General features: G+C 45.1%; 2 protein-coding genes, 1 long non-coding RNA gene and 1 pseudogene across 7 annotated transcripts; 3 read left to right on the top strand and 1 right to left on the bottom strand.

Annotated features, from left to right (window-relative positions):
• The first annotated feature begins 7,645 nt into the window (after nt 1-7,645).
• On the top strand, nt 7,646-162,972 carry UBASH3B (ubiquitin associated and SH3 domain containing B). Its single transcript, XM_055423239.2, has 14 exons — nt 7,646-8,189; nt 125,371-125,424; nt 126,162-126,348; nt 127,881-128,079; nt 131,514-131,683; nt 136,205-136,413; nt 140,105-140,237; nt 142,620-142,740; nt 143,526-143,648; nt 144,979-145,071; nt 146,266-146,410; nt 155,728-155,834; nt 157,146-157,255; nt 158,453-162,972. Exons 1-14 carry the CDS (start codon nt 8,029-8,031, stop codon nt 158,588-158,590), a joined length of 1,950 nt encoding a protein of 649 aa, XP_055279214.1. The 5' UTR covers nt 7,646-8,028; the 3' UTR covers nt 158,591-162,972.
• Nucleotides 142,864-147,063, bottom strand: LOC148775571 (uncharacterized). 2 transcript variants are annotated; one of them, XR_016038988.1, is made up of 5 exons: nt 146,924-147,063; nt 146,350-146,543; nt 144,870-145,465; nt 143,568-143,763; nt 142,864-143,476 (listed from the first exon to the last, which is right to left on the bottom strand). It is a non-coding gene; the product is annotated as an uncharacterized LOC148775571 (long non-coding RNA). The 2 variants fall into 2 exon arrangements; XR_016038989.1 differs by having other exon boundaries at nt 146,350-146,538; nt 146,924-147,061.
• Nucleotides 162,973-165,588: 2,616 nt separating the features above from the next.
• LOC129553785 (methylosome protein WDR77 pseudogene) lies at nt 165,589-166,861 on the top strand (annotated as a pseudogene).
• An 11,695-nt stretch (nt 166,862-178,556) lies between these two features.
• CRTAM (cytotoxic and regulatory T cell molecule) lies at nt 178,557-208,393 on the top strand. Of its 4 annotated transcripts, XM_055422501.2 has the most exons (11): nt 178,596-178,657; nt 182,649-182,792; nt 186,504-186,647; nt 189,759-189,911; nt 191,641-191,784; nt 193,537-193,698; nt 196,662-196,742; nt 199,504-199,587; nt 202,032-202,178; nt 204,282-204,368; nt 207,496-208,393. In XM_055422501.2, the coding sequence occupies exons 3-11, from the start codon at nt 186,524-186,526 to the stop codon at nt 207,624-207,626; spliced, it is 1,113 nt and encodes a 370-aa protein (XP_055278476.2). In that variant the 5' UTR covers nt 178,596-178,657; nt 182,649-182,792; nt 186,504-186,523; the 3' UTR covers nt 207,627-208,393. The 4 variants fall into 4 exon arrangements, with proteins under 4 accessions (XP_055278475.2, XP_088699161.1, XP_055278476.2 ...); XM_055422500.2 differs by lacking the exon at nt 182,649-182,792 and having other exon boundaries at nt 178,557-178,657; XM_088843034.1 differs by lacking the exon at nt 182,649-182,792 and having other exon boundaries at nt 178,652-178,767.
• The last annotated feature ends 11,982 nt before the right edge of the window (nt 208,394-220,375 follow it).

Raw genomic sequence — 220,375 nt, forward strand, 5'->3', positions numbered from 1 at the left:
TGAACAGCAAAGCCTGGCATGCTGCAGTCCATGGGGACGCAAAGAGTCGGACATGACTGAGCAACTGAACTGAACTGACTGTATTATTAAAAATGAACTGATTAAATAAGTAGCTAGGTGGCTAAAATTGAGCCACATATGGACCATGGATTATGATTAATCTAATTCTACAGTCCTAAATTCTACTGAAACAAAGAAATTATACAAATGTCATGAGAATAGGAAGGTGAGTAGGACACAGGGATAAACAGTTTCATTAAGGCTTCAGCAAGCACATGTCACTATGTTTGGTATGTTCATATTCACAACTCAATTATAACAAAACCCTATGAAGTATGTCTTGTCATTTCCATTTTAAAGATGAGAAAACAGAGGTAAATTATGTTACATTCCCAAACCTTAACTCAATCCTAGAAGGGAAAGTGTCATAAAATATAGCTAAATACTTTCCAGAGTGGCTGGGGAGACGATGGGGCAGGCAACTGGGTGGGGAGGCAGCAACTGGCACTTTTAATATTTTAATTTCCAGAAGGAAGATGGAAGAAATAGCTAACGGGCCAGAGTATTATTCTACTGATGGCCTGGCATTACAAAACTTCCCCTATTTGTATAGGTCATAAGTTATTTATGTTGACATTATATATTATGCATGATTTGGAAATACATCTAACATCAATGTACACAGCCTCACAAAGATTCATTAAAATGCATTCTATGAAGTTTTAAACTTCCATTTTTAAACAGAAATATTCAAAAATTGTATCTTGTAACCCCTGAAACCATTCTGAATTTTTAAATGGTAAAGATTATTTTTCCAAGTATTTTAGTCCATGGCTGCTGTTTCTACTCTTAGGGTTTGGAGGTTATTTTTGCTTGTTTTTTTTGTTTTGTTGTTGTTGTTTTTGTTTCCACATGTCTAGGTTTTTATAGCCACTTAATTTTTTTCTATTTTTTATAAATAAAATTTCCCCTTATGTTGCCTGTGCAAGTTGCTCAGTTGTGTCCGACTCTTTACGACACCATGGACTGTAACCCACCAAGCTCCTCTGTCCGTGGATTCTCCAGGCAAGAATACCAGAATGGGTTGCTGTTTCCTTCTCCAAGGGATCTTCCTGACCCAAGAATCAAACCCACATCTCCTGCATTGCTGCCAGATTCTTAACCATTGAGCCACCAGGGAAACCTGTACATTTGTATGTTGCCTATACACTTCTATTTTTTGGATGGCCCACATGGCATGAAGGACTTCCCCAGCCTGGTTTGAACCTATGCCCCCTGCATTGGCAGTGTCAAGTCTTAACCACTGGACCACCAGGGAAGTCCTGTACATTTCCTTCTGTATACAAAAAGAGAAGTTGTGTGAAAAGAGGAATAAGCCTTTTTTTTTAAGCTTGTACTGTTTATTTCCTAACATTCCAATTGTCACGTGGCAAGTAAGGGACACAGAGCCTTCAGCAGTGACATTTGGGATGAGGCCTATCCAAGGAGGAAGCGCAGACAATGGAGTATCTCCTACGAGGATTCCAAAATAGACCCACTGGGATTATCGTTCAGAGATGGATGAAAAGAAGTGAAAATAGACTGCCTGTGCTTTCTCTTCCTTTTGCAATTGAGGGAGAGATCTTAATTTTTTCAACATATGAGAAAAATACAAGATTTTTGTTGGGTTTGGAGTGATGCTCCAAACTTTGTTTCAGTCTCACCTTTTCCTACCATATAACGTGGCTTCGCAGATTCAACAACCCATCAATAATTGTGCAAGCATAAGCACTGCACCAAGTCCTATGGGCAAATTCAAGACTGTGAAATGGTCACAATCTCCAGGTCCTTCGAGCTGCTGTAACTGTGCTTTGGGACATAGTAGAAATGATATGACTCTTTTAAATTAAAATTTTATTTTTTTTTGAGATATAGTTATCATATAGTATACATTTAAGGTATACAGACATACTGATTTGATACATTTATATTGCAATATGATATCCACTGTAGCATTCTGCCAAGTCACACAACTCTTATTTCCTCTAGTGGTGGAAATAACGTGACTTTTTTTTCTTTTTTATTGAAGTACAGTTGCTTTACAATATCATGTCAGTTTCACATGTACAGCACAGTGACTCATCCATACATATATATTTATATATATCTTGCTTGTCATACTCTTTTCTCATAGGTTATTACAGGGTATTGAGTTCCTTGTGCTGTACAGTAGGTCCTTGCTGTTTATTATTTTATGTATAGCAGTGTATGTATGTTAACCCCAACCTCCTAGTTTATTCTTTCCCCCTCCCCATTTCCCTTTTGGTAACATAAGTTTGTTTTCTATGTCTGTGCAGTAAAGCGTCTGCCTACAGTGCAGGAGACCCAGGGATCGAAGATCTCCTGGAGAAGGAAATGGCAACCCGCTCCAGTACTCTTGCCTGGAAACTCCCATGGACGGAGGAGCCTGTTAGGCTACAGTCCATGGGGTTGCAAATAGTCGGACATGACTGAGCGACTTGACTTTCACTTTCAATGTCTGAGTCTTTCTGTTTTGTAAATAAGTTCCTTTGTATCATTTTTTTCAATTCCACATATAAGTGATAGCCTATGATACCCCAGCTTGACTTTTTAAAGCCTGTTTCACCTTAACATTCGACCTGTGTGGACCTGTCTCCTTTGCCCTCACCCCACTCCTCACCTGTCCCTCCCTTCCCAGCTACCTTGGGCCCCCCTGCCCCCCGGCCCCTGCTCACCAATCCCACTCCATTCCCCTCTGCTTTGTCTCCCGTTAAATTATGGTCTCTCGGAACAAAATTGGGCATTAAAGATCATCTAGTTCAGTCTTTTCCAAAATGCTTTTTGGTCCTGTAAACCATCTTCCCATAGAAAACCTTACTAACCCCCAAGACATACAACTGATCAAATGTACCCAATTCAAAAAGAGGAAGGGAGGAGAGGAAACCCTGCTTTGCCCATCCTGACTTTCACTTGATAACACCATTCTCCTCCCACAAGAGTCCCTGAGGGTCCCTGGGCAAAGTCCTGGGAACCCCCAGCTTAAGTGAAGCCCTCATTTGGCAGATGAGGAAGCTAAGGCCCAGAGAGGGGCAGAGAAAACATCTAAGTTATGGCCTGACTTCCAGTTCTGGAACCTTCCTCTGGTGCTTCTTTTTTTTTCTTGCCAGATAGTGTCAAAATCTTCTGATCATGAAGAATCCCTTTGACCTCTAGGGGCCAGTGGCATCCCAGTGATTCAACATCCCAACTCTGGGGACTGGAGACATTCTGCAGACTTTACTGCCCGTGCCTGAAGGGATCACGTGATCTTTTCTCAAGGGCAGAGAGAAGCAGAAGGGAAAGACACAGGACTCGCTTTCAGAAATTATAAGTGCAGTTATTAATAACTGGGCCCATCCTGGCATCCTTATGGCCATGTTGGAAGGGGTGCCACACCCAGAAGAGAAGGGTTTGTGGGGACTTACCGGGAGGTCTAGGCCTTCCCAGGTGGCACTAGCGGTAAAGAAACTGCCTGCCAATGCAGGAGATGAAAGAGACATGGGTTCGATCCCTGGGTTGGGAAGATCCCCTGGAGGAGGGCATGGCAACCCACTCCAGTATTCTTGCCTGGAGAATCCCATGAACAGAGGAGCCTGGTAGGCTACAGTCCATAGAGTCGCACAGCCAGACACGACTGAAGTGACTTAGCACGTACACACACACCTGGAGGTTCAGTGGTTAAGACTCACGGCTTTCCCTGCACAGGGCCTGGGTTCGATCCCTGGTTGCGGAACCCACAAGCCATGTGGCATGACTTAGAAAAAGAAAAAGAGAGAAAGAGGTTTGTGGCTTAGGGTGGATTCTGACTTGACCGGTGGACATACAGGGGAAACTGACAAGTTGCTTCCCTTCTGAAGGAGCTTGAAGCTGATGTGTCAGCTTCCTCACTGTGCGAGGGCCCCTCCCACCTCCCTCTGCTGTCAGATACCCTGTTTAATGAATCGTCATTCCTCTTCTCCTTGTGATATAACAATACGGATTTTATGAAGCTTTCCCTAGCTTGTCAAAGTCAATACAATTGAAGCACAATGTCTCTTAATTGCCAGCACCTTACTCTGTGCAGAACTGAGGGCAGCTATCTTAAATAAAATGATGGCTGGCTCTTGGCTGAAGGGTGAGGTCCTAGGATGGAGATGTTGGTAAAAGTGCCCCAAACGCAACTGTCCATATCTAAGGTATCTGGTTTTCCACAGTGCTTTTCCCAGGCTACCTAAAACTATTTTTATAACCATCATTTCTTCTCACAGTTTGCCTAGAGGAGGGAGAAAAACAGTTCAATTTTTCGAGAGGAAACAGGGATCCACAATTCTGTGTCAAGGGACAGAGGAGTGAAACTGAGTCTCCATAAAACCAAGTTCCCTAGTAGCAGTAGTGTTAGTCGCTCAGTTGTGTCTGACTCTTTGCGACCCCATGGACTGTAGCCTGCTGGGCTCCTCTGTCATGGGATTCTCCAGGCAAGAATAATGGAGTGGGCTGCCATTGCCTCCTCCATCCCTTACCAAGTTTATGACTAATTTCTCTGCACAGAACTTTATTCCCTTTCTCGCCCCTCCGACCTCAGTCTTGGGCTAACTGAATCCTAGTCAGAGTCAGATGACTAGAATTGCTGTTATTGATAACATCAATGTTGATAAAATTGCTGTTGTATCATTAGATACCATCATTAACAAACTCGGGTTTCTCCAGGGCAAGATGAGCTAACAAACCCCCCCAAGCCATGGACCACTTGGCCAGAGAATTGTAAAACAGAGACATCCTGACTCCAGAAAATGTCACAGAAATGTCACAAGATGACGATTAAGCCCAGTCTTTCTGTTCTTAAAAAAAACAAAAAGCTCTAACTCAAAGATCAAATTGGAGTGGATCTGGGGCTTATCTCCCAATCCCTTGCTTGGTACCTTGCAATAAACGCTATATACTAAGTCCTACATAGGAACCTCCAAGTTGAGAACTTTCAAAGATGCGAGTGTAAGTACCTTCACAAGTCCAATCATGTAAGTTAGTTCACATGTCTGGTGTACATGGTCCCGTGTGTGTATCCTTTATGAGTAGTTGTGCATTTGTGTGCTTTACTGTACAGTACTGTATACAGTACAGGAGTACAGTATATTTCAAACCCAGGATGTCCAGAAGCAAGAATAAGAGCAGCAGTGATGTTGCTGGTACTGCTAAGAAGTGCCAACTGTTGTACTACTGTACTTTTCAAGGTAGTGAACTATAAGATTAAAATTATTTTACTTTTGGTGTTTGTTTTTATGTATTATTTGTATGAGAAATATTATAACCCTATTACAGTACAGTACTACATAGCCAATTGTATTAGTTGGGTACCTAAGCTAACCTTATTGACTTATGAACAAATTGGACTTACTCTTGGGACAGAACTCATTCGTATGTAGGGGACTTATTACACTTTCCTTTACCACAACCCAGTGTCAGGAGAATGGCTTGGTACACGTTTAGTGAGTCGACTCAAATTCAGCTTGGTAACAGGAGGAGTCAAATATGTTATTATTTGAACGTGTTATTTTACTGGTTGGCATCTCTTCATCATCATCATAATGGCAGTAAGTGGTTATATGGACAAATTTTAAGAGTTCAAATCACTTACTGGCCATGTGATCTTGGACAAGATTCTTGCTCTCTGTCTGCTTCAACATCTTCATTTTGTAAAGTGGCCAGTGATAATATGGTGGTACCTACTTTATTGCCTTATCAAGGGATTAATAAGTTATTTGTGTAAGAAGATAAGAACAGCATCAATGTGTAGTGAATTTTCAGTAAATTTCAGTAGTATCGATACTTACAGTTTATAAACTGCTTCCACAAGACAATATCGCTTGACTAGGTTTCAGATCATTTAACTCTCAACCCAAGGTTTTGGAAGAAGGTCAGAATATCAGGTAAGATCCAGTGCCCTTTACCAAACACATCCCAAGGAGGCTAGTCCACTAAATATGGTTTCCCCAGCCCAGTTTTGTCTCTTTGTTCTGTGCCCAGGAGGGGCCCTCTGCATGGCTTCGGGACACTTCTGCTTAGGCAGAGGCCCCCACCCAGGAAGTATGAACTTTTTCCTCATCCCTTTACACAACAGCAGATAGAACTATGCACATTGTTGCTTAAGCCCCAGTAGTCCTTATCTCCCTACTTCCAAACACTGCTGGATATTTTTTAGAAAACTATATTCTGGGCTAAGAGAATTAAGCTGTGTCATTTCCCCTGGTAAAACCCTGAGATGCTCTAGAAAGCAATATCAAAAAGCTGCTCCTTGAGAGCTGGTCATCAGCCCTCCCCCAACGCTCCAGGCAGGGGAAGGAACTGACATTTTTGGAGAGCCCAGCCCTGTGTAAGGCGAGTTACTGTGATGCATACAGATAAGGACCTGGGGCTGTAGAGGGCAGAAACAACTTGTCCAAGGCACCAAAAGCTCTGGCTCTGACGTGTCATCTGTACCATCTTCCTCAACCTCTCTGGGCTGTTTTCTTGTATGTAAACCAGGATAATAATTTTATACACGCACCATAGGGTCATAAAAATTAAATGAGTTAATTCATTTATTATCCTGAACACAGTGATTGACACATACAAGAGCCTAATAAACAAATGTTAGGTGGTAGTATAATCATTACCTGAAAAAGAGCAGCTACCGTTTACTCTGTGCCTTTTCCATTACACCGAGCAGGGTCCCCCCAGCTAACTGAGGACCATAAATTTGTCTCTGAATGAAACAGCTTTAACATCCCCAAGCCAAGTTCATGGTGTGGAGCTGTGGGGAGAGAGGGGTGGCTAGGACTTCCACCTTCTTTGAGGTAGGAGTAGTTTGGGCAAACCTATGATGCAACTTACTTGCCACCGCTGAGCAGTGATGAAGCAGTCTTTCTTTGAATGCTTTTACTGACAGGGTACTCATTTGCTATTGAAAGTCAACCCATTCGGCGCCGAACACCTCTTACAATTACAAAGTGTTCTTTCTCAGTTCCTGCTCCCCCACCCTCCTCCACATCCCACTTCCTTCCTCTCCGCCTTCTTCCTCCTTTCATCTTCCCCTTCCTCTTCTTTCTGCAGCTTTCTCCTTCCCTGTCGCTTCCCCCTGTAGCTCAAATGGTTAAGAATCTGCCCTTGGGAAAGTAGCCTGGAAGAGCAAATGGCAACCCACTTCAGTATTCTTGCCTGGGAAATCCCCCATGGTCCATCATGGAGAACACAAAAGGTCTTCAGTGTGATTCCTTGGCCAGCTGATGGGAACTTGGTCTTCAGTTGCCATTAACAATCCTCTGGGTCTTGCACGGTCTCTGGGAAGCAAAACCTTTTATCTGGATGCTATGGCTTGGCCTTCTGGTCCATTCATGTCATCCATCAGTTTGCCCAATTTCCACTAATAACCCCATCTAGAACCACAGGAAACTTGAAATGGGTTGATCTGGTGTCTAGAGGCCCCGCTGGCTCCGGATGGAAGCCATGGAGAAGCTGGAGCGCTGGGAGTGACTCTCTGGAACCAGGGTACACAGACAGTGCTGGTTCCAATTCTTTGCCCAGAAGCACCTGGACTTTTACAGCGTGAGCCCAGCCGGGAGCAGTCACGGGCCGCGCTGCCGCTTTAAGAGAGGGGCGGGGCCCGGGTACAGGCGAGGCAGAGCCGGCCCACAAAGATCCTTTTCCTTTTTGATCCATTCAAAAATTACTCATTGCAAATTCCCGGACTGCTGGGAGCGGAGAAGGAAGGGGGCGGAGGAGAGAGGGCTGCTGCGGGCGCCGAGCAGGGGGCACCCGGGGCCCGAGTGGCGGCCGGCCGGCGGGGCAGAAGGCGGCTCGCAGTTTTGGCTCCGGTGGCCTCACCAGGAAGCGTCAGTCTCGACACCAGGGAACCTCCGAGCGCCGCCTGCGCCCGGCTCCGGGTCCCCGAGCCCCGCTCCCCTGCCCGGGCCGGCCCTCCGCCCTCCCGGGCCCTCCGGCTCGGCTGCCTTCCCGGGCGATGGCTGGCCGCTGAGCATGGCTCAGTACGGCCACCCCAGCCCGCTCGGCATGGCTGCGAGAGAGGAGCTGTACAGCAAAGTCACCCCGCGGAGGAACCGCCAGCAGCGCCCCGGGACCATCAAGCATGGATCGGCGCTGGACGTGCTGCTGTCCATGGGGTTCCCCAGAGCCCGCGCGTAAGTGGCCGAGCTCGCTGCCCCGGCGACCCCTCCCGCCCCACGCGGCCAGCCCTCGGCTTCGCTCCGGCTCGCCTCCCCTGCCTGGCTGGAGGCGCGCTCCCCGCTGCCCACGACCTGTTGGGGGCAGGCTGGGCGCGCTGGCGGCCCGGGACTCGTCTCCTCCAGGAGGAGGGTGCAGGGGAGGGCGCTGCGCCCGAGCGCTGGGCCGGGGGCTGGCTGGGCATGCCTACGATGAGGCGTGTCTGAGGGCGCGGGATGCCTACGGGCGAGGGCACCGGGTTCGAGTCCCCGGGACCGTGGCAGGCGCCAGGCCTCCGCGGGTTTTGCTAAGACGTTCTCTTCCCCGGGCTCCCCGAGGTCTCCAGCGCCGAGTCCCGGGGGGAGGCGGGGCCCCACAGAGGCTTCGGGCACCCTCTGGATCCCGAACGCCGGCCTGGCTGGAGGATCCACTGCTGACTGGGAGAGGACAGGGACGGACGGCGGGGCGGGGAGCCTGGCGCTCCCACCGCTGCGGCTTTCGGCTCCGGATGTCGTTCTGGGTTCCGTCTCCCTCCGGAGTAGGAGCAGCGGGAGCGTAGGGGTTGCTGCGTGTTCATTGATGGGGAGGTTGCAATGAGAAGGAGAAGCAGTGCCCCCAGGGGACCTGGGTTCTCGTCAGTGGTGACGGCAGCGCAGGAATCTGTGGGTGCCTGAGAGTAAGGGGGGGTGCGTCCTCCCTCATCCCTTTTCCTCCTGGAGGGTGGGGTAGGGCAGAGCTGAGAGCGCGCAGGTGGCGGCCCGGCAGCCTGCTGGTAAGAGGCCTGGTCGCCAGGACAAGGAGTTTTCGGAGGCTGGCCACCGAAGTCTGGACCTCTGCCTGGAAGGAAGCCAAGGCCGGGTGGCCAGGGCCTTCTTCCCCTTTATTCCTCGCATGCAGATTTCTTAGGCCGGGACACAAGGCCTGGGATCCTTGCTTCTCTGAATGACATCACCTGCACAGGGAGTTAGACAAACTTTATCAGAAAGGGCCAACTTGATTAAAGTGGGTTTTTTTTTTCCTTCTTTTTATTTCACATGATAGCTCTAGGTTTCCCTTACTTGGCCTCTGGGCAAACCTTTATTCTTTACTGACTTGGCTGTAATCTCTTCTCAAAGCTTATTCCTGATTTTATCATTCCACCTAACCTGCTGGGACAGGTTGGTGTACCTTATGGTCAGAAGGCCATAAAATGGACTTAAAGTTCTGCCTCACACTGACTTCCAATCACTGGGGCTCCAGTTCCCGATGCCGGAGTTACAGGGAAATGTGCTGAGCTCTGCAGGGGTGTACCAGGCATGGAAGCTACAAGTCAGGTCCTCCTGTGTGATGGACGTGCATAGCTGTCCTTAAGAAGGGGAGATAGGGGTTGGAAATCTGTGGGTCGAAGCTGCAGAACTTGAACAGCCCCCAGCATTTGCCTTTTCTAAAATGAGGCCAGCGTTCAGGACCTAAATTGCTTAATTAAGGGAAAAAGTACTTAACTGAATTCTTCAGACTATCATGTTCGCTCTTCGAAGTGGTTTAATAGAACATCTTCTTTCCTGCACTGATGGATCTTTCCTACATAGATGGGTCCAAGAGGCCTCATCTACGTCTTGATAGATTAGGATGATGGTTTAATTTTGGCTTGTTCAATCCTTGAGATCTCGTACAACTAGCATTTATTTGTTGGTGGTGTTTAGTCGCTAAGTCGTTTCTGACTGTTGTCACCCCCTTGGATTGTAGCCTGCCAGGCTCTTCTGTCCATGGGATTTCCCAGGCAAGAATACTGGAGTGGGTTGCCATGCCCTCCTCCAGGGGATCCTCCTTCATCCAGGGGTTAAACCTGCATCTGTGTCTCCTGCATCATCAGTCGGATTTGTTAACTGCCAAGCCACCTGAGAAGGCAACTAGCCTTTATTATGTGGTGGTCTAATCACTTCGTGTTTATTATTCATTTTATCCTCTCAGCAGCCCAGTGAGAAGGGTAATTATGTGGCCCTTTTATGAGCTGGGAAAGATGTTTTTTAGAGAGGTCACATAACTTGCTTAGGCTCGCCACTGTGAGCAGTGAATCTGGGATTCATGCTCAGAGCAGGCATGTGTCTGCTCATCCCAGGCCTCCGTGCCAGGACCAGGATGTAGTGAATTAAAGTGGATAAAGTACTTAGAGTGGTGATGCCTGGTACGTAGTGAGTGATCATTAAGTGTTCCCTCGTAGCTCAGTCGGTAAAGAGTGACTGCAATGCAGGAGACCTGGGTTCGATCCCTGGGTTGGGAAGATCCCCTGCAAAAGGAAATGGCAACCCACTCCAGTATTCTGGCCTGGAGAATCCCATGGACATAGGAGCTTGGCAGGCTACTGTCTATGGGGTTCTAAGAGTCGGACACGACTGAGCGACTAAGCGCACACTATTAGCTTTTGTGACTGTTGTAACCAATTACTACACTCTGGGTGGTTTAAAAAAACAAACACAGAAATTTATCCTCTCACAGTTTTGGAGGAGGCCAGAAGTCTTGAATAAGCATCTCCGGGCTGAACTCAAGGTGTTAGCAGGACTGTGCCGCCTCCGGAGGTTCTAAGGAGGATCTGTCCCTTGCCTCTTGTGGCTCCTGGTCTGCTAGCATGTTTGGCTTACGGCAGCATTCCTCCAATCTCTGCCTCTGTAGTCACAGTGCCTTTCTTTCTTTCCCTGTCAAATCTCCCTCTTCCTCTTTCTCATAAAGACACTGTGATTGCATTTAGAGCTTCCCCAGATAATTCAGGATAATCTTCCCCATCTCCAGATCCTTCACTTATCAGCAAAACCCTTTTTTAACCATAAAGTAATATGCACAGGTTCCAGGAATGAGGGCATGAAAATTTTGGGAGGAGCCCCTATTCAGTCTCTCAGAGCTACTAACATCACCTCTCTTTACTGAAAAGGTGACAGAGTGGGTCATGATGAAACATCCTGGGGAGGGAGGTGGGTTTACTGTTCTGTCTCCTCAAATTCTCTGCCTCGGTGGTCAGAGCCCTTGGTGAGCACATGATCTAGTCCACTTCCTTCCTGGGCTGACATCTCTTATACTTAAGCCCAGGGAGGCTGATGTGGTCAGCCTTCCTCTTCGTAATTTAATCAGGTCAGTAAGAAGAGGGTCTTTCCCCAGGGCCATCTGAGATTCCAGAGAGCAGACTTGGAGCTTCATCTTGGAGAGCTGTCAGCAAAGGGAGCAAGGGTATCAGACTTCGCTTCTGAGTAGCCTCTTTTTTAGCCGTAAGCCTGGAGCGTGATGAAATGGCAAGCGGGAGAGAGCAGCTGGCAGTTTCTTGAGTTCAGGAAGACCTGGCTGCCATGATGCTTCAAGAAGAGATGAGACCGACGTCTGGAATTGGCCCTTTGAAGGGAACGGTGGCAGCCAGGGCTGGCGGCTCTGGTTTCCCCTCTGGGTGTGACTGTGTCTGGTCTTGTGCAGCAGCAAGAAGGGCCCTTCCACTGGGCTCTGGATGGGCTGCAGGGAGCTCCCACACCAGCAAAGCCCAGGTCCCCTGCCAGCCTGTGTTGCGCTCTGGTCTTGAATAAGTCACCCAAGCTCTCAGGGCCTGGCTGACTTCCTCTGAGGGCAACAGGATTAATTAACTCATGCTTGTTAAGTGCTTGACTGAGAGCAGTGCTGAGCAAGCAGTGTGACCTCGGAGTATGTTCCTCCAGCTCATTATACCCCTGGAGCCGTGTTAGGTTTTTTCCAGTCCAACCCTGTGACCTTTGGTCCAACTTAGACGCTGCTGTAGAAGAATCCCACTGTGAGGAAGGATTGAGGAGTGGTCATTTTTCTGGTGTGTGTGTGTGAGGGAGCCATTTTTCTGGTGTGTGTGTGTGTGCACGCGCGCGCGCACACACACACGAATGAAATCACAATGCAAGGAGGTGTCAGGGAGGCCTGAGGAAGGAAGATTTCAAGGGACCAAAGTGGCCTATTCCTTCCTTTTTCTTTCTATGTGCTTAGCTCCTCCTTTTCCCCAAAGTTCTAAAAATAAAGTCCCAGCTTTGTCAAGACTGGAGTAAGTTTGGTTGGAAGGAAGAGGAAGAGTGTGTGTATGCTGGGAAGGCCTGGGGCCAGGATAGGGCCGATTGTATCACCCAAGAAGGCAGGAAGGATTCTGATGGAATGTTGCTTTTATGGTTTGTTTTTGTCTTTTGTATCTTTTTTTTTTAATTGGAGTATAGTTGATTTACAATGTTGTGCCAGCCTCAGGCGTACAGCCACGCAAACACAAAAATCTATCCCCTCCCACATAGGCCATCCCAGAGCTCCCAGTAGAGTTCCCTGCACCATACATCAGAGCCCCATTAGTTACCTGTTTTATATATCAGTTCAGTTCAGTTCAGTCGCTCAGTCGTGTCCGACTCTTTGTGACCCCATGAATCACAGCACGCCAGGCCTTCCTGTCCATCACCAACTCCCAAAGTTCACTCAGACTCATGTCCATCGAGTCGGTGATGCCATCCAGCCATCTCATTCTGTCATCCCCTTCTCCTCCCGCCCCCAATCCTTCCCAGCATCAGAGTCTTTTCCAGTGAGTCAACTCGTCGCATGAGGTGGCCAAAGTACTGGAGTTTCAGCTTTAGCATCAGTCCTTCCAATGAACACCCAGGATTGATCTCCTTTAGAATGGACTGGTTTTATATATAGTCGTGTGTATATGGCAGTCCCAATCTTCCCATTTATCCCTCCCCCTACTCACCCCCTTGGAGTGTTGCTTTGCATTCTCTACTTACTTTCTGTGGTTCTGGGGGACAGTGAGGCTCTTTTTCTTCTCTCCTCTGCAGCTGGTGGCCAACTCTGGGAGCCGTCACCCCACAAGTGAATTTGAGGAGGCCCCCTCAGTTGATAAAGAATCTACCTACGGTGCAGGAGATGTGGGTTCAATCCCTGGGTTAGGAAGATCCCCTGGAGAAGGAAAGGGCAACCCACTCCAGTATATTCTTGCCTGGAGAATTCCATGAACAGAAGAACCTGGTGGGCTGCAGTCCATGGGGTCGCAAGAGTTGGGCATGACCGAGTGACTAAACAACCACCAGTGATACAACTCTGGCCTTTTGTCTTGGTTCCGTTTATTTGGGGCTGCTTACAGCTAATGCTTTGTCTAGAGCACATGGCTCTCTAATGATCGAGAAATAGAGTCTTACAAAAGAACAGGGTCTGATGCCCTGAGTCCTAGCCTAGCTTCTGACCGACACTTGGCGAATTTAGGTCTTCTGTGGCATCCCTTTCACTCAGTATCCCGATCAACTGCTGTGCATGGCAGTCCCTCTTTGGTGTAACTCAAAATAAGGCTTTGTGAAGACCAGACAAGCTGATGGGCAGGAAGGGATTTAGAAAAGTTAAAAGTAGAATCTGGACCAGGTAGATAGGGGTGTTGTATTATTGTGTTGGATTGAAAGAAAAGGAAAGAGGTGAGATGGTGGTTGGGGTCTCCAGCAAGGATTTACATGTGCAGTTCGGTTATTGCTGTTTGAACAAAGCCCAGCTAACGAGCAGGACAGTGGCAGAAGAAAAGAGCTAGACTAAGCGCCTTTGACTTTGGACAGTCAGCTGCGTTAGCTACGCTTCACTGCCCAAAAATAAAAGCAGTTCTGAGCTGGTGACACAAGGAATTGAGACGCATTTTCCAGAACCGATGAATTCAAGTGTCCAGTTTCTTTGGCTTTCTCCAGCTTACCTGCTGCTGGACATTGGATCCCCTGAAAGTACCTGGTCAGCTCATCATCTCTCTGGCACGTGTGCTCAGTCACTTCACTCTGTGTCCAGCTCTTTGCGACCCCGTGGACTGTAGCCCACCAGACTCCTCTGTCCATGGGATTCTCCAGGAAAGAATACTGGAGTGGGTTGCCATGCCCTCCTCCAGAGGATCTTCCCAACCCAGGGATCGAACCATATTTCTTGTGTCTCCTGCATTGGCAGGCGGATTCTTTACTCACTGAGCCCAGGGAAGCCCAGCATCTCTGAATCATGGTCAATTCTGGGTGGGGACTGCAGCTGCTTTCCCAGAGACCTTGGGCAGAATGAGGAGACCAATCAGGGCCCCCTTGGAGTGAAGGGATCTTCGAGGTAGACGGGCAAGAAAGTAAGTCTCTACTCCATCTAGAGTTCCCGTGTGCCCGTGCATTTGTCTGTTATTTTGTGGGTGAAAACTGTTCTCCTGTGCACTCAGCATCCCTCTTGATCTTGAGAAAAGCTTCGTTTTAAAGATGAGGAGACTTGAGGCTTAGAGGGACTTACTCTGCATCTGGTTCGTTGCTGTGACAGCCTTAGGCTAGAACTGCAAGTCCAGGGAACTTCCCATACTACTCAGAGCATTAGTCCCCAACCTCTGGGCCACGGACTGGTACCTCCTGTCAGGTGAGCAGTGGCATTAGATTAAGAAATAAAGTGCACATTAAATATAATGCATGGAATCATCCTGAAACCATCCTCCTGCCCCTCCCCCTGTTGTGAAAAAATTGTCTTTCATGAAACTGGTCCCTGGTGCCAAGAAAGTTGGGGAGCACTGACCCAGAGGATTTGGCTCCAAAGGAAACATGCATTTGTTTTAAAATTTACTGAGGTCTAATTTATGTACAATAAGCTAAACTTATTTAAAGATTGATCAGTTTTGACAGATGAATGAATATACCCATAGAATCACCTCTTCTCACCTCTTCAAAACAGCTTGTGTCCTTCACTCCTGTAAGTTTGCTCGTGTCCCCATTGGTCAATTCCTTCTCCACCCTTATCCCTGGGCAGTCACCAGCCACCAACCTGCTTTGTGTCACTGGATATTAGTCTACATTTTCCAGATTTGCATATAACTGGAATCATACAATGCCTACTTCTGGCTTCTCTCCTGATGTTTTTGAGACTCATCCATGTTGCATGTAACAATAGTTTGTCTCTTTTTTTGCTGAATAGGTCTTATATTTTCAGATGGGCTGGTAACGTAATTATAATCCCTTGCACCCAGCATCTGAAAATTCCCTATTATGCCCTAATACTACTTTGAATTTTTAGACCACTTTAGAGATTTCAAGGGGCTTCCTTGGTGGCTCAGACAGTAAAGAATCCACCTGCAATGCAAGAGACACGAGTTTAATCCCTGGGTCGGGAAGATCCCCTGGAGAAGGGAATGGCTACCCACTCTAGTATTCTTGCCTAGAGAATTCCACTAGACAGAGGAGCTGGGTGGGCTACAGGCAAAAGGAGAAGAGGGTAACAGAGATGGTTCGATAGCATCACTGACTCAACAGACATGAATTTGAGCAAACTTTAGAAGATAGGGAAAGACAGGGAAGCTGGCATGCTGCATCCCTGGGGTTGCAAAGAGTCAGACACAAGTTAGCGACCACCACCAACAACAAAGAGATTACAAAGCTGATTAGTACACATAATCACTATTAAGTTTCAGACATCGATAATTTCATGAGAAAACTGAGGTTCAGTAGATTAAGTGCCCCAGAGAGTGAAGAGAACCCTGCCTCATGACTCTATCCTGTGGTTTTTGTCAGTACCCCGCCCTTGGTGGCCTCAAACTGCTTTTCACTGAGTGGATTAGAATGCTCAGAGCTCCGGGCTTTGCTTTTCAGAGGCAAGAAACTAAGGGAGCCCTGTCGCCCGCCAGCTCTCCTCCTGCCAACTGCGGTGGTGGCGGAGCTCAGCACCACCCCCATCCCTACAGGCATCTGGTGTGGATGTGTGTGAGGGGGAGTCCCTCTTCTTGGGCAGCCAGGAACCGAAGAGACCCCAGTCACCATCTGCATGACACACTGGCATCTCACTCATGACAGCTGTTGGCACTGCCTGGGTTTGAAGCCCAGCTCTGCCTCTTCTCTGCTGGTGACCTTGGTTGAAAAACACTCTGAGCCTCAGTTCTCTGTCTTTATCCTGTTGACAGTGTTGATTGGAAAAAAATGCATGAGACTTCCCTGATGGTCCAGTGCTTAAGACTGGGCACTTCCACTGCAGGGAGTGTGGGTTCAATCTCTGGTCAGGGAACTAAGATCTCACATGCATTATAGCAAAAAAAATAAAATATAGCCAGAAGTTGAGAGTTATGTTTTTCTTGGGGGGACTTGCTGAGGACTCAAGCCCAGGAGGCAGCCTTTCAGATATCTCTGGTGGACCTCGTTGAAGAGGTGAGGGAGCACTCAGGATGCAAAGGAATTTTGCAGCAAAAAACCGGATAATAAGAACATCCAATAGCAGTGAAAGCATTAGTTGCTCAGCCGTGTCTGACTCTTTGCAATCGCATGAACCTGACCCAGGGATCAAACCCAGGTCTTCTGCATTGCAGGCAGATTCTTTACTGTCTGAGCCATGGAACATTAAGAGATCACTATAAATTAAAGAAATTCTGACATCTCAAGTTAATGAATGAAGCACTTTTCTATGTACAGGAAGATGCAAGAATCGGGGCTCACTGAAATCATTCCTTTGATGTGCACCTCAGCTCTCTGGGGCCAGCATCCTGCCTTTTTCCATCCTTGGTCCCCTCGGTACACCGTTGGGGTGTCTGCTGCAGTGTCTGTTGGCTTGATGGCTGTAGCATCCATTGTTTACTGATATGGCAGGTGACATTCTTTGTCCACAGCCATAACTGTACTTACCTTGAAGGAAGGACCCTTGTGAAGGTTAAGGTTGTTTAATCTTTGGGGAGTGCCTGTAACGCCTCAGTGGGGAACAAGAGTGACTCCTGCTCTGGTGGTGATTTCATTCTGCATGATTCCCTTTGTCTTGGGGTTCTCAGTTGCCCCCCACTTTTACATCTCTCTGCTCCTTACTGAGCTGTGGCCGTGAAGTCTTTTTTTTTTTTTTTCCATGAAGTCTTCAGTGTGGAGCAGAGGCAAGGCAGATAGCCACCTTCCTTAGCATCTTGTCTTTGCAGAGCGCCCCAGGGCTGCCGGCCAAGTGGAAGCAGACCTGAGCAGAGCCAGGGCCACCCAAACTGCTGACTCTAATAAGTGGCCAGGCTGGGGATTTGAAGGAGGGCCATATGGTTATCCTCTGATTCATCTCACATGGAATCAGACTCCAGCTTTGGAGAGAAAAAAAACAACACACTGAAGAATGGCTCCTCATTGCGAATTTCTCTGGGTGCCACTGGAGGTTTTCTTGAGGCTTATGGGAGAATCTCTGGGTTTTCTCTCCCCTGGAGGTTGGAAGGATAGATGCGGCAGCGGTCTGAGTGCTCTGGATCTTCTGTCAGGAGCTTAAGCTATGATAGGTGTTGTCCTTCCTTGCTCATCCCTCTTGCTGACTTCCCGTTTCCCTGGTGACTTTGCTAACAGTTTCTTTGCCACCTGCTGCTTAAGAGGTTGAGGCTTATGGTGAAGTGCCTCAGATGGACATCCAGAAATTGTCTAGCTCCTACTGTGCACACAGCATCCCATTAAATTCTGTGCAGGAAAAGATGAATGTCAAGTTCTGCCACCTAGCACTCTGAAGTCAGCTGCTGGCTCTAGCTAGCTGCAGATCCTCTATGGTGACTCTGAGGAGCAGGTTGCCTTTCCTCCACCTGGGTGAATAATCCTCTACAGATAACTGACAGGCTCTGGGTTCAGTTCACACCCCACAGGGTACAAGAGTAATGCACAATGAAAGCAAGCTCTGTGTACCTTTCTTTCAGACCTTGGCTTTGGGCTCTCACTTGTCGGCTCTTTGGACTCACATATATCCTTTTCCTTCCCTGGGCCTCAGTGTTCCCACCTGTAAAAGGGGTTAAGGTCAATCACCCCTCGGATCCAAGTTCTGGTGACTCAGGGGTGATGTGGACAGTGTTTTCATTCCACCCAAGGATGTTTTCACTGCCTCCTGTGTGCTTTTCTGTTCTGGAGTTTTGGCTTCTCTGTTTTTTGTTTTGCTTTGTTGTACTTTCCCCAGTGCTATATGGTCAAATGCTTCTCCCTTTCAAGGAAACTCTTTAGGACTATTGATATTCTACAGAGTAAATAAGAGGAAAGAAAGAAATGAGGCAATTACAGTGGTGGGGAGTCATCTCACTAGTATTCATTAGTATAATTTTCAAATTGGTAGAATGTGGAAATTCTTGCAAAATATAATCAAAATGCTGGTGAAATGAGAGAGAAGGTTAGTGCCTGAGTCCAACCCCCGGGGCGGGGGTGCGGGGGAAGAAATCGCTCCTTGGCACCTTTTTAATTAAAGGCACATCAGCGGCTGTTTTTGCAACAATTCCCATTGTGTTCTGTTGCCCCAGTGGAAGCATAAACATCCTTGTACAGAAAGCATGAGTGGCAGTGAGCTCCACTAGGACCAGCTATTGCCACACACAGTGGGAAGCTGAGAGGAGCACCAGCATCGCAGCTCACAGCAGTCCGGAGCGCGCCAAGGGGGAGCTGAGCACACAGATGGCCAGAGGCAGCCAAATGTTTCTGATTTCTTTCCAGCTTTTGCTGGATAAGTCTTCTCTGTGGATCAGGTAGCAGGATTGTTTAGAATCCCACTTCCACGTCGACGGTGCTCCATTCAGAAATATTTACTGTGAGCGTTTGCTCTCTAAATGTTTATTCTCTTCTCTTGGGCAGGAAGCACAGAGAGAGAAGGAAAGATACCTTCCTCCAATGGCTGCTTCTGTGTCCAGTCCCTTTAAATACAGGCAAACACATGCAGAACCGCACAGGGTTGCTGGATTTCTGAACCCGAGGCATCTGCTGTCTCCTTTCTTCATCAGCCTGTCCTTGAATTGCCTGCATGCCCTTCCTTTCTCCTCTTTGCGCCTAATCAGATTTCCCCCCGCCCTGGAGAACTAGTTCAGCCACAGAACAGCTGACTTCCCTTCCCTTTGCTTTCTTCTCCCCCTCCCCGCCTCTTTTTGTCTCTCTTATCCTCTCTGTTTCATCTCTTCTCCCTCAAACCTTCACCTTGTGAAGTAAACAGCTTAGAGAGCATCATCTTTCCATCACTGATGATGTGCTTTGTCCAAGGTCTTCAGCCACTTCTGCACAGTCATCTTGGGGACCTCTTATATCTTGACAATTGAAATCTTTGAAAAACAAGACTAAGAAAAAAAAGGATATGTTGTTATCTTCATGAAAAATTCCGAGTAAAGCCATTAATATATATATATATATATATACACACACACACAGATATTTCAGGGTGTATTTATGGGCAACTGTTATAGCCTATTATAAGAGAAGTGGGCGTACAAAGACACTTAGATGTAATCTTTGCCCCCAGGGGACTGATGATCTAGTGTGGAAGACAGAAAATTATGATAAGATGTCAAAAATGTGATGTAAGTGGTAGATGCAGTATCTAAGTGAGACGAGGAGGGGGTGATGTAACCAGACAAGGGGGCCCCAAAGTAAATTTAAAGGTCAAATAAGAAGGGAGCAATGCTCTGCTTTAGTTTGAGAAGTTGGAGTCAGGGAGATCAACAGACAGTTCAAATGATTTCACATTACACTGCAAATGAAGACAGAGGCAGGTTTTGATTTAATTTAGCTGTCATCTTGCCACCACCCCCTTCCCCCAGCTAAGTGAGTAACTTGTTACTGTTTAGCTTAGAAGGAAAAGAAAAAATCCTGACTACGAAGGGAAACAGTCGGCCCGTTAGTTGAGCCCAGCTTCGTATCTGGCATTCTTTTATTCATTCTTCCACTGGGCATTTGTGTTGCTTCTGCTGTGCTGCTCGGTCACTCAGTGGTGTCCGACTCTGCAACTCCATGGACCGTAGCCCACTAGACTCCTCTGTCCATGGGATTTTCCAGGCAAGAATACTGGAGTGGGTTGTCATGCCCTCCGCCAGGGGATCTTTTCGACCCAGGGATCGAACCCATGTCTCTTATGTCTCCTGAATTGGCAGGCAGGTTCATTACCACTAGCACCACCTGGGAAGCCCATATAAACCATAAACATGATTTAATAATGCAATTAGTGCCATATTCGAGGTTTGGAAAGAAGCTCTGTGGGACCACAGAGAAAACAATTAGTGTAACTTGAGAAGGTTGAGGAAAGCAGAGGAGGTGACAATTAAGACAGAACTTAATGAATAGAGATTCTTTAGGTACAAAAGAGGGAAGAGCATTCTGAGAGAGAACAGCCTGAAATTCAGAGTGTAAGGCACATGGGGGCTGCAGACTGATGAAAATGAGATAGAAAAGAAGTCATGAGAGGTGAGAGTGGACAAATTATGGGAGCCAGATTGTTTCCTAGAGATTATGGAAAATAACATTTGAAGGCAGAGAAGTCAGTATAAAGTGGAACGGTGCGGAGGAAAACTAGCCGTGGAAGCCAGTTAGAAGGTGGTTGTAATAGTCCTGGTGAAAGACTGATCGGACTTGGATTAAAATACATTAAGAGCCAGATGCTAGACAGGTTCTTGAAATTGAAGTGACAGGATTTATGATCTGTGGGGTGTGAAGAGTAGGGGAGCATAAATGTAGCTCAGGATTTCCGGCTTGGGAAACTAGAGAGGCGGAAACATTATGAGTTGAGACAGAACATATGGAAGATAGATAAAGAGCAGGGGTCCACAGCCTTTATTGCACCAGGGACCAGTTTCATGGAAGACAGTTTTTCCATGAATAGGGAGGAGGGATGATTTCGGGATGATTCAAGCACATTACACTTATTGTGCACTTTATTCCTATTACAGCTCTGCCTTAGATCATCAGGAATTAGGTCCTGAAGGTTGGGGACCCCGGGTTTAGAGGATGAGGCAACGAATTTGACTTGAGACATGTTTTAGGTGCTGACATACAGGTACAGATGCAGCTGGAGATGGGACTCTAGAGCTCAGAGGAATGGTTATGGCTAAATTTGGATATTTATGATAGTAGAAGGTGTGGGAGTAGGTGTAATGAACCAGGCAGAGTATAAAGAAAAAGAAAGAGGGGTTGGAGGGAGGTTCAGTCGGGAGGGGACGTATGTATGCCTCTGGCTGATTCCTGTTGATGTATGGCAGAAACCAACACAATGTTGTAAAGTAATTATCCTTCCATTAAAAACAAATGAAAAGGAAAGAAATCAACCCCCATGGGTAGAATTCTGGGGCACCAGTTTTTGGGTAGAGGAAAGGAAAGAACAGGTGAAGGAGGTTAACAGGCATGGTTCAAGGGGCAGGAAAAAACAGAGATGTCCTGGAAGAAGATAAGGAAGAAGAGAATTTCACATAAAAGATTTAGGTCAACCAGATGTTTCTTTCCCTTTGTGTTTCCAAAATGAGTAAAAATCATTGGGAAGTGAATGCAGTGGGTTGTGAATGAGATGTTCTCAGAGGATGATTCTAAAACTCTGTAGGGTGTCTGGTAATTCCCTTCAGCTTCCCCAGACTCCACGACCAGGACCCTGAGATACTGCCCAGCTCTTTGACAGCTCTTTCCACAGAAAGCTGGAATCTGAGACCGCTGACCGAGCTGACTCAATAGACAGATGATCTGGGATTTCTGATGTAAGAATCATCTGCCCTTTAGAATTCCCCCACTGCTAAGTTCCACCTGTAGATTCTACCTCCCCTCCTCCCATCCCCACCTCAGTCCCAAGCTTCAGCCCCATTCATATGACAGCCGAACTTAACCTCTTCTCACTGGAAACCAGGCTGAAGTCACCTGATCGTCCTTGCTGGTGTGACCCTTCATTTTTTTATTTATTGGCTGTGCTAGGTCTTTGTTGCTCTGTGAGGGTTTTCTCTAGTTTCAGTGAGCACGGACTATCTTCATTGTGGTGCGTGGGCTTCTCATTGCAGTGGCTTCTTTTTTTGTGGATCACAGGCTCTAGGTGATCAGGCTTCAGTAGTTGCAAAACACAGGCTCAGTAGTTGTGACACATGAGCTTAGTTGCTCTGCAGCATGTGGAATCTTCCCAGACCAGGGATCGAACCCATATCTCCTGCATTGGCAGGTGGATTCCCATCCTCTGCACCACCAAGGGAGGTCCTGACCCTTCTTTTTTCAATTCAACAAATCTTTCCCCATCCTTGCTGTGTGCAGCCAGTGCATTACGCACCGTGGATAAAGCATTGAGAAACTGTCTCAGTTCCTCCTGTTTTATATCTCAAGAAGCTGAGATCTCAGCCTGCCATGTGCTAAGCTCATTTTCTATCATTTCCTCTTTCTGGTAAGTCCCTGCCGCCGCCACCTCTCCATCAGGAAGAGCTCATGTCGCGGAATGCTGGGGATCCATGCTCTGTCTTTAAGACCTCAAGATTCAGGAGGTGGCTCTTGGTCAGGGGCTGGACCATCCTCTGTGTCCCCGTGAGAAGGTTTTCTCCAGTCTTCTAAGTCCTTGCAAATTGTTCTGCATACTTGGGTCTGTCTGTACTCAAGTACACCAGCAACCTGGAGATGAGTAGGGAGGTGTGGAATCTGGATGGGTGATGGGTGATTTGGAAGGAAATGATAGAGGAAAGAAGATGGAGGAGGAAATTGCAGAAGATCTTGAATGGGGAGGAGCGAACTTGAATCAAGGGTGGATAAAATAGATTTACTCCCCAAAAAAGGAGTTATATTTTTCATGGTAGTTTGTATGTTTCTGGGAATCGAATTTCTAAGAGCTGACAGACCCAGAAGATGTAAGCACAATATATAGCTTTTTTTTTTTTAATTAAAAACATATGTTTATTTCGCTGTACCGGGTCTTAGATGTAGCACACAGGATCTTCAGTCTTCATAGTGGCATGCAGAGTTTTAGTTGAGGCATATGGGATCTAGTTCCCTGACCAGGGATCAAACCCTGGGCTCCCTGCATGGGGAGTGCCGAGTCTTAGCTCCTGGACCACCAGGGGAGTCCCCTGTAGTTTTCAAATTTAGGTGATTTGTTGAATGATGGTTCTTCACGAGTTACAAAAGGATGTTGAGGAAGGAAGATGAACAATATCCTTTGTGAAAAATGTAGGTAGAGACAGGTGCTCAAGAAATGTTAGTTATTATTCATAACAGAGACAGTTCCTAATATTTAGCTGCACAGTAGCAATCATTTGCTCCTGACTTGAGAGTCACCTATGACTGAAGAAAGGTTTTGCATCAGAGTGAAGAAGCTCAGATAAAGTTCCTGACCTTTGTTGAGAATGACTCAAATACCTCTTAAGAAATAGAGTATTTTTACTTATAAAAAAACCTGCAGAGGCAGAAGCTCAGAAGTGTCTAGTTGGAATTGCTAGTAAAGATTATCTATTCCAGCTCCCACGTTTTACATAGTGTCAAATGAGACAAGCAAATGAAGTGACTTTTTCAAGACCCATATCTGGCTTGTGGCCAAGGCAGAGCTGAGCCCTCTCAGTCTGACCGCGGTTTCCTTTTTGTACATTGGGTTACCTCTCTGAGTCCATGCTCTGCCTCTAAGAAATCAATTTCTGACAAGGTTTTGGCTCTGTTTTCTGAAGGAATGGACTGGTCTGCTATCAGGATTAACCTTTTCATATATTGTGTTGGTTTTTTTCTTTCCCTTTCACTCCCTTTCTTCTTCCTGACTTTTGTTTGCATCTCAGCCTGTAGAAGAGGAAGCGGATCTGTGGAGAGGCCAGTTGGAGTGGCGTCCTCTGAGATGCAGGGTGGGGTGGCTGCGTGAGAAGTGTCACAGCAGGTGCATTGTAGATGTTGGAGGTGATGCTTTGTCGTCTCAGTCACCCACCCATGAGGGGTATTCGTCTCTGGGGGAAAGAAAATTGGCTTTAGAGACAAAAGATCTGGCTCACATTCTGGATCTGTTACTTTCTGAGAATGTGGCGTTTCATTTTTTTTTTTTTTTTGTACTTTTGGCCATACCTCGAGGCATGAGGGATCTTAGTTGCCCAGCCAAGGATCAAACCCACACCCCCTGCATTGGCAGCCTGGAGTCTTAACCACCGGACCGCCAGGGAAATCCCGAGAATGTGGTTTTTGAACAGATTATTTTTCTACGTTGGATGAATCAAAATAAAGCAATGTATATAAATGTAATAAAAACCACAAAAAGGCAGGTACATGTAAAGTGATACTACTCTTTGTTATCAATGGTTGGGTCCCGGTACTTTGAGGCTTTTCCAGAAAGTCTGTGACCTGTTGGTTTTGTGTGACTTCTGTTAGTTTGTTCTAATCTTCCCTAACCAAGCTCCGTTCTCCCAGAGAAACTAATTCACAGTGGGGAACATGAGAAGCCCTTTGAGAGGCTGGTTCCGTCAAAGTAAACACTTCCTTCTGGAAACTTGAGTTTTCACTTCACCTTTTTTAGGAAGCAGGGACATGAATTATAATGAGTTAGAAAGTGTCTTTTGTGAAAATGAGAGATTTTGTGCTGTAGAAGTAAAGCACATGTGACCAAAGACATGTATAATAGTTTCCTGTTGCTGCTTTAACAAGTTCAGTGGCTTAAAACAACGCAAATTTATTCTCTTAAAGTTTGGACAGCAGAAGTCCCAGCAGGGCAGTATAGGCTCAACTCAAGATTTCAAGAGAGATGCATTCTTTCCGGAAGCTCTAGGAGACAATGTTTCTTGATGTTTCCAGCTTCTAGATCCACCTGCATTCCTTGGCTAGTGGCCATTTCCTCCATTTTCAAAATGCATCACCCCAACTTCTGTCATATCTCCCACTGGTCTCTTTCTCCCTCTCTGTTTCCCTTACAAAGACCATTATGAGTACTTCTTTCCAACTCAAGATCCTTGGCTTATTCACATCTGTGAAGTCCTTTTTGCTGTGTAAGGTCTGGAGATGAGGACGTGAGCATCTTTATCTACCATGGCATGCACATGTGTAAGCACATGTGTCTCCTTAGTTCCTGCTATTTCTCACACAGTAGAGGTCTGCTTGGCTCTCCTCACCTGCAGTTACTATTCTGCACTCCTCATTTGCTGTCTCATCACCCTCACTGTTCCCAATCCATGCACCAAATATTCATAGCTAACTTTTGCTGAGTGCCTACTGTGTATATTTGTGTTGTCATTGTTTAGTCACTAAATTGTGTCCAACTCTTTTGCGACCCCATGGACTATAGCCTACCAGACTCCTCTATCCATGGGATTTTCCAGGCAAGTATACTGGAGTGGGTTGCCATTTCCTTCTCCAGGGAATCTTCCCAGTCCAGGGATCAAAGTTGTGTCTCCTGCATTGAGAGGTGGATTCTTTACCACTGAGCCATCAGGGAAGCCCTACTGTGTACAGACAACATTTTAAACAGATAGTGCATGGGTTATTTTGTTTATTCCTCATAACAGCCCTATGAGATGGGAGCTATTATTCCCTTGTTACAGATGAGAAAACTCAGGCACAGAGGGGTTTTTTTGTTGTTTTATTTAAAGTCGCCCAAGATCATACAGCTAGCAAGCGGTAGAACTTAACTTGGATCAAAACTCCAGGCAGTCTGACTTAGTGTGATTTCTTAACCAGCCCCCACAGGATTGACATGTAACTGATGTTTAGTAAAAGTCAATGAATTGCAGGAGGAAAGGAGGTCCAAAGAAGCAGTGTGCTCTTGGTAGATTACACAAAACTGGGATCGAGGGGGCAACCTGCCTTGCCCCTTGGTTTGGTTGGGGCCCCAAGTAACTGCAATGTGGTTGACAGTGTAAAACTGTGATCTGGAGTTGCGATGCTGTTATCACCCTTACTGAAAATGTGTGTGTGTGTGTGTGTGTGTGTGTGTCTGTACTACTCATCTTGGTTCCAAATTGAGAAGATAGGGTTGTTCTCAGGAATTAGGACTCCTTGACATCCACCTCTTCCAGCCACCACAGGCTGCTGCCAACTGAGGCTCCAAGTGGAAACAGGAAGCCTGCTCCTGTTCCTGTGGTCCCCCAACAGGGCTGCTCGGACAGAGTGCAGAGTGGTTTGCTTTGTGCTTGAGTTTGTCATCAAAGCAACATACATTTGAATTCCTGTTGCACTTTGAGTTACCACACTCCTCTCTGCCTGTTTTATCATTTATTAAATGGGGATAATGAGATCCGCCTCACGGGGTTGTTATAGTGATTAAATGAGATAATAATACATAGAAAAGAGTGCATAGTAAATGGTAGGAACGTTGGTTAAGATCAGCAGCTCTAGAGCCAAGAGGCAGTGTAGTGTAGGAGGCACGAGTGTACTCCAGGGGTAAGTTAATGAACCAACCAACCAACGTGCACAGTCACTCAGTCGTGTCCAGCTCTTTGCGACCCCATGGACTGTAGCCAGCGTGCCAGACTCCCCTGTCTATGGGATTCTCCAGGCAAGAACACTGGAGTCAGCTGTTACTTCCTCCTCCAGGGGATCTTCTGGACCTAGGGATTGAACCCGAGTCTCTCATATCTACTGCATCGCAAGCAGATTCTTTGCCACTAGTGCCACCTGAACTCTGGAGTCAGGGTGTTGTGTGGGGGGCATGAGGGGACTCCAGAGGTAAGGTAATAAGCCGACCTAAATTTTTGGTGAAAGTCTGTTTCCAGGTTTGCTCCCTAGCTTCCTTATTGGGATAATTTAAATAGCCTTCATTCCACTGGGTGAAGTTCTCAGAGAGAGGAAGGAGCTTTCTGAGGAATGTGGAATGGCTCTTCTTCTAACCTCTCCTGCCTTCTTCCTGGCTTCACAACTCCGCAGAGCAGCTCCCCTCATCGAGATGAACCCCTGACATGTCAGCAGCGTGGGGAGGTTGGCAGAGGGTACCAGAGGAGTCCACTTGTAAGTAGGCCTGGAGAATCAGTCGATCCATCAGGAGGAGCCTCTTAGGAACCTCAGACCTCATGCAGACCTGCGGCAACTCTGCGCATCAGAACATTTGAAGTTCTTATCTCTCTTGGAATGTGAGATCACAGGCTTACAACCAATGGCTGGACAGACAGCCAATACTCCTTTGCTGTCTGGCTGCTTTGAGGAGCAACCTGGATGTCACTTCATCCATCAAGGCTTGGCAGGGAAGTGGCAGGTATGGTTGTCCTGTTAGGGCTGTGGCTGCCCGCCCTGCTGGCCAGTAGGGAGGGGACATGGGGCAGAAAGAGAGCAACTGGACACCAGTTAATCCACTTCAGCAAGATGGCCAATTTCGTGTGTGACCGGTGAAGACTTTAGAAGGGAACGACTCTCTGGGGACCTTGAGCAAACAAAGAAGGCTACTGTTTGCTAGACAGTGGGCTTGGAACGATGTGAAGGATAAGGGGAAATCTCAGTGAATTTCTTATTTATTTCTCCTTTCCCTCTATTGCAGGCTGGTGAATGAGCCACTGTTTTTCTTTTTGGATTTATTTTTTATTGACATATAGCTGATTTACAATGTGTTAATTTCTGGCGTACAGCAGAGTGACTCAGTTATACACATGAATACATTGTTTTTTATTGCTATATTCTTTTCTATGATGGTTTGTCCCAGGATATCAAATATAGTTCCCTGTACTATATATACAGTAGGGCCGTGTTGTTTACCTTTTCTACATCTAGGAGTCAGTCGCCGTGGCTGTCTGAGTTGGCCTGGGAAGCAGGTAGCGTGGGGGCTAAATATACTTAGTCTGAAGAAGACCTGAAGGGATAAGGAAGATGCTGAGACAGGGCAGAAAGTGGATGCTATTAATTCAACAAGAATTTACTGAGCGATGACTTTACACTGGGCACCTGGAATTTGTTCTGGGTGCTGGAGATTGAAAGATGGGTAAGACCCAAGTCCTGACCACAAAGGGCTCCCAAGCTCTTGGGGAGGACAGACTCAGGCAGATGACTTTGATATAATGTGATAAGATAGTGAAGAAAGGAAGATTTCTCTCCTCTAACATCTGGAGGGCTGTCATGTGAAAAGAGGGTGCTTGTATTAGGGACTTCAGTGGGTGGCTAGAGTTGCTGGCAGAGGTAGGGGGAGGCACTGATTTCAATTCACCAAGAAAACAACTTTTGCAAACCAGGGTCCCAAGTCGGGTATGCTCTGCCACCCAAGGCAGTGCCTTCTCTCTCTGGTTGGGATTGATTGTAAATAAGCTTCTGTATCAGCCTCCTCAGAAGGACTTACCTTCTAGGTTGGTGTTAAGAATGGATCTGAAGTCCCTGGGGGTTGAGGTGGACCTGCATAGGATCTGAGGTCTGTTGGGAAGAGTATGGAATTCAAGGGGTCCTTTATAAGCTTTTGGATGGGTACTTTCACGTGTGTGATTCTCTTCACAACTCCAGCAGTTAACAGATAGCTTATCCTATTTAAAATATGAAAAAATAATGAAGCTCATGGAACTGAAATACACACAAAGCTATTAAAGAGTGTAACAGGGTAGTCCCAGAACTAAAAGCATGAAGATAGAAGGACCCCAGAGGCACCTCACTGACTCCCCGAGGTATTGAACAGCCAAGGTGGAGGAAGGTGGTTGGAGGAATCCCACAGCAGGGGTGTGTGTATCTTCCTTCTAAGCCTGCTGTCTTTAAAGTGTCTTGGTGTGAAGTCTCTGGGATCCTCTGAGCATCTGACTCCCAGGCATCATCTTTTGGAGCAGTCCCTCCAGGGTTAGTTAAGCATGGCTTATCCTCACAACAGGACTGAAGGGACATGCATTGATGAACTGAGGGAGTGGAGCACGGACCTCAGAGGAGTGAACCTTGATACTCACTTGCTGGGCAAGTGGTACCCACTGATGGGCATTTTGGGATGCAGAGATGGGCAGAGGCTAAGAGAAGCAGCAGCAAGCGAGATCCAGTGAAGGACATGGCAGATAAGTCCAGTGTAATCTCGCCAAGGCAGAAGAGTGGCTGTAAGAAGGAAGAAAAAGAACTGTTAAGCTGGAGAGAAAGGAAATGAAGTGGCTTTGAGTTTCTTAGATTTTGGAGACTGGAGTTTTCAGCAGTAAGTGGAATAACTTTAGGTCAGCCTTTCACTCCATACGAGAGAAAATTCCAAAAAGACTGATGCTCTTCTTGTTTCCACTGCAGTTTCTGGTGATGGAGAGAATGTATATTGCAACACTTTTTTGCTGAAGAATCCAAGGCTGTTTCCTTGTTTGGTCCTCTTTGCTCTGGAATTGCTTCTGTTGCAGAGGGAGTTTGCTTCTTTAAAAGAAAAAGAAGGTTATGATAAAGGAGGAAGTGCTGTCATGTTCCTTTAGCCTTTCTCAGCTCACTGCTAAACTCCTGCCAGAATACTAAAGCACTGTTTCAGAGCCATATGTCAAGGGTTCAGGATTGCTCTCCTCCTTCCACTGATTTTCATTTAATAGGGTTGTTTGTGCTTGTGTGTGTGTGTGTGTGTGTGTGTGTGTATTTCAACACACATTTATTGGGCTGGCACGGTGCCAGGGTCAAAAGAAACAAATACAAATAAGAAATGACCTCGGGCTACCTTGGTGCTTTCAGTCTGATAATGAAGAAGTCATCAAATAAGTATGTTGCACTCTGCTACGTGCCTAGAAATACAGAGACATGAATGGTGTTTGGAGGAATTGCACAGGAGCAAGAGAATATCTCTACTTGGAAGGTCCTTAGTTCTTCCAAAGATCTGGATGCTGTCAAGTGACTATTGTATTAGGTCCTCAAAAGTGTTGGAATTACATAACACTTTTCTTAAGCTTTATTTAGAGTGGTTTTAGGTTCACAGTAAAATCAAGAGGAAGAGCGACTTCTCTGGTGGTCCAGTGGCTGAGACTCTGCTCCCGGTGCAGGGGGCACAGGTTTGATCCCTGGTCAGGGAACTAGCTCCCACACGCCGCAACTATAGATCTCGTATGCTGCAATAAAGATTGAAGATCCCAAGTGCCACAACCAAGACCCGGCTCAGCCAAATACATACATAAATAAAAATAAATATAAAAAATTGAAAGGAAGGTACAGAGATTTCCCATCTACTCACTGCCCCTACAATGCACAACCTCCCACATAATCAATGTCACTCACCAGAGTGGGACATTTGTTATAGTTGATGAACCTACATCAACACATCATAATCGCCCAAAGCTTGTAGTCTACCTTCAGGTTCACTCTTGGTGTCGAATGTTTTACTGGTTTGGAGAAATGTATAAAGACAAGTGTCCATTATTGTAGTATCCTGTGGAGGATTTTTGCTGCCCTAAAAACCCTCTCTGATCCACTTGCTGCTTATCTATCTCTCCTTCCCCTGCAGCCTCTGGAAACCACTGATCTTTTACTGTCTCCATATTTTGCCTTTTTCCTAATGTCATCCGGTTGGAATCAGACAATATGCAGCCTTTTCAGATTGGCTTCTCTTATGCTTACTAACATGTATTTAATGAGGGCTTCCCAGGTGGCTCAGTGGTAAAAGAATCCCCCTGCCAATGCAGGAGATGCAGGAGACACTGGTTCGATTCTTGGGTGGAAAAGATCTCCTAGATGAGGAAATGACAACCCACTCAAGTATTCTTGTCTGAAAAATTCTGTGGAAAGAGGAACCTGGCAGGCTATAGTTCTTGGGGTCGTGAAAGAGTCAGGTATGACTGAGCATGCATGCATGTATTTTGTGTTCCTTCATGTCTTCATGGCTTGATTACTCAATTCCCTTTAGCCCAGAATAACATTCCATTGCCTGGATGTACCACAGTTTATTTATCCATTTACTTAACAAAGAATATCTTGGTGGCCTCCAATTTTTGGCACTTATGATTGAACTGCTGTAAACCTCTGTGTCGGAGAAGGCAATGGCACCCCACTCCAGTACTCTTGCCTGGAAAATCCCATGGATGGAGGAGCCTGCAAGGCTGCAGTCTATAGGGTCGCTGAGGGTCGGACACGACCGAGCGACTTCACTTTCACTTTTCACTTTCATGCATTGGAGAAGGAAATGGCAACCCACTCCAGTATTTGCCTGGAGAATCCCAGGGATGGAGGAGCCTGGTGGGCTGCCGTCTATGGGGTCGCACAGAGTCGGACACAACTGAAGTGACTTAGCAGCAGCAGCAAACCTCTGTGTGCAGGTTTCTATGTGGACAGAGTTTTCAACTGCTTTGGATAAACAGCAAGGAACATGATGGTAAATACCATTTTTAATCCTCCTTTATGTGCCAGTCACTAGCCTCAGCTCCTGAAAACACTAAGTCACTCTTCACTGAAAGCCTATTATTAATAGAACTGTTGACAAATGAGAAAATGGGAGCTCAGAAGGTTATCTAACATGCATTTAAATGGCAGAGTTGGGTTCCCAGCCTGAGTTTTTCCATTAGAACCACAATCAGGACACCTCAGTTTCTGCTTTACTGGTTTATTTTCATTCCTGGATCACTGCTTCAAACTCATACACAGAGCTCTAGCACCCTGACTGGCAAATAAATGTTACCAGCAACCCAGCCAGCTGCTGTTTCCTGTGTTTATAGACCACATAGCAGGAAAGTGTTTTAAGAGCCGTTTTGAGTGTTGTGTCTGCTTCTCCATGCGAAAGTGTGGATGCCGCTGCTGAGAGGGAGGATGGGGACATGGGATGCTCTGTGTCGGGTGGCAGTTCCCGTTTGGTGGGGATTTGGAAAGGAATGCATACGCCCCTGGATGAGATCAGAGTCTTTGTTCTGTTTGGTCTGACACCAAGTGGTCGCAAAAAATCAATGGACTGTGAGGTCAGAGTTCTAGAACTGACTCCACCATCCATCTGTCTTGTGACTATGGTTAAGATGGTCGGTGTCCGCTTTGCACATCTGTGCAATTGAGTTTCAAGTACCTCCAATAAGCCAAGCACTGTGTAGATCCATGGGCCCCAGAGACAAACAGGATGGGCTCCTGACCTTCTGAATCCCTGAGATTAGGAAGGAGGGAGGCATGGAGGCAACAGATAATCATCAAAGAGGTTCATTGTGCTGCTGCCGTGCTTCCTGCAAGCTTTCAGTGGCCCATCTTGGAACTGTAGAGTGTTTGGAACTGCTGCTGCTTTTTAAAATTATTTTTTTTGGGCTGCAGTGGGTCTTTGCTTTCTCTAGTTGTGGTACAAGGGCTCAAGGGCACTCAGACTCAGTGATTGTGGCTCGAAGGCTATGTTGCCCCACAGCATGTGGGATTAAGATCCCTGACCAGGGATTGAACCTGTGTTCCCTGCATTGGAAGGCGGGTTCTTAACCACTGGACCACCAGGGAAGTCCCTCTGGAGTTTCTTAGGGACAAAGAGACAGATAGCTGGTGACAGCTTACATCTGTTGTGAACCTACTGTTTGTTGTTTACTTTACTCTTTGTTTAATCCAGAGGAGATCTGTAAGTAGTATTTCCATTTTACAAGTGAGAAAAGTGAGACAGATCAATTTTTAAGAATTATCCAACTGGTAACTGACTGCAGCAACATCCCAGAATTCATGACTTCAAAGCCTTATGCCTTTCTACCCACCTTACAGCCCTTTGAAGATTTCATTTGCTGAGTTCCAAGATAACAACAGTCCAGCATTGCGCCACTATTGAAATGACTTTTGTTTCCTTCCCTTCAGTGTTTCTGGTATCAGTGTCAGTCAGGAGTTGATCACTCCCTGGCTACTGCCTTTCTCGACCCTTCTCTCCCCCAACCTTCCCCTCTCTTTGACCACTCAGGTCTCTTTGACCACTTAAGTTCCTGCATTTTTGCAACCTCTGGGTCTTGCTCAAATTTGTTAATGAATTGACAAATCAACAGATGTCTTCTTGGATGCATTTTTCTCTAAGGTGCAATTGTACACAGTCTCTTCAAGTATACGCTCTTTTGAGACAGTTTCTCTAAAGATTGTATCACCTGTTTCTCATTCCTCCACCCACCTGTCTACTCTCATATCAAAGCAGAATGTGTGTGTGTGTGTGTGTGTGTGTGCGCGCGCATGCACGCGCTGCCTCAGCACATCAGATGTGCCCCAACCCACATCTCTGTGAGAGTGCTTTTCCTATCACATCATCATGGTTGGTTTATGTTAGTCTCCCAGGCTAGACTGTGTCTCCTTGGGGTGATAGTGCCCTGGTTTTTTATTTCTCTAGCACTTTGCATGGTGCCTAGTATATGGCAGGAACTCAGTTCATTTATTCCTTTCTTTATTAACATTTGTTATTCTTATGGCCACCTCATGCGACTAGTTGACTCACTGGAAAAGACTCTGATGCTGGGAAAGGTTGGGGGCGGGAGGAGAAGGGGACGACGGAGAATGAGATGGCTGGATGGCATCACCGACTCTGTGGACATGAGTTTGAGTGTACTCCGGGGGTTGGTGATGGACAGGGAGGCCTGGCGTGCTGCGATTCATGGGGTCGCGGAGAGTCGGACACGACTGAGCGACTGAACTGAACTGATTCTTATGCCCAGTGCTGGGTGCTAGGGAGACAATGGCAAACAAAACCAGAATTGTCCCTGCCTTCCTGAGCTGAATAAAGGTTCACTGGAGGAAACTGAAATTGATCAATTTATCTGTGAAAGACGGCTGCTGTCTTGGTCTGTTTGAGTTGCCCTTAAGAAAGTACCATAGCAGGGAGAGATAAATTGAGAGATTCGGATTGACATATATAGCATAGTTAACGAATAAGGACCTACTATATAGTACGGAGAACTCTACTCAATACTCTATAATGACCTATATGGGAGAAGAATCTAAAAAAGAGTGAATGTATATGTATAACTGATTCACTTTGCTTTACAGCAGAAACTAACACAACATTGTAAATCAACTATACTCCAATAGAATTTAATTATATATATATGCATGAGTGCTCAGCTGCTCAGTAGTGTCTGACTCTTTGAGACCCCATAGACTGTAGCTGATCAGGTTCCTCTATCCATGGGATTTTTTTTTTTTTTTTTTTACGCAAGACTGCTGGAGTAGGTTGCCATTTCCTCCAGGGGATCTTCGACCCAGGGATTGAACCAAGGTGTCTTGCATCTTCTGCATTGGGAGGCAGATTCTTTACCACTGAGCCCCCAGGGAAGCCCTACACACACACATACCACACACACACACACATACACAGACTGAGGGGCCTAAACTACGTGCTTTCTTAGAGTTTGGAGGCTGGAAGTCCAAGGTCAAGGTCTAGCAGGTTTAGGGTTCTTGTGAGGGTGCTCTTCCTGGCTTGCAGAGGACTACCTTCTCCCTGTTTCTTCACATGGCCTTTGCTGGGTGGGTGCTTGGGGTGAAGAGAGAGACTGGGAGCTCTCTGGTTATCTCTTCTTATAAGGACACTGCTCCTGTCAGATCTGTGCTCCACCTCCACCAGATACGGGTCAGACCTTATCTGACCCTCATTCCCTCCCAAAGGCCCCATCTCCAAATACCATCATGTTGGAGGCTGGGGACTCAACAGATGAATTTGTAGGGCTGGCATGAGGACACATTCCATCCAGCCCATTGCAACAACTATCAGTGACCTTCTGGAGAGAATGCCTCAGTGAGTTTAATGATAGGAATTTGGGGAGAAGGAGAGGTGGGGAGGATGCGTGTAGAGCAGGTGGAGGCACATTACAGGGTAATCCATAGCTCTATCTCCTCCATACCCCCCTCCCCCAGCCAGGGCTGACAAGAGAGGATCATCCTTGCTACCCCTCTTTCCGTTATAGCTGCACTCAGCCTCCATCTGACTGTCTGATCTAGCTGCCTCTGAGTGTGGGTGATAGAAGGAGATAGAAGATACAAGCCATAAGAAATGAGAAAGGAAATGCACGCAGCCTCAGAAAGGGAAGGTGGTGAAGGCTGTATCTCTTTTCCAGGCCTTTCACTCCCCACTTATCAGAGCTTTGCATGGGGCGGTCCCAGGATAACTTACTCACTGTAAGAGGTGGTGATTCTGCCAATACTGCTGCCGGGACCTGCCCCAGAGAGGCTACAAGCTGTGTCTTCAGGCTCTGCCCCGGGCTTCGAAGTTCTCTGTCCTCCACAAAGTGGCAGCTGTGGAAAGGGGTTGCTATGCCCAAACCCTCAAAGAGTCTCAAAGCACAGGTAGAGTTTCCCTCTGTTTGAAATGCCATGAGACTAGTTCCTCCATCCATTTCTAAGTCATAGCTCAGGGGAAAAGAAAACCCACACCAGGATTCTGAAGGTATGGGCTGTAGTCCCAGCTTTTCACATGATGGCCTGGGTGATCCTGGGCAATTCATTTGTCTCATTTCAAATAACATGTGTGATACCCCTGCCCAGGTACCAAGAACTGTGTTTGGTCAGTGGGCATCTAGGAACAAACAAAACTACTTACCTATTTTTGAGTATTCATCTTTATTCACATATTTATTTGGTTGCCCCAGGTCTTAGTTCCAGCACATGGACTCTTAGTTGTGGCATGTGCAGTCTGAGTTGTGGCATGTGGGATCTAGTTCTTTCACCAGGGACTGAACCCAGGCCCTCTGCACCGGGCCCTTAGATCACCAGGGAAGTCCCAACAAGAAGACTTCTGCTTTAAGGATGTCAGGATCGTAGGCCATGTGATTCAGGCTTCAAAGAGGAGAATGAGGTGGAGACTCGGGGTTCGCACTAACGAACCACTTAACTCAGCCTCGGGGAATCTGGGAAGGCACCTTCCAGAGCTGAAGGACAGAAGGTGGAGGGATGAGGAGAGAAGAGGATGTTACAGGTGAAGAGATCAGTGTGTACACAGGTATGTGGATGAGAACGGCGGGCATCAGGGAGCAGAGGGTGTTCGGACACGGAATGCGTTTCCTGGTATGCACATGAGAGGCACTGGGACCAGCGAAGCTGGACAGATGGGCGAAATTCACATTGTAGTAAGGGTCTGAGTTCACTCAAAGGCTCTGGAAAGGCGCCAAAGGATGTTAGGCAAGTCCACGGCATAACCAGATTTGTCTAACAGAGCCGAGCTTTGCCGCAGAAAATGTGGTCCCCAGACCAGTGGCTTTGGCACTACCCAGGAACTTGCTAGAAATGCAGAATCTGAACTCCACCCCGACTCACTAAATCAGAATCTACATTTTTATAAGATCCCTAGGTGATCTCTAAGTATGTACCTTAAATTTGGAGCCATGCTGAACTATAGTAAGGGTCAGCAAACTTTGTAAAGAGCCAGAGAGTAAATATTTTAGGTTTTGCTGGCCACATGGTCTCTGTGGCAACTACTAAGCTTTGCCTTTGTAATGTGAAAGCAGACAGACAATATGTAAACAAATGAGGTGGCTGTGTTCTGAAAAAGTTTATTTATGGGCACTGAAATTTGAATTTCATGTCATTTTCACTTGTCACAAAATATTCTTCTCCTTTTGATTTTGTTCAACCATTAAAAAAATGTAAATACCATTCTTAGCTGGGGGGCTGTATAAAAGTGGGTGGCAGGCTGGATTTGACCATGGCCCATCATTTCCTGAAGCCTGATCTTTAGGATTCTGATCCTCAGCTTTCAAATAATACCTCCTGATCTTTATGCTTTACTGTGAAAGTCCATCAAGCTGGAAATGACACCCAAACCAAACCTTTATTTTTCAGATGAAGAAATGGAGGCCCAGAGAGGGGAAACTGACCTGCTCATAAGAAACACAGCTGCTTACTGGTTAGAACTCAAACACAGACTTCCTTATTACCAAGTGCTCATACTCTGCTCCATATAGAGCTGCTTTGAAAGAACTAGAGCCCTGTTTTTTTTCCCACAACTGCAACAGAAATAAGGAATGCTTAAAAGGCCAATTAACTTTTTATTTCTGATAAGTTACAACTAGTTAAGGGCTTTTTAATGTCAAAGCTGCTTTGACAAAGCCAAATACTGTGGACAGCCTGTGTTTGGAAAATGTGTTTTGCAGAGCCAAACTGTAGACTTTTCAACACCTGAAATAAGATAACAAAGCTCTTTTTTTATTTACCAAAATTAAAGTTACATTAGATGCTGCTCCATTACAAAGGAAGTTTGGCTAGACATTGTTTCAGGTTTACCTATTTGTTTTTATTCAAAACTTGTTTGTTTGTAGTCATGGATGTAGTTCATTATAATAGCTGTTTGAAAGCATAATAATAGACTTATGTTCCATTTTTTTTCTTATCCAAAACTGGAGAAATCCTAAGGGATTCTTAGAGCAAAATTCAAGACACTGTAAATGAGAAGAAAGACTCTACTGGGAATTCCCTAGTGATCCAGTGGTTAGGACTCTGCCCTTTCACTGAAGGGGGCACAGGTTGGATCCCTGCTGGGTGGGGTAACTAAGAAAATAAAAAAATTAAAAAATGATAGTGATGCATTAAAAAAAATTGGGTTATGATGTAATTCTGCTGACTACTATTTACCACATTCAAATAACAACAGATGATTGAGGGATTTAAAAAAATCTATCAATGAATTCCACATTCTCCATAAATACATATCCCCAGCTGTGGCCCTGGGTCAAACAGAAACAGTCACTCACAAAGGAAGTGGAGTTTCTGCCTTCTCTACCTCTTGTGATTTGTCTTTGAATATAGCAAGATGGTGATGAGATTCAGAATGTAGGTCTCAGATCCGGCAAACTGAATGCTGCTGCTGCTGCTGCTAAGTCACTTCAGTCGTGTCCGACTCTGTGCGACCCCATAGATGGCAGCCCACCAGGTTCCCTCATCCCTGGGATTCTCCAGGCAAGAACACTGGAGTGGGTTGCCATTTCCTCTCCAATGCATGAGAGTGAAGTTGCTCAGTCATGTCTGACCCTCAGCGACCCCATGGACCGCAGCTTTCCAGGCTCCTCCATCCATGGAATTTTCCAGGCAGGAGTACTGGAGTGGGGTGCCATTGCCTCCTCCGGGCAAACTGAATACTCCACTTGGAAACAGTACTGCAGGAACGTCCTCCAGAAACATAGCTGAGCACACCTCTAAATAAAGCGGGGCCCAGGCCAGTGGCATCCTGCCCCCTGTTCTTCCACCATGGCCCTGGGACAGCGCACTGCCCCACTGAAGCACAGGTTCACTTGCATCTTCTTAGACACGCATATCTGCAAACGCACAAACACGCACAACGTGCCTCTCGTTAGCCTAATCCCCGCGTGGTTGGAGAAAATGTGCTTCTACTCAGAGGCTGGGAGAAACCTGTGAGGTTGCTGGGTGCTGCAGGGGATGGGAGCACAAAAGATGGTCGTCTGTGGCCATCACACAACAAGGCTTGGTCGGAGCATCCTGGATACCTGGGCTCGTCTGAGGAAGTCTTGTGTCCTGAAGGTGGCAGCGGCAACGCTGATTCATCACTGCTCCTGGGGGGGAGGGCGGGCCAGCTGTCAGAACACCATTCCCTGCTCCTGCTCTCCATCCTGCCTGCTTCCTCCCCAAAGTGACCAGCTGTGAATCGGCCTTGCAGATACAGACAGGAGGAAATCTCAGAGGGTGAGAGTGAGGAGGACTGGCAGAGCACAAATTCTCCTGCTGAGTAGTGCCCTGCTGACTCACTTTGAGGCCTTGAACAAATTGCTTTTTCCTAAATAATTAATTATGATAGTTTTCATTTATTTACAACTTGACCGTGTGGATGGTAGCATAGAGCCACCGTTCAGTGGCTCTGATCTCCAAATTTCTGATCCACCGCCTCACACTGCCTCTCATCTTCCCAGAGGAGATCCCCCCTCTCTCTCAGCACAGTTCTTTGATATTGAGATGGTCATAGTCCCATTTTAGAGATGAGCACATTGAGACACTGAGAAATTCACAGGTCCTAGTTGGGGGTCAGAGGGAATCCAAATCTTCTGACTCCAAATCCCAGATTCTTCCCAGTCTGCCTTTCCCAGGCTTTCATTTTTTCATGGAAGTGAAGAAATATTTCTTTTCCTTTTCTTGAGTTCCCAGAGCCTGAGATACACATTTCTAACTAACTGGGAGCTTCTCTGAGGAAGACGTGAATCAGGATCTGGGGGTCCGCTCTCCCTGCAGGCCTGAGGACTCACCCAGCCCTGGGCTACCTCCAGCCTACCCTGCCCCTCCAAGAGGTCCAGCACCCAGCACAGCACCGTCACGGAGGAACCTGCTCTATAGAATTCACCAGATCAAAAACTCAATAAAGTACTGATTTTTAAAATTTTAATAGAAATCTTCAGACTTACCTAAAGGTAGCAAGAAGAGTAGAATCAAACAACATATCTAGCCATTCCTGCCTCATTGTATTTCATCTGCACCACATACTTGCCTACCTATTCTCTACCCTCCTCCAGGTTATTTTGAATTAACTCCTAGATATATCATTTCATCTGTAAATAGTTCCATATATACCACTAATAATAAGAGATTACAACTCTTCTTAAAATATAACCAGAGGATCATGATCACACCTAAAAAATAATCATGTAATATCAAATATCTAGTCAGTGATCACATAACCTCTATTGCCTGATAATGTTTTTTTTAAATGTGTTTTTGTGTGAACCAGGATTCAAATAAGGTTCCTACATGAATTGATAGATACGCTTCTTAGCGTGGATACCCTCCCTTCCCACCCTTCTCTTTTTTTTTTTTAATTTGAAATTTTTGGCTGATTCATGTCAATGTATGACAAAAGCCACCACAGTATTGTAAAGTAATTAGCCTCCAATTAAAATAAATAAATTAATTTTTAAAAACCTAGCAAAACCATATTAAATCCTCAGCAAGTGGGTTCAGTACAGTTCAGTCTCTCAGTCGTGTCCGACTCTTTGCGACCCCATGAATCACAGCACGCCAGGCCTCCCTGTCCATCACCAACTCCCGGAGTTCACGCAAACTCATGTCCATTGAGTCAGTTATGCCATCCAGCCATCTCATCCTCTGTCGTCCCCTTCTCCTCCCAGCAAGTGGGTAGCACATAGCAAAAACTATTTCGTATTAAATAATATTATTTAAGAAAAGGAATAAATGTACATTTGAGTAAAAAAAATTTTTTTTTTTGGTCAGTGAAACTAGGTCATATGTCAATGAAACTGGGTCATATGTAGTTTCCCATAGTCTGGATTATGCTGGTAGCAGCCCCAGGACGTTATGGGTCCTCTTTTTTTGGTGAAGTGAAGTCGCTCAGTCATGTCCGACTGTTTGCAACCCCATGGACTGTAGCCTACCAGGCTCCTCCCATGGGATTTTCCAGGCAAGAGTACTGGAGTGGGTTGCCATTTCCTTCTCCAGAGGATCTTCCCCATCCAGGGATGAAACCCAGGTCTCCCGCATTGTAGGCAGACGCTTTACCGATTAGATTAAGATGAAACTATCCATTTTTAGTGTAGATTTCTTTTTATTTATCTATTTTATTTTCTTTTTAAAATTTTATTTATCTATTTTATTATTTCTTTTTGGCCATGCTGGGTCTTTGTTGCAGCATGAGGACTGTGTTTAGATGCAGTGAGCAGGGGGTGGGGGCTACTCTTCGTTGCAGTGCTTGGGCTTCTCATTGTGGTGGCTTCTCTTGTGGAGCACGGGCTCTAGGGTATGTGGGCTTCAGCAGTTGGGTGCACAGGCTAGTTGCCCCACGGCATGTGAGATCTTCCCGGACCAAGGATCGAACCTGTGTCCCCTGCATTGGCAGGCGAATTCCCAACCACTGGGCCACAAGGGAAGTCCAAAACTATCCATTTTTAATGTAGATGTTATTTGGCTCAAAACTTCACCTGACCAGGAACTCTTGGTGAGACACCAGGTGAAGCGCAAGTCCTGATGAGAGAATCACTGGTGACCAAGTGAAGACAGAGCATTTGTCTTGTTAAACCACCTTGCGAAGTGTGTCCTGGATTTTGTGTCCACATTCACACTGGCTGTAGGTACACAATGGGCCAGTGAGAAGTGATCTCGTGAGTAAGCATGAACTGAATATCTGTTATGTTTGTCCTCCGTGATACTTAGGTGTTGGGGATTCAAGGTCAAATAAAGCACAGCCCTGGCCTGGGGCTGCTTCTCCTCTGGAGAGGGACAAACCAGTAAATCAGGGATGATAGGTGGGATATTGTTTAAATGCTGTGTGGAGTTACTAATGGATGCCAGAGCTGCAGAGAAGACCGGTATTCATCTCACTGGGTGATGGGAGGCTCCTAGAGGAAGTGAAATATTGTGAAGGATGAAGTATGAACAATTTTTAAACTGAAATTGTTTGGTTCAGTGTTCTGCATTTGGAAAACTGGAGAGTAACTCAAAGTGATACAGGCTTGTATTCCTTTTTCTAAGACTTAGACAAGGCTTCTCAAGGCTTGAACTTATAACTGAAAGATCATTTATCCAGATCTCTTATTCCTTAACATCTTTGGCTCATCAACATTTCATTGTGCTGTTATTTTGCCAAGAATATAAAGAACAAACCTATCTTCACATGTCTCAGGTCTGAAACTATGACTCTTGTCCTGTTGGAAAAAGTAACTTTTTTCTTTCATTAATTCTGGGTCTTCTTGGATTAACACTGAGTTTGCAGCTAGCATTCCTGCAGCCCCAGAACAGGAAAATGGGGAAGGCAAAAGGGGGAAAACAACTGACTTCATTTTCTGTTTGTTTGCTTGTTTTTTCTCTGCTGACTCTCCTAATAGAAAGCAGCTTCCTGGTTACTGCCTTTATCCTTATCACATACCCTTGCCTGCCTATATAACCTCTCCCTATTCACCAGGGAGGAGGGCACAGTTCCTGAGGCACTAGCCTGCTATGTTCCTCCATTGTCTATACTCAGTCGCTCAGTCATGTCTGACTTTGCAACCCCATAAACTGTAGCCCACTAGGCTCCTCTGTCCTTGGGACTCTCCAAGCAAGAATACTAGAGTAAGTTGCCATTTCCTCCTCAAGGGGATCTTCCTGACCCAGAGATAGAACCCGTGTCTCCTGTGGCTCCTGAATTGCAGGCAAATTCTTTACCCACTGAGCCACCTGGGAGGTCCAAAGTGTTTGTTAATCGCTCAGTTGTGTCTGCCTCTTTTCAGCTCCATGAACTGTAGCCCACCAGGCTCCTCTGTCCATAGGATTTCCCAGGCAAGAATACTGAAATGAATTCCCTTTCCCTTCTCCAGGGGATCTTTCTGACCCAGGGTTCGAACCAAGGTCTCCTGCATTACAGGCAGATTCTTTATCTTCTGAGCCACCAGGGAAGCCCCAAAGTTGCCTAGCAAAGTAATAAAGCCACTCTTTCTTTCTCCTCCATTAAAAAAAAAAAAAAATCAGCTTCCTGAGAGCAAGGACCTTGACTGTCTCCTTCATCACCCTGCTCCTACTGTCTAGGGGAGTTTGCCAGAGCATGTGCTCCATAAATGTTCTAGAATTAGTGTATTCATCTTTGTCCACTCCCTATCCGTCTTATTCAAAGTAGTCCCCTCTGAACATTTCCTTCAGGAATGGGCTCATGAGCATGTAATGTCTTTCGGCCAGGTGCATCCCCATTGTAATGATGGCACCCTCACCCTTACAGTGCTCTGCAGCTTGCAAAACATTTCTGCTTGTATTGTCTTCCTTGAGCTTCATCTCAGCCTTGTTAAGGTGAAGGCGGAACAGATACTGTTACTACTGTTTCTCGATGAGTAAACTGGGCCTCTGAGTTGCACAAGGTCCCAGGGTGGAGCAAGCAGGCACTGACCCCAGGCCTTCCTGGTGCAGCCCGTCTCCTGCGTCTGCTCACGGGAAACAAAACCAACAAGGGGTAGAGTTCATCCCAGGCCAGTCTGCGAGCCCTCTGGGGAAGCTGCATCCCAGCTTCAGCCTGATGTGGCTATGATCCCGGCTGCTTACGTGCCCTGTGGAAAATCAGCCAGACGAAAGCTAAGGAGATCCTGGAGAAGCAGATTTTTTCTCCAGTGAGCTGCGTCATGTCAAATTAGAGACAGTAAATGCCCATGAGAAACTGTAAGAAAACCTGCCAACACGTGACCTAGGGTAGAAGCACCAAGACTGGTATCCACTCTGTGAGGACATGCAGGACCCTGCCTGACTTCAGGGCTCGGAGCCCGGAGCACTGGTCCCTTTCCTGGAAACCAGGGGCGCCATGACTGCAGTGGGAGATGTGTAACAGAGGTTGAAAGGGGGTTGCTGCTGCTGCTGCTGCTGCCGCCAAGTTGCTTCAGTCGGGTCTTGACTCTGTGCAACCCCATAGACGGCAGCCCACCAGGCTCCTCTGTCCATGGGATTTTCCAAGCAAGAATACTGGAGTGGGGTGCCATTGCCTTCTCCAGAAAGGGGACTGAGGGGCTCTTAAAGGTTCAGAAAACAATGACAAACCATTTGCGAGCTGGATATACGCAGGGTGAGTGTACAGAGAAAGAGCATGGCCTTGAAGGAAAGGCCATCTAGGCAGAAGATAGAGCCAGGGATGGTGGATACTGAGGGGAAAGTAGAGACTAGAATATTCTGGTTTCCTCTCCGTTTCCTGCCACAAATATCTCATTGAAATAAACAGTCCAGGCATCTTCCTCCTTCCCTTATGACTTTTCTTCCCCTGTCTCCACTCCCACATGCCAACTGATCTCAGACAAATTCGTCAAACCCCTCTGAATGAGCCCTATTTTTCCTTAAGTAAAATGGAGTTCTTATTTTTTTTTTTATTCCACCAGTGAGGTGAGCATCTAATAAATAGGATGAGGTCAGGGCATCTCCAAGTGTTTGTAGCTTAGCAGTTGCCATCTGTTCGGGATCCTGCCTAAATCTCAGGTGGCCGTGATGACTGATTAAATGGCATGGCACTTTGATTCAAAAACTTTCCACTTAAGATGTTCCCTCACAACTCCGGGTTTCCAAGGGAAGGTTTTTGCTCTTCTTCTGCAGTAAAGAGATTTTAGAACTTGAGGATGATGGAGTACAGATGTGTTGTGTCAGGGTAAGGATGGGTGAGGAGAGGCTGGGAGAAATACATGAACACAATATTGATCAGAGACATATTAATACGTCTTTTGTTACCTGAACGTTATTGACCAGAAATGTATCAATATCACTTAGATAACAAATTGCTGGCCACAGGTGTCAGTTTTGGTAAAAATTTCCCGGTCAATAATGAGTTGAGCACCGACTGCATGTTTCCTACTATGCTTTCAAGAGCCCCTTCAAACCTGTTTCACAGATGAAAACATTAAGTGTCACTCAGCAAATGGGATCAGGATTCTAACCCGTGTCACCCTGAAACCAGAGCCCGTTTCTCAGAGTCTTGCCACTTCTCCGTCACAACTTTCTGGGCACTCCCCGGTATCTAACCTTAAGCGAATTCTCCAAGTCCTGAAGCCAACTCTGTATTATCTCTTCTCCCTATCCTGACACAAGTGCCTCATTTAAATAACTACTCCTGCTAGAGATAATGATAACCATAATAATAATAATTGAGCAGAGAGTGTTCATGGATTTTGTTTTAGGTTCACTGCCTGACTTCTTTAGGGCATAGTGATCTGGGTAAAATAGTATCATAGGAGCCACAACCTTAAAGAAAGAATGATTCAGCTGCCTTAAAATTCTACTCAATCCCACACTCATGCCTGAGGAATAAGCTGAGGGGACCTCTTGCTTCTGATTGGGGAGATGTCTGCTGTATAGAAACTGAATTTGTTAGAATATCCTCTTTAGAATCCAGACACTAACAAGGATGGGGATGGGCTTCTGGTTATTTGTGATGGGCCTTTGCATAGCCCCACAATTAAAAAAATGATTTATATGCTTACTGTATAAATTTTGGAAAACACAGAAAAATACAAAGAGGAATAAACAAATACCATAGTGTATATAATCATATATAAATTAAACACGGTTGGGTTTATTAGTCATTTGTTGCAAACATTTTTTTCTGTGTCATGAATTATTTTCACATGATATCTCATGCATTTCTAGAATGCCATTAGATGAATATACCATTTAATCAATCCCCTATTTTTGAAAATCTGGGTCTTTTTGTTGTGATGAACCTTGTTACACAAAAATGTTTATGTCCTGAAAAGCAGAGCGAGATGAAAAGCCTTGGTTTTATCTTTCGTAAAATGGGGTTGATAGTACCCATTTCAAAGCCCTGCCATGAAGATTATATAGTATATATAAAGTACTTTGCACAGGGCCCTGCACTTAGCGAGCTCTTCATAAACAGTAACTTATCATTGGCTTACTTTACGTCTGATGATTTTCTTAACTGCCAAAAAGCAGAATTACATTCTCAAGGTTTTTGAGGCTTGTGTGGTTTAACTGTGTTAGCCTATCTGAAGGTCAGTGGAAAGAAGGTTATACAGGAAGCCACGGTAGCACGTCAGCTCAGCCAGTGAGTTAGCTGATCAGTTAAGGCAGCCACCGACCCACAGATGGGATCCTGCTGTCCCCAGCATCCCTGACCAAGACCTGAATTTCTTTATTTTTAAGATTTTTTTTTTCGTGGACCATTTTTAAAGTCTTTTTTGAATTTGTTACAATATTATTTCCGTTTTATCTTTTTTTTTTTTTTGGCAATAAGGCATGTGGGGTCTTCGTTCCCTGACCAGAGATTGAACCTGTGTGCCCTACATTGGAAGGCAAAGTCTTAACCACTAGACTACCAGGAAGTTCCAAGACCTGGGCTTCTAATGTGCCAACATATTGAGTGACCCAGCTGCCGCTCAAATTTAAACATATGTCCAGGAGGGCCATTGAGAGCCAAGTAAGGTTGTCCCTCCCAATGAAGCTCATCCTTGTCCCCTTATTTTGCATCTTTGTGTCTTAATTGATAAGGAACAGTGGCTGAGGGTGGTCTTCTAGTCTCCGTGTAATTGTTGCTACTACTGGAAACAGATTCACCCCAGGACATGACACCCTAAGAATAGGTCGGATGTGTCTTTTTGCTCTGTATAACACATTACCGAGTATCATAGAATTTCAGAGCTGAAAGAAAACTTAGTGACGGTTCGGCCTGATCCCCTTATTTCTGTGAAAGGCTGAGGCCCAGAGCATTTAAGTAATTTGTTCAAGGTCATAAAACAAACAAGTAGCCAAGCCAGAACCAAATCCCAGGTCTTCTGGATCCCTCCCTCTTCCAGGATTTTTCTCCCTGGACCGTTCTTATTTCCAGCAAATGAAAAAGAAACCCAGCACTCGAGGTCACGGTTAACTTGTTGTCCAGATACGTCTGCCTCTCTTCCCCAAACCAAACGTTTCTCCTGAGGGGTTCATCACTGGGAAAATGAAACCACATGGCTGCATGTTTCACCATAGGCCTATGCTGGACCTTTCCTGTAGAGGATTCTGTTAACATAATCAAGAAGCAGAAGGGGGCTTTAGAAGGTGGCTCTTGTTTCTTTTCTTCCCTCTTAAACATTTCATACAAATATTTGAAACTGAATTTTTTGTTAGGAGAAAGTCTTTCTTTTCTGGACTGAAACTAGTGTAGCCAAGCAGCATTTCTCTCACTTCTTTAGGTATGAACTAGAGGAAGCTGGCCTTTCTTACCTTGATGCTTTCAACAAAGGACTTAGCGTGAAGAAAGAGCAGCCGTGGTCCCATCTTGGGTGCAGAGGATGCAGTTAGAAACATTGCCCTAAGCCCCTTGCCCTCTCTGGGGTGCAGCTGGATTCTCACTTCGCTTCTCAGTCAATTTCAAGTTTAAAATCTTTATTTTAAAAGTTTTTATTGAACTTTCAAAGAAGTCAGTTCATCATCTGTTATGACAGTAGTCACCCCACCACTGGCAAGAAAATCCCCAAATGCCAGACTATAGATTATTTTACAAATGAAAGAGATACCTCTGACATTTATTATTATTTTTGGCCATGCCATGCAGCATGCAGGATCTTAGTTCCCCAACCAAGGATCCAACCCAAACCTTGCTGCAATGGGAACACTGAGCCTTAACCACTGGACCACCAGGGAAATCCAGAAAGAGACACCTCTGGAATCAATGAAAGGCTGCCTAGATTTGCCTTCCGATGGGTGAGAAACTGGTGATTTTGTACAGTCTCACTGATCAGGCCTTGTGCTTTGGGCAGGGCCTGTCTGCTGGCTTCACTGAGCTCTCAAACGCTACAATCAAAGCTCTCCACAGCAGACCTGGGTCCATCTGCCCAGGACTGGACTTCTGATCCCAGAGGAGGGCAGTAAGTCAGACAAAGTAAGGTCATAGATCAAGCTGGACTGGTTGTTACAAATATCAGAGCTTTTCGGGCCTGGGTCCATTTCTTGGCTCTGCCATTGATGTAATCTTGGACAACTGACTTAATCTCCTTAAGCCCAGGATTTCTCACCTGCAAACTGGCATCAATTCAAGTCCCTACGTCATGAGGTTGTGCGATAATTAAATGAGAGAATGCTTATAATGCACATGGCAGATCATAAGCACTCTATAAATGTCAGCAACCAATGTCGTGTTTTCTTGCTTTTACTGACCATGACTCCAGATCTTTTAAAATGGATAAGAGGAGAGAGGTGAATAGAAAGCTGTTTTCTTGCTAGTCATTACTTCCTTTCATCAGAAAATATTTATTGATTATGCATCAGACATTCTCTAGACCTTGGGGACACAAAACCGAGAAGCTTATAGTCTACAGAATTGTGGTGGCATGGAAACAAAGAATTGTACTGAGGGTGGGATAAACCCTCCAGGAAAGTGTGGGGGGGGCTGTTGTTGTGGAAACAGGGAGCATGGACTGTCAGAGCCGGCTTGGGGAATGGGCCCTGAAAAGCTTCTCAGAGCAGGAACATGGAAGGGAGTTTGGAGATTGTCAAAGGGATTCCCAGCAAAGACACAGTCTACACAAAGACTCAGGAGAGGGGAAGGCAAGATCTGCCTGGTACAGTGAGAGCATATGGGAGAGTAGCCAGAGACACTTTCATTCAACATCAGGGATAGAAGGCACATTTTCAGCCCTCATGGAGTTTAGAGACTGGTGGGGAGAGAAAGACAAGCAAATTAGTGATTATCATATGATAATTGTGATGATGAGGGTACTCATGTAGTGGGCACACTAAAAAGCATGGTTAGTCTCAGCCTGAAGTGGTAAGGGAAAACTGTGCAGGGAAGATGACAAAACTTGAGACTTGAAGATCTGAGACTAGGTAAGTTAGAACAAGCAGAGTGAGGAGGAAAAATATTCCATAAAGGATACAAGTAGAAAAGGGCATGGAGGTTTATGAGTGGGCATGATTCTTTGAGGAGAAATAAGCCTATAGGTATGGCTGGGCTAAAAAATGATGAGGCTGATATGCATACATAAGCTCATTCAACAAATATGTGTTGAGCGCCTCCTGAATTCCTGTGGAAAGTTCTAGGCTCTGGGACCAATCATGAAGTGGGCTAGAGAGCACAGATGGGGTTTTTAGTGGACCATGGAGTCTGATTTGAGTGATAGGCAGATGTGACCCCAAGAAACAGTGAGTCACATGGTGATTGATGAATCACTTTTCTGATTCTGAAGAGCTAATGAAGGATCTTCAGGATCGATAAATCCTTTTCTGATTCTGATTACAGGGGGAGGGTCTCAGCTCAGTTAGTTAATCTTTAATAACTCATACTTATTAATCTATCTTTTTAACAGAGAGCTATAGGCCACCTCATGCAATGAGTTGACTCACTGGAAAAGAGTCTGATGCTGGGAGGGACTGGGGGCGGGAGGAGAAGGGGATGACAAAGAATGAGATGGCTGGATGGCATCACCAACTCGATGGACATGAGTTTGAGTGAACTCCAGGAGTTGGTGATGGACAGGGAGGCCTGGCGTGCTGTGATTCATGGGGTCGCAAAGAGTCGGACATGACTGAGCGACTGAACTGAACTGAACTGATAGACCTTAGCTTTGGAACACTCAGACAACAATGTGTAACAAGATAGTTTTGTGTTTTTTGAAAATTATTAGATATTTTCTGTTGATGGCAAGTGAGACTAGTTTTCCATTTATAGACATTGTAACAAATTTTCTCTAAAATGTGTTTGAGGTAAAATAAATGAGACCAACCCTCCAATCTAGTAAAGTACAGATGCAGATACAGCAAAACTAATGAGGTGATCTAGAAAGAGCTGAGGCCCTGAAAGTACTGCTGATAGCAGGCTGTTGCAAACATTGGGAAGGGAGGGAGAGCTGCTAAGAGATGTATTTGAACTGGGGGTTCCTTGGGTGCCAAAATTACATGTGCCACATTGATGTTTTTTGTTTGGGCCACGTGGCTTGCGGCACCTTAGTTCCCCGACCAGGAATTGAACCTGCACCCTCAAGCAGTAAGAACCCAGAGTCATAACCATTAGACCACCAGGGGATTCCCAAGTGTGCCATATTGGTTTTGAGGTTCCAGCACCTGGCATAGAGCCTGGCACTTAGCATGTGCTTAACTTGGGGCATGCCATTCACAACTAAAAAGTTTTGAATTTTAAAATCCAAAACTTGCATTTATTCCTTCTATTCCATCCACATCTGTCATCACTGACTTGCATAGATGCTTGGAAGGAGCTGGAAACTCTGGCATTATCTGACAGGAGCCTGTGGATGGACAGGAATTCCCATACTCGGACCAGCATGCTGAGGAATGTATGAACCTGGGTCTCCCCTTGCAAACATGTTCTTGCTTACAAACATGGTCTCCCCTTGCAAACGGGAGTTCTCCTGACTCTTGTGATGACACTTCCACGCTCCCAGGACTGTCTCCTGGAATCCCATGGTGTCACTTCCTTCATCTCAGAGACATGACAACCGGAGATGGTGGGTGCTGATAGCATCTAATCCTGTCGCTGTTTCAGTAGTTCTAAGAGACTTTTGTGGTTTCTTTCTTACTCCTTAAAAAAAAATTCTTTTTTCACTACTCATAAGCATTTATGCTTGTCATGTTTGAGCCTCTTAGCTCTTTGGATGTGTTGTTTGGACCCTCATTTACACTGTGCCTCTCTTTCTGGAGGTCTGATGATGTTCAGGAAAGACAGACAAGAAATGCCTGGCAGCACTGATGCATCAGTTCACCGGTTCCTGCATCCCAGCCATATCAAAGGGGGTTTAAAATGGAGTTTTCAAATACATCATTTAGACCTGCCCACAGTATAGAGTGTTGGGAAGTTTCTAAACAGGCACATTGAGCTTACAGCCCCTGGCCTGATGACCAAATGATTTTTTTTTTTTTTTTTTTGGTTGCTGCTTTGTGGCATGTGGGATCTTAGTTCCCTAACATGGGATCAAACCTCTGCCCTCTGCATTGGAAGCACAGAGTCTTAACTGCTGGACTGCCAGGGAAGTCCCCTAAATGATTTTAAATTCCTCAGTTCTAAGCATACAGAATTTTTTAAAATTTTATTTTATTGAAGTATAGTTGATTTGAAATATTGTGTTAATTTCTGCTGTACAGCAAAATAATATCTATATATCTATACAGCAATATATATATATACATATATTCTTTATCATTATGGTTTATCACCAGATATTGAATATATAGTTCCCTGTGCTATACAGTAGGACCTTGTTTATCCATCCTGCATATAGTAGTTTTAAGCAGGTAGGATTTGAACCTTAATGAAGATTCCTACAAGGCACTGTGTCACTAAAGATATATCTTAAAAAACAGCTACACGCTCAGGTGAGATGCATGTGTCTTCAAGCCACTGTCCGGCCTTCCTTAGGCGTGTTCAGTACTGCAGCCGCATCAGAGCAGCATTTGCAGGTGACTGCATGGCCTTTGGCTTCCCGTCGGTGCAGGATACACAAAAAGCAGTCCTACTCTGGGGGAGGCCTGAGTCTGTTGACAGACGTTTCTCCTTATCTTGTTTTCGCATCAGTTGCAACACCACGTCTGTTCAGAACAAGCGTGGGTGGGGGTTCCTCCTGCCCTGCCCTATGCTAGCTGTTAAAATAAGAGGGTGGTTTATCACATTGTTTTTCAAGCTAATATCAGGCCACCTGTAGTTGGTGACTCCAGTGGGTCATGGGAGGGATCTGTTGATGGCTAAGGGAAAAAGCCCAGCTTTTTAGAGGGGTTACATCAACAATGCACTTGATAGTCATTTGATTTTGGAAATGAGAATTTGGGGCAAGTTTGAGGTTTTGTTTGATTGCTAAGGTCATTGCTAAGTCACTTCAGTCGTGTCTGACTCTTCGGACTAAAGCCCACCAGGCTCCAATGTCCATGGGATTCTCCAGGCAAGAATACTGGAGTGGGCTGCCATGCCCTTCTCCATGGGGCTAATGTCATTAGGTAGCTCTCAAAACATTTAAACTACATTTTTCCTTTCTTTTTTTTAAACTTTTTATTTAGTGTTGGAGTATAGCCAGTTAACAACATTGTGATAGTTTCAGGTGGACAGCAGAGGGATTCAGCTATATGTATATACCTTTGTCCATTCTCCCACAAACTCCCCTCCCATGCAGGCTGCCACATAACATTGAACAGAGTTCCATGTTCTGTATAGTAGGACCTTATTGGTTATCCACTTTAAATATAGCAGTGTGTACATGTTGATCCCAAATTCCCTAATTATCTCTTCCCCTCTTTCTTCCCCACTGGCAACCATAAGTTTGTAAACTACATTTTCAAACTCATAACTGGACAAATTTTCAAATCAATCGCCAGGAATTGTGGCAGGCAACTGACCACTAACACTGCAGTTGCTCTTCCTAGTCCACAAAGCACTTACATGTATACAATTATTCCCATAATACAGATGAGAAAGCTAAAGATCAGAAATACTAAGAAAATTTTGACCAAAGTCATGTGTTTTATAGCTGGTGACCAAGGGAGCTAGAAGTCAGCCCTGGATCCAAGTATCTCCCAGTTCTGGGTCCTTTTACCTTCACCATCCTGCCTCTTTTTTGTTTGTACCTTCCCGTCCAAGTTCATCTGTCTATTTGCTGCTTCAGTGGACAGCACCTAAGTGCCTTGATAGTTGAGGTTTAGGGAGGGCACGGTGGCCATGTAAGATTACTGGGGATCGACTCATTGCATTGCACCATGGATTCATACATTCACAGCAATTCAGAGCTAGAATTAAGGAAACAGACCAGTATTAACTGAGAAGGCAGCTGCTGTACTGGGAGCTTCATAGACCTGTCACTGTGCAAGAAGAGAGATACTTACCTATCTACCTCTTCCCTTAATTCCCCACCAGCTTCTTGAGATGAGATCTCTCATCTGAGAGAAGAGAGCACTGGAGCTTGGGGATACAAAGAAAGTTGTCAAACAAGTAAAAGGAGCCTAAATTTGAACCTTGGCTTATCTGATTCCAAAGCCAGCCTGGTCCCACCACCACATTCCATGGATGAGGAAACCAGAGCAGTGGAATGTGATCTCATGGCAGTAACAGAGTTGGGTCTCATCAGCCTCATCCCAGTCTTCTTCTCAGCACACCTGGAAGACCTCAACTCTTAGGGTCGGGATTCTCCTCTGTTCCATCAGATGATAAATAGCATTGTGGATGACATCCCCTTCCCCCACCCATGACTCTGTAGTCATGAGAACTTTTGGTTGCAATTCAACCCAGACATTGATTTCTACCTCCTGGTCCTTGTTCAGAATCCACCAAGCCCATCATCCAGGCTCTGACAAAAGTTGTTCATAAGTGATACCATTTGATTCTTTGATTTTTCGCAAGAAGATAGGAGCCCAGGGTAAATGATAAATAGGCATCAGCTTCGAGGATACTAGAAACAGGGCCCTGGGGCATCCTGAGTGCCATGTGTGGAGGCTCCCTATGTCGCTACAAAGGCCAGAACCTACAGTTGCCTGCACCCCCACCCCCAACCCCAGTGTCCCCACAGCCTCCACCCTCTGCTTCTTACACTCTGCACTCCAGCGCCTTTGGAAATCCATTTGCTTCAGTGCTGTCACTGATGTTCATTTCAAGTTGTGCGTAGAAATATATCATGGAAACAAACCCTGCATAGGGATTAGTTCTAAATCTTTGTAGAAGACACAGCGTCAGGGGCATAGAGAGAGGAATAACTATAAGATGCCTGCTCTACATAGTTATTGCATTTAATCCTCACAACTCTCGGAGGTTGTTCCTCCCATTTTCCAGAGAAGATTGGGAGATTTGCACTGGGGTAGGGAGGTTTGCTCATCAAGGTTTCCCAGCTAGCGACCAGTAAAGCCAGGATTATAATTCAGCTTTCTGTCCAGAACCAATACTTTTTGCTCTTTACTGTGTATCACCTAGAGCATCTTGCAGGGAAGGGATAATATGACCCCGGAACTTGAAGGATTTCTTTGCTTGGTATGTGGAGCCACAGAATGGGGTCTGAATCCTGGTCCAGCAGAATCCTAGCTGTGTGTTCTCTCTGTGCTCTCTCTTCTTTTCCAAAATCTCTCAATAATAGTTGAAACACATCAGATGACCTGATTTTGATGCTAAAGCTGAAACTCCAATACTTTGGCCACCTCATGCGACGAGTTGACTCACTGGAAAAGAGTCTGATGCTGGGAGGGATTGGGGGTGGGAGGAGACGGGGACGACAGAGAATGAGATGGCTGGATGGCATCACCAACTCGATGGACGTGAGTTTGAGTGAACTCCAGGAGTTGGTGATGGACAGGGAGGCCTGGCGTGTGTGATTCATGGGGTCGCAAAGAGTCGGACACGACTGAGCGACTGAACTAAACTGAACTGAACTGAATAAGCTCTACCATTATTAATTCCTTGACTCAATCAAGGTACTACTAATCAATGGTACCCACAGGAGAAGGTGGAGCCAGAGGGAGAGAGTGGCTGTCAGGAACTCTACTCACCTGGGCCAGCCTGGCAACAAGTCTGCGTTGTTAGAAATCAGGCGAGGTTGTTAGAGGAGGCCCAGCGTGCATGCGCCTGGGAAGCCGGAAGACGCTGTAGCCGCCATGATGCTTCTTGGAGCAGTTCTGCAGTGTGAGTGAGAAGTTAGTCCCGGGTGGTTAGCTGGGGAGCCAGAAGTGATTTTCTGCAGATTTGGTTCGAGATCTGACTCCTCAAGGCCTGGAAGTAAGTTTGGGGGCCGCAGTGCTGAGTGGACAAGAGAACTTTGTCTCCGCCTTGGTTTGGCCCTGACCAGGGTTGGTGGGTGCCTTTTTGGTTTTTAAATCATTCTCTAAGTTAAGGATTGTTTGTTAAACTTTAGAGTTTAGTGGATAAACCACATTTTTTTGCGTTTAATTTTTTCAATTTAAGTTTTTGTGTGTTTATCGTGTTCGCTCTCGTAATTTACTCCTGATCTTGAGGTTAGCAGTTTGGAAGCGTATTGTTGACAAGTTTGAAGGGAAGCTTAACCTGGGGGAAAACTGTGAACTGCTCCAGACAAGGGGCTTTGTGCCTTGAGGACAGGCCCTGGGAGATTGTTTGCTCCAGTTTAACCAGAATCATCATGTCTCATCACAAAAGGAACATTAGTGCCATAGGTGATATTTTCTGTTTTATATTAAAAATTCCCGGCTCCCAGTGTATTAATTCTGTCCAGCCCGCGGGCCTGTACGAATCTGCATGGTTGTGTGATTCTGCTCCATCTGCATTGAATTTCTTCCCATCTTTGTTGGAAGGCATTAACAAATCTGGTTGTTTTTCGGGAGGGTCTAAGGACAGGATCCATTGTTTTTGGATTATAAGAAACAAAAAGATGGTGGTGGAAAAAGTTCTAGTTGGTCTTTTTATTGTGCACTGTAGCCTGGAGGTTCCCCCATGTAATTAACACAAGTGCGGAAAGTTAACTGGTTCATCTAAAAGGCGGTGGGAGAAATTACAGAGCATGGAAATAATAAAATGAAATCTTATTAACAAGTGCAAGGCCGCTGCAGCAGCAAGTTTGCTGGTGACCTGATGGGATGGAAGCCTTTTCAGGTGGCTTTTTGGGCAATACTCACAGTTTCCGACGTCGCAGGGCTTTTCACAAGGAGATCTTCTTTCTTCTGACACACACCTCAACGCCCTGAGTTGCATAAAGGTTTCCCCCAAGTCACAGGGTTGCGTCTACACTCACACCGTAGCACCTATCCACCAGCCCACTGCTGCTCATAAGGAATATAGGGTGGTCAGAGTGGGAGGGATGGAGGGCTGAGAATTGGACCAGTTCTTTCCTTGTGACTTTCCACTGGAAATGTCCCTCCTCCACCTCAAGACCTGTCCTGACGACCATTGCCCACAGGGAGCCATGTCCCTCCTCTGAATTCCTAGGGCACGCGTTGGCCTTCTCCCTCACGAGGCCTGTACCACCATGTAACTGTTTCTTGTATTTTAATCTTGATGCCCGTGGAGACTACAGTATCCACAAGGGCAGTAATAACCTTGCCCTTAGTCATCACACGTGGCTTGCATACACTATAGTGTACACTCCACAGAGAGACTGGCAAACACCTCATGAGGAGAAATGGCCTGTTTGTTACTTAAAAAACCAAAATTATTTGCTTTAGAAATGAATCCAAGTCTTTGAAAACATTTCATGCAAAACACTAATGATATCCGCATGGAGAGAGATGTTAAGAGTTTAAACTGAAGATGTGGTGAAAGTTCTTACAGGAGGGCAGAGAATATCATCCCATAAAATATATAAGACTTTATCCCAGAAGGTCTGAAGACTCCTTGCCTTCATCATTCAAGATCAGATTGGAGACTTCAGAGACCCTCAAATTGCTAAAGATTCTAGAAACCAAAAATGTGTATGGGGTTTGGTAAAACATGAAGCGGGAAGAACCATCAGATTTTAACTCAGGAAAATTTTTGTCTGACTCTTTGAACCATATTAATGCAATTAAATGAAGGAGTAGAATTGCTCTCAAACTTACTACTAATCCTGATTTTGCATGCATTTGTTATTTGTGTTCATTTATTCACTCATTCCTTTGGACACGTCACATGCTCCCTGAGGACCGAAGCATGTCTGGTTCATTTTTGGAATGTTCTTCTCCTTTCCATTCCCATGAGCTTGGCTCATGGCAGGTTTTTCTTCATACGTGGTTGTTGAATTGGGTTAGTTGTAGACATGCCACATACTTCTTTTCAACGTCTTTTTACTTTTCAAAACAAATATCATGCAAATGGTTCATATCTTCTTGAAAAATCATGGGAAAATCTGCCTAATTGAGAGTCATGGACTGAGTTTTGAAACTTAGGCAGTTTATTGATTTTAAAAAGAAATTTCAATCATGTCTAAACAAACTTTAAATTATGTTTTTAAAAAGTTATGCTCTGTTTGCAGTTATTACAAAATATTGGCTATATTTTCCATGTTGTACAGTACATCGTTATAGCCTGTCTTACACCCAACAGTTTGTACCTCCCACTGGTTACCAGTGGTTACCCACTGGTAACCATTAGTTCTCTCTCTGTGAGTCTGCTGCTTTTTTTGTTATTGAATAGAAACTTTTAGACCTTGAGAATAAGTGGGGCCATGTGAGACTCCAGGGTTCTTGGCATGAGTATAAAGTATTGTTTGTTGTTCATTTGAGCCCCTCATTTGTGAGAGCAAGCATCCTACCTCTCAGAGCACAGGAAGGGACTGTCTGAGGTGCTTAGAGAAAGAGGGCTTGGAATCCTGTTAACTGGTTTTGGGTTGATGGAAAAGCACATATTTCTAGGGTGGAGAGAGATGAGCAACAGCAAGGGCCCTGGGAGGTGTACTCTAGGGACCTGGCATCCTTAGAGTGAGTCTTTTTGGCTTCAAAGTGGTGGTTCTTCCCTGTCATGGCGGATAGGAGGATCTCTTGACTCAGGGGCCAGTGTCCCCTACGGGCTAACTCCTGACCTTGAGAATGACTCACTGACTTGCTCAAGGAGCCTGTGGCTTACACTTAAACCCTTAGAGATCAAAGCAGAGTTGCCAACAGCAGCAAGTGCTTTCGTAAGCTGTGTGTGAACTCAGAGGAACCAAAGTGGGTTGATGTTTTACGTTGGGGCTGAGTCCCTGGCTCGAGAAACCTGCCAGTTGAACCGTCTAATTTGGCTGAATATAGAGCATTCTCCACCTCTCAGGGCTGCCTTTGAGAATGGCTGTGAGAAGTTTTGACTTTGAAAACACCTGTTGCTCTTTGCCTTGGTGGGCAGTTGTCTTGTGAAAGATCAGACAGACCAGTGGGGATGAGAACAGTTTCCATGGGGACCTGATAACAGGGGTTTCTCTCTTGTTTGGAGTATAATTGCCTTCCAGCGTTGTGTTGGTTTCTGCTATACAATGAAGTGAATCAGTAATATATATATATATATATCCCTTTCCTCTTGAACCTCCCTCCCACCCCTCTAGGCCATCACAGAGCCCCAAGCACAGGGTTCTTAAGAGGCTTCAGTTGGAGCAGATGTGGAGCACAGCCCAATTTTAGGGCTGGTGGAAAGAGGAGGCACTTTCCCTAGAGGGATTATGGACCGATGCCCCCGGAAACTGTTGTTTAAATTCTTTTTTAAATAGAGAACTTTATCCCAGGGTTTCTGTTTAAGGACCACACTTTCTAGAGGTGGCAGTGGGTAGAAACAGGCCACCTTCAGGGGACAGAAGAAAGGAAAATCAAGCCACCCAGATGAAAAGACCTATGGTTAAAGAAGAATTTGTATTAGGACTCCAAATCTAGTTACTTTAGTGGAGGGAGGAGGCAGGTGCTAACCTGGCCAAGATGACACATTTGGCCACATCCCAGCTCTCCAGCTGGGCCCTGCCCAGAGAGACCCAGGCGGCCCTCCCAGTTGCCAGCCAAGCTCATAACTCCCAAAGGGAAGTGACTTTGAGGCTGCAGCTGGCTCAGCCTCAAAGCATCTCCACCACCACCTCCAAGCAACCCAAGAGCCCATGGTCCACTGTCTGAGGGCCAGTGATCCCTTTCCTCTATGCAAAATGGTAATTTTTCATAGAAACTGTGAAAGCAAGGGCTGCTTTCCTAGTCCTAACGAAGAGAGACTGTTTGCCAAAGAGCTACCATCCCTGATGTGCTTGTGTGGCCCAGAAGCTTCTTTGCCAATGACCTTGAATGTCCCCAACCGAGGGGGCATCCCCGTCACCAGTTACCTCATGTGATCTGTTAATAGAGAGGTTGAGAGGCCTTGTGAGCAGGCAAGTGGAGGTGGATTCTTTCTGACCTTTCTGTCCACACCGACCATCTTTGTCACCAGACTTTGTGCTTCCCGTGCTCTGCCCAGCTCAGTCCTCAGAGGCTGTGAGGGGAGCAGGTGGCCAACTGGAATCCTGTGATCCCAGGTATGGTGTCAGTCTCCACAAGTCACCCTGAGGCACTGGTGCACAGACTAGCTGACCAGCTCCAGGCCTCAGGCCACCTAACACCCCAACGGCTCTTCTTCAGGAATCAAAAAAACTGTTCATGGTAAAGAAAGAAGATAAAAAAAACTTTCTCTTATTTGCCAAAGCTCTAGTTTCTAATGCTGCTCCCAGATTCAGATCTAAGACATGGGACTTGAGAATGTGTGAGTTATTTAGAAGAATCCATCCATCCATTTCTGAACAGAGTTGAGAAGGTAAATTTGAGACCTCTCTTCTCAATCTTAACCTGACCCTTTTGGTGGCTTCTATAACCTGAGCACTCACAGGCAGCCAGAGGTCTTGTTTGCACATCTGGCCAGCTGTGGGAAACTTCCTTCCATAAAGATCTGGAGAAGAGGCTTTGTTGCCAACAATTTGGGATATGAAGTGACAGTGTTCATTTTGCATTTTACTTTGATACCCTGGATACAAGATTCCCTCGGGGAATTCCTGATCCTCATCAGAGTGTATTGGGGTTGAGGTGTGTGTGTGTGTTTGGGGGATGGCCTTTTTGGGGGATAGACTTCAGAACAGTGAATTTTAGGCTTGTTCTCTTGATGTTGGAATCTAAAAAGGAGTGGAAGTCTTTCAGAAGACCTGTGTAGATGGATAGGTCTAAAAATCTTGACTAGAAGGAATACCAAGAAGTCATAAAGGTATAGAAAACTAATCATTTACAGCTTAGTTCATATTCTGAAGAGAAACAGTAAGATGGGGAATTTCAGCTGCGCATACCTGTAAATTATGTATGCCAAGCAGAAGATTTTACTATTCTAGATAGAAGAAAATGGTTTGCCTTTATCTAAACTGGTCTAAATCTAAATTTAGAACTGATGGTCTTCAACTCTGCCTTTGGTCCCAAATCTTATCAATGTTGTTGTTAGTCCAAAGTGAAATAAGTAAGCACTGGTGGAAAGTTTCCAGCTGGTCGTCCTTGGGTAGAAATGCCTCTTATTCTGAGATTGTATCCTTCCTACTTTTTTTGAAATTAAAACCTCCTTTCTGTTCTGAATCATCGTGATAATTGGTAGTGGGGACTTTAGAATAAGATTCTCCGTAAATGAAAAGTTAACTCCATGAGTCCACTCAAACCCCACTGGCCCCTGCTTTCAAAGCACATTGGGCCATAAAATGCAAATATCTGGGACCAACTGATCTACCCATCTTCTTATAAGCCATCAGGCAGAGAAGACTTTTCTGCTCATTGTGCTGAAAGATTCTACAAACTAGTTCTGCAGGCTTTTTCCATACAGTTGGTGCTTGACCAGCATAGGGTTTAGGGGCATTGATCCTCCGTGGATCCATCGATTCAACAAATAACTGGAGTATTTACTATTGAAAAAATATGCGTATATGTGGAATCATGCAGTTCAAACTTGTGTTGTTCAGGGATTGGTTGTACTTTCTTCCTGGCCCTGATGGGAAGTCAAGAGCCTTTTCTCATTTGTGCCTTCTCTGCTTGATGCCCTCCTATTTTATCTTCTCAGTGAAATTGCTGACAAGATAGCCGCTGTGCCCCTTCCTCCTCTGGGCCACCCAAGCCCCTTGTTCATACTTTGTTCTGGCCCTTACTTAGTCGTGATCATGGCCCTGCTGACCACTTAATCATCCTCGTGTCTAACTCTTTGTGACCCCATGGACTGTAGCCTGCCAGGCTCCTCTGTCCGTGAGATTTTCCAAGCAAGAATACTAGAGTGGATTGCCATTTCCTTCTTCGGGGGATCTTTTCCAACCTATGGATCGAACAAACTGTTGTCTCCTGCTTTGGCAGATGGATTCTTCACCACTGAACCACCTGGAAATCCCTGCTTACCATGATAAAAGATAATTATTTGATTGAGCCTCTTTCTCACTAGACTGGGATGTCCCTGACAGCTTATCTTTTTGTCTTTATTTTTTTTTTTGTCCTTACTAAGCACAATGCTTGATAAATATGTATTTGTTGAATAAGTATCCTAAATATCAGGTTACAGTTGACATCTATTAGACTCCTTTGTCTCCCTCGGTAGGAATGAACAGCTAGGCTCCTTTGTAATAATCCTCATGATTCATGGATCCTGTGATGAATCCCCTCTTTGGCCATCTCTTCTCCTGACGTTATTGTAATACTAGTAGAGAGGCACTGGGCCAGGAATCTGCACACCTGGTTTCTAGTTCCGATTGTTAACAAGTCTCTCTTTGGAGACTCCATGTTCTCTCTGTTAAGGAAGGGGACAGAGAGCCAGGGTCTTGAAGGTTCTCATTATCCTCAACATCCTACAGAAGAGCAGACGGGAGGGAGGAGGGCCTCAGGTGTGAGACACATGACTGTTCTCCAGAAAATTTCCCACAACTCATTTAAACTTGAGTTTGATTTGGAGTAACCTGTGTGTTCATGCATCCAACAAAATGTATTGTAAAATAGATAGTATCATTCGCTTTATGTCTCCAAAGTCCCAGTGGGTTTTGGAATCCGAACATCTCAAAGTTGGATGTTCTGAGTTTGGTCTCCATGTTCTAGGAGACATGTGACATGGGATAAGTCTCCATCTGGACTTCAGGTTTTCTCATGGGCAGAGCATGTATAAGAGAGCATAATGGGAAAATGTAACGCGTCCAGCATGGTGCCTGGGGTACACATGTTTAGCACTTGGTCATTTCCCATCCCCTCTCCTGAATGTGGGGAGACTTCTCATGACAACCCCAGACCCAGCCTACTTAAGCAGGAGAAACTCATCCTTGAAACTTTTCACCTTCTTTCCCTATCTGTACCTTTATGTCTTGTTGTTGTTCAGTCCCTCAGTCATGTCCAACTCTTTGTGACTGGATGGACTGCAGCACACCAGGCCTCCCTGTCCTTCACCATCTCCCGGAGTTTGCTCAAACTCATGTCTGTTGAATCGGTGATGCCGTCCAACCGTTTCATCCTTTGTGCCCCCTTCTCCTCCTGCCCTCAGTCTTTCCCAGCACTGGGTCTTCTCTAATGAGTTGAGTCTTCGTATCAGGTGGCCAAAGTATTGGAGGATTAGCATCAGTCCTTCCAGTGGATATTCAGGGTTGATTTCCTTTAGGATTGATTGATTTGATCTTGCAATACAAGGGACTCTGCAGAGTCTTCTCCAAAACCACAGTTTTCACATCCATAAGTGACTGCTGGGGAAAAATGTAGCTTTGACTATGCAGACCTTTGTTGGCAAAGTGGTATCTTTGCTTTTTAATACGCTGTCTAGGTTTGTTATAATTTTCCTTCCAAGGAGCAAGTGTCATTTAATTTCATGGCTGCACTCAGTATCCGCAGTGATTTTCGACCCCCAAAAAATAAAGTCTGTCACTGTTTCCACTTTTTCCCCATCTATTTGCCATGAAGTGATGGGACTGGATGCCATGGTCTTAGTTTCTTGAATGTTGAATTTTAAGCCAGTTGTTTTTTTGAGGGGAGGGGGGTTCTACTTTTTTGTCTACCAGACCTTTGTGTTTACTTTGTAAAATGTAGGCTGCTTGAAGAGAAGCTTCAGTCAGAGGGCAACACTGATATCTATCCCACAAGAATTTGGGAATGATGGGATTTCAAGAATGAAGATTTCAGGGAAGAGCAGGGATTCATCCCTTACAGGTCAGTCCCAGAAGAGCTGGCCGAGTGTGCTGCCTGGTACATGAGCTTTAACTTCAGTAACTCAGAATGAGAAGGCCAACAGGTGTGGATGTGGGAAGGATTAGAGAGTCATTGTGTGTCCTGCTGCTTCCGTTCCTTGTTAGGGATGGTGAAAATAACTTCAGCAGCTGATGGCTAACGTGTCCAGGTGTGTGCCTGTGCTTGATAGTCACCACGAACTGCTGGCATCCTGAGAATTCTCTAGTCCACAGCTTTTGCGGATGGGGAATTTGAGTCCCCACCCAGCTTTTTCTCCCAGAGACTGGGAAGAGATTATCACTAGGTCTCAGAAAGCTGGAGCTCTAAGCCATTTTTTGTTTGTGTTCATTCATTCATTCACTTGGCTGGGATTGAGAGAGAATTCTCATTCATAGATGTAAGATGATGGATAATAAATGACACAGTCTGACCTTCCAGGTCCCCACAACAAGGGAAGGTGAGACCAACAGAAGGAAAGTTAGAAGATTAGGAAAGCCATCTGGGAACAGGAGGAAGAACAAGTCCGGAGTTGTGCTGTGAGCTGGGGAGATGGTGGGGCCGTGTTGGCAGGCTGATGCCATGCCAGGCATGGTGCTGTCCTTCACATGTGTTTTCTCCCCTGTGTCCCCATCCCTCTGCTGGGCAGCTCCAGCCTCCTCCCATTTTTCGAGGAAAAGGCTCAGACACGTAGCCCCATACCTGACGCTCCCCATCTGAAAAGTGGTGGAGCCAGAAGTGAAATCCTTGTCCAGCTGGTTGTAGGGTCCCCACCCTTTGCCTCCGGAGCTCTGTGATCTTGAGCTGCAGTTAATGGTAGCTGATCTTGGCCAGGCCACCACTGGGACAGTAAAGGTGCTAAAGCGGAAGTGATGAGGGTGGAGGTGGCCCCAAGGAGTGCATCCTGGGGAAGTTGGGAGGCGAAACTGGTGGGCTCTGGAAACACAGAGAGCATGTGCTGCACCCCACTTCCCCTAGAGCTCATGTGCTGTCTCTCCACAGGCAGGGGAAACCCGGGTGCAGGCTCTGGGGAGGGGGAGTCAGGGGAGGTGGTGGAGAGGTAGAGGGAACAGCTAAGAACACCTTCTGGGTTTTCTGGGACAGTCTTCACCTGTAGGGCATGCCTTTCGTTGGTAGTCTATAGGGGAAAAAATTATCTTGACAACTGCTTCTGAAAATAAGGAGCCCAGTAAAGTCATAGGGTCAGGAAGGAGGTGAAGGCGAGGGGAGGTGACAGGGCTGTTGATTGAGGGCTGTTGGAAGCAAGATTCATAGAGAGTGAACTCTGAGCAATCCTGACTCAGGGCCTCTGTGTCCAGGCAGGATCCCCTCAGCCAGGATTCCCAAGGAAGCCCCTATCCTCCCTCGTTAAAATCTCTGGCAAGGAAGCTTCTCAGCTTGCAGTTCAGATTCCAGGAATCTCTGCAGCAGATACATTTTAGCAGGGAGGACGCAATCCTCAATCCCAGCCCTGGAATTCATGTTTTTAGTGCTTTAGTGCTTAGGGGAAAGAGAGGAAAGCAATTGGATCCCATTCAAATCCATCTCCTTCCTTCCTTTTTGCTTGCCTCTCTCTCCAGAGAGGTGGGTCCCCCTCCCAGGTCATCAGTGACAAGGTTGTTGCCCATGAGTCCTCGGCAGGCTTACAGGACACAGGCAGGGAGGAGCTAGGATCAAACCAGAATGGGTAAGGGGGAAAGCAGGGCTGAGAAGTGGGCATGGAAGGTTGGGCGCTGGCAACCCTCTAGTGCATTGTGAGGCTGCCTCCTAGGAAAACATCCACCCAGGACACTTTTGAGCACATTCCCTGGAGATGTCAGCCTGTCCTTGGCCTTTTTGCCATCTCGCTCTGCACACTGGGCACAGATGTGGAAAAAGAGCCGAGGTTTCTGACAGAACTGATGTCCTGTGTTTAGGTAGACCCCCTGCTTGCCCTGGTGGCTCAGGTGATAACATGTCTGCCTCCAATGTGGGAGACCTGGGTTTGATCCCTGGGTTGGGAAGATCCCCTGGAGAAGGAAATGGCAACCCACTCCAGTACTCTTGCCTGGAAAATCCAGTGGACAGAGGAGCCCTGTAGGCTGCAGTCCATGGGATCTCAGAGTCGGGCACGACTGAGTGACTTCCGTTTTTTCAATTTCTTGCCCTGAGCCTTTCTTCTTCACCCTCCAAAGTGGGAATGATGGGACTTTCCTGGCGGTCCAGTGGGTAAGACTCTGTGCTTCCAACGCAGTGGGTACAGGTTTGATTCCTGCTCAGGAAAGTAGGCCCCCAGATGCTGCAAGGTGCTGCCATAAAATAAATAAAATGGGGAGTACTGATCTCATCCCCAGGGTCCACACACCCGCCCTCTCTGGGATACTGTGAGGACAGGAGAGTCAAAGCAAAGCATCTCAAGGCTAAAAATCACCCCAGGATTCATTTTGCCCATCCTCCCCCTCCAGTCCTCTCCATAACAATACCCACAGCAGACAAAGGAATGTACCAGGGCATAGAGACCACCTCGGAGGAAGAACCCACAGCTTCCCCTTGGTTGGGAGCCAAGTTACAAGTTGTCATGCCAGCTTTTTTTTTTTTTTTGTGCTGCATGGCTGTTCATCATCAAGTAATTCAGGCCACTCAAAAAATATATATATATATACTTCCCTCAAAATGAGGGAGTGATTTGCAGCATCTGTTACTTTTTAATTGAATCTGTTCTTCTCAGATACCAGGAGCAAGTGCCAAAAGTCAGCAGCAGAATTCAGCTGTGTACATTTTGAAGGCGCTGGAAGATAAATTTGTGTGCACTGTATGGATGCAGCTTGTACAGAAACCAGATGGCCACCCTGTCCTCAAGGTCCTCTTGCAGGCAGTGACCACTCTAGGGTGAGGTCAGTCAGTTTCCAAAGGAGATGCCTCAGTGGATCCATGCCCAGGTTGGACTTGGAAACTTCCTCCATAGAGGGGGGCATGGCTTCACATGAGACAGGCTTTCTCAGCAGCCCAGATGGACCCAGAGGTGCTCGTGCCTCCTTCCCTCCTGCTCCCCACCCCCCCATCCCCCAGCGATGGGTTGGCATAGCCGGGATCCAGTAGGTTCTCTTATCTTGATTCTCCAGCCTTGTTGAGAACCAGGAGGGCTACCAACGTGGTGCTCTGGAATTCTCTGCCCCCCAGAGTGTCCCACCTGGAAGAGTTCAAATGCTGGGAGGCAAGGAGAGGAGTCAGTGGGGACTGCAGGTCCCTTCCTAACTGTGATGTTGAAGACAGGCGCAGACATACATGTGCATTTACATACATGTGCATACACAAACCCCAGAACCGTGTAAAGTACAGCTTCTTAAAAACAGTTGTTTCCAGAAGAATTGGGGATTTTGCTCCATTCGGGAGGGGTGAGCCAGAAGCATACAGGAATGTACGCTTTTGAGCTGAGCCCCAGAAAGTTCATTAGAAAGTCATCCTTTTTCTCTATAAATGGTGACTTTCTGAGCCTTCTTAACCAGAATTGGAGATCGTGATGCCCCAGCAGCTCAGCCTTCTTGTGCTGTGAGACTGGACAAAGGAGCTTGGTCAGTGTACCCCATGTCAGGCAGGGAAGTCGGGGCTCAGGGTGGAGATGATGCTTTCCTTCGGGTGCACAGAAGGTACGTGGTAAATCCCAGCACAGCATCAGTGAAGGGAGGCCTTGTTATGGGAAGTCAAAGGCCTTCTGCTTGGCTGACATTATAGCAGATCTTAAAGCCATGGAGTAGTACCGGCAAAGGTCAAGATCTGTAGATGGGAAAGCCCTTGGGGAGAAATATTCCGTGGCGATAGAAGGAAAATCATAGCCTTAGCATCTGTAGAGTATATGTTACTTGTCCAAGGAGCTAAGCTTCTTGTTAGCAAACGTAAATACAGACATCCTGCATTTTTCTCAGAGCCCTGCCCAAATTCTTGGTAAGAAATGTTCAGAGAATCATAGTATTTTATTTTGGGGACTTAGAGTTTACTATTCTAGTCGCTGACAAATCTGGCTACATGTCGCAATCACCTGGGGAGTTTTGAAAAAATAGTGATGTTCAGAGTGTTCCCCTGAAGACTGATGCATTTGGTCTTGGTGGACCGGGGGATGTGGAAGGTGTATTTTGACTGAGTGCACTGGTAACCCAGATGTGCAGCCAGCTCGGTGACCTGATCTACCACGTCTGGCTGGAAACAAAACAGATTCTGTATAGCTCACGGCACTGGCCTGGAACCTAGATGGCCAGGTTCTGACAACAGGAACCAAGGACACTGCTGCCATCGTCTCTGTACTTTGGGTCACTCCTTTAAGGTTCCAGGTCCTTAACTGGAGGAGTTGATTGGCTAAGTCCAGGTCATTTGTCCAGATAGCGTCTGACAGAAAGTCAAGAGAACACCTGCCCCATCGCTTACTTAGGGGGCTCCCCTCTCACCCTTATTGAGATGCCCCCTAATAAGAATGGTGCTCAGATACTGGAAAGCCAAAGCAAGAGCAGTCCCTGCAAGTTCGCTCTGTCAAGGGAATACCACCAAATGTTCATCAGGACTGTGTTGGGAGCTCCCCACCCCACCATGGGCGGGGAGCTCTCCACCTTACAAGATGATCCATTCTGTCTTTGGACATGTTCCATGATTAGGAAGTTCTTCACAAACCCACCTCCCTAAAACGGCCACAGACTGGCATTCAGGTTCAAGTCTTTCTCCAAGTCGCAGCTAAACATACATAAGGGATATTTAAGAGAAATTTCCGAGCTTCCTCTTCTGCTTTTACTTTAACACTTGAAGCAGTTGAGAGGCAGATCCCTTCCTCCAGGAGTCTGGTCCAGAGACAACATGATGAAAAGGAGAAAGCACAGGATCACACTCGGTCCTGACTCTGAATCCTGGCTGTGCTGCTGCTTCACAGTGTGACTTGGGACAAATACGTTCAACAGAAAACTGGAGATACTAATGGTGGCAGATTTTAAGCTCAAACATTTGGCCAATGTGTTTCCTCCTTCCAGCCTTGCTCACAGCGAAGCCATGCCAGCTGATGACAGGGAGGCAGGGTGGGATAGTGATTAAGAGCAGAAGTGCCAGGCACACCTAAGCCTGACTCTGGGTCCCTCTTACTATTTGCATAACTGTGAACAAATGATTTACCTCTCCTTTGCTCATCTGTAAAATGGGCATAATAATAGTAGCCACACCATAGATAAATGTCAAAGGCTTACATGTTACTTGGTATATAAATAACACCCAGGAAGTGCTATTTCTTGTTCTTATTGATTGGCAGTTGGGGTGGGTGGTATAACTCCCTGACTTGGACTCACTGCCATTAGGGAAGATGGCTGCCTCTTGCAGGAGAGTCTTCACTCTGCTGTCATTGTCCATGAGGAAGGAGACAGGGCTCACACTGGTTGTGCTTTGGCAGCGACCATCCAGGAAGCTTCTGGATCAGTAGGCACCTGTGACTGGTGGGGTTTTAGCTGAGCTGTTGTTGAGGGCCATTGACTCCATCTCTTGTCAGAAGAGACACAGCACATCTCGTGGGAGAAACGCTGATCAGAAAGTCCATGATAACTGCTCCTCTCCTCCTCCTACTTCCCCCACCTCCTTCAAAGCACACACAGACACACACACACACTCCTTTTTTCCTCTCTTTTTTGAAACAGGGAATAATTAAAAAACCCAAATCCAAACATCCAGCAGAAGTTTATGCTTGAATCTCAGAATACAACATATGGCTTCCCAACCATTGCCAGGTTCTGGAAACCACAGAGAGAGAGAGAGAGGCTTTCAGCCTCTACCATGGCCTTTCCTAGTTTGGGGACCGTTTGCCACAGAGTTAGCACCCCTCCCTCAAAGACTCGGGGTCCTGGAGTTCAATTCTGTGAATTTTGCTCATAATTAAATTTTCCGCTCCTTTGAAAACATTCCAAGAATGGCCGAGATTCAAATGCTTTTCTTCCCTCTCTTTACTACTTTCTTACCTTCTGCATGGGGTTTAGAAGCAGTGGGGACCATAGAGAGAGGATTTGGAGGTCGAATTTTATGGTTGTGTCACACTATTCCTCTGTTGGGGCAGAAAAGCTGTGTGGTGGTGGCAGCAAGCTGGAGTTGGTGAGAACCCATAGAGGAACAGGATTCTGGAGACACGAGTAGGATTGGTACTGAACCACAGTAAGGGCTCTCTGTCCACCCTGAGTCTTGGGCCATTACGAGGCCCTTTCGTCTTCTGAGGCCTAGAGACTCTTCCCTTCCAGTGTTGGCTGCTCCATAGAGAAGTCTGGGTTATAGACACATAATCTCTCCACTGGACAGATAACACAGCTGGAATATGGCCCAATGGGATAAAATTCTTGTCTGTGAAGTCCAGATATCCAGATCTTTGGATATCAGAACAGGCTGCAGGCTGTGTCTCAGAATGGTTGAGGGGGATGGGGGGAGTGGATAAAAAAAGGAAAAACTCCCCCTTTCCTTACAGTGAAAGACTTAAGGCATGGCTGGCCAACCTCCTCATTTGTGTGTATCACAGAGGAAGTCAAGTCGATTACAGACTCATGCCGCCGCCTCCTCTCCTGCCCAAATAGAGAGACAGGTTCAGCCCGAGTTTCCCGTAGCACAGCTGAGGCCACAGTGTAACAAGCTGCGCAAGACTTGAGCAGCCTCTCAGGATCGGGGCAACTCTTAGGTCCAGCTCAGTCTTGTGGGGTTCCCTCAAGGCTACCTCTCAGCCTGGGCCCGGCTGCCTCTGTGTGGCAGAGCCCTCTACCCCCTCAGGTCCCAGGATAATCTTCCAATATTGCCAGATTCCCTGCAGTCTCAGCAGAAGCGAGCACGGCCCAGCGACAGGAAGATTCTCTCTTCCCTTCCCTCTCTTCCCTTCCAAGACCTACTTTCCAAAAATCTTCATTGCCTGCCTGGGAATGGCTACAGCCTGGACTGACGGTGGGAGTGTTAGGTCCCTCCACCACTCCTAAGGGAGTGATCCTACCCGTAGCATCCCATCAGAAGCTAAAGGACCTGTCACCGTGGAAGAAATGTCCTTGCAGGAGCTGACATCTCAGCTCAGGATTCTCGGGAATGGGAATCCTCTCCCCACCCCCACCCCCCACTAGGCCATCTGGATCCTGTGGGCTCTGCCACATGCACTAGCTGTGGCTGGGGCTACCAATCAATAGAGGGAGAAACATGACAAACAGCAAAGGCACTTGTGAGTGTCCACTGCCCTCTTTGGGGCCTGGGGTTGTGGTGGCTATAATTAGCTTTCTAGCACTCTGTGTTCACAGAGGGGGAAACGAGCCCTTGGAGATTGTATATTTTCCATTGCTCTGCCCCGTGATGTCACTACAGGTGCCTTCTGGCTGACCCCAAGCTTTTCGTTCTCCAGGAACTGCTGTGACTGTTGGTGGCAGTTTTGTAACTCTGAGAAGTCACTGGGGGCTTGGTCAACCACCAGCAAATGATTTCCTGTTCCCTTCACTGCTACCCACCCCCCCACCAATGGCCCAGCCCCCATGACACCAGGCCAGCACTTGCTTGGTGAGAATGAATTCAACTGTAAGTGGATTTCTCACCCAAGTTTTAAATACCTCCAAGAAAGTAGATGTACATGTATCTAGTTGGATGTGTAAAATACAAGTCAGATAGAACTTTTCCTGTTTTAAAATGACCTATCAGAAAGCCCTAGGGCCCCGGGTTCCTGGCAGGACGTGGTATCAGCATTGAGAGCTATGTCGGCCTGTGGAAGGAGTGAGCATATGGAGTCCGATGGCCTTGGGTTTTCTCAACTCTGCTGCCTTTAGCTGTATGATCCTGGACAAGTTATTTAACCCTTGAGCACTGACTTCCTGGTCTGTAAAATGGGGGTAATAACTTGCCTCACAGGTTTGTGTGAGGATTAAGTATATGTGTTAGTCGCTCAGTAGTGTCTGACTCTGCGATCCCATGGACAGTAGCCCGCGAGGCTCCTATGTCCATGGAATTCTCATGGCAAGAATACTGGAGTGGGTTGCCATTCCCTTCTCCCAGGGATCTTGCCAGACCCAGGGATCAAACCTGGGTCTCCTGCATTGCAGGCATATTCTTTACCATGTAAGCCACCAGGGAAGCCCAAAGTATGATATATGTAAAAGCAAATAATGAAGGGCTCCTGGGACACTCAAGCATGGTATTTGTTGTGTTAATAGTAATAGCCTGGAATAAAGTATCTTTGTGATTAGAATGAATAAAGGTATGATGGAGGGTCAGAGGTGAAAAGCTAACTCATGGAGTGTGCCTTTTTTGGAGAGGAAGATGAAGTTCTTTGTTAGGATTTGCATCAATTTGGAGTAGAAAGAGGATGGTTCTACCTTACCTTGCTCCTCCAATATGATACAAATCCTCTGATGGACTTGCTTAATTGCAATTAAAAGTAATGATTTTTGAGCATTTACCATGTGCCATTGTTCTAAGACTCACACATGTATTGATTATCTTGATCTTTGTTACAACCCAAGGTGGTGGGTATTATAATTGTCCATTTTACAGATGGATTAACTGATACATTGAGCTTGGTTAAAAGAAACTGCCCCATACCACACAACTAATTATTGGAAGAGCCAGAAAGTCAGTTCCCTCTCTGAGCTTCATTTTTCTCTTCAAAGTTTGGGTGAGGGTTAGAGATTCACTAATGTCCAGAGTTCTTTGTGTGTCCTAAATTTGGGGAACTTTCTGGAGTATGTGGAAATTTGAGCTACTTTAGTGATGTTGGTGATGGAAAAAGAAACCATTTAGGAAACTTTCAGTGACCTGAAACTCTTTAAAATATTACGTATTCACTTGCCTCCTTTTTCACTTCTCTTTCCTTGTCTTTCCTCTTCCTCTAAATGGGTCTTTAAGAGGGAAAGACCTGAAGTATATACACATCATTAACTCTCAGAGCCAAGCTCCTTTCCCATCACATATGTCAAGGAGTGTCTGAAATTGTTAAGAAAGCCAGTCCTATGAGTTCTCACCACAAGCAGAGAAATATATATATATATATATATGTATGTATATATATTTCTGTTCCTTGAATGTTGCATCTGTATGAAGTGGTGACTGTTCACTAAACCTATTATGGTCATCAGTTCATGATGTATGTGAGTCAAATCATTATGCTGCACACCTTAAACTTATACAGTGCTGTATGTCGATTACATCTCAATAAAACGGAAAGAAAAAAGAGCCTCTGATCAGAGGTAACAGTCCAGTCTAGCATCTTTTTTTTTTAAAGATTTTTTTCATGTGGACCATTTTTAAAGTCTATTAAACTTGTTACAATATTGTTTTTGCTTTATGTTTTGGTTTTTTGGCCTCAAGTCATGTGGGATCTTAGCCCTCCACCAGAGATTGCACCCCTGCTACCCCTGTGCATTGGAAGGCAAAGTCTTAACCACTGGACCTCCAGGGAAGTCCCCAGCTTAGCATCTTGAGAGATCATGGCAGCTGTTTCTCTCTTGCAAAGCCTAAAGCATTAGAAACAGATCCTTGAAGAGCCATCTGCTCTGGCTGTTTCTACTTCGTTTCCTCCTCTTGTGAATTGAGTCCAGCCACGGTTTTGGTCCACCTTCTGCCCACACTGCTCTTGTCACGGTTGGCGATGGCCTCGGCATGTAGATTCAGTCAGTTCTCAATCCTCCATGTGTCCATCAGTGGTATTTGAGCCAGGTGACCCCTTCTTCCTTCCTTAAGGACACCTGCCTACCAGGAGACTCTTGCCTTGATCCCCCTTCATTAGTTGCTTCTGCTCTGACTTATCCCCTCACCTCTATATGTTGAAGGATCTCAGGCTGAAACACTGACCACTTCACTTCTCATCCAGCGTAGGATGGATTAGATCACTCAACGGCTCACAACACCCCCTGTGTTTTTCCCATAAGGGTCAAAGTAAAATCTAAAATCTTCAAGTTCCGATCTGGTGTGTTTCCTTGGCATTTCTCTGAGTTTCGTCTCCTTGTACCCCGCTCCTCGCTCTTTGAACCAAAGCCACTGATCTGCTTACTGTTTCTTGAATACACGAAACATGCTCCTCCTGCTCAGCCTTCTGTACTTGCTAGGACGGCTCTTCATATAGAGGTCCACATGATTCCCTCCCTCCCTAATTCATTTATGATCTCATCAAACTGCCCTTTATAAAACAGGACTCCCTTCCCATTGTTCGTTGCTTTGTTCTTTTCCAAAGTTCTTATCATAAGATGCAGATATTTATTCACGTATTATGTGCCCTCTCTCTGAGAACATAAACCACACGGGGGTGAAGGTTTTTATATGTTTCACTCACTGCTGTGTCCCCAGGACCAGAGCAATGCCTGGCACGTGGTAGATGTTCCACTAATATTTATTAATATTAACAAACGCTGTAGGTCAATTTTTCCAACAGATTCCTAATGACTAGCCCAGCTCTTTATTGAACTCTGTTCACTTAGAGTGAGCGAAGTTTCACACTATGGAGGATCGGAGTGGGAGCATCGTGTTTGGGAGGGCCACTCGTCCTTTTCCGCCATAGATTCTTTTTCCATCTGATGGTATTTACCCTCCCAGGATCTCAGCTCTAGCTCAGATTTGCCTGAGGAGATTTGTCAGGATGATCTGGACTAAGAATTCAGTGATGCTCAAGATGGTTTCCCTGAGAAGATCCTCGTTGGAACACCATCCCTTTAAAAGTCCTGAATCCAGACTGCCTGTTCTGTAGACATTTATTTAAAGTTATTTCCAGTGGTGCGTGGGCTGGAGGTGGGAGCTACATTTGTTACTTAGTGGTTTCGAAAAGCCTTCCAGGATCTCTTTCCTCTTTACCCCAAAGAATTTGCTCACTCTTAACCCTTCTCTGTTGTTACCTAACATAACCTCTTAGACTTCATAGCTTCCCAGCAAATCTTGGTGCATTTCATCGGAATGCCCAGTTCTTAGTGGGTGAAATTTAGGAACATGCCATCCCTTCTTTGGGGATATCTCTTAGAGTGAGACTTCTTTTCCTTGGGGAGGCTGAGAATGATATTCATAGAGGACACTTTTTATTGAATGAACCAGTTGCACATACTTTTAATTCCTTGGAGAATGTTCCATATTCACAGTACAGCGTATTAGTCATAATACTTTTAAAGAATAAAAACATTGCATTGAATTCACATGGTTTTCCATCATGCTCTGCAACACTTCACGTCTGTTATTTCATTTGACTCTCATGTAGCTTCCTGTAATAAACAAGTAGTAGCAATGGCAAGCCACTCCAGTACTCTTGCCTGGAAAATCCCATGGATGGAGGAGCCTGGTAGGCTGCAGTCCATGGGGTCGCTAGGGGTCAGACACAACTGAGCGACTTCACTTTCACACATTGGAGAAGGAAATGGCAACCCACTCCAGTGTTCTTGCCTGGAGAATCCCAGGGATGGGGGAGCCTGGTGGGCTTCCGTCTATGGGGTCACACAAAGTCGGACACGACTGAAGTGACTTAGCAGCAGCAGCAGCAGCCACATTTTACAGATGAAAGCAGAGGCGCTCGATTAAGACTGCTCTTGGTCAGTGGCCCATTCTGTCTCAGGTCTTTGGTGCTCCCACTTCCTGGCCTGCAGCCTGTGGCCTCCCCTCAATAGTGATAGGTGTTCTCTGGTTCTCCCCTGCACCCCTGGAGCTCAAGTATCAAACCCTTGATGATTGCTTTTTCTTGCGGTAGTCCATTTCTAGCTTGCAGCATCCTACCATGGATTCTGCCAGGTTCTGAGGGGGCAGCATGGGGAATGTCTGTGTGTCTGGGGACCATTCTTTCCCTCGAAGGATGCTCAGTGGTAGAAGGGACCAACACATGAGACATAGACCCATGGAGGGCTGCCCTTTCCGTGTTCATGGGTACCCAAGCTTCAGCTTGGTCCAGAGCTGGGCTTCTCTGGACATCCATCAGGAAGTCACATCCCTTAGAAATCTTCCACTTGTCTGACAGGCATCTCCAGAGGGGTACTCCTGAAGCATAATACTCAGACTTAGTATTTCTTTGACCATAAAATTACAGTAATGGCAACCTTTGTACAGTGCTTTAAAAGTTACAGCCATGCTTCAGAAGCACCCAGGGAGCTTTTTAAAATGCAGGTTCCTGTTCCCCCCAGAGACTCGTAATTCAGTAGGCTTAAGAAGGATCCAGAAATCTAATTTTTTTTAAAGGGAATTCCTTGGCAATTCTTAACAGTTAGCTAGGTTCTGAAATCACTGTTCAGATTACAGAGCCCTTTTGTTTATAATATTCCATTTGTTCCTCACAACACATGAGGAAGCTGTTAACCTATTTCGCAGATGGGTGGGATTATGGTAAAATGACTAATTCCAAATTCCTAACTTAGGGAATGGCAGGGCCAAGGCTCTTTGTCTCCAAACCTGGTTCTCTTTGCACTGATTCTCCCTTAGACTCCTCCCCTCTCTCAGTTGCCCTGGGGTACTGGTTTTCTTCCTACCCTAATTGCATGCCAAGAGTCTCACTAACCAGGCTCAACAACTGTTCTTCCCTGAATGCAGCTCTGAGCAGGTTTGGGGAAGATGGTGGAAACCCAGCCCCCAGGGGAAGTTTTTCAGAACATCCTTCCGTGTCATTTATCTGGGAATATCAGGCACAGACGGTGTCCAGGCCCAGCCCCATCCTGGAGGGACCCCCACCACCAGTTGAGTGTTTCAGAGGCCCCACACTGGCCTTCGTGCCCAAATAAATCTTCATCCTGCTTCCAAGAAAGAATTCTGGAGAGCAGAGGCAAAAACCACTGACTGCTGGCGTGGAAAGATGGTGGTAAATCTCTCTCCTTTCCATGTGCATTGTGTTTGGAGCTAGCTCATTATGGAGAAACCTCAACATCTCAGGTTTCATTGTAATAGGAAGGATGCAGGGTGGCCCTGGGGGTGGGTATGGGAAATTTTGAATGAATTTTCTGGTGTCTGTGGATGAGGAGATGCCAACATGTAAGGGTCACGGGAGAGCAGGGCTCCCTTGTCCCAGCCATCCCACACCACTGGGCACACCGTCCTGTGGTTGAAAGGCTTGCATTAGCTTTGGAGGGTCCCCTCCTCGGCCCTGACCCCCAGTGTGCCTGCTGTCTTTGGAATTTCAGAAGTTAGATTCTGGAGGACCTTTGCTTTAGGAACGGGGGCTTGATTTCTAGGTATTTATTCGCTGATTATAGGTGTCATTACATCATGGTTAAAAGCATGGGCCCAGTCTGGCTGTGCAACATGCTGGCCTTGTAGCTATGTTGCAGTGCCTGTTTCCTCATCTGTAAGATTGTGACACTGGTTCCCACTTCCTAGGGTGGTGAGGATTAGATGGATGTGCAGAGCGCTTAGAATGGAGGCAGGCACTTAGGAGATGCCGCCTACTGCTCTCCAAACATCCGGCTCTGTGGCCTGCCCTGCCGTGGCATCAAGGAGAAGAGCCAGGGGGCCCGCCTTGCAGGAGGTCACAGTTTACTGGGACACAGACACAGAAGCAGATCACTGACATCAGATGGGAAGTCCTGTAATAGAGGGACATTCAGAGTGTCATGGGGGCACAGACAAGGGACCGGCTGTGTACTGTTGATACCCAACCAGGGTTCTTGGCCTTTCCCGGTCAATAGAAATTGACTAAAGGCCGGACAGGAAATTCAGGCAGGGCTTTATTGGCGCTTCTCCTGCACCAGCTGTAGTAGGTTTCTTTGCTGGCTACTGATATGGGATGAGGGTAGGGGTGTGTTCAGAGGTCGAGGTCGAGGAGTGGCTTAGGTGGTTTGCCCACCCCTCTGATGGTGTTGAGTATCAGGGGCATGTACAGTACCCTGCTTTTGCTCCCAACACCTAATTTTTGCTCCTGGCGCTTCATAAATGGCAGTTGGGGAGTTTTTGTCATTTTGTATCTTTTGGTCCAGAATTTGCCCCAGCTGCGAGTGCACATGGTTACTTTTAGTCCTGTGTGTTTTCTGTGTTGTTATGTAGCTCGAGGAGAGATGTGTCCAGGGCAGGCTTTGTCTCAGGTCCACGTCTCCACTGTGTCTCACTGCAAGGGGCTGGGGCGAGGCCAGAGCTGGGGGCGGCTTCCTAGCAGGGACGGCAGCATTTGATTTTGAAGGGTCAGTAGGAATCCACCCAAGGGAGGGAAAGGCATTCCAGGCAGGGGCAGCAGCGTGAGCAGGGCCACAGAGGTATGAAAATTCCAACTGGGGAGGAAATTATATCAAGTGGAGAATGTGATGCCTCCAGAGGGAGCAGGAGATGAGGCAGAGGGTCCATGAGCATGGTCTTGCTGCTGCTGCTAAGTCACCTCAGTCGTGTCCGACTCTGTGTGACCCCATAGACGGAAGCCCACCAGGCTCCCCCAACCCTGGGATTCTCCAGGCAAGAACACTGGAGTGGGCTGCCATTTCTTAGGAACCGTAAATGCCAAGGGGTTTGGACTTTGCCTGAGGGAAGGGTACTCGGTGGGGCCATTTGAGCATGTGCTTAAGTTTGTATTTTCATGAAATCCTTCCAGTTGGGCGAAGCATAGAACAATAAAAAAGGAAATAGACCAACTGGTTGACTTGAGTCTCTCACCCTCATTAAAGATGAGTGGTGGTCATCCACCCTTTCAGAAAGCACCCAGCTCCACCTGTGGCCGGCAGACAAGGGCATGAAGAATTTGGTGCCAGTTCTGTCTGTGAGTCTCAGGGTGACTTTGAGAAGGGCCCTTAAGTGTCTGGGCCCCCGGTTGCTCTGTAGGTCAGTGGGGGTTGCCTACTCCCTCTCCTTCCCCCATCTCTTTGCAGAAAGCATCGAGATAGAAAAAGTTACCCATCACTAGTCTTGCTCTTACTCGTGTGCCCACCCCCCCGCCTGCCCCTATCCCTCCACAAGAAGCCCCTCTGCCTAGTTCCTTCTAGCATTTACTTATGCAAATAAAAACAAACACAAATTTAGATTCTTACTGTACTCCTTTCCTTATATAAGTGCAGACACTTCTAGAATATATATCATTTTCTTCTTCAGGCCATATACCAACAAGCTCTTTGAAAAGTAAAAATCATGGTTATCAAGGGCTTTCTGATTAGGCCAGTTATTTCCTCCAGAATTTATTAGCGGAGAGTTCAGCTGTGACGTTATTTCCCTGCTCTGTAAAATAGGGACAATCTTCTGTCTATTCTGACCGCCATGGGGGAAAGTTATCAATCATTTCACACATAAGTCACTTCATGCTAGTGGAGGGGGTCTCACAGTGGGACTGTTCTGATGATTTCTCACTGAAATATTCCCCTCTTGTTTACTGGTTCCAGGATTTCCTTTTTTAAAAATTAAGACTCCTAATTGTTGGGGGGGGTTTCCTCTCCCCTCCAACTCTTCGTCTTAAAACTTCTAAGCCTTAATGGGCAGCCTGTGTCTCCGCCAAGGCCGTGTGGGGCTGATTTTAAGCCGCATCCTGCGGGGGACGCCTGCCTGCACACACGTGGCTTCCAGTGCTTCTCCTGGTGTCTGGTGTACAGGCTTCTCTCTCTCTCTTTTTATTTTTTCACATGTGCTGAGCCACACAGAAGCTTCAGGACTTCACAGCACAGCACAGCAGTGAGCCAGAGCTGGCTGTAATTAGCTAGAACTGCAGATTCCTCCCTGTCGGAAAGACATCGTATCTTTGCCTTTTCGCTTACGGTGGAGGATTTTTCTGCTTTCTCTAAGGTCGCTGGAGAGGCTCAGAGGAAGGAAGCTGTCTGTGTGAGGGAGGAGGGGCTCACTCGATGAGATCTCAAGATCTCCGCAGGCCTCAGATTACCCTTTAATGACATCTTCCCTGGCTGCCTGTCCCCAGGTCAGGAGGTAACTGTGACACACAGTAGGACTAGCAGATGGTGGGAATGGAGGCCTCCGAGACGCGCAGCAGAACGAGGACAGTGATGCTATTGTCTGGAAACCGCAGAACCTGGTGCATGTTTTGAAAGGGATTTGGTTTGGTTTTACTGGCAAGCTTCCTGGAAGTCTTTTCTCAAGGCAGAGAGTTCATTTAGTTCTTAGGTAGAGCATAAAGCCGTTGTCTCTCAGATGCGGACATGGTAATGGAGAGCTTAATTCTGAGTCATGGTTCAAGACTTTGCTGGTGCCAGCTTTGAGAATTTGAGAAACTCAGGTCCCACCCAAGGGCCCAGAGGGCTTTTGAACAGTCACTTCACCCTCCCTGCCCAACCAGGCAGGACAGCAGCCAGTGCATCTTCTCTATCCAGAGGACTAACAGCCCTTACCTAAAGGGAATTCATGCCTTAGGGACTGCCTTCTGCTCTGTTGTCTTAGCACATGTTGAAGAAGAGCTGTGTGGTTGTCCTGGGTAAATTGAGGAGGATTGATTCTAGGATCACTGAGTTCCCTTCCGGAAGGTTTAGCTGTAGACAGTGTGTTAAAAAGCAGAGACTTTTGCCGAAAAAGGTGTGTATAGTCAAAGCTATGGTTTTTCCAGTAGTCATGTACAGGTGTGAGAGTTGGACCATAAAGAAGGCTGAGTGTTGAAGAATTGATGCTTTCGAACTGTGGTGCTGGAGAAGACTCTTGAGAGTCCCTTGGATCTCTCACGAAGATCAAACCAGTCAATCCTAAAGGAAATCAGCCCTGAATATTCTCTGGAAGGGAATGATGCTGAAGCTGAAGCTCTGATACTTTGGCTACCTGATGCGAAGAGCTGATTCGTTGGAAAAGACCCTGATGATGGGAAAGATTGAGGGCAGGAGAAGAAGGGGGCGACAGAGGTTGAGATGGTTTGATGGCATCACTGACTCAATGGACATGAGTTTGAGCATGCTCCGGGAGGTAGTAAAGGACAGGGAAGCCTGGTGTGCTGCAGTCCATGGAGTTGCAGAGTCAGACACAACCAAGCAACTGAATAACAACAACAAATCATTCCCATGGGCTTCCCTTCAGGAAGACAGATACCTGAAAGGACTCAGGGTGCTGCTTGCGAGACGTTCCCCTTTGTAAATTGGCACAGACAGCTTTCTGCACTTACTTTTGCCAGGACCACTCTCTGTGGTATTTCTGTTGGAGCAGGTGGGGTTCAGCTTGAGGAGCAGGAAAATGCACAGGTTGGGGCCGCCAGCCCAGGGCCTATATCATAGGTCTGAGCTGAGAAGACCCACAAGCACTTCTGTTACAATTGGAGAACTTTCCTTCTCCATGAAGCAGCTCCCTGTTGAAACACTTTTAGCTTCTCCAAGGAGACATAGGTGAGCCCTAGCCCAGCACCAGGTCTGGCTCCCTGGGGATACACTGTCATTGGTGGTTAGATTGGACCCTTCATTCAGCAGCATTGCCAAAGTGCCTACTATGTGCTTGGCACTGTGCTAGAATCTGGCAATGCCAAAATAAGATTGAGCCCCTGCCCATGAAGAGCTTACAATCTAGAAGGAGAGGCACCAGTGTACACCCAAAACTTAGCACAGTGCCAGACACATGGCAGTCAGTGGATGGCTTTTGAGCTCAGGATTATGGAAGAACAGAGCTGGAGGGTCTTGGGGTTGCAGTGGCAGACATGTCTCCCTCTCCTGTCAGACATGAAGACACTGATGGGTGAGGGCCTTGCATCCAGGGCCACCCAGACAGGGGCAGAGCGAAGACTCGTCCTCATTTCCTGCTCTCCGCTCTTTGTAGCACCCACACAGCTTGCTTTGGGCCTTTAACTACAAAGATCAAATCCTGAAAAGTAGCGGCAGTACCAGAACGCACAGGAGCCCACTTGTACTTCACACCTGCTGCTCTGGGCAACCTGAATCTGTAAGCATTCAGGAACTCCTGACACTGGTCCTCAAACCAGTGGACTCGAGTGGGCTCCTCAGAGGCAGCAGGGGCCCAGCCGCCTGCAGTTCCCACTGAGATGGCATTCTTGGGAAGCGGGAGCTCCCGAGCGGGGGAGTCCTCAGTTTTGACCTTGCGGCTCTTTGAGCTGGCTTACCAAATGGTTTTCAGGAGAAGGTGTGTGAGAGGGTCTGGTTCTTAAACCATACAGAAGGGCTTTCCATCCTGCTGAAATAAGGCTGGGACCTTGTTTGACCCTGATTCAAACAGAGTAACTAAGAAGATGTTGTCAAGATAACCCCGGAGAAAAAAATGTGGATTCTCTATTTGATGATATTAAGGAATGATCATAAATGGTAGATATGATCATGGCCCAGTGATTATGTTAAAGGAAAAAGTCTTCACTTAGAGAGATATACTGGGTTGTTTGGAATACTCTAGGGAAACATACAAGTTTTCATAAGTGTTTGGGGTAAGGTGATATGATGTATGACATTTGCTTTAAAATATTCCACGAAAAAAATTGAGGACTAGATGAACAATTTGGCAAAACATAGCTCTTTGTTGTTACTGAAGCTGGGTGATAAACGTACAGTGGTTTGTTATACAATTCTGTCTGCTTTTGTATGTGTTTGGAAAATTCCAGAATGAAAAGTTAAAGAAATAGGGCCTAGATCTCTCTCCTTGCCCTTCTTGCCCACCGGTGAAACTCTTCCTGTAAAGGTGGAGGCTGGCACTGCAATGACAGGCCATATGAGGAGGATGCTGCAGGGGCCCTGAAGTTGTTGGCCAAGTTCCTGGTTAGCTTAGAGACACACGGAAGGGCTGGGCACTCCTTTTAAACCAGGGTGACTTTGTGCATTGTCACCCCACACCCCTTTCTCATCCCTGTTGTGTCTTTGGAAGCTATCTTCTCCTCAGCCAGAGGGAACTTAATGCCATTCTTTGTGTTTTCCATCCCCTGCCATCAGACCAGAGTCTCCTTAGACTCAGCCAGAGAGGACCTCCTAAGGCAAACTCCACTGAGCCGTTAACACAGTGCGTTACCAGAACTGCACACGGGGGCACGACAGCTTCTCTCCCCAGTACCCTGTGTGCAGCTGTCTGAATCCTTATTCACCCTCGGTTCCTATCTGTCACTTTCTTCTCCCTCCCTGACAGCGGGGCCATCGTCAGATCGCCCCAAGATGGTCTACAGGAGGATCTGCAGTTACCCACGGCCGTTATAGTATGGACATTTCACTATTACTAGTTCGTCTCACTTTTTTCCTCTCTTGTTTTGTACATGAAGGCGTTGTACCCAACCTTGATCTTAGACCATAGGGTTCCAGCCTGGTCTTCTGTGGCTTTGCCCTTTAGAGCAGAGTGAAGACTTAGGTCCAAGGGATCATGGTTACCTGGAGTCTGTGTCCCTCCCCCCACATACCATACACACATCACATGCTCTGGGTATTAAGGATCCAAAGGACTAGGAGGCTGCTTCCTGGGTGTCTCCCCTGTGTCCAGCCTCCTAAGGACAGATACCCCTAACCCTGAAGGTGACCAGGGAGCAGCTCTTTGGTGTGTGGACAGAGCTTTGATCTGCTCCTGGGCTGTCCATGCACAGGCATGTGAAGTCCCTAGCCAGGAAATTTAACCAGGCCTTTATGTGTCTAGTAGGAGGATGGTATAGTGTTAGTCACTTAGTCGTGTCCGATTCTTTGTGACCCCATGGACTGTAGCCCCCCAGGCTCCTCTGTCCATGGAATTCTCCAGGCGGGAATACTGGAGTGGGTTGCCATTTCCTTCTCCAAATAGGACCTATTTTATTTACCAGTTTGTTTGCTTGATTTATTACTTCTAAGCATGAGACATTGGATAGGTGGGTCTCCTTTTACGTGCTTGATTTATTACTTCTAAGCATGAGACATTGGATAGGTGGGTCTCCTTTTACGTGCCCAGGACCTGCACATTTTAAGTACCCGCATCCTAACTGAGATGCAGGATTTTTGCTCATGCCTGGAGTTCATCTCATTTCGAGATAGGCTCATATTCTCACACAGTATTTCCTGTGGCTTGTAAAATACAACTTGTGAGGCCCTATTGTAGCACCACTTACTTCCTCTGTTTATAATGGAGGTGAAATCATGGTTTGTCTTTCCACCACCCTGCTTCCCATTCCCAGCAAGCTGGCCTCAGTTACATAAGCTAACGAGCTAATCTAAAATAACCTTAAAGTGAGGGTCACTTATGTGTGCCAACAACTTTATCATAAAAGTCTTCCCTTGTAATTTCCTATGCTTGTTCAAAGGGACTGGCAGTGTTCTGGCCTCTGTTCAATGGGAATTAGCTGTAAGACCTAAAAAGTTGAGCGATTTTTAAAATTACAATTTGCCAAAATGGCTTTTCCTCTTCAAATAGGTACTAGAATTCCACTTCCCCTGCCTCTCCCCCTCCAATGAAACATTTTCATCTCTCTCAATGAGTTCTATTGAAATTCCTGACTTAATATGATACACTCATCACTATGTTACCGACCAGAGTTCTTGGCTCCTTAATCAGTAGAAACTGTTAAAAGACCAGACAAGAAATTCAGGCAAGGTTTTATTGGGTCCCCTGCTGCAGCAGGAGGGAGTGAGAACAAGTAACAGGTTCCCTTGCTCGTTTCCAAAAGGGGTGCAGTCTGGTTTCCTATATGGAGTGAGGACAGGGGAGTGTCCAGGAGTCAGACCAGAGGGGTGGCTTAGGTGGTCAGCCCACCCCTTTGGTAATGTGTGCAGGGGACATGCACAGTACCCTACTTTTGCTCCGGGCTCTTCAGAAGTGGGAGTTGGGTTCCTCCAGTCTTTTTGTATCTTGTCCATAATTTGTTCCAACTGCTCATGCACAGTTATTTTTAGTCCCTTATAATTTCTTTGTATTTTGTTGCTCCAGGAGACATTTGTTCAGATGCAAACATTGCAGTAAAGGATCCCAGGTTCCAACCTGTCTCAACTATACCCGAATAATATCCAGCAGAAAGGTTTTGAAGGCCTTTGGGAATATTAGAGCCCGTGTCTCCCACCCATATTGGTTGTGTAATTGGCCTCTCTCTCTTTCGAGACACTAAGCTCTCTTGTTAAATAGAAAATAAAAATATATTAAAAAAAAAAAAAGAAAATGTCTATAGGTATGTAACTGAGTCATTTGGCTGTATAGCAGAGATTGGTACAACATTGTAAATCAACTAAACTTCAATTATAAATAGGAAATAAGAGAGGACTGTGGATTTGGGGAGGGAGAGTTGGAGTCAGAAGAGGAAGTAGGTGGCTTCACACACACAGCAGGTGTGTTCTCCACACCAGAAGACCAACCTTGGCTGCTTCCCCCCTCACTCCATCTCAAACCCCAGTTAAATTTTAATCCAGATCATTGTGAATGCAAAGTGTTTTCTTCAAGCTCCTTTATTTCATGGAACTCCCGGTTGCCCAGTTTAACATGTGCTTCAGAGAAAGATGTCTGGCAGGGATTGGATGCCAGTATTGACTTTGGAAGGGGGAGTCTTAACATCCTCAAATATGTCTTCACATACTTGAGTTTGTCAGCGATCAGTCCCTGGAAACATCCCAGCCATCCAGTTTGCTTGTTTCTGTGGCTCGGCTCGGGTACCTTGCCCCCAGTCTTGGCCCCGGTCCAAGTTTCACATTGGCCATCCCTGACATTGGACGTGTTTGGTTCTTGTCCGTGAATGGGTGTCAACAGACAAAATCTATGCTCCTCCTTTATTCAGAAGTGCATTCATTCATACATTTATTCCACAACTGTGTATTGAGGAACCCTGCATGAGGCGTGGGGAAAGGGAGACTGATGACAACGCAGGCCTTGCCATAAAGACAGCCAAGGTGTATGAGCAGATTATCACAGTGATTAGAATAGTGTGTGATAATAGAGGTAGGTACAGAAATGCATGAATACAGGAGAAGTAGTGTCTCGTCTGGAGGAACAGGGTGAGATATCAGAGGAGGGGACACCTGGTGTAGACCTCGAAAGATGCACAAGAACCAGGACAGCTGAATCGGCCCATTGAAATTTACACTCTCCTGAGACTTACTGTCTTCAAAGGCATTTGGTTTTCATGAGCACAGAGAGGGCTGGAGGCCTGATGATCCACTCGGGGCCTGGTCCACAGTTGCTTTGAAGAGAGGGAGAATGGAAAAGAGCTTTAGCTGCTGAGCCAAAGGAAAGGACTCTGCCCAGGCAGAGAGGGTTTACCAAGGAGAAAGGAAAGTGTTCAGGGGCTGGGCCTCTTTTGCTTGGGCAGCATTCACAGATTTACTGGTTGTTGGTATGCCATTGGGATGGGAACCAGCTGTCCCAAAAGCCTAGTGGGGGTTGTAGTCAGCACTGATTATCTGAAGATGTGGCATACTTCACATACAAACCTCACTGCAACTATGCCTTGATTCACAGCCTGAAATAACTCCTCATCACTGGATGGGTATTTTAAGATGCAGCTTTCATCAAGAAGCTTCCATTAAAGCAATTCTAGTAGAGTGAATAATCATTTCCCCCCTTCATCAGACATGCTTGTCTTACAGAATTATGAGTTCAATTCTCACTTTTTTTAGTCCTATCTTTTAAAAAAGAAAAAAAAAAAAACCCTCTGAGAAATGATCCTGCATCTGTATCAAAAAGTTTCCCTTTGCATTTTCAGATTTGTCTTTTCTGGGTCAGCATTTCTCTTTATGGCTTCCTTATCATAGTTTTTTTTTTTTTTTTAAACTTCCTGTTTCCTATCTAGCTTTGTACAAACTCATTTTGTCTTAAGCTATTCAGGAGTGAACTTTTCCCCCTTTTGTAGGCCAGTGCTTTTTCAACAACTCCTTATTCACTGTACACTCGAAGGTCATGCTTGTTCCAAATGTTTTGACAACCTTCAATTATTTGCACTTAAGGATTTGAGTAGAAAAATAGAGCTGCATAAATTACCAGCAGAATGACATTAGAGCATGACATAGATGACACCCAATGACGGTTTCCCCATGTGTTTATTTGCCCTTGGAATGTTCTTAAGGTCTTGTGTTGAGCACACTACACTGCTTTAAATACAGTTGTTACGCATCGAGAGATGGGCAACAAAACTCACGGTGGAGAACCAGCCCCTCGCCGTGTAGGTAGCGGTAAGCTAAAGTAATGAAACCTCTCTAATAGGAACAACTCATCATAAAGAGAGGCCAGGTAATCTAGTTGAGGAAAGAAATGAAAGCCAAGATAGATACCAGGCTGACTCACAAAGACCTTGGCTTCATTCCTTTACTTTTTTTTTTAATTTTATATATTTATTTGGCTGTATTTGGTCTTAGCTGCATCATGCGGGATCTTTCATTGCAGCATGTGGACTCTTACTAGTTATGGCGTGCGGGCTCTTTAGTTGCAGCGTCTGGGCTCTCTAGTCGTGGCACATGGACTTAGTTGGCTCTGTGGAATGTGGGATCTTAATTCCCCAACCGGGGATTGAACCAGTGTCCCCTGCATCGCAAAACATATTCTTAACCACTAGGCCACCGGGAAAGTCCCTTTATTCCTTTCTTTATTCAGCACCGTATATGATGGGCTTCCCTCGTAACTCAGTCAGTAAAGTGTCAGCCTGCAATGCAGGAGACCTGGGTTCAATTCCTGGGTCAGGAAGATCCCCTGGAGAAGGAAATGGCAGTGCACCCCAGTATTCTTGCCTGGAGAATCCCATGGACAGAGGAGCCTGGCAGGTTACAGATATGGGGTCACAAGTGTCAGATACATCTGAGTGACTAAGCACACAGCACACAGATTTAAAGAAGCAAAAAGACATTTCCCTGTCTTTGGGTCAGTCGTGGCAAACCGCAGCTTGACAGAAGCCAAACACATCTGTGAATCCCTGGTAGGAATAGCTAACTCCACTGAACTGCCCTGAGTGAGTGTAGAAAAGGATGTCAAAGGCATATATGTGTGGAAATGGGGAACAGTGCTCCAGGCAGAAGGCCCAGAAAGTGTAAAGACAAGGAAAGAAGCAGAATATTAACGGGGAGACAGTTATGGGTTGTTGAGATGCATGGGAGGGGAATTGCAGGGTTGAGCTGGAAAAGTAGATTTGGGCAACATCATGTAGCTTTGGATGCCAAATGGAAAAGGTTATATCCTGTAAGTAACAGTGAGTCTCTAAAGGCTTAGGTAGAGGTAATATGATCCAATGTCAGTTCTAGACTAATAACTCTGACAGCAGTGCAGACGGCGTATCAAAGAGGAGAAGGACTAGGGGAAGCCAGAGCAAACCTGTCAGGTGAGAGCTGAAGCTGTCCTGGCCCAAGACGGAGGAGCTGCAGCCGCCACAGTTAACGATGCTTAGGTACCTGATAGAACAAGAGGCACGAGGAAGATGTGCCAGTCAAGAATGGCTCAACATTTCTCCTTCTTTCAGTGGCCTGGCCCATTTTTGAAGTGCGTAGATTACAAGCATCTACTGTGGAACTACAGCTCCTGCTGCTTCCCGGAGTTTCTCCATCTCCTTTCAGAAATGGGTATCTCATCCGCAGCGTTTTCGAGCGACACCGCCTCACTGTGCATTCCTGACTCTTCGGTCTGAGGACCTGTAACATACAAGGCCCAGGCTTTTAGCTTTTCCTCTTTAATCAGTACCATTGGCATCCTGCTAGAAGGTAGGGCGTGTGGAATGAAGACCTGGTCTTTTCCCACCATAAGTTTATGAGCTTATGGAGGACAAAAACAGGTACAACTGAAAAAACTAAATGCTAACCAAGGCAGACTGAAGAGCCTCGGACTGTGCGAGGCTGCAGGAAATTTCTGACACCAGTGGTGCTGGAGCCAGGCTGTTCGTTTTTGCTGGGCGTCCACCACATACCCTGTACTTCTCTCAGCACTGAGACTAACAGTCAAACATACGCTCTAAGGAGGGGGACACACTGGATAAGTAGTTACAAGCACGCTGAAAACTGGGAGAGAGACGTGCAGGGTGTGTTGAGAGTAAGTGAGAACTTAGTCTAAGGGATCAGGGAAAGCAACCCAGAAGATGTGACCTGGGATATAAGAAGTGAGCAGCAATACTGGCGTTGGAGAAGGAAGAATGTTCTGAAGACAGACGTACACTTTCACTCGCTCCGTTGTGAGAAAACGTGTTCAAAGAAGGGAAAGAAATCTAATGTGACTGGAGCGTACAGAGAAGGGGGAGTGGCCTTCAGCAAGACTGGGAGGGGCCAGAAAATCAGACAGGCTTGTTACCCATGGTGCAGTCATGGAACTTCATCCTAAAGGAAATAGGGAGGTTTTAAGCAGAAGAGTGGTGTGATGGCTGCATATCTGGAGAATAAATTGGAAAAGGCAAAGCTGGAAGCTGCTGCAGTCATCAAAGTGAGCAGTGAAGGTGGTTTAGCAGAGAGAGGAGGTGGCAGCTTGAAGAGACCAGGGATGGAATAAATTCAGAGGACAGACTTGGACATGAGAACAGAGAGAGGAGAGGTCGGGGTTGATCTTCAGCTTCTCACTTGGGAAGTTGGTTGGATGGTGTGTCATTTACTAAGAGAATCTGGAGAGAAACAGATTTGCAAGGGGCAAAGGTTGGTTTGGTGTTTGAACACATGAGGTTTAGCACAAGCAAGATACTCAGGTAATGAAGGGACTTCCCTGGTGGTCCAGTGATTAAGACTTTTCCTTCCAGTGTAGGCGGTGCAGGGTTGATCTCTGGTCAAGGAGCTGAGTGAGGTCTCACTTGCCATGGGGCCAAAAAACCAAAACATAAAAACAAAAGCAATATTGTAACAAATTCAATAAAGACTTCTAAAATGGTCCACATTAAAAATCTTTAAAATAAATTAAAAACAGTAAGGAACCTGTTGTGGAAGCATGAAGTAAGAGGGGGGAATGAGTGGCACACAGAGCATCAGTATGTGGAGGTGGAAGTCACAGCTGTGGGACTGGCTGGGCTCTTCCAGAGAGAGCAGAAGAGGGAAAGAAAGACTAGACAGGTGCCTGAGGAATGCCAGCAGTGAAAGGGCCTGTAGCAGAGCCAGACATTACAAAGAAAGCTGAGAAGCAACAGCTCGAGGAAACAGCAGAAAACCCAGAGGGTGAAAAGCAGAGAGCATCCATAATGTGAAATGCTGCTGAGGGGCCCTGAGAGTCGGAAATGCAAAAAGCCCACTGAATGGACTGTAGTCCAAATTCCCACTGCTGCTGCTCCCCAGTGACCCAAGACAAGCTAGTTAATCTCACACTGAGCCCTGTCTATCAAGTGGAGTTTCGGTATGGTGTTTCGCATCTAAAGGCTTAGTCCATATTAGATGATATTTTTCACATGATTTTTGATATGGAGAACTCCTGGGGACTTGTGGGGGAGCAATTTGAGTGCTGAGGAGCCCAATCAGAGTCGCTTTGAGCTAGAGGGACATGTGAGGTTGATGATTTAGAAGGGGTTGTCTACATGTCAAGGATAACTCCATGGGGAGGAAGAAGCAGAAGATCAAGGGAAAGGATGTCTTAGCTTTCAATGAGAATAAAGCAAAACAGCCAAGAATGAAAGGACCTGAGGTGTGCTGTGACCCAGTCTGATAAGGGGGCACGTGGTCAGGAGGGTGGGAAATGGAAGACAGGCCAGTGGGGATTGAGTCTGCAAAGAACGTGGCATTCATGAGTTTGGGTATTTGAATTTTTATTGTGAGTGTTAGGAAACCATTGACAGTTTTAAAGGAGTGGAAAGTTTAACTCAACTAATTTTAGGAAAATTACTCAAACAGTAGTGAGAAGGATAGACCAAGAAAGATTTACATAAGAGCGTACCGCACTGTGGTTGCTGGTGGCAGAATTTTAATACAGAGCATTTTTGCTCTTGACTTGGTCACTCAACCTCATCGAGACTCCATTTCCCCATCAATAAAATGGGAATGATAGTGTCTCTTAGGTTCTTTCGAGCATTGCGTTCCGTGTCAAGGACCTAGGATGGTGCCTGGCGTACCGTGAACCAATATCCCTCAACTCCCCACCCCACCTCCCCTACCGCTGTTGGTAGCTACTTGAATGTTTTGCTGTCACCTGATTCTCAGGAGATATATCTTTGTTTCCTATCTTTCTGGGCTGCGCTAAAATAGAACAATTTTATCTTCCAAAAAGTATCCTTTTAGGAGTGGGACTAATTTGTAATATCTGCTCACCCCCTGATTTGGCACATTGACACAAGTTATTCACCAGTTTATCCTGATGCAAGAGTTTCTGTGTTTGGGGCTGGGCAGTGGCTCAAGAGTATTGCTTTTCCATTAAGCTTTCAAGGCACTTATAACCTCCAAGATGGCTAACACATCCTTCCTGGACAGATGGCAAAACCCTGAAGTTTGTTCCCCTAATTTCTCCTTTTATCCCATCTTCTATGACATCTGATTTGGTTAAATTCATTTCCACACAGAAATAGCTGGTTTCTGGAAAAGATATAATACAGATTATATTTCTCTAAAGCCATATGCTCCATATATCCTGGCATCTGCACAGATGCCATTTGATTCCATTTCATTTTGTTCATTCAATAAATATTTATTGAGTGTCTGCTTGGTGCCTTGGCATCTATAGTGCAAAGAGGAAAAATACTCAGTTCTTCACTCTGAATGCTCCCATATTTTGTGGAAGAGTAAGTCTCAAAGACCTAATTTTAGTAGACGGTGGCTAGGTTAAGTAGGCGGTACCAACCAACTTTCAAGTAGCAGAGACAGACAGACAAAGGGGTTACAAGAAAAAGCTTTAGTGAAGCTGGTGTTTGAACTGAGTCTCGAAATATGAGTTCGATTTCCCCTCGTAAAGAAAGGGAGTTCAGCTTTCCTGACGTGTTTCCTGATGAGACGGCATGTGGTTTGAAAGAGGATGGCTGGCCCTACCAAGGGTGATTCATTCATTGTCCCAGGACGAGGATGCCAGCCATTGTTCACGGAGAGCTCAATATATGCCACGTTAGGTGCTAAGCACCTTGTATTTTACTTCACTTGAATCACAGAACAGCCATACAGAGCAGGTCCTGTTACTATTCCCATTTTACACTGGAAGCAACTGATGCCCAGAGAGGTTGTGTAACTTGCTCATGATCACACAGTGACACCGCTGTGACTGAACGTAAGCCAGCTCACTCCAGAGACTGGATGCTGTGAACCACCACCAGCCACAAGCTGGGTGCCATCCGTGGTACAGAGGACAGGGGCAAGGGGACAAGCAGAAGGGTGGACGGAGACGGCTTTGAGGAACTGCACACAAAGATGGGGCTAGTAGATAGACCTTTGCATGTTTTTTATAAAAATGTAATAGTATTACTTTCAAAGTGAAATAGGATCCATTATTTAGATGCTTTTTTCTTTTAGCAGAAGTCCTGCTTTAGTGGAAGATAGTAATTGTAAAAGAAACACGAGGATTGGACTATGAAATCTATCTTAAAAACTAATTGTTCTTAGGCATTTTTGTTCTTGCTTACTTGAAAAATGCACATTGACGCATAAATTTATTTCCAGTCATCATCAAAGTAAACCCCAATAATATAAAAGGACTTATAAGTTACTCTTTTCACCTTAATAGTGATGAAATTTATTTTGCATTACAAAATTAAGGAATGAAGATTGGCTTTAACTGATATTTTAAGGACTAATATTGTGATGTGATTTAGATTTCTATAGGAGCTTTCCCATAAAAAAAATACCTGTTCAAATTTACTTTCAGTTGATAGAACACTGTAATGTGTTCTGGGTACCCCTCCCCTCAACAAACCATGTTCTGGATACTCCCCCTCCCCCCCCAAAACCCGGTGAATTTTAAGAATTATCAATTTGAACCTAGTACCAATATATTCATGAAGTGTTTCAAAAAGCAAAAATAAACCTAAACAAGCCACAATATGAATCAAACACAGAAACAACACCCTTGTGTTGGTTGTAAATGAATGAAATTTGGTCTCGTGACAGAATTCAGCTGAAGGAGAACGACTCCAGATCCTGTTTGCTTCATTTCAAGCCCCTCAGTTCAAGGTCTAAGTCAGTTTATGTAGTGGTTATTCTACTTCCCCTCCCGCACGAGCTGCAAAGGAATTGAATTCTCCAGATTTACAGTCTTGGCCGGCCTCCCAGGAGGAGTGCTGACCTGTTTGGATTCTGAGGTCTGGAGGTCTCTGCTTGGAGGAGCGCAGACCCTAGCAGGGAGCCCAGCTGCTCGCCATCTCTCCCCAGAGGCCCTCATGACTTCCAGGTCCCACGAGCATGAACTTGCCGGACTTGGGTGGCCAGGCTGCTCCGGAGCCTGTCCCAGAGTGAGCAGCCCAGTTCCCCTCCCATGACTTCTGCTTCCTGGACCCTTTTGCTGACCGGTGAAGCCAGCCTTGAGCAGTTCCTTGTTGTGTCACCCAGCCCAGGCAGGCCGGCTCCCAGAGGACTCCTCTCTCCTCCTGCCAGGTCTCTCCTGGAACCCGGGCCTCATCCACTACCGACACAAGCTGGGGTTTAGCCTCTCAGGTCTGAAGGTGGAGGACAACCCTGAGGACCCCCCTCCACACCCCCGACAAAACAGCACAAGGACAGCAGACACCGGAGTTGAGGACCATTCAAGGTCATCTCAGGCATCCATCCACTTTCTCACTTGTCAATCAGAGTCTCTGACCTCAGGGAGCATAAAATCCTGGAAAGGTCAGGAGAGGCTTTTAAGGAAAGGGTGGGACTTGGAGAAAGAGTGGTTTGGACCATGCTCCAGACAGGAGGGGCAATGCAAGCCAAGGGGAAGACCAGGACATTCCCCCAGTGCAGGCATCTCTCATTTCGGTCCCAGAGAGCTCCAGGAAAGGAAATTCCAGGGCTTCCCCTGAGCCTGACCCATCCTTTTCCTGTGACCTCTGTTGTCCTGTTTTATAAGTCCCGGCTGTTAAATATATGAAACCTACAAGTCAGGGAACGTGACAGCGGAGGGCGTGGTCTGACAGAAGTGCTAGCCTGGTGGAAAAATCCAGCCCGGGCTCGTTTTTCATCCCTTCTTGTCTCTTTCCAGCCACACACATGCTGTCATCACTCGATCCGAGTCTCTTAGGCTGGTTCGGGAGGACAGCCTGCCGCCAGCAGCCCCCCTCTACCTACCCTCCAGAGCATCCTTTGGCAGGAATACAGCACAAAGGGCTGTGTGTGTGCCCTTCCTCTCAGCTACAGAGCAGTGAGGCCAATTTCCTTTGCAAGGTCACTGCTGAAGGAAAAAAGGTTTTTAATAAACACTTCTCTGAGAGAGAGAGAAAGCGAAGTTCCAGAAATGTCATTCATCCCCAGAACTGTCATCTCGCCAGCCGCTTCCCCTCCATCTTGCTCTGTAGGTTGTGGAAATCAGTCCCAACTTCCCTGGACGATTGAAGTTTATATGTGGACCTACCCCAGCTCCTGGCGCCAGGCCAGCTAGTCTGTTTCTGGGCCTGTGGTTTGGTGTGTGAGAAAGAGGGGAACGGGGATGGGGCCAAAGATGGGGCGTGAAGTTCACCAGCCTGTGACAGAGCTTCAGTCCTCTCCCTCATATTTTTTCCTGTTCACCATTAGTGATGCTCTGGCTGTTCTGACACACTGTCCATCTCAGACACATCTGCGCGCAGAGCCAAGGTGGCAGGTGGAGTGCTGACATTCCTGAGAATGGTACCTTGAGGTCGGAAGGCACCTCCTGGGACAAGTGACTAATCTCTTTGCCCTCAGCTTCCTCATCTGGAAAATGGGTATAGTATTTACCACATCATGGAGCCATCTTGAAGATTGAAGGAGATGATGGTTTTGAAAAACTGTACAGACTTCCCTGGTGGTCCAGTGGTTAAGAGTCCATGCTTCCACTGCAAAGAGCATGGGTTTGATCCCTGGTCAGGGAAGTAAGATCCTGCAAGCACATGGTGCAGCCAGTAAAAAAAAGAAAATACACGGCGTTACAAGGATTTCATCTTAGTAAATAGGTCCCTGGTCTGTTTCATCTTGGAGTGCAGGAAAGGCCCAAAACTAAATCTTTCCCTGGTATAAAGGAGCACGGCTGAGTAGGCAGCAGAGGACCTTAGGAGTTAGTCCTGGAGGACTCCTGGAAGAAGTGGTTTCCAAAAGAGAGGGACACTCTGTCTGCAGACAAGAAAGCAGAGGGCATCCCCTTCTTCCTCAGAGAAAACCCCTCGCTGAGGGAGAGGTGCGATTTGATCTGGGTGACTGCCCTGGCCAGCTGAATGGTCTGCAGCTGCTGCGCCCTGGAGAGGCGGGCCCAGGCTCCGCCCCACTGCCTGGCCTGAGCCTTGCGGCTGTGAAGGGGCTGGGCACCCGTGAGCCTTCCCTTTTGAATCCCGCCTGTGCTCCTGGGCCCCTCACACAGCACTCTCAGCCACACCACCCCTCCCTGCTCAGGCTTCCTGTTTTGAAACTACCAATAGATGGAAAATGTGAGTGCTGTCACTTTAACAGTCAGGCTGTACGTGTGTGTATGTGCATGCTCTGTGAATGTGTGAACTAAATGTGAGTGGGGGCAAGTGTGTGAGTGTGAGCGTGCGTTGTTTGTGATCCTGTGTGCGTTCTGTGTGAGCACATGTGTGAGTGTGATTGTGTGAGCCTAAATTGTGAGTGTGAGCATGTGTGCTTGTGTGTGTGTGTGAGAGAGAGAGAGCATGTGTGTGCTGCATGGCCTGGGAAAGGCAGCTGAGACCCAGAGCTTGCCCTTGCCAGGACACCTGTGGGAAGGGGCCTGCCAGGAGCTGTGCCCTCCCTGCACACCTGTCTGCCCAGCAACACGAGGGAGGAGCTTATAAAGTTAGTGTCTGTGAGCTTTCTGGGGAAGGTGACTGAGGCCCTTCCTGTTAACTCTCTAAAGCTCATCTCTCAGCTTGTAGAAAGATCTTTTGTTTCTCAGGCTTTAAAACAGAACTACTTTCTTGTCAATCCAAAAATGGCTTCCTAAGGAACTAGTTCGTGTAATCGACCTCACTTAAAAGGCGGGCAGTGTGTCCAGTCCGTGCCTTTATCCCCAGGCCTGTTACAGTTCCTGGCAGGTAGCAGAGTCCAGTGGATTCATTATGCAGATACTTATGGGGTGTTTACTGTATACCGTGGGTTGCTCAAGGCTCTTTGGATTCAACTCAGATCATAACAAAATCTCTGATCTCAGGTAGCTTATAGTCAATGAGGAAAGACAATTGCAGTTCCACATAAAAAATATGGCTGGTGCTGTTAGTGTTGGATGGAAGAATGGATTCATTTTAAAGCTCTTGGCTTTTTAGATGCTTTTCTGGCTTTTGCTGGGTTCTGCAGTGTGAAGGTCATAATCAATATGCTTTTCTTCATTTACTAAGATAATAAAATTGACCCATGATATTTTGGAAACAAAAAATTTCCCCTAGTGAGAAAAGATAAATAGACAGGTTTCTCTTCCCTTCCAGGCCCCTCCCCCACCCCACTGTTGGCCTTCCTGAAGCTTCTAGCACCTTCCCTCCTTCCCTACATTACACCTGTTGTTCCTTCTGTCTTCTTGTCTGGATGGCAAAAATCCACTCACCCATCAAGACTCCATTCAGATCCGGCCCACTCTATCAGCAGAGTTAATTTCTCCCTCTTGGTGACCTTTATTTTTTTTTAATTATTTATTTTTAATTGAAGGGTAATTGCTTTACGATATTGCTTTGATTTCTGCCATATATCACTAGGAATTAGCCACAGGTACATATAGATCCCCTCCCTCTTGAGCCTCCCTCCGCCCACCCTTTCCCACCCCTCTAGGTTGTTGCAGAGCCCTGGTTTGAGTTCGCTGAGCAAATCTCCGTTGGCTGTCTATTGTACATATTGCAGTGTATATGCTTCCAGTCTCACCCTCTCCTTCCTGCCCCTGCCCAGAAGTCTGTTCTCTGTGTCTGCATCTCCACTGCTGCCCTGAAGATAGGCTCATCAGTACTGTCTGTCTAGATTCCATATATATGTATTGGAATATAAATGATTTTTACATTTATTTTAAATATTAATTATAAGGAATATAAATAATTATATAAAAAGAAATATAAACATAAATATATATGATATTTGTTTTCTCTTTCTCACTTCAGTCTGTGTAATAGCTCTAGGGTCATTAGAGGTGACTCAAATGGATTTCTTTTTATGGCTGGGCAGTATTCCATTGTATATATGTACCACAGCTTCTTTATCCATTCATCTGTTGATAGACGCCATCTGGGTTGCTTCCATGTCCTGCTGCTGCTGCTAAGTCGCTTCAGTCGTGTCCAACTCTGTGCGACCCCATAGACGGCAGCCCACCAGGCTCCCTCCTTCCCTGGGATTCTCCAGGCAAGAACACTGGAGTGGATTGCCATTTCCTTCTCCCGTGCATGAAAGTGAAAAGTGAAGGTGAAGTCACTCAGTCATGTCCGACCCTCAGTGACCCCATGGACTGCAGCCCACCAGGCTCCTCTGTGCACAGGATTTTCCAGGCAAGAGTACTGGAGTGGGGTGCCATTGCCTTCTCCGTTCCATATCCTAGCTATTGTAAATAGTGCTGCAGTGAACATTGGGGTATATGCATCAGTCACAATTTTGGTTGCCTCATACTTATATGCCTAGAAATTATATTCCTGGGTCATATGGTAGATTTTTCCTAGTTCTTTGAGGAATCTCCGTACTGTCTTCCATAGTGACTGTATCAATTTACATTCCCAGCAACAATGTAAGAGGGTTCCCTTTTCTCTACACCCTCTCTAGCACTTAATTTTTTGTGGATTTTTTGATGACGGTCATTCTGGTTGGTGTGAAGTGATACCTCATTGTCATTTTGATTTACATTTCTCTAATGATCAATGGTTTTTCCAGTGGTCATGTATGGATGTGAGAGCTGGACTGTGAAGAAAGCTGATTGCTGAAGAATTGATGCTTTTGAACTGTGGTGCTGGAGAAGACTCTTGAGAGTCCCTTGGACTGCAAGGAGATCCAACCAGTCTATTTTAAAGGAGATCAGTCCTGGGTGTTCACTGGAAGGACTGATGCTAAAGCTGAAACTGCAATACTTTGGCCACCTCATGCGACGAGTTGACTCACTGGAAAAGACTCTAATGCTGGGAGGGATTGGGGGTGGGAGGAGACGGGGACGACAGAGAATGAGATGGCTGGATGGCATCACCGACTCGATGGACGTGAGTTTGAGTGAACTGCGAGAGTTGGTGATGGACAGGGAGGCCTGGCGTGCTGTGATTCATGGGGTCGCGGAGAGTCGGACGTGACTGAGCGGCTGAACTGAACTGAATGATCAGTGTTGAGCACTTTTTCCTGTATTTGTTAGCCATCTGTATGTCTTCTTTGGAGAAATGTCTGTTTAAAAACCCACTTTTTGACTGGGTTGTTTGTTTTTCTGGTGTTGAGTTATCTGAGCTGCTTGTATATTTTCGAAATTAATCCTTTGTCAGTTGTTTCATTTGTTCTTATTTTGTCCCATTCTTAGAGTTGTCTTTTCACCTTGTTTCTAGTTTCCTTTACTGTGCAAAAGCTTTTAAGTTTGATTAGGTCCCACTTGTTTATTTTTGTGTTTATTTACATTTTAGGAGTTGGGTCATAGAGGATCTTGCTATGATTTATGTCATACAGTGTTCTACATATGTTTTCCTCTAAGACTTATATAGTTTCTGATCTTACATTTAGGTCTTAAATTCATTTTGAGTTTATCTTTGTGTATGGTGTTAGGAAATATTTTAATTTCATTCTTTCACATGTAGTCATCCAGTTCTCCCAGCACCACTTACTGAAGAGAACGTCTTTCCCCTATTGTATATTCTTGCCTCCTTTGTCAAAGATAAGGTGCCCATAGGTACCTGCACACTTTAAATGACCTCCACAATATGTGTATTATGGTGCATTGTGATTATTTCTTCCATACTTGTCTTATGTCCCAACTGAGGCCAGGAACTCTGTTTTCGTCTGTCAGTGAATTTCCCAGAGCCCGGCACATGTGGGATGGATGATGGGTGGGTACTTGGGTACATGGATGGTCAGATGAATGTTCCCTCCCCTTCCTTCATGTAATGAAAGACAGACACTAAAGAGATGTCACCCCAGGATGAGGAGACCAAGACCCAAAGAACATGCAAGAGACGGAGTTTTAATCTTGGCTGATACTGAGTCTGGGCTTCTTTTGACATTTTTATAGAGGGTCTGGAAAACGAAGTTCAGAGTGAAACTCAGCCATCTGTGGATGACACAGAGCTGTTTGGTAGTGAGGTGCCAAGCCATGGGAGGATACCCCAAGATGTGAGTTGGCAGACAAGTAGAACTGGCTTGGGTGTGAGCAAATCAAGTCGCTGCATTTAGGTAGAAGTTATCTGAGGTGTAAGATGTGCTTCTTGGTGATTTGCATTGTGGGAAAGAGTGTGGACCTGGTGGTCGCTCCATTCACCCAGTTAACTGAACTCCTACTGTGTGCTGGGCTTTGTGCTCAGGATTGACCTCCTACCCATGAAAAAGATCTCAGTCTAAGGAAGGATAGTTCCAGTGTAGTAGGGAAAATAGACATGGAAGGGAATAGAGGTAGACATGGAGGGGAATAGAAAGAAGCCAGAAGCACTCATAGAAGTGTATTATCAAGTGCTGTAAGACCTCGGAAGTCAGCCGATCTGCTGGGGTGGGGCCCTGGAGGGAGGATTCATTCATTCCTCCCATATTGAACACATTCCGAGAATTCAGTGTGTGCCATATCCTGAAGGCACACAGTTAAACAGATAAGGAGCTTACAGTCCAGTGGGCGAGGTGGAGAAGTGAAGTGTGCAAGGGGCCGCCAGCAGAAATGTGTGATTCAGAAAGGAAATTCTGGTAGGATTCCACTAAAGAGATGAAATCTTGACTTAGACTTAAAGTCGTCCTCTGAGTGCATTAGAAAGAAAAGAGGAGGTGTAGGTAATCCCACTAGAAAAAGGAGAGTGGGCAAAGCCTTAGTGTATTTTGGGCAACTGCGGGACTCCTGTGGCTGAAACTGAGACTGCATTAGTTGAGAGCTGGGGGATAGCATGGTGGGGGAGGGTAACGGCAGGAGAGGCAGCCAGGCTGGCAGGAAGCACCACAGGCTGTGACCAGGGATTTGGGGGTTGGGGGGGCAGTGCTCTGAAGGATCTTACATAAGACAGTGGCATGATTCAGGTTAGTATTTTAGGAAGATGATCCTGGCCTCAGTGGAGGATGGACTGGGAATTGGGGAACAGAAGAGAGGGTGAGACCATCAGCCAAGAGGATCTCTGAAACCATCTGACAAGAGCTTATGTGGGAGAAGAGAAGGAATGAACGGACCCAGCATGACCTAGGGAGTGGGAGTGGCCTGGTGACATCAACCAATAAGACTTGGGCAGTGTCATTCCACAGGGTGCCCTGTAGGGGCAGTTCTAAGACCAGCACTGGATAGCAAAGGGGAGAGTTACTGGAGGCCTGGGTCCCAGGCTGAGCCGTGGCTCCGTGACCTTGGACAATTGTCCAAGCCTGCCTGCGCCCATAAACCATAGGGTCAGCACCTTGAGTGATGTTGGGTCACTTGGGCTCTTGCACATTGAGAGATAAAAACCAAGGCTGGAGGAGCTCCAGAGAAGGACACTGGGATATTAAGGGATTGGAAAGTTTTCTTTATGGAGACACAAAGAAAATATTAGAACTGCCATCCAAGAACAAGGGGAGTCTGGTAAAGCTTAGGCTTTATAACCCATAAAATAATTAAAATATAGGCAAGGAGAGAGAGGCAGGCAGAGTGCCTACATTCAAATCCTGACTCTTGGGACTTCCCTGACAGTGGTTGAGATCCTGGGCTTCCACTGCAGGGAGCGCAGGTTTGATCCCTGGTCAGGGAATTGGGACCCTACACACTGCCAGGGGAAAAAATAAATCCTGACTAAAATTTGAGATCCTCCTAGGCCTTGGTCAAGCTCCTTAAAGCCTCAGTTTTCTTATCTCACAGGGATGGTGATCCTAAGCTGATGACATAATGATGATGTGAATGATGGTAAAGAGCTTAGTACAGGGAGTGATGAGCACTGACTGTGAGCCATTAGCAGGAATTGGAAGAGGGTCCCTGCCCAGTTAATCCCAGACCCTGGGCAGAGGAATCCCTCCCTTGTGCTTGAAGAAAAAAGCTGTGGCAGATAAGATGAAGTAGAGGGCTCTCCCACAGTGAATGGGAAGTGGTGAAATTCCTCAGGCCAGAAAAGAGCATGGGCAACTCTGGATTCCCATCCTGCAGGCTGGCTAGCTGTTGTAATCCCTGGTTACTCACGCGCATCAGTGCTTAATGCTGATTGACTTCCTAACCAAACCTCTTGGCCCTCAGTGAGGGATGGAGCCTGAGGAGGAGGAGAGCAAGAGCCCTCAGCTTTGACTGCTCTTACAGCCCAGGACAGCAGTGCGCTTTCCTGGTCCCGGAGTGGTCTCTGCACAGTGTGTGCCCCAAACCACACATGGCACTTGCTTTATGCTCCCTGGGAGAGGAAGAGCCTTCTGCTGAAACATAGTGGTTACTCAGGTCGAATCTCTTGTGGCTTTCGCTGTCACCAGAAACCCTCCCCTGAGAGGCAGCTGAACCGTGAACTGCGTGTCTTTAGTTGGTCTACTCTGTAGGGCTGGCAGCCTGGAATGTCGCTACTGTAAATGATACCAATCTCTGAGCTGAATTCCAGAGTGAACCTACTGCTATATGGATGCCATAATTACATGGAGCAAGTGCTTATGCTTTTACCAGATGCAAAGCACTTCATATACTGACAACATTTGCCCAAAACCTAGAAAATAATCACAGTTGACTGCAGTTGTGTTGTACATTACAGCTTTTATCTGCGACACTAACAGGAGAGTTTGAGTGTGCACTGTGTCAGTGAAAAACCTCCAGACAGCATGACTGCCATTTCTAGTGTCTCATGAGAAAACTCGGGGTTCACTATACTCAGTAAATTACCCGGGAGATTCAAATCCAGGTTTGTCTCTTGAGGCCATTGGTATGACCATGAGGCCACGGGTATGAACACTGTGCCATACTGTCTTTTGTTGTTGTTTAGTCGCTCAGTCATGTTCGACTCTTTTGTGACCCCGTGAACTGTAGCCTGCCTGGCTCCTCTGTTCGTGGGATTTCCCAGGCAAGAATACTGGAGTGGGTTGCCATTTCCTTCTCCAGGGGTTCTTCCTGACCCAGGGGTTGAACCCATGTCTCCTGCATTGGTAGATGGGTTCTTTACCACTGAGCCACCCGGAAAGTCTTCATACTGTCTTTTGCTTCTAACAATAACTTTGTGAAGTTATCACCCCACTCCACTCTGTGTGGTTATCATTCCACTTTTATAGATGAGATGCCAGTGCCCAGAGAGGTCTTCCCTAAATCACAGGTAATAAACAGCAGAGCCAAGCTCAAAGTCAGATCTTCTGACCCCGTTTTCAGTGTGCTTATTAGTGCCATCCCTCCATCAAAGAATGCCTAGACTACGAAGGGAACAGGGTTGCCAGCACGGATGCCCTCTGGTGAGGTGGGGTTCAGTGGCAGGGGTCTCTCTTCTGGCATAGTGTTCAGGCTGGTGTTTTCTCCCCTTGTGGACACAATATACTCTGTTATACCCACATAAGGTGGTGGTGTACTTTTGACCTAAACCCCTGAAGCTGCAGAGACCTCTGCTCAGCCAGTGCTATGTGAGCTAAGGACACTTGACTGACAGTATCATCCTGCATGAGTTAAGGGCTCCCATCTCATCCTTTTACTGTGTAAAAGAAACAAAAAGTCTTCTCCCTCAAAGAGGCTGGGAAAATGATTCCAGAGAGGCTGAAATCTGGACTCTGCCTCAGTTTCACCTGGTAGCGTCCACTTCTTTTAGTGCTTTGAAGGTTTACCTAGCGTGCTTCAAGATGACGGCCTTGATGCCTGCATTTCTATGTCCTAGTCCAAGCTGTCATCCTAGCGGAGCTGGGGGAAAGTCACTTGAACACAGAGCACCCATTCTCCACCAGTAAAATTCACATGTTCACCTCTCTTGTCAACCTCTTGGGAAAGTTGGAGTAGTAGATGCCTGTAAACCATGCTTTCAGATCCTAGGAGGACAGGCATCATAGAAACTTATTTTATTTTATTATCAGTATCACTGCAAAAGGTTTATTTGTGTAATGGTTGAGGTAGACCTGCAAGAAGAACTCTGTTTTGTGCCCAGGTTTTGGGCCGCTGCTGTTCAGAGCACATCTCTGCCTTTGGCTTTTTGGGAAAGCACATAATCTATTGCAATGCTCAGCCAAGAGCAGAGAGCTTTTAGATTACACCTGGCTACATTTATTTCATAATTATCCCATGAACTAGGTATCCCTTTCCTTAGGTGAGGCAGCTGGCTTCCCGAAGTGAAATTCCAATTCCCCTGTGCTAAGGAGCATTTCCTGAAGGCTTCCAGAACACTGCCTGGAGGCTCCTTGGGAGAAACACTCCCACAGCCCTAGGAGTTTCCCTCCCTCTGGGAGGGTTCTCTTCCACCCTCCCAACCCTCCAGTGTATCTGTCCACTTGCAGGTTCCCTCAAGTCTGAGACCAGTTGTGGCTGATTTGGGAGAAGCTGGCAGCCTGGCTGGCACCTGGCTTCAGGGACACCAACAAAGCCGCCTCCTGGTTCTAGTCTGCCCTATAATTAGGGGTTTTAATTGGGCACTCTGTTTATGCTCAGCCAGGACTGTTGTGCTGGCTTAGGTCTCACGCAGGCAGTGACCGCCTGGCTGCAGCCCTGTTCTCCCCAGGGAAGACAGTGTTTACTATAACGAGGGTGAAGTCTGGGGCCACACACCCTGGTCTTCTACAGTGGGTTTGGATCCTGGTCCCACCTTCTGGGATGACCTTGACTAATGAGTGTGTTCCACTTTTCCCTCAAATGTCATTTTAAGTCACTGGGCTCCACATCACATCCATCCTTGCTATACCTCCTCCTCAATCCCTGTGAGAAGCCTCTAGAGGAATCGTGGGGTTCATGGAGGTCTGATTCAGGGTGAGACCATTTACTGAAACCAAAAGGAGTCAGTTCTCTAAAACTCTGTTCCTGTGGGCTGAAATGATATCAACCTAAAGTATAATAAAATGGGAAAAGGAACTTATTATTACTTAATAAAAATAAGACATTTGAAGTGTGTGTACTATTAATAAAACATGGAGTCCACTGAAGGAAAAGCATAGTCCACTTGTACAAAGCTGGTTGGACTGTCTTTTCAAGCCTAATCTTCTTCTTGGCTTACCCTGCCCCCTATCTATCTGGCCCTATTTATACCCAGGCCTCCAGGGCCAGGCACCTCATCCCCAGCTCTAGGTTCCTCTAAAAAACCCACTGCTGCCTAAAAACAATCCGCTCTTTTGATTGTGGTTCATGTGGTGGAGGAGCTAAGACACAGGAAACGATCAGGACAAGCCCATGCAGGAGAATTTACCATGTATAAGACAGGAGAGACACTTAGAATGCCTGGGTTTGGGGGCCTGGAGTTAACAGACAGGGTAAACTGAGGGAGCACGTGCAGCTTGAAGAGGTGGGAGAAGCAAAGGGTCACATGTAACAGGAATAATGGTTCTCATCTCAGGAGCGTCCTATCTAATAATCACGGAATGGGAGCTTCCTAAGCAGAGGGAACATATAATAGTACCCCATATTAGAAGACGGAGATTGGACTTGATCCTAGAGACAGTAAGGAGCCATTTCAGTCTTTGGAGCACCAGGCCATGCTAATAGTGGTGGTTCAGCAGAAATACATCCTTGGAGGTGTGCACGGTGGATTGAGGTCATGATCCCAGGGCAGGGAGATCAAAGGGGATAAGGCCAAATACTCTTAGGGATCACAGCAGTGGGACTCAAAAGCAACTTGAGGGCAAAGTCAGTGACATAAGCTCCAAGTATTTTCTGTTATCCATTTGGTTTATATAAACAACTCCTTGGGGAAAAGTATTATTACTCTAATTTTACACCTTACGAGAGAGATTCAAAGGAGCTGCTTGACTGACCCCTGCTTGTCCCTGTGATGGGAATCTGGACTGGAACCTTTTCCAGTCCTTTGCCCCTTCCAGCACATTGATTGACCTTCTTGTTGTTTTTCTGTTCTTTTTAAAAGATATTTATTTATTTGGCTGTGCTGGGTCTTAGTTGTGGCACACAGGATCTTTAGCCGCAGCACGTGGGATCTAGTTCACTGATCAGGGATGGAACCCGGGGCCACTGCATTGGGAGCACAAAGTCTTAACCACTGGACCACCAGGGAAGTCCCTTGTTGTTTTCATATCCCTCTTAGTACCCAGGTGAGGGATGCACCAGTGGGGGCTCAAAATCTTCTTAGAGAATGAGCACTAGCGGAAATCAGAGTTTCTTGGAATAGGTATGCCACATAATTTTAGCTTACCAGCTAAAAGAACTGGCGCTACCATTTTCTTTGCCCTATCCAACCTGCCTATCCATGAATTCAACAAATGCATTCAGTAAAGTGCCAAGTGTGTGCCAGACACTTCACTGGGTACTGAGATCAGAAATTAACAAGGCCAAGCCCCTATGTGTGTGTTTTAATCTTTATTTATCTGGCTGCCCTGGGACTTGGTTGTGGCATGAAGGATCTTTAGTTGAGACTTATGAATTCTTTTTTAGTTGTGGCATGTGGGATCTAGTTCCCTGACCAGGGATTGAACCTGGGACCCTTGCATTGGGAGCATGGAATCTTAACCCCTGGACCACCAGAGAAGTCCTTCTAAGTCTCTGCTCTTGGGGAACTTGCATTCTAGAGCGTCACTGTCCACTTGAAGGCTCTGTAGTGATGAGAAAGTTCAGGTCTGCACAGCCAGCTTGGTAGCCACCAGAATTTTAAATGGGACTAGCGTGATAAGGAAATGAATTTTTTAAAATACTGAATAGTTCTGTTTTGCATGTGGCTAGTGTATCGGCCAACATGGTTCCCATGAATTGGTTTTATGGACAATAGTGAAAGGAATTCCACACTGACACTCAGTTGCTAAGAAAGACAGAAAGACTAGAGGGCGAAATGTCTTTTCTTCGGACTAACGGAGCCTGCTTTTCTAGTATGTGACTGCCATTTCAGAAGTAGAGATGGGCCTTTTAGCTTCCCTGGTAGTTCAGATGGTAAAGAATCTGCCTGCAGTGCAGGAGACACGGGCTCAATCCCTGGGTTGGGAAAATCCCCTGGAGAAGGAAATGGCAACCCGCTCCAGTATCCTTGCCTGGAAAATCCCATGGACAGAGGAGCCTGGTGGGCTGCAGTCCATGGGGTCGCAAAGAGTCCAGCACGACTGAGCGACTAACACTGGTGTGACTTGTGACTTCTCCTCAAGGAAACCGTCTTCCTGAGATGTTAAAAAGGGCATCTCATTTTCCTGAAACATCATTCTCTTGAGGTCTTAACTACTGAATCTGTGTTCAGTGGTTGGGGGAACCCAACCTGTATTGCATCTGGGAGAGCAGCCAAAGCGGGTGGACAAAGCACAAATAGCCGAGAGCCAGAGACTATGGTCCTTTCCCTCTGGGGTGAAGCGCAGTGAGGCTTGAGGCTGCCGCCCGTAGAGAAGGCTGCAGTTTGAAGTGGCTGCTTTCTGTTGCTTTCGGTATTTGTTAGCGTGACTCTTGCTTTGGTATCTGGTGTCACGTCCAACTGAAGATTCTCCATGACCCCTCCATCCCTCCTCTGAAGGCCACTCTTCATGATCAGCATACACCTGGCACTTCTTTTTACCCATCATTGTCATCTAAGGGTAAATAAACAACTGCCTACCCCCAGTGAATGGAAGGGAAGAGAACCCACAGGACATATAACTCAGACTGTGGGAACTGCAAGGGGACTCCGAGATCCATCTAAACCTTTCATTTTCCATGATCCAGGAGGGCTAGGGCCTTGCCCAGGGTCACGTAGTGACAGAAATAGGTCCAGAACTGGGGAAACTCACTGGACAGAGTGACAGAAAGAAGACCAGCGGTTGGAGTAGTGGGATTGGGTACATGATGAGATGTGGAAGTCCTGGGTTCTTTTTATTTGGCTGTGCTGGGTCTTCACTGAGGCATGCACGGGCTTCTCTAGTTGCAGTGCAAGGGCTTAGGTACCCAACCAGGGGTTGAACCTGCGTCCCCTGCATTGGAAGGCAAATTCTTAACCAGTGGACCTCCAGGAAAATCCCAGTCCTGGCTTCTAAGTTGACTTCGCCCCAGCTCACCATGTCATTAGGGAACTCATTTTTCTTCTCTAAGCCTCAGTTCCTTGCCCTATGAAATGGAGAAGTTAGGCTCCGCCTTCACAGCCCAGTGCTGAATAGGAGTTTCAGTGAAGCCCCAGAGCTCTGAGCACATTTAATGGTTAATACCCCATCTTCTCACACTGCACAACACTCTGAATGCACTTTAATTCTCGAGCATAAGGAACGTGCAGTCCTGCCCCTCTCAGCTTCTCGGTTTCCCACCTCTTCCATAAAAAGACTGAGATAGCAGTTGACTTTTTGACTTGTAGCCTTCTGTGTAAAGGGCCTGAACACTTTATACTTTTCTTTCTTTTTTTTTTTTTAAAGAAGATTAAAAGACGCTTACTCCTTGGAAGGAAAGTTATGACCAACCTAGATAGTGTATTAAAAAGCAGAGACGTTACTTTGCCAACAAAGATCCGTCTAGTCAAGGCTATGGTTTTTCCCGTGGTCATGTATGGATGTGAGAGTTGGACTGTGAAGAAAGCTGATCACCGAAGAATTGATGCTTTTGAACTGTGGTGCTGGAGAAGACTCTTGAGAGTCCCTTGGACTGCAAGGAGATCCAACCAGTCCATTCTAAAGGAGATCAGTCCTGGGTGTCCATTGGAAGGACTGATGCTAAAGCTGAAACTCCAATACTTTGGCCACCTCATGCAATGAGTTGACTCACTGGAAAAGACCCTGATGTTGGGAGGGATTGGGGGCGGAAGGAGACGGGGACGACAGAGAATCAGATGGCTGGATGGCATCACCGACTCGATGGACATGAGTTTGAGTGAACTCCGGGAGTTGGTGATGGACAGGGAGGCCTGGTGTGCTGCGATTCATGGGGTTGCCAAGAGTCGGTCATGACTGAGCGACTGAACTGAACTGAGGATCAAGTTGTCGGTTCTGGGGAGGCAGCTGGGGCTAGAAAGTGTGGTCCTTCAAGAGTGATGTCTGAAGGAGTTTTGCCCAGCCAGCTTCAGAAAAGCTTCCAGTGTGAATGAGAATGGCTCTGGGAGCCAGGCTTGCTCCCTGCTCCCAAAGAATAATGCCTTCAACTCTTATCTCTCCCTCCTACCCCAAGAGGGAGGCTTATCAGTGCAGGGGGAAGCTGGCAGGGGGAAGTGACTCACTAGGATCCTCTTCTGAGCTGAGGACTTAGCCTTTGTCAGCTGATGCTCAGGGTCCTACCATTCTAAGACTGGATTTATATGTAGAAAAAGAACAGAGCAGAAAGCAGTTTTGTAAATCTCGTGCCTAAAGACAAACCCGGTCCAAACATAGGTAATTAATTATAATCAACTTTGGTTTCCTTACTCACTGGTTAATTTGATTGTCGTGTTTCCTGGGGTTCAGAGCTAATTTCAGAAATTGTTTGTATTCAAACACTGCGGCGCCCTCGGGCCCTGTTACCGTGGTGGTGCTGAACACAGGACACAGGTGTTGCTGGGCAATTCAGGAGCTGGTTAAGGAAGAGGGTCAGTTAATTAGGCCGGAAGGAATCAAGCCCCACATTTCAGCATAAGATGAGCTTGTGGTGGCCTGAGAAGAATCAGGGCCCACTGCGGTCAGGGGTGACAGTGGAAGGTGGCAGTAAAAATAAACCGTGTGAAAAATTCTTAAGCGCTTTTGGCCTTGATTCACACAGAGCTACCTGGAGCTGAGTCAGGTCTTCCCGGTGCCTCGGAAATGTAGCGCTGTGTCTTGCTCACTGGAGCCAGGGACTGGGCTGGATTCTTAAGCCCCCATGTTCAGAAACTTGAGTGTAGTAACCCTGCCTCCCTCTCTAAGCCTCAGTTTCCTCAAAGACCTGCCCTGAGGATTCAGCAAGGTGGTTTCCTGACACTTCCTCCTTTCCCTGCCTCCTCCCGAAGCACCCATGCATCCTCAGGGTCTAGTTCCTGCATCCCAGGGAAGGGGAGCAGGTTGGCTCTTTGCTGACTCTGCTTCCTTCGCAGGAAGGCTGTAGTGTCCTGGTGTGGAGGGCCGAGGTAGGGCGGGGGAGCAGTGGAGGGAGAAGATCAAAGAAGGAAGCTGGACCAGGGGAGGGAGGGCCACGCTGCCTAGACTACGCTGGGGGACCCGAGGCAAACCCAAGGGTTGCCTCTTGGCGCTGCTCCCCGTGAAGTGGGTCCCAAGGCCCCTCAGCACACTAGCAGCTGCCCAGGGGCTCAGGAACTGGTGTCAGATCAGAAGGAAACCAAGCAGCAGGATCTAAGCAGAAGAGGCAACACCGCCGCCCAGCAGTGTGCCCGGAGCACAGTTTGAGGCCTGAGCTGTGCCTTTTGTCTGCAGGTTTTAGTTCTTCACTGGTAACACAGGAGGATTGAGCGCGAAAGCCTAAATTCTTGTGTTGTGTTGTGTGTTAGTTGGTCAGTTGTGTCCCACCAGGCTCCTCTGCCCATGGGATTCTCTAGGCAAGAATATTGGAGTGCCTTGCCATTTCCTCCTCCAGGGGATCTTCCCAACCCCAGGGTCAAACCCAGGTCTCCTGCATTACAGATTCTTTACCATCTGAGCATCCTAAATATCATATCTTAGTACACACACTGTTAACAGGATCTCAAATCAAGAATGGACAGACACACACACGCACATGCTCAGGAGTACACAACACAGTCCTGGATGTTAGTAGATATCTGATAAGTCTAGATATTCTGGGCTGTGAGATACTAGACAAGTGGGCTGTGTTCCCCTATGCAAAAAAATAAAATGAATTGTTGCCCTCTGGTCCCTGTTTTGGAGAAGGAAATGGCAATCCACTCCAGTACTCTTGCCTGGAAAATCCCATGGACAGGGGAGCCTGATAGGCTACAGTCCATGGGGTCGCGAAGAGTTGGACACAACTGAGCGACTGCACTTTCACTTTTCACTTTCATGCATTGGAGAAGGAAATGGCAACCCACTCCAGTGTTCTTTCCTGGAGAATCCCAGGGATGGGGGAGCCTGGTGGGCTGCCGTCTATGGGGTCACACAGAGTCGGACACGACTGAAGCGACTTAGCAGCAGCAGGTCCCTGTTCCCTTCCCTTCAAAGACATTGAGGGAGGAGGGCTTTTGAGGTGGAAGGACTCAAAGCTCTCAGAAGCCTCATGGGAAACCAGCACCTTATTTATTTAAAAACAAACCAACCAGCCCCTCCTTTGAGTGAAGCTTCCTCAGAGTCCCCAGGGTGGCAGCAGGCTTTCTTCCTGTCCAAGGGGACCTCACCCGGTTTCCTGAGCTCTGGGGGCAGAGAGGCAATGGTCCAGGGGGTGGGAGTTGAAACCGCTGTTACTTCCCAGTGTGTTTGGTAAAGTCCCACTTATGTACAGAAAGTACCCCTTGAAAGGGGAAGCAGTAAGTCATTTCAGGAAATTGGCTTGATCACTCAGCAGCCTCTCGGCATTGGAGCAGGCAGGGTAGAATTTTCTGGGATTTCAGCTGCAGTGTCAACCTCTGAGGCTTCAGCCAAGAGCTGTTCAGTCCAGGAAAATCCCAAAGCGGCCTTAATGTTAGAACCGGGGAAAGTGGGGGAGGGCGGTGGTGGTGGGGAGGGAACCAGTGGCCACAGAACATAGACCTTGAACTTGTCACTTCTTGCCATTTCATACAATGGCAGCAGAGCCCTGGAATCAGCTTTGGTTCCCCAGGGGACTGAGCTCAGGGAGGTTAGGTCATTTACCAGGAGCACCGCATCTTGAGAGGAGCAGCTGCAGATCCCACCCCGCTCTGACTCCAAGTCTGTGTCTTGGCCACTCCATTCTGCTCCTATTAAGTACCAAGTTGTGACCCTTGACCTTGTAACAGCCTCAGTCAGGTATGAATGATGGCAGGAATGGAATGGGATGTATGTGTGACGAAAGAATGAGATCAGCCAGTTTCAGATGGTCATGGAATTGAGGTGTCCCATCTCCTGAGTTAAATACAGAGGTGCCTCCTTTAATGCTGAGGTTGGTCTCACCAGCCTCTTCAGGCCAGTGCTCAGTTGATGTTACTACTTTCCTGCCTGTTTTCCCTGGACATCCATTTCTTTTCTGTCACTCCGCACTAGAAACTTTGTGACTTGAAACACACACTTTTTTTAATCTCCCAGTTTCTGTGGGCCAGGAGTCCAGGCCTAACCGGGTTCTCTGCTCAGAGTCTGGTTGCAATTAAGCTGCTGACCAGGCTGTGCTGTTATCTGGCAGCTCAACTAGGACCCACCTCCAGCCTCGTTCATGTTGCTGGCAGAATTCATTTCCTTTTGGTCGTAGGACTGAGAGCCTCAGCTTTTTGCTGGATGTTGGCTAAAAGCCACTCTCTGGTCTTAGAGGCCACCCGCGTTTCCCTGCCGCATGACTCTCCCCATAGCCGTTTACAGCATGCTGCTGCTTCAAGGCCAGAAGGGCCGTGAGTCATTTAGAGTCTTCCATGTGGATCACAGTGGATCACAGCAGTGACATCTATCACCTTTACTGTATGCGACTGGACGGAAGCAATAGAATTGGACAGACCCGTATGTTAGGTCTCACCTACGCTCTGTGGGAGAGGATTATTCACTGGAGTGAATGCCAGAAGACAGAGATTACTAAAACGTCTGCCACCCTGGATATCTTCATGAAGTTTACTCTTAAAAAATTTTATTTAGCACCTACTCTGTGCTGAATACGATATCATCTGTTAGGACTAGGGTCTCAGCTTCATGTAGCTCATAGTCTGTTGCACAAGATAGATCATTTACATGTAACGCAGGAGGTGCTGGGGTGGAACCACAACCAGGGTGTTCTGGGGGTCCAGGCCAGTCAGGGACCGCTTCCAGAGGAGACAAAACATGTGGAGTGTTCAGGCATTGGTAGGAAGCAGCCAGGTGGCTGAGGGGGAGGTTGACCTTGCAGGAAGAGGGCCACACAGGAGGCAAGTTTGGAACATGAGACGGGATCCAGGGAACAGCATGCCTGAGGGTCAGGCTGAAGAGCAGACAGGACTGAGGCCACGGAAGGTGCAGGGTGCGCAGTAAGGAGTTTGTCCGTGTTCTTGCGTGCTTTCTGTTGAGCCCTGAGTGGCAGCAGGTGCCTAAACCAGCCAGCCCCCTCAGCTCTGAATACCTGTAGCCCTTACTGACGCTTCTTTCTGCCTCTTCCTATTGTGGGTACAACTGCACTGGTTGTTGCTCACACACTGGACTCCAGGGCGGTCCAGTTCTTTTGCCAGCCTGGATTTTGAGCTCCACAATCTGGTGGCTCAGATGGTAAAGTATCTGCCTGCAATGCAGGAGACCCGGGTTTGATCCCTGGGTCGGGAAGATCCCCTGGAGAAGGAAATGGCAACCCACTCCAGTACTCTTGCCTGGACAGTTCCACAGATGGAGGAGCCTGGTGGGCTATAGTCCATGGGGTCACAAAGACTCGGACATGACTAAGCGACTTCACTTTCTTTCTTTTCTTTTTTAGTGTAAATTACTCCTTTTTTTTTTTTTTTTTTTTGAGAAAATAAAATTGATTTTATTTGAATTTCTCATTTTTTGCACTTTAACTTTTCAAATTAAACCAACAATGTAACAATACAATAAAGAAAAATTACTAGAAAAACAGTCCATCACTGTAATACAACTTCAGTGTGTTTTTTTAAAGTCACCTATTCTTTTTCTATTGAAGTACAGTTGATTTACAGTGTTGTGTTAATTACTGCTATACAGCAAAGTGATTCAGTTATACACATATTTGCATTGAATTTTTTACCTTCTTTTCCGTTATGGTTTATCATAGAATATTGAGTATAGTTTTCTGTGCTATACAGTAGGACCTTGTTGATTATCCATTCTATGTATAAAAGCTTATATCTGCTAACCCCAATCTTCCACTCCATCTATCCCTTAACCCCTTTCCCCCTCCCCTTGCACCTTGGCAACCCCAGCTTGTTCTGCGTGTACATGATTCTGTTTCGTAGATAAGTTTGTTTGTGTCATATTTTAGATTCCACATATAAATGCTATCATATGACATATGCTTTCTCTTGACTTCAGTTGGTATGTTCATCTCTAGGTCCATTCATGTTGCAAATGGCATTATTTTATTCTCTTTTCATGGCCACGCCAGTATCCCATTGTATATATGTACCACATCTTCTTTATCCATTCTTCTATCGATAGACATTTAGGTTGCTTCCATGTCTTGGCTGTTGTAAATTGTGCTGCAGTGAACGCTGGGGTGCATGTATCTTTTTGAATTATAGTTTAGTCTGGATACATGGCCAGGAGTGGGGTTTCTGGATCATATCTTTAGTTTTCTGAGGAGCCGCCTCCTATTTTCTGCAGTGGTTGCACCAATTTACATTCCCACCAACAGTGTAGGAGGGATCCCTTTCTCTTCACCCTCTGCAGCCACAAATACCTCTTCAAATAAGTGGGCAGCAGAGTGGGATTGGGTCTGGTAGACTTTGGCTCACGCACAAGACTCAGTGGTGTCTCTGCCTTACATCCTCCTTCAGAGGTCCTCTCAAGAATCCCATGATAACAACGCATCCTCCTGGTAGAAGACCCTCAACTTAATTATTCAAATCCAAGGCTTATTTTTGTTTATCCACATGGTAACTGACTTCCATCACTCAGTGGAGGGAGAGAATGGGAGGGGGGCAGGGAAGTAGGGTGCTGACCGGAAGAACATGGGTTTGAAAACAAGACGTGTTTTAATGCCAGAACTGTCACTGACTTATGTGTGCCTTCAGCAATGCTCTTAATCTTCCCTCACCATGGTTTCTTTGTGTATAAGATGGAGGCAGTAATAGCTACTCCATCAAATTGGTTTAAGAATCACATAAGCTGATACCTGCAAATGCATAGCATATATCAGGTGACCCATTAATGTGTGCTTCCTCCTTTTTCTAATACCTCCAAGTTGAATTGGCCAAGGTGACTTCCCTTAAGGGCAGTGGCCATGGTTTCCTATCATGATATTCACCACCCTTAGCGCAGTGCCCAGCAACAGAGCTGGACGTGATACGTGCTGGTGATGGAACGTTTAACTGAGTGAGTGAACAAACAAACAAACCGTCACAAGTTGTGAGAAGACAGTGCCGTCGTGTTTTGTAGCAAGTTTCCATGGAAGATCGTCACTGCCCTTCACCTCACCGTGATCCGGAAGCAGGGTGGCTGCACTGGTCCTGACGTCTGTCTTCTCCAAGGACGTGTGTGCTCCTGAGCATGTGCTTGAATGCCATACCTCCCTCTTCCTGGCTTCATTCTATTATCCAGTCTCTCTTAGCCTCACTTTTCCCACCTGTTCGGGGAGGGAATTGAATGAGATCATTTCTATTTAAAACGTCGGTACAGTGCCCAGCTCCTAGTAAACACTCATCTTGGCTTGTGTGAAGAGGTACGCAGCGATGGTGTGAAGCGACAACGGCTTTGTTTGGTCTGTACTTTTCTCTGACCCCCACGCACTGAGTCAAAGCCTCTTGTGAAGCTTTGGGCTGAAACCATTTCAGAGGGACTAAAAGCCATCCGTGTTTAAGTATTTTTAGCTAATGCTAGTGACTTGGAGAGGGAGGGAGGTGGAAATGGGAGGAGGAAAAAAAATTAGTTTCTGCAACCTGGAGTGACTCCTCCTTTTCATCTGTTTCTCCCAGATCCTTTTTGGTGGTGGTGGAGGTGGGGCAACTCCCTCCGTATGTGATAATTCCCGCTTGCCAATCGTTGTGGCCATGATTAACCTCATAGACTCAGTTGTCCCTCAGAGCTCATGAAAAAGCAGGTTAAATAAGTCTTACTGTGTAGCACAGGGAACTCTGCTCAGTGTCATGTGGCAGCCTTGATGGGAAGGGAGTTTGGGGGAGAATGGATATGTGTATATGTATGGCTGAGTTCCTCTGCTGTCCACCTGAAGCTATCACAACATTGTTAATTAACTATACTCCAATACAAAAAGTTTAAAAAAAGCAAGCTAAAGCCACAGTCATGCTGCTGTGTGAGCTGAAGAAGAATTTTGACCTCTCTGTTGTCTCCTTCTCATCAGTGAAATGAAAATAGCATGGACACTCTGTCTACCTCTCAGGGCAGTTAGGAGGGTCCAGGAGTGATTATATAGAAATCTTGAGCAAAGCCTCAGCACTGTGGTCCTGTTTATCCGTGAGCTCTGTCCTTCTCCACCCCCCGCAAGTCCCGCCTCCCCAGGGGCAGTCCTTTCTCCTGTGTCTTCCTGCAGGAGCTTCCCTGTCCACCTCAGAGCACTTCCACATTGGGCTGCCAGCCTGAAAGGCGTCTGGGGGGGCTCCCTGTGGCTCTTTATTGACTGCCACCCCCACCCTCCACTGTACCCTCTTTTATGCAGGGAGAAAGAGACTGCACAACAGACCCTCCACCCCCGACCCCCTCCCGGGGTGCCTGATCTCCATGGTTTTCTCTAGAACCCGTAACCTAGAAACAGAAACTTCTGGACTGACAGAGTCAGAGACTGATGCCTTAATGTGAAAACTGAACACAGTGACTTGTTAGAGCACCAGCCCGCTTCCCACCCTCCTCCGGTCTCTCTTAGAGTAGGAAAAGTGTACGAAAGCACGCAAAAATGGTTAAGTCCCAGAGAGGACAGAGGAGATTGTCATCAAAAGATAAACCTTGGCCATTTTTACTGAGAACTTGTTCCAGGCCAGGGGACTGGGCCACATGTGACTCTAACATTGGTGATTTCCACATATCACCTGATTCCGGGATCCCTGGGTCCCTAGCTTGCTGTGTGTCTTTGGCCTGAACAGAGGTGGCTTGTGATCTTCTGTTTCTCAGGGAATAGTAGTAGTTCAGCACGCACAGAGGGTTGAACTTTCGATACTTGTGTCCTGTTCCTTTGGGATGTGGTTCAGCTCATATTCCCCCTTGGCCTGAGGAACACAGGCCCCACAGGGAGAACCAGTAATAGGATCTCACAGGAGGAAGGGAACCCTGACAAGTCTCTCCCCAGCGCCTGATGACCACAGACACCCAGATTGGGGGTGTCTGTCCCTCCTTCCCTTGGATTCCTTCAGTGAGAGGAAACTCTGCCCCTCCCCTGGCTCAGGGCCTCTCACTGACTCCCAGCCTCCTTTCTGATGGAGGCTGAACTTCCCTGCCTGCCTCCCAACAGTCTGGGCTGTGTCCCTCTTAGTGAGAGCTCCCCTGTAGACTTTCTCTATAACAGCCACATATCACTGGCTGGTTTTCCCTCCACACCTCTTCCTGTGTTACTGCCTTCTCTGGGAAGATTTCTCTCCTCTCTCCAATCTCATATACTGCTAATTCCTTCAAAAATGGTTTTAGGTTGTTCTTAGCAGAGAGGGGATCTGGGTCTTCTGTTGCCCAGTCTTGAAATATTCCTATTAGCATGGAGCTCACAGACATTTATTCTGGGCAAATAGCAAAGATTGTTAGATAATATGCATAGGCGTCTGTGCAGATGTTATTTTTAAGCACTGAATATATGCCAGACGCTGTGCCAAGCTCTTCAAATGGTCTGATATTGACATTAATCATTGTTATATCGCATGGTAGTATTGTTAGCCCCGTTGACGAGACTGGGAAAATGAACCTTCTGATAATTAACTCATCCACAGTCCCACAATTAGTAAGAGGTGGGCTCCTGAGAATGTGCCCCTTTTTACACGGCAGACATGTCCTTGTTGCCTCTGTGCATCGATCTCAGGGGGAGGAACGGTCTTTGTCTAGATCCCAGGGAGACTTAGAGGCAAAGAGAAGTGTATTTTCTTATGTTACCACCCATGGCCTAATGGCTGGTTTCCCAATTACAAACGGCTGCCTCCCTACAGCAGAGGCCAGAGCCCCTGCCCCTTTTTAGCAATAACAAAATAAGGCCTCTCCACGTGGCTGCTGGGCCCCACCACATAAAACATCAGGGGACCCAAGCTGCATTTCCCCTGCTAACCGCCCCCTGAGGAGAGCTGCCTAATAGACTCTTTATGGGTTGGGAAGTAGAGCCTTGTTGATGGAGAGACAGAAGGGCATCACCGCAGGTTGAAACTCTTCCATTGGAAGGCCTTCTTAAACCCCCAAAAAGCTCAGCAGCTTTTTCTCCTTCTCTGATTAGCTCTCTATAAAAGCCCACAGGTTTTTCCTCCCATTGGGTGGCCTGTTGGTGGTAGCGTCCCTGGCCCCCTGGCAGGCGTGCTGTCCCATTGATTGTTAGATGCACGGCTCTCAGACAGGCCATTAGGCCCTGGCCAACTGAAAGGGTTCACCCCCAGGAGACTGATTGTGAAATTGGGTCTTTGTGATCAATATATCTTTCTCCATTAGGTTCATTTCCTCTGAAGGAAATGGGTCGGCCCATTAGGGTTTATGTGTATTGACAGGCCTCTCACTGCCCTCCTTCAGCTTCACAGGGAGGGGGCCAGAGACGCGCTTGTTAGACTGCACTGCCCGGGTCTTTGCAAGCTTATCTTACTGGCTGTGATGACAAAAAGTAGCCGGAATCCCTTGTGTAAAAGTGACAGAATCCATGATTTTGTTATATTGGAAAGAGTGACCAAGTCTCCTAGGTACAGAAAATGTGGCCTGAGCTTGGGCACAGCTGGAAGAACTTTCCCAGCACAAAGATTATTGAGCAAAAAAGAAACACTGTTGTCCCCTTTTCTTAAGGTCTGTAAGGACAGACAGGGAAGATCTCTTGAAGGAAGTACAACCTTGTCTGGTTAAGGAGGAATGGACAGGATGGTCCTAAGATGCTTTGCAGCTGCGGAATCACTGTGTATCACTATTTGTCGCTTCTGAGGACCTCAAAACACTTTCTAAAGGTCCCATCTCTCTTCCTCAGCCTCTCCTCTTTGGAGATGAAACAACTAAAGCTCCCGGGCAGCTGAAAGCCAGCGCCCATGTTCTAGATCCTGCAGGGACCCACTAGGGCAACAGTACTTGGCCAGTCCTTGATTTTTATTTGACTTTTACTAAAATGCCACCTCTTCCCCCTTCTTGACTTGTGTGACTCTTAGTTGCTCCACAAAGCTGCTCCACTAAGCTAGATATGGTCCCTCATATTTTTTTGACTTTCGATCAAATAAAAGTTGGTTTAAGTCTATATGGATCTTACTGGCCACTGATAGCCCCGTAAGGGTGGGCTTCTCAAGTGGTGCTAGTGTAAAGAACCTGCCACCAATTCAGGAGACATAAGAGACATGGGTTTGATCCCTGGGTTTGGAAGATCCCCTGGAGGAGGGCATGGCAGCCCATTCCAGTATTCTTGCCTGGAGAATCCATGGACAGAGGAGCCTGGCAGGCTGAGTCCATAGGGTCACACAGAGTCGGACACAACTGAAGTGACTTAGCACAGCGGAGAGGGTAACCATTTCAAAAACCAAAGTCTCGATTAATAGGTAGTAATGGGTGAGGGGGCTACAGGATGTAAATTTAGGGGGTTACTTTGGTTGCTCTCAAATCCTCTCCATCACTGGCTATAGAGTAGCCTGAACCCTTGTCTGCTCTGTATTTTGTGTTTCTTCATCCTCATATCCTGCTGGTCCTGATGGGGGTTGCTGCTCATGGGGGATACTTTCTTTTTCCAAGAAGTCCCATTCCAACCTGGAAGTCATCCCAGATCTGTAGGATCACACCCAGTGAGACTTAGGGTCCACTTTACCCCGAGTTTCCAGAGAGGATGGAGTCTGGAGGCTGCTTGCTGAGATGCTAAGTCTCGTGCTTTGACTCCTCATACTCCTTTGATTCATGCAGACTTTGGTCCCTGTCTCCAGAACCAACCCTTGGGTTGGGACAGCCACAGAGATGACTGGACAGCTGACCTGTCAGGAAAGAGCCACCCAGGTCCAGCGAGGCTCCTCACAGTACCAGCTTCACCATTTGTCACAAGGCTTAACATCTGAGTGCCTGGTACATAGAAGGCCTTCTGCCATTGACATCCTTGTCCTTATTTTTCTCCTACGAGAAACAGAGATGCAGAATTACCCGCTTGCCCTTTGTTCTCAGGATAGCCGTCAGCTTCAGGCAGGCTCAAGCTGCCGCAAATCATCCATGAAGGAGCTGGCACTGAGCGGGTGACTCTTCACGGAGCACAATAAAAGTCTCTGTATCTCTATCTAAAACCACATTACAAGACAACGTCTGTTTTTCAAATACAGACACCCTTTTAAAATTCCTCAGTTTTGCTTAGTGGCACCAGTGGCTTCTTTATATGACTAGACTCTCCAACCAAGAAAAATAGAAGTTAGTTCCAAGTTTGCCCCAGTCTGGTGCAGATCCAGGGAAAACAATGAGATATCTGATTAATTAGGTCATCTTTTAATTGAATTCACAGTATTGGATGTGGAAAATTTAACAACTGGTATCTTAGAAGCAGAGAGCATTTTAAAATATCCTATATTAGCTGTAAATGTGTCTAAGTTGGGATTGTCTGAGCTACACAAGAGAAAGATATAATTCAACTTTGGTTGCCCAGGGAGCCTTATCCACTTGGAGGGTTATACACTTGACCTCTCGTCTCTTTTCTTCACAAATGGGTAGGTCACAGGGACCCACTGCACAGAGCTTATGGGATGCTGAGACCATGAGCACACGCCTACCAGCAAACCAGAGCCAAGGACTGCACAACTTCAAGTAACTGGAAAGCTCAGCAAATTCCTTTTCTACTCAACTGAATCAAAGTCTCACTGTTTCGAGGGAATGTTACTGCTATTTCCAGTGTATGTGTGCTGCCTGTTGTTTTTCACTGCAGGTGTCAGATACTTGAGAGTTGTCAAGTGCAGTGAAGTAGAAGATTAACTCTGCTGCTGCTGAGTCACTTCAATCGTGTCCGACTCTGTGTGACCCCATAGATGGAAGCCCACCAGGCTCCCCCGTCCCTGGGATTCTCCAGGCAAGAACACTGGAGTGGGTTGCCATTTCCTTCTCCAATGTGTGAAAGTAAAAAGTGAAAGTGAAGTCGCTCAGTCGTGTCCGACCCTTAGCGACCCCACGGACTGCAACCTACCAGGCTCCTCCATCCATGGGATTTTCCAGGCAGGAGTACTGGAGTGGCTTGCCATTGCCTTCTCCGAGAAGATTAACTCTCCTCTGTGAGTGAGAGATGAGTCAACCTGAAGAACCTGGGACTGATAGCCTATCTGCCTGAGCCGAGGATGGCATGAGTATTTACTGACCTCAGTACTGAACAAGCTGGGAGCTGAAGGTATTCCTTAGGAAATAGGAATTCGGTCGGTAGCCAAAAAGAAGTGTCTGGCTTTCAAACAGAGACAAGGAATCATAGTCAAGCTAACAGAAAGCTTTGGGGACATGGCACCCTATACCTAGACCTGCTGTCTGTTAATGGTTTTGGTATAGCTGTAGTTAGCCGAGACCCCCAGGTTCTCCAGGGGATAATAACAACTCATCACTCACCACCCCAGGCCAAACTTGTTCTACCCTGCATTCTCATTTAGGGGTGTCTCCACCATCCATATAAGCCTGTGACCTACGATTGCTAATCCATCTCCAGGCTTCACTCAATCAACAATCCAAACATCTTTCTTAATATCCCCATCCTCATTATAGTTCAGTCTCTCAATGTCCCTCTTCTGATCGACTGTCAAGGCCTTTTAAATCGTCTCCAACACTTGGTTTAGTCACTTAAATCTGTCCCTCATACACGTATCTGATCACGCCTTCATTGTTCCCCACTGCATAAAGCCATGAGGTCAAAGCTCAAAAATGGCATGAAGACTTTTGTGAGCTGTCCCCTCCAAGCTTTCCAGCTCCACCCTCCTCTTCTTCAAGCGTCACCATTTTTGGTCTAGTATCGCCAGACTCCAACTTCCTCCCCACACAGTGCTGTCTCTCACCTTCATACAGTAGCTCTGACATGATCTTCGCTTCAGAAACCCTTCTCTCCTTGTGAATTTCTCTAGCCAGCTCTGACTCTCGGTTTAAGATTCAAATCAAGCATTGTTTCTTCTTGGACATATTGCAGCTTTTTCAGTTCATAGCATCCTTGAGTGTCTGAGTAATTTTTACGTAGAGCCTGTAGACCAACAGAAATACCTAATGGTTTTGTGTATTTAGTAGCTAAACCCAAACAACTCAATTAATTGTTCCTAACAACTTAAAGGCCATATGAAAAAATAATACACAAAATTGAAAGAAAAATATTTTAATTTCATTCTTAAAGAACCCCAACTACTTACTAATGGGCTGTGCATATCTGTTGGGCACTGCACAACTGCTCGAACCTTAGGAACAGGTTGGATGTTGCCATTCTTATCTCCTGTTCCCCCTGGGCCACACTGGGTACTTGCTTTTTACTATAGCAGTTGCCAAAACCCCGGCTTCACAAAGGTAAGGCACCAGGGGAGATACAAGAAAGTCATCTTTTGAAACTGTAACTTTGGAATTGACATGTTCGCACTGCTATGTTTAAAACAGATAACCAGCAAGGACCTGCTATATAGCACAGGGTACACTGCTCAATGCTATATAGCAATCTAAATGGGAAAAAGTGTTTGAAAAAGAATAAATAGATGTGTACTTATAAATGAATCACTTTGCTGAATCACATCTCAAACTAAAACATTAGGTGTACTCCAATGTCAGATGAAAAGTTAAAAGAATGAAACTGGAACTACATTGAGCTCGGAGCTTATGGGGGATGCCCAACAGATAATGAGGGTGACTTTGTTGCATTCAAAAGTTAACAGGTTCCTGTGGCATCTTTGAGTTGGCTGTCGTGTAGCTTTGTGGACAGTTTGAGAACCTCACCCCCTATTCTGAGCTACCCTAGCACTAGCACACTCGGCACTTCTTTTATCACGGCCATTAACATGTTGCCGTGGAAGCCGCTTGTGTGTCCTGACGCTGTGAACTCTTTGAGGACGAGGATCGTCCCTCCTCCTCCACTTGCTGATGAGAACACAGTGCCTGGCACACGACTGGTGCTCGGCTGGGAGGACCTGACCTCCTGGGAGCGTCAGAGACGCCAGTGGAACCCAGAGCACCAGAGTGGCTGATGGGGAAGTCAGCCTGGGTGACAATTAAGCAGGAAATTCCAGTCGGGCTCAGAACCTGTGTTTTGGAGAGATGGGCTGAGGATCCTGTTGGGCCCACACATGGGACCAGCCAAGTCCACTCATCAGGCCTGAATTTGGCCACAGGCCCCAGAGACCATGGTTCTGAGAGGGCTCCAACCAAACTTCAGATCAGAAAGTGACACCCAATAAACTCTTGGTTTTATTCTTGGTTTACATTTGGTTTCCTGGTAAGAGTTCCTTGGGAGGAGAAGGAGATCAAAAGAATGGAGGGCAGGTGCGTGTCGGGGAGGAAGGAAGGATACTGCTCTGCCTGCCACAGCTGTGACCATGGTGTCTGGATAGAACCATGGTTCTGGGGCCAGATCTGCCTGAAACTCAGCAGAGCTGCAGGCAGAGGCCAGAGCTGCGGGCAGACAGGAGTCCTGGCCGTCCCGGCTGTGTGAAGCACAGCCGTCCGTGGTGCTGCTGGGTCGTCCCCATCTGGCTGATTTCCTCACAGCTGCTTGCCTGACTTTTCTGATGAGCCATTGCTTATATCTGCTTTGTGCTTTTCTTGCCCATCATTAGCACACATTAGAGTTTGCATCATTTTTTTTCCCCCACACTCTGCTAAGAATGAACCCTAAACATAACTGGGAAGGTTAGAACCAGGGTCCAAAGTCAAATTTGTGTTCTCATGTAACATAATAGCAAAACCTCAGTGGTTCACATGTCTCTCTGATGCTAAACCACGCAAGTCCCGTCTAAAATAAAGAGTGGCTGTCATCCAGTGACCAGAGTGCAGTTCTTGGAGTTTAAAGGGGTATTTCCCCCGTATCTGCCCAGTGCACTCTGCCAACTTCTGAGTCCCTCTGAGGGGGTAGCAGCTGTTCGAGTTCAGCCTGGTGTTTGGGGTCCATGCCCCACTGTTCTTGGCACCGGCCCCACCAATGGACCATGGAGGTGGGAGCTCTATGACAACAGGCTTTCTTCAGCAGGCTGGAGTGGGGAGACGTTCTGCCACTGCCCGTGTTCAGTCTGTTCTGTGGGCAGAGTTCTGGGAACAAATTCAGCCCAAAGCACTGTCAGCCTGGCAATGGGTGATGGAGCAGCAGAGCTCAGGACCCTGGGGAAGACATGCTCTTCCTCCTCCCCGGCCTCCTGCCTAGAGAACCACACACCTGGGTCAGATCGGTAACTCCCCAAACAAAACAAAACCAAAAAGCCACTTTAAAGCATGTTGAGTTTATGTATGTGTGTGTGTTTAGTTGCTCAGTTGTGTACAACTCTTTGCAGCCCCACGGACTGTGGCCTGCCAGTCTCCTCTGCCATGGGAATTCTCCAGGCAAGAATACTGGAGTGGGTTGCCATTCCCTTCTCCAGGGGATCTTCCCGACCCAGGGATAGAAGCCCTCAAAGCATGTTACTGCCAAGAAAGGTCTTTCTGGTGTCTAACTTTCAGTCCCTTCTGATATGGCCAAAAGGCGTTTTACTTTAGCTGACCCTCACAAGAGAAGGTACATCAGATATGATAACCTTCCATAAAATTGAAGACCTCTCAGCCTTCTCCAAAAAGAAGAATTTGGGTTTCCTTAGCCCTTCACCACAGCCTTAACACCCAGACCTTTTGTTATCTTTCTCAGTTGTATCTGAATCCTCCCCAAAACTTGGCTTTTGAATTGCAGGGACCATAACTTAATGAGAGCTTTCATTTCCAGAGGATCTTCCTAGTGCTTAAGGAAAAATGAACTTCAGATAGGATATATTTCATTGGAGGAAGAATCTAGAAAAAAATGGATCCTTGATATAAATAGCACATCGTACGAGTGAGCTTTCCTTTCCCCAGTTGTTTTTTAAATGATGGGCTTTGTTTTAGTGAGCTTAATCTCTTGGAGATTCTAACCTCTAAAAGACCATGTGGCCTCTGTCTAGGAAGTGGTAAAGGAAACAGGGCTGGCATCTTGGCAACAATTAAGCACCTTATCCAGGTGTAGGGAAGTGGGGCTTTCCTACAATTCCAGCGTTTTTCTGCACCAGCTTCTGTTCCAAGGGGTTCCAATGAGTCTGTCTTGCTTCTCCATAACCTCTTCTTACTGTAAGGAGGCTTGTCTTCTAGAATGTTGTTCTACTTACCTGTGCAGATTTTTTATTCTGATCATTTGGTATTTGTGCTTAGATTTTTGTCGGGGGAAAGGCATTTCTCTTTGGACCATGGAACAGAGCAGCTAGGGCTGGCCTTGAATCAGGCTGGAGTCTGCCCTTTACTCGGCGCTCACTTATTAACTCTGGCTGTCCTGATTACATGACTCGACTTCCTTCAGCTGAATTTCCCCTCGTCAAGTGAAGCAGTTGGGCCCCTCATTGATGTCTGGGGTCCCTTCCAATCTGACCCTCTGTGATTGTCACAGCGTCATCGGTTCTCACTGCTCCATAGAGGGACCAGGAAAAGAAAGGAGGAGTTGGGTTCAGCAGCCAATCAGGAAAAGGATGCTTGGAAAGAGCATCACTTTAGAAAATCCTCCCCTCTCTCCTCTCTCCCAAAGACCCCGAATTGGGGTAGTATAACCGGACAGGAGTAATTGATTATTGATCACCTCCAGTGTGTAGGGCACTGTCCAAGGCTTCTTGCTTGTGGAGGAGAGGTACTTGGTGCATTCTATCTCCATAGCCCCCACACCCATACCACCACTCCCTCCCCAGATCAGGTGTCTCCATCCTCTGCACTTAGGGTTCTCTGTGCCTTCCCCTCGTTGCATTGACCACCAATATGAGTAAATAATTATCTGTGCAATGAACATAGTCCTGCCTGTTGGGCTGAAGACCCCGTGAGGCCAGGGGCCATATAAGTCTCGATTTTCACTGTATTCCTAGAACCCAGCACAGTGCTGACAAAGTCATTGCAATTCAAGATGTATATATTCAGTTCAGTTCAGTCACTCTGTCGTGTCCGACTCTCTGTGACCCCATGAATTGCAGCACACCAGGCCTCCCTGTCCATCACCAACTCCCGGAGTTCACCCAACCTCATGTCCATCGAGTCGGTGATGCCATCCAGCCGTTTTATCCTCTGTCGTCCCCTTCTTCGCCTGCCCCCAGTCCCTCCCAGCATCAGAGTCTTTTCCAATGAGTCAACTCTTTGCATGAGGTGGCCAAAGTATTGGAGTTTCCGCTTTAGCATCAGTCCTTCCAGTGAACACCCAGGACTGATCTCCTTTAGGATGGACTGGTTGGATCTCCTTGCAGTCCAAGGGACTCTCAAGAGTCTTTTCCAGCACCACAGTTCAAAAGCATCAATTCTTCGGTGCTCAGCTTTCTTCACAGTCCAACTCTCACATCCATACATGACCACTGGAAAAATAATAGCCTCGACTAGACGGACCTTTGTTGGCAAAGTAATGTCTCTGCTTTTTCATATGTTGTCTAGGTTGGTGATAACTTTCCTTCCAAGGAGTAAGCGTCTTTTAATTTCATGGCTGCAGTCACCATCTGCAGTGATTTTGGAGCCCCCCAAAATAAAGTCTGACACTGTTTCCACTGTTTCCCCATCTATTTTCCATGAAGTGATGCCATGATCTTCGTTTTCTGAATGTTGAGTTTCAAGCCAACTTTTTCACTCTCCTCTTTCACTTTCATCAAGAGGATTTTTAGTTCCTCTTCACTTTCTGCCATAAGGGTGGTATCATCTGCATATCTGAGGTTATTGATTATTCTCCCGGCAATCTTGATTCCAGCTTGTGCTTCTTCCAGCCCAGCGTTTCTCATGATGTACTCTGCATATAAGTTAAATAAACAGGGTGACAATATACAGCCTTGACGTACTCTCTTTCCTATTTGGAACCAGTGTGTTGTTCCATGTCCAGTTCTAACTGTTGCTTCCTGACCTACATGGCTTCCCTGGTGGCTCAGAGGTTAAAGCATCTGCCTCCAATGCAGGAGACCCGGGTTCGATCCCTGGGTTGGGAAGATCCCTGGAGAAGGAAATGGCAACCCACTTCAGTACTCTTGCCTGGAGAATCCCACGGACGGAGGAGCCTGGTAGACTACAGTCCACGGGGTCGCAGAGTCGAACACGACTGAGCGACTTCACTTCACTTCCTGACCTGCATATAGGTTTCTCAAGAGGCAGGTCAGGTGGTCTGGTATTCCCATCTCATTCAGAATTTTCCGCAGTTTATTGTGATCCACACAGTCAAAGGCTTTGGCACAGTCAATAAAGCAGAAATAGATGTTTGTCTTGAACTGTCTTGCTTTTTCCATGGTCCAGCAGATGTTGGCAATTTGATCTCTGGTTCCTCTGCCTTTTCTAAGACCAGCTTGAACATCTGGAAGTTCATAGTTCACATATTGCTGAAGCCTGGCTTGGGGAATTTTGAGCATGACTTTACTAGCATGTGAGATGAGTGCAATTGTGCGGTAGTTTGAGCATTCTTTGGCATTGCCTTTCTTTAGGATTGGAATGAAAACTGACCTTTTCCAGTCCTGTGGCCACTGCTGAGTTTTCCAAATTTGCTGGCATATTGAGTGCAGCACTTTCACAGCATCATCTTTCAGGATTTGAAATAGCTCAACTGGAATTCCATCACCTCCACTAGCTTTGTTCGTAGTGATGCTCTCTAAGGCCCACTTGACTTCACATTCCAGGATGTCTGGCTCTAGGTGAGACAATTGTGATTATCTGGGTCGTGAAGATCTTTTTTGTACAGTTCTTCTGTGTATTCTTGCCACCTCTTCTTAATATCTTCTGCTTCTGTTAGGACCATACCATTTCTGTCCTTTATCGCGCCCATCTTTGCATGAAATGTTCCCTTGGTATCTCTAATTTTCTTGAAGAGATCTCTTGTCTTTCCTATTGTGTTGTTTTCCTCTATTTCTTTGTATTGATCGCTGAGGAAGGCTTTCTTATCTCTCCTTGCTATTCTTTAGAACTGTGCATTCAGATGCTTATATCTTTCCTTAAATTTGAATGCATGAGTGGATAGACAAATAGCAAAATTGGGTACAAACCTAGAACTGTGGCTTTTGGAGACCCATCTGACCTTTCAGAAGGCCTCTCCTCGGATGCCTGTGTACAGGACTGTGACGTGCTGCCAGAGCCGCCCTGTGAGACCTCCGCACTGCACACAGAGCTCTTGAGCGTCTCTCCAGCGGTGGGCGAACGGCTCCCCTCCCTGGCCCGTCCCCTTTGCCATGTGCCGTGTGCGCTCAGTTGCTCAGTTGTGTTGGACTCTCTGCAACCTTTTGGACTGTAGCCCATCGGCTCCTCTGTCTATGGGATTTCTCCCAGCAAGAATACTGGAGTGGGTTGCCATTTCCCCCTCCAGGGGATCTTCCTGACCCAGGAATTGAACCCTTGTCTCCTTGGCAGGCTGATTCTTTACCGCTGAGCCACCTGGGATGCCTTTACCCAGTGCTGCGTGTCCCCAAAGATGTCTGTAAAGTCATTGGAGACTCTGGATCCAGTCTGAGAATGCTGGTGGCAATTGGAGCAAAGTGGGAGGAGGCCTTGGATTGAACCAGACCAATTGTCCTTGTGGGCATTTAGCCTCAAGTCTTAACAGCCCCAGCACCACTTTCTAGCACACTTGGCCAAAAAGTGCTCTGCAGGGGATCTGGGTCAGGAGAAGCGAGTGGGTGAAAGGGAAGGAGGGAAAAGCAAGACATGACAACCTTTAGGGAAGCAAAAATAAAAGTCTAATGTGGAAATGGCTAAAAATAGATGCCATGAGCTGTCAGGCTGCATGTGAATCGAATGCTAATGACATGCAAATGAATCACAGGTTTAAGGTCCACACGCTTTGCTGTGACCCCCGGGGGGACACCCTGCTGCAGGTGTCTCCCCCACACTCCTGAAGAGGCTTCACCATGCCTGCTTCACACCCAGCTTTGTCACTGTGGTGGGAAAAGCTGATAGGAGGTTAAAAATACTAACAATAGAAATCTGATTTTTCCTTCTAGACAAAAAGCCTTGGCATCCACGGGAGGAAGAAGCGTTCAGGCAGCATGTGACTGGTTGGTATAAAATAAATAAATTGAGAAAATAGCATGTAATTAATCCCAAGTGTTTGTGTGTGTGGTTGAGCGGAGACGCGCAGCCTGTCTCTAATGGACCCTTCCAATGGGGAGAGGAGGCTGCGTGACAAGCCACCTGCCCCCTGTGCCCTGGCCCCAGAGTGTGCTCCCCTTAGAGCTGCTGAAAGAAACTCCGAGCATCTCCAAGATGCAGTCTCTGTCATATATTCACCCCTGCTCCCGACTCAGTCACTTACGGACACGCTGTGGATACTGGACAGATCAGTTGGCAAACATCCACTGACCTTCCAGCAGGATAGGACTTCCCAGGGCCGACCCCACAAAGCGGGCCCCTTGAACCTTCCCTTGTCTTCGGAGGCACCTGGTTTAAGCATAGACGGAGCTGGAGGGACAGGCAGGCTGGACCCGTACAGATGGCCTAGGAAAGGATTTGGAGTTGGTCCTCAGTGCTTCCTGGAGAGGGTGGCCTTAGGATTTTGGGGGGAGTTGTAGGATGCAGATGCGATAGGACAGGCAGGAGGAGAGATATTTGTTGCGTCTGAGGGTTGGTTACAAACTGCGCTTCAGGAGGCAGATTTTTAAAGTACAGAACCGAAGACCCTCTCGCCCGCAGTGCGTCACGGGTAGAGGCTGCAAAGGATGGATCTTGATTTCGGTTCCCCCTTGGCTTCCATGGTCCTCAAGTGAGGCCGGCTCGGCCCCCATCTCTCCGGCAGGTTGTTCTCCCACGTCGGCGACCCCTTCCTGGATGACCCTCTGCCCCGGGAGTACGTCCTCTACCTCCGCCCCACCGGGCCCTTAGCGCAGAAGCTCTCCGACTTCTGGCAGCAGTCGAAGCAGATCTGCGGCAAGAACAAGGCACACAACATCTTCCCCCACATCACCCTCTGCCAGTTCTTCATGGTGAGCCACAGCCCCTGCCCCCCACCCCAGGTGCCCACATCCCTCTGGCCCTGAGGGACTGGAGTCAAAGCTGGGAGCCTCGCAGGATGTTGGCAGAAACAGTCACAGCTCCAGAGCGGGATGAGCCCTGGGGGAATCAGTGAGGTCGGCTGCTCACCCCAGTCGTCCTCCTCCTCTCTTTATTTTGAGGGTGGGGTGTGCAGCATGCAGGATCTTACTTATCCCGTCAGGGATTGAACCTGCACCCCCTGCAACAGAGCTGCAGATTCTTAACCACTGGACCACCAGGAAAGTCCCTTGTCCTCTTTCTAATATCTGCCAAGACCCGGGAGCACACCAGGTCTGGTGTAGCATTGTGGTGACCATGTGCTCCTCGGGACCCAGGGGACAAGCCTGGCCCTCTGCGTGACCCACTGTTCTGACAGCCATGAGGGGAATGGGTTCTCTAACCTGGCTTCCCCTTGCCGATTGCCTCCCTCCCCTCTGACAAAGAAAGAGCAGGCATTAGAAAGCTGGGGATGAGAAATGTAGTCCAGAGACGGGGAAGTGACTTTCGCCTCCTGCACACTGTCTGCAGGTTTGCCATGTTAGAGGTCTTTCTGGAAATGGAAGGAGATACCTTTCTCCTGACATTGTTACCTGACCCATAATTCTAGCCTCATGAAGCTTAGGTAGTGACTGAATTAAATCCCTCTCATTCTAGTAAATGTAAACACATTTCATCTCCTTTGGTTCTCTGCAGAGATGGAGAATAACAGATGTATCCAGCTATAGTCACAATAAGGCAGAATGATCACACTTTAAGACAATATGTTTTTCTAATATTTGGGGTGGTTTTTCCAGAATCTCATTCATATTCTCCATCCCCCACGCCCTTTTATAGGTGAAAATATGTTCCTAACACCTTGTCTTTCACCATTCATGCTGAAAATTAAAATAACGATCATTTCCTCTTAGTCACCAGGATCTTTCTCAAAAGCATGTGGAGTTTTAGACACTCTCCTTCTTTCTTCCAGCGCTCAGCGGGGTGGGGGTGTAGGAGGAGAAGGATGTCACAGCTCTTGAGCCTCATTCTCCCCCAGTATCGTGGGGTAGAGGTGGCATCAGCTTTGGATTATTTAGGCTGAAGAGAAAAGGCGCAGATGGTGCCAAACAATAGGAAGCACACAGCAACTTACCTTGGGGTGCTGTGCGCTCTCCTGGCGTGTCCCTCATGCTCCATTTCTGTTGGACCAGCCCTACTGCATTCTGGCGGGGCTCAGAGCACAGCATTCGGGGGCGGCGGGTGGGGGGGAGGGAGGTGGTCCATTGCCCTGGTTTAATCTACCCACTGGATAATCCGTCTCCAGATAACTGGGAGGCTGTGGGTCTTTTCCCTCCTTGCAGACAGGAGCGATGGTTCCAGGGCTGCCTCCTCAGCCCCCAGTGTTGGGCATAGGATACAGAAGTTAAGTAGTGGCAGACACTGCCCCTTGTCTCTGAAAGAAGCCTATTGTTTGTTTCTCCCTGCGCCGCCCCCCCGCCCCCGCCAGTGTGAGGACAGCAAGGTGGATGCCCTAGGGGAGGCCCTGCAGACCACCGTCAGCCGCTGGAAATGCAAGTTTTCAGCCCCGCTGCCCCTGGAGCTCTACACCTCCTCCAACTTCATCGGCCTCTTCGTGAAGGAAGACAGCGCAGAGGTCCTCAAGAAGTTTGCTGCCGACTTCGCAGCAGAAGCTGCCTCCAAAACTGGTGAGCCGCCAGCTGCCAGGCCAGCCGGCCCTGGGAATCAGGAAGGAAGGGGACAGAAGTGATGGTGGGACAGATGGGAGGTCCCTCAGGAATGGGCAGAATGTGACCAAGAAGACAGCCATTTCCTACGGACCCCACACCTCTTACCCCTTTGAAAAACATTAAGCTGCAGTTCTGCTGACCTCCTTGAGAGCAGGTGTGATGACACCCATGTTGAAGGCACGCAGATGACTGCTCCTATTGATCTGTAAGTGTGTTCCTTTACAGCCCCGCCATCGGCTCCTCCCTTCAGTTCAGGAACCTTTTGCTTTTTTTTTGGCTGCACCTCTTAGCTTTAGGGATCTTAGTTCCCCACTGGGGATTGAACCCAGGCCACAACAGTGAAAGCACTGAGTCCTAACCACTGGACTGCCAGGGAATTCTCAAGGAACCTTCTTTTCCTCCTCCCAACCCCCCTCGCAGGCAGGCGTTTATCTGGGTTGCCCTGTCCCCTCCATGAGGACCGAGGCCTTTGTTCAGGAGGATCGCACTGCCCAGAGAGGAGAGGGGAACCACCTAGCATCCAGTAATAAATCCACTGAGCCAATGACACCTTTCATTCGACTAGCTGAAGCCCAGTAGACAAGCCCCAGATGTTACCTCTTCATGAGGCCACCTGCTCTTTGCATGGAAGGCCTCAGCTCAAGCCAACAACTGGGGTTTACTGTCAAAGGAATCTGCTTGGAGGGGTGCTCAGGATGTGTATTGACTCAACAGCAGGACAGCAGGCATCGCAGAGAGGGACAAGAGATCACGGTTTGCAAAGCCTTCCCGGGTGACTGCAGTGCAGACAGCTCACTGAGCTCCACAAGGGCTTCGCCTGCCATGGGATGGACATACAGTGGGTGGGGGAGTCTACTCACTCCCTTTAGAATGGAATCACAGTCAGCAGGTATTTATTGGGCACCTACCATGTGTTTCTTCGTGCGGAATGCAGCAGGGAAGAAGCAGTGGTTTCTCCCGGCAGAAGCATGCTTGGGAAACCCCATTCGTGTAATGAGAGCTGTGAGGAGGGAGGCCAGCCCGCCCCCTCGGGGTGGAGCAGGGCCCCCTTCACAGAGGAGAGGAAAGTCACCCCAGGAAGGTGTCGATCCGCCAGACGGGCGCATTACAAGCACAGGCAGGGAGGAGCAGGGTGTTTGGGGGGCAGCAGAGGGGGCAGCGCCCTGAGCAGAGCCGAGGCTGTGAGCGTGTGCCCAGCGGGGTGCTGGGTGTTGAGTGCACGGCTGGCGGAGCCCCACTGTCTGCTCCCTGGGCCCCTGGCCTTTGGCCTTCACCACCTGTCCATGCCCCTAGCTGCTGTTTTCATCCCCAGCTCAGGCCCTTTTGGGCCTCCCTGGTAGCTCAGCTGGTAAAGAATCCGCCTGCAATGTGGGAGACCTGGGTTTGATCCCTGGGTTGGAAAGATCTGCTGGAGAAGGGAATGGCTACCCACTTCAGTATTCTGGGCTGGAGAATTCCATGGACAGAGGAACCTGGTGGGCTACAGTCCATGGGGTTGCAAAGAGTCAGACACAACTGAGCGACTTTCAGGCCCTTTTGCTCAGGGTCCTTTAGCAGAAAATCTCCAAACAGGGCCCAGGACTCTAGGAAGAGTGTGGTGAGGGCCCAGACTCAGTGAGCTCTGCAATTCTCAGAAGGACCCGAGCCCTTAGGTCACTTCTGTGCGCTGGGAACCAGGTCTTCTTAGACCCCTGCCCCACCCCCTCACCCCCCAGGGCTCATCTCTGCTGACTTGGGGTGGAGCCTGCCCGCTTCACAGACGCTTAATGTTTCAGACAAATGGCATCATCGGCAGATTATTTCCTGTTCCCATCCCTCCATCTCAGGGAAACAGCTCTTTTTCATCCCACAGTAGCTGTTGTCAAAACCACTAAAACTCCCACAAGAACCAAGTCTGATGTAGCTACAAAATCCCAGTCCCTCCCAAATGAGTAAACCAGGTCTCGGCCAGGACGCGCCTGATTTATAAAGCGCACATGGTGGGCCCTTGCTGGCTTTCCTCCCAGGAAGGGGGCGAACCAGCTCCCCCCCAAAATGCCTGAGCCATCTCCCCAAGAACCAGCCTGCGAGGCTGGCATCTCAGCCCTAGTGCTGCCCCCTGGTGGTGTTTCGGAGAACTGGCTGGCCCTGCCTCAGCCACTGGCCCAGTCTAGACAGGTCTTTAGAAATTGTGCCTTGGTACTCAGAGGTGTGGCAGACCCAGCTTCCACCAGTGAGTGAGTAGATGAAGTGTCATCCTTCATCCTGGGTGGTTTAGGGAGATTCATGTGTGTGTATTCACTCATTTAACAAATAAAAGTCCACAGGGGTGCCTGCTGGGCAAGAGAGGAGGGGCGCTTATAATATACAAACAAGACACAGAGCCCTCACCTCAGGGGCTTTTATGCCAAGGATACATGATGCAGCATAACAGGAAAAGTACTCAAAGCCACCGACCCAGGGACGATCCCTGGTTGGGGAACTAACTCCCGCATGCCCCACAACATGGCCAAAACCCCCCCGAGATCCAAATCTCCTTCCATCTCTGTGTGGCTGGAGCAGGCCCCTTGATTTCTGGAATTCCCTTCTGTCGTATCTTCTTCCGTGTTCTAACTCGGACAGTAAATGACTCCCCAGCTGAAAGACACACGCATGAAAGACAAAAGGCGTTGCCTTGTGTAGGTAGGCTGGTTTGTTTTGTTTCTTCAGGGTGTCTTAGATAGTCTGCATACTTGAAACCTGTGGCTCTTAATCAGGGGTGATTTTGGCCCCCCGCCCCCGGTACACTTGGCAGTCTCTGGAGTCATGTTTGGTTGTCACAACTTTGGGGGTGCTACTGGCATCTGGTGGGTGGGAGCCAGGGATGCAGCTAAAGACCCAATAATGCACAAGACATCCCTGCTACAAAGAATAATCTGGTCCAAAATGACATTGAAAAACCCTATTTTAAACTTCGAAAGTAATCCATTTTTCCCCCGCCATTTATCCATCAGAGCCACCCAGAAGCTAAAAGACTTGATTTCAAAACGAAGACGATTCAGCTTTGGGAGTCGCAGGATGACAAAATTTGCTCCATACTTAGCTCATCCCTTTAGGTCTCAATTTCCTCATCTGAATGGTGGGGCCGGTGATACTCATCTGGATTTGTTGTGAGCAGCCAGCAATCAAAATGATTGCCTCTCAGCTGATCCAGAAAAGCCAGACACATGGCTGTTTCTCTCTTGGACTGTGGGTTGTTACATCCCCACCCACTCTTATTCAGCTGCTGTGAAGGAGAGAAACAGCTTTTGTCTGACCGAGGGGCTCCCTCCTCTACTTGCTGGGAAGCAGTTTTGTCAGGGCACCGTTCTGTGTTCTCCCCCGAGTCTCCACCACTGCAATGCACCAACTGCCTGTCTCCTCCCTTCCTCTAGAAGTGCACGTGGAACCCCACAAGAAGCAGCTGCACGTGACCCTGGCTTACCACTTCCAAGCCAGCCACCTGCCCACCCTGGAGAAGCTAGCCCAGAACATCGACGTCAAACTTGGGTGTGACTGGGTGGCCACCATATTCTCCCGGGATATCCGATTTGCTAACCACGAGGTAACATCTCACTGGGGCTCCTGCCCCTGCGGGGGTGCCGGGCACTGTCGGCACCAGCAGCACTTGCTGCTTAGGGGAGACGGACACCTGAGGAAAGCAGTGGAGCCAGCGCTGGACCAGGAGTCAGCCGGCCTGGGGTTTCATCCAAGCGCTGGCTGACTCACTGGGAATCTGTGCATCTCTCGTCTCTGGGTCCCGAGTGGCTGAGCTGTGTAATATTTCCCGCTGTTCTGTCTGCCCTGCCAACTTACTGGAATAGGATAGAAATGAAACAGGATAGAAAAGCACGTCAGTAAATTTTAAAATACTCTCTCCGTTTGCAGGATTAATAGGTAGAAGACATCACCCTGAACTTAGGTGAGAAGGATACCTAAATACAAAAGAAAATCTGTGAACACATATGTACCAGGTATTTGCTGTGGCATGCAGGTTACCCTGGGATATAATAAAATTTTAAAATGTCCTCTCCTCAAGGAGTTTGAGTCCAGTGGGGAAGAGAGAACAGATACATATGAAATGAAGGCACGGACCACATATCGGGAGAGTGTGTGTGCCTCGCACAGGAGGCGTAAGAGGGACAGGCGGGACCGCTGGCGTGGTGCTGGCATCCTTCTTCTGAGGGAACCCACGTTGCTTTCCAGGATCAGCGTGTGCCACCTCTAAAGAGTCTTGCTGTCCTTTTTCTCTTGAAAGAGAAACTGAGACACGGATTCAGTGACTGGTGCAAAGCTAAAGAGCAACTTAGGACCAGAACCGAAGCCAAAAGCCAGAGGTTCTGATCAGTAAAGATGGGCAACCCACCTAAAAAGAGACTAGAGTCTGCAACAGTCGTCCTCCGGTGTAACTACATTTGTGAAACATAATTTATTTCCTAGTTTTTCAGCAACAAAAGAACTAATATTTTTGTTTATATAGACTTTTAACATCCTTTAGACATTTTTAAAAAAATTATGAAGAGATTCAGGGTCTAGAGCAGGCGACCTCATTGTTGATTTGAATGTGGTGGGAAGAGCCAGCCCATGATTGAGGTCCATGGGGTCCGAGAGGGTCAGGGATGTGCAGCTTTGTCTGGCTCTGCTGATGGGACACAGCAAGGAGACTGAGCTTAGCCTTCCTTCAAAATTCTGATGTCTCCTGGACTTGCTTAGTGTGAGCCCTGAATGGATTCCTTCCGAGGGCAGGGGAAAATCTGTCAAGGGTGGCATGCCAATGGGCTGTGAGAAGTCACCTTTCTAAGAGAAAGGAGGTGGCGATGGAATTTTCCAAGGAGTGTCTTCTAATCAACACTGCCCTCCAGTTACCTCAGAGGGTAATTGCTTTTCTGCCTGACCCACATTCTGCTCAATTGGCTCCAAGGGAACGAGGCAGCTCGTGCCCACAGGAATTATTTTCTAAAAATAACATGGCCTCTTTTCATCTCTTATTTGTAAAAGCTCATCTATTACTGTTCCTCCTGATCAAGCTCTCCCTCCAGAGTCATCTGGCTTTACCTGAGCCCCCTGCATATATAAACTTCACCTTGCCTTCTACCTCCCCCTGTGCTCAGGAGGCAGGACTGAGCAGTCGGTCCAGGGAAGTAGCAGATGTCCAGACAAGGCGAGTGGTTTAGGCAAGGGCCGTCAGCAGGTGACGCCTCGGACTCCTCCGCGACCTCGCCCCTCTGCTGTTCAGGCGCTGCCTTGTTGTGGGCTTGCAAGTGCCTGCTTGTGCTTCACATGTCTCTTCTGTGTTCAGTGTGCCGTGCTAGCTTTATGTGCCAAGCACTGGCAATCTAGAGGAAGGACAGGGTTCCGGAAAGGGCATAGCACACGGGGCTTCAAATCCTGGCTCCCTATTTTAGCAGTAGTTAGATTCGCTTTTACAACTTCTAGACAGTAACCCAGTCGTCCTTAGTTCTCTTGTGTGCAAAACAGTGATGACATTTTGCTAGACTGTTGGTATGGACTAGAGGGCCTCCCATAAGAGAGGTTGCAGCAGCAACAACAAAATCGCCACAGCTGTAAAAAGGGCTTCAAAGGCAAAGAGGGTCAGTTCCTATCATCACGAAGGGCTGTACCTGCCCTTCCCAGGGTAGCAAACTTTGAGCTTAGTCCCCAAGTAGGAAGGGAGGAAAACATACTTGAAATAGACTCAAGAATTCTTACAAGTAGATGCTAGACATAAGAGAGTAAGTATCATGTAGGAGAAAACTTGGAGAAGGGAATGGCAACCCACTCTGGTATCCTTGCCTGGAGAATCCCATGGGCAGAGGAGCCTGGTGGGCTACAGTCCATGGACTTGCAGAGAGTCAGACACGACTGAGTGACTAACACTTTCAGGACAAAACTAGGCAGTGCGTCCTGAGATCTCCCAAACTTGGAGCTGACTTTTGCATGCAGTGTGGTTTCGGTGAGCAGGAAAGAACTATGGGGACCTGGGCACCAGTTATAATTTGAGATTTGCTGCAGTACATTGATTTTCTTTATTGCTTATTCAGTAAGTCAAAGCTCCTTGTTGTCCAGCTGCTCTCTGCCTAGGAGTTGTCCCCTCTGCTCCTTCTGTGCCTCGACCTCCCTGGGATCTCCTAGAGCCAGAAGACTCACCCCCAAGTGAAAAGAGAGATAAGATCTTCTCTGTCATTTTTGAGTTTCTCAAAGAAAAGGCCTGCCGCTGAGTCAAAGGCATCATTACCCAAGACTGTGCTGCGCTTGAGCATCTAAGGAACCTGAGTTTAGACTTGTTCCCTGTGACTCGGGACCTCTTTCCACCCTGTTCCAGGAGAAGGAGCATTCCTTTTGGTGTCTCATCACATACCTAGCTTAGAGATTTAAGTGGTTGGTTGTGAATTTTCTTCTTTTTCCTTAAGCTGTTTTTTAACAACCCAGCAGAAAAACCTTCCTGGCTCATTTGGAAACGTGGTTTGAGTGTGTGTGTGGAGGAGGCGTGGGGAGGTGACAGGATGGAAGAAGATCTAGAGCCAATAGATGCTGGAGTGAGGATTCGGAGAGGAAGTGGATACCCTAGATAAAAGGGATGTCAGAAATCCAGTGGGGTGGTCAAGTTCTGTGCATTATCGCATTGATTCCCTGGGGGAATGAATCATTTTTACTGGCTCTTCTCGTTAGAGATTTCCAGAAGGAAATTCTTCATGACATGTTCTGATGGATCCCCTTGACCCCAGGGAGCTGATTAGCTCACAGGCCTGCCTAGCATAGGCTTTGGGGGTTAGCATCAGCTTGATGGAAAGATGACCCCTTGAAAACCAGGTGTCATGGTTCAATAGAAACAATTATGCCTCTTCTGTGTACCAGAGTCTTCAGGAGTTTTGGAGTTTTCTTAGATTGTCTCATTTAACTTTTGTAGTCCAAGTATTATGTTACAGATGAGAAAATGAAATAAAATGTTAGCTGCTCGGTCGTGTCCAACGCTTTGCAATCCCATGGACTATAGCCCACCAGGTTAGTCTGTCCATGGGATTCTCCAAGCAAGAATACTGGAGTCGGTTCCCATTCCCTCCTCTGAGGGATCTTCTTGACCCAGGGTTTGAACCCAGATCTCCAGCATTGCTGGCAGATTCTTTACCATCTGAGCCACCAGGGAAGCCCCTACAGATGAGAAAAAACAGAGGCCAAACAAAGTTTAAAACCCGTACATGGGAACCAGAATACTTAGCTTTCCTCTCGTGGCTTCAGGATTGAAGGAAAAGTTGATAAAACAGCTTAGTGTCCCGTTATGAAACACATAGAAAGATATTTTCCTTAGTATTGAGGTCTCCTGCTGTTAACAGAAAAGTAGTGAAATATTAATAGGTGTTTTCCAAAGTATCTTCATACCTCTGCCTGTAAGGCAAAATAAATAAGGAGGCAAAATATGGAATAAATCAGACAAGTGACATGGCCTGGGGTTGGCCCAAGGGGCTTTTTCTGAGCCCAAAGAAGGAACACATGGTCTCCACCTATTGACTGACAAGAGCTGGTTACACGCAGGACAATGATGGCTGTGAAAGATATTTTTTCTTTTGAGGTCTTTGTTAAGCATGGAGGTTTAAAGAAAGCTCTTTGAAGGCAGGAACATGTCTTATTTGAGCCGCTCAGTTACATGGAGAGGAGACACTTCGTCCCCAAAACCTTCCTAGCAGAGTCTCTCACCTGGGCATTGGTGACATTGCATGGAAGAATCCTTTCCATGAGCTGTGTGTCCAGGGTCTCTTACGGCATCAGCCTGGCAGACAAAGCAGGGAAAACGAGGTCCAAACCCGTCTGTAAAGCAGTTTACTGGAGAACCTGCAGGTTTTCATATGCATTTCTAAAAGCCATGTATTTTGAAGCAAACCTATGCCTGAAGGAAAGTCTGGAACCAGCCAGAAGCACCAGCACACGCTGAGAGGAGAAGAAACGCCTTCTGATCTGAACCCAGATCTCCTCAGAGCCTGCAGAACCCAGATGTGCCCGCGAACAAGGGCAGAGCACACAGGCGGGCCCTGAGGCGCTCAGCGGAGCTGGTCAGGTGTGGGCCTCACGCCTGCCTCTCCTCCTTTTCCAGACATTACAGGTGATCTACCCGTACACCCCGCAGAACGACGACGAGCTGGAGCTGGTCCCCGGGGACTTCATCTTCATGTCGCCCATGGAGCAGACCAGCACCAGCGAGGGCTGGATCTATGGCACATCCCTGACCACGGGCTGCTCTGGACTCCTGCCGGAGAACTACATCACCAAGGCTGACGAGTGCAGCACCTGGATATTTCACGGGTGAGCCCATGCCAGGTTCTCTGCCTGCTGCTTTTCCAAGAACGCGGTGGCCCTTGAGGAGGTGGTGGGACATGCAGGGCAACAGTAGCAGCACATGAAGTCCAGTGCTCTTGGTCCCAGACGTTCAGGGAAGGGCGGAGCTGGGGCTTGGGAAAAGTGGGAGATGGCCTGCCCTGCTTTACCCCGCCTGCCACGACGGCTGGAACGTCTGTCAGAGTTCTCGATCAGAGACTGAACAGGCTGCTTAGGGGACATCTCTTCTGACCTCAGTGTGGGTCATCCCACCACTGAGTCTTTATGGCTTTGGGGCTTCTGTCCACTTTGTCCTGGGTCAGAAGGACAGATTCCCACTTAGGCCAGACAGCCAGTAGTGAACAGATTTGCCAAGGTCAGGGGACCTAACCACCTGAACCAGTCCTCAGACCTGGCACATGAATGCCTAGATGACAGAGACCATTTCTATGGAAGCGGGTAACCTCCAGAGCCTGAGAAAGGCAGGAGGTCCCTTCCCCACCCCGGTCTTCTGTGCAGTGACTTTTCCACCTGCCCCACACTCCTGCTTTGCCCCAAGACCAGCCTGCTCCCACGTTGAGAGTGGCCTGTGTTGTATGGCCAGCTTTGTCTTGATAGGTACCTTTTGTTCTTCTGTTATGTTTCTTAATCCAGGAAGCTCAAAGCAGCCCCTCCCTGGTGCGTTTTGGGCACCTGGCCAGGGTGTGCGTGCTGGTTTGTCGCCCTCCCTCTTGTTCTTGCCATGTGCCGACGCGGCTGAGAGCCGGAAGCTCTGAACACCAGCTGCATGGTGTGTAACGTTGTTATTACTGTCATAAAAGAGAAGCAGAGACGGGCAATTTCACCGAGTGTTTTGCCTAAAGGGAGAAAAGAAAAGACTGTCCCCTCCCCTGATTAGCAGCGGGCAAACCACAAACCTGATGATGAGAGAGAGTATCTTCTTCCCTAATAACCCTCCCCAGCAAGCCTCCCTCTTCCTTCCCACCCCCACCCCATGAACATCCAGCATTTTGTAGCTCAGAATGGAAGGTCAAAGCTGCCTCGTGTTCTCCAGACCTTTGCTTCTTCAGAAATGTTTCTAAGTTGGGTTTCCAAAGTCACCATTGTTTTTTGTTTGGTTGGTTGGGCTTTTTTTTGGCCATGCCATGTAGCATGTGGGATCTTAGTTTCCCAACCAGGGATCGAACTCATGCCCCACTGCCTGAATCCAGGAAGCTCAGAGTCTTAACCCCTGGACTGCCAGGGAAGTCCCCAAAGTGACCATTTTATCCCTATAAAAAAACAAGTAAAGCACGATATTCGTGAAGAAACATAATCAAAAGATGATTTGATGATATCCAGCTCCCAGATCATTCTTACCAGTAGGGCTCACTGTGGAAGGAGAGCATGTAGGGGAATATCTGCTGACCCAGTTCAGGTCTCTGCATCCAGACCGCTCCTGCCAGAGTTAGAGCTCAGCCGAAGCAGGTGGCAGCCTCAGTGACCTCAGTCCATGGACCCCAGGGAGGTCAGTGTGTCACCTCCCTTTATTTTGGGAACTATGTCTGAAATTTCACCATCAGCTTCCCCAGCCAAACCGGCTGAGAATGGGAAAATACTAATGTATTAGGTGTTAGGGTGCCATAGTTAAGAATTTGAGTTTTTATTCCAGCAGTCGTGGATTCAAATCCTGACTCTCCCACGCACCAGCTGTGTGACCTTGGCCAAGTTGCATGGCCTCTCTGAGCCTCAGTTTGCTAATCTATGAAATGAAGATAACAGTTGCATTTTCCTCATAGGTATCTGTGAACGCTGCTTCTTAGGGATCAGTGCCATGCATAAAACAGCACTAGGTCTAAAACAGCCATCAGCTTTATGGTTATTCTTTTTCTCTAACTTGTCTTTCCTAGTCCTCTCTTACATGCTCACCAAATCAGATGTCCCTTCCACTGCAGTGATCCTATAGAAGAATGGCACTTTCCTGTTTACCCCAGAAGTGGAAATGACTCAGAGAGGCTATCAGATAGTCTTGTTTCACTCCTAATCCCAGGTATCCCGGGGGAGGGAGAGTCACAGGGCTCCTCAAGTAGGACCTGCTGTCTTGCTGAGAAGTTGCAGAGGGGATTCCAGCATCAGGTAGGGAATTGGGGGGTCAGCGACCCTTCACTTCTTCTTCCTCTGTCCTGCTCGAGTTTTCTGAGTCCCTCCTAAGGAAATATTTTCCTACCACCTTTGTGAGAGCACCTCGCCTGGTTCTGAGTATCTCCAGACACATGTCAGTTGGAAGCCTCTGAGGTGGAGTGGGCTAACCAGTCCTCCTCCTCAGCTGACCCTAGGCCTGGTGTGTCCTTGGGCGGTGTCTCCATGGTAACGACGGGTGTCAGGTGCGTCGTCCCCTCCACTCTGCACCTCGTCCGACTGTGGTCTGACCGGAGCTGTCAGCCTTACGCTGTCTTGGGGTTGGGGCCTTTGACTCCAGGGATGCCTGGGAAGAGGAGGAGGCCGGCAGTCTCCCTGCTAGCTGAGGTGAAGGAGAAGGGATCCTGTCAGCGTCTTCACAGCTGTAATACGGTGCAGAAATTAGGAAACATGCACAAGCATGATGTCAGGATGAGTCCATAGATCCAGACATTTCAGGCCCTGGAGCCTTGATGAATCAGACAGTGAAACTGAATTTTATTTAACTCTGTGATGATTAGGAGGGTCTCCATTTAAATGAAAACAGCCAGTCTATGAGACTGAGTAGCACAAGATCTCCTTAGAAATAACAAAAAGAATAACCAAAAAGCTAATGGCTGTGTTAGATTGAGTGCTGTTTTGTACATATGGAACTTTACCCTGATTATAAAGCAGCAAGAAATCTAAAATTAAAATATTCTCCCTTGACAGCACCCATTGATGCAGGAGGAACTGTCCGTCGCATTTGCCTAACAACCGTATTTGAATTGCAGTGTTTTATTAGATAAAGCTTTTTGGAAGCTTTGCTAATCAGAATAATTTAAACATGGCATGATCTGCTGCCTGTCTTTCAGCGAGACCTCTTTGTGGGGGGCTTCTGTAGTCAGTGTTACATCCAGAAGCAAGAACTCTTGGCTCATAGCTCCACACAGCTGGTGAGAATGGTGTCCTCTGGAAAAATGCTGTATTTAGTCCTCTTGTTGGAGGTGTGATTGAGACGGAGAGGGGTTTGGAGATGGAAGGAGGTAGCATAGGGGGTGGTGGCCAGGGATTTCTGTGGCTTCACCTGGAGCCACAGGCAAAGTGGTGGGGAGGGTCAGAATCTTCCTTCTCCTTTGTCAGTTCAGATGGAAATCACTGTGGAAAAGATTAAAGGCAGCTGGAATTGTTTATTTCTTTGGAGCCAGAAAAAGAGCTGGAAACAATGGTACCAAATTGATACCTCATTATTCTGCAGCGTGCCTCTGGTGCCAGCCAGGCCCGTGGCACCCGAATAAGCACAGCATCACAGGCCCCATCCCTGCCCAGAGGGATGAACACATGTGTTCCAAGCACGGAAATCCGTCCACCCCTAACTTATTAACTGCAAGACCTCAGTATGAAACAGGGCGTTCCTTATAAAAATATCCAGTCACTGTGTTGTGTACTCGAAACTCATATAATCTTGTCAGTTATACTTCAGTGAAAAAATTTTAGAAAGATGTTCCTCCTCAGTGAACATCTTCCTTGTCTCCCTCCGCAGCTCTTACTCCATCTTAAACACATCCTCTTCCAACGCGCTCTCGTTTGGGGACGGCATCCTGGAGAGGCGGCCGTATGAGGACCAGGGCCTGGGGGACTCGACGCCCCTCACCATCATCTGCCAGCCCACCCAGGTAGGGCTGACCATCAGGGACACATCCTCAACTCTGCGCAGGAGTCGCTGAGCACTTTTTTTTTTTTTTACAAAGGGTGAGGCACTGACTTCTCTGTCCTGAAAGGGTTACCGATGTCTCAGGGCACACGATCCTAAAAGATAGACAAAAATTTAAGAATAAGAAGAGTCAGATGGGTGGCGCTGACAATGATTACCAGCTTCTGGGTCTAGACTAGCAAGGAAGACTGCTCCGCAGAGCAAGGGACGTGTCATCTATAAAGAAGTAACACAGTGGACCCTTGAACAATCCAGGGGTTAGGGGCGCCAAACCTCCAAGGGGTGGAAAATCTAACTGTAACTTAGAGCTGGCCCTCCATCTACCCAGTTTGGTACCCTCATATCCACCATTCTGTGGATCATAGAGTACTGTAGTATTTACTTTTGAAGAAAAAAAGCTGTGTATTAGTTGGACCCCATGAAGTTCAAACCCAAGTTGTTCAAGGGTCACCTGAAGTATCTATTTCACAGGGCATTATGAAGATTAAAGGAAATAAGAATACGGTTCTTAGTACAGTATCTGGCACATAGTGAATGCTCAGTGTATGTCTGATATATGCAAGAAAGGTTGCAGAATGAGGGAGTGGGGGAACAGGGTTTTGGGTTTTAAAAGAACTTTTTGTTTTGGAGTATAGCCAGTTAACAATGTGATAGTTTCAGGTGGACAGCAAAGGGACTCAGCCATACAAATACATGTATCCATTCTCCTCCAAACCCCGCTCCCATCCAGGCTGCCACATGACATTGAGCAGAGTTCCCTGTGCTATTACAGTAGGTCCTTGTTGGTTACCCAGTTTAAATACAGCAGAGTGTACATATCCATCCCAAGGGCTTCCCAGGTGGCGCTAGTGGTAAAAGACCTGCCTCCCAATGCAGGAGATATAAGAGATGTGAGTTCTATCCCTGGGTCAGGAAGATCCCCGGGAGGAAATGGCAACCCACTCCAGTATTCTTGCCTGGAGAATCCCATGGATAGAGGAGCCTGGTGGGCTTCAGTCCATGGTGTCACACAGAGCCGACTCTTAAGTGACTTAGAATGTACACACACACATCCATCCCGAACTCCCTAACTGTCCCTTCCCCACACTGTTCCTCCTGGCAACCATGTTTGTTCTCAAGTCTGTATGTCTGTTTCCTCTTTTGTAAATAAGTTCATTTGTATCATTTCTTTTCAGATTCCACATGTAAGGGATGTCATACCATATCTCTCCTTCTCTGACTGACTTCACTTAGTGTGACAATCTCTGGGTCCATTCATGTTGTGGCAAATGACATTATTTCATTCTTTTTAATGGCTGAGGAACATTCTATTGTATATGTGTACCACATCTTTATCCATTCCAGGGGAAGGGTGGTTTTGAACAGTATATATTAATACAAAGCCAATTGAAAGTTCAAGTGTGTTAGGGAACAAGAGACTAGCTGACATTGGCTGGAGTCCGGAACTTGAGTTAGGAAACAGTAGGAGAGGCAGTGGGAAAGACCACACCACCATCCCACATACCAACCTTGCCAGGGCAACAGGAAGCACATGTAAAGTTGTGTACTGTACTGGCTAATGCCAAGCCCACAGGAGTTGGCAACCCCTGAGGAAGCTGGCAAGAGCTGCCTCCATCAGAAAGAAGAAATCTAGAAACATCCATAAGGATCCACCCAGCAGTGATAGAAACCGGGGTCATTCGGACAAGCCTTTGACTGGACTTGCCGATTTCATCACCCAGAGGTAGCTGCTGTTCTCACCGAGCCATTTCCAGGAACACCATTGTGCGGGCAGCCGGACAACAGAGCCTAACCTGTGATTAGAACTGGCAAAGCAGGACGTTCTGGCTGGAGGAGACTATGGACCACGTGGCCTTTCCACCATGTGGTGGAGATAAGGCAGGGGTATTTGTGGTAATGAAAGTTCTCGCTTCCTGAAGAACCTGGTGAAGCATCTCCTTAAGGAAAGAAGCTGTCCTCCAGATGGCGTCTCTCCATACTGGCTAGTTTTGCCTCTGAGCTGTATGTAACTCAGCTTGCCTTCCTTTTCAAGTAGTAGCTGGGTGTTACGCCTATGAACAGCAACAGTAACGATACAACCATTTTCATAACCCTTCTTATTTTGCAGAGCACCTGCAATTCATCTCATTTAAGCCTCAAAATAGTTTTCGAGGTCAGTAGATGAGGCTTACTACCCCCATCGTATACACAAGCCAGCTTAAATCGAGGGTACTTAAGGGGTACTTATTCCAATTAAACATTAGTGAGACTTATTCTAGAGCCCAACTCACCCGGCACCCAGCCGTGAGACATGTCTGCTTCCTCGTGTGCCCCACCCTTACTTACAGCCTTTCTTTGTCCGCAGCCTCTGAGGATCAGCAGCCAGCCTGGCCCTCAGAAGAGATGCCTCTTCGTGTGTCGGCATGGTGAGAGGATGGATGTCGTGTTTGGGAAGTACTGGCTATCCCAGTGCTTCGATGCCAAAGGTGAGTGGTTGGTTGGCCTGCTCAGCGTTGGCATACCTCTCACAGCCTCTAGGGGGCAGAGTCAAGCTACATTTATCTAGATGGAGTCATTGTGTTGTAGAAAATGCCTCTTACTTGTTACACTGTAAGTCCTTCCTGATAGTCTGGAGTGTTAGGGGAGAAAGAATTGTCCTCGCCTCCAGTCTATCAACTGGGACACCATGGACCAAAAAAGGCAGATGTCTTGCCCAGAGCCAGATGCAGGTGTCCTCATTCCGTGTCCAGAACTCCCTCCAGTAAGTTACCCTGGCTTATTTAGTTCCATTTTCATTTGTCTAAGATAGGCTTGCATCTCCGACCTGCTTTGGAGTGTCTGGTTGTTACTTTCACTTAAAAACCATCTCTTAGGACCTTCCCTACTGGTCCAGTGGTGAAGACTGTGCCTGCCAAATGCAGGAGCTGGAAGTTGGGTCCCTGGTCCAGGAACTGAGATCCCAGATGCCTTGTGGCCAAAAAAAACCAAAACATAGAAGCAATACTGTAACAAATTCAGTAAAGACTTTAAAAAGAAAAAAGAATACTAGTTATTAAGGAAAAAAGACTTAGCTCTTGTTACTTTAGTCAGCAGAAAGGAAGCATGGATTCGAAGACACTCTGCCAAAGGAAGAGTGTCAGTATTTTCTAGAGAGCTCAGTTCAGTCTCTTGGGCCGAAAGGGAATGGAAGTGGAGCGGGCAGCAGGATCAGCACGAGAAGTCCTAAGGAAACAAGAAACTCACGTCGCCTTGGTCTGACATTTCTTTCCAGGCCGCTACATACGCACCAACCTAAACATGCCTCACAGCTTACCTCAGCGGAGCGGTGGTTTCCGGGATTACGAGAAAGACGCTCCAATCACGGTGTTTGGATGCATGCAAGCCAGACTCGTGGGTAAGTGTCCCAGAGTGACCACACAGCCTTTCCTGGCTACTTCTTCCAAAGACTGGCTCCAGCGGATATGTAAGGACACTGCTGGTGGCTTTCCTACGATTCCTGCATTTCCACACTTCAAAAGAGGTTTATTAGGTAACCTTAGGTTCAGGGCACTGGGTTGGTTTACCAAAGTTAACGAGGTATGATCCCTATGGAAGGGTGTGTGGCCTAGTGATGGGGCAGGGTCAGGCTCAGCACGGCAGGTCGGTCAGCTCCTTGCGGGAGGGTGAGGAGGAGGCACCAGGGGTGGCTGAGAGTATAGAGGCCGGTCTGTCTCCAGGATGCTCCGCTCTTTGCAGGTCTGGTCCTTCCCCGCCACACAGAGCCAGCAGCCTCGTCCCAGTCAGTCATTTAACACACAAGGATTGATCACTTACCTTGTGCAAGTCACTACGCTAGGTATTAGGGATCTAAGCATGAGTCCCCACCCTCAGGGAAGCTTGTAAGTGGATGAATATCATAGAGCGTGCTTTACTCAAGAATGCAACTGTGTACAAAATGTTGTGGGAGCATAAAAGAAGACATAAGCCCAGAAGAGAGCAGGAAGGTGGAAGGCATCTCAGTGGGAGGATCAACGTCAAGTCGTAGACGTGAGAAGCAGCATCTAGCGTACGGAGGAAGTAAGCCGCCTTGTTTCCGGAGCATCGATTGTGAGCAGAGACTGGCGGGCTGGAGGCAGAGAAGTTTGTGGAAGACTTTGACCACCATGGTAAGGTGTTTGCACTTCATCCAGGAGAGAAAGATGGGCGTTTTACTGCTTGTAAGGACCAGAGAGACAGAAAGTGAAAGACAAGAAGGGGTGTGTCCCTTGGTCTTCCATGGAAATACTGGGCAGGAGAGTTGTTGCAGATGAAACTGGGACTTCCCTAATAGTTCAGTGGTTAAGATTCCACGTGCCAACGCAGGAGACACAGGTTCAACCCTAATCCGGGAAGTTCCCACAGGCTGTGGAGCAGCTAAGCCCATGTGCCGCAACTGCTGAAGCCCAAGCAACCTAGAGCCCATGCTCCATAAGAGAAGCCACTGCAGTTAGAAGCCTGACCAGCGCAACTAGAGCAGCGCCTGCTCGCTGCAACTAGAGAAAGCCCGAGCAGCAACGAAGACCCAGCACAGCCAAAAATCAATCAGTCAATTAAAAGAAAATGAGACTGAAACTGCTGGCCCCACGTGAGCCCCTACCTGAGAAGAGAGGTTTGCAGGGTCTGCCTGGCATCCTCTCTTCCACACTGAGAGTCATGCTGAGGCTGTGTGAATTATCAGATTGATTGTTCTCTGGTTTCCTTTGCAGGGGAAGCCTTACTGGAGAGTAACACCATCATCGACCACGTCTATTGCTCCCCATCCCTGCGCTGCGTCCAGACTGCATACAACATCTTGAAAGGTGAGACTTGATGAAGGTCAGCTAGTCCATCCCTCCATCTCTAAGCAATCTGACACTTACTAATAAATTACCCTAGATTCAGGGGAACATCAGCCAATTGGAAGCTTTGAATTTGAGATGTTTAGCAATGATACTTTCAGAAGATGACTTTGCAGAAGTCCCAAAATCATACTCTGACAGCAGAAGCAAGATGAAGAGAATATACAGATAATGTTTTTCTTGAAAATGTAAAGCTCTCTTCAGTGAATTGCAGGCTTGTAAAATGTTGTTGTCTGGCAATGATTTAGAGCCTACAGAGCACGATTTTTTTTTTTTTTGGCACTAAAACAAATTGTCTCCTCCCACTCTGCTCTTTCTGCTTCTCCTTGTCAGCGACAGTAGTTCTCCTCAGTGTCTGGAAATACGAATCATCCTTGTTTTAGTTGATTGGAGTAACTTCAGAAGCACCATTGTTATATAAAGATATTCAGCTTTTGCCCTAAAATCCACAGAAGCCTGTGTTACAGGAATCTCCATTCTCATTTCATGGAAAGAAAAACTAGAAGGAACAGGCTTGACTATTTACTTGTACCAAACAACAAATAAGCCACAAATAGCTGAGCCAACAAGGAAATTACACTATATTTGAGAAGTCTATTCATTTACTTTAAGCAAGCCAGAATGCATTTATATATTCAAGTGCATTTATCTATTGCATTTGCACAGAAAAACTGGGCTAAATGCAATACAAAGAGTTAAAACAGAGCCAGTTCCTACTCCAGGAACAATCACACTATCATAAAACACAGGAGTTGTACATTGGCAAATATTCAACACTTGATTTTCTAGTAGAGAAAATGAATATATTATATTCAAATATAATGTAAGCTATTATAATGAATGCTAAGAATTTCTGAAGTTTCTTGATAAGAACATCTTGGAACTTACTTTAGAAAGAAGACTTATAGTAGTCACAGAGCTGTACAAACTATACAGATAATGATTTTTTAAAAAATCGGAAACCATTCAGAGTGCACATACATTCTGGTGGTGTCGCCAGAATATTATTCTCACGTGTTTATGATATACAGCAATGAAAAACCCTTGTCTGAACCTGTATGCTTCTACCATCTTTAAGCTTTATATAGCATCTGATAGGAAAGAGAAGATTTATCAGAATTTTTATACTTTGTTCATCTTCATTTTATCTCTAAGGTTTACAACAGGAAAATCACTTGAAGATCCGAGTGGAGCCTGGCTTATTTGAATGGACAAAATGGGTTGCTGGGAACACCTTACCTGCATGGATACCTCCATCAGAGCTAGCCGCAGCCAACCTAAGTGTTGATACAACCTACAGGTAAACTCTCTGAAACCTCTGTTTCCCTGAGGTCAGGGTGGAAGTACTCTTCACCAGGCCAGGCTAAGTGAGGACATGAGGGACCGAATGTAGCCCATAGACAGTTGTCCATATTGGTGGAAGTCAAGCTACACTTAAAAAAAAAAAATTGGAGAAAGTCAACATTCCCTTGTATTTGGCATTACTATGGAGTATGTCTCCCTCCGATACACATTCACTAGGGTTTTCTCATTTTACTGCATCCATTTCAGTGGCTAATAAAACCACCTTCAATGCCAGAAGCACACACCAGCTAATGATCAAGCAGTTCAGAAGTTTGTTGGGGAATAAGGGAAACTGGCAGTGCCTTGACTTGGATTGTCACTTTCTATTTTTCAAAGTACTTTTAATTATCTTTATTCATTACCGCCATAACCCCAGGATGGCAGCAAGCCACTTTCATATATGAGAGACCTCAGTGACTGCTGAAAGTTACCCATGTAGTGGACACATCTGACAATAATAATAACTTACCCTTATTGATCATTTTCATGCCAAGCACTGTGTAATCAGCTTTATAGCAGTCCTTTGCTTTTTCCATTAGACTGTTATTGAAAGGAAATATTTGTAGGTTGTAACATAAGTACATTAACCATCAGAAATCCACTCAGCACTTCTTAGTGATGTGATAGAAAAGGCTTTTTGTGTTATTATGTGACTCAGTGACTAAACAATAACAACAAACCATATTTTAACTACTTTTAGTAAGCAGTGAGATTTTCCTCACCCTGTAGTTAGTTGTTCTTATTACCTTGTCACTCTGAAGTAAAGTTTCAGGTTGAGTGCAAGAAAAAAGAAATCCACTCAAGCATTTGTAAAATGTCTTTGAGGAAGGATAGATACTCACCACCATTACTGTGGGGAATTAAATTCATAGTTCTTAAGACAGAATCTGGAACGATTCTTGACTAATCCAAGCAGAGCTTTTTTCCTTGTGACATCCCATGACCTTTCACTTCAAATACTTACCCAAACCTGAAAGCAATGCCAGTTTCTGGCTAAGGTCTGAGATGGTTATCTTTTCTTCCATCTTCATTTTTGGCTCTGCAAAGACCTCAAGTAACCCCCTTCATTAATAAATATAAGGAATGAGTATTCCTCAGAAATAAGATTAAATCAATCAATCGGATCCCCTGCTGAAATAATTCACATTTTGTCCTGTCCACACTATAGCCACTATTTTCCTGTTCCTTGGGGAAACAGCAGTAAATTACTGTCCCCATGTCAACAGCTGTCATCCCTTTGCCCTGGAAATAGGGCAGGTTACTGCCAACATGGGTGAAATGACTTTCCTCACGTACCACCCAGCCCCTCCCAGGCCGTGTCTTCAGTCCATCCCCCATTAAGTGGATCCTACAGTTCTTCCCAAGCTTATTCACACATACCCCATCAGTAGTATGAACAGACGGATGAATGCCAACCTTGGGGTCAGGATATGGTTCGCATTCCAGATTTTCTTTTCCTCTATAGGAAATCAAAATGTAACCATTTTATGTTTGGGGGAGGGGAGTGAGGTTAAGCATCCAATTCTATAAATTAGTTGTGAAATTCACCCATCAAGCATGTAAGAGGCATAGTCCCTAGAGTCAATTTCCCTCTGAAAGTAATTATGTCAGGTGAGCAGTTCTTTTAAAGCAAGTAGTGGCACCCAGGAGAAGGAAATGGCACCCCTCTCCAGTACTGTTGCCTGGAGAATCCCATGGACAGACGAGCCTGGTGGGCTGCCGTCTATGGGGTCGCACAGAGTTGGACACGACTGAAGCAACTTAGCAGCAGCAGCGGAACCCAAATGATTGAAGAAACATGGTGGGCAGAGAGGCAGGGACCAAGAGCCAGAGTATTGTAAGTCAAGCAGGCACGGCTTATAGATTCACACTGCCTTGAACAGGAGGGAGGAGATGGTGAAAGGTGGATTCAGGCTGGTAACTAACATACAAGCCTCATCCACGGGTAACAAGACCCGTCTGAGTGTAGAAAGCTGCCCCAGTGGAGCTGGGTGGGAAGCACCAAGACAGAAAAAATAAAATACACACCCGTTGGATGGGGCTTTAGAACAGGACCCTGATGACTGGGGGAGGTAGCAGAAGGGGGGTGTGGGGCTTTGGATCTGGAGTATTAGAGGAACAACAAGTCATACTTTGGTGTGGGACTCAGGGCAGAAGCCTACTCTTCTAGCCTGGACCAGAGTAGGCTGGGGAGTAGAGAGTGTACCGGGAAGGATACTGTTCCAGGGATACTACCCGAGTACCCAGAGATCTGGGCTCCAGTCTAGTTGGTGGTTGGAGACCCACCTGACTCTCAGAACAGTACTGGGTCCTGCAGGTGTGGCTGGAAGCATGCTGCTGACAGGAGTGAGAAAGCTGTGAATGTCCCGCCCTCATCGGGACCCATTCAAACATGGAAGCCATTCATAGGTTCAACTTCAAGGCAAGAACTGATCAAAAGAAACTGGATCCCAGCATCTCCCAACTCTTCACTTACATAAATCATATACATTACCATGTGGTTTCCCCTGCAGTGACTCCTGGGCCATACAAAGAGGCCTTTTGTCAAGAATGCTGGGGGCATTCCTGGGAGACCAGGTGATGTGAATGGTAATGGAACTTGATGAGAAGAAAGGAGGAGGAGAAAGACTTTGCTTCTGAACAGCAAGGCACATCCCTAGCAAGCATCGTGTTTTTCCCTATTCCCCAGGGTGTTATGAGACTCAGAAGGTTGTTTCCTAGGAGATAGTTGCTTGCTATGAGAATGTTATTTAACTGAGAGCGGGTTTCCTTCAAATGGAACAGCATCCTTCCTCTCCAGACAGTAAACCCAAGTTCACAGAAGGGTAGTTTTGAGGAGGACACTGTCAGAAGCCATCCAGGGTGAAGGATAACTTTACAAGCATCAAGTTCAGCCTCAGGTTCAAGTCCCTGCTCTTAAGAGTTCTGATGTAAACAAGTCATCTGTAGCCTTTTCAAACATTCTTTTTGTCATCAATAAACTCGGAATTTGCAAAAGCGTTGCTAGATGGGTTATGTTCAGAGAACACTGGTGCTTTGCACAGAGGCTGACACATGGGAACCTCTCAATAAATCTTAGCAGCAGCAAGGCCTGCTGATGAAGATGCCATGAGAATTCACTTCAAGAACACACTAGCTCCTCCGTGCACTAAATACCAACAACAAAAGACAAGGAAACAGAAAATATCATATAGTTGTACTTTAAAAAAAACAAGATAAACATCTCATAGCCCAGAAAACTAAATAGTAAAGGAAGTGGAAGCAGACAGAAGTGACTGGGATTGAAGACATTCGGGGTCACCAGGATCAGAGGGCCCTACTTTAAACATCCTTTTATAAGCCATGTACACTGTGTCATAACTGTCATTTATATCAATGGCCTACTCACCCCAAACTCAGAAACTGGGTTCTCATCGTTATGTTCTCTGGGCTTCTCCTAAGTCCAGGTATGTGATCTCTGTTAAAACTAAAAAAGAAAAGGAAAGATTGGTGAAGGGTTATTAGCTCACAAACCCAGTGGACCTAACATATGTTTTTAAAACCTATCCTTAACAACTTCCCAACTCATGAGGCTAGCATTACCCTGATACCAGATAATACTGCAAGAAAAAAGAACTACAGGTCAATACTTAAAACAGTAGCAAACCAAATTCACCGGCACTTCAGAAGGATCATATACCATGTTCAAGTGGGGTTTATCCCTGGGGTGCAAGGATAGTTCAATATGTAAAAATCAATAATTATGATATACCACATTGAGTAGAATAAAAATTATATGATCATCTTTAATAGATACAGAAAAAGCATTTGACAAAATATACCATTTTTTCATGATAAAAATGTTCAACAGATTGGGTACAGAAGGAACATATGTAAACATAATAAAAGCCATATATGGCAAGCCCACAGGTGACATACTGAACAGTAAAAAACTGAAAGCTTTCCCTTAAGATCAGGAACAAGACAAGGATGGCCACTCTCACCACTGCTATTCAACATAGTTGTGGAAGGTCTAGCCAGAGCAGTTAGGCAAGGTAAATAAAAGGCATGCAAGTTGGAAATAAATAAAACTCTGTTTGCAGATGATGTGATGTTATATATACAAAATCCTAGAACTGTCAGAACTAATCAACAAATTGAGTGAAGTTGCAGGATACAAAATCAACATACGGAAGTCAGTGATGCACAAAAGGAAATTCAGAGTGTATCAGAGACCTAAATGTAAAGCCAGACAGTTTAACATTCTTAGAGGAAAACAGGCAGAACATTCTTCGACACAAATCTCAGCAATATCTTTTTTAATCCACCTCCTGGAATATTACTCGGCCATAAAAAGAACAAAATAATGCCATTTGCAGCAACATGGATGGACCTGGAGATTATCATACTAAGTGAAACTCCTCTGTCTGTGGGATTTCCCAGGCAAGAATACTGGAGTGGGTTGCCATGCCCTTCTCCAGGGGATCTTCCCAACCCAGGGATCAAACCTGTGCCCCTACATTGCAGGTGGATTCTTGACCATCTGAGCCACCATAGAAGCCCCCAAAGTAAGTCAAATAAAGATAGCATATGATATCATTCATATGTGGAATCTGATTTTTTTTTAATGGCATAAATGAACTTATTTACAAAACAGAAATAGAGACTTTGAAAACAGACTTATGGTTACCAAATGAGAAACAGGGTGTGGGGGGAGGGGGGCAGGGAGGGATAAATTAGGAGCTTGGGATTAACATATATACACTACTATATATAAAATAGATAACCAACAAGGACCTACTGTATAGCACAGGGAACTCAATATTCTGTAATAATATGTAAGAAAGAATCTGAAAAAGAATGAATATATGTATATCTAAATCACTGTACACCTTCAACTAACACTGTAAATTTACTATATGCCAATAAAATTTTTTAAACAATACATTTTTAAAAGTCAGCTAACAATTTCAACAACAAAAAGAAGTCAGCTGTATTTTTATATACTAACCTCAACCATATGAAATAGAAATAAAACAAACCCATTCACAATAGCACCAAAAACAGTAAAATACTTAGAAATAAATTTAACCAAGGAGGTGGAAAGATCTGTACTCTCAAAACTACAAAATTTTGGTAAAACTTGAAGATACAAAGGTGTGTCCTACACTCTCTGATCAGAAAAAATAATATTGTTAAAATGTCCATACTCCCCAAAGCCATCTATAGATCAAACATAATTCCTATCAAAATTCTAATGGTATTTTTCACAGAAATAGAAGAAACAATCCTAAAATTTGTATGGAACCACAATAGATGTTAATAGCCAAAATAAACCTGACATCACACTTCATAATTTCAAGTTATACTACAAAGCTATAGTAACTGGCATAAAAATAGACACACTGACCAATGGAACAGAATTGAGAGCCCAGAAATAACCCTCAAATATTTGACAAGGGAGCCAAGAATACTCAATGGAGACAGGGTAGACTTCAATAAATGATGTTGGGGGTTTCCCTGGTGGCCCAGTGGTTAAAGATTCACCAACACAGGGAAGGTTGGTTTTGATCCCTGCTCCGGAACATCCCACATGCCATGGAGCAACGAAGCCTGTGCGCTGCTACTGCTGGGCTCACAACTGCCGGAGCCCGTGCACCTCGAGCCCGTGCTCTGAAACGAGAGGAGCCACAGCAATGAGAAGCCCACGCACCGCAGCGAGGGAAAAGCCTACACACAGCAACAAAGACCCAGCGCTGCCAAAAATAAATCAGTCTCTTTTGAAAAGTGACGTTGGGAAAACTGGATAAGCACGTACAGAAGAATGAAATTGGACCCTATCTTACACCACTCTCAAAAATTAACTCAAAATGGATTAAAAATTTGAAGAACTGATGAAGAAAACACGGGAAAAGCTCTTTGACAATGATTTTTTTAGATATGACACCAAAAGCATAAGTAATAAAAAACAAAATAAGGAAGACGGCATCAAGCTAAAAACCTTCTATGAAGCAGAAGAGACAACGATATGAAAAGGCAACCTACAGGATAGGAGACGATATCTGTAAAATATATACCTGATAAGATACAGAATAGGAGAAGATACTTGCAGATCATATACCTGATATTGTCATATGCTTAACATCCAAAATATGTGAACAATTGATGCAACTCAATAGCTAAAGCACAATCTGATTAAAAAGTGGGCAGAGGAACTGAATATTTTTTCCCAGAGAAGACATACAAATGGCCAAGAAGTACATGAAAAGACATTCATCATCACTAATCATCGGGAAAATGCAAGTCAAAACCACAGAGACATCTCACTCACACCTGTTAGAACAGCTATCATCAAAAAAAAAAAAAGATGGTAAGTGGTGGTGAGGAGATGGAGAAAAGGGATCCCCATGCAGAGTCAACTAGGACAACCACATGCAAAACACTGTGGCGGGTCCACAGAAAATTAAAACTAGAACTGCCATGTGACCCAGCAATCTCAGTTCTGGGTTATGTCCAAAGGAACTGAAAACAAGAGCTCCCATAAAGAGTTCGACATATCACATGTGTGAAACCTAAAAGAGCCAGACTCAGAGAAACAGTAGAGCAGCATGGACACCCACAGACGTACCACATGACCATGGGGAGAGGTTGGTCAAAGGGGTACAAGAGTTACCAGATGAATAGTTCTGGGGATCTAATGTACAGCACTGTGACTGCAGTTAGCAATACTGTATTATATACTTGAAAGTTGCTAGGAGAGTAAATGTTCTCACCATAAAAAAGAAAATGGTAATTTTGTGACATGCTGGAGGTGTCAGCTCAGATGTGAGATCCCCAGAATGTATTCATCTTATAAGTAAGTTTGTGCCTCTTTGTTTTGAATGTATAAATGTATCAAATCAGTACTTTGTACACCTTAAACTTAGACCATGTTACTACTTATATATCATGTGTAAGCCTATAGAGGCTTGGGAAAGTGAAAGAGGAGAGTGAAAAGGTTGGCTTGAAGCTCAACATTAAGAAAACAAAGATCATGGTATCTGGTCCCATCACTTCATGGGAAATAGATGGGGAAACAGTGGAAACAGTGTCAGACTTTATTTTTTTGGGATCCAGAATCACTGCGGATGCTGATTGCAGCCATGAAATTAAAGGACGCTTGCTCTTTGGAAGGAAAGTTATGACCAACCTAGATAGTATATTGAAGAGTAGAGACAGTACTTTGCCAACAAAGGTCCGTCTAGTCAAGGCTATGGTTTTTCCAATGGTCATGTGTGGATGTGGGAGTTGGACTGTGAAGAAAGCTGATCGCCAAAGAATTGATGCTTTTGAACTGTGGTGCTGGAGAAGACTCTTGAGAGTCCCTTGGACTGCAAGGAGATCGATCCTGGGTGTTCATTGGAAGGACTGATGCTAAAGCTGAAACTCCAATACTTTGGCCACTTCATGCGAAGAGTTGACTCACTGGAAAAGACTCTGATGCTGGGAATGATTGGGGGCAGGAGGAGACGGGGACGACAGAGAATGAGATGGCTGGATGGCATCACCGACTCAATGGACATGAGTTTGAGTGAACTCCGGGAGTTGGTGATGGACAGGGAGGCCTGGTGTGCTGTGATTCATGGGGTTGCAAAAAGTTGGACACGACTGAGCGACTGAACTGAGCTGAAAAAGATCTTACATGGGTGACCTAGGACAGATTGTCAGTAAAGTTAGTTCAGCTGCTCTGGGTCATCCTGCAAGGGAAACCTGCACTGAATGTTTCATTTTTCAGCTGGTCACTTTGACACCATGCACACATGGCATTCATTCTGTACATTCTGCACATTTGAACCCCACTTCTGTATAGTAGAAATACTCTTTCCTGTGCCTCCGTCCTTTCTAGGGAAATGGATAAACAGAAACATGGGGACTTTTTAAAGGTCTTGAAATAAAACTGAAGAGTAATGTCAGTTTCTCAAGAGGCAGGTCAGGTGGTCTGGTATTCCCATCTCTTTCAGACAGGCCTCCCTGTCCATCACCAACTCCAGGAGTTCACTCAAACTCATGTCCATTGAGTCAGTGATGCCATCCAGCCATCTCATTCTCTGTCGTCCCTGTCTCCTCCTGCCCCCAATCCCTCCCAGCATCAGAGTCTTTTCCAGTGAGTCAACTTGTCGCATGAGGTGGCCAAAGTATTGGAGTTTCAGCTTTAGCATCAGTCCTTCCAATGAACACCCAGAACTGATCTCCTTTAGAATGGACTGGTTGGATCTCTTGCAGTCCAAGGGACTCTGAAGAGTCTTCTCCAACACCACAGTTCAAAAGCATCAATTCTTTGGCGATCAGCTTTCTTCACAGTCCAACTCTCACATCCATGCATGACCACGGGAAAAACCATAGCCTTGAGTAGATGGACCTTTGTTGGCAAAGTAATGTCTCTGCTTTTTAATATGCTATCTAGGTTGGTCATAAAACTTTCCTTCCAAGGAGCAAGCATATTTTAATTTCATGGCTGCAGTCAGCATCCGTAGTGATTTTGGAGCCCCCCAAAATAAAGTCTCGGAGAAGGCAATGGCAAGCCACTCCAGTACTCTTGCCTGGAAAACCCCATGGATGGAGGAGCCTGGTGGGCTGCAGTCCGTGGGGTCGCTAGGGGTTGGACACGACTGAGCGACTTCACTTTCACTTTTCACTTTCACACATTGGAGGAGGAAATGGCAACCCACTCCAGTGTTCTTGCCTGGAGAATCCCAGGGACGGGGGAGCCTGGTGGGCTTCCGTCTATGGGGTCACACAGAGTCGGACACGACTGAAGTGACTTAGCAGCAGCAGCAAAATAAAGTCTGACGCTGTTTCCACTGTTTCCCCATCTATTTCCCATGAATTGATGGGACCAGATACCATGATCTTAGTTTTCTGAATGTTAATCTTTAAGTCAACTTTTTCACTCTCCTCTTTCACTTTCATCACGAGGCATTTTAGTTCCTCTTCACTTTCTGTCATAAGGGTGGTATCATCTGCATATCTGAGGTTATTGATATTTCTCCCGGCAATCTTGATTCCAGCTTGTGCTTCTTCCAGCCCAGCGTTCCTCATGATGTACTCTGCATATAAGTTAAATAAGCAGGGTGACAATATACCACCTTGATGTACTCCTTTTCCTATTTGGAACCAGTGTTGTTGTTCCATGTCCAGTTCTAATTGTTGCTTCCTGACCTGCATACAGGAACTGAACTGAACTGAACTGAATGTCAGTTGCTTTGTCTTGAGATCAAAATGTTTTCAATGCCTTGGTTCATTTTTCTGTTGCAGACCTCACATTCCAGTCAGCAAATTAGTGGTTTCAGAATCCTATGACACCTATATCAGTAGAAGTTTCCAAGTAACAAAGGAAATCATAAGTGAATGTAAAAGTAAAGGTAAGTGTTACCTTGGACTCCATACTTAAATCTGTGATCATTTCTCCATCACAGTTAGTCAGCTCTTCAGGATGGCTCAGCATGCTTTGTCAAACTCATTTAATAGGAAAGAAAAATATGTCTAGATCCTCTTGTAGATACTTTCATGTAAAATTTGTCATATTCTGAGTACTTCAAATGCTAGATATTCCATGGAAATACATCAGTCTTAGTTGCTATTTGAAATAACACAATTTTGTATCTCAGCTATATATCTTGCACTCTCAGAAAGAGGTTCCCTATTATAATTTCCATAAATTCTTTAGCATAACACAGTTTTGCCTGTAATTTGATCAAGGAGCATGAACACACCTACACAAACACACCTACCATCATTGCTGCCACCAGGAGCAGTGTTCTATACAACTCAAGTCTGCCACTGCATTTTATAGTCCTTGAACTCAGTATTTATGATACGTAAGACTATAGTGTTTTTAGTAAAGAGGGCAGGTTACAAAAGAGTCTGCCCATTTCCAGCACCCCCCCCAAAAAAAAAGTTAAAAATATTCATCTTCGTAGAGCAAAGGCTGGATTTACATATACCAGAACATTAACGGTGGGGAGCCCTGGTTAACAGTATTGTGGATGGTCCCCACATTTCAGCTACCACTTGGAAGCCACTCACTTCATTACCACCCCTGTAGGACCACCCATTGCCCCCATAAAGAAACCCAGCATGTTCTATCAACCAGGAAGTCTCATGTGCTCACAGTTCTACAAGTGGCAGCATCAAAAACTGCATCAGAGGTAACAGCAGAGAGCCCTGTAGACTTAGAACGGTACTGAGGTGGTGTTTACAAAATGCTGCACGTGTGACAGACTTGGGTAACCTGGAAAAATCTGAATAAAGCTATGCGGACTGTACCAGCGTTCATTTCCTCATCTTGATAGTATACTTTAGTTAGGTAAGATGTCGCTATGGGAAGAAGTGGGGTGAAGAATACATGGGACCTCCCTGGCGTGTACATATGTACATATTGCATAATATGTATACACAGTGTATATAAAACATACACACATATATATAATATGTAAAATATATATTTATAACCTGTGAATCAAGTTACTTTAAGATTAAAAGTGTTTTGTTTTTTTTTTAATGACGTCAGCCTGCCTTAACAATACAAAGCATTTTCAAAATATTGCTTGGCCAAATTGTCTTATTTCTTGAAAATGTTTGCCCCTCCCTGGAAAACTTGACTTTAGTACTTCCAAGGTTTACATGTGTCTTTACAGAAATAGATTTTCCAGTCCTTGTTTTTTTGCCCCCAGGAAATAACATCCTGATTGTGGCTCACGCATCTTCCCTGGAAGCATGTACCTGCCAACTACAAGGCCTGTCACCTCAGAACTCCAAGGACTTCGTACAGATGGTCCGAAAGGTAACCCCCTACATGCATTTCAGGGGCCTTTGGTGCCTTACAGTTTCAGAATGGTTCAGTGCTGACTGATAGCAAAGTTCTTGGGAGCTGGGAAGATGATACATTTATTGGTTCACTCAACCAAGATGTATTGAGTGGGACTCTGTTTAAGGCACTTTATCAGGCCTTGGGTAAGAGAAAAAGATGTGTTTGAGCTAGATCTAGCTTTTAAGAGCTAAAATTTAGGAAGGAGCTAAGAATTATAAGCAAATTGTCTGGATTTCCCTATGGGACGGTGGATTGGACAAAGAAGAGGTATGTGAGCCAAATCAGACAGCTCAGCTGGAAGGGAGGTCCTGGCGGGTAGGCCAAAGGAAGCAGTGAGTCAAAATGATGAGGCTGAAAGGCAAACCTGGGAATAAGGCAGCAAGACAGAAAACCCACCAGGCTGACTAGCACATCTGGATTCCTCCTTCTCCTGCCTGTGGAAGATTTTCCATCAGCCATCCTCCCACACGCTTCCCTCCAGCCTGAGTTACACGCTTCCTGTATCTGTCCCCAGAGAAACCAGTTCAAACTTGATTGCAATTCTTTTCTCATTTTTAAAAAGCTTGTTCCTGTGTCTTTCCTTCCTGTTAGTCTGTAAGCTGCTTGAGGGCAGAAACTTTTGTCTTATTCATAAATGCAGCTCTGGACAGACACATACACACACAAATAAGTTTTGAAATGCCATGCCTACTGAAGGTAGGCAGGGCAGAGCTTCAGTTTGAACATTAGATATATGCCAAAAAAATGATGAGACATAAAGGAGGATGAAACACTTTTAAAACTCGATTAATCTTTCCCAGTGTCCAAGTATAATTTCAGAAACTTTTGAGCTGCATTTTCAGCCTGACTTACAATCAGGAATGAACTCTTAGCACCTTAGCTTTATGCATGATTGCTTTTGTCTCCCACGCTATTAAGAAAACATCTATAAACAGTTACTTATCTGTACTAAGAGAGCCCACCGTTTAAGGAATCCCTTCCAAAGACTCCCCTTGCATTGTAAATACTCTTCCTTCTAACTGATCAGTTGTATCCATTTCATTTTCTTTCGTGATATTTTGAAGGGGATGCTTGCCTAATTCATTCCTTTGAATTTTCCTTGGTCCAGGTAAAAAGTAAAGCACTCAACCTCTGTTTTCTATTTTCCCTTTATTTTCTATCTTCCTTCAGATCCCCTACTTGGGATTTTGTTCCTGTGAAGAATTAGGAGAAACTGGAATCTGGCAGCTGACAGACCCACCAATCCTCCCTCTAACCCATGGACCAACCGGGGGCTTCAACTGGAGAGAGACCCTGCTACAAGAGTAACCGGGCGAGCGAACAAGAAGCAGCTTGAGGAAGACGTGAGGAGAAGTGTCTGTGTGTGTGTTTACCACCAGTGGGGAAGTCTGCACCACATCCTAAGTGGACAAAGAATAATTTAGCATCTTTCAGGCTTTAAAGTTCTTAGGATGAGACCGAGTCAAGAAGAGAAAGACTTGATTCAGAGATAAAATTCATTCTCTCTGGATCCTTTTGAGAATTGTCTTCCTGCATCAGGGCACCTGCTACCGCGGAGGGTATTTTCTCGCTTCTGTACGTGCTGACTAAGGAGCCTGCGTCTTCCCAGAGGGAGCCGCCAGCCCACCCTGGGGAAGGGTGCAGGAAGGTCCAGCTGGAGGGACTCCAAGCTGCCAGGCTGGGGATGGGATTTTCTTCTAGACTCCATGCTCCAGTGAAAGCCAAGCTGCAGGATTCCTTTAAGGTTACTAGAAAACATGTGGCTTCCCATCAGTTTCAACGCTTCGTGCGACCCACACACTAGTGCTGCTGGCTCAAGACATCTGCTTGGGGACCCTAACCGCTATGCTGGTGCCACCCCATCACATTTTCTCTACAGCCGACTGCAGCTTCTTGCTATGGTCCTGCCCTCTTGCTTCTGTCTGTGAAACGGAGAGATAAAGCATTTTTCCTCTCCAAAGCACTTTGGGTTGCACAGGAGGAAGATAAGATGCACGTGTGAAGCATTCAATTGTAGGTGCAACAAACTTGCAAAACATCAAGTGACTTGGAGTGACTCACGTTGTAGCCTAACGAGCCACAGCACTTCTGAATCACTTGCGATTTGCTCGCCTTTGCCCCAAGAGTCTAGACCGTGTTAACCAGTTAAGGATGTTGACGTTTTCAAAAGATGTATGTCAGATACATCCTTTGAGTCAGCAAGAAGCTCATTCTTGTGCAATATGGACATCTTTCCAAACGATACCAAGGGTCAGGTCATCATACACTTACAGTACATGTCAACCAGAACAGAACATCCACCAACGCGTCCATCACAGCCAGGGATGCACTGCGAAGTCAGGGAACAAACTTAAATGATGACAGTCACGGCCGCACTGCTGCTTGTGCTGTCGTGCTGGTTGGTTTGTTTTGCTATGATAATTTAAAATAGGTAGGTAGGGCTACTGGAGGAAAGTTGGAGAGCCGCATCCTGTGGTAGCTCATTAGCTCATCACACCTGCTTCCTGAATTTAGAGGGAATTTATTTAAAAGAAAAATAAACGACAATCAAACCAAAACATCAGTTATTGATGTCTAGTTAATTGTGTGACTAGCTGACTGTCAATGGTGCAGACAGTGGTCTGGCACAGAATGAAATCCCAGCCATTTGAAGAGAACATTCATGTGAAACAGATCAATGTATATTGTAGCATTAAATAAGTTTCAAAACCCAAATGCAGAAAACACGTGGTATATAAAAACAGATCTGTGCTCCTGTTTGAAACCAGAATTTGATGATCCTTGAAAACAAGGAGGAAGTGAAAGGACGCTGGCTACATATGTTAATTAGCAGGAGGATCACTGTTGGGTTTAAGTCACCTAGAGAAAGATGTCATGAATTTCGTATTTTAAGAAACAAATCTTGATTTCTTCCAGCACTGCACACTGATCCATCTTCTGGATCTAGAAGTAACTGTCCTGACGTGATTGATTAAAAGTTTTCAGCTCAAAATGGGGGAAGTACATTAAAGGTGTTAAGAGAAAAGTCACATTATGGCCAGTGTAATGTCACTGCCAGTTATTCTTTTATTTGTAATGAGATAAATCCACTGTCACCAGATCTATAATGTTTATTAGATTCTCCACAAATTTTCATGGACTTTCAGTGCTCAGAATAATGCTTGAACATCTCATATCTGATTTTCTTGAAGTGTAGCAGTGTGTGCCGAGCAGGGTCTGTACTTGTACCGAAGAAAGTTCAGGACTTACCCTCTCTGTCCCTCTCTGTGGACTTAGGTCTTTGATGACCTGATAGGTTGGTTTAGGTGGGCTGCAGTCCTGTGTGTGAGCAAATGAAGGCAGAGATCTGAAATGATTTTCTGAATAATTTTAGGTGGAAAACCTTGAGTGAAAGAGTTAATTCCTCTGATTACCCAGATTGTTGATCAGAATGGCCTGAATGATCTCATGATCATCGCATGAAATTCTCCTTTTCCACATTTACCTACTTGAAAAACTAAACTCGGATGACCCCCTTTGAGAAATTCCTTGGAAATTACATTGCATCTATGGGTATACGAAAGAGAAAAGACAACTGTATTATGTGATTCCATATCTATTTAAAATTCTCAGTTGCTATCTATCACAACTCAAAGTTCAGGCTGGTTCTTTGTTATCTGAGGCTGATGCTTATTAACAAATATTTTGGGGGGTTAGGGGAAGGGGGGATAGAAGGAAATGCCAGACAGAAGCAGCAAATGGTTGCTTGTAAGAGGAATTTTTTTTTAAAGTTATCTGAAATAGATGAAATTAAAGGATTTAATCTGGGCTTGAAAGTCTGAAACAGTCGGCTGCTCTCACACATGTGCCACATCATCCTGCTGACAACCCAGTATTATTCACAGATAGACTTTGGTTTCAGTGATTTTAAAATGCCACGTCGATTCCTCTGTGGACTAGAATAATTGGCACATTTTAATGCACAAGCTGGGGTTTCATTTTCCCAGGCTCCTTCTCTGTCACTGCAATGGTAGCTAGGAGCGCATTCCTTCACCCCAGCAAGGAGTTCAGAATACAGTGTTTTCCATTACATTTAGATTCATAGAATCTGAATGGCTGATTAAATGGCCATCTGATGGCTGAAGGAGGGGGTATTTTTCACCCTGTATTGAAAGGCTTGGAGGAGTTTCTAGTTTTTATTTTCATTATACTTTAACCAAAGAATTATTTTAAAGTAACCTTATATTTGAAAGATGATTTTGCAAAAAATAAAATAAAAATAAAAAATATCTTCTGGAGTGATGTCAGTTTGATAAGTCACTGTTGATAATTTTCTTGCATTTTAGGCTGATGTGGTCATTTTCTGTCAGTGGAATCTGAAATGCATATAGATTGTCATCCAGTTGTGCTTAGTATTATCATAAATGTATCTTTTCCACTCAACTAGCTGTGTTCATAGTAAACCAAGACTCTTATTTCAGTCACCTACTGTCATCGGGACTAATGGAAAAACCGTAGTCAGAGAAGTTCCCATCTCGTTGCCTTTGTAGAAAGGCGGCCCTGTGTGATCCACGGGGAGGCATTCCACGTGACCTAGGCGCTCGGCAACTCCAGTGTTGCATTTGAAAGCAGTGATGAATTGCTCTTTTGGATGTGCTCTTAAGTCACGCGTGTGTCAGAATACAGATGAACCCCCTTTAATTTTCGCAGGCACAGTCAAAACTGTGACTCCTCAGATAATGCTCAGGGTTATTTGCATTTAAATTGTAGTCCTGCACGCGTGTGAATGCTCAAGAGATGCCGGTGGGGCTACCTCCCCAGGAGGGGTGTGATCTGCAGAGGAGGGTGGGGAAAGAGCAACTTAATGTCTGTACTATTCAGCTTAATGTTCACTTTAGAAAGGTGATGCGGGATATTTTGTTAGTGATGGCAGATGCGTTTCATGTTTAAACTTAGGATTAAAATTGGATCTGCTGCTTTAATACATCAACATATTGAATTTTCCTAGGGAAGTGACTGGCTATAACAAAACTTTAAGGGAAGGGAGGAAAAACTGCCTCTATGCGTAGAGGAAATAACTCGGTTTTTAAATACATATAATATTTTGTTCAGTGTATGTAGGCTTAAAATTATGATGTGGATAGTCAATATATAATCAGTTCTTACAGTGATTTTATACCTAACCATTTAGCTGCCATTACTCATAGAAATTTGAATTTTACAACTGCTCAACTATTCTTGGACTCTGTACAGGATACATATATATATATATATATATACACACACACACATATACATATATGTATGTATGTATAATGGGAAACGTGTACTGGTTCTTCTTTGGTTACCACTCAAGACGGGAACAGCACCCTGAAGCATTTTGGTTACTCATAGACCATTCTAAACCTGCTGTTAGGGGAGGTGTATTGGTTTCTTTCTCCTTTATAAGGCTGTTGTATCATTAATTTTCTATGTGATTCAGGTGTATTTATTTGTGACAAGGCTTTGTAATTATAAAAAAGGGAACCCACGCCTGACTGTATTGCCAACTCCCTTGTAAACTACCTGTGGCGTCTCGCTTCCTGGTCGCGTGCTCTTCCTCTCCTCCACTCAGCTCTGGCACCATTGTAATTAGTTCATCCATTCCATTGGCATCTCCATTTAAGTGGCTCCCAGACGATTTAATAAAGAGAAACTGTGTCCTCAGTCGATCCAGAGCAGTCTTGTATTGCACTGAGTGGTGTCTATTCCTGCCATGTCTTCAGATGTTACTATGGTCATCAGTACTTTGTCAGTGTCCATTAACAACTTATTGACCAAAGATGTTTTATTAATGATATGTCTCGTTGTCCAGATGTTAATGACCAGAGACGTCTCAATATTCACTTACATAACACATTGCCAACCACAGGTGTTAGTTTCTACAAAAATCCCCCTTGGTCAATAGTGTCTTAAGAGTGAGACCCCTCCCTCAGAGGACCAGAGGGGCACTTGCTGCTGATGGAAACAAAGAGGATGCTCCGACGGCATCGTGGGCCTCTGGTCCCTTCTGGTCAGGCATCTCTCTGAGACATCCTCGCTGAAGAGGTGAAATACCATCCAGGAGTGGAAGAGTGAGCTCGAAAACGCTTCCTCTGCCCCACATGCGAGGCTTCATCCCTCACCACTACCCATCTGGAGGAGGGGTGCCAGGAACAATGCAGAGAATTTGGGTAAGAGAGAGGGCAATTCCAGTTCAAACTGGGTTCCACACTATTAAAAGCCACAGACCCCATTTCTGAAGTCATGATCATCACGTCAATCATAATTGAGTTTCTCTGCTCAGACGCTCAGTCGTGTGCAACTCTTTGCGACCCCATGGACTGTAGCCCACCAGATTCCTCTGTCCATGGGATTTCCCAGGCAAGAATACTGGAGGGGGTTGCCATTTCCTCCTCCCCGGATCTTCCCAACCCAGGGATCGAACCCACATCTCAACATCTCCTGCAGTGGCAAGTGGATTCTTTTATCACTAGCGCCACCTGGAAAGTAATGATATGTTGACCTAATAGGTTTTAAAATAAGCCAAATATCCAAACTCATACCCAGAACATGAACACAGGTTTCACTGGCACCACTCAGACTACCCTGGCAGGGTAGGGGACTTAACAGCTAGTGTTCATAACAGACAGAAGACCAAGTTATGGTTCCCCTTGTGGCTGGTTCTTGGCTGTTCTCTGCTTCAGAGATTCCCAAGCTCACTTTGCCCTTTTGTGATATGTGTGAAGTCTGCCTGTACATCCACAGAAAATCATTGTGCTTTGGATTTAAGCTGAAATCAGCAAAAAGGCCTTTTTTTGAAAGTTGAGGACCAAAAAGCCATCTTCCTTTGGAAGATACAGAATACATCATTTTGCCGAAATAAACATGTAAAACCCAGATGGCTTGCTCCTGGCCATGAAACGATGCCAAGATTTATGTAGCCTGCTGGTTGTCATTGTATTGATGGGACAATCTGGAAAGTCTTTGTATCAGTGGAGAGGAACTTGATATTGTCCCACAGAAGAAGCCCAAATTCCAGAGTCAGATAGAGCCAGGTTCTGATCCTGCCTCAGCTGCTTTTTAGGTCCCTTAAACTCATTTCACCTGTAAAAGTGGGCATATAATAATTCTTTTTAGCATATAAGCATATAGCATACTTATGCATGCATGGGCTACTAACTCCAGTATTCTTGGGCTTTTCCTTGTGACTCAGCTGGTAAAGAGTCCACCTGCAATGTGGAAGACCTGGGTTTGATCCCTGGGTTGGGAAGATCCCCTGGAGATGGGAAAGGTTACCCACTCCAGTATTCTGGCCTGGAGAATTCCATGCACTGTATAGTCCATGGGGTCGCAAAGAGTTGGACACGACTGAGCTACTTTCACTTCACTATGTGTGCATGCTAAATCACTTAAGTCATGACCAACTCTCTACAACTCCATGGACTAGCCTGTTGGGTTCCTCTGTCCATGGGATTCTCCAGGCAAGAATACTGGAGTGGGTTGCCATTTCCTCCAGGGGATCTTCCTGACCCAGGGATTGAATCCATGTCTTTTAAGTCTCCTGCATTGGCAGGCAGGTTCTTTACCACTAGCGCCACCTGAGTGTCAAATGGGATAATATAAAATACCTAATACTACATGTTAATAGTCTGCTAAGGCCAAGGTAAAATCACAGATCTAGCCATTCCTCTTGTCTATGGGGAATATGAGGGACAAGGAATAAAAATGGCCTCATTCATACTGAGGTCACTTTCCTATTTGCCCCATAATTTAGCTCCTGTAGTAAGAAGAGTAAAAAGTGGGTGTGCTGCTTGAATTCTGTGATTTGTCCAAGAGGCTGCCCTAATGACTTCCATTTGTATAACCGTTTATAATTTTAGAAGCACATTCTCGTTTGATCTGCAGAATGATTTTACAAGGTAAGTGAGATTGGGTATTATTAACTTGTATGAGAAAAGACACTGATGGACCTAGAGATTGTCATACTGAAGTATGTCAGAGAAGAATATCGTGTGGCATCTGTTACATGCAGAATCTAAAAAGAAATGATAAAAATGAAATATACAAAACAGGAAGAGACCCACAGACTTAAAGAATAAACTGATGCTTGCTGGCAGGAAGGATGGGGGAAGCGATAGGGAGTTTGGGATGGACACGTACACACTATTGAAAATGGATAACCAGGTAGGGAGGCCATAGCTTGCCTAGAGGGGCGGAGGCCCAGAGAGGAACCACGTGGGGACTCCTGGAGCTGAATCTCAGGCGGGCATCCAGTTTGGTTCTAGATTGAAGTTGGAACCGTGGAGATGCGGAAGGAAACACTGCCACCCCTAGTGCCCCCTGGCAGCCCGGGAGTGGAACCTTCCCCCTAATGCTCCCACCTGTATGGAGCATTAATTGGAGGCTGCGCGGTACCGGTCTGATGGGGCGCTCCTGCTTGGGTCTTCTAGCCTGAGTGGCTGCTGCAGGGCTGGCTCTCTCTGGCTTTTCAAGGACCCTTGTGGCACCCCCAACGAAGGTTTCTGCTCTGCTGGAGCCCAGACGGAGGCTGGAGTGGCAGTGGCTGACCTCACTTGGGTAGGGGACCGAGGTATCCTAGTGGCTTCTGATTCAGGTGCTGTTGAATTGTGGGAGCTGGATGAGAATGAGACGCTCATTGTCAGCAAGTTCTGCAAGTATGAGCACGATGACATCGTGTCTACAGTCAGCGTCCTCAGCTCTGGCACACATGCTGTCAGTGGTAGCAAAGACTTCTGCATCAAGGTTTGGGACCTTGCTCAGCAGATGGTTCTGAATTCATACCGAGCTCACTTTGGGCAGGTCACCTGTGTTGCTGCCTCTCCCCACAAGGATTCTGTGTTTCTTTCATGCTGTGAGGACAATAGAATTTTACTGTGGGATACCCGCTGTCCAAAGCCAGCATCACAGATGGGCTGCAGTGCCTCTGGCTACCTTCCTACCTCCCTGACTTGGCATCCTCAGCAGAGTGAAGTCTTTGTTTTTGGTGATGAGAATGGGACTGTCTCCCTTGTGGACACCAAGAATACAAGCTGTGCCCTCAGCTCTGTTGTGCACTCTCAGAGTGTCACTGGGCTGGTGTTCTCCCCACACAGTGCTCCCTTCCTGGCCTCGTGTCAGTGAGGACTGCTCCCTTGCTATGCCGGACTCAGGCTTTTCTGAGGTGTTTAGAAGCCGAGCCCACAGAGACTTTGTGAGAGATGCTACTTGGTCCCCACTCAATCACTCCCTTCTTACCACAGTGGGCTGGGACCATCAGGTCATCCACCATATCCTGCCCACAGAACCTATCCCAGAGCCTGGACCTAAGAGTGCTGCCGAGTAGATTGGATTTGAGACAAGAAGTGAATCCCCCATGAGTATCCACGCCCTTTGCCCCTGCCCTCTCAATTTATGAGACAACAGAGGAGCCTTATGCAGTATGTTGGTACACCACATCTGTGCAGTTAAAAGGCGCTGTGTCTCAGCCTGAGGGAGGCTGGATCCTGGGGTCCTGTAGTCAGGGAAGAAAAACTCCCTTGAACATGGATGTGTGTGTGTCTGAGTGTGTGTGTAGATATGTAGTCTTTGTAAGAGGGGGAAGGGAGAAAAATATCCATCTCGTGTCTTTCCCAGGGCCCAGTCCTCCCCACACCCTAAAAATCAGCAAGGGATCTTTATGCTTCCCATTGTAGCTGTACTCTGCATATAAGTTAAATAAGGTACCGCTAGGAGATCCAACCAGTCCATTCTAAGGGAGATCGATCCTGGGGTGTTCATTGGAAGGACTGATGCTAAAGCTGAAACTGCAATACTTTGGCCACCTCATGCGACGAGTTGACTCACTGGAAAAGACTCTGATGCTGGGAAGGGTTGGGGGCGGGAGGAGAAGGGGACGACTGAGAATGAGATGGCTGGATGGCATCACTGACTCTGTGGACATGAGTTTGAGTGAACTCCGGGAGTTGGTGATGGACAGGGAGGCCTGGCGTGCTGTGATTCATGGGGTCACAGAGAGTCGGACACGACTGAGCGACTGAACTGAACTGAACATTGTAGCTGTACATTAGGAATTGGCCATGTCTGGAGTGAGGTACGGGATGTGGGCATTCCTGGATTCTCAGAAGCTGCTCATAGAGATAGGAGCAACTTTATTTTTTTTATAGAGCTTAATTCAGCTATATCATGAGCAGTACTTCCATTTACATCCAGTCTAGCCCACCTTAAGGAAGAGCCAGGACACTCACCACAGTTTTATACATCTCCTTGTTGTTAAACCAAGCCAGAAGTCCAGTTTTTAGCTGAATGAGAAGTTTGGCTGGTACCTGTGTAATGCCCCCTCACTACTGCCAACCCCATGGAGTTGTGTTGATGAGGATGGATGTATTTCTATCATAGATGCCATAGAAGAGGTTCAGGATGGAGAGCTTAAAAGCATTTCCATTAAAAACTGACATAGACCTACATAGGAATGTCTGCCACCTTCCCACCCGAAAACAGCCTGGGACCTGACCTTTTTTGCCTCTGGGTCCCTATCTCTGGACATAGGAAACCTGTGGGACTCTGAAGACTTTAAATACAGCATCAGAGAGAGAAGTACCAGTCAGTGAAATAAAAAGTTGATTCATTGTTGAAAAAAAATAAAATGGATAACCAACAAGGACCTCCTGTCTAGCACAGGGAACTCTGCTCAGTGTTATGTGGTAGCTTGAATGGGAGGGGAGTTTGTGGGAGAATGGATACAAGTGTATGTATGGCTGGGTCCCTTCACTGTTCATCTGAAACTATCACAACACTGTCAATCGGCTATACTCCACTATAAAATAGTATTTTTAAAAAGAGTAGTGCAAAAATGAAAAGAAAAGAAATATTAAGATACTAAGATCCTGAGGTAGTGAACTTATCCTTCATTCTACAACACTGACTGAATGCAGCATTCCTAGCAGGTGGTTAACATGAAGTGCCTTCACAAGCATGGCAGGAAGTGGGCAGAAATGAGGCTGGAGAGCAGCGCAGACCCAGAACCAGGGTCATGTACACCAGGGCTCGGCAAAGCACGGCCCACAAGCAGAATCTGGCCCACAGCCTGCATCTGTCATAAGCTAAGAATGTTTTTACAATTTTAAGTGGCTGAAAAGCATCAAAAGAATTAGATGTGAAAAGATACATGAACTCCTATGTTCAGAGCAGCACTATTTACAATAGCCAAAACATGGAAACAACCTAAATGTCCACTGGCAGATTAATGAAGAAAGACGTGGTCCATACATACAATGGAATACTACTCGGCCATTAAAAAGAAGAGAATGCCACTTGCAGCAACATGGATGCAGCTAGAGATTATCATACTAAGTGGAGTCAGTCAGAAGGACAAACACCATATAATACCACTTATATGTGGAATCTAAAATATGGCACAAATGAACCTATCTACAAAACAGAAACAGACTCACAGACATAGAGAACTGACTTGTGGTTGCCGAGCAGGGTGGGAGAGGGACGGACTGGGAACCTGGGTTAGGAAGTGCAAAGCATTATATTTAGAATGGGTCAACAACATCCTACTGCATAACACAGGGAATTATATCCAGTCTCCTGGGATAAATCATAAGGGCAAAGAATATTAAAAAAAGAAAAAAATATATATGTAAAACGAATCATTCTGCTGTTACAGCAGAGATTGCCACAACAATGTAAATCAACTATACTTCAATTAAAATATAAAGAATATTATGTCAGGGCACAACTCTGTAACTGTAGGATATCTAAATTCCAGCGTCCACAATAAAGTTTTATTGGCAACAGCCATGTTCACAGATTGGCATATTACTTATGGCTGCTTCCTGGACACAGGGGAAGAGGTAAGTACAAGAGGACACAAGACCCACAAAGTCTGAAATCTTTACTACTTGGTGCTTTACAGAAAAATTTGCCCACCTCTGCTGTGGGCCAAGGTGAAACATTTGGATTTTGTTCTAAGCCCAGAATCCAGCACAGAAACCATTCCCACTGCATAACAAATGGATAGATCGGTGATGTCTAGTAGCTGGTAAAGTGACAGCCAGCATTCTTGGGGGCCTGATCTCTATCAGGCACTTTTCTAAGTACTTTACCTGTGTTGTTGTTCGGTCGCTAAGTCATGTCTGACTCTTGCGACCCCATGGACTATAGGCCGCCAGTCTCCTCTGTTCATGGAATCCTCCAGGCAAGAAAACTGGAGTGGGTTGCCATTTCCTTCTCCAGGGGATCTTCCTGACCCAGAGATTGAACCAAGGTCTCCTGCTTAGCAGGCAGATTCTTTACTACTGAGCCACCAGGGAAGCCCTATCTTACCTGTGTGTCTTTAATCTTCTCAATAACCCTATTCAAGATACTATTTTTGTTCCCAATTTACAAAAGAGGAAGGTGAGTCTTAGAATCAACAACCTGCCCAAAGTCACGTAGCTGGATTTGCCGGATCTGAGATCCCAGGCATTTTCAGCCTGGTTCCAGAGCCTGGGCAAATACTTCTGAAATATTTTTGAAACAAATCTTAAAGAAACTATCTCAGAACCCTGAGGCACCTGGTGAATACTTGGATTCTGAAGAACACTGCTCTCATCCAACCCCCCTGTTTGCACATGAAGACACCAAGGGAAGTCAATTGTTCTGGGAGATCTGTGAGCTAAGACCAGAAGCTGGCGCTTGCTGCTCTGTGGTCCATTCCCCCAAACCACAATTTCCTTCTGAAACTGGCTCTTACTTGGGTTCTGTTTTCAGAATGATCCGTTTGATTACATTAAGTTGTAGGCAGAAGCCTTAAGAACGAAAGCTGAGCTGATCCTTTTCCTTTTCCAAGTGCATCTCGCTGGCTGTGGTTCGCATGGGGATGAGATGTAGCCCTAGTCCCCTAAGGTCTGCAGATTTATGGAGCATCTTCAATGTGCTGCCCTGCTGGCCACATTGGATTCTGTTTGATTCAGACCTCCCAGTCACCTTATCCTGTGATTATTCTCCCCAGTTTACAGATGAGGATGCTGATTCCAAGAGATAAGTAGTCTTCTCAGGGCTACACGGCTGCTAGTGACAGGATCCAGGTGAAAAGTCCGGGTCTGTCTGCCTCTTGCCCCCTTATCCCACTAAGCTCTGCTGCTCCTAGGAAGCCCTTTTCTGAATCAGTAACTAGTTATAGGGACTTTGCTAATGATCCAGCGGTTAAGACTTCACCTGCAGGGGGTGCAGGTTTGATCCCTGGTCTGGGAGCTAAGATCCCACATGCCTCGCAGCCAAAAGACCAAAACATAAAACAGAAACAATATTGCAACAAATTCAACAAAGACTTTAAAAGTGGTCCACATCAACAAATTATTAAAAGAAAAACAACTAGTTGTAGAGGTTGCTGCTCTGGTTTAGAAACTCCCCAAGCACTCCAAGCCAATGACAGTACTTGGAGAATCCAGACACAGCATGATGGGGCATCTTGTATCTGCTGGGAAGTGCAAGTCAGGTCTCGCCTCTGGGCCTGGCATGGGGAAAGGCCACGGACTTGTCACAGGAGCCGTGAAAGGTCAAGAAGAAAGTTTAGGCCTCTCTTCTAATTGCAACAAAAACCCCAGAGAATTCTACACATGGGGAAATCCCCTGTCTTTTCTGACCCTTCAAATTGTCCATCTTTCACCTACTTGATAAATCTTTTCAGAACTTTTTTTTCTTCCTGTCAACCTAGGTTGACCAGGATGATGATGTTTATTTCTCTCAAATCTGTCCCCCAATACCACCACCCTATCGAATGGTTCTTCCTATGAATACAAAAGCATACTATGGGGATTTCATAAAACGCAGAATAAAGTGACAAATGGGCTTTTGGCGCTGAGACCTCCCACATACAAAGTGGTCATCAGACCAGACACTTTTCCATTAGAAAATAATAGGTAGACACTCACTCCTTGACCACTATGCTCCAACCTCACCTTTTCCCTCCACTCGCTAAGTGGCCACAACTTGCTACCTTCCCCTGCTTAGCCCCCTGTGGGTTGCAGGCTGAAATGAGGGTGCTGAGAGTGGGAGGGACGATGCAAACCACAAGGGCATGTCACTCAGAGCCTGCCTTGCAGCATTTCCCCCACGGACCATTTGTCATCTCTGAGTCCAGTGGACTATTGTGACATTTCTCAAGGTTGGCGACCTGTTGATAGCACATCCGGGGGTGCATACAGTTACCTTCATCATCTTCCAGAGGACAATTTAAAGTAAGATCTTCTTTAATGCTCTGACAAGTTGTAAGACAAACATCCTTTCAGGCTCAGAGAAAAAGCAGTGTTTCTATCTCAAACAGAGGATTCAGTCATCCTTTCATTCACTCACTCGTTTGACAACCTATTTCAGATGCTGAGATGGAGATTTGTGTGCTGGGTTTATAGCCGTGGCCTCAGGACAGCACTTGTGAAGGAAGCGAGATGAGGCAGAGAGAGATGCTGAGCTCGGGTGGTGGCAACAAAGGTCTCAGCTAACCCTGATCCTGAAGGGAGCTCTGGAGCTGGACCATTTCTCTTTAGAGTTGCTCCACCTGCAGGCAAGAGCACAAGACCTTTCAGCCCCTCTCAGGGGCCCCTTGGAGGAGGTAATGTCTCAGATAAAATGGTTCTCCCCACTGGAGGCAATTCTCAGAGAAGGACCCAGCTAACATGTCCCAGCCTCTGGGGAATGGAGGGAGAATCTGGGGAGCTCTCCTGAGTGCACACTCCAGGTGCCAACTCAGGACCAGCATTTACTTTAACACCTCTTGCTAACCTTGAACTTTTTCTGTAAATTGGAAGATTATCACAAAAAGCCAGTGTGGTTCCTCTTATTTTATTTTAAAGTTTTGCTACAACTGATTCTATTTAATAATCAATTATTTAGCCTTATCTCATGGTAAACAAACCAGAAGTCCATCTAGAGGTGGGTGGGCAAACTGGTAAATTCATGTCATGAACCCAGCCATAGAAAGGAATGCACCCTCAATACATTATTTTGAGATGAACTGTGACAGAAAGCAGATTAGTAGTTGTTGAAGAGGGGAGATAGAGTCGGACAAGAGAGAGGATTACAACAGGCAGGAGGGAACTTTTGGGGGTGCTGGATAAGTTCACTGTTTTGATAGTGATGATGATTTAATAGGTGTATGCATATGTCAACATTTATCAAATTGTCCATTTTAAATATAGGCAATTCATTATGTCAGTTATATCAATAAAACTGTGTAAAAGATACTTATGATCTTTGACTAAACAACAAAGCTACAGTAATCAAGACAGTACAGTACTGGGACATGGATAAATGAAACAAAACAGAAAGCTCAGAAATAAACCCACACACTTATGGCCAATTAATATATGATGGAGAAAAGACAGTCTCTTCAATGAGTGACACTGGAAAAACTGGACAGCTACATCAAAAGAATGAAATTAGAACATTTTCTAATATCATAGTCAAAAATAAACTCAAAGTGGGAGACGAAAGACCTAAATGTAAGACCATATACTATAAAACTCTTAGGGGAAAACATAAGCAGAACACTCTTTGACATAAATGGCAAAAATATTTTTTGGATCCATCTCCTAGAGTAATGAAAATAAAAGTAAAAATAAACAAATGGGACCCGATTAAATTTAAAAGTTTTGGCACAGTAAAGCAAACCATTCAAAAATGAAAAGACAACCTATGACCTGGAAGAAAATATCTGCAAATGATGCAACCAACAAAGGATTGTTTTCCAAAATATATCAATACAAAAGCTCACACTGCTCAATATTGGAAAAACAAACAACCCAATCAAAAAATGGGTAGAAGACCTAAATAGACATTTCTTCAAGGAAGACATACAGGGAGACAACAGGCACATGAAAAGATGCTCAGTATCGCTAATTACTAGAGAAGACGAATCACCTCACACAGGTCAGAATGGCCATCATCAGAAAGTTGACAAATAATAAATGCTAGACAAATTGTAGAGAAAAGGCAACCTTTCCATACTGTTGGTGGGAATGCAAATTGGTGCAGCCACTATGGAGAAAAGTATGGAAGTTCTTTTAAAAACTAAAAATAGAGCTACCATATGATACTGCAATCCCACTCCTGGGCGTGTATCTGGAGAAAATAATGGTTCAAAAGGAAACATGGACCCCAATGTTCATTGCAGCACTGTTTACAACATCCAAGACAAGGAAACAACCTAAATGTCCATTGACAGATGAATGGATAAGATCTAGTATGATAAAAAGAAACTATCATGGGTGCAAAGAAAGTGGAGAATTGATTTTTTCCTCCCAGGGAGAACAGAGAATAACAACAGCTAACTCATATAGCATTTACTGTGCATGCTCGGTCGTGTCCAACTCTTTGTAACCCCAGGCACTGTAGCCCACCAGACTCTTCTGTCCATGGGATTTCCCAGGCAAGAATACTGGAGTGGGTTGCCATTTCTTCCTCCAGGGGATCTTCCTGACCCAGGGATTGAAACTGTATCTCCTGCATTAGTAGGTAGATTCTCCATCACTATTCCAGTCACTCTGTGTACTCAGCCGCTTCAGTCGTGTCCAACTCTTTTGCCACCCTATGGACTGTAGCCTGCCAGGCTCCTCTGTCCATGGGATTCTCCAGGCAAGACTACTGGAGTGGTTGCCATGCCCTCCTCCAGGGGATCTTCCTGACCCAGGGATTGAACACACTTCTTTTATGCCATCTGCATTGGCAGGCTGGTTCTTCACCACTAGCGCCACCTGGGAAACTCTACACATCCTTTAAATCTCACATCAGCCACGGGAGTGAGTGCTGTCATTCCACCTATTTCACAGGTAAGAAAACTTCAGGCTTTGATTCCAGAGAGATGGTTCCAGAGTCCATACTCTTAAACACTAATTACTATTCATCTTTGAGAAGTGCTGGATCAATCTGGGCCTCAGAAGACAAATAGAATCTCCTCAGAGAAAGAAGGTCAGTTTAAGCAGATAGGGCAGTGTGAACTACAACAGTGGAAACTGTGACTATGAAAATGTGCTGCATCCTTGACCAAGGACAAGAATTTTCTATGGGTACATTTGGGGCAAGGGTGGAAAAGAAGGCTGAAACAGTAGATTGGGGCCAGAGTGTGAATGGCCTCGAATGACCTGCTAAACAATTTGTACTATAGCCTTCAGGCAAAAGGAAGCCGCTAAAAGCTTCAGAGTAGAAGAACAACATCAAATTTGTATTTTGAAAGAGAATGAGGAAGTCGACCTGCCTACCATGAAACAAACACCTGGCAAATTTCATGTGTCTCCATTCTCAAACAAAAGACCATTTGATTCATGAATATTGTACTAAAACCACATTACATCAACAGATTTAGGACAAACTGTGCTGTAGATTTAGGTTTCAATCTCAGAACTTCTTTTTTAAAATAGCGGAAGATTTTTTAATCAAAACACAAATGCACCAATCATAAAAAGAAAAAGTGACAAACTGGATCACATTAAAATTAAGGACCAGGATACTGCGTTGCCACAGCAGGGAGCACAGGTTCAATTCCTGGTTGGGGAATTAAGGGCCCACATGATGCAAAGTGCAGCCAAAAAAGAGAAAGAGGCTTTTAAGAGAGTAAAAAATGTAAGCCACACACTTGGAAAGGTATTTCCAATACCTGTAACTGACAAAGGGCTTATTTCTAGAACATACAAAGAAGTTCCATCAGTTAAAAGGCAGACAATCCTATAAAGAAAATGGGGAAAAGAATGAATACTTCACAAAAAGGTTACCCAGGTGACTACTAAACGTAGAAAAGCTGTCAACCTCATTAGACATAAGAAAAATACAAATTAACATTACAATAAAACAAAGAGCTGAAATTAAAAGACAAACATGGGTGATAAGGTGGAATAAAGAAAGCCCCCACTGACTGCTGGTGGGAGAGTAAATTAACAGAACTTTAAACAGACACATAATTCCTAGGAAAGTACCCAAACAAAATGTATATGCTTGAGCTCCAAGGGCCATAACAAAACATGTTGAGAGCTTGATTCTCAGTGACTCCGAAACTGAAAGAGCTCTAAGTGTCTACAAAAGAAGAATAGACAAAAGTGACAAATTTATAAACTAGAATATTCTACAGCAATGAAAATAAGAGTACTATATCTACGTGCAAAAGTATGAATAAGTCTCAAAAACATAATATTGAATGAAAGAAGCCAAATACAGAAGAACTCATGGTTAATGATTCCATTTATATAAGTTTCAAACACAGGCAAAACCATTTTTACAGTGTAAACGTAAAGATATTATTTATCTTTGATTATCTTTGGGGGAGGCAGGGAGGGCCTGATTACAAGAGGGCTTCTGGGGTCCTCTCCTCTGTTGTTGTTGTTTAGTCACTAAGTCATGTTTGAATCTTTGCGGCCCCATGGACTGTAGCCTGCCAGGCTCCTTTGTCCATGGGAGTCTCCAGGCAACAATACGGGAGTGGGTTGCCACTTCCTTCTCCAGGGGATTTTTCTGACCCAGGGATCAAACCCATGTATCCTGCATTGGCAGGCAGATTCTTTACCACTGAGCCACCTGGGAAGCCCTAGCAATGTTCTGTTTTTTGACCTGCTGCTGCTGCTAAGTCACTTCAGTCGTGTCCGACTCTGTGCGACCCCATAGACGGAAGCCCACCATGCTCCCCCATCCCTGGGATTCTCCAGGCAAGAACACTGGAGTGGGTTGCCATTTCCTTCTCCAATGTGTGAAAGTGAAAAGTGAAAGTGAAGTCGCTCAGTCGTGTCCGACCCCCAGCGACCCCACGGACTGCAGCCCACCAGGCTCCTCCATCCATGGGATTTTCTAGGCAATCGTACTGGAGTGGCTTGCCATTGCCTTCTCCGGTTTTTTGACCTGGGTTATGGTTATTCTCTGATCACCTGAGTCTTGTATTCATTAAGTTATTTCTACCCATTTCTCCACATTTTTACCAACAGAAAATTACAGAAAACCATGATTAAAAAAGAGAGAAGCAAAGTGACCCTTCTCCAGGTCCTGAATTTAGTTCCGAAGAGGTCAAAGTTTTTTTTCCACCGGCTTAAAATGAGAACTTCCATGATGACACTTTTGTTTCTTGTCAGTGATTTTTGTTTTTAGCTCCTCTTAAATACATTAGAGTTAAATGACAAGCTCAAGATCTGAAAAATCAAGCAGTAACTAAGTCCAGACCTGCTTCTGGCTTTATGAGAGCACATCTGACACCACTGTGTCAAGAGGAAAAATAAAGCCTTTTCCTCTTGGGCTTTGACAGGAAGGTTAGAAAATTCTATAGGGAATAGCATTCTTCTAGGTGAAAACAAGCATGAGAAACTACTAACTTGCCACAGGCAATTCACACTTTAGAAGGGAGGCCCTAAGACACCTTATAGCACTTCCCCTGGGCTTCCTTAACAGGAAGCAGATCAAGTGTCACTCCAAAGCAGAGACAAGACATTAGTGGGAAAATCAAATGCATAGAGAGCCATGGAGCCATAGAAGGAAAAACTTGAAGTTCCTGGAGGGAATCTTATGCAGGAGAGGGGGCAGGAATCAGACCAAATACTCAACAGTCTTGGTTTGTACTCTCAGTTCTGCCACTGGCTGTGTCACCTCAACCAAACCCTTCAATTCTCTACTTTGAAAAGTGTACAGTGCAACCTGAGCACCAAAGAACTGCTGCTTTCAAATTGCAGTGCTGGAGAAGACTCTTGAGAGTCCCTTGGACAGCAAGGAGATCAAACTGGTCAAACCTAAACGAAATCAACCCTGAATACTCATTGGAAGGACTGATGCTGAAGCTCTAGTACTTAGGCCCCCTGATGCAAAGAGCTGACTCATTGGGAAAGACCCTGATGCTGGGAAAGATTGAGGGCAAAAGAAGAAGAAGAGGGAAGCAGAGGATGAGATGGTTGGATAGCCTCACTGACTCAATGGACATGAACTTGGGCAAACTCTGGGAGACAGTGAGGGACAGGGAAGCCTAGTGTGCTTCAGGCCGTGGGATCACAAAGAGTCGGACACGACTTAGCCACTGAACAACAATGTGACCTACTAATTCCCCACTTTTAGAAGCAAGTCCTTACATTTCACTGTATTCAACAAGGAGAACCTTCTATGGCCCTAGCCACAGCAGCTAGTGGCAGAGACGGGGCTACTTCCCACATCTCTTGGTTTCAATTCCAGAAAACTCTTACCATCAGTGCTGCTCACCCTTGCCTTCTGCTACCTGGAGACCTTGTTAAACATACCAGCAGCTACTCATTCCAGTGAAATTCTCATTAATCTGTCCGGAGTGGACCCTACCAGTCTTCATTTCTTAGCTAGGGGGCCAAGACATTTAAATCCTCAAACAATCTGAGAAACAGGACATTGTATGCTACTAAACTCCAAGCAAACTCAATTTTCTTTCTTTTTATTCTCTATCTGTTAAATAAGGGGAAATAGTTCAAAGACGTTTTTGATGGATACAATGTTCCCTACCCAAACTATCAATACATTTAAGAATATTAATATTAATTTCAACTAGAACCAGTAAATATTATTTCCTTTACAATTCTCTAAACATTGCAGACTAACCTATTTTCTAAACATAAGTCTATTTGCATTGTGCTGTGTGTCTCTGAAAAAATGAAATAAAGTCTATCTCAATTCATCCAGTTAATGAGAATCAAATACCAAAATTGCATATCATCACCCCCACTAGATCATATTCTCCTTAAACACAAGGCTTTATCGTTCATATCTGATCATATCTTAGAGCAATACCTAACAAGACGGCTAGGTATGGATGGTGGAGGAAAGATGGAAGGGTGGGTGGGTAGGTGAATGGATACATAGATTTTTTTAAATGAGTAAATATATGAATTAGTGAATTATGCTCCCTGATAACTACAGGAAATTGTTGCCAGAGTTAGAAACATATTCACAAGGGTTCAGCAAAACTTGCCTGATTTAAATTGTTTTATAAACTAGAAAAGTGAAAAGAAGTTGGTTGACATCACCACACAGGAACCTTTTCATTTCTCTCCCACCTCCTCTCTCTCCAAAAGCCCTCCAACTCGTTGACTTATAAGGACTACCCACGTGTGGTAGAAAGATCTGTGCCACCAACACATCACTCACCCCTCTCCACCATCGGGGTGACACATGTGGTCCCCTCAATGTTCCACCTGGAGGTATTTTGAGGGCAGCTAACTAAAAGGGGGCTTCCAGAGCCAATGGAGGAGGTGTGACATGAGGTCACAGAGCCACTGCCTCCCCCTCTCAAGAGAAACCACTCTGCTCTATTTATTTCAGAATCCAGAGGAAGTCGACAAAGGGTGACAAGAGCAGAGCACAGCATGTGGTGGAGAATTTGCAGCTTGCTGGCGTGGTTCCCCTTACAAGGTAAGGACTCAGAGCTCCTGTTTTTTTGATGCTCAGTTGACCTAATGTTTGGGCACATATATCAGTCAGTCTGCCGCTCTCAGAGAGGACTAACTGCAGAAGCAACTCAGGTAAATCTCTCACTTTCCACGTAAATCTCAGATTCCACTACGATTACACATTGGAGGGATGTTACAGGATTAATTGAATCTGGTGTTCAATTGCTAAAGGGTCTATAGAAAGGGTCATTGTAGTGTGTGTCTCCGTGGAATCTGTGTTACGGCAAAGTGTCACTAACAAGTGTACTGTCTTTTAAGGGTATACCAGTTGAAAGAGCATCAGTTTGGCATTTAAAAACTTTTTATTCTTTGGTCTTACTGTATAGCACAGGAAATGCTGCTCAAAGTTATGTGGCAGCCTGGATGGGAGAGGGGTTTGGGGGGAATGGATACATGTATATGTATGGCTCAGTCCCTTTGCTGTCCACCTGAAACTATCACAGCATTGCTAATTGGCTATACTCTAATACAAAATAAAAGCTTAAAAAAACAAACAAACAAAAAACCCCTCCTTGTTGTATAAGTCTGAGCCAAATAATTTCTCTGAAACAGTTTCTACATCTTGAAATTAAAATGATAACGATGTTTGATCTACCAAACCCTACTGTTACAAGGATAAAATTTCAATTGGAAAAGTACTTTGAAAATGGCAAAATGCTAGACAACCCTTAATTAGTTCAGAAATCATGATTCCAGTGAAAACCTTGTGCTTATTTTGTGAGTCACTTTACATTTCCTTATTATTTGCAAATGTGATTTTGGATGCTTAATGAAAGACACATAGTTCTTCTTGCTGCTGCTGCTGCTAAGTCACTTCAGTCGTGTCCGACTCTGTGTAACCCCATAGATGGAAGCCCACCAGGCTCCCTCGTCCCTGGGATTCTCCAGGCAAGAACACTGGAGTGGGTTGCCATTTCCTTCTTCAATGTGTGAAAGTGAAAAGTGAAAGTAAAGTTGCTCAGTCATGTCCGACCCTCAGCGACCCCACGGACTGCAGCCTACCAGGCTCCTCCATCCATGGGATTTTCTAGTCTAGAGTACTGGAGTGGTTTGCCATTGCCTTCTCCATTATACATGTATATACATCCCCAAATCTTCTTAGCACAGGTTAAATCATTCCTACCCCAAAGTCAGGGCAGGATGTATTGTCCCTGAATCTCTGATTGCAACTTGTATCATTTTCTTGCAAAGAAAATCACACATATACAGGGTTGCTTGCTTGCTGGGTGCTTGTTTCCAAATACCAAATCTATAGTTATCTTCCAAGTGAAGCATCTCTCCTTCTAAATCTTCCTTCACCATAGAACTGCATCTGGAGAATGTATCTTTTAAGACTAGATTTCCTTATGGCTACCAGAGGGGAAAGGGAGGGGGATAAGTGAATTAGGAGTTTGGGATTAACATATTTACACTACTTTATATAAAACAGAATACCAACAAGGACCTGCTGTAGAACAGAGACTACTCAATATTCTGTAATAACCTATAGGGGGAAAGAATCCGATAAATATGTATAACTGAACCACTCTGCTGTACACCTGAAACCAACATAACATTATAAATCAACTATACTCTAATACAAAATAAAAATTAAATAAAAAAAAACTAGATTTCCTATTTTACACAGTATTCCAATTTCCTACTTTATATACTTCAATTAGTGCTTTCTATTTTGGTCCCATACCCTGAGGCACTTAATAAAGATTCAATTTTGGTAATAAATAAGTTTCTTCAATAAGGGACTTGAAGAAGAGCTAACACATTCATAAAAAGTACATGTAAGTGGCTAAAATTAGAATGCTTTCTATTATTCCAAAATTTAAAGCCTTTAACTGAGGCTTTTTCAGTGAGTCATTTCCTTTCAAAAATACCTCACAAAAATAATGTTTTAAATAAAAACTACAATAATCATGCCCTAAAGTAAACCTAAGATAAGTCTTTTAGAATATAAATTACTCAGTTCAGTTCAGTGTACTGTTTATAAAGAAAGGGGAGAAATGTATTTATTGCATCATGCACAGTGCTGGGTACTTTATGTTAATTTCATTTATCCTAGCCAAAAAAAAAAAATGACAGAGGTATTCATATCCCTAATTTATATATGATAAAATTGAGGTTACAAGAAGTTAGAAAACCTGCTAGTAACTAACAATGTAAATATCAGCAAAGCACATAGTAAAAGTACTATCTCAAGAAAGTTTTCAGGGAGAGTGTATGAATTGGATTGTGACAGAAAATATGTTTCTTGATGTGGTTCAAAAGTTTGAAAGACAGTGATTTGCACACTATGGAAGATTTATTATTGAAAAATCCTCCGCTGAAACCTCATCCAAAGGGGGCCATCCAGAGGGCATCTAGGGTCAATGGTATCTGAGAACCAATTGCCCACTGTGTGTGTGCTGTGTGTTCAGTCCCTTCAATCGTGTCTGACTCTTTACAACCCTGTGGACTGTAGCCCACCAGGTTCCTGTGTCTATGGGATTCTCCAGGCTAGAATACTGAAGTGGGTTGCCATGCCCTCTTCCAGGAGATCTTCCCGACCCGGGGATGAACCTGTGTCTGACTATTTCTCCTGCATTGCAGGTGGATTCTTTACTTGCTGAGCCACCTGGGAAGCCCACTCTACCCTAGTCTTACTCATGCCCATCAGGGTCCCAAACAGGATAGGAGCTGACCATGCTGCTTTCTAATCTGCAAAAAGGCAGGAAATCATCAGTTTGGGAAACATAAATTGCCAGCTGTTTTTAGCTAATTGAATTATGGGAAGATCATGACACCTTCTTTTACTGCACAACTTCTATGGGTGCCAAAAACTTACAGACCAAAAAAAAAAAAAAAGAAAGACCTATAATCTTGGAACCTGCCCTCTTTTCAGGATTTCTACTGGCAAACCCTAGGGTGGGTCAAACACAGTAAGAATGGAGAATTTTTCAAAATACATCCCATTTTCCTATATTGTGGATGATGAAAACCTACCAATTTGCACCCTCTATTCTGGTTGTTTCATGGAGAGTAGGATGCATGAAACACTCCAGTTGCAGATGGAGTAGGGTCCTCTCAATACATCCTTTGACCAGGAAAGAGTCATCCATTTACCGCATGTTGAGACAGATTCTTTAAAGCTATACTGGAAATCATTTAATTTTGACAAAGTTTGATTCATTTTCACACATAAGTTTCTCTACTGAGTCTATCTAAACAATAACAGTGATGCCTTTTTGTAAGGGTCTGAATCCAAGCATGTTTTGCCTGCTAACCTCAAAAGAGGAACACAAATAAAGCTCTGATCTGAGCCTTAACTCATTGTGTGTCTCTGATTCTAACTTAGCTCCAGGCTTTATTAATTAATGTAAAGTGAGCATCCTATTAATACATTTATTAGTGAATATACATTTACTCATATTTAGCCATTGATTGAACAACTACTTAAAATCTGAGATTGTGCTCTGCCCTGGGAATACAAACAATTTTTGTATGAGGAGTTTGTAATCTATCCACAAGAGACATACTCGTAACGTAAAAAGTGATGTGTGAAGGGCTGTAAGAGAAGTCTGTTTGAAGCCTTCGGGGATCTGGAGGAGAGAGGAGGTCACTGAAGAGGAGAGAGGTGGAAGGCCAGTTGAGTTGGGCAGGTTTGACAAAAGTGGTGTAATTTGACTTAAGTCTTGAAGGAGCTAAGAAAGGTATTCGAGGCTGAGAACAGTATGGACAAAGGCAAAGGATCTTCTTGAGTCCAAAATTTCTGGAGTTTGCAGGCGGCCATTTACATGGGGCACCTGAAAGGGAGTATCAGCAAATAAAACTGGAAAGGATTGAGGGTCCAATTATCTGAAATACTGGCCTGATTCACATAAGCAGTGGGAGCCACAGCAAATATTCTAATGAAGGGATCGATTGAATTTGTATATTTTATATGTATTTTTTTGTTTTGTTTTTAATTTTTGGCTGAACAGCAAAATCCCACAGCTTGTGGGATGTGGGATCTTAGTTCCCTGCCCAGAGATCGAGCTTGGGCCCTTGGTTGTGAGTGTGCAGAGTCCTAACACTGGATCACCTGGAAATTTCCTTTCATTGTAATGCTGAAGCAGATGAAAATGGTAAGTTAGAGGAAGCAGAGGCTAGAAGGAGGTTACTGCAATGGTCCAAGAAAAAAACAATGGAGGCAGTGATAGTAGTGAAAAAGAAAAAGAGGAATGAATGGATTCAAGAGATGTTTTGGAGAGGGAAGGGGCTGGGGTGCCTCTCAGATGCCTGGCATGCAGTGGCTTGTGATGACAGTGATGACTATAAAGAAATGCTGGAATGGAGCAGGTGGGGTGTGTTGCAATTCAATAACTGGGCAACTAAGAAAAAGAATCTTTTCCTTTCCTCAGTCTGCCATGATGATCTATAGTAGGGCAGATACACTGCAACTCCCCAAACCTTGGGAAAAACCAAGGACTCTTAGGAACTGTGCAGATTTTATCTACAGGTGCTCTGGTAGGTTGTTATGACTGCTGCTTGCCCTTCAGCTTCAGAGTCAGTCACGTGTGCTTTGGTGTGAAGCTATTCCACTCCTAGGACAATTGGCTCACGGGATAGGGGGTGGAGATGATGGTGAAGGTCATAGGTTCCCTTTCCACATATAAACCAACCTCACAGACACAATCTATAGCCTTAGACTTAACTAGTGACCTCATGACACATGGCGGTACATGGATGGATGAACCCAGTCACGGAGATAACGACCAAGCCCAGAAGTCAATAATCCACTCAATAAACATGACCTACCAGTAGTAAGAGATGACCTCCTAGGAGAGACACCACAGTGATTCATTGCCAAGCTCGGGATGTCCAGCATTTGGGAGTCACATCAGAGAATTCTGAAGACTGACAGAGAGAACTAGCAAGTAGGCACAGGGCATTTGCTGTCTACACTAGAAATGCTAAGGCAAATAAGAATATAATATAAATGTTTTTAGAGTCTGCAGGGAAGGAAGTGGTGAGCTAAGAAGATACCCCACACCCAATCACTCTGACAAAGAAGGTGAAAGTTTGATTTTAAACTTAGGTGAAAGAAAAGATTTTAAAGACAAATTCCACTGTCGTTTTCAATAGCAGCAAGAGCATCGTGGGGAACTTTTTTCTTAGAAGATGTGGCATCAAAACTTAGGTACCACTGTCCTTCTCTTCTACTATTTGACATGACTTAGACACGTTAGCCAATATTTTTAAGTCCCGCAGCTGAAGCAGTGTGGTGCAGTGGCTTCTCACTGAGCTAGTCTTCCTTTCTACAATGATTTCCTGTCTCTGAATCAAACATGGGGTCTACATGACAACACTGCAAGAGAAACAGGCTTAGGAAGCCAAATGCAAGGCTAGGAGCCAAGAACAGAGGAAATGGCTGGTGTTCTAAGCCTCAGATGCAGTCTTTTCCATCTGGAACTCGGTATCTCTTCTGTGGTCAGCAGCCTGACCCTGACATCTCAACAGCAAGAGCAAACACTCATCTTGGGAGACAGAATTCTTTGCCATATGCTAAAACACCATGCTACATTTTCATACAATTTTTAAGACACTGTAAGGATTAAATGACATGATTTAATTCATAAGCATGCATTCCCAAGAAAAAGACAATGATATATACACTTTTAAAATGGGAGACATTTATCCATAAACAGAGTGCACATAAACATCGCCTCTCCCTTCTCCCCCAGGGTGGGCTTCCTGTCTAAGACAATCATTTTATCAAAGGTAAGAACATTGGCAAAGCCTCTGAGTGTTAACTTCTTGCCCGAAGGATGAAATCAGGGGATGTTGCTTAACACTAATTTTTATCCTATCATATATTTATGTAGTAACTTTCCTCCTCTCTGTCAATATTCTTATGAACAACAGGAGAGCAAAGATAGCTATCCATTGCCTGTATCACACTGTCATCATGAAAGCTGGCATTAGACCATTACTTTCCAAGCTTACACTGTGATAGTTTCTGTTAAGAAAGAATTGTAGATAAATATAAAGCACAATCACTGCCCTCTTGAAGCTTCAATCTGTGGGAAGCAAGATCATGCACAAGGGCTAGAGATAAAGCAAGAATCACATAATGGAATGATACAGCACAAGTTGGTCTAGATTCAGACTCTTGGCTCAAGAGTTGCTTACCCTTAGAAGAAATTCCCCTGTCATTTCAATGCATCTCTACTAATATTATCCTTATTACCCAATCATGGGTTGATTTTTTAGATGAGAATATTTCCAAATGACCTGCCTAAGCAGAATTCTGGCCTATGCCTCAATGGTTTTTTTGAAAACAATCTCTTTTTATTGAATCCTTGTTGTTCATTATAGTATTGGCTGATGATATGAGTATTTTTCCATCAGGACTCAAGCTAACTCTTTTCCCATGAAAGTCAATATGAATACAATACAATAATTTTGGGTGATTATTGCTAGAGGCTAGGTTGAAAATAATGACCTCAAAATGGAACAAACTAAAAAGTCTGTAACAATTAATTCCCAGAGCTCTTCAATGTGCTTTTCCTAATACTTGAAATTTATCACAAGGAAATAAAGTCATTTCTTTTTCCTTTTTTTAAACAGCTAAGATGATACAGTAAAATTCATTGTATTTGCTATTTATATTTTATAACCCCATGGTATTCTTCTGTTTATAGACATGTTTTGTACTTTTATTGATAAGATTTTTTTCATCCTCAGGAAAAAGAATTCTTTAATTTTAAAGTTGAAAAAATTACAAATGGCAATAAATGTGCCAAATCAGCAGTAAAGCCAATTTATTCTTCTATCAATTTCTTTTTTGGGAGGATAACTTTGCAGCTGCTTAGAACTATTGTTTCTCATTCTCTGGGGATTATGATTTGGGGAAATTACAGACTCTTACATGTGCCCGGGGAAAGTGCTGCTGTGGAATATCAAATCAGAAGAGATCAAAGAACTCCACCCTCTGGTGGAGAAGCTCTTCCACCCCAGGGGCTTACCTACTCCCCAGGAAGAGCAGTTCTGTAATTCACAAGAGCCCCAGAGGATATTTCTTAGAATCTGAGACCACCCCCCCGCCCCACCGCCACCAACTGGACTTGAAGACACGAGTCAGCCTTTTTATAAACAGGCCAGAAAAGCTGAATTTTCTGGGGTCTCATCACTTAGGTAGTCCAACCCAGTTATACAAGCATGGGCTTAGAAGCCCACAGACCTGGGCACCGATGCCGTCTTAAGGACCTCTGTGACCTTGAACCTCTATTCCTTCATCATCAAGTGAGCAAAATCACTCTTCCTGTAGAGCAGGGACACCCAGCCTCTGGGATCTAATGCCTAATGATCTGAGGTGGAACTGACGTAATAATAATAGAGTGCACAATATTGTGATGAACTCGAATCATCCCGAAACCATTGCCCCCTCCTCCATGGAAAAACTGCCTTCCACGAAACCCGTCCCTGGTGCCTAAAAGGTTGGGAACTGCTGCTTTAGAGCGTTAGTTTGAAAGTTGACTTCAATGTCGGTAACATGGAAGACACAACTTCCAGCATATGGCAAGGCAAGTGCCTCACAGATGCTGTTCAGCTTTCCTTTCACCAAAATCCACCCCTTCATTCAGCTCCTTTGAGAGACATCTTGATTGCTCTAGCACACTGCTTCCCTCCTCTCCTTGCAGTTTTTGGTGTTGACTTTGGGTTCTGTTTCTCTAACAAATGTATACAAATGACCAAATGATGAACGAGGTTGCCTCGAGTCTAAGCCCTTCCCTCAATTCAGGTGTAGTGTGGCCCATGCCAGTCTGACAGTCCCCAATTCTCTTCCTTCACAGAGGCCTTTCGGAACCACCACATGGAAACTGTCCCCATAGAGGAAGGCCAGACGCTCACTCTAAACTGTACCGTTACTCAGGAGACCACCTCTCTGCAGTGGCTGGCCCCCTCAGGCTTCACCATTTTCTTCAATGAACAGCCTGGTAAGTGAAGAAAGAAACCACCGCCAGACCTCAACCTGACGGATTTTCCAGACAGACAGGCTGGTGGGCCAGAAAGTCAGCATGAGTCACCCCAATGGTGGGCTTGGCCCCACCTACTGTGACATGTAAATCGCACCCAGAAGCCTGTGTTTTACACACGGCTGCTTTTTTCTGGCAGGAAGTCTGAAATGGAAACCCCACTAGCATGGTTGGTAAAGGGGGCTCAAATGACAAAGCCCGTTTCCACCATCCCACCTCACCCCCAGGTCACTTTTTGACTCTCAGCGACCATGAAACCGCCGACAGCACAATGATAGATGGCAGCAGACAGGTGGGGGGCCCATGGTCCTCGGGCAGCCAACACGTCACCCAACTTCTACAGCCAGGAGCTCTGTTCTCCACCTGAGCAACCCAGAGTCACACATCAAAGCCCACCCCAAAATGGCTCCCCTTCTCCCGATGGTCTTAACAAAAACTCAGGATCACTGAGCAACAGGAATTGATGGCACGTTTTACTCTGAAAAGGACAGTAGCCTTCCTCTTTCACAAACACATTGAGTCCTAGATGCCTAAGATGGGAGGGAACTCTTTTTTCCTCCAATTTTATTACAATATAATTGACATATAACATTGTATTGGTTTAATGTGTACCATATAGGAATATACCATATATTTGTTTTGATATATGTATATATTGGAAAATAATACCACAATAAGTTTAGTTAATATCTGTCATCTCACGTGGTCAGTTTTTGTTTTTTTTTTCCTTGTGGGAAGGGATTTTTAAAAATCTATTTAGTTCCTCTCTTCGGGAAGTATTTTACGAAACCCTTCCTTTATAATGAGACTATTTTTTTAAACTGGATTTTTTTAAGTTTTTTTTTTATGTGGACCATTTTTAAAGTCTTTATTGAATTTGTTACAATATTGCTTCTGTTTTTATGATTTAGATTTTTGACCCCAAGGCATGTGGGATTTCAGATCCCTGACCAGGGATCAAATATTGTATCCGCTGCATTGGAGGGCAAAATCTTAACCACTGGACCACCAGGGATGTCCTAATAATGAGACCATTTTATATCTCCATTTAATACTCCTAATTACCAAATGCTTGGAAAAGTATCCAACACAGCAAATTTTATTCTGCTTTGTAAAAGCAGACCCTCTAGAAAAACTTGATGTGCTTTAGAAAATATGATTAAATATTGATAGGTTCACTGTAAAATAACTAAATATATTATTTTAAGCTAAACCAACTAGATTCCAATAGAATAAGTACATATTAATTGATAAAAGTTCTGAGAGGAAACCTTTAAGGAGAGAGAACTCTGTTAAATAATGCTTTCTGTTGCTTTGTTTTGGTTAAACTGGGCTTATCTGGTGGCTCAGCGGTAAAGAATCCATCTGCCAATGCAGGAGATGCAGGTTCAATCCCTGGGTTGGGAAGATCCCCTGGAGAAAGCTATAGCGACCCACTCCAGTATTCTTGCCTGGGAAATTCTACAGACAGAGGAGCCTGGCGGGCTATAGTCCATGTGGTCATAAAGAGTCGGACACGACCGAGCAACTAAACAACAACAGTAATACTGGAGAAGATGGGCATTCTCAAATGCCCTGATCTAGCGTGATGGTTCTCCCACAAGGTTATTTTTTTGCCCTCCAGGGGATATTTGGCAATGTGACAGTTTTGGTTGTTATAACTGAGGAAAGGCATGGGGATCTGGACTCTAGTGGGAGAGGCCAGAGATGCTGCTATGCATGCATAAAGCAGAGTGCGGCGTCCCGTACTCTCACCCGAGAGAGAATGATGGACTCAGATGTCAATAGTGCTGAGGCTGAGAACACCTGGATTCCAGCAGGTAACATCAGTGTCCCAGGACACCATAAGCATTATTTCAGACGAGAAGCAACCTTCCTTGGTCAGCCAATTAAGTATTTTAGGCTTGTTCACATTATAAATCTTCACATTAAAAATAAAAGAAACAAAGAAAACCACTCATTTCAGGAGCCTCTGATTCGCTAAGGGACCTTTGACTTGAGATGGAAATCCCAGATCGAGACAGAATCAAAAGGAATACTTGCTGTTGGTTAGAGCTTTCTGGAACTGTGGGAGATTTTAGGTTCTTGTGGGTTTTTTGAGGGGGGGAGTTTTGTTGTTGGTTTTCTTTATTTTTGCCATTCCCTAAACATTTGAAAGTACTACATACTCTTTGGGAAACTTCAAATAATAATGAACTTTTCTTCTAAACATATCTTGGTTATTCATTGTCATATGAAACTGTAAGAACAGTAGATTTTACAGCTTTGTCATCAAATCAATTTGACAACTATTTTTGTTCCAATCTTATTCATATGACTATAAAATTTAAATAGTGATAATTATGGACAGTTTTCCAATAGTTTTTTAAAATTTAATTGGCGTATAATTGCATCATAATGCTATGTATGGCAAGACAGAGAACTGGATTTCTAAGACAAATTACACTGGGGCATTTACATAATGTAAAAAAAAATTATTTAAGATCCTCCTGCCACCTGAACCCTTTGCCAGCCCAGGATTCATAACTTCCTACCAGTATAAATAAAACAAACTGCTTATTTCACAGATCCTAGTATCAAAATTGGAGAAGGCAATGGCACCCTACTCCAGTACTCTTGCCTGGAAAATCCCATGGACAGAGGAACCTGGTAGGCTGCAGTCCATGGGGTCGCAAAGAGTCGGACACGACTTAGCGACTTCACTTTCCCTTTTCACTTTCATGCATTGGAGAAGGAAATGGCGACCCATTCCAGTGTTCTTGCCTGGAGAATCCCAGGGACGGGGGAGCCTGGTGGGCTGCCGTCTATGGGGTTGCACAGAGTCGGACACGACGGAAGCGACTTAGCAGCAGCAGCAGTATCAAAATACTTTATTTCTTAAACTAACTTCGAACTATTGAGAGGTCTCCAGCTGGTAACACTAGAATTTGGAAGGCAGCTCAGTTAAAGATGCGACATTCATCCCCTTAAAGTGTGATAATCAAAAGCTATTCCTGTGAAAAATCCATCCACTGAGAGTCTGCATTCATCTGATACCTCTCCTTATAACAGCTCTTGTTCCCTCTTGTACAGCTTTAAAAAGTTCCAAATACCAGCTTCTTCATCACTCCTCCGATCAGCTCTCCATCAGCGTGCTGAATGTCACACAGCATGATGAAGGCGTGTACAAGTGCCTGCACTACGGCAAGTCCGTGAGAACAAAGGAAGTGAAAGTGATCGTGTTAGGTAGGTGCCTGGATGCCAGTAAACCCAGTCTGGGAGCGATACACTTAGGAACGGGATATATCATTTTTAAACTCAATATTATGAAAAAAAAAATGTTGCCTGCAGCAAGGCATTTCCTGGCACCTCTGCCATCTTCGTTGAGAGAAAACAGAAAGGAGCAATTTGAGTGGCAAGTCCCAGACTAAATGTGAGTTTGTGAAAATCATCTTTGGCATCAACTAAATTTTCTCTGCAGGGAACTAAAAGGAAAGAGAATTTGTATTGGCTGAACTGTGATTCTGTGCCAGGCACTGTGATGGGCTGCAAGGAATCAAAGATGAATTAGGCACAATCTCTGCCCATAAGGAGTCTGCACACTTGCTCAGGAAGGCAAAACACATACATACATCTAGCGGAAACTTCTGACAGCATATCCTAAGACAGAATATTATTTAGATGTAACTCTGCTGGACAATCGGCTCACAGCCTCTGCAAAACAAGTTCCTCTCTTCTGTTGGGGGATGGGGTTGGGAGGCTTGGCTAGGAAGTGACAGCTGGAACTTGCTCAGTTCTGCAGATCGTCCTTCGTGTTCAGTGTTAAGTCTTACTATCTTGACTTTTTTGCTTTTTGTAGCAGAACAGATCAATTTAAAACACTTGCCTTTTATTGATCTCTAAATACCATAATTCTACATATCACACAAAGAATTCCTAAGACTCCTCTTCTTGCATTAGTTGAGTGTGGTACCTGCCATAAAGTAAAGGCACAGTGACAGTCTCTGGGAAGGAGTGGCTCCCTAGGGGTTCTGAGAAGCAATGAGACTCGGCTTTGGGGTCACCTTTCCCTCATGTTGCTTGTCACTCTCAACATCACTCTGGGTCAGGCCAAGCCTGTGCTCTACTGGGGCTCTCACAACACCTCTTATAAAACTCCATGCCTACCTTGTCATTGCACCTGACACGTGATCTTTCAGTGAACAGTTTAGGGGGCTGCTTCTATCACCATGCCCCTCTTTGCGGGGCCTCATCTTTCCCACATTTGTATTGCCAGCATCTGGTACATTCTTGGAACTGACTTCATAATGTCTTAATGGCAGATGGATGAGTAAACAGATGCTAAAGGGTCCCATTCTGTACCCCACAGTGTGAGGCAGACCAGAGAAGTAGATACACACCTATTTGAAAAGGCTTTCCTAGACAGAAGTAAAAAGGAATCGGGCTGATGGGCCCTTTAGAGAAATGCCTCTTTGATGGGAGGAGGGGACAGAAGTAACTTATACTGAGGTGAGTCCTAGACTCATGAAAGTTTAGAGCTCAAACAGCCAACCCATAAACCAATCCCTTCACGTCTCAGACAAGGAGACTGATACACCAAGAGGCTGTGGGACTTACCCAAGTTCTTACAAATGGTGATCGAGATGGGACCAGAACTCCAGCTTCTATTCTTCACCTAGTGTTCTACCACTCAAATACACTCATCTGTAAAATTTAAGAATTACTTTGTAACACAGTCTACTTGGGAATTTCCAGAGACTAATCACACACTGGGTGACAAATATTCTGATGACAGCCAGAGTAGCCTTACAAGTACATAAAAGCCCCTTAACTATATTCTGAGAAAGGTCAAATGAAAAAATATGCCATTATTTAGACCATCCCCTACAAAGATCCCTACAGATTATTAGGTTCTGTGCTTTGCTGAGATATGTAGACCAGCTAATTAAGCAGAGAAAAATCAATGTTCTTCTAGCAACTCCTGTCATGCCAACCCTGCAAGTTTCAGTTATCAAAACGCACAACGGAAAAGAACACGTCATACTGAAATGCTCCACCATGAGAAACAAGCCCCCTTCACAGATAACCTGGCTCTTAGGGAATGGCATGGAGGTCTATGGTAAGTGAAGAAACCATTCTCTTTTCTCCTTTGTTTTCCTTCCTATTTATATTTTTAAGGAATTTTTAAGTGTTCTGGCACCCTCTGGTGGCAGAGAGTGCCAGAAAACCCCATTCAATATTTCATCCATCCTTTTCCAGACAAATTATCCTTATTAACCAATTGATACTATGCCTTATGCTTGAAAGCCTCAACACAAATAACATGGTTACATGCTTTTGTTTAAAACAAGGTAGAACCCTAAAATGGTACAGGTATTAAATATTATGGTTTCATAGACTCAGTGGACATGAGTTTGAGCAAACTCCGAGAGATAGTGAAGGACAGGGAAGCCTGGCATGCTGCAGTCCATGGGGTCACAGAGTCAGACACGACTGAGTGACCGAACAACAACAAAGTCTTCATAAAATTTCATTTTATGAAGGGCGGGAGAGGATAAGATGGTGGGATAGCAACACTGATTCAATGGACATGAATGTGGGCAAACTCGGGAAGATAGTGAGAGACAGGGAGGATTGGCATGCTGCAGTCCATGGGGTTGCAAAGAGTCAGACGCGACTCAGTGACTCAACAACAACAAAATTTCATAAAAGGCATAATATAGCTATTACCTGTACCTCTGAGCATAAACTTTGTATCAGACACAGAATTGAAAATATGTTTAGGACTTCCCTGGTGGTTCAATGGCTAAGACTCTGTGCTCCCAATGCAGGGGGTCCAGGGTTCAATCCCTAATCAGGGAACTAGTTCCCACATGCTACAACTAACCATTCTGCATGACTCAACTAAAGATCCCACATGCCAGAACTAAGACCTGGCATAGCCAATAAATAAATACATTTCTAAAAATATATATTTAACCAGTCCATTCTAAAGGAGATCAATCCTGGATGTTCATTGGAGGGACTGATGCTAAAGCTGAAACTCCAATACTTTGGCCACCTCATGAGACGAGTTGACTCACTGGAAAAGACTCTGATGCTGGGAAAGGTTGGGGGCGGGAGGAGAAGGGGACGACGGAGAATGAGATGGCTGGATGGCATCACCGACTCTGTGGACATGAGTTTGAGTGTACTCCGGGAGTTGGTGATGGACAGGGAGGCCTGGCGTGCTGTGATTCATGGGGTCGCGGAGAGTCGGACACGACTGAGCGACTGAACTGAACTGAACTGAACTGAACATAATACATGCAACTGGAACAGATAAGATCTTGCTTGAACAATGGAGTATCATGTCCTACTCCCTATGGCAGATAAAACTATTTTGATAACAGCAACAACGAAAACCTAAGCTTTGAGCCTTTTAACTGAAGCAGAAAAACCAGCTCTCATGCTTGGGAACTGATTTGTTTGTTTACATTTCAACATACATTTCATTCAATTTTATGTAACCATAGGTTCAGTCTACTGCCAATTCTAGACCTCTCTTTAATCTGCCGTATTCATTCAACCTGAGTAAGGTCTTGGGTCTTTGTGTTCCACAACATTAGGCTGTCTTTCTTGTGTAACCATGATAAGCTTTGGATTTTTTTTCCAGTCGTGGGGGGTTTATAGGAAATTATCCACTCTTGTTCATCTGTTTCTCTTTGGGAATGGGGCCAAGCACGTCCCAGGTGGCTGAGGGAAATTAGAGTCAGGTTAGAAGTCTAACAGGTTTGCCAAGATGTCAAGGCCATTGGTTTCTCAGAAAACCATGCCACCCAATAGCATTAAACTGTCACGACCTCACACACCACTTTAAATTGCTTCACAGGTGAAACCCACCATGAATATGAAACTGATGGGAAGAAGTGTAATAGCACCAGCACGCTGACAGTCCACACATATGGCAAAAACTCAACAGCAAGTTGCATTATCCGACACAAAGGTCTGCAAGGAAGAAAACTGGTGGCACCTTTTTGGTTTGAAGATTTGGGTAAGAACCACCAATGGCTGTCTTTGACTATCTTAAATTTACCTTATATCACACGATCAAACAAGATGAAATGGAGTAGGAAAAGTCCTTCAGAGTGAGCTCACTATCAACAAGGCTTTTTTAAATAACAAATTTCTTTCATGATTGACATTTCTCCAGCTGGGCGACACTAGAGTTACTGTTCCAACACTGAGAAGAATCCCAGTTGTGTAGAAAGCCTAACAGAGTGCCATGTGCAAGCAGTGTCATGCTTGTTTTTTGATCATGAAAGCTGGCATAACTTGACCTAAAATAGTTATATTGCAGTCATGTTTTTGGAGAGACCATGTGAAGCTTACTACATCCCTGTACTTAATCCCCAAGGGGATAAAACTAACTGAAATAAATCTAAACTTGTCAATATCATTGTATGTTAACAATCATGTACCCACATCAAGTCATGACTATGCTTTCGACTTATTTTGTTATAACTGTTTTAGAGAGCACAGTCTACCCATGTTAATATTCTGAGCAGGGACATCCCTCGTGACCCATTGGTTAAGAGTTCGACTTCTGATGCAGGGTGTGCAGGTTCAATCCCTGGTTGGGGAGATAAGATCCCACATGCCTCACAGTCAGAAAATCAAAACACAAAACAAGCAGTATTGTAACAAATTCAATAAAGACTTTAAAAAATGATCCACATTAAAAAAAATCTTAAAAAAATATTTTGAACAGAACACCCAAAATTAAGAATAATAAAAATGAAAAGAAATCAAACATTAAATGTGAAGAGGAGTTGCCTCCATTTTCAGAATCTCTGTTCCCTGATCCTATCACCAAAGGTTTAAGAATTAACTTCAAAACTATATAAAACGTTTTGAGCCAAGAAGCAGCCTCTGAGAAGTAGCAGGCATCACACATCTATCATTCACAGGACTCCATCCTTCATTACTTTATAAGGTACTTCTCAGTGTGACCCTGGAAAAGGGAATGGCAACCCACTCCAGTGCTCTTGTCTGAAGAATCCTGTGGACAGAGGAGCCTGGCGTGCTAGTCCATGGGGTCGCAAAAAGTCGGACACAAGTGAGCACTCTCGGTGTGAAAAGAGATTCCTGAAGGATAAGCATTCCCTCACCTTAGTGAGCTGCTGGATGACCATGAGCTTGCTGAAAAAGCTCTGTATCAAATGAAATAACTGATGAGGAAAGGTGCTTGTGAACAGGAACCTCTCTGTGAGAAAACTGTCCTGCTGCTCTGTGGGGGCTGGCACTGTGGTTAACAGCTCCCCACTCACTACCCTGTGTTCTCCGCTGGTCACTTTCTCATCAAACCAAAAGTAGGTCTTGAGGAAGCTGGGTTTAGAAGAATCAGGGCCCCCAGATTGGGCGGAACTCTAATCTGGCGTAAATGTTCTTTCCTCTCTGTCATTCATCCCCCGCCTCACCCTCCACCCCCAGCCATGGAAGGGAGCCTAGGGCACATGCGGAGGCGGGAGGGTCACCAAAGAGAAAATGAGGCTTTTTTTTTTACCTAAATGGCTCTGAAAGATGTTCAGATTTTAAATAAAGGAACCAACAATATCAATAAACATATATTTTAGTCATCAGCAATTGTTCAAACCATCTACCAAAATTACTGCTGAAGGAGGAATCACAGTTTCTCCTCCTGAATGGCCACAGTTCTATACAAAACAGTGTGTGTGTATATATATGTATTATATATACACATACACAGACTATTGAATATATATGTCATAATTGTATACGTACACTATGGCATATACACACAATATATGCAATGTGTATATAGTATATGTAATATATATATAACCTGTTTTGTACATAACTATGTAATTATATGAACTCATATAGCATACATTATTCTAGATCTTAATCATTATTGATAAATTTTATTCTCTGTGTCCCCAGTAGTTGCCACATTATCCTTATCTTGTAATCTGCTTCCAGCTCTTCTATTTGACTTGTCTTCAAGCTTTTCACTGCAGGCACCTTCTCATTTCTTCAATTTTCTCTGGCCTCTTTGTGGCCACAGAGCTCACTTCGGCCTTATGATCTGTTTTACTATTTCTCTAGTGTCTCCTTAGTGGTTCTTTTCTCAGAGCCCTTGGCATGTGATTCAAGCATTTTTATAGTTTTAAATTTTTAGTGTTTGATTAAGGAAATAATTTACAAAACCATAGAAAAATCCTTTGATTAAATGAAAGACTGAAAAGCACTCACAGATTCCATAAAGATATTACAGAGCAGTATCAATATTTGTAAATTAACAGGCATTGTTTTTATAAGCTCCCTGGTTGCAGGCCTGTTCATTGACTGATCAAACCTATGCTAAGTTGAACCTCTAGATACATTCCTAACCATTGATTATGTAGTCTACAATAGCATTTAGTAAGCCTCTTAATGAATAGTCAGGTTTGGGGCTACACATGTCATGCAAATGAAATCATTTATTCTCACCAAAAAACTCCAAGAGGTGAATGTATTAGTATCTCCACTTTACAGGTAAAGGAAAGCCTTGCATATGAGAGATTAGGGACCTGGTCCAAACTTAATCAGTGGCAGGCGAGGACCAGCACTGGAATTCAGCCCACTCTGACACTGACTCCAAAGTCATCTAATAAACAGGCAGGTAGGTATGCGATTAAGTAGATAGAGAGATTGATAAGTATTAATAGGGAGATACAGATAGAGATGAACAGTCTGCCCACCACTGCCCAATGCACAGCTCCACAGAGGTCCAGCCTGCTACGCTTCTAAGCCAGGCAGTTTAGCAGATGGACAATCAGCGGGATGTATATTCAAATACCAGCACAAGGGCTGCAGAACACCTAATTCTGAGGTTTCTGCAGAACCTCCACAAGCAGGTAGCAGCCAAGCATATCCTCCAATCTGCTGTACTGAGCACAATGTGGGTAAAATTGCTCTCTGTAGTTGCGGAATTCTGTTTTTCCCCTTTCCTAGTTACTGATCAAGAGACAACTTCAGCTGCCCTGGAGACAAGCTCTCTATCCTCTCAAGACCCTCAGCAGCCCAATAGCACTGGTAAGTATCAAAAACATTAAAACTTAAAAAAAATAATCATGATTCTCTGGGAAGGTCACTTTTCCCATTCTGAGTTTCAAAAACGTTTTTGTTTTTCTTTTAATTTGTAATAAGACCATAGAAGGCTCCTTCCAACTGGCTCCAGCTTTATGGCGACCGGGAGAAACACCATATTCAGAGCATTCAGTTAGTGGGAGGGGCTGCAGGGTAACTAACACCTTGTAAGTTCTCTCTCTCACACACACATGCATGCACACACAACTGTGACATCTGAATCCCTCTGCGGTAAAAGGCAACATTGAATTCATTTATAGGAGATTCATTTCTTTGTTTTTTCATCTAGAACAGACCAAACACAAAATAAAGACTTGATATAGAGACTTGATAATAAAGACTTTGCTTATATATATATATATATTTAATATATATAATATATATTATATTATATATATATAAAATATATATATAAATATATTTAAGCAAAGCGCAAAACGCAGGATCTGGAGTTTTGCTGTTGTCACTGAATAACAAAATCACCCTTGAAGGCTCATCAGTTACTTGGTTGTCAAGAACTCAGATAGTTTTGTTTTGTTTTTATAATTTTACTTATTTATTTTGGTCTTGCTGGGTCTTAGCTGCTACACACAGGCTTTCTCTAGCTGCAGTTAGTGGGGGCTACTCTCTAGTTGCAGTGCGGTGGCTTCTCTTGCTGCAGAGCACAGGCTCTAGGGCACTTGGGGCTTCAGTAGTTGGGGCATGTGGGCTCAGCAGGTGTAGTTCCCGGGCTCTAGAGCCTGGGCACAGTAGCCGTGGTGCACAGACTTAGTTGCTCCATGGCATGTGGGATCTTCCTGGATCAGGGATTGAACCTGTGTCCCCTGCACTGGCAGGCGGATTCTTAACCACTGAGCCACCAGGGAAGCCCTTGTTTTGTTTCTTCAACTTACCATATGCATTTTATTTTTTTAATTTCCTTTTCTTTCATTAGTGAGGTTTGTAAAAAAAAACACAGAAGCAAAAATGCGTATTTTTCAACCTTACTGTACACACCTCCAATGTATAGAAATGTAACACTCTGAGTGCTAAAATATGTTTAAGAACTCAGTTTTTGATGACAGGATTGAACTATAATTGAAGAAGAATTAAAAAACCTGGATTATAATCCCAGCTTTGTTAGTGAATCACTAGATGATTAACTCTGGGCAGTGATCACATATGTAACTTGTCTTTGTGTTTTATCTAGCTTGATACCTGCCAATAGCAGGTCCTCACAAAGTGCAGTATGAATGAATGAATGCGTGCATGCAGTTGACATGGTGCTTTGAACAAGACAGTAAGCTTCACTCAGAAAGGCATAAATCCCCACATATCCTCTTTCGGTTTCAAACAGAGTCTCTCTAAAATTGTGTGGTGGGAGAAGTGCTTTCATATCGCTATCATGTTCATAGTTCTGAGTATCAGATCACATTTTAAAAATGTTTATCTTCACTAATACTTAAAAGTAAATGTTTAGGTTCTTTAAGCACTGATAAATATATATGTACCATATATACATATATACTTTTTCTGCGGGGCGATGGAAATTGAAAATAGTATGAAGTGGAGCAGCCACATCCCTTGCTTAAATAATCCAATATTTTTAAACGTGTTTAGAATCTAGTTGTCTTTAAATCAGCTTACACAACTACAGAATAACTCAGTTTTCTCCTCTGCTTTTTCATATAGAACGGAAGATTTAAGAAATGTGGTTTCTAAAATTCCTTTCAGCTTTCAATTTCTACGATTTTATTACTGTTAATAATACGCATTTTCAATAGAAGGGGTGGTTTCATTCCCCTCAGGGCCCACATGGTGGCGCTGTGCAATGGGTTACAAACCAAGAGTACAGAGGAGGGGGGAAAACAGGGAAAAGAAACAGCAAAATCGGGAAAAAGGATCTCTTATTTTTATAATTTCTCTTACCTGGCAAAATCATCATAGTACACCCTATTTCTAAGGAGGAAGCAAGCATTTGGCTGAATGGCAACTGAGCCAATGTTCAACATAAAAATCACTGCTTTGTGAATTTCAGGTTGTAGGGCTTCTATTCATCAGGCTTGGGGTACCATTCTTCAATATTCAGTCCTGAAGCATCATAAAACTGTTTGAACTAACAGACCTGGTTCAGGGAGGAAATATAAGATAATGTTTTAAATTTGGGATTCTGAGTTTTGATATTGGCTCTGCCACTTATCTGCTATAGAACTGAGACAATTAACTTCTTGAAACCTGTTTGCTCAGAGCTATAGTGAGAAGTAATATATACCAAATGGTCAGTTTAAGGTCTGGCACAGAGTAAGTGTTCAATAAACATTCACCTTGAAAAAAAAGGGCTTCCCTCATGGCTCAGATGGTAAAGAATCTGCCTGCAATGCAGGAGACCCGGGTTCCATCCCTGGGTCGGGAAGATCCCCTGGAGAAGGAAATGGCTATACATTCCAGTATTCTTACCTGGGAAATCCCATGGACAGAGGAGCCTGGCAAGCTACAGTCCATGGGGTCGCAGAGTGGGACACAACTGAGTGACTCTTTTTTAAAAAAAAAAAATGTGAACCTGACCATTTGCAACAATTTTTTGAAGAAGTCAGTAGTTCAAAAGTGACATTTTTTGAATGAGGATTGTTCAATTTGGTTTCCAAAGGTGCTCTGGGATGAATATGTGCATATACGCCACAGCACATACACTGTCACATGTATATCTCATGTCTTACTTTCATCTTAGCTGCAGTAATGGGAGATTCTAGCACGTCAGAGATCGACAAGGAAGAGGAAGAACAAACCACTCAAGTCTCTCACTTGGCCACTGGTAAGTGTCCCCAACACTTATTTATTTAGAACTGACACTTGATGTTTTAACCTCTTAATCAATACATCCAGTAGACGTTTTCAATCCTCATTACTTTTGACCTTTTTATTGGTTAATCATTCCCTTGTCCCTTGACCTGTTCCTTGACCTAGTCATCTCCCTGGCTTCCCTGACTTATTCTGTCTGGTCTTGTTACTTTGCTCACCACTCCTCCTGGTGTCCATTAGCTCACATCCCCACCTCCTCTGACTTCTATGTAGATTTGATTCTACTTCTCCATCCCTGGTTATTGCCTTAATCCTTAAAGAGTTTCCCCCTTCCCAAGAGTATTTCTGTTGCCATCAAACAGAAGAGTTACATACTTGCATTTCCAGAACATTCTCCCGAGCAAGAATCCCTGTTTCATTCCATTTCCCACATATCTCTGGCTGAATTTTCTGCCAGTTTCTCAAACTCAACATGCCTAAAAACTGAACAGCACCTTTTCCCACAAAATCAACTTGCCCAAAGCATCACACAGGCCCAACACACACACATGTGTGTATATAGACACACACACACATATAAAATCAATAGGTTCCCAAAGAGTTTTGAGTCTCCTCTTTTGTCCACAAGCACCGCCACCTCCTTGATGCAGGCCCCCATGTCCTGCATAAAGTATTGTAACTTCAACTTCTCCTCTTGCTGTGATTTTTCAGTATCCTACTATCAAAACACCCCTTTGCACCCCCTACCCCAGTGATCAGAAAACCGCTGTGGCTCACCATTCACAGCACAGAGCCTGAGCCTTCAAGCCTCCAGAGGTGCTCTCTACCACCTACCTCTGTGGTCCTGTCTCTATGAAGTCCTGACCAGAATACACGTTTTTCTCTGATAACTTTCCATCTCATTTTGATGGCCCTGCCCTAACTGCCCCAGTGAAAGAAAATCCACATTACTCTTCTCCTTACCTCTCCTTCAAGACCAGCATCCTCGCCGAACACTTTCCTGATCCGCTCAGGGACCACTCCAGCCTTGGAACCCCTGAACACATTATTATACTAATATATGTGGGTCTAGAATCTGGCACAGTTATCTTACTGATGTTTGTTTTTTTTAATTGAAGGATAATTGCTTTACAATATTGTTTTGGTTTCTGCCATACATCAACATGAATCAGCCACAGGTATACAAAAGTCCCCTCCCTCTTGAACCTCCCTCCTACCTCCCACCACATCCCATACTTCTAGGTTGTCACACGGCCCCAGTTTGAGTTCTCTGAGTCATACAGCAAATTCCCACTGGCTATCTGTTTTACATATGGTAATGTATATGTTTCCATTCTACTCTCTCCATTCGTCCCACCCTCTTCATGCCCCCCTCACTGTGTCCATAGGTCTGTTCCCTATGTCTGCATCAGCATTGCTGCCCTGCAAACAGGATCATCAGTACCATCCTTCTAGATTCCATATACACACGTGAATATATGATATTTGTTTTTCTCTTTCTGACTTGCTTCACTCAGCATAATAGGCTCTAGGTTTATCTGCCTCATTAGCACTGATGCGAATGTGTTCCTTTTTATGGCTGAGTAATATTCCACTGTATAATGTATCACAATTTCTTTATCTCTTCGTCTCTCGATGGACATCTAGGTTGCTTCCATGTCCTAGCTATTGTAAATAATGCTGCAGTGAACACAGTGTCCTTTTCTATAATGGTTTTCTCAGGACTGCTGTTTGTTTTTATTAACTTGTTTGTTTATATATAGAGAGAACTACTCCCTAAATCATAGGATTGTGCCTTAGCAGCTCCAAGCACAATTTTCTCTGAGTAGTTGCACTCCTTCACGGCATGTTGGTTGAGATGAAGGGGACCATGAATGACATTCTGCAAATGTAGAGTCCCCAAAATAATAGTACTAGAAAGATCTTTAAGAGCTCATCTGGTTTATCTCCAAATGCCTTCATGGAGGACCACGTTTAACCTAGCCAAGATGAATAAAATTTCATTTTATTTGCAGAGTTTTTCAAACTCCTTAGTAACTTTTCTTGCTACTTACTACACTTTGCTAAAAACTCCATTCCTGCATCACAGGCAGATTCTTCACCACTGAGCCACCAGGAAAGCCCCTAAAAAAAACTCCATTCCTTACAGCTAATTTGAACCCTCTGACTATACTTCAATATCCTCACGTTTCCTCTAGAAATGAAAAATAACTAGCCCAATATCTATGTAACTTAAAAACCTTTTTCAAATCATCCCATGAAATTGCTTTGTTTATATTCATGTTCGCTTATTTTCAGAGAATGAATAACGTGACTGTCTTTACCTTCAGGGTAAAGCTCTCCCTCATCTTTTCCCCTCAGCTATTATCCTTCATTATACTTTACAAATACTGTATATATTCCTCAGTGATCAAAAAACCCCTTAGCCTGTCTAAAGCCCTTGCATTTTCCCTGCAGAAGCAGATCGGCAGTATGGGGGACTGACGAAGAAGAAGAGCGGTGTCCTGCTGCTGACCCTCGTGTCTTTCCTCATATTCATACTGTTCATCATCGTCCAGCTCTTCATCATGAAACTCCGGAAAGCACACGTGATATGGAAGAAAGGTGAGTGGGCAGAGCGCCTGACAGAGGCTCCAAGATGCTGAAGCCACTGGCCAGCCCAAAGGGAAATTCTGTCAACTAAAGCTCTTCCATTCAATGCTATACCATTTGAGCAGTGTACCATTCAATGCTGTACCATCTGTCTGAGCAGGATGTGAATTTCCAGGGATTAGAGTCAAAGAATGCATGACCAAGAGAAACTAGAGAAGTTCTAGGAAATGGCGTTAAATTGTGTCGGCTTCTATTCACAAAAGGGTACCGAATAGACAGCATATTCATCCAGTCATTCAATAAGCATTCACTGAACACCTACCGTGTGCCAGGCACTCTTCCAGGCACTGAGAACACATCTGCCAACAAGGCAGACCAAATCCCTGTCCTCAAGGAGTCCCTATTCTAGGACTGATTGTCCAGTCAAGGGTTGAATATAATAGACTGTTTGTGGGCCCATTCTTACTCTGTACGAATGCACTCAGCCTCCGTCAACCATATATTCGTAATTTTTCCTAAGCATTCTGATTCAAAAGTTATCATTGGAAACAAAAACAAAATTATTTAGCTAGCACAGAAGATACCTATTAAAATATATAGACTCAACATCAGAGACAGAAGGGACCTTAGAAATTATCCAGAATAACCATCTGCTCCGTTCATTCCATAAATGTGTGCCAAGATCAAATCCCTTCTTTAATTCTGACTGGTTATTTAGACCTGGACTGTTCAATACAGTAGCCATAATACGGCTAGTCAGCACATGAACTGTGGCTAGGCCCCCTTGAGAGGTGCTGTAAGGATTAAATACACATCCGGTTTTGAAGACTCAGTTCACACACACAAACACACACACACACAAGAATATGTCTAATAACATTACATTGAATCTACTAGTTAAATAAAAACATATAAAGTTCGCCTGCTTCCTTTTACTTTTTGAGATGGCAACTAGAAAACTGTAAATTATCCATGTGACTTGCATGATGGTGCTCTTGAACACTGATGATTTAGCCATATATGTCCCATACACCTCCAATGACAGAGAATGCATTACGTTCTATGGCAAAATACTATTAATACATCTTTGAATGGCTCTGACCCTTTTACAAGTGTTGCTTCTCATGTGGTACATTTATATGATGGAATATTACTCAGCCATTAAAGACAACGAAATAATGCCATTGGCAGCAACACAGATGGACCTAGAGATTGTGGTATTGAGTGAAGTCAGTCAGAGAAGAAGAAGAATAAGTGCACACCTTTACAGTGAAGCACTTAATATGGCATCCCTCATATGTGGGATCCAAAAAGAAATGATAGAATGAACTTACTTACAAAACAGAGACTCACAGACTTAGAGAATGAACTTATGGCTGCCAGGGGATAGGATGTGGGGAAGGGATAGTTAGGGGGGTTTGGATGGACATGTACATACTGCTATGTTTAAAATGGATAACCAGCAAGGACCCACTGTCTAGCACAGGGAACTCTGCTCTATGTTATGTGGCAGCCTGGATGGGAGGGGAGTTTGGAGGAGAATGGATACACGTATATATATGGCTGAGTGAGTCCCTTCACTGCTCACCTGAAACTATCACAATATTGTTCATCAGCTATACCCCAATACAAAATAAAAAGTTGAAAACAAATTTTAAGTATTGCTTTTCCTAGTTTAATATCTACTTTTTGAGATATTCAGATGGACTAACATTTTTACCATAAACAGACCTACATATAGGGTCTGGCTTTCCAGTTGTACCCACACAACAGGCAATCGCCACAGTAATGTTTCAAAACCTCTCATTGGTACCTCCCCCACCATACTTCTTTAAGCGCTACTAGAATTGTTTCTTCCCAAGAAGATGGTATTTGATTCTAATATGCTGTCATCTGACTTCTGCAACTCTTACACTGCACGGCACAGTGCCTGTAGGAATCACAGTAAAGACTAAAAAATGATTTACCAAACTAACAAGTACATGAGGTATGGCGGGAGGAAGTGGTAAGTCTACTATTGCATAAAAACAGGTACAATCTTACTCAAACATACATTTCTAAATATAGATGATGTCCATGGCACCAGAAATCAATGACAATTCTTTCTTCTTTCAGAAAGTGAGATTTCAGAGCACACTCTAGAAAGTTACAGATCGAGGTCAAATAATGAAGAAACATCATCCCAAGAGAAAAATGGCCAAAGTAAGTCAACTCTAGGACCTGAGACATGAAAAATGAGGTTCATTAACTTGTTGCCTTTCATGAGGAGAGGAAAAATCAAAGTTTGATTTTTAGCACAAGAAAAAGCAAATCACCTGAATCATTTCACAGAACTTAAGGAAATCCATCTAAAAAAACAAAAAGTAGCAGTTAAGTTCGCACAGCTGAATTTAAGCCCCTTTGGGAAGCTATCCCTGAGTCCTTGCTGTCACGCACAGGTACATCTTGGACTGTATGCCCCTCCTGTGCACCAGAGCATCCTATATACAGCTTTACCAATGAAGAACTTCCCACACCAGGCTGTCATTTTTGGTGTGTTAATCTAGCTACCACAATACACCTCCAGGCGGTGAGCAATTGGGTCTACTCTATGTGTATCCTCAGATCCTAGCATAGGGTTTGGAGAAGGCAATGGCACCCCACTCCAGTACTCTTGCCTGGAGAATCCCATGGACGGAGGAGCCTGGTGGGCTGCAGTCCATGGGGTCGCTAAGAGTCAGACACGACTGAGCGACTTCACTTTCACTTTTCACTTTCATGCATTGGAGAAGGAAATGGCAACCCACTCCAGTGTTCTTGCCTGGAGAATCCCAGAGATGAGGGAGCCTGGTGGGCTGCCGTCTATGGGGTCACACAGAGTTGGACATGACTGAAGCGACTTAGCAGCAGCAGCAGCGTAGGGCTTGCCACATTACAAGTGGAGAGTCTGATAAATTTGTATTGAATAAATGAATATAGGGCTTTTGAGGTGGCGCTAGTAGTAAAAACAAACAAAAAAACCCGCCTGCTGATACAAGAGAGATGCAGTTTCACCCCTGGGTGGAGAAGATCCCCTGGACAAAGGCATGGCAACCCACTCCAGTATTCTTGCCTGGGAAATCCCATGGACAGAAGAGCCTGGCAAGCTACAGTCCAGGGGGTCGCAAAGAGTCAGACACAACTGACGCGACTTATCTCTCATGCAAATGAATATAAGGCTTAACAAATTCAAGAGAAATGTTTCATGTCTTCTGGATTACTTTATTGCAGTTCTTCAAGCAAAATATGAAAAGAATAGTCTAAATGGAGATTCAGTGTGTGTGTGCATGTATGTGTGTGTACTCTTGACAAAGATAAAGTAGACAGAAGCTAGGAATATAGCACAGCAAGAATCTTATACCTTCCAACCACTGTTTCCTCCATGCAAATTAACTTATTCCACCTGCCCAAAGTTGCAAGACAATGCAGTGAGCTTTGCCACTAGTTGCTACTGGTTTTCTTGAGGCTTTATAAGAAGCATTTCTTTTATAACACTTCTGGCTTTTTTTTTTTTGGTTTTGACCTAGCAAGGTGTGAAATGGAAAGACAGACTAGCTATAGTACTAGGAAGAGAGGCACAGGTGAGCGGGGTGTGTGAGACCCGGGGTGGGAGGGGGAAATGTGGGTCAGCTGCCTATAGGCTTACACCGCACCACTTGTTTCTATGACGTCAGTATAATGTGTAATTGGGGTTGTTTCCTATACCCATTCCCCCAGGCAAGGGGAACAGAGCAGTGGGTGTACCTTTGCTGTTCACCTGAAACTATCACAACATTGAGAATTGGGTATACCCCAATGTATGGGCTCAGTTGCGCAGTTGTGTCAACTCTTTGTGACCCCATGGACTGTAGCCCATCAGGCTGCACTGTCCATGGGATTTTCCAGGCAAGAATACTGGAGTGGGTTGCCGTTTCCTACTCCAGGGGAGCTTCCCACCCAGGGATGAAACCTATGTCTCCTATGTCTCCTTCACTGGCTGGTGGGTTCTTTACTACTGTACCCCAATACAAAAAAAAAAAAAAACCAGTGGGAGTAGAATTGTAACCTTGAGCAGGAAAAGAAAAGCCCTCAGTTCAGCTGCTGAGCAAGCAGCTGCTGCTGCAAAGTCACTTCAGTCGTGTCCAGACTCTGTGCAACCCCATAGATGGCAGCCTATCAGGCTCCCCCGTCCCTGGGATTCTCCAGGCAAGAACACTGGAGTGGGTTGCCATTTCCTTCCCCAACGCATGAAAGTGAAAAGTGAAAGTGAAGTTGCTCAGTCGTATGACCCCATGGACTGCAGCCTACCGTCCATGGGATTTTTCCAGGCAAGAGTACTGGAGTGGGGTGCCATTGCCTTCTCTGGAGCAAGCAGAAGCCCTTGTAATTCACCTTTAAGAAAGTTTAAAATGAGCATCTACATAGAAGAAATTAACACATTATAAATCAACTATTAATATATTTTAATAAAAATTTTTTTATTTAAAAAATAGAATAAGCCTGTGCACTCAGGACTCCCTACACCAGAAAGGTCTGTCCCCTGCCCCACTACATACTCCCTGGGGTAGAAGGATTGCCACAGCTGTGGGAGGTTGCACTGTCTCCTGGGATCTGATGCCCCACTTTCATCCTCCTTCCCTCAGCACCCTCAAATCCAGCATTTCAACGCTATCATTTCTGCTCATTGTCTTCTGGAGACACTTCTAGACTCACGTACAGAGATGCATGAGCTTTCAGTGGGCTGCCCCAAATCTCTTATTCCTATAAGCCCTTTAACTTTCAGTATGAAATCAAGTTAAAGGCAATGTATTCTTTTCCAGCAACACATCTGTTACTTGATAGCTGCTGCTGCTGCTGCTAAGTCACTTCAGTCGTGTCCGACTCTGTGTGACCCCATAGACGGAAGCTCACCAGGCTCCCCCATCCCTGGGATTCTCCAGGCACGAACACGGGAGTAAAGTGAAGTCGCTCAGTCATGTCCGACCCTTAGCGACCCCATGGACTGCAGCCTACCAGGCTCCTCCATCCATGGGATTTTCTAGGCAATAGTACTGGAGTGGCTTGCCATTGCCTTCTCCGTACTTGATAGCAGAGATGTCTATATATCTTATTTCAGGTTTATGAGCATAATGTTTACATAAGAAGACTTTTTGAAAATTAGGCTGTAACAGGGCATTCAAGACCATGTGTATACAGCAGTGAATTTCAGATTTGAGTTTTTTAAGACATTAACATTCAGACCTACAAATACCACAGCGATCCGCGTGTTTTAAATAAATGGGTGCAACATTGTTCTAATTAAATGTTTGGGTTTGCCATGTTTTTCTTTCAGCTTCCCGCTCTAGGAGCTGCATAAACTACATCACACAGTTGTACTCGGAGGCAAAAACAAAGACGAAGGAAAAGGCACAACCTTCAAAATTAAAAGGAGAGCTGACTTATATACCAGAAAGCATCGTGTAGGGAGCCCTGCAACAGAAAATAGGATTTCAGGGCAGCCTTATCATCAGCTCGGTGGAGCAGCCTGTGGGAAGGCGCATAATTACCATCACATGAAAAACGTCCTTCCCGTGCAATGCAAGACGGCGTCCTCCAATGGTAAACCACCCCGGGCCTCAGAGCAATAAGTGAGGACTCACCCATGGACACAAAGCTTTGTAGTTTAAAAGAAATGAACAGAACTTATTATGTCTGACACTACTTCAGAGTGGGAGGATTCTACTAAGCTTTGGGATCAGGGTCAATGTGATCAGCTAACATTCTTACTGTAAAGGAAACAGGAGATTTTAGATGCTGGGCTCTAGTGGAACTACTTAATTTAAAACAAAAAAATTTTTTTTAAAAATCTTTCTTTCTGGTTTCCAAATAAAGATCCTTGGGATGAAAAGGGCCCAAAGAAGGTCTCTAGTTCTAGGAACTGACTTTCAAGATGGACTTTAAGCAGCTGTAACCAGTCCATGCCCTGTCAGGGAGAAGTCTTGAATGAGTCAGATGGACATGAAGGTCCCAAGTTCATGCCCCAAGACCTAAGGGTAGTTCCAGGCAGACCCAAACATTCCATGTTCTTAGAATTGTCTTGCTAAATCACAATAGTTGACCTGGTAGACCATGTTTTTACCAGGACACTTCATTACAAAAACATGTACAAAAGAAAATAATGAGTTGAATTTCCTGATGACTGATCTAATAGATGCTTTTAAAAAATTATTTAATAAAGAGCAGACTATGTATTTGTGTTTCTAGTGGTTGTTCCAAGGTGTACTTCCTCCCTTCACTTTTACACATGAAAATGTGTGACATGTTTCATTCTTTGGGTCTGAAGAAACTATTTCTAAAATAATACCACCTGCTGTCCCCACCTCTCCCTGCACTGCTCTACCACACATAAAATTTATGAGTTTGTATTTGTTACAGAGGCCAGATCCAGCTGTGATTTTTTTCTTGTGATAATTTTTTAAAAACAATCACAAAATTACTGAAAGGCATAAGGACATAAGGAAGTGCTTTTCCCTCTAATCCAGGGGTCCCCAGCCTCTGGGATCTAAAGCCTGGTGATCTGAGCTGACGTAACAATAACAGAAACACAGTGCCTGATAAATGTAAAGAGTGTGAACCATCTCAAGACCGTCCCCATCTCCCTGGTCTGTGGAAACACTGTCTTCCATGAAACCAGTCCCTGGTGCCAAAAACAGCTGGGGACCGCTGCTCTAAACCATTGTAAGTTGATGTGATGACTCTTTAGGCTGGAATAGGATCCTATCTCATTCCTTACATATAACTTAAGGTAGTGTTTCATGTTTCCTTGTTTCTGCTCATTGGAAAATAGAGCTAAAGAATAACTAAGAAATCTCTATTCTCCTTAGTTTTACCTTTCGGGGATTAAGTAAAAAAGATGCTTATTTTACTTCCTTTCAAATGACTCAAGAAAAACCAAACCAAAATTCTCTGACTGCAAGCATCTCTCATTAGGTAAAAATAACAGAAAGAAAAATCCTGCTACCCAACAGACTGAGCACACATCAAATAGCGAGGCTCCCCTCAGGGGAAGAGGACAGTTTGAACTGCTAGTCATTCACAAGGTCACTAATTTAACCCAATAACATAATTTCCTGTTACCTCCCCCAAGTGAAGTCATGGTACGTTGCTATATTTATAATAACGTTTTGATCTAGCTGAAATGCAGTTCTATTTTTACAGTGTTTCCCCTACTAAGAGAGAAGCCCTTTTCCTTCCTGTAATGCCTTCATGAGCAAATTTGTCATCACTGACCATTACTCTAGACCTGTTCAAATATGATAATTCTTCCCCACCTTTTCTGCTCTATATCTCATCTTCATATAGAAGCAAACCAAAACTAAGGCAACAACAACTTTTTATATTCTCCCCAAATGCCTCCGTTTATTTTTTTAAGAAGATATCTTGCCTAACTGTAGAGAGACTTAGCTTTATGAAATCACCTTGTATTGACATTTAAACACAGAAAATAATTCTGCCAGATCTTTTGAAATCCCCTGAAAGAATGAGTCACAATTTTTAATTAAGATAGGATACTTCTTTTGAGCCAGGCCCTGATTTGTGAAATAAAAATTGTGCCCCATTAGAAAAATACTAGACTCTGTAACTTTCAGTGTGGTTTGAAGGAGACTAAGCCTTAGAGATCCAGATGAAATTTTCAAATGAAGCTACCCCCTTTTACTAGAGATAAACATCAAATCAATAACTAATATTACACTTTATTATTAATATTTTTTGGCCATGCTGCAGCTTGTGGAATCTTAGTTCTGACCAGGTATTGAACACAGGCCCTCAACATTGAGACTGGACTGCCAGGGAATTCCCTAAATATTATTCTTTAAAATGTGGGGTATGCTCTCTTTCTTTTGCTTTTCCCTAATTCTTTATTCCCAAGTTGTGGTTAGTTGGTTTTGGTCACAGAATAACTTCCTGTATCTTAAGCTTCCTCATCTGTAAAATGGGGATAAAACTTCCCACCACACAGGATTAGTGTGAAGACTAAATGAGATAAGAGTACTAGTTTCTCCCTGTACTAGTTTAAGACAATGGCATCAGTTCAGTTCAGCCGCTCAGTTGTGTCCGGCTCTTTGCGACCCCATGAATCACAGCACGCCAGGTCTCCCTGTCCATCACCGACTCCCGGAGTTCACTCAAACTCATGTCCATCGAGTCGGTGATGCCATCCAGCCATCCAATTCTCTGTCGTCCCCTTCTCCTCCCGCCCCCAATCCTTCCCAGGATCAGAGTCTTTTCCAGTGAGTCACCTCTTCGCATAAGGTAGCCAAAGTATTGGAGTTTCACCTTTAGCATCAGTCCTTCCAATGAACACCCAGGATAGATCTCCTTCAGAATGGACTGGTTGGATCTCCTTGCAGTCCAAGGGACTCTCAAGAGTCTTCTCCAACACCACAGTTCAAAAGCATCAATTCTTCGGCCATCAGCTTTCTTCACAGTCCAACTCTCACATCCATACATGACCACTGGAAAAACCATAGCCTTGACTAGACAGACCTTTGCTGGCAAAGTAACGTCTCTGCTTTTTACTATACTATCAAGGTTGGTCATAACTTTCTTCCAAGGAGTAAGCATCTTTTATTTTCATGGCTGTAATCAGCATCCGCAGTGATTTTGGAGCCCAAAAAAATAAAGTCTGACACTGTTTCCACTGTTTCCCCATCTATTTCCCATGAAGTGATGGGACCAGATGCCATGATCTTTGTTTTCTGAATGTTGAGCCTCAAGCCAACCTTTTCACTCTCCTCTTTCACTTTCATCAAGAGGCTTTTGAGTTCCTCTTCACTTTCTGCCATAAGGGTGGTGTCATCTGCATATCTGAGGTTATTGATATTTCTCCCAGCAATCTTGATTCCAGCTTGTGCTTCTTCCAGCCCAGCGTTCCTCATGATGTACTCTGCATATAAGTTAAATAAGCAGGGTGACAATATACAACCTTGATGTACTCCTTTTCCTATTTGGAACCAGTCTGTTGTTCCATGGCCAGTTCTAACTGTTGCTTCCTGACCTGCATACAGGTTTCTCAAGAGGCATGTCAGGTGGTCTGGGATTCCCATCTCTTTCAGAATTTTCCACAGACAATGGCATAGAGACCACTAAATCCTGGGTCTACTTACTGAGAACATCCTGATAACTGGATATACAGAATTTTAACTTTAAAGCTAATAATGCACAAAGGCACTGCTATTGAAGAAAAATGCATAGAAAAGCTTTTAATGAACTCTGTCACCTCATTTCATAATAAAATAAGCAGCAATTAGAAGAACATGTATTAATACTGATGCTGTAAAATAAAAATTTTATATGCAATAAAGGTGGTATCTCAAATGATTTTCGAAAGAAAAGATCAACATTTTACTAACTGGGCAGCCAGATAGAAAAAGGCAAAACTTGATAAAGACATCATAAACCAAAAATAAAATCCAAATAGATGGGATATTTAAAAATACAAATGAAACCATAGAAACACCAGAAAAAAAAGGTTAATTGGTCTATAACCTGGGAGTGGAATAAACTTCTCTTATCATGACTCAAAATTCAAAAATATGAGGGAAGAAGAGTGATAGCTTTGACTATATAAAAATAAATGCCTCATGGCAATAAATAAATAAATAGCAAGTGAAAGACTGACAGGGAAAGTGGTAAAATCCTTAAAGAGCTTCTAAAAATAAGAAAAATAATCAACACCACACCAGAAAAAGAACAAGGGAAAAAGGCAAATTGTTCTTAATATAAAAAAGTATATAACAAGTATAATATATAAAAAGTATATAACAAGGAAATTCAAATGGTTAATTGCAGGTTGGGGCAGGAAATGCATAACTGGAGTCCAGAACATTTTATACTGGAAAGCAAGAAAGTTATCAGAGACAAATCACTTTTAGAGGTTGCGCAGATAAAAACTCTTTAATCTGCGATTTAAAATACATTTGCAATAATTTCAAAGGTCACTGTATAATAAAAACAACCATAAGTACATGGACAGATGCTCAGTATCATTAGTTGTTGTTGTTGCTTAGTCGCTAAGTCCTTTTGTGATCCCATGGACTGCAGCCCACCAGGCTCCTCTGTCCATGGGGCTTTTCCCAGCAAGAATACTTGAGTGGGTTGCCATTTCCTTCTGCAAGGAATCTTGCCAACCCTGGGGTCAAACCCATGTCTCCTGCATTGGCAGGATAATTCTTTACCAGTGAACCTCCAGAGAAGCCCCGCCATTAGTCATTAGGTATATGCAAATCAAACCTACAGTGAGACAGAACTTCTCACAAGGATGGTTATCATAAAGAGACAATAACAAATTTTGGAAAAGACATAGAAAAATGGGAACCCCCAGAGATTACTGACAGGAATATAAATATTTCAACCACATTGGAAAGCATTCTCAAAGTTTTTCAAAAGTTCAACAGAGAGTTTCCATATGCTCCAGCAGTTCCATTCTGAGGTATATATGGCCACCATGATAACCAGGCTTGCCTTGGTAATCGCTTTGAAATGTATATGGAGATACCAAATCACTGTGTTGTGTCCTAGGAACTAACAGAGTGTTGTAGGTCAGTTACACTTTAAAAACAAATAAACCCATAGAAAAAGAGACCAGATTTGTGGTTACCAGAGGCAGGGAATGGAGGAAGGAGGTACTGGATGAAGGTACTCTAAAGGTACAAACTTTCAGTAATAAGATAAGTAAGCGCTATAGGGATGTAACACACAATTTGATAAATATAACTAATGCGGCTGTATGAAAAGTTCTAAATCCTAAGAGGTCTCATCACAAGGGGAAAAATATTTTTGTTTCTTTAACTGTATCTATATGAGATGATGGATGTTCACTAAACTTATCATGATAATCATTTCATGGTACATGTAAGTCAAATCATTAAGCTATACACCTTAAATTCATACACTGCTATATGTCAGTTATATCTCAATAAAGCTAGAAGGATAAAAACTGCCTGAGAGAACCGGGGGAAAAAAATATGTCCACATAAAAACTTATACATGAACACTGCTATATCTAAAATGGATAACCAACAAGGACCTACTGGGTACATAGGGAGCTATACAGACCTACTGTGTAGCTCCCTCCCAGCCTGGATGGGAGGGGAGTTCAGGGCAGAATGAATACATGTATATGTATGGCTGAGTCCCTTAGCTGTTCACCTGAAACTATCCCAACATTGTTAACAGGCTACCCCAATACAAAATAAAAAGTTTTTTTAAAAAAATAACTTGTACATGAATGTTCATAGCAGCATTATTCATAACAGTGAACAGGTGGAAACAACCCAATGACCACCAGCTGATGAACGAATGAGTAAGACATAGTATATTTATACAGTGGCAATAAAAAGGAATGAAGTTCTGATATATGCTACAATACGGGTGAACCTTGAAAATACTATGCTGTAAAAAAAGCCAAACACACAAACACAAATTCTATGATTCCATTTATATGAAATGTCCAGAAAAGGCAAACCCATAGAGACAGAAAGTAGTTAGTGGTTGGCAATGGCTGACACGAGGGCAGGGAATGAGGAATGGCTGCTTTGGGAGAGATACTCTGGAATTAAATAGTTGTGATGATCGCCCAGCGTTATGAATATACTAAAAATGACTGAACTGTGTGCTTTAAAGGGGTGAATTGTGCAATGTGTGAATTTTATCTCAATAAAGCTATTATTTTAAAAAATCACTTTGTATAACTTGTTTGGGTCCTGATTCAAATTTACCGATTACAGAAAGACACATGGAAGACGGTCTGGAAATTCTGAACACGACTTAGTGTAAAATGATAGGAAAGAGTTGTTAATTTTATTTCAGATGTGACAGTGCCACTGTAGTAATTTAGAAATTATTTCTTAGATGCATCCTAAGTACTTATGGATAAAACTGTATAGCAGCTTGGATTTACTTTTAAATAATGCGTTGGGAGTACAGAACAGTATGTGTAGAAACAAGATCACACAGATCGATCTTTGTTGAAGCTGAACGAAGGTTACCTATGAGTTCATTATACCTTTCTGTCTACTGTTGTATGTTTTTAAACTGCCATAATAAAAATGCCTTAAAATTATTTTTAGACAAGCAAACCAAGGAAACAAAAGAGAAGAAAAGCAATCATCACTTGTTAATCTGTATTCCAAAGAACCATCCTATGGGATCATCTTGTTCCTAAAGCTTTTGATGCCAGCAGGCAGAATTCACCCCCACACACACAGCCCCGGGCTCGCCCAGCTCAAACTAGTTCTCTTAGAATATTGTTAGCATTCTCTGCACATCTGCCTGTTGAATTGCATTGTCTGTATAAACATATATTTATCACAACTTCACTCCTCTAGAATTCTCAAGATGGGTTATTCTAAACAAGCAAATTTTTCTGGATGATAGAGAGTTTATCCCTTGAAATTTAAAACACTAATATTTTAGATAAAAATCTTTGTAAAATATATTGCATGACTTTTACCTTTCTAGTATTAAACTGGCCTATTCTTTATGGGTTTTTTAAATTAATCATTATGAAAATTAATCATGCTTACTGTAGTACTGGGATTCTCACAGAGGGTTTTCAGCTGTACAGTGGCTTGCTGCCTACACCAAAGGACCCTCAGGTGGCTTTGGGTCTTTCTGAACATCTCCTATGTCACTTGTGTTCCTTCACTTCCTGGTACTGGCCTTCCTGTCCTCAGAGTGCCGTCTCTCCCCATTCCTAATTTATTACTTCTAATTTAACATGTAAGTGAAGGAATAAGACACTTTAATTTGTTAGAATTACAGAGTAACCACACTTTCCAGCTATGCGCTCAGCCAACTCAATGGACATGAATTTGAGCAGACTCTGGGCAGGGAAGCCTGGCGTGCTGCAGTCTGTGGGGTTGCAAACAGTCAGACCTGACTTGGTGACTGAACAACAACAATCTATTTTAATAAGTTTTTGACCTGTTTTTCTCATTCTTCTTTGTTTTTCAGTTAGTTCAGCATCAGATTACCAGCTTAATTCTAAACAGATGATACGTGCAAAAGCACTTTGCAAACCCTGGGAAATTGCTAATCATACATAAATTATCATCGTTATTTCCATGAAAGTCGTTCAGTTGTGTCCGACCCCTTGCGACCCCATGGGCTGTAGCCTGACAGGCTCCTCTGTCCATAGAATTCTCCAGGCAAGAATACTGGAATGGGTAGCCGTTCCCTGCTCCAGGGGATCTTCCTGCCCCAGGAATTGAACTGGAAACTCCTGCATTGCTGATGGATTCTTTAACATCTGAGCTACCAGGGAAGCAGGAGATAAAAACGTTGCACTCTACGGCTTTATTTTGTTCATATACTTCCACCTTACAATCCTTAAGAATTCTGAAGAACAGTGTATCACTGTTCTGCTTATTAATTCACTGTCTCTCAGCTTCAAACATACTCATGTACTTGACTGTCACGCTGGGTTCAGTTCAGTCGCTCAGTCGTGTCCGACTCTCCGCAACCCCATGAATCACAGCACGCCAGGCCTCCCTGTCCATCACCAACTCCCGGAGTACACTCAAACTCATGTCCACAGAGTCGGTGATGCCATCCAGGCATCTCATTCTCCGTCGTCCCCTTCTCCTCCCGCCCCCAACCTTTCCCAGCATCAGAGTCTTTTCCAGTGAGTCAACTCGTCGCATGAGGTGGCCAAAGTATTGCAGTTTCAGTTTTAGCATCAGTCCCTCCAATGAACATCCAGGATTGATCTCCTTTAGAATGGACTGGTTGGATCTCCTTGCAGTATAAGGGACTCCCAAGAGTCTTCTCCAACACCACAGTTCAAAAGCATCAATTCTTCGGCGATCAGCCTTCCTCACAGTCCAACTCTCACATCCATACATGACCACGGGAAAAAGCATTGCCTTGACTAGACGGACCTTGGTTAGCAAAGTAGTGTCTCTGCTTTTTAATATACTATCAAGGTTGGTCATAACTTTCCTTCCAAGGAGCAAGCGTCTTTTAATTTCATGGCTGCAATCAGCATCTGCAGTGATTTTGGAGCCCAAAAAAATAAAGTCTGACACTGTTTCCACTGTTTTTCCATCTACTTCCCATGAAGTGATGGGACCAGATGCCATGATCTTTGTTTTCTGAATGTTGAGCTTCAAGCCAACCTTTTCACTCTCCTCTTTCACTTTCATCAAGAGGCTTTTGAGTTCCTCTTCACTTTCTGCCATAAGGGTAGTGTCATCTGCATATCTGAGGTTATTGATATTTCTCCCAGCAATCTTGATTCCAGCTTGTGCTTCTTCCAGCCCAGCGTTCCTCATGATATACTCTGCATATAAGTTAAATAAGCAAGGTGACAATATACAACCTTGACGTACACCTTTTCCTACTTGGAACCAGTCTGTTGTTCCATGTCCAGTTCTAACTGTTGCTTCCTGACCTGCATACAGGTTTCTCAAGAGGCAGGTCAGGTGGTCTGGTATTCCCATCTCTTTCAGAATGTTCCACAGTTTATTGTGATCCACACAGTCAAAGGCTTTGGCATAGTCAATGAAGCAGAAATAGATGTTTTTCTGAAACTCTCTTGCTTTCTCCATGATCCAGCGGATGTTGGCAATTTGATCTCTGGTGCCTCTGCCTTTTCTAAAACCTGCTTGAACATCTGGGAGTTCACGGTTTACATACTGCTGAAGCCTGGCTTGGAGAATTTTGAGCATGACTTTACTAGCGTGTGAGATGAGTGCAATTGTCCGGTAGTTTGAGCATTCTTTGGCATTGCCTTTCTTTGGGATTGGAATGAAGACTGACCTCTTCCAGTCCACGCTGGGTTAGCCTCTGCAAACCTTTTACCTTGGCCAGTCACTCCTTGTTAGACTCTGCCAGTAGAGGGCAGCAGAGAGACACTACACTTCCCCAGCGTCCTCTACCTCTCAGAATCATCCTGAGGTTTCTTCACCGCCCCCCAACCCCCCACCCCCGCCCCAGCTCAGCCTGTTTCAGTAGCAGGAGTTGGTCCCAGTTTTCCCAGGGCTCCCAGAACCAGCTTCAAAAGCCTTTTAAAGACACCAGCACTCATCAGCTTGGAATCTCCTTCTCCCAGCTCTGGCCCCTTCCTTCCAGCTTCCAGGTGATTATTACAAATTCTTCCCTGTGTTCTCACAGAAATAGGGGCAGTGGTTGATTCCTGGACCTACTGTTCCAAGGACACCTGGGTTCCTTTTGCTACTTTTCAGTTAATAAATCTTCATGTTAAATTATTTCCATTAAAATTACTGTTGCTGGGCTTCCCTGGTGGCTCAGTGGTAAAGGATCCACCTCCTAATGCAAGAGAAGCAAGTTCGACCCTTGGGTTGGGAAGATCCCCTGGAGGAGGAAATGGCAACCCACTCCAGTATTCTTGCCTGGGAGATCCCGCAGACAGAGGAGCCTGGCAGGCTACAGCTACACAACTTAGCAACTAAATCACCACCAATATCAACTGTATAATATGCTGGACAGGACTACACTCATGGTTCAGTGGTTAAGAATGTGGCTACCAATGCAGGGGACACAGGTTCAATTCCTGGTCTGGGAAGATCCCATATGCTGTGAGGCAACTAAACCCCTGGTCTACAACTTCTGAGTCCGTGCTCTAGAGCCTGTGCTCATGAACAAGAGAAGCCACCACATCAAAATGAAGAGTGGTGCCCAGTGACTGCAACTAGAGAAAGTTTGCACACAACAACAAGGGCCCAACACAACCAAAAATAAGAATAAGAATTTAAAATGCTGGACAGAATAACATCAATGTTTTCAGCAACCTTGCTTTCATTTCTTCAAGTAACATTGAGGTCCTGTTGTATACTCACTCCCTGCTGTCAAAAACATTTTGTTTTTAATCTAACTCTAATACAATGCAGAATAAAAAGCAGCAAAATTGAGTACTCGAGATATTTTCCAACACTCTGTGTTTGCTATCATTAATGACATCACCAGTATTGAAGAAATTTTTGCATCTTTGTAGATAGCTAATCAAAACTATTTGTGGGTTTTAATCTAACTCTAATACAATGCAGAATAAAAAGCAGCAAAATTGAGTACTCGAGATATTTTCCAACACTCTGTGTTTGCTATCATTAATGACATCACCAGTATTGAAGAAATTTTTGCATCTTTGTAGATAGCTAATCAAAACTATTTGTGGGTTTAACACTATTTTATTCTATTTTTTTAAAAGGTGTTTTTGATGTGGACCATTTTTAAAGTCTTTATTGAATCTGTTACAAGATTGCTTCTGTTTTATGTTTTAGTTTTTTGGCCCCGAGGCATGTGGGATCTTAACTCCCTTCCAGGGATTGAATCCTCACCCCCTGCATTGGAAGGTGAAGCCTTAACTACTGGACCACCAGGGAAGTTCCTAACACTATTTTAATATGAATATAATCCCCAATCCTTCTTTACTCTTCTTTGAACATTTTTAATAGTGGAACATTCTACACATACATAAATATACAGCTTAATAAATTGCTATAAAATGAATATCTATGTAGCTAGCATTAAGTAAGGAAATATAATCTCAAATTGGCAAAATGGTTGTCTGAGGAGGCATTATAAATAGCTAAGAAAAGAAAAGAAGCAAAAGGTAAAGGAGAAAAGGAAAGAGATACCCATCTGAATGCAGAGTTCCAAAAAACAGCAAGGAGAGGTAAGAAAGAATTTTTAAGCGAACAATGCAAAGAAATAGAGAAACTATACTTAATATTTTATAATAACCTATAATGGAAAATAATCTAAAGAGACTATAAATATCTAGATATATGGAGATGTATAGATGTATATAAATATATATATGATATTATATATATATGATATGTCTATAACTGAATATGATATATATGATATATATATATAACTGAATCACTTTGCTGTACACTTGAAAGTAACACAACACTGTAAATCAACTAAACTTCAAAAGAATTCATGTAAAAAATGCCACTGTGGAGGGGTTCTCTGGTTGTCCAGTGGTTAAGAATCCACCTTGCAATGCAAGAGACACAGGTTTGATCCCTGCGCTGAGAAGATCCCACATGCTGCGGGACAACTAGGCCGGTGTGCCACAACTACTGAGCTGGCACTCTAGAGCCTGAGAGCTGAGACTTCTGAAGCCCGTGTGCCTAGAGCCCGTGCTCCACCAACAGAAGCCTGCACACCGCCAGCAGAGTAGCCCCCACTCGCAGCAACTAGAGAATGCCCGTGTGCAGCAACGAAGACCCACCACAGCCAAAAGAATAAATAAGCAAATCTTTTTTAAATGCCACTGTTAAAAAAATAATTATTTCCAAATCAGTCAGGGGCCTCTTTGTCAGCTCCAACTATATTTATTTCAATAAAATATAAGAAAGTGGGAGGAAGGAAATTACTTTAAGTTTTTGTAATGCAATTTGACCAGCAAATAATAAATCATTGTTGAACTAAAAGTCAAAGGTGACAGAAAATAGATATTTTTTTAAAATATCTATTGTGGTTAATTGCATCAACCACAAGCATATGAGACAAAATTAGGATGTAGCTTTTACCTAGTCAACCATACATTCCTAAGTCATAATCAAATCAAACAAATCAAGCAGTGTTGTAGGGTTCAATTATTTTACCATAATCAAGGTTATATTTCCCTTGTCAAAAAATCTAACTCTAATAAAAGGCAGAATAAAAATAGCAAAATTGAGTACTAATGATGTTTTCCAATTCTCTGTGTTTCCTTTCATTAATGAGGCAACTGGTATTAAAGAATTGAAGAATTCTTGTATCTTTGAAGACAGTTATCCAAATCTATTTATGGTTTTAATGCTGTGTTAATCTGAATATAATTCCCAACCCTTCCTTTCTTTACTCTTCTTTGAAGATTTTTTTAAATAGTGAAATATTCTACACAAAAATAAGCGTATAGCTTAATGAATTGTTCTAAAGTGAATATGTACATAACCAGCATTAAGTCAGAAAATACAATCTCAAAGGCACTCTATCCCCAAGTCCCCACCCTGCTCTGCCCACCAGAACTGACCACAATTCTAAGTTTATGAAATTCACTTTTTTAAAATAGTTTTCTCCACTAAGTATCCCTGGAGAAGGAAATGGCAATCCACTCCAGTACTCTTGCCTGGAAAATTCCATGGACGGAGGAGCCTGGTGGGCTATATAGTCCATGGGGTCATAAAGAGTCAGACACGACTGAGCAACTT

The sequence above is a fragment of the Moschus berezovskii genome, chromosome 14, assembly GCF_049115385.1.
Source record: "Moschus berezovskii isolate FMDL1 chromosome 14, NW_MosBer_1.0, whole genome shotgun sequence".
Taxonomy (NCBI): domain Eukaryota; kingdom Metazoa; phylum Chordata; class Mammalia; order Artiodactyla; family Moschidae; genus Moschus; species Moschus berezovskii.

Excerpts from the sequence above, each read along its gene's own strand:
- UBASH3B (XM_055423239.2), top strand. The coding sequence starts at position 8,029 with ATGGCTCAGTACGGCCACCCCAGCCCGCTCGGCATGGCTGCGAGAGAG. Across the intron at positions 8,190-125,370 it reads GGGTTCCCCAGAGCCCGCGC|ACAAAAAGCCTTGGCATCCA; the intron begins GTAAGTGGCCGA and ends TTTTCCTTCTAG. Across the intron at positions 145,072-146,265 it reads TGCATACAACATCTTGAAAG|GTTTACAACAGGAAAATCAC; the intron begins GTGAGACTTGAT and ends TTTATCTCTAAG.
- CRTAM (XM_055422500.2), top strand. The coding sequence starts at position 178,612 with ATGTGGTGGAGAATTTGCAGCTTGCTGGCGTGGTTCCCCTTACAAG. Across the intron at positions 178,658-186,503 it reads GGCGTGGTTCCCCTTACAAG|AGGCCTTTCGGAACCACCAC; the intron begins GTAAGGACTCAG and ends CTTCCTTCACAG. Across the intron at positions 204,369-207,495 it reads CCAAGAGAAAAATGGCCAAA|CTTCCCGCTCTAGGAGCTGC; the intron begins GTAAGTCAACTC and ends TTTTTCTTTCAG.